This window comes from Stegodyphus dumicola, chromosome 3, assembly GCF_044657685.1.
Source record: "Stegodyphus dumicola isolate Sdum_Otavi_A_Nest chromosome 3, ASM4465768v1".
In the NCBI taxonomy this organism is placed as follows: domain Eukaryota; kingdom Metazoa; phylum Arthropoda; class Arachnida; order Araneae; family Eresidae; genus Stegodyphus; species Stegodyphus dumicola.
Window position 1 is genome coordinate 165,715,224 of NC_140770.1, and position 288,358 is coordinate 166,003,581.

The 288,358-nt window shown below is 33.5% G+C and overlaps 4 protein-coding genes, 1 long non-coding RNA gene and 1 pseudogene across 10 annotated transcripts; 4 read left to right on the top strand and 2 right to left on the bottom strand.

The window, feature by feature from the left end:
• Window positions 1–7,456: 7,456 nt before the first annotated feature.
• LOC118182431 (uncharacterized) lies at window positions 7,457–69,221 on the bottom strand. Of its 3 annotated transcripts, XM_035351774.2 has the most exons (8): window positions 69,063–69,221; window positions 29,375–29,629; window positions 17,362–17,442; window positions 17,198–17,278; window positions 16,954–17,034; window positions 16,738–16,830; window positions 16,533–16,612; window positions 7,457–7,558 (listed from the first exon to the last, which is right to left on the bottom strand). In XM_035351774.2, exons 2-7 carry the CDS (start codon window positions 29,619–29,621, stop codon window positions 16,548–16,550), a joined length of 648 nt encoding a protein of 215 aa, XP_035207665.1. In that variant the 5' UTR covers window positions 29,622–29,629; window positions 69,063–69,221; the 3' UTR covers window positions 7,457–7,558; window positions 16,533–16,547. The 3 variants fall into 3 exon arrangements, with proteins under 3 accessions (XP_035207665.1, XP_035207667.2, XP_035207666.2); XM_035351776.2 differs by lacking the exons at window positions 17,362–17,442; window positions 69,063–69,221; XM_035351775.2 differs by lacking the exons at window positions 16,954–17,034; window positions 69,063–69,221.
• On the top strand, window positions 37,511–40,139 carry LOC146998187 (maleylacetoacetate isomerase pseudogene; annotated as a pseudogene).
• A 41,914-nt stretch (window positions 69,222–111,135) lies between the features above and the next one.
• LOC146998188 (uncharacterized) lies at window positions 111,136–143,108 on the top strand. Of its 2 annotated transcripts, none has more exons than XR_015040357.1 (4): window positions 111,136–111,272; window positions 129,288–129,402; window positions 138,677–138,805; window positions 142,864–143,108. It is a non-coding gene; the product is annotated as an uncharacterized LOC146998188 (long non-coding RNA). The 2 variants fall into 2 exon arrangements; XR_015040359.1 differs by having other exon boundaries at window positions 138,740–138,805.
• Window positions 130,940–215,118, bottom strand: LOC118182433 (RCC1-like G exchanging factor-like protein). 2 transcript variants are annotated; one of them, XM_085813584.1, is made up of 12 exons: window positions 215,026–215,118; window positions 194,013–194,380; window positions 184,162–184,288; window positions 181,027–181,152; window positions 167,878–167,993; window positions 161,568–161,652; window positions 157,486–157,596; window positions 156,229–156,299; window positions 154,076–154,163; window positions 143,187–143,360; window positions 132,607–132,692; window positions 130,940–131,514 (listed from the first exon to the last, which is right to left on the bottom strand). In XM_085813584.1, the coding sequence occupies exons 2-12, from the start codon at window positions 194,310–194,312 to the stop codon at window positions 131,437–131,439; spliced, it is 1,362 nt and encodes a 453-aa protein (XP_085669710.1). In that variant the 5' UTR covers window positions 194,313–194,380; window positions 215,026–215,118; the 3' UTR covers window positions 130,940–131,436. The 2 variants fall into 2 exon arrangements, with proteins under 2 accessions (XP_085669710.1, XP_085669711.1); XM_085813585.1 differs by lacking the exon at window positions 143,187–143,360.
• On the top strand, window positions 202,979–203,413 carry LOC118201745 (histone-lysine N-methyltransferase SETMAR-like). The gene has a single exon (XM_035373895.1). The coding sequence runs from the start codon at window positions 202,979–202,981 to the stop codon at window positions 203,411–203,413; it is 435 nt and encodes a 144-aa protein (XP_035229786.1).
• Window positions 215,119–218,218: 3,100 nt separating the features above from the next.
• Window positions 218,219–235,179, top strand: LOC118201746 (transcriptional regulator ZNF706-like). 2 transcript variants are annotated; one of them, XM_035373898.2, is made up of 3 exons: window positions 218,219–218,359; window positions 233,089–233,226; window positions 234,942–235,179. In XM_035373898.2, the coding sequence occupies exons 2-3, from the start codon at window positions 233,092–233,094 to the stop codon at window positions 235,029–235,031; spliced, it is 225 nt and encodes a 74-aa protein (XP_035229789.2). In that variant the 5' UTR covers window positions 218,219–218,359; window positions 233,089–233,091; the 3' UTR covers window positions 235,032–235,179. The 2 variants fall into 2 exon arrangements, with proteins under 2 accessions (XP_035229789.2, XP_035229787.2); XM_035373896.2 differs by having other exon boundaries at window positions 218,230–218,383.
• The last annotated feature ends 53,179 nt before the right edge of the window (window positions 235,180–288,358 follow it).

Sequence of the window (288,358 nt, forward strand, 5' to 3'; positions counted from 1 at the left end):
AAGAAATTTGTATCGGAAATTCAGAAATTAAAATACCAAACAGTGAAATTTAGTAAAAAACAGAACAGATCGGAGAATTTGGAAAAACGTCTAAAGCATATTTTTACAAAGACGCAGATTAACGCATTGCTAGAAAAGAAGGAAAAAATCAGGTGGACTAGTGAAGATATTTCACGTTGCATTGTCATAAGAGCTCTGTCATCTAAAAGCTACGATTTTTGGAAAGAAAAAATGGAAATTCCTTTACCTAGCACTTGCACATTAAAGAGATGGTGCGCTAAATTTTCATGTAGTCCAGGAATTCAGAGTGATGTTCTTGCTGTAATGAAGGAAAGATGCTAATATTTCAATTCTGTAGAAAAAAATATGCGTTCTCAGTTTCGGCGAAATGCACATAGATTCTAAACTCTGCTATGACTCTAAACTGGACCATATTCTCGGTCCTTTTCAAAAAGTGCAGTTTGTTTTAATCAGAGGTCTCATTTCGCAGTGGAAACAACCAATATTTTTTTATTTTAACACTCCAATGAAGAAAGAACTTCTTTTTTCACTCATAAGACATATTCAATCATCTGGAGTAGAAGTGAAAGCAATAGTGTCTGATTTAGAAGGATCTACTACTTTGTGGAAAGAGTTACAGATTTCGATTAATAGTTCTCAGTTTCCAAATCCAGTATTCCAAACGAAAAAAATATGGGTTTTTGCAGATTTAGCTCACTGCCTCAAATTACTGAGAAACCACTTTTTAGATAAAGAATTTGTTTTACAAGATGGAACTGTTTTAAATGTTGATATTATTAAAGAGGTTTTAAATAAAGATTCAGGAGAAATTAAATTGTGTCACAAACTAAAACCAAATTATTTAACGGTCAAGGGAAACGAGAGACAAAAAGTCGCTCCAGCGAAAACATTATTTTCAAGAACTACAGCAAAAGGTATATTCCACCTCACAGGAAATAAGAAAAGCATCCGACTTCTTTGAGTTAATCGACAATTTTTTCGATATTATGAATAGTACCAAAACATACCCTCCTTCAGATAAAATACTTAAAGCAGCATTTGGATTAAATGCACATCATGAAAAACAAATTCAAGTTTTGGAATTAATGAAGAAAGTCATTGGTGGGTTAAGAGTTCAGGGAAAAGCCAACTTACTGCCTTTCCAAAAAGGAATAATAATTTCAATAAATTCTCTTTTTGGCCTACACCAGGATTTGAAATCATCGTATGATGCTAAATATATTTTAACCTCTAGATTAACTCAGGATGCACTTGAAAGTCTCTTTAGTCAGATTCGAGGGCTTGGTAGGTTTAATGACCATCCATCACCTAGTGAAGTTATACGCCCCTTAAAGCAATTAATACTCGCTAATAAGCTGCCAAATTTATCTTCAAAAGTATGCATGACTAAAGAAAGTAAATATTGATTCATATTTAACATCCGAAATACTTGCAAGGGCTTTGAAAACTGAGGAGGAAGATGCTTTTTCATTAAATACTATTGATGATTTGGATTTGGATTTCATAGAGGAACCTTCTCCTATATATGGCTATATATGGCTTGGGAATTAGAGTTGAATTCCGACAGACAATTTTCGACAGCCGAAAAAGAAGCATTAACATATGTTGCAGGTTATATTGCCTATCGTGTGCGAGACAAAGACCCATCATTGGGAACAATATCTAAAAATAGTGCTGATGAACCAATATTTAATTCAGAATGGATTAAATTATTGTCCTTAGGAGGTTTGACTACACCTTCTCATTCATGGATGAATACAGTTTATGAGTTCGAAAACATATTTTGTGCATTTCATGGTACAACTTACTATAAAGGGAAGCATGTAATTGGCTCTTTAATTAATAAACTGGAGAAACATTATCCTGAAGTTAACAGAGAAGCAATTCGTTTATTTTGCAGAGTGAGAACTTTTATTAGAATACGTTTCTTAAATAGAAATGCATATGTTTTTTCCCAAAGAAAAGCAACCCAAAAGGCAATAAAATGGATTGCTTCGAATGTGGCAGCCAATAAATAATGTTTCAACAACTTGTAGTTGCATTGCGACTGTACAAGTAAGCATATATAATATGTTTTGATTTGAAATATTTCTAGATGGCATTTTAGAAGTTAATAGCGTAAAGCATATTTCAAATGAGAACTAATTCTGTTAAGTTATTGTTACAGTTATTTTTATTGTATCCTCTGTTATTATTGATTCGATTTTGTGCTAGCTTAGCATTCTAGATAAAATATATATAAAGTATAATATTAAAGTAATTGGCATAAGAAGACCTGCCCCCTTAAGCCCCATTTTTGAAAAATTAAATAATTATTTTAGGTACTGTGAGTAAAGTTGTTTTGTCTAAATTAAGATAACAATCTTACATGTATTTATTTAAATGTAATATTGATGTAAGCCTAAGTTACAAAATTATTTTTTAAAAAATATGTGTTATTACATTGAATCGGGAGAAAAAATATGCCAATGTAAAATTTACAATTAGGCTGAAACTCAAACTTAGATTAGCAGAAATTTTGCCATATATAACCATACATGTTTAAAACTATGCCAATTTAAGGTTGTTTTTGATCAATTTTAAATAGCTGTTATTATAGTTATCTTAGAACAGTTCAGTTCCCTTAGTTAACATGCAGATAAATATATGATTAGAAACAAACAGGCATTTAAAGAAAAAAAATCCCTGCAAATAAAAAAAGGAACTTTATGCTAAGAGTAGCGCATTTTATCTATTATTTTAAAATTGAGTAAGTACTATTAAATTTTGTAATGTTCAGTGTAAAATGCATACTGCAGTAACATTGTCTCTTCCAAATTATAGCTATCTTTCACACACAGCTCATTTTAAACGCTGGTTCTTCAAATTCAAAACGCTAATTTCTATGTTGTCAATTGCATCTCCGCGCTCAATGGCATCATTGCTACGTCATCACTCCTCACTTCCTGTTTCAGGGGGAAACGCTCTATGAGCTAGCCCTTCTCTTTAGTCCTGTTAAAAAAGCTGAAAAAACATAATGTTTACTAGCTTTTGCCGAGGCAGGATGTTCAACGTAGAACAATTTGTAGAAGTTTGTATGAAAGGTATTTAGCAAAGGTTAAATGGAAATACATTGTGACCCCTGATGACGCATGGGTTTACCTTAATGATTCCAACAAGAAAAAGCCTTTGTTATCGAAAATGAAGAGTAAGGGGTTTATGATTGTTGCTAGATTCTTTTACTGTGGGAGATAACAAATAATAAGAAGAGAAAAGATTTTAAAATCAACCCAATGTATTACCAAGAGAAAGTTTTAAGTCTGATATTTACAAACGAAATTCTTATTTTTTTTAAAAGAGTGAAACTTTATCAAGATAAAGCAACAAGTCATACTTAAAAAAATACCACTACGTTCCTTGAAAAAATGAAGACTGACACAGATATAGCATGTATACATTTTGAACGTATTTCTGCGAAATCCCTTTACTTTTCACCTATGATCCATTCTGCTTTTGGTCTCTTGAAAAGAATTTTTCTAAGCGCAAACCCCTCCCAACACTGATAGACTCTGGAAAGTAGTAGAAGATGGATGAAATCAGTAGCCACTCGAAATTTTACGAAAAGCCCTTCTGTCCTGGAAATCACTATGCAGACCAAGGAGGTTAGAATAAATGGAATAAGCCTCCTCCATATGAACCGTGCAATAAAAATGAAACCACGAAACGTCACGGTATGACGTCACGACTTTTCATGCATGAACCTTATAAGAGATAGACTAACCCAGTGGGCGGGGCGCGCGTCACCAACATGTCGGCAAGAAAGAGTAGGGACGATCAGGTTTACTTTAACTACCTATGGCGTTTGTATCACATAACTCTTTTTAATTATTAAATGTGATACGTTGTATACTGATGAGATAATGAAAGCCACAGTTTTTTCCAAATAGGGTTTAATATATCTCATTAAATCACTTTTTACTGCATTTCGCGCATTTTTTTCACGCGTAATCCTTGTATAAACATCTTTACTTTGTTAAACGGTAAAAACTCTAAGCACAAAATTTATGAATTTAATTTTGCGTAAAAATAAAGTAAAATTAAATAAGATTGATAGTACGTGATGCTTTGAAATAAATAAGGTAAAATTAAGTGTGTGTGTGATTATGGCAAAGCCTCGAGGGCTATCTGCCTAAGGGGAGGGGTGCCTTCGTGGAGGACTTTCTAAGGGAAACTGGCTCGTATACACGTTACACATGGGGAAAACCACGAAAACGCCCATGCAGCCAGCCCGTTCGGGGGATTCGAACCTCAGACCGAACTACCAGTGTTCAGCGACTTTACCGCTCGGCCGCTGGTGGGCTAAGGTAAAATTAAACAAGATCTGATACAAAAATTTTTTAATTTAATGAACATTTTCAGGCAGTGATTTTCTAAACTATAATAACATTACAAAACGATCATATTTATTTGATTATATGATCATTAAATTATTAACATTAAAGTGGATTAATTATTTTAATAATTCATAAAATTCGGAGCATAAAATTTTCTGAGCGTAATGAAGGGGGAAAAAAGATAAAAATAAAATCTAGAAGCACTCAGATTTTATATTACGCTCAAAAGGAACCTTTTTTTAAAGTTTTTTGTGTTACCTATATTTATTGAATATCATGTTCTTCGCCCGTAAACCACATACATTTGAAAGCAGCATATCTTTAGAATTTCCGCACTGGAGATAAAACTGTTATTTTCCGTACAGTGCTCGCTCTGAACTCGTTGAGTTTGTTAATCAAAAATTCGTTAAAGTTTTACAAAATATGAAATAGATTAAAACAAATTCGAAATTCGGCCGTCCAGATGCCCATGTTCGGGTGGAGATGCCCATGTTCGGGCACAAATAATTCAAAATTTGATAGCTCTAGAAACCGTCGTTTTTGCAACAGTGCAAGAAACATACATGCATTCATGCAGATTCTACATTATTTAATTTCTTTACATATAATACAGGGAGATAATATTTGGTAACAATAATTTGCAAGGACACTTATAGTAAAACAGCGCAAAATGCCGCTTCGAAACTAGCAGCCTTTCTAGGCTACCGCCGCTTTGGGTTAATAAATTAAATTAACAGTAAATAAAAAAATCTTAAGCAGAACTAAAAATAAATTAAAAAAATAATCACTATAAAATACAAGTAAAATTAATTATTACGATTAAATACAATTTTAATATTAGAATTAAATGTATAAAAATTAAGATGTCAAACGTGCTTATCACTATGATGTATTATGAAATATAATTGAAATAAAATTCCTTTATAGAAATCGTGCTATAATACTTATCTATAATTTTAAAAAAGCAGAAAAATTTAGAATTTTAAACAAAACCTTCAAAAATTCGTTTTTAAATATTTTAGTATTTTTTACTTATTTACACCAATAAAAAGCATAAAAATTGCAAGAGAAAATTGTTTGTTTAAAATTTTCTGTTAGTTCAGATTTAAAATATTATTTTCTAAAAGAAGTAGTTACAAATTTCCTTACAGCATAGGAAAAGCTAAAAAAATATCCAGCCCTGAAAGCAGGCAATAGATTTATAATTATTTGGAACGTTAATTATGCTTGATAAATATGCTAAATTTTTAAAAATCAATCTGACTTTCAAAAATAAAAATATGTAGAAATTCTCATTTGTGAAATGACGCTCTACAACCAGCTTTTTCTTGACAATTATACACGCTGAAATAGGCAACCAATGTTAAATTTCTGCGAGTCGTCCCTACTCCTCCGGATGTGATCAAGGTGACAGCCAGCAACGCCTCAGACGAGGGGGAAAACCCGTTTGGGTTAGTCTATTTCTTATAAGGTCCATGTTATCATGGCCATTGCGGTAGGCGAGCATCTGGTTCGCTTTGTTCATTTTAATCGGTGCTGTTTGCAGGTTAGCTTTCATCATTGTGTGTTTATAAATCTCCTATTCTAATTTTAATACTTAACACAAACGATCTTTTACTTAGCTTATTGAAAAGTCACAAGGATTGCAAATAACTGTTTCAGATTCAATAAATCTTGACACGTGAAAATGTGTATATATAAATATATAAATGGTAAATATACGGCAATAAATGGTATGTCACCAAAATGGAAAGATTACAAAAAAAGTGGTAAATGATAATTTTGTTTATGAAATTTTACGAAAATGTTTCGGTGTACGATCACTTTTGTGGCGTGTTTTATCTATGAATTCCGTTTTATGAAAAGAAAATAAGTCAATATTAAAAAAAGTGTGCTTTTATTCAAAACCGAATGGATATGATATGAAAAAATATTGGGTTTTATATTCTAATTCAACCCCCAGTTACGGCGCTTTTTCTACAAATTTTTGGTGTACAGACTTTTTTGGGGGGGGGTGGAGCCGCTGTAGTTACATCACGTTGAATGGAATTTGAGTTAAAGGTTCGGAGTAAATTAATATATAACTTTAATTTCAACTTGTTTTCTTCCACCTTTTACTTAAAATTCTTAACGTAATAAGAAGTCTGCTTTAAATAGCAAGCAGGAAAGCAACTAATCCACCGGACAACCTTGTGTGCTTTTTTAAAAACTCTCCGAGCGTCGAAAAATGGCTTTCGCAGAAGAAAAATTGAGAGTTCTGTTTTCACTAGATAATGAACGCGAGTTGAAATAGTGCGGTTTTTTTATGTCATATTTAAATGTTGAAGATGTTTATGTTATATTTAAATGCAGGTATGTTGGTAAAATATAAAGAGGGGGCAACAAGAGTTCAGATTTAAAGAAAGATGTAAGATGTTGATCGTATTCTTTTTCGATCATCTGTTTTTTGTGTAGATACGCAATGTTTTGTAATTGCGTTTTTCGTGTTCAACGTGTAAGATTTATTTGAAATAAAAGTGTTTTTTGGGAATATAAATTTCAAGCAAAGTACGTTGAAATTTTGTCTAGGCAAGCATGGCTCGGATTATACCTTTAGAGGAAACAAATGTTAGTGAAACCTTTCTTTCTTAATTTAGAATTTCGATTTGAACACATCAAGAAATTTATAAATAATTTTCTTACAGTTTTTAAAAAAGTGACATGACCTGTCATGATGATGTGGTCACGTGTTATGATCCGGTCACGTGATATTTTTGTTAATACTTAAGAACATGTTGCTTTTTACTTTCTTTAATGATGAAATTTCTTTTTAATGAATGGAAGTTTATGAAAATAGAGACTAAAATTAAGTATTTATTTAAATTTAACTAATAAATGTAGTTTGAATATAGGTAATATTCGAAAGTTAATAAATATCTGCTGTAGTTCATTCTTATTTGCTAAAGTTTTAAACATTTATTCTTTAACTAGCCTCATCTATACGTCACTTAAGTCAGTAAATATATTTAGTTTAAAACAAAAAACATTATTACTGTTTTCATTTAATAAATACAATTCTTGAATAGCTGCAATTATAAATTTATTCTACAAGAAAATTACACACATGCCAAACACCAGACAGGAAAGAACTTCAAGCCGTCTTCCGCATTATGCACGTCCGTAATCTGAAATAAATGGAAAATAAACTGACATCAGGAAAACTATTTCCGAAAATAGAAAATTAAACTAAGGAATTTTAAAAAATCAAGTAGGTTAAGCTTATAGTAAGAACCCGTTTTTCAGAAGCTACTATTTCTTTCACTTATGCTTACTTTTTATTAGAATAGTGACAGATTTGGGTATAATATTTCTCAAAACTTATGCATACTTAAATGAATATTCATTATGTTATAATTTTTAACGCATTATAGCATTCTGATTTGTTTCTGAGGTACAGCAGACGCCGCTTAATGTGGTCACGATTAATATTAATATTCGGATATTGTTATCGAATTACCGAAATCTCACCCGTTTTTGTACGAAAACATAAAAAAATACATCGCTTGTTGTGCTCAACAATTTGGTTAATTTGACCAAAACAGAATAAAATAACTATTTTTTAAACTGGAATAATGTCGCCAAATAAAATTAAAATGGAATTATAAAAATTGCCAAGTGACAGATAAATGTCGCCAAGTAAGGGATTAAGTCGCCAAACAGCTCGGTTTCGATTTCAGTCAGCCATTTGAAATTAGACAAAAAAAAGGACCTTTAATTTGATGCAGATTTTGAACAATCGATTTTGAGAGATGTCAGATTCAAGTCCCTTTTTTTTACTTCCTTGTACGAAGTAAAAAGGAAGTATTGTAATCGCGAAAAGTTCCAGGCAGCATATTTCAACGAAAATATCCATTTTGACCGCTATGGAATGCAATTTAACGATGTTTTTGCGTGATATCTGTACGTAAGGACAAAATAAAATACTCTTTTCCTTCAAAAAAATTATAAAACTGCTTTAAAATTAATTCTGAAGAGAATTTTTCGTGGCGTCTGTACGAACGTATGTAGGTACGTGCGTACGTATCTCGCATAACTCAAAAACGAGTAGCCTCAGAACGTTGAAATTTTGTATATAGGGCTGCTATAACATGTAGATGTGCACCTCGTATTTTGGTTGCAATCGGCCACACCAAACGTATATAAATATATTTATATATATATCCACTCTGTTACCCGGCTCAGTGATCTCAGTTTCTTTACTCTTATATGTTTGTAAATTGTATACTGCTCAAAAAAAAAAAAAAAAAAAAAAAAAAAAAAAAAAAAATGGGACAGTTCTACTGGGCCGATTGATAAAATTCAAATTGCGTTCTTCATGTCTCGAAAGCGCGACTTAGGATATATATTAGATTTATATATAGCACTATTCTAACATAGTTATTTTGACGCAAAATCGGACTTTTTCTGAAATAACATACCAATTTTTTTACATATTTCGATTCTACATCTCAAATTACGCCCAAATATGAAATTTTGTAAAATTTGGAGCGAAATTCACAAATTTATGTTGGCGCTTTTTTTTTTCAGTTTGCGCCAAGAATAATTCACTTGGCGAACTTCTTAATGTATGGCAACCTAGTTTCCTTTCCCGTGAGAGGAAAAAAGTCACCATCGTTCCTTTTTTCCAAATAATATTTTTTATATTATATTTTTAATTATAACTGTTATTATGTTAAGTAATTTTTTCTTTTTCGAATTTCATTTTAATTGTTTAAGTTGCATGGTTTTTTTCGAATAACTGTTTTAAAAATTTCTATTTACCTAGTCGAACTGCGTACATAAAGGTGCAGCGTTTATTTATTTATTTATTTTTTCAAATAGTTTTCTTTATATATATATTTTTGTCATAGTTATTATTTTAGGTAATTTTTAAATTTTTATACTTTTATTTTAATTGTTTGTGTTGCATTGTCTCTTCAGATAATTGTTTTAAAATTTTCTATTTATTCCTTCGAACTGAGCATTTTAAATATATTTATTAATATAAATTTTCCAGAATTTGATTTTATTTATTTAAACTGCGTTTCTTTCGGAAGAATACTTTGTAACCCAGACTACGATGCGTTTGAAATCTGCATTTATTAAAAGAGAAAATACAGTAAAGCACAGTTAACACGCCTTTCAATGTTCCGTTCAGAAAAGATATATATAAATAAGAGAGATATATAACTTAGTATGACTTGCATACACTGCTTTAAACAGTTTTATCATTGTGCCCGTTGCTTTACACAATTTTATCGTACATTTGGTTTCTTAAAATGTTATTCTATTTTTAGTCAAATATTTTATTTTTTGAAATCGCAAGAATCAAATATCATAAGATTAAAAGGTTTTAAATTAAAAAAAAAAAAAAAAAAAAAAAAAAAAAAAAAAATACAAATAATAAATTTTACGCAAAAATTTATTTTTTCTTCAGGCATTCTGCTTAATTCTTGCTCTTTTTATTTAGGCATTCTGCAATTATATTAAAAAGCATCCTACTTTTCTAAACATCTTGATATTTCTGACAATCATTTTAAATAAAGTTATCGCCTTTCATTTCATAAAGGGACCCACCAGCGGCCGTGCGGTAAAGTCGCTGAACACTGGTAGTTCGGTCCGAGGTTCGAATCCCGCGAACGGGCTGGCTGCATGGGTGTTTTCGTGGTGTTCCCCATGTGTAACGTGTATACGAGCCAGTTTCCCTTAGAAAGTCCTCCACGAAAGGCATCCCTCCCCTTTGGCAGATAGCCCTAGTGTGCTTTGCCGTAATTAAATACAACACCACACCATTTCATAAAGGCCCACAAACGGCCGAGCGGTAAAGTCGCTGAACACTGTTAGTTCACTATCCCAGTAAACGGGCTGGTTGCATGGGCGTTTTCACGTTTTTTCTCATGTGTACCGTGTATGCCAGCTGGTTTCCCTTAGAAAGTTCTTCACGAAGTATTTTGTCAGAGCCTTTATCAGTCGTTAGAGGCTAAACATTTTGAAGGTATGAGATGAAAGGAAAGCCTGGTTTCCTCAAGAGGTTTTGGTTTATTTAATTATGACAAAGCAAACTAGGGCTATCTGCCTAAGGGGAGGGATGCCTTCGTCGAGGACTTTCTAAGAGAAACTGGCTCGCATACACGTTACACATGAGGAAAACCAGGAAATTGCCCGAACTATCAGTGTTCAGCGACTTTACCGCTCGGCCGCTGTCCCATCAGGAGGAATAAAAAACATCTTTAGGTGATATCCACATACATCACTGGATAAACTCCTGAATCTTCAAATAATTCGACTGAGAAAATCATGGGATTCTTCATTTATGATACAATATGATGTTCTATAACGTAATTTAAATTTATACAACCATATAGTCTAAAACCAGTCTCTTTTCACTTTAAAATAATTAAAAGTCATCTGCTTAATTCACAGCCATTTACAAGTCAACTACTCGGGCAATTGCAAAATCGTTTTGTTCCTGAGCTTGTAAGACAAACCTAATATCACTGGATTTAAACAATCTTCCGAGAACTTCTTTCTTTAATCTTTCGAGAGCGTTCCTTCTTTAGCTCATATTCCAAGAATATCAAGTGAATACAATTATTGCAAAAGAAATTGAATATTCATTTGCACTACGGCTTGGTAGTTTACTAACGAGTTAACAAAACTTAAATTCTGTTTTTTGTGTCTAAGAATACAACAATATTTTAAATATTTACAAATAAAATATTAAATTGGAGCCTCACCAGTTGCCTAGCATTTGAAAGATTGTTAAATACTAACTGTTTGTTACGAAGTCTAACCCAGGCTGCATGGTCGGTTTTCGTAGTTTTCTAGGTTCTCTTTACAAAGGTTCTCTATGAAAGCATCTTAATCAAATAGCTCCCATGTTCTTTCTATGTTCAAATAACCAACTAACCTAGTTTAAGCGCGATTTCCAAATTAAATTACTAGCAAAACCCGAATACTCATTAAAAATCATGTAGCTTGCCAACCGGGAGTAATATGAAAGATACGGCGCCAATAATTGAATTGCTGTTACGGTATGCTGTTTGTAAACTTAGATGGTCATTCCTTAATTAAATAGCCCACCAGCGGCAGAGCGGTAAAGACGCTGAACACTAGTAGTTCGGTCCGAGGTTCGAATCCCGCGAACGGGCTGGCCGCATGGGCATTTTCGTGGTTTTCACCATGTGTAACGTGTATACGAGCCAGTTTTCCTTAGAAAGTCCTTCACGAAGGTATCCCTCCCTTTAGGCAGATAGCCCTCGTGTGTTTTGCTATAATTAAATAATCCAATGCAATTCAATCCTTAATTAAATATAATTGATTTGTAACTTCTACTAGAGCTGACGGTAAGAATTGAAGTGTAAATAAATAATATCGTGTGCAGTCTTGATTAATATAAAATTAAAAATATTTGCATAGAAAAATATTTTCATTCAAACAGAAAGTTTTTTGAAATATTTTCAATTACTTTATAAGAAGGATTTATTAGTCACCGCAATAATTACTTATTATATTACTGATGATTGGGATTCAGTTCTTGACAATTACATTCTAAATTAGAATTTTAAGGATGTAATGAAAATACGCTACGTACAAAAATACATTTTAGGATAAAAAAATCAGTTGATTTTTTATGTTTTAAAACTTCTTAAATTCATTTAATAAACATCGTATCCTCGTTGTTAATTGAATCCAGAATGTTGGGTGTCGTTTATATAATTATTCTTACTTGTCTACAGAACCTGCTGACTTATCCAGCCATTAAGTAGCTGCAGATCATTTCTACATAACCATTGAACTTCCATTAATTCAATCTCTAGAGGGTTGTATGTTTATATCATAATTTGACTTTTATAAAAATGATTATTCTAAACCTTATGTTTCTATAAAAATATACTGTGCTTTAAAAATATGGATGATAGTACCAGCCGCTCTTTCAAAGCATCAGTTTCTTTAGCAAAGCATCAGTTTCTTTAGAAATAAATTGTGCAGTTAAATGTCATAAAATTCAAATAAACATCAAACGAAAATTCTCAGTTTTAGACAATTCGATTTAAACTAAGTATCTTACAAAAATTTACTTAAATTAATTTTTAAAATTAATTTTAAAAAAAAAAAAAAAGATAAAGAGAAATTTTAAAAAATATTAAAAAATTTATTAAAAAAATAGCTTTTCATATACTAGTATTAATAAATATTTATTAATAGCTGTGGCAATACAGTGTAACAAAAATCCATAGACCACATTTGGCGTTATTATCGCTCAAAAAAAAAAAAAAAAAAAAAAAAAGATGCCAAATTTCAAAACGCGAAAATATGTAAATTTGTGTATATCTTAGAAAATTTTGAATAAAAAGTCTATTTTTTTGCAGATATGCTTAAAAATATACCTACTTTAAGATGATGGTAAAAATTTTATAGGTTATAATTCAAAATTTTTTTTGAAAAATTTATAAGAATTATTTAAAAATAGAAATTTAAAAAATAAAACACAAAAAATGGGTAAATTTTATTTGGAATGAACATAAATTTCGAAATGTGAAAGGAAAAATAATAAAAGTTTAATAAAAAAAAGAGATCTTAATAAATAGTTACCAAATTCAATTAACATTGAGAAGCTAAAATTTTGAGAGCCTAATATTTTAAAAACTACTGGTACGATTTTTACAAAACTTGGTATTTTGGCATAATTTGAGTCGTAGAATCGAAATATGTAAAAATATTGATATGATATTTCAGAAAAAGTCCGATTTTGTGTCAAAATACCTATGTTAGAATAGTGCTATATATAAATCTAATATATATCTTAAGTCGCGCTTTCGAGACATGAAAAACGCAGTTCTAATTTTATCAATCGACCCAGTAGAACCGGAGATATAGCACTGACCCAATTTTTTTTTTTTTTTTTTTTTTTTTTTTTTTTTTTTTTTTTTTTTTGAGCAGTGTACATTTTTTGCTATAAAAATTATTGTATTATGTTGTTTTTATCTTCTGGTTAAGGTTTTTATGCCTTTAGTAAATCTGTATGCAATATTTTTGGAATTATCAACAATTTTAAAGTTGTCTAAGTACCGCTAAGCCTTTTTTTAATGGCGGCCATTGATGTTTACATTTGAAACAGGAGACTAGTGGATTTGTTGCCAATCTAGAGAAACTTAGCTTCGCAACAACAAAGATAACGCATTCATTTATTATTGCCAATTAAATCATGCTTAATTCTTTTTGGAATTTTTTCGGGGAAATAAGTGTTTAAAGTTTACTTCGTAATTTTTAATATACATATTTTGAGTTTTTATGTATTTTTGCCTTCTCGCGAAGTGAGAACTGAATTAATTAAATGAGAAATACTCAATCGTCTGTGAAAAACTGTTCCTTTTTTGTTTTGTTTGCTTAATTTTTTTATACATCATTCTAGCTTTATTATAGTATTTGAATAGAACATGTGGCAACGATTAGATAATTCTATTCTTTAAATGATATAAATTTTGTGCATTATGAGTTATAATATGAACGAAATATATAAGTTAACTGTTATATAATTATTGGATTATATAACAGTTAACTTAGTTTCCGTTATATAATTATTAACACTGTTAAGTGAATCTAGCGCCAGAGTGTCGCTATGGTAAACAAATACTAGAATGAATTTTAAAGAATGCATTTATTCTATTGTGGTTTATGCGCTGTCGTCGAAGTAGATTTAATTCAATCCAATAAATTTAAATGAAATGCAAGAAAAATGCGTATAATTTAATATTCCTTACAAGGAAGTCATGTGGTGTACACATCAGATTTTTTTCAAGAGTAAAAAGATCTCTTCAGAATTTCTTTTCCTTTAAAAAATGTTTTTTTACGTAATTTTTAAATTTTACATTGGTATGTACCCTCTGAGTATTAAGACTAATGGTACAGCAATGGTCAAATAATTTCCAGAAACGTTGTCAGCAGTTCACAAACAAAATTTTGCATTAAAAATTATATGAATATTTCATAACCATTTTGAATTTTCGTAATTAAAACTCTGTGAAATATCTATTTATATGTTTCTAGTTATATTGATATTAAAGTAATTAAATTAGTTATACTAAATGAGCTCATTGCTATTTCGTAGGATATTGTTTCTCTGCGTTTATTGTTATCACAAATAAACGCAGTTGTGGACAAACTTGATCAGACAGTCTACTGTAGTCTTTCTTGTTTGTTGCAAAGTCTTAAATTTTTTTAATATCAATTACCAATTGACGTATGTGCTTCATAATTTTCCGTTCTCCACTCACTTACTTTCGAATTATGGAAATTTTGTTAGCATTTAAGAGGAACCTATACGCCTCCCAATAGAGAGGTTATTGAGCAAAATACTTGGTTATATGAGTTAGCTTTCTCACCATCTTAAATGCGTGATTGCCCAAATAGAATTTAAATGAACTTTTATTATGAGTTCTAGATTACAGCAAGAATGTTGCGGTAAGTATTTTCTTTATTTTTTTTGGTAGAAAGACGCAGTAGGAGTATTTAATTAGAACTTCTGAATGCAATATTAGCTAACGCGTTAAAATGAGGCTTGAATATCTGCATTTGACAATCTTCTTCCACCATATAGCTGAGAACTGTTAAATGTTTGTACAGTCTTAGTCGCTGAATAGTTTTGACTACTGTAGTTATTTTGAGTAAGCATATTAACTGGTTTAGAAGGCACTTTCAGATCGTAATGTCTGTCTGGTTATATATATATATATAAAAAAAAAAAAAAAAAAAAAAAAAAAAAAGAATTAAATCAATTGCATAAAAGCCTCTTACTTTGAAATTATATGTATTGAGCTATTAGTTCCACATAGAAACCCGTGCCTCTAAGACACATATTATATCGACAGACAAGTTTTTGCATATTGCACGGAAGACTTTTTGTGTACCATTTCTGTACACTTGCTGTCGTGCAGGTATCATTTGTTGGAACTCTTCGCTGTCGACTGAGCAATTTTGATGAAAAGGGGGAAAAAAAAAACAAAGGAGACCTAATTCTCCTCCACGACAATGTCTAGTCGCTTGATCCATACAACTGCCCCTTCTGAACTTTCGGTAGAAGATTTGGAAGTGCCCAGTGTATAGCCCCAATATTGTCTTCAGTGATTACTATCACAAAATTCATTGCATTTTGAATGCAAAGCACTTTGCTAACAACCATGAGCTTCAGCAAATACTAACTTCATTTTTTAATTCACTGTGGAGCAGAAGTGTTTGATAAGGCTACGCAAAACTTTTCTCACGGAGCGATAAATGTCTTAGTGCTATGGCTGCGTATATTTTGTAATCCAAGGTATGTACTTTTCAACTGATTTCTTTCTTTTCCTCATATCAATTAAAGATTACTTTCTGGACTTATTATGTATTTCTTATAATACTATTTCTACACACTAAGTTTTGTCTCTATGTTAATTCATCAACGATATTATTGTAAGGATTATATATTAAGTTTATTAACAGTTAAATTTTAAGTCCCTTTTCTGTCAAATTCTTAACTTCAACTTACGACTTCCGGCCAGAACGTAGTTTTAGAATCACGTCTGAATACTTAATGAGGAGGAGCGGTATTTAAACCGCGAAGTTCTACTTGCTGAGTTAGTGAGAATCAGAGTTTCTGATTTGCGCGCGTCTGTCTTTCTTTGGCTACTCTCTCTCAAAGCTGTTATTACGCTCGGCCGTACTCAGGCTCTTGATAAGCTTCGCAGTCAAATAAGTTAAGAGGCCAACTCGATTAGAATTTTGATAGCTTCGGCTATATCTTAGTTAATCTTAGTTTTAGTTTATTTCTTAGTCTCAGTTCAAGCCCAAGTGTCGGCTTTTATTCCACACTCCAAGACGGAGTTTTGTTAAATCTTATTGTAATAATAAATGGTTAGTTATCCTTCCATCTTGTTGTTTCTTGTCACACGAACTTTAGCGATTATTCGCTAACTAGTTCTTAAGTCACTTTTGACTGTAAATACACAGTAGTAAAATTCACATTATAATGAGCTTATTAAGGAAGATTCTCAGATTAATCAAATCTAAGACTTGCTAATGAAAACGTTTTACTATAATAATCTATAACACTTTGGAAAGATAAGATGTGAAATATATTACTTTTTTGGAATATCTTTATCGTCCGAATACGAATGCGAAGGGATCAAATAATCCTGGAAATCCTTGTGGTGGTACATTACCTGGAAGTAAAGAAAGTAAAGAATAAATGCATATATAGATATCTAAAATTCTAATGTACAAAACTTCTAGCTACATTATATTTTTCAGTACAGCATGCGATATGATCTACTGATTTGTTATGTACCCGCTCCAACTGCAACTCCTGGTCCAGCAACGGCGAACCCTCCTGCAAATGCTCCTCCAAATGGATTTGGATTTGCTCTCGGAGGTTCATCACCTGTGGGCAGAAAATTTAATGATGTGTTTGTCTCGAAAACGACGGGGGACATCTCGTAAAATTACGAATTAAAAAATATGTATCGATACATAAATGGTTTCGAATTATCTTTAATGTATATACCGTAAGGTTGGTCTTGTTGTTGTGGACGAAATACAAATCCAGGTGCGAAAGCAAATGGATTAAATCCTGTCTGAGGGTAACCTGCGAACGAAAAAATAAAGTTATAGGACTTTTTGTTTTGTAGTTTAAAACAGTCATCTAGGATTTATTTATTCATTATACTACTGGGGACATCTCGTAAAATTACGAATTAAAAATATGTATCGATACATAAATGGTTTCGAATTATCTTTAATATATATACCGTAAGGTTGGTCTTGTTGTTGCGGACCAAATACGAATCCAGGTACGAAAGCAAATGGATTAAATCCTGTCTGAGGGTAACCTGCGAACGAAAAAATAAAGTTACAGGACTTTTTGTTTTGTAGTTTAAAACAGTTATGGAGGATTTATTTATTCATTATATACCGCTGTCTTCATCTGTCTGTTGAGGACCATATACGTATCCAGGAACAAAAGCAAATGGATTAAATCCCGGGGGCACGTTACCTGCATACAAAAAAAAAAAAAAAAAAAAAAAAAAAAAAAAAAAAAAAAATCTCGTAGAATTTATTTACTAGTAATCAATATAAGAAGCCAGATCGTCTGGATTAATACATTACATCATTTAGTTAGTAGTTTGAAATATGGCCGAATTTTTATTTGATGTACACAGAGGCTGTTTGCATATTTTTAGAGGGTATTCGTTGTACTTACAGAAATATTGTACTTAAAATGTTTGAGTATTAAATGTTCTAATTGATAACTCTTATTTTCCCCTATCCTTCTATACCATAATTTCCGAGACAACAAAGCCTTTTGAAGAATCGGAAGAAGTATTTGATCCCATTCCTCTTGAACAGCTTTCCAAATTGCAAGGAGGGTTGCAAGTCGACGTTTGGACAAACCACTTTTTAAAAGTCCAAAAGCACAAAAATCCATGGATTCCAACAGGCGATCCATCAAGTAAAAATCTATTAAGAGATTTAACAGGGATATGAGTGAAGAGTATGGCCTTGATATTCGTTTCTTGTTCCATTGTTTTCCAGGAAATTAACAACGGATTTTGATGTGTGGCTGCTTGCTTTGTGTTGCAGTTCTACTGACTGATGGCACTGTGAGTAAAGAGAATGTGTTTCATATTTGAAAATTGCATATAAAACATTTTCTTGATAATATGTGAAAGTTGATCTTAACATTTTTCTCTAATCTCGTTATTTTTAATTTGCCGGTGTATGGAAAGCCAGCAACAATTATAAATCCCTTTGTAGTGTCTTTAGATACTATGAACCATATTTTAAGATTTTTTTCTCTTCTTTAATGACAATAAACAGATCTCCTTTTATTGCAGTCATTTAAATACATCAAGATTAATCTACTATTTTGACAATATTTTTCCATTTTCGTCCTTTAAATGTTTCTCATAAAGAATTCTGCAGCGAATTCTGCATTCGGAGATATGTCACGGAGTCACGTAACTTTTTCACCTTTTTAAGATTCAAATCAGCAATAATCACTTCGTTTACAGTTGACACTGAGCATTTTAAAAATTTTACAACTGTTCTTGGCGGATTTCCCATTAATATTAAAGATATTACTTTTGAAACTTTCAAAACATTTCCTTTTTTATTTGGATATGTATTTGGAATAATGTTTTCACTTGAAGTCATACTCTGGAAATTTATTTTCGTTTCTTGTTGACAATATTACCTATCGTAGCTTTAAATATCGAAAAACCATGGTTTTTACAAAAATTGTTTAGTAATTAGATACGAATAATTTTCTTCGGAAAAAGTACAAACGTAGCCTTTGCTTCTTTAAAAGCTCCATTTTGCATGAAAATAAAACTGTGAAGTAGAAGACGATAATTTATAGCTTAAAAAATATAGCTGCAGTGAAAAAATTTTTCATGCGGAAGATTTTTTTTTATTGCAAATAAAAATCTTCTAAAAAATGTGCGAACAACCTCTGTGGTTTTAGTTGTGGCAAGTCAATAATGTCAATAATCTTAATAGAAATATATTTTTCATTGTTGACTTCATTTTTAATCAGATACTTCGTAAGAGAAAGTAGCTCGTGTTTACATCTTTGAATGCACACGTACATTGGCTCCCAAAAGTGTTCGTACACTTATGATTTTCACTGAAATAGGGCTCTATCCATTAATTAAAAGTAAACTTTCTGAATCAGATTTAAATAATAAGATCTATAATCTATTCGCAACAAAATTACATGAAATATTTTTTAAATATAGCGAAACTTTATTTCTAAGAAATTAATAATAAAAAAATGACAAACATTTTATCTCACAAAAGTCTTCGTACACTGAAATATTTTCGGATAAAATCAAAATTAGAATTATCGTTTGTCGCTTTTTTTTAATTTTTGCATTGTGGTGGCATTTAAAAAATCGTTTGCTTTAATTTTTTACTGTTTACTTCATAATATTCTATTTATTATTGAAAAATGAGTCGCAGTCGTAAAGAAATTACAAACAGCATTCGAAAATTGATAAATTTTCACCATAGTAGGGGTAAATCAATTCGAAATATCGCTAAATTAATTAATTTATCCCATTCTACACTGCAGTATGTGATAAAACGCTTTAAAGAAGAAAATCGGATTGAAAAGAAGGTAAGAAAAGGTCGACCGAGAAAGTTAACTAAACGTGATGAGACATTTATTATTAGAAAATTTGTGAAAAACCCACATTTGAGTGCTGTAAAAGTTTCTGCAGAGTTTAATGCAAAATTTTCTATTTCAATTTCGCCTTAAACTGTTCGACTAGTTCTCAGAGGAGCTGGATAACATGGGCGTTCTGCCCGTAAAACTTTTTTGTTAGTGAGAAAAACAGAAAGCTTAGGCTTTCATTCGCAAAATCAATGATAAGTACACCCGAAACGTACTGGAATAATGTCCTATTTGCTGATGAAAGCAAATTTAACATTTTTGGTTCCGATGGTCGAATAACTGTATGGAGAAGAAAATATGAGGAACTTCAGTCTAAAAATTTAGGTGGAACAGTTAAGCATAGCGGTGGAGGTGTTCTTGTGTGGGGGTGCATGGCAGCATCAGGACTAGGTAATTGGGTATTCAGTGATGGCATAATGAATCATTCTCTTTATTTAAAATTATTAGCCCAAAATTTGGGTGTTGAAAACAACTTTATTTTTAATCATGATAAAGATCCTAAGCATACGGCTCTCAACGTTCGTCTGTGGTGTCTCTATAATTGTCCACAGGTTTTGAAAACACCACCTCAGTTGCCAGATTTAAACCCATTTGGAAAGAACTAGAGGTTAGAGTACGAAAACACGGCATCAAAACGAAACGCAAACTCAAAACAGTCATGATGGAAGTTATAATGAACATTGATGCAGAAATTACAAAAAATACTAGTAAAATCTATTCCCAGACGTTTAAAATCTGTTGTGGATGCTAAAGGATATCCTACTAAATATTAATTTAACGAAAAAATGAAAATATTTACTAATATGTCAAGAATTTTTTGAAGTGTACGAAGACTTTTGTGAATAAAATATTTGTCATTTTTTTATTATTAATTTCTTGAAAATGAAGTTTTGGTATATTTCAAAAATATTTCATGTAATTTTGTTACGAATAGATTATAGATCTTATTAAAATCTCATTCAGAAAGTTTACTTATAATTAATGGATAGAGTCCTATTTCAGTGAAAATCATAAGTGTACGAACACTTTTGGGAGCCACTGTATCTTCAGAAACATATCTTGCAGTTTATTTACTGGCAAAATATGAATGAATATTTTTAAGGTGATCATGTGTTAATACTTATGAATACCTTTGAATATAGTATATGAAGTTGTATGAAAATTCGGCCACTTGCTAGCCTATTTGCCAAATGACAGGGAATGTTACCCCAAAAGTTCTGATATGAAATAAAAAGAATATAAGACATATATGAAATAAATGTACACGCATACACTCTTGAATAATTTTAGACATTTAAAATTTCATCACATATCACGCTAATGTTACTTAGCTTTCCCTGTATCTACCTTGTACTGAGCTAAACAGAGATTGAGGCATCGTTAGAATACATAAAGAACTGGGCAAAACTGCAGAAAAGGGAAAATCTTATAATCAGTTTTGTACTGAACTCGTTATCTAGTATTACATGGCTATTTAAAGGTAAAGTTGCGTGGACTGGCATTTGTGAGGGTGCGGCTGGTTAATCTGCCAATTACCTTTCGGAAAAGCATAAAACCTTCGCTGGATAATGCGAAGACTACCTAAGTAAAAGTAAAGGAATTTATGAAGAAAACTGTCTCAAGTTGATGTTAAGACTTATTAGAAAAGTAACAAATTTGGGCAACTCCGCGATAGCCGAAATTTATCCAAGAATTCTCTCCAAGTAATTAAGTTACCGTTTTTAATTAGCAGCTTGAATAAAACGCCAGTTATAAAACTCCATTACCTCCATAACAAATGAAAGAAGACGCCATGTATCCCTTACTTGAATTCTCATTGGTATTTACCATCTGGAATATCAAACAAGGAGCTATATCTGCGAAGTGTATATAGCAGGGATAGTCAACCTGGTTTGGTTTGGTTTTTTAGATTACGGCAAAGCACTCGAGGGTTATCTGCCTTAAGGGAGGGATGCGTTCGTGGAGGACTTTTTAAGAGAAACTGGCTCGTATACACGTTACACATGGGGAAAACCACGAAAACACCCATGCAGCCAGCCCGTTCGCGGGATTCGAACCTCGGATCGAACTACCAGTGTTCAGGTTCTCAAACCCTAGCAGTCTACTACCACTTTCAATACGCACACCGTAAGGGAAAAAAAAAAAAAAAAAAAAAAAAAAAAAAAAAAAAAAAAAAGATACTTTTTGGGTATCTCCCGTTTTACTGGAATTGTCGAAATTAAACTTGCGTTCTCAATGTCTCGAAAGCGCGACTTAAGGTATATATTAGATTTATATAGAGCATTATTCAAACATAGGTATTTTGACACAAAATTGAACTTTTCCTGAAATAACATGCCAATGTTTTTTTCATATTTCAATTCTACGACTCAAATTACTCCAGACTACCAAGTTTTGTAAAAATCGCACGAATAGTTTTTAAAACATTAGCTCTCAAAATTTGAATTCCTCCATGTTAATTGAATTTGGTATATATTTATCAATCTCTCTTTTTTTTATTAAACTTATTTGATTCTTCCTTTCACATTTCAAAATTTATTTTCATTCCAAAAATAATATTCGCTCATTTTTTTAATTTATTTTTAAAATTTGTATCTTTAAAAATTTTTTTATAAATTTTTGGAAAAAATTTTGAATAATAACCTATAAAAGTTTTACCATCATCTTAAGATAAATGTATTTCTAAGCATACCTGAAAAATATTAGAGTTTTTTATTCAAAATTTCCTAAGATATAGGTGAATTTACATATTGGCGCATTTTGAAATTTGGCATATTTGTTATAAGCGACAATAACGCCAAGTGTGGTTTACGCACTTTTTAAAAATTATTTGAAAGCACGAACGACGACCTTTTTTCCGCTCGTGCACAATGGGAAAAAAGTGAAAAATTCGAAAGCTTTAAGATTTTATGTTACGCCCAAAAGGGCGTTTTTTTAACGTTTTGTGCGTTAACTTTATTTATAAAATATCATGTTCTTCGCACTAAAACCATGAAATTCAATTCAACGGCAATGTCACAAAATATTTAAAAGAGCATATCTTTAGAATTTCCAATACACAGTCTCGCGTGCTGGAGATAAAAATGTTTTTTTTTTTTTTTTTTTTTTTTCCCCTGTACATTGTTGCCACTGCTTGCTTTAAATTTCTTATTCAAAAACTCATGAATGCTTTACAAAATATGAAATAGATAATGAAACAAATTCCAAATTTGGGGTTCCAGATGCCCATATTCGGTTGGAGACGCATATATTCAAAATTTGATGGCTGTAGGTACCGTTGTTTTATCACAATGAGAGAAATGGGCATATATTATTTATTATTTAATTCATTCATTATTTAATTTTTATAAATGCAATACAGGGCTCTAATATTGGGTGGCAACAGTTTAAAAAGAGTTTATAGTTTATAGCGAATCAACGCAAAATACCAAAATGAAATTAATAGCCCTTCTGGGCAAATTGCCCCTTTGGGGTAAAAAAAAAGGAAAATGGTTGCTATAAATTAAGAAGTTCGCCAAGTGAATTATTCTTGGCGAAAACTGAAAAAATGCGCCAAGATAAATTTTTTAATTTCTCCATACATTTCTCACCAAAAATTATAAAAGTTACTTTCTAGGTATAATTTGAGTCGCAGAATCGAAATTTAGAAAAAAATTGTATTTTATTTCAGAAGTAAGGTTCTGTGTCAAAATACCTGTCGCGTTTTTGAGACGTGGAAAATTGGAAAACGCAAGTTCAATTTCGACAATCGGTCCAGTAGAACGGGAGATAAAAAAGTGCCCTCCCCCCCCTTTTTTTTTTTTTTTTTTGTGTGTGTGTGTGTGTGTGTGTGTGTGCGAGGTGTACGCATGGCATCTTTTAGTAAACAATATACAAATTTAAAAACTTTACACCAGGTTCATTCCCAAATTCAGTTAATAATTTACTTCTTAACCTGATGCTAATAATTTTTTTTAAAAATATGTATTATATAAAATTCACCCAGAGAAAATATTAGGAAAACTGTTTCTTTGATTCGGATTGATTGGACATTGATTTACGTTGATTTGGATTTGGGTTTATTTCTTACACAGTGAAATTACTACGGTCAGTCTCTGAGAAATATTTTTTGGTGCGATCTTTCTTTCAACATTGTATAATTTATTGATATAAATCATACATTATATTATACTTTACAATTATTGATCGTACAATACTGACAGGTTTTGAGAGAGATAAGACAACGCACAGTAAAAACATATAACAGATCATGCAGCAGAGCAGTTTTTAATGCAAAATAAGAAAAAAGAAATACATTATCGGTAATAGTTATAGATGAGAAATACTGTAGAAGTTGAACAGAAGAAATGAAGTGTCTAAAACTTAACCTAAAACGAGAAAATAAAACAGAAAAATTTAATGTAATGAATACATACTATAAGGAATATAATATCTATAATGTTTACAATAATAGGAGTGTATAATAATTACGGTCTTTGTAAATATATTGAATAACATACACAAAGATTTAAATTAAAACCATAATTCACAGGAAAGACCAAATAAGAAAAGTTTTTTCTAGCTTGCTTTGGGAGCATAACCTACTTCCAAACTTTAAAAAAAAAAAAAAAAAAAAAGTAAAGCGAATTAACGTAGATCTCTTTATTAATTAGACATAAAGCTTTGTCTGAAGTAACCACAGAGACTTCAAAAAGGTTAAAACAATCTTTTTATTAAAACAGAGCTTTTAACATGTGCACATCTTGTGCTCAAAATCAGTCACCACTTGTCACGATGTAACTAAGTAACAATCAAATTCAAATTTAAAATGTAAATTAGTACTCAAATTAGTGCACAATTATACTTAAATCTAAGCTGTATAGAAAGCTCGAACCGGCATAACAATTCGTAAATCGGCAGCGATAACTCAAAGTCGAATAATTACAAACTTATCAGAGATGGCAGAACTAAAGTAACGTGTCCGCGAGAGGCAGAAGAACGTCCTATCTTACAATCCCCAAACCTCAGTTTAAATACTATCTAACTGATTTGCATTCTGGCGAGGAAACGGATAGGAGAAGTTACAGAAAAGGCTGAAGTTATAATTAACTGGTTAGTTTCAAATAGTAACCTTACAATTTTTTTAAAATTTTCATATTGCCAGCATACAGACTTTTGATTCTATGAGTGTGCATGACTGCAGAATTTCATAAAACTGGAAGTTCATTAAACGGTATGGGCGTTAAAAAACTGCGAACTTTTCGAAATAGATACGATAATTGATAAAAATAAAGAGTTTTTTAATTCGTTGTTGCATTAACATTAATAACTACCATTCATTATTATAAGAAATACTAATGAATGGTAGTTAGCTCATACAATTCTACCGCAAAATATATGTAGATAAATTATTTATTGTTATATTTATTATAAATGCTAAAGCTGAACTTTAACAGTTAACTTTTTAGCGAAAATGAAATTTAATGGGTGCCAAAGTTCAACCTTTCTTTCATTTTAATTGCAATAAAAGTGCCTAACATATTTCGAAAAGAAACGGCATGTTTCTGCCTTTTTCCAGTTACAACCTAAAAACCTGTTATCGCTTGAAATGTATTTGGGCCTTGTTTCATTGAAATTAATGCGAAAGAGAGATGGATATTATTCGGTATTTTACGTTAGTTAGCTAATTATTGTGATTTAAGCCTTTATTATAACTTCTCCTTTCCGTAATCTTCATCAGAAGGCAAATTAGTTGTTCGTGTATTTAAGTTGACGGTTTTGAAGCGCTTTAATTTAGAGCTCCTGGCAGTTGCCTCGTTCTATTACTTAATATGGTCAGGTATGCCTAAGTTGTATTCTGGATTTAGCGTTTTGCTAGTCGACGTTTAAAAATACGCCCCATAAATATCTGAGCTAGCTTAATTAGTCTTATCTTATTTGCAGTTCCCGACTACGGTATCGACATTTTATATTTAACTTTCATATTAAATTAAAGACCTTCAATGTAGAGAACGCTCTTTTTTACCACAAGCCGCGCCTTTCTGTTTACTTTAAGATTAAATAAAAAGGTTATTTTAACTTTCTTCCGACTTTGTGATTATTTCACACTCAGGAATAATTTGCTATCAGTCTAAAAGGATCTTCATGACTGTAGCGCAAGCTTTTAGATAGAGTAGAACCCTACAATATTATCATGTATTATAAATAAAATATCCCCCCCCCAAAAAAAAAGAAAAACAAAAAGCTCATATCCGAAATACTATTACGAATTTTGTTTAATTTTTGTTTGTATATATATTTTTACGAATTTTGCACACATATATATGTAAATAATTTTAAGGAAATTATATATAAATTGTAGTATCTCTTGTGTAATGCCATGACAGGCCTCAGGAATGCACAGGTTTGTCGGAAAAATAAGCTACAAGTCCATTTAACACTGAAGTAAATGACTATCTCGCCAAATTGGCGATGATTTTGGAGGCTAATTATTGTCTCTAAATTATGTGAGAAACTGCCAAAAGTCGCCAAACTCAGTGGCCATCTGGCGACATTTTGTCCGATCCCCGTATAACTGTAACTGGCGTGTGGCGTTCGGCCTCCCGAGGACAAATGTCCAGAACCGACTGCCTAGCAGGAGGAGACCTGGCTTTTGATCCGAGGACCGAACTGCCGTATCCCTGACCTGGGAGTCGGATGTCCGGAACCGGCTGGAAACCACCGTAGGCGGTGTGAACCGTGCGCGGGAGATCGTCGTAGGCAGTGGCGGAAGGTAGGAGACCCGCGTTTGATCGATGTGCAGGGACAGTGGGAATGGCTTCATGTGCGCCTGCTTGCGTCTCCCACAGCTCAGCGTCAGCCTCCTCGTGGCCCCGCTGGAAACTATATGGTGCCTTGGTTTAGGCCTTGGCTCGTATAGACTAATGACGCTGGGCAACCCATCCCAGGGGATCGACTGGTGTGGATTTCCGGAACCGACCATTTTTGGGAGGAGACCCGGGGTTCTACCAGACCACTGGCTGGACTTGTGTCCTGACAGCTTCGATTCATTGGGTATATAATTATTCTTCACAGGACTAGAACCATAGGTTCATCCTATGGTCCGTTCAGGCTCGGCAGGGACCGTACGGGTACTGCCAAGTCTAGAACCGGGCTGTGTGAAGAGCTACATCGCCGATAGACTTTCTAGTGGCGTGGTATTAAATCCTAATATACACGTAACAGTGAACAGTGGAGCCCCGCCCTAGTGTTTTGAGTGTATAACTGTAACTGGTCCGATCTGTATGTTACTGTAACTGTATCTGGCCTTATGTAACTGGAACTGTATATGCCTTCCAGCAATTTTGAAAAATCGATGATACTGGAAATTTCTCGGCGGACGAGCAAAAACTATTGGGTCATATAAAAACTCTCCGCGCGTTTTTACCACTAGATGGTATTGATGCCTGTATATCCGGCAGCACTCACCCGATTGTCTCAAACGAATATGTGCTTAAAAGGTGACATTCAGCTTCTATTGTTTGTGAAGATAGTTTTCTAATTTGTTGCTCGTGTCAAAAGTTATATTGATTTGAAAAATGAGTGAAATATCTGAAGAAATACGGTATGTGATGCTCTTTTACTATAAAAAGGGCAAAAACGCTTGAAAAAAAGACCGAAAAATTTATGAAATATACGGTGAGAATGCTCTGAGTCAGCGAAGGACCCAGCAGTGGTTTGCTTGGTTCCATTCCTAAAATTTCGATTTCGAAATTGGAAGGAAATTGTCCATTTCGAGCTGCTGCAACCTGGAAAAATCATCAGTTCGTCCCTGTACTGTACACAAGTCGACCGTTTGAACGAAGCAGTCTAGAAAGGGCGACCAGAATTAGCCAACAGAAAAGGTTCCATCAATGACAATGCGCGGCTACACACATTTTTGATGACTTTGAACAAATTGACGGAACTTGGTTGGGAAGTTTTGATGGACCCACCGTACAGCCCGGACTTTGCACCATCTGACTACCATTTGTTTTGGTCTCTACCAAACTCTCTTGATAGTAAAAATTGGCCGACCGAAGCACCGCTGAAAATCACTTGGCCAAATTTTTCGTCGATAAACCACAGAAGTTCTACACCGATGAAATTATGAAGCTACCCAAAATATGGCCAAAGACCATAGATAATAATGGTCAATATGCAGTTGATTAAAATTGGTTTTCAATAAAGAAAATTTTGTTAAAAAGTGTACCAAAAAAAGCGCCAGGAACTTTTTATATGACCCAATATATAAGAGGGAGAAAGCATGAGTCCTCAGTTCAGCTTATAAGGTATTTCTCCCACCTTCTTGGCGTGCTTTCGTGGTGTGGTGGTCTGCAAACTAGGCCGGTATTCCAGAAGTCCGTGGCTCGATTCCCGGCGAAGGCGGCTGCTAATTTTTCATCTTGCCTGCTTCAAATATATATATATATATATATATATATATATATATATATTTGAAGCTTCAAATATATATATATATATTTGAAGCATTAAGTGTATATATATATATATATATATATACACTTAATGTCTCTACAACCCGAACTAAAAGGTACAACATGTCCGAACTAAAAGGGTGGTGGATGATGATTTCTCCCCACCCAGGATTTGGCGACTGGGTCCTCGAAAAACCCCAGTCGTCCTTTAAAAGGAGGAGTATATAAGGTATTTCTCCCGCCTTCCTAGCGTACCTTCGTGGTGTGGTGGTCAGCACACTGAGCCGGTATTCCAGAGGTGCGCGATTCGATTCCAGGCGAAGGCGTTGTTGATTTTTCAATTCTCCTTCAAAAAATATATCTAATATCTCTACAGTGGCTCCCGAACTAAAAGGGATGATGATTCTCCTCACCCAGGATTTGGTGATTGGGTCCCCTATAAACCCCAGTCGCCCTTTAAAAGGGGGAGTATATAAGGTATTCCTCCCACCATTCCAGAGTTCCATGGTTCCACCATTTTTGCGTGCCTTCGTAGTGTGGTGGTCTGCACACTGTGCCGGTATTCCAGAGTTCCATGGTTCAATTCCCGGCGAAGGCGGTTGCTCATTTTTCATCTTGCCTGCTTCCAAAAAATACCTAATGTCTCTACAAGCTTAGAGGACCGAGAGATCATTGGGAGAACATAAGACATTTGAGGCTTTTTAAATTCATTTGTGTTTAACGTTCTTAGTATTTTGCAGTAGCAACTACTGATTATGCACTGTCGTACTGAGAAGAGCTGTACGAGTACGTTTGTGAAAAATTCCAGAACTGTAAAGTGGTTCTTTTGGGAAAATAAATTTTACAAATCTACCATTGGTACAGTGGGCATTTAATAAATTACAAACAAAATTTTTAGTATCAGCAATTATATATTCGTAGATTTGGACCATGCTAAATAACCATAATAAATGTGTTCACCATAATCATTGACAAGCATCATATAATTAGTGTAACATAATACAAACATATTTGACATTACTACCTGATGTCTTTCTAAGTAATTTTCTGTAACGAAATACATTACGCTTATCATTTAAGAGGCTTCTTCTGTATGTATTCTGCAAACATACGTTATGTCTACGTTTCCTTTCTTCTTAGATGAGAACTGCCATTCGTTTTTATTAACAGCACTTGAACGCAACTTGATTCTAGTAATAGCAATACTTCATTCATGAAAATATGCATGTCAGAGAAATATACCACGAGGAATTTAAAGACGTCGTTGAATTTTGTATAAATGAAAGCATCAGACATTATATAGGAATCTAACTTACCGCTAGAACTTTGGGAAGAACTGAAAGATCCAGTTCCGGTATTTCCAGTGCCAGCAGCGGTTCTCATGTAGTCACCACCGCTACCTGTACCAGCCTGAGAGGATGACATGGCGATGTTTCCTTGGCTTCTTTGCTCCTCGCACTGCATTTTGCCATTCACAAAACTGCAGGATTTGGACATTGATTCCGACTGACTTCCGGCGAACATGAGTGCCACAACTACACACAAAAGAAAAGCTGAAGCCATGACGGTTTCTAGAGATAAACAACAACATGAAGCGACTACATGAGACATTTCCTCATTGATACACAATAAATATATAAATAAAAAAATTGCACCAATATAGAAATTAAAATTAAAATTAAAATGCAAAACTTCGAAAAAGAAATTACCTTTAAAATGTTTTTAAATTTTTTTAATTTAATAAATTATTTCACTTATTTTCTTAAAAAATATAAGTTGAATTTGTAAACAGACTTTTGCATTATCCTATTGAAAATGCTTCGAAGTGCTTATGCTTCTAGAAATATGTTTCTAGTTATATCTATATTAAATAAGTTAACTTCTGAAGCTTTTGAAGGATATTTTTTTTAATTCCTACTATTAGCTCACATTCTCCCTACATCTTGTTCAAATTTTCAATCGTTAATAAAATACTTTTGTATTCATCCACCTCAAATTCAAGTCCATTTTCTAAGCTTGTAGTGGATGACATTTGATGTTAATACAATTTTTCACATACTAATTTTTTTTTTAATTTTTAATTAATTTTGTTCTTTGTTGACCTAAGTAAGAATTTTTAAAAAGTGTATTTAATTAATTAATTTTCAATCGTTAGTAAAATACTTTTTATTCATCCACTCAAGTTGAAATACATTTTCTAAGCTTGTAGTGGATGACACTTGATGTTAATACAGTTTTTTGACATATTAAAAAAATTTTAAATTACAAAAAAAAATTAATTTTTAAAATTATTAATTTTAAAAAAATTGTATTTTGAAAACTTTTTTTTAATTTTGTGTGTTTTTAAAATTTTTCTTTGTATACCTAAGTAGGAATTGACTTTAATTTTTTTTTAATATTCCTTGTTTTTCAAAGTTTAATGTTATAATTCGGTTAATGTTAGCAAAACAGCCGTGGACAAACTTGTCTACTGTGGATGCCTACTGTGAGTTACCATCTCATGGTTATGGCCCACAGAAGACGTAACACTTTCCTCTTAATTCTACTTTCTAGGCTTTCGGTTAATTCAGGAATGCACATCCAGTGGATTCCCTCTCATGTGGGCATTCGGTAGCAACGAGATGTCGGACTCTCTGGGAAAGGCTGCTGCTCTAAAGATTTCCCAGTCAGATATGTTTTCACCTATAAGGTGTTCTCCAAGAGTGAGAAATTACTTAAGGATCTCTGGAGTGTCTCTCCAGTACCTGACTGGTACTCGAGAGTTCACCCTGTTGGCGCCCTACTTTTTGGAGGCCATAGAAACCAGCAGACTTACATATCACATTTTGCCAGTGGGCAATTGAAGGCCCTCTCCTATGAACGAGGGCAGAAAGTTTTTAAAACCTGCACCAAGTACAATGCTGCTCAAGCATCACCTGGTCAGATTTTATTTCGCCTTAATTTTACTTTGAACAAGTTTTTTTTTTTTTTTTTTTTTTTCGAAACCCTTTCTCTTTTTAGACTTTTTGGAGGTATTCGGGCTCATGGAATTGGTCTAAAAATGCTGGACCACTTCGGCTATTAGGAACAACAACAACCATCTCATGAAACTAGATCTTTACCGTTGAATGAAATTAAACTCAACTCAAAAAAAGAATTTCAGTTTTAAAAGCTCTGTTTGTTTCTGCATTTCTTTTCTGAATCTAAAACGATATGAACGAACTCGAAATGTTTAAAAAAAAAGGAAAAATTAAAAGCAGAGGTACATACAGACAAATTTGCAACCTATATTTGTTACTACAAAATTTTATCGCAATCATTAGAATTTATTCTAAATGCAGACCACAGCGTACTCAAGAAATGGAATTAGAATTTATCTTATCGGTTAATTATAAGAGTTAGACGACCCACTCGGCACTCGCTGCCCGTCTGTCAACTGGATCGACTCCGCACGGACTGACTAACTCGCACATCTCGAGGCACACGCGGACCAGCCGGGTTTATATAGCTTTCGGCTTGTGTTCGAGCACATTCTGGGCTAAACCGGTAAGAATTCGTTCCAGAAAGTTTTCCATCCATCCATGGCCTATCGCCAATTTTGTCGCCAAATGGGCGATTTCTCGCCAAATGTGGCAACCCTACCTTCCCTTGCCATTTTATGGCTACCCTAAAACTGCTTTGCGGAGAAGCCATCTTACCGCGCCTGTACATTTCGTAACAGTATGACAGTTAATTTATCGCACATTTAATTTAGACATTTAGCGAAAATTATCATATCGCTCAGGCATTTAATTAAAGAAAATTATTATGCATTCTCAAATAAATACAAATTGGTGGTGTCATTTGCGCTTTCAAATGAGAGAAAAAAGTATTTAATGCATGTATATTACAAGAGCTACCGAGCTGGTGATATCTACTGGTAATGTAGAAAAGTTTTAATATTGTAATTTTACGTGTGGAAATTTTAATTTCTTTATTAATATGTATAGATAATTAATATTACGTAGTACTGTAGTACTTCTTTCAATCATTGAAAAGCTTAGTAATCTTTATAAACGTGTTTAATAATGTTTACACAGCATTAATATGAAACTGTGTATGTTGAGTGACTCATGTGAGTGACTCATGCGATCACAAAGCGACGCATGCGCAGTTCATACTTTCTGGCACTCTTATTAATTTTATCTGCCACTTGGGAAAGGTATTTGCTTAAATGAGTTCTAAAAATTCATTAATGTTTATGATTGAATTTTGTTTCAGATAATTTTTCATACGTATTTCTTCTCTTTCAAAGTTATAATAATTTTTATGTAGGGTATTACTTCAAGGTTTAGGAGAATTATTAGGATTTCAAGGATTTGTGAATATTATTAGGATTTCAAGGATTTATGTAGGGTATTATTTTAAGGATTCCGCAGAACTGAAACGACTGAAAAATAAAAGACATATAATAATTTTTATGTAGATTTCTTGGAACATGAATATTATTTCAAGGGTTCCACAAAAGTAAAAAAACTGAAAAAAATAAAAGATGTGTAATATTTTTCATGTATAGTTTCCTGAGAAATGAATATTACGAGTATTTCAAGAATTCCGAAAAAAAGAAGACTGAAGAAATAAAAGATGTATAATAATTCTTATATGGTTTTCTTGAGAGATGAATATCATTTCAAGGATTCAAAAAGTTCAAAAAATTGAAATAGTAAAAAATGCATGCTCAAAGGGGCGTTTTTGTAACGTTTTGTGTGTTACCTTTATTTATATAATATCATATTCTTCGCACTTAAACCACATAAATTTCAGTTCAACAGATATGCTTAAAAACAACATATAATTAAAATTTCCTAGAGTCTTACGCGTTGGAGAAAAAAAAAAAAAAAAAAAAAAAACTTTTTCGTACAGTATCGCCATTGCTCGCTTTGAAATCGTTGAATTTTCTAATAAAATTTCGTTAAAATTTTACAAAATATGAAATAGTTAACAAAATAAATTCGAAACTCAAAATTTGGTCTTCTGGGTGCCCATGTTCGGGTGGAGGATTACGTTATTTAGAATTTGATGGCTCTAGGTATCGTCATTTTTTATAATGCGAAAAACATACATACATTCATACAAATTCTTCATTATTTAACTTCTTTAATTATGATACAAAGCGATAATATTTAGTGGCAACAATTTAAACTATGATAAGCCGTTTATAGTGAACCGACGTAAAATGTCGTTTCGAGAAGCTTTGTTGAATGGCAACACCCTGGTGTAAGGCGGTAATAAGTGCTCTATTTGAGGCAATGTCAACACACTGTTTTCAAATAGCCGAATTTGTTGGTGGGTAAAGTATTGATAACTATCACAGCAAATATTATCTTTCTAAAAGAAACTAACATTCTTAGAAAAATACATAGTAATACCAGCATTACTCTATCATTACTCTATCTAATAAGATATCTTCATTTCTACTCCCCTGTAAAATTCTTGCCCATTCTTATTATTCTCTCTGCTATTCCTTAGGCCTCGAATTATCCATCAATAATTAGGGAAGATAAATGTGCAGCTGACTCAGGGAAATCGTAGACAGAATGCAACTTCGTATTTGCTTCGCTGGGATGGATCGCTTCTTGTATTAGGCCGTCATAACGTTCAAGGGGAAAAGTTAGGCGTGACTTAACAGCTAGATTACGGGGGTGTGTCTTTATTAGTAAGACGAAAGCAATACGTATGTAGTCAAAGAGAGAAATTACGAAAATATTTTCAAAATTTTCAGAAAGTGGTGCTGAGAAATTAGGGGGGGGGGAATGCTCGAGAAAATACGGTAAATATTGAGTCACACATCTTTAAAGTTATGCAATCGTCTAGCTGTCAGCTAAATATCAGTGGTTGGTTCCCAGCTCGAGTCCCGGTAAACGAGCTAACTGCATGGGAACTTCCGCCATTTTCTCGTTGGGCAATGTGAGTAGGAATTAGTTTCCCTCTTGGTTTGTCACACAATCGAAATAAACAATAGTTTTTGAAGTCGGAAGTAGCATTCGAATCATACTTTGTGTAAGGATATCTGTTTAAAAATTTCGTGAAACAGCATTTCTGTTACACGGCGTTCGAAAAATTAAATAAATAGGAAAATATAGAAAGCTTCTAAGCACGCTTAACAACACTGGACTTTTACAATACGCTTACCTTTATAATTTATGTGAAAGCGGGAAAAAGTGTATAACATACTACCATGACTGCAATCACAGAAAACAATACCTATTTTGCAAATACAGCTGCTTGCATGCAATATTATAGTAGTATCCTTGGAAGAACGTATTATAAAAAACCACTTTATAACCTAAAAATGAAAAATAAAATGGGCTTAGAAGTGTTTTGATACGAAACTTAAAGTATTACGTGTTTCTTTGACGCATATCAGAACTGATATGCCTGTCTATTACATTGTTAGTTGTTTTCGAAAAAGGGGCTTGTAGGATTTTTATCTTAGAAATGTCTCGAGATGAATGTTTCTTCAGATATGGTTGAAAATTTTATTAAAAGCGTTTCAACATAATGGCTTCAAGTATTTTGCAAAATTAAAAATCCAGCTTATTTTAAGGTTTTATATATATATATATATATATATATGTCTCAATTTTAACACACATAAGCTTGTAAGTTAATTAATTCATCTTCTGGCCATTTGCGTATATTATGTACATTCCTTTTTTGTTCATCTTATTGTACCTTCTGATCTTCTGTAAATACTTTTTCAACTTTTATATATAATAATTTTTTGCAAAGATTGGATTCTGTTTATTTAAGTTTATAAATATTGCTTTGAATTAACTTAACTAAAAGCGAGGGTGTCGGGGACAGTTTACTCAAGTAAGAAAATAATATACTCTAACAATAATATCTCAGGTTTATATGTCTCAATTTTAACATACATAAGCTTGTAAGTTAATTAATTCATCTTCTGGTCATTTGTGTATATTATGTACATTCCTTTTTTGTACATCTTATTGTGTGATCTTCTGTAAATACTTTTTCAACTTTTATATTTAATAATTTTTTGCAAAGATTGCATTCTGTTTATTAAAGTTTATAAATATTGCTTTGAATTAACTTGACTAAAAGCGAGGGCGTCGGGGACAGTTTACTCAAGTAAGAAAATAATATACTCACTCTAACAATAATATCTCAGGATATTAAAAAAGTTTTTAAACTTAACGGAACTACTACTTTCGTAATAAATTCTATATAGTACATTAACTTAAATTCATTTCACTTAACATATAGCTACTTGGCTTAAACTCAGAATACCTAATACCAGTTTGACATCATACGAGTAAATCTTAGGTGAAACACCTTCGCATTTATTAATTATCGTTAACTGATCAGGGGAGGGTTTGTTCCCCTTGAAAAATCAACCAATTTACGATCAATGACGATATTTACTTGATTTCTTTTTCATTTTTTAAAAGTTTTCATTTTCAATTTTTTTCCTGATTAATATTTGGTGTTTCTTTTTAAAACAATTTTCAAGATTCATTTTGAAATGCTTATAAGTTACTTCATTCAAATAAAATTCTACTACCTTTCTCATAGGATATACTCAATAATCCATTAGTAAATAAATTATTATTTTATTACTTTGCAGCTTTTGCACAAGTATTAGGCAATTTATTACTATTAATTTATTAACTTCAATCTTTGATATATATATTAGGCTTTTCATGCTCAATCTCTTAAAACATTATGAATATTATACTAATTGCAATTTTCACTTTGTAAAAATTATAAAATAAACTGGATTTATAATTTTCACGAAGTTTCCTTAAAATGGCAGCTTGGATTATAAAACTAAAAAATTTTTATAAGCTTGATCTCTTAAGATTTGCGTGTACGAATTTAGAAGACGATAAGACTTGACCATACTAGTGATGTTTTCGAATGTCTAGAATAAGACAGATTATTTGCCACATATAGTTTGAACTATGAGTGACGCTCACGTAGAGGAGAAATAATATGTTTTTTTATATCTTCCTTCCAGCTATGTAAACCACAATGGAACAAATGCGTTTAATTTCAGATATGTGGGTCGTTCTTTTTCGTCAGTTCTTTCCCGGACACCCTGCATATATATATATATATTGTAACCAAAAAAAAAAAAAAAAAAAAAAAAAAAAACATACTCACCTTGGACTAAAGAATTGGTAATAATAAAATGTACATATTTTCCAAAAGCAATAAAAAAAACATACTCACCTTGGACTAAAGAATTGGTAATAATAAAATGTACATATTTTCCAAAAGCAATAAATTTTTGTGAAAAAAACGAGAAAAGAAAACTACTCTAATTTTGAAATTTAGAACTAGTGTGTTGTTGTTATTAATCTCGCTTGTGTGAAATCAGAACAAACCCAGGAAATTCATCGTTGCTGGGAGGCAAGATTGCGCCTCCTGTCGTTAGCAAAAGGCTTATGCACCACACAGGTGGCAATACGAATTTACTCAGTCCCCGCTCCATTTTTAGGGAAACACACCCGGGGGGGGAAGAGATCCGAGGATCTTCAACTCCTCTTTCCCTATCACTAACCTCTCGAGAGGACGTTCAACTCGCCGCATATATTGAGTATCCCCATGCAGCACAGACACTATACATTTACAAACACCCATGAATTCTTCGGGATTTGAACCTGGGCTCTTCTGTAGGGTAGTCAGATGCACTAACAACTATCCCGGTTGGGTGACTAAAATAACAAGTATTCAATAAATATTGCCATTACTTATTGCTTACAGCACTTAGTAGGGTTTTGGTTTAGAACTTTTCCTTTGTTTTTATGTATGATTTTTCAAATAAAGTTATGGAACTTTGTTTTAACATACTGAAACCTAATAACTATTATACTAATTAGAATTTTTGCTTTAACGGGGAAGAAATAAAGGTCGTATTTTACTTTTACAAAATCCTCCACCAATAGTTTTAAAGCTATCAGAACTTCCAATATCCATACTTAAGGAAATAAAAGATACAAACACGTTATGAATTTGTATATAGCGTGTACATTTACTTATTTATACATTTTTAAATTGCATTATAAATGAATACATATGCATTACATAGCAATGCGTATTCTATAAAGTTTCTCAATAGTTGGATATCGCATTTAAGAATTTTTAAAGACTTCAAGAAATCTAGTGAGCATGTTGTGGATCATCTTTCAAAGGAAAGAATTATTTTCCTTAAACTGGTAGTAAGGAACTAAAAAGTAACAAAAACTAATATGATAAGCTCTAATTTTTCGTTTTTAGTGGATAAGATATAAATTATAGATAAAAGTCAAATAAAGAATAACATCAGACAGTCGCTGAAAGATGAAAGAACATTTGTGATGATAAGCAGCATCGATTCCAGGCAAATCGAACACGTGTCTTCACGACAAAGAATGTAATATCTGTAAGCTGCTTTCTTGATAATCAAACATAAACCTGAACTTATCTGCTTTGGTACAGCTCAGAATACTATTAATAGCATTTCTTATTCTGTTACAAAATATTATTAATTTCATTTAACTGTTACAAAATGGCGCAAAGTAAACCAATTCTTTATTCTTGCTATAATAGTTCATGTTTGTGGCGCGTGAAAATAGCACTGCATCTAAAAGGAATTGATTACGAATACAGAGCTGTAAATTTATTAAAAAATGAGCATCTGCGAGGCGCTTTCTTGAGTTTGAACCCTGCTCGTGAGGTACCAGTTCTTGTTGTTCCTGATGGTGAAGTTTTTACTCATTCTGTTGCCATTTTAAAATATCTAGAAGAGCTTACACCAGTTCCTTCTCTTTTGCCAAAGGATGCTTCTACAAGAGCTAAAGTTCGTGCCTTGATAGACTCAATAGTTGCTGGAATACAGCCATTATAAAATACGAAATGTTGAAATATGTTGGAGAAAAAAGCGATTCTTGGGCCAAACATTGGGTGGAAGATGGTTTCAAAGTTGTGGAAAGTATTTTACGGAAGACACATGGAAAATACTTTGTTGGTGATACTATTACAATGGCTGACCTATGTCTAGTGCCACAAGTGTTAAATGCATTGCATTTTAACCCTTTGTCGCGCGCGATATTATTTTAATAATTTTTTAACTAAAAACTCTAGAAATTGAATATTATGATCCTAGAGACAAGTAATATATGAATTAAAAAAAATCTACTCTTGCCCATTGTTCTGTGGGTGGTGGTCGCACTGTGAAAGCACCGCGCGTCTAGGACTTTGAAACTTACTGATGTAGTAGGGAAAAAAAAAAAAAAAACTTACCATGTTTCGCGCGCGTTTCTAATAAATGACGAAATTTACGGATTTAAAAAAAAAGTATGTAAGAATTGCATTATATATAATTTTTGTACATTATTTCACAAAGTAAATCGTCAGAAAAAATTAAAAAATAAACATTTATGTATTTTTTCTATAGCAGTGAAAATATAAGTACCTACATAATAAAGACATTTGGATAAATGGTTTAAAAAACTCAATAAAATAAGGATAAAAAAGAACTCGGTGTTTTTTTTTTAAATTTCAAAAAGCAATTTTTTTTTTGTGACACTGTTCAAAGCATGTTTTGTCTTTTTGGTACATGCATAGACCCACACTGCACGTTTCGCACATACATCTTGTTCTATGAGGTTTCTTCCTTGTGCTACAAAATGTACACTGCCTGGATTTAAATTTTACTGGTATATATCCAGCGTTATTTAGTTTCTTTTCATCTGGCACATGAAATTTGTGGTTTTTTATGTTAATGGGGGGGGGGGCTTGGTCTTTTTGGCTTTGTACGGATCTTTCGTTTCCCATTCATACTTATTTTATTCGTATTTCACCCCAAAATATTCAGAAAATATTTTTAATTTAAATAAAACTTTTACGCAATTTCTATTTTTAATTATAGCAAAGTATATTTACATTAAATTTAAACCACAGGAAATAATTTATAAAATCACAATACTAGCTTGGGGAGCAAGTGTGTTGATGTCAGAGAAAGGTATTTGGAAAAGAAAGACCTTTTTACTGGGCAGCTGCATGTATTGTTTAGTAATAAAATAACTCAGTGGTTTCAAAGCCCTTTATCTATATCCGAGTAAAAATAAACATTCCTATTTAAAAAGCAAGCGAACGCCATTGAGAAGCAAACGCCAGTGGTTTCAAGGCGCGATTACCGAGCCTCTAGAGGATTGTAAGCATTGTGACACAATGCTCTAGTGGCGCAGTGGTCGTGCCCTGAAACCACATAGCAAATGCCATACATAAAGAGGTTTTTTTTTATATATATGCAGTTTAATTACTGCGATTTTTTATTGTTTATGATAGAAATTATGATGTGCGATGACTAACTTTTGAAATTTAAAGTTGTTAATATTAATAAAAGGAAGTTATTTTGTCTCATCGAAAACGAATTTTAAAAGGCATCCGATCTGAAGTATTAATACCTAAAACATATATGATTCTACAGTCATTTTGTGTTATTTAGATGTAAAAGGTCAGTAATCAATTCATTTTCACTCAAAATTTTCGGAAAAAAGAGGAGAAAAAAATTTGGAAAATGGTGGTTTCAGGTCGCGACCACCGCGCGTCAAAGGGTTAAAGTAGATATGTCAAAGTTTTCATTGATTGATGCTATATCATCAGAGTTAAGTAAGTTAAAAGAGTTTAAAGATAGTCATCCATTAAGACAACCTGACTGCCCTGATGTGCTTAAAGCTTAACATTTTTTTGTTAGAGTTGTGTAAAATAAATAGTTTGATTCTTCATAGTTGTTTCCCTAGAGAGATTCCTTGTTTTTCCAAAGAAACGTGTAGCAATTATACTTTTCAATTAGTTGGAAATACGTACGTTGGTTGCTAAATTGAGTTTGATTTGCTAACTTTGATTACGAGAGGTTTCTTTTCAACATCTGCTGTTCATAAAATTTTAAAAATTGGTGCTATAATAAGAAACTAATTATCTCTAGCTAAAATCATAACTGTAACTATAAAAAGCATCTATAGTTGTAACGGTGTTGCAAAAATTCTTATAAGGAAAACAATTTTATTTATTTTTTAGCTTCATTTCAGTAATGTTTTGCTTTTCGGTTACCAAAATTAAATAAAATAAGTCATCATCAAATCGAGAAAACATATTGATGAAAATGATAATTATGATAATTTAATTACTACTAATCAGTTTATATTCATTAAATTAATTCGTTATTTCAGTTTATGAAATTTAAAAAAAGCCATTTTAATTTCAGACAGAAACATTTTTAGAATACCAGATGTTAGTTGAAGGATTAAACATTATTTTTAATTTGATTTGAACTTAGAAAATTGTAACACTTACTGACAGTTCAACCCTTTTTGATTAAAATTTTCATTAATATTTTAACTTTGTTTAAAATTTTTGTATGATTGACATGATTTCTCTGAAACCGTTGGTCATTTCAAGAAATTTTGAACAATTGTACAAACTCTGTGTGATTGTAAGTTGACAACTATAAAACTTTTATCACAAAAATTTAGGAATGACGTTTATGTTAAAAAATAGTCAAATTTGGGATTTTGAAGAATAAAAATTATATTTTTAAGAAAATATAGTTACATTATTTTTAATGCATGTCATATTTTAACACTACATTACTTTTCTAATTTGAAAATAGAAATGGCCTAAAAATAATAATTTGTGTATCCTGAATGCTACATGCAATACATACTAATATTTTATGTGGTTGAAATTTTAAATGTTTTAATACCTGATATATGAAGAACAAATTTAAAATCATAGAAAATAAATGTGATAACAAAGATATCGAAATAAGTGTACAGAATTTTACACCCATAAGCCAGTTAATTATTAAGATATTAAGCTTTAAAATGTTTCATAGTTTTGTAGTATTTTAACATTTAAACAAGACTTTAATTCCTTAAATAAGTATTTAAAATAAAACGTAAAAGATATCGAAATATTGCTATTAAAACTGCTATATAATTATCATTATCATTAGAGTTTTATCTTTTATGCACATTTCAGCCTTCAGTACGGAAAAGAATCTTCTAAACCGTGCATATCAAAATCGCAAATCTTTCATTGCTATTTTTTCCCATAACATCGGACATTTTCTAAAATTTATTTTTACTACTTGGTACATTTAGTTATGCAGAAATGTACTATTTGGTACATTATTTATGCAGAAATGTAATTAATAATGTTATAATAGATTCAGATTATCAATATATTGTTACATGTGTTTGCAAGAAATGTGATATTGAGCGATTGTAAAATCTGAAGCGTTTACCTGAATTTTATAGGCTGGAAGAATTTATTAGCCTTTAAATGCAACTCTGTCTGTCATATATAGCCAAATGATTTACAGATGCAATTTTTCAGCACCATCAAAATTGTAAATAACATTTAATTTTAATTTTTTTTAATAAAGATTGATCAAATGTAGTACGCTATAAATCTATTCCTGTATAAAAAATGTGAAAGTTCATACAAAAGTTCTATTATTATTTTTTATAAGGAGAAATATTTACTCTTACTATACATATCGTATATAAACTAAATAAGAATTGTAAAAATTCCGAACTTTATAAATAGAACTTTGCCGGAGCACAAATCGGCAAGATATTGTATAACTCAGGGATAGTGTTTTCCTAATTTTGCATAAAATAATTACCCATTGCTTCCTAACAAAAACACGTCTAATGCAAATTTGAAGTGTAGAAGTAAAATGCCATCTAAATAAAAATTTTAAGTAAAAGAAGAAATGTATAAATGTTTCAATTAATATGCTGTTACAAGATTGAAATGTTCAGTTTCCAGAACTCAGTTCGTATAGACTATTTTATATACTGTTATGATATTATTCTTTAGGAAGAACTTTGGATGGAAATAGTAATAGCAGAAGATGGATATTACTTGTAGTTATGAGTAGTATATAGCTTCTCGAATTGTCTGTAAAATTGGGATATTAAAAAAAACTGAAAGCTTTCTATTTTATATTACGCCCAAAGGGGCGTTTTTTTAACGTTCTGTGTGTTACCTTTATTTATTAAATATCATGTTCTTCGCACTTAAACCATAAAATTCAATTCAAGAGCAATATTATAAAGTGATTTTAAAAGAGCATATCTTTAGAATTTTCGATACACTGTCTCGTGCGCTGGAGATAAAAATGGTTTTTTTTCGTAGTGTTGCCATTGCTTGCATTGAAATCGTTGAGTCTGTTTACCAAAAATTAGTTAACGTTTTACATAATATAAAATAGGTAATGAAACGAATTCCAAATTAGGGCTTCCAGATACCTATATTCTGGTGGAGGATTACGTTATCCAAATTGGATGGCTCTAGGTACCGTTGTTTTATCACAGTGCGAGAAACATACATACATTCATGTAGATTTTTCATTATTTAATTTCTTTAAATATAATGCAAGGCGATAATATTTGGTGGCAACAATTTGAAAAGCGAAACGCCGCTTATAGTGAACCAACGCTAAATGGCAAAGCGAAATCAATAGCTCTTCTGGGCAAATTGCCGCTTTTGGGCTAATATTTAATCTTCTGTCTCTAATTTTTAAACAATAAGTTATTTTTAGGTTCTGAAAAATAAATTAACGTGTCGAAAATAATATAAATAAGTAATCGATACGAAAAAGAGGAAAACAACGGGCATCGAATTTCCTATTTTATGGCGTTGCTTTATTTTGCTCTTTAAAACTCAATATATATAAATTTTAAAAAATTTAACTTCTAAAAAAAGCTTTCATTTAAAATTAATAAAATAGTTAATGAACTAAATGTAGAAAAGTAATTTATTATGCAGTTTAATGGGAACAAGAGATTAATTAATTCTCTTTCAAAATTCATCTGCAATTTTATATCACTAATAATAAAAGCACGAGGCGGCTTTGATAAATTTATGGAGATAATAGCTTATATTTTTGGTACTGCAATTCGAATAGCAAATTTTGTTATATAAGCGCCCAAGCTTTTATTATTCATGATAAAAATTCGTAGATGAATTTCGAAACAAAAATTATTTTATATCTGGTTCCCATTCGATTACGTGATAAATTATGTTTTCCTTTTAGTCCGTTGATTATTTTGTGAATTTTTAAATAAAATGTTTCCTTTTATTTTATTTTCTTCTATTTAGTCTCAATGCCAAGTTTTCAATAAATTTATTCAACTAAAAAACTGCTTTTCAACAATGAAAAAAATTTTTTATTTTAGTTCCAATAATTGCATTACGAAAAAGGGGTAAACAAAATCGAGGAGTTTCCTCAAATTCGCCAAAAATTCGGAAATCGCTTTAAAAATGTCACATAAACTTCACTTAAAAGTTTTTTTCTCTCTATCCCATGTTGTGAAGAGTAAAATTTGAAAAATTTTGGTTTGTTCATTCATAAGAGGTATGTATGAAAAACTTTTCAACATTAAAATCTCAAATGAATTTTGACACAAAGCACTTCACCATATTTTGTTCTTGTCCATAATAAATGCAAACTGTGGAAGGATAGCTTATCAGAATAAAGCTTAAAAACTGATGACAAACTTTTGACCCTAACTATAAATACCATAAGCGAGCTAAATAAAAATTTAATAAAAGTACTAAACTCTATAAATTGGAAACCAAAGTAAATTCTAAAACTTAAGCGGAACATTTTGGTACTCACAAAACAACCTGTATTCACAAATTTGTGCAAAAAATTTCATTGCAGAACTTAATTTTAAAATACATGTTTTAAATACACTGTGAATTATTTTTCAGCAATAAATAGCAGCTCGCTATAGATATTTTCAGCAGCTCGCTATAGATTACATGAATAGAGGTAACAATTAAATCGCAATTAAATCGTTTGCATTGATGCCGACAACCACAAGCAATTATGCAATTTTTGTAAGCAGTATAATTAATAAATAACTATTTCGAATTTTCTCGAACTATCTCGAAAAGTTACATAATGAGTCTATATGGATTGACGGCAGTGGATTTCGTGCGAATTGCTCCACTGAAATACCCAGTTAGAGAAACTGAAATACCCATGTTGACCCAACTTGGAGCTTAGCTTGCTCATCTTGTATATACCTTTTTTAGTTCCCTGGAACTCCCAGATGTGCCCCTCAACGCTCGAAAGCCGGATAATATTTACTTGCTACCATTAACAGCGGATCCAAAGAAATATTTCTTGGAATCTTCGCTTTCGGGATATCTAATTGGTTGATTTATTCGAAAGTCAATTATTTGGAAAAAAAAAAAAAAATTACCAGGGACAGGGCTTTCAAGCGAAACATTTTCGGTTCGTTTGTAAAATATTCTGTCGAGGTATAGGTTTCAGCGAGACAGTTTTGGCTAGGAACCCTTCAATCTAGAAGAAGGAAAATCTCGAAAACGTTTCTTCTAGCATCGCGTATCGCTAGTTGTGATGACGTCGTAATGGATTCTTAGCCGTAACAGTGAAGGGTTCCTAGCCGAAACAATATCGCTGCAATCGATGTCCCGGCTATTTATGTGGGGTATTTTACTATTGAGCTGAAAATGCTTCGCTAGCAGCTTTGTACTTCATAGAAATCCAGTTCCTCAAAGAATTAATATGCGTTTAAGTCAATCAACCATATATCCAGCAAGCGAAGATCCCGGGAAATGTTTCTTTCAACGTGCCGTCGGGCTTAGCCACGGGGATTGTTAGCCATTACGCCACGGAGGCAAGCGGTAAGTAGGATAAAACTTCCTTACATATAGTGCACATACGATAATATCTTATGAATATCACCATCCGGAGTGAGCTTGAGATCCGAAATACATCACAAAGTAGCAATATTGTGCTAGGAGTAAAGTTTAATTTATAAGCATTAAATCTAAAAATTGTTTTTAAAGTAATAACATTTAAAATTAGTGAAAGAATATGATTAGCAAAATTAATATACTCTAAATATCTGTTATAATATTTAATAAACCGTAACTGTATTTGTTATAACACTAAGAAACTAAACTAAACTCAGTGGCGTAACAGCCCTAATGGGCCAAGGCCTGCAGTGCCCGAAATCTGCTTTCTTGACCGTGGGCTCCGGGCTGCGTAAGCATACTATACCTTGAACAAGTGGTCAGCTTGTCGCAGGACCCCCAGTGTTTAGTCTCCAAGTGAACTTGGTACTCATTTTATCGACCCAAGTGATGGAAATTAAGGGATGAAAGGCTGAGTCGACCTTGCCCAGCCCAGGAATCGAACCCCGGACTGTGGTGCTACTGCGTGATACGCTAGCCACTGCGCCACCGGGCCTCTATGACACTAACATACAAGAATATTTACCCAAAAATACATTTAAACATTCGTTATATGTTATTTATTGCCAATAGAATTCATCACGGTTACTTATAGCACGATTACAGCTACGTTTGATTACAGGTTTACATCTAAGAACACACGAAAATATAAACATACATGTGCATGTGAATAGTTTGCTGTGGAAAAGAAATATAATAAAGTTTCTCAGGATTTATTTGAATGCATTCGTCAGAATATTTTACTCATATTTTTACAAAGATTAACCAAACATAAATTTAGAATTTTGCTGAAGAATTGTCATTCTTGAGCTATAAATAATCTAAAAAAGTTATTTATTTATTTATTTGTTTGTTTATGTATTTGACTCTGTGAAACATGGTAGTCCGTCTTTTTCGTCTCAGTTTGGAATCTGGAATAAAAAAATAAAAAATTGAGTTAAATGGATTGATTGAACATGCATTTTTAGTTGTAAAATGATAGTAACATACTAATATTTATCTCAAAAAATAAATCTATATGTATTTTGTTTAAAAAAAGTATAAGCGATGAAAGATATTTTAGTTACATCAATTAATTTTACGATCTTTCGCCTTCTTAATAAATTTGCCATTTTTAAAAAGATCTCAAAATAATATTCACAGACAAGGGAAAGAACTGTTTTATAAATATTGTTTCTTGCTACGGATTCGTGAAGATCTCTTTAATAATAGATGAACAAGAAAACGTTGATACCTTATTTGGGAGAGATACCACCTCACAGCAAATAAACAGATGTCACTTTGCACCGTCAGAAAGTTTCAGTTATATTTTGACTTTTAAATGAGCTGTTTCCGCAATTTAAACATTGATCGTTTCAGAATCTCGTGATCTACTGTACAACATTCTAACTGGGGTAACTACTGGATAACTGTTGTAACTACTACAAAACTGGAGGCAATTAAAGTTGCAACTGAACAAATTACTGTTAGAAAAATCCAACTAAAAATCTTGTAATTTTTTAAGATTCGCTTTCAATCATTCGGGCAATTTCTGCACATAATGTCACGGAATCAAAAAATATTGAATCTTGAAGAACTCTTTTTCTTCTAATCTCAAAAGGAATGACTGTTGTATTACAGTAAATGCCGGATCATGTTGGAATAAATGGCAATGAATAGACTGATAAACTATCTAAAAAGGGAACCGAAATTTTGCTAGCAAATAATAGTAGAGTACCATTTACATCAATAAAAGAATAATAAAAAAATGCTCTGAGGAAAACATTTTATGTTAAATTACTTTAAGAAATTAAGAATAAGAAGTGGAGGGATTCGATTTGTAATATCATGAGTTCTACCAGGTCCATTGCAGTTGCGGCTTTCAGTTTGGAGACTGAACATGAATTGCCTTGCTAAACTTCTGCACCGCATTGGTATTATATTGTTACGTTTTTTTCTTTCCTTCTGACACTAGCTGTTACGTTATTTTCTTTTTCACGTTCATACGGCGTTCGTATGGATTTGTAGTGAATAATGACGACACTACTTGATGGAGTATCGAAACACACTTTATTTACCAGTATTAAACAGGACAGCTCCGAAACACTTTTTACAGTCATCGATGAACTACAATAAACACGCTGACACGATCAGCGACACAGCTTCCAGGTTATCAGGCTATCACGGTGGAGACGGCTTCACGGCAAAGCACTAGAGTACAGCTCGCGACTCTGCTTTGTCGTTCTCGGAACACCACGTACTCTCGAGACTCTCCACGCTATGCACTCGACGATACTCAGAGCACAGCTCCCGACTCTTCGGTTCAGTCGTTCCCGGAGCTCAACACGCTCTCTCGACGATGCACTAACCCTGATTCACTAAGAGACTCTTTCGGTGCACTCGACGACCCACTCGGCACTCGCTGCCCGGCTGTCAACTTGATCGACTCCGCAGGGATTGACTTGCTAGACGAGAAACTAACCAGATACTAACTATATTGCACGCTATGCGAGGCACACACTCGATACTGACTAACTACGGACCAGTAGGATTTATATAGCTTTCGGCTTGTGTTCGAGAACATTCTGGGCTAAACCGGTAAGAATTCGTTCCAGAAAATTCTCCATCCGTCCATAAGAAATCGCCAATTTTGTCGCCAAATGGGCGATTTATCGCCAAATGCGGAAACCCTGCCTTCTCTTTCCATTTTATGGCAACCCTAAAACTGCTTTGCGAGGAAGCCATCTTACCTCGCCTGTACATTTCGTAACAATATGATAGTCCCTCGTGCATTTTGTGTAACTGGAATTTTGAGCAGACTAGAGATTTGCTAAAATGTTCCTCATTGAAGGAAACCTGAACAGTCGATATTGGCGGGCTAGAGAATTGATGCAGTTGGCATCCAGCGACTAATGTCCCCCCCCCCATTTTCCAGTTTCAATGTAGCTATTTTTATTGCAATGAGGTTAATTACTGTTTTGTCTTTTTGTAGTTCTATTTTCGTATTTTTTCGTATCCAATCTCTTGCATCTTTGATGCATGGGAGCCAATGATGCATAATCAAGTGCTTTTACAATTAAAAAAAAATACAATAATGTTAAAATACGTAAAAATAAAAATACTCTCAAACAAACCAAAATATTTCCAAAACTTTATGATGCTATAAATCCGAATTTATTAAACTGATCAAAATTCAACCGGGGATGACGTTAATTTTATTAAAAGAAACCTAAGCATTTTGACGGACTGTTATATGAGTTAACCAATTGGACTCTTGGATGAATTAAAGTTATGAAAATAATGTTCGCATCGCGCCTTACTTCGTAGGGGGACATTATGAATACTAGAAAATGTGATTCCAGAAAATATTGACAATAACACATTTTTAATGCCTTAAATATATTTTTGTAGACACATTCCCAAACTCATTTTCTAAGCTGCTCACTTGATAGTTTCGAATAGATCCAAGGAATGATCTCTTTCTACAGTGTTTGATTACTTAAAATTGCCTATCTTAGCAAGAATAACAGTCTTCACTACACTCTGACTTTCCTTGTTCTCAAATATGTATCATACCTGTTCCAATTTATATCACAATCATTAATGTTTAATGAAAATTGCTCTAATTATTTTAATTTTCTAATAGTTATTTTTAATTTTGAAACCTTTTCCTTTAAATTCTTGTTTTCCACCTACAACTCCCTACGAACAGGTTAGCTGCATGGGCGTTTCCGTGATTTTTCCTTATGTGTAACGTGTATACGAACCACTTTCCCTTAGAAAGCCCTCTACGAAGGCATCCCTCTCCTTAGGCAGATAACCCTCGAGGCTTTGCCATAATCACATAAAAATATAGCAAAGCTAAAAAGAAACAGTGGCTATTGGCCGGGGAGACTTGATATTATCCCTTTGCACTCGAGGTCTTTTTCTCTCGGGCGAAACAGCAGGTCGAGACGATTTTCCGCATATTTGGCAAATTTCTTACAGCTAACGTAAAATGATTTCACAGAACTGTAATGTTTCTTTTATATCTTTTGCAGTCATGTTACTCTTTCGCCGCATACAAATGGCATTCTTTGCGGTATTTCTTCGGATTCTGTGCAGGTTATCCATTCTGAATTTTGTCTTTTTTGCAGAATCACTGTGCTAAATGTTATGTGTTTTTAAGTGATTTATGTCATGTGATTCTAAGGGTTATGTGCTCGTATTTATTATGTGTTTTATGTTATATGTTTAATGTTTTTCTTTTGTTTAAGTGTTTTTTTAACCTTGCCTGTATCAACAAGTTAATGTAAACGTACCTCAACTACCCAGATGTTCAACAGTTGCCCCTGTATGGCTATGTATCCACACTTTTAATTTTTAAATAAACTCCCGGTGCGGCCTAGGGGAGGACGCGGACGTACGCGGGACATAATACCAATAGGTTGTGCAAATGGCAAAATCTTTATATATATAAGCGGCTAGAGTGTTTGTCGCCGATAGTTGTCACTCGGAAAAATGAGCACGGAAATTAACGTTTCCGCAGTTTTTAATTAATATCTCGGCCGATTAAAGTCGTACGAAGATGAGAACGGTATCGGAGAATTTTTTGGAATCCGAGGATACGTGTTAGATATTACAAAAAAAAAAAAAAAAAAAAAAAAGAATTTGGCACCTAGCCAAATTTCTCTAATAGGAAAAAACAAATGAAAGAAAGTGGAAAATGTAGGGTAAACGTAAGGGGGGGAATTATTTTTAATTAATATCTCGGTTAATTAAAGTCTCACGAAGACGCGAATGGTCAAAATGGCGTGCCACAGACCTGCGGAATCCAACGGTGTGCTTCGCTAAGCCCGAGAGCCAGCCGTTTCGGAGGAGAGGATGTTACTTCACCCCATATATATATGGGACTTACGTGTCTGTTCGTCGCCGATAGTTTATTGGTTGCTTGCGTAACTGTACTAGCCAATGCGGTGAAGTTGCCACGGCACAGAGTTGCCGTTTCAATTGAGACGTAGACACTTTCCTGTAAAACTTGCCTTTGCTATGATCATCCGTAAGTCTCAGGGCCAAACGCTTAAGCGTGTTGGCATTTTTTTACCTAAGCCTGTATTTGGACACGGTCAACTTTATGTTGCCTGTTCAAGAGTCGTGAAAGAACGGACGTAAAATTTAAAATAATGGATGGTCCTCTGCAGAGCGAGCTTAAAAATGATGGAAAGATCTACACAAGAAATGCTGTGCACAAAGAGATGTTTGACATATGAATGAACATTTCATTATTTAAATCACCTTTATTTATTGAGCTAGCGGTTTCTCTTAAGAAATGTGCCGCCAGTGGTTTCCTTCATTGATCTCTATTTTAAGCAATTAAGCAAGTAGAAGGGGAAGTAAGCAAAGGGTCGTCCTCGCCGCCTGCCCTGGGTAATTTAGTTTGAACTAGCAGACACCTTTGCACAAATCATTTTAATTGCAATTTATAATATCTAGAACAGCGGTCATTTCGCATGACCACCGGGCTTTCTAGTATATATATATATATTTAAATATTTCTATTGAGAAATTGAAAAATAATCGTTGTAAAATTTATTGGTGGTACTAAAGTTTATAAATTTTTGTTTAGATGGTAAGCGTTAGTCAAAAGGTTGAGAACCGCTGGTAAGCAATTGCCCTGGAATTACTTATAATGCAGAAAATTTTTTAATTACATTTAATTAGCCATGCAGAAAGTTTGTACTCATAGCGTTCTAAAGAAGGCTTCTGGTAAAACTGGATGGTCTAACAAAATATTGGAAATTTTTTCTGGAACGCAGAAACGTAGCGGATCGAATAATAGTTATTTATTAAAAAAAGGAATCGTCAAATTATTTCAGAATTACACAAGAAACGAATAGTGCTGCTTTGATGGTATTTCCGATAACTTTAATTGTTCGATGGTACTAACTTTAATGGTTAACGGGATAAGATTTAAGTACCAAATTTTTAAACGCAAATATGTTTTTTAAAGGGACACATTTATTCTGTAAAAAAATATATATATTTCCTTAATTTTAAGCTAACGAGATCGCTAAAAGTTATTATTTCTAGGGCCTGCGTTTTTCATCATGTGCTCTGCTTTACCAAGTTGGTGGGAAGAAACTACGAATTAATCAGTTTTACTGTTAAGTGTTTTTGTCTGATGCTCTGTTGAGCTATCTTTTTGTAAGACATCTATATAAAAATTTTGTTTCTATTCTAAACAGCAGGCATTTGTTTTATACTATAGAAAGAGAAGATGGTTTATGGTTTATATGGTTACGGCAAAGCCTCGAGGGCTATCTGCCTAAAGGGAGGAATGCCTTTGTGGAGGATGTTCTAAGGGAAACAGGCTCGTATACACGTTAGACATGGGAAGAACCACAAAAACGCCCATGCAGCCAAGCCCGTTCACGAAATTTGGACCTCGTACCTAGTTCAGCGACTTTCACTCGGACGCTGGTGGGCATAGAAAGAGAAGAACAAAAACAATGCGTGAATCTCAAATAACAATTTTCATTAGCAAGCAATTGCTTCGTTTTTTAGAAAAATGAAAATAATGTACTCTGTATAGACATTATATATTTCTGAAGCAGGAAAGATGAAAAATATGCAACGCCTTCGTCGATAATCGAACCACAGACCTCTGGAATACGCGCCCAACGTGCAGACAACCACACCATGAAGACAAGCTAAGAAGGTGGGAGAAATACCTTATAACTCTATCATTTTCAGTTTCAATAGAATCAATAGTTGCAGCAAATTTAAAGAGTTTTCTAAGTATAACATTCTCTAGTTTGTTTAATGTATATATGCTTCACAACATTATCATAACATGATTATTTCGCAGTTGATAAATAATTATAATTTACTAAATGACCCAAACTGAAAATTATTTTAATGGGTGAAATATTTTTCTGGTGGAGGAGAAGATAATTTTAATTCTGAAATACGGAATTTCATTCAGATTTTAGGAATAAAAGCAGAATGCTAAAACTATTTTTGAGTGAATATAGGAAATTGATCAAAAAGTGTTTCATTCATAAATTAAAAAATCTCCTATGCATGCAGTTTAAGAAGACCGGTCTTTAAAATGATCAATCAGTTCGCAACTGATCTAGTTATAATGATTCTGCTATTACTTGTAAGAAATAAAGTAAATAATCAAAATATAAGTAAAGAAGAGTTTTTTAGTTTTTCTTCTAATGTGTAGAATATTAGCTGCATGAAATATTACTGGGCATCTTGTATAAAGTTTGGATATGTTTTTATCTCTCTGATAACATCTAAGCGAAATCATGTATCGATTTAGTAATGTATCGATTTAGTAATTAGTTGAAATAGAGGAAATCTACATGATAAGTACTTCCCGTATGAAAAAAAAAAATGGAACTATAAGCATAAATTCATAAGCGAATATGGTAGAATAAAAATATAGACTCAACTGTCTCATTATCCTCATTTAGCGCCGCCTTCCTTATGGTCTGATTTGCAAGTCTTGACGCCATTCTTGGTCACGCAAGCAGTACCACTAGTACTCCAAGTCCCCCAAGGCTTGGCATTTACAGACATGCAGGCCGCAATCACCACAAACAAGAACAAGAAAGCTGACAACAATCTCATTGCTATGTTTCTGAAACGAATTGATGGTTTTTATAAGATCTTACAAAGCATTAAAAAATCTAAATGAATAAGCAACATACTAGTTTTAAGAAATTGAACACGTTTTCTATTTTTAAATATTAACATGATAGTATCTCAAAAAAGGAAAAAAAAATAGGCAGTCATCCTATACTTTGTTCTAGTTTTAGCTTCAGGATTTGTAGTTTCAGTCGTGAATTCCGGAATTCCAACCTCACTTAGCCCAATTCATATTCTCACACTAATGCGTAATGTATTCATCCTAACGTGTAATATTGCTCAATTGGTTCTTAAGATTTTATTGGTAATGTCCATTGCTTGTTATATAAACTCTTTCTTTTTATGGCTATTCCATTAAAAGAAATCTGGACTGGTCGGAGAGAAAGATCGGGATGATCACACATTCTTAGAAAACTTTTTGCCATTAAAAATATCTGTATTCTAGGAATACTCTGAAAATCTGTAGATGTACTATGTCGTATTTTGCTGTTCTGCTGGAAGTATTCTTGTGTCCATTCCTACAGGCTCTATGAAATTAATCTCTATGAAAATCATTGCACCAAATGGCGAACATCAAATACGTAAAGTGGGCAGTAGTGCTTGAGCCTGCAACATGCCTTAAAATACATCGAACACATGTTGCAATGGTTAGACAAATAAAGTTCTATCGATTCAATTAGGAGACAAATAAAGTTTAGAAATCTTTTCGAGGATTCCTGCCCATTCCTTCCTGACATGCATCTGCATTTACGAGACCGATTCTAAATGAATTTAGTTTCTAAAGACTGATAACAGAAGAGATCAAACTTCTAAAACTTTCATTCTTAGTGTAATATACAGTACCCGCGTCTCACTGAACTCAGTAATTAATAATATCGCCGGCTTATTACGTTCAAGTTTCCTAGAAAAGTAAACTTTGGTCAGCGTTTCAGGCTTGGTTCATAAATTTTTATAAAAATATTTGTAAAACCTTTCAAAGCTGCGTAAATAATTTAACGTTAGCTTTAATTTCAATCATTATTTTAGATGTTAATTATTAGACTTAGTTACTAGCATACTAATGTAAGTTTAGAACTCACATCACAAGTTGCAACAGTCAGATTGCTGTCTATTAAAATGAGCCGCCGAATAAACTCAAATATGTTTGGAAAGAAACTAATTTTAGTAAGCGGTGGGTATTGTAAATTGATTAAATAGTTTCAGTTATTTTAAGCTATTGAGGATATTTTAAAGAAGAAACTGAATATTTTTGATTATTCTCAATAATAAATTTATTTGAAAAATTCAAGATGGAAGGATTAAAAGAGTAGCTACTCACTGAGCTTTAGTTATCCAAGTGCAGGTGCTTCTAACAGAAGAGTAAAGATCGCTGGAAATATCAGAGCTTAGTTGTGGGAAGTAAAATAGCTTCGACCCCAAGTGAAACAAAACAAATAACCTGAGGCTTAAATTTCCGAAGCGGAATTGATTTTTATGTGTAATTTTCGCGCAGCTGATTCGAAAAGGTGTGTTCCATAAGGTTGTTAGTCTTCTGTTTATGAACGAATAGAATAATAAAAATCGTTTAAATCCAATTGGATAGAGAACCGCAACAAGAATAAACTGAACAGGCAAAATGTTTGGAATTCTTTGTTTAAAGGCAAAGAAATTCCTCATTTGCGTTGTTTATTTGAAATCTATTACGGTTTACTTATTGCAACATAAAAAGGCAATCTTTAAAGAGAGGTATTGTTATTAAAATAACTGAATCTCGCAAATCAGAGAGAATATAAATAACTGTTTTAAAAAATTACAAAAAGATCAGTTAGGAAAATAAAATTCTTTCCGATCTCGTCACATGACATCCACGATTATCACGCAGTTCTCAGCGAGAAAATCGTGTTATTTCTTCCCATATCCACACAAAATATTTTCCATAAAATGCAGGTCCAGCCAGTGTTGTCGTTGCTGCTGTTTTATCCATGAATTTCATGGAAAAATGGTTGCCAGAGCTTCAAGGAGGTTAGACTTCGACTTCCATCATAATTTTGAGGGAAAGCAGCCCGGGGTGTAGCCCGAGAGTCTTCCACCCCTCTCTCCTGCCACCAAATCACACGAGAGGACGGGTTCAACCAGTGCCCAAGTGAATGAGACTACTGAGCACTGGTAGTTCCACCGATTCGGATCTCAGAGAAAAGGCTGACTGATAGGAGTTTTCGTGGTTTTCCTCTCCTCTAGCGTAGGTACGAGCGAGGCTTCCTTAGAATGCCTTCCACCAAGGCACCCCTTCCCTTAGATAGATAGATCTCGTCTGCTTTGTTGTACTAAAGTTGTACTAAACTAAGTTGACAGTTCACATGTATTTCAGTATACCTTTTGCCACAAAAAAAGGTTTAATAAATGTATCAGTAACGCAGCTACCAGCTCTTCTGTTTTTGCATCACATCTCTCTATCGATCAACGAATCTCGCGATTTAAAATTTTTAACTTTTACAAACAAAAATGGTTTTCTGTAGTTAATGAAAGTTATTGAATTAAGGATGCAAGGTATATCTTAATTTTATAACAGTTATTTTAATTTCAAAGCCTTTTCTACCGATTTTTGTTATCACTTTCAACTCCCTACCACAATGAGTTTTTAGAATCGCGTTGAATGCAAATGAGTTAGAAAAAGTACTTAAGGAAGGTTCAACTTACTTCTATAAAGAGAACTAGGAATCCTGAGATAAAGCCCGAGGAAGGGGCGTACCGTTATTCTTATTTGAGTGAAATAAAGGGTATTTTAACCCTTCTCCGGTCTACCTTTTATTTGTTTGAATTCAACGATAACTCGCTAACAATTCATTAGGTTCCTTGACGTTCATTTTAAGACAAACAGAGTGAGGAACCCCACAAGGAAACGTAAATGTAATCAGTTAATGTATTTAATTTTGAATAATACGGTACATTATTAAGTTTATCCTCACAATAATATAAACATTAATAGTTATTTTTAATTTTTATTGCATTTAAGAGTACTTTGACAAATAAAATCTTCCTTTGTCTATTCTGGATTTTCTCAGTGTAAAGGTGTAAGAAAATTACGGAATGAAAGTAGCCAAAAAGCATAAAATTTCGAATATCTAATTAAATATTAATATATTTTACATTAGAATTTTCTTCTAACTACTTTTCGGAGACATCAGGTATTTTTTTTTCGAAGAAGTGAAAAATGAGTAACGCCTTCCTCGGGAATCGAACCACGGGCCTCTGGAATACGTGCCCAACGTGCAGACCACTACACCACGAAAGAACGCTAAGAAGGCGGGAGAAATACCTTATATACTTCCCCTTTTAAAGGGCGAGACTGGAGGTTATTTTATGGGACCCAGTCGCCAAATCCTGAGTGTGGAGAGTCATCATCCCCAACCCTTTTAGTTCGGGCACCACTGTAGAGACGTTAGGATTTTTTGGAAGCCGGAAAGATGAAAAATGAGCAACGTCCCCCCGCCCATCGAACCATGGACCTCTGGAATACGCGCCCAGCGTGCAGACCACCACACTACAAAGGCATACTAGGAAGGCGGGAGAAATACCTTATAACTTCAGTAACCTAAATCATGCATTATAAATAAATTTAAGTAAATTTGGAGCTGTTTTGAAATGCCGTCGCAACGCAAAGCGAACTCTCCGAAACTCCCTGTCTTCGGGAGAGAACAATCCTTGGTTTTTCATATTTCAAGGCTCTCAACTATACAGCAATTGGTCGGGAAAGAAAATGCTTCCAGGAAAGAGACATCATTGTTTTGAAATTAAACTTCCAAATTCCATTTAGATATAAACATTACTGCATAAAACATTAGTTTCAACCTTTAAATAAATTTTAAGACAATTAAATCTACAATTAATATCAGTGGTCTCAAACTTAAAGTGCATGCTGGCTGAATGCACAATTTAAAAACAGGTAACCAGCTAATTTTTTTAAACAAATTGAATATTTTAACTAAATTTTAAATTTGGTCTCCATAATATTTCTCAAAACATACATAAATACTAATAATAACGCGAAAGGGGGGAAAAATCAAGTTTATTTTTATCTGAGATCTAAAGTTAGGTACTGCAAGACATTTTTGTTTGTTACACACTGTAGATCAAACATATTGATAACTAAATATTAAATTCATAAGCTGACATTTATTTAAAATAATTCTACTATGTTTAATTAATCATTAAATAACTTGCTTTAATTTAAACTTTAAAAAAAAAAATTAAGAGAACTTTCTAAGCTTTCAGAGAAAATTTACCCAGTGGCACAAAACGTGAGAATAAAAAATTAACAGCATCATTTCTGTTACTTATTAAATTCTTCTTCAACATATACATTAAAATTGTACGTAAATAATTAAAAATGTCTTAATTTCTTACTATTGCTCGAAACTTGATGGCGTTTCGATTCTGAAAACGTTTGTAGCCTTGGAGAGAAATTACTAGAAATTATCATCATCACGGATTGTACATGCTTATCGGTCAATCGGATATTATTTTCTTACTAACTTTCAGTGTGAAAAAAGAACTATTCACATAATTCCACAAAAAAGCGATTGTTTTTAGTGCAAAAATTCGTAACCGAACGTATTATTTATTTTTCGTATAATACGAATAAAAGTTAATCAAATCTGCATCTTTAAATTGTTGAATAAGAATTATACCATATTGTAAATTATTTAGATCCATTATACATTTTCTAGGGCATTATTTACGTTCATTTTACGAAATAATAACGAAAATAATATAAATAAATAAATAAAACTCTGAAAGCTTTTATATTTTATATTAAGCCCAAAGGGGCGTTTTTTAACGTTTTGTGTGCTGTGGTGTAGTGGCCGAAACCGCTATGCTAACCCTGGGCTGTGACATCAGGTTGAAAACAAAACACAGCATAATAAAATTTATTGAATGCTAAAAAAAAAGGCTATATACAATTCTGCAGAGAAAAAACTGTCTATTAAAAAAAAAATCAAATTCTATACATTTTACGTGCGAGAGCAATTCGTGGCTCTCGAGCTTGCGTTTTTAACATTGCCAACAATTTAATTATTCTAATAAAGACTATTTTAACAACTATTGAAAACGTGTTTGTAAGTTAAAAAAAATAATAATTTTCAGCTTATTCTCACGAGACATCCTTGTCCATATTAATCTTCAGTCTCTTCTTCTTTTATGTGACCTTATCACAACTCCTCCCCTCATAAAGAAATTTTTCTTGACTATGGAAGGAAAAATTCTAAATACATTTCACTGCTTTCAAAACACAAGTGGTAACCATTTAAGTGATAATAGAGTAGCCAGTTACATTACCCTGCACTTATTTTTAGATAATATAACCGCACAAATACAACAAAAATAATTTAAACTACTCCTAATGTGTGCCTTATACAAAGCATATTCCTCAAATTTTACACAATGCTAATACTTAAGATAAAACATTTGATTCTAAAAATTTTTTTGAAAATGAAACACACAATGCAAACAATTTTGAATCTACACAAATATAATTCCAAAACTCTACAAAAATCATTTTCACCCATTTTCATTACTTTTTACCTTACTTTGTATCCACCAGTGATATTCAGTCACTAGACTAGGGCACGACTCAAGCCATCTGCATTACCGTGTAATTTGCCTGGCCTATGAACAATTTCAAAGTTGTACTGTTGGAAACACAATGCCCAGCGAGTCAAACGAGAATTTGATCCCATCATTTTGTTTAAAAAAGTCAACGGATTATGATCCGTCTGGATCTTGAATTTCTGTCCGTCTAAGTAATGACTTCTAAGTCTTCAGTCCATAAATAATGGCCGCTAGTTCTCTTTCAATGGTGCCATAATTTCGCTCCGCTTTAGTAAACTTTTTGCTAAGATACAGTATAGGGTGTTTCTCCCCATCCTGAATTTGAGACAACACAATACCCGCACCTTATAAGCTGCCATCTGCCTGCACAATAAATTCTTTAGAATAATCTGGTGCAAATAAAACCGGACTTTTTACTAGTTTGGTCTTCAGTTTACTGAAAGCCTCGTCGCACTCTCTTGTCCAAATCACATTTTCTTTTTTGTTTTTGCCCTTCAAAGCGTCCGTCAAAGGTGCCGCAATACTGGCGTAGTCTTTTATGTACCTTGCATAGTAGCTCACAGTACCAAGGTAGCTACGTATCTGTGTTTTAGTAGTGGGGATCGGAAAATCTCTGATTACTTGAATCTTGGCCTCACTAGGCGACCTTTTCCCAGACCCTACTTCATGACCCAGAAATTTCACATGGTCTTGTACGAATTTGCATTTCGAGGGCTTAACAGTCAATTTAGCCTCCTGAAGGCGACCTAAAACCACATCCAAATCCTTCATATGCCTGTCCCAAGTCGGCGAAAAGACTGCAATGTCGTCAATATACGGTAGAACAAAATTGTCCAGCCCTCCTAAAACTTGAGCGATCAATTTACAAAACTAGAAAGGCGCATTTAAAAGCCCAAACATCATTGTCTTCGGGATGAAAGATCCAAAAGGTGTCACAAATGCGGCATACCTCCGTGCACGCTCTGTGAGTGGTATCTGGAAGTATCCTTTGGTTAGATCTATGATTGTGATAAATGGAGCTGCGCTGACTTTTTCTACAACTTCTTCAATATTGGGAAGAGGGAAAAATTCGGTCATATTTTTTTAATTTAATTTTCTGTAGTCTATACAAGGACGAGGATCTTTACCTGGGACCTCTACTAAGATCATAGGCGAAGCATAATCAGATTGCCCGACTTCTATGACTCCTCAAGCAACCGCCTAATTTCCTCTTTTAGGATGTCGGTTTGTCTCGCCGACATTCGGTAAGGCCTGACTCTAACCGCAGTCTCATCCAACAATTTAATATCCATTTCAACCAAAAACGTACAGCCGGGGTCGGATGAAAACACCGCTCCATACTTCCTTATAACTTCTTGGAATTTTCCTATTTCCTCTGCCGAAGCTCTTTCTTCTAGCTTACTATCTCCAACTATTTTCCAAAAATCTACCTGAGTTGGATCAGCCAAGGGATAAGGAATATCCACTTCTCTCTCAATATCTTCCATGACCTCCTCCATCACAAGATTCACAAACTCGGGGCGCTGATAATAAGGTTTCATCAAATTTACGTGATAAATGGTGTCACTGCTGGGCTTACCCGGAATCTCTACCGTATAATTAGTTTCGGAAATCACACTAGTTACTTTACCTGGCTCTATCCAGTTCAGAGCCATTTTGTGTGGTTTAGACGTGGCTAAAACAAGCACGAGATCTCCGACCTTAAACCTTCTCGTAAGAGCGTTGCGATCATACCAGAGTTTCCTTTTACTCTGACACTCTTTCATCCTCTCTACAGCCAGCTCCTGACACTTCTTTAATCTGTTTATTAAGTCTAGAACATACTCGACCACAGTGGGGTCTGAACTTTCTTTCTCTAGCCAGTTTTCATACACATTCGTTTGAGGCAGTCTCAAATGTTTTTCATGTACTAACATGGCAAACATTCTTCCCAATCCTTCCCGCTTTCCAAGCACAAAGCCTTCAATACCCTTTTCAAAGTGGAATGCAACCTTTCAACAGAATTGCTTTGAGGGTGACACACAGAAGAATGATACACCTTAATTCCGAACTTGCTAAAAAACTCAGATGTAAATTCACTGGTAAACGATCTACCCAAATCACACTGAATTTCCTTAGGGTAACATGATCTAGAAAAGATTTGTATCAAGGCTGGAATCACACATTTTGAGTTTAAATTCTGTACAGGAATGGCATCTGGATATTTGGAATCAACACAAATAGACGTAATTAAGTATTTATTTTCACGCGAACTAGGGATCAGAGGTCCTACTGCATCAATATTTAATCTGCTAAACACTTCTGATATAACAGGCACAATCTTCACAGGGGCTTTCCTTTTATCCTTATTGTGACCTACACGCTGACAAATATCGCACGTCCTCACAAATTCTTCAATTTCCTGGTAGCAATTAGGCCAGAAATAGTGTGTCAAAACTCTATCCTTGGTGTTTGTTACCTCTAAATGACCAGAGATTTCCTCATGGCATAACTTCAAGATCCCTTTCCTAAAAACGAGAGGCACACACAGCTGACGCTTATCTTCCCCTTTTTTAGAACCTGCCACTCTGAATAGTCTTTCCTTGACTATTATAAACTCTTTTTCCTTTTCACTTTCCCCTTTCTTCCACAGGGTCGCTAAACTAGCGCAAGTTTTTTGTGCTTCCAAGAATTCTGCTGGCGAAACATCCGCAAGGATAGACCTTTCTTCTAAACTGATGTCTGCAATTTTAATTGCCTCCTCCGTATTGCTGCATTCGGAAGAACTTCCTTTCTTCCGAATGCTCATTATTGACGGCCCTTTCACTTTCTATCTCTTTCTTTTCTTCGATCTAGAATCTAAGTCTTTTGCACTCGCTCTCTCTAGACTCCTGCGCGCATGCGCCTGACTACGAGTCTTCACAGCATTCAAGACAACCGGTCGTTCCCTAATTTCCTCAATCAACTGTGCAGTTTTATTCCCTAACAAATAGTGCTTTTTATCTAACTCTACCGGAGTAACCGCTGCCTTTGTGGTGACCACACCAAAATCACCTTCAATGGTGACTTTCGCCAAAGGTAAACATTTACACTCTGTGTCCAAAGGCTGTTTCACCCATACAGTTTACCCTAATAAGTCACTAGTATTAATCCAAGTACTATTAGACAGATCTATACCAGCTCCAGTATCTCTCAGATATTCTCTCTCTATCCCATTAATTACTGCTTTCTTGAAATACGGCTCAAAACATTTTCCTAAACTCTCCGTTCCTAGATTATTCACCAGTTTAGCCTTATTCTTTTCCAGCGATGGACAGTTAGGTCGGATATGTCCGTCCTTTCCAAATTGGTAATACCTTATTTTCCGCTGTTTCTCGAAACCTGCTTCATTGAAAACTTGCTTTTTTTTAGGAGCCTCCACTTTTCTATGCTCCTCTGATTTAATTCTTTGACTACTTTTCTGATTATAACTAGAGTTTGAATTTACATACCGCTCTCTATTTTTCTCAAATGGTTTCTTTAACCCCGCTCTCTGTTCTAACTTCTTCGTATCTCTTCGCAAAGCCTCATACTTGTCGCATTACTCTGCTAAAATGGAAGCTGTTTTAAATTTTTCCCAATTGTCTAAGTAGTGCTCTCTTATTTCTAGAGGGACTCGCCGCTTAATTTGCTCAGTGAGCATAAGTTCCTTAAGACTTTCAAAATCTAGAACTTCTCCTGAATCCAACCAATTCTCTAAATACACTCTCAATTCATACACTAAATCCACTCATAACATTCCGTTTTTTCTAGAATGTTCTTCAAATTTTGTTTTTAGTGCCCAAGAACTAAGCTTGAATCTCTGCATGAGTAATTTCGTAACATGCTGATAATCATCCTCTGTATCCGCTGGTTCTTTCACTATTAACTGGGCTACATCGTAAGGTAATAAAGGAATTAATTGCGAGACCCAATCAATCTCATTAACGTTCTCTTTTTGAGCTTGTTTCTCAAATAGCATAAAGAATAATGAAATATCTATATTACTCGGTTCAAAACGCGGTACTAGATCTTTCAAATTAACCTTTTTTTCTCTAGATTGTTCAACTTTCGAAACCGTGGAAGCTAGGCTATTAGTCTGAACCACATTCATCAGTTTTAACCTTTCCGATTCAAAAACTTGCTCCCGTTCACGTTCCGCTCTCTCTTGTTCACGTTCCCGCTCTGCTCTCTCTTGTTCACGTTCCCGTTCCGCTCTCTCTTGTCCACGTTCCCGCTCTGCTCTCTCTTGTTCACGTTCCCGTTCTGCTCTCTCTTGCTCACGTTCCCGCTCTGCTCTCTCTTGTTCGACTATTTCTTCTGCTTTTCTCTGCTCAGCCGCAGCACAAATTCTTGCCGCGTATTCTTTCGCAGCTTCTTCTTCATAGTCCTCGGCATTTAGAATAGCCTGCCTAATTTCTCTTACTCTGTTTGCCTGAGACACATTTGTTTCAAACTCCTCCGCTAACTCCAATAGCAGAGCTTTAGTAAATTTCCTCATAAACTCACCCATATTGGAAAATTAAAGAAAAATAACCTACCCCAAAATACAATAACACAAAAACAACAACAGGTCTATCTCTCCAAAACTGAATAATTCCCTAACAATTCTGAACACAAATTGCTTTACAACACTTAATGATAATACCTATGCCTACAAACAAAGCGCAAAGAGGCAACCTTTTCCTGCTCTATATCCAAAATAAGCCTAGTCTCGAATAACTGGCATAACTTCTCCAAAATCACAAAAATGGTACTCACCAATTTTGAAGACGCCTTCGATTGACTCTCCTGGCACTACTTGGATATTCTTCTGGGAAATTTCACTATTTTGCGGCACTAGATCACGCTTCCTCCGGCGTTCCCTTCTGACACACTGTCACTTGTCACTGAAGAGGCTTCACCACGCGAACTGTCCTTGCACGCAAAATTAGATCGTTCTTGAAGAGAAGAAAGTCTTGACTGTTTACATAAAACTCAAGTTCACAGGCGAAAAAGTCCGTTCCTAAATTTACTCTCAGGAACAATCCCTAAAAGCTGCCACCAATTTTTAATATTTACTGCTGTGGTGTAGTGGCCGAAACCGCTATGCTAACCCTGGGTTGTGACATCAGGTTGAAAACAAAACACAGCATAATAAAATTTAATGAATGCTAAAAAAATGGCTACATACAATTCTGCAGAGAAAAACCTATCTATTTCAAAAACAAAAACAAAAAAAAAAACAAAAAATCAAATTCTATACATTTTACGTGCGAGAGCAATTCATGGCTCTCGAGCTTGCGTTTTTAACATTGCCAACAATTTAATTATTTTAATAAAGACTATTTTAACAACTATTGAAAACGTGTTTGTAAGTTAAAAAAAATAATAATTTTCAGCTTATTCTCACGAGACATCCTTGTCCATATTAATCTTCAGTCTCTTCTTCTTTTATGTGACCTTATCACAGTGCTATCTTTAATTGTTAAATATCGTATTCTTCTCACTTAAACCGTATAAAATTCAATTCAATAGCAATATCACAAAATAATTAAAAACAGCATGTCTTTAGAATTTCCAACAGAGAGTCTCGCTCTCTGGAGATAAAAAGGTTTTTTATTCCCTGTACTGTGTTGCCACTGCTCTCTTTGAAATCGTTGAGTTTGTATATCACAAATTCGTTAATGTTTCACAAAATATGAAATAGATAGTAAATTTAATTCGAAACTGAAAATTCGGGCTTCCATGTGCCCATGTTCGGATGGAGGGTTATGTTATTCAAAACTGGTTGGCTCTATATACCGTCGTTTTTTCACAATGCGAGAAACATACATACATTCATGCAGGTTCTTTATTATTTAATTTTTTTAATATAATGCAGGGCGGTAATATTTTGTGGCAACAATTTAAAAGCGATTTGCCATTTGTAGCGAAACGCCACGTAATACCGTTTTGAGACTAATAGCCCTTCTGGGCTAGTAACAATAACGAAAATAATATCAATTCAGATTTCAAATTACTAAAATCTTAGATTCTTTATAGCACCGCATTTGCAACAGGTGACAGGTGACGGAGGACGGGGACGCCTGGTGTTTAACAGGGGTAAGCAGGCATATGTCCCATGCCTTCCACTAACCAGATGCAACAACTCCCTGGAGCCGCACAAGGCCGCACCTGGAGCTTATTGATATTCCATTCAGATTAAACATGGCCATACAAGGGCGACATTGGGCTACATTGAAATTTGATGTACATTTGTGGGTGGGGCAGTCTTGTTTGTCCGCATTTGCAACAAGAATATTTGAATATTTGCACCCTAATTGAAATGTCTTCGCGAGACGCATAAAACAGCTTTGAGGGCCACATGTGCACCGCGGGCTGCCAGTTTGAGACCGCTGAATTATAGATTTTATTTCATTGGTTTAAAAAACTCTTCTTTTAAATTAAATAAAATACACAAATTGCATAAATAAATTGGAAATGCTTACTTACCAAAAATGCCGCACTTGGAAAAACAGCTTCTTGTGTTTGAGATAAGTTCTGGTTCCTAGCTTGCTACGAAAGTTGATTGCTTCAGTTCTTTCTTTTAAGTCTTTACGAAGAATTCTTTATATTCTACGAATGAGTAGTTTCGAAATAATAAGATAACAATTTACATCGCTAAAGGAACGTTTTGTCTCGCGCTCTTCAGTGAATTCTTTTATTTATGACCTTGTATTACAAAATTTATTTATTTCTTAATAGCTTCGATTCGCGAAACGAAAAAATAAAGTATTTTGATGTACTTTCTCTACTTCGAATGTCTAAAAATATTGTGAAATTTGATATCTGAAATCATAAATCAAATAATTTACGTTTTCAGATGTCGCAAACCAACGCCAGGTACATAATAATAAAAAAAATGTTTTATTCGAGTCTTTTTTGTTAAACTTGGATTTAGGTTTTACTGAATTTTTTTCTTGAAGTCAAAATGCCACAGAATGTGAGATTTGGAAACAACTTTGAAATTCTTACAGTATTAGTATTTAAGGATTTTTATAAGGACATAGCATTTAAAGACCTTTCTTAATACAAAAGACTGGAAGCCATACCATTGTTATAATGACCAAATAGCCGAAATAAATTATCTGCAGTAAAAATATGCAGACGATTTAATTTTATTCATTTAAAAATATAACTAACTTGAAAATAACTGTAACAGAAACCATTCTTCAAAGTTCTGCATTTAAGCGGAATTTCTGCTGGATGTTTTTCAATTAAAATTCGAAGTTTTTCAATTCGAAGCTTAAAATGTTATGAAACTTAGAAAGTGCAATTCGCATTTAATTTAACTTTAAATAGTATTTATACTCATAAAACATTATTAATATAAAACTGAATAAACTAAAAACGTACAGGGTTGCATTATTGATCGTTATTATCTGGTACGAAAACAAGCAAATAACAAATATTAATTTACACAAAATAGAATATTTGTATTTTAATAATTATTATATTTATGATAATATGAGTTGGGAAAAGATTTTGAATGCTGTCATTTTGAATACATTCTTGAACCGAGGACCAAGGCATTTTTTATCATGGAGTTTTTAGTAAAATCACATTTAACACAATTCATTTTACGCTCTCGTTTATTTTTTCAAGTGTAACTTAACACTCATTAATATTTTAAATCATGATATCCTACGGCTTAGGCATGTTGAATTTATTTCACTACTTTGGCTTTATTAAAAGTACTTTTGTAAATTAAAAATCTTTTACGTAAGCTCCGTGCAATTTAAACTCGTCTTTCAAATTGACTGCCGATTAAATCCTGATAGATTTCAATAAATATAAAATACTTTTATTATCTTAGCCCACTGGTTTTCAAGCTTTGTCGACTCGCGGAGCTCTTAGAAATATGAGTTTTTTTTTGGGGGGGGGGAATCCTATCCCATTTTTAAAATATATCTTTAAATAATATTTAAAATATATCAATATGTTGTAGATATTTTATATAAAGATAATTAAAGGAAAGTACTGTACGTTTTATTAAAAGAATTTAACATACAATTAATGAAATTCACTCCTTAAAATAAAATTAATGTAATCTACTCCTTAATTCACTTACTTCTTAAAATAAAATTAATGTAATTTACTCCTTCTACTTCAGTGTATTTAATATTTTATGCTATGATTAGTGGAACATGAGTGATGTTTGCACTTAACTGTTTATTAAATAAAAGCTATGCAATACATCTTTTAAGAAATCATAGAATGCAATATTAGCTATACTTTTTGTATAATTTTGAGCGTCAAGAGTTTATTTCACAACATACCTTGCAATCAAGATGCATTTGTACGTTGTACAAAAGCTGTGCAAGATATTAAATAATTCGTGTAATTGTGAGCGACAAGAGTTGATTTCCCAACATGCTTTGCAATCAAGATGCATTTGTATATTGCACTAAAACTGTGCAATATATCTTTTAAAAAACCACAGAATGCAATATTAAATATATTTTCGTATAATTGTGAGCGTCAAGAGTTTATTTCACAACATACTATGCAATCAAGATGAGTTTGTATACAGCACAAAAGCTGTGCAATATATATTTAAAAAAAAAAAAACCATGAAATGCAATACTAAATATATTTTCGTATAATTGGGAGTGTCAAGAGTTTATTTCACAATATATCAGGCAATCAAGATGCATTCGTACCTTGCAACAAGTATTTTGTAATTCAGTTACATTTATATTTCACTTATAAGAAATAAATATGAATTTTTATGTATTAATATAAAAATAATAATCACTGTACCATTTCCCTTGCATGTTTGCTTTCCACAAAAAATATTTTATTTATCTCATTTTATGTACCGCTATAACTAACGGTTTAATGGCGGCTACAGAACAACATTTCTCAAATGTTTTGCTTTAAAAGAACCCCTGAAATATGTTTCAGGTCATATGCAATTCCTGCTTAAAATTATTATGCCTATAGCCTATGGTATGTTAAAATATAATATTTACAGCAATAGTGTACCTATAGCTAACGACCTAATTAGTAGATTGTAGATATGCAACAATCGATGAGGGTTTTTTTACCTGCGATTCTATTTTTTCTCAACCCATTCGCCATCACACCAAAAAATACGAATCTGTAAATTTTTGCTGTTTTTACAATACTTTTTTTGCATGCTTATTTATCGATGTTTTACATTTATAGGAGAAAGCCTATATACTCTTACTTTTATATATATATATATCGTATTTTAAGTGCATAAACGCCACTGGAACTGTTAGCAACTTGCAGTCTTAGATGTCTGAGTGGAATGGTAGGAAGAAGATGTTGGCACAAACCAAGTCCAGCTAATTACCATATTTATTTCTAGGCACATTAGAATCATTCTTTGTAGATAATATACTCTTCTATAATAAGCAATTACAATAATTTCATATACACTGGGTTTTAAAGGTATGACGTAGACCTTTTTAGCAAGGCAAAGGAGCGCGGTGTTGGCAGAAGTCAGGGAAGGGAAGATAACGTAGTTACTTGTAAGCGGTATTTATACCTAGTAGATGCAGAAAGTACTCTAAGTTGTGATTGGTTAATTTTAGGTTGTTATGCAACATGGAAAGCTCTCGAATTTGGGAGAATACCAAATTTAGAATAGTTAATTTTGAGGTCGCGAATTGTTTCTTAAAGCAGCCATCGTATTTTGTTATACCTTACACACACACACACACACATATATATATATATAAATATATTATTTATAATGACAGATTACAAAGGCAACTCTATATAAGACAAGCAAAGATGAAAAGAACAGCAAAATTTAAAAAGAGTCCTCAGTATAGTATAATCTATAATTATATTTTGTGTCTCGCCCCCCCCCCCAATATCTCTCCCTAAGTGATCCAGCATTAAGTGCAGTGCAACGTCTCAGATGTGAGGCATCCAAAAGGGTCACATATAGTTACATGAATTATGAGGCATTTGAGCTGATGATAAGTTAGAACCAAGCTTATAATATGACTCAGGAAAAAAATCAGATCGCATGAACAACTCGACTCGACCAAACACAACTTATTTCATAAAAAAATAATGAATGTCATAAAATGGATACTTGAAAGTTCTGATATGCTTTTAAATTTTTTCTTTTATTCACTAAAATATTATTATTTTAATTTTCGAAGGAAGAAAACAATTGATAAAAAGAAATTGGAGTAAAAACAAAACTCTTAAATTTTTATAACAAAATTACGGAACCTTTAAAAGCATTTCATGAAATCCATTTTAGCATCGTTGGCATCGAACATGTTTCAATGTATTTCATTCCGATAAACATTTTCAATGAAAAAGCAGTTTAATAAAAGGAAATTGAAAGAAAAAATTGTCTAAATTTCTATTAAAGATTTGTGAAACCCTTGAAAGCATTTCATGAAATCTATTTTAACCTTACTGGTATAGAACACTTTTCAATGCTTCCTATTAATATATACTTTTTGAATGAAAACAAATTAATAAAAGGAAATTAGAGAAAATCTATAACTTTCTGTTAGAAAATTGCGGAACCCGTGAAAGCATTTCGTGAAGTTCACTTTAATACTACAGCTATAGAATATCTTTCAGTGTAGTTCATTAAGATCTTCACTTTAAACAAATTACATAAAATTCATTTAAAAATTCAGTATTGATAAATCATTGAAATTTTAATGTAACATAAATCATCGAAATTAGTGTAATTTCATTAAATAAGTCATTAAATTATCGTAGTTCAATAAAAAACATTGAAATTAATATAATTCAGCGAAACAAATTATCGAAATTATCATAATTCGGTAAAATAAGTCACTGAAATTAATAAATTTCTATAGAACAAATCACTGAAATTAGTCTAATTCATATAAAATTAATCATTGAAATTAGTTAATTGATATAAAATAAACCACTATAAAAGTGAAACAGCAATAAAAATATTTAATTCTTTTAATTATTTCTTTTAAAAAGCAATTTATGTTAGAAATCATGTAAAAGCTTTTAGGAAATGTTTCTGCTTACTTCCTAGAGCTCTTTGCGTTGAAGTTTGTCTATCGCTGAGAGCACCCAAGATAATCTGAGAATGCTAATGCGGTGTTCTTATAAAAATGGTCGACACTCTCTTTTACTTACCAAAGACCAACGTCACTGACAGATGAGCAAACATATTTCATATGCATGCGAAAATCTGTTCATGACTCATTCCCAAAATGGCATCAGATTTCGAGAAACTGGATTCGAAGATTGCTCAAGAAGATGCCAGTACCCAACAAATGCATGAATAACCTTGCGCAATTTTTTAAATCCATGCATTTATTCATTGACTTATCGTAACTGCCTAAATGAAATTCCTTTCTGCAAAACTCAAATCATTTTACACTTACTGGAAACAATTGCGAGTGTAAAAGGCGATGTCCACGTGTTCTTGGCCATAATTCTCTCCATTGTGTTCGTTTTTGACAAAATGGCAGTACATTTACATATAATGTAAAAATTTGCAGAAAATATATTGGAATTATTTGTCAGAAATAGAAAAGATTATGATTATACTGAAATACAATAGATTCTTATTTTTTACCGAGAATATAAAATTCATACCTCTAAGAATTGTAAAAATGATTTTAAAAAGAGCATTCTAAGAAGATTCAACCAAAAATATAATCTTAAAAAGATGTAAGATTTGTGCAACCAGGCTCGGCTTTACTATATTTCCCTGGGCGAAAGCGTTTTCGGCGCCCTTCTGCATTTGGTGCCTTGGGCGGTCGCTCACATGTACAATGCCGTTACTGTGTGTAACAGTAACGGCTCGGATGTCATACAGAAAGGTAAAATGCAATTCTCCATCAACAGTGACTTTTCGTTAACCTGATATCAATGCATTTTAAGAGACAAAAATCAACGGTTTGTTTTGGTCAAAGGTAAATAATTCGATGGAGTTATAAAAAAGGGGGTCATTGAAAAGATGGCAGGATTATAAAAGCGAATTTCTCGAAACTATAAAATATATAGAAATGATAAAATAATAAAATATAAAGAAATGTCCTAATTTTTCCGTCTTCCCTCACCGAATTTTAATATTTATTATATTTGTTGCCACTTGACAAATCTTAAAACTACTTTTCGCACATTTTTAGACTATTTTGCTTTGCTGTGAAAAAAAATCTTCCGCTTGGATGCTTTTAACAGCAACTATATTTTTGAAAGTATAAATTATCGCCTGCTACTACGCAATTTTATTTTCATGCAAAATGTTGCTTTTAAAGAAGCAATGGATCAAGCCTATGTTTGTACATTTCCAGAAGAAAATAATTCCGATCTAGTAATTAAAACACTTTGGTAAAAACCATTGTTTTTGGATATCTAAAGGTACGATAGGTAATGTTGTAAACAACACAGTAAAAATATTAAAAGAAATCTGAAATGTTTCAGATTTTAAATTACGTTCAAAGGGGCGTTTTTTTAACGTTTTGTGTGTTACCTTTATTTGTTAAGTATCATGTTCTTCGCACTTAAACCATAAATATCAGTTCCATATACATACAATTATGCAGATTTTTCATTATTTAATTTCTTCAAATATAATGCAGGACTCTAACATTTGGTGGCAACAGTTTGAAAAGTGAAACGGACATTTATAGTGATTCAACGCAAAATCGCAAAACGAAAACAATAGTCTTTCAGGGACAAAGCCCCTTTGGACTAAAAAGTCAAAATTTAGCTTCATGTGGAAAATTTTTTCCAAATACGTATGTAAGGACAAAACGGAATATTTCGAATGTTGCAAAAGATCTTTAACGTTGAAATAAAATCCGCTAATTCAAAGAGCAGTTTCAAAATCATTAAAATGCTCAGTTTCAATTCTAAATAAAGTGATTCATGCTGATTTGAATCTAAAAAAGTCGAAAAAGCATAATTCGCATCATCTTCCTCCACGGCATATAGCAGAACGCACTTCAGAATTTTTTATGAGAAATAATTAGCCAGACAAAAATGGAAAAATGTTTTCACAATAGACGAATCGTACTTAAATGACTGCAACAAAATTAGATCCATTTTTTATGATCAGAAAGGAGAAGAAAATCTTAAATCATGGTTCAAGGAATCTCAAAGTTTTTTAAAGGGATTTGTGATTGTTGCTGGTTTTTCATATAACAGCAAAATAAAAATAAATAGAGTGAAGAAAAATGTTAAGATCACATATTATCAAAAACATGTTTTATATCTAATTTTCAAATATGAAATACCTTCTCTTTACACACTGTGATCAATGAGAAGAACTGCATCTAAACAAAGCAATTAGCAACACGCCAAAATCTGCTGTTAATTTCCTGGAAAAAATGGAACAAGAAACGTGCATCAAAGCAATACCTTCACTCTTATCTCTCTATTAAATCCTATTAACTCCCTATTAAATCTTCTGATCTATCACCAATGTATTTTTGTGTTTTTGTTCTTTTAAAAAGCGGGTTGCCCAAGCATCGACCTGCAATCTCCGTAGCCTTGGGAAAGCTGTTCGAGATCAATGGGATAAAATACCTCTTTCCGTAATACAAAAGGCTTTATTGTCTTGGAAATCACGATGTATAAGGATAATGAAGAATAAGGGTTATCAAATAGAACATTTAAAACATAAAAAAAGTTTAAATAAAATATGAATATCGTCTAAAACGTGTGCAAACGGCCTCTGCATGCATTCGTTTTCATACTAAATCTGTATTATGGAGTTCAGGAGTTCTTTGTAGTAGGCGCTGGAGATCACGTACCTTTTCACCATGCACAATTTGTTTTGGCTTATTCCTGCAAAACAGGGGTGTACTGTTGCAGGACTCGACTCACAGAATTAGGGTCCCGGAGCAAAATGCAGTTTCATTTACACTTCGCTTATTTTTCAAAATTAAGAAAACGAATTATTTTTGTAAGTCTAAAATATACTCCCCTTCATCCTCTCCTAGTTCCTGTACAATTACGACGAAATTTTGTTCCACCAGTGTTTCCAGGACGTCCTTGTCGAGCTCTACAGATCTTTTAGGAAAAGGCCTGTTTTCTAGGCTTTAGTTTCTGGCTCCTGGAACTCCAGTTGACGCTGGTTTACTTTTATTGTCAGATCCACATATATTGCATTACTATTCCTATTAATAACTATTTAAGTGAACTCACTAAGAAATATAAAAAGGTAAAACTGTAGAGACATTAGGTTATTTCGAAGCAAAAGACATGAAAAATGAGCCATGCCTTCGCCGGGACTCGAACCACGAACCACTAGAATATGCGTCGAGCGGGCTGACCACTAAGCTAAGAAGGCGGGAGAAATACCTTATATACCCCCCTTTTGAAAGGGCGACTGATTATTAAGGTTACCCATTCGCCAAATCCTGGAGGTGAAGAATCATCATCTACCACCCTTTTAGTTCGGGAGCCACTGAAGAGACATTAGGTTGTTCCGAAGCAGAAGAGATGAAAAATGAGCAACGCCTTCGCCGGGACTCGAACCACTGAACTCTCAAATACGCGCCGAGAGTGCTGACCACTACACTACGAAGGCATGCTAAGAAGGCAGGAGAAATACTTTCTAAAATTACTAACAAACATTCTCTATTCGTAAAAAGTAAATTTAAAGTTAATTAAATGTTAAATGAAATTTGATTAAAAAATAAATGATTAATCATTGCTGTGAACTAATCTACAATCAGAGTCGTAGCTAGGGTTTTCAGCGCCCAGGGACAACTGATGATTTCGCGCCCCCTACTGCTTGCCAAGGACGGAATACGTTTAATTTTTAAAATGTCGTAACATCAGTTTGGCGCTCTTTGGATTCTGCGCTCGGGAACAGATGCCCCCCTTGCCCCCCTCTAGCTACGCCCCTGTCTACAATACCATTTAAATTCTGAGAGCATATGTAAATCAAATTGAAAGTATCAAAATCTAAGGAAAAAAATATAATTCCAAAAAATTTTTTATCCTAAAAATTTTTAAAAATGCATAAGTGAATAATTGTTGAGCAGGCAGGAGACAGACTTATCAAGGGAAAGTTGCCTCCAAACCTAACTCTTCAATTACTCAATTCGTGTTTCGTCATCCAAGTAGGCAAGGGTCAAAGTCAAAAGTAAAACTAAATGTTGTGAATTACTAAAAAGAAATTTAAACAAGTGGAATTTTGAGAAATTAGCAAGTAAAGAGTAGAAATAAAATTTTAAAAATGTCACTTAAAAGTAGAAAACCAAATTTTTTTAGGAAACCAAAGTAATTTAGAAACTCTGACCTACAGAAAACTTCCCCAACACGAATTATGCATATAAATAAAAAAGAAAAAACTAGATACTATTTATAAAAAATACATAAATAATACTAAAAAAGCAATTAAATAGTAAGTTTTAATTTAACTTACCAACTATATTTGTATTTAGGGAGTGGAGCAGTATTTGCCAAACTAAGTGATGTTAAGTGTGTTTCTTCTAACTTTATAAACAGAGAGCGCTAATATAAGGTTAAGTTAAGTGTTAAGCTGCTATCTGTTAGATTTATTTTAAAAAAATAAAATAAAAATAAAATTACTACATGTTTTTCACAGACAGTGCTGAAGATAGTTCATCCCGTCCACCTCAGATTTACAGATCAATTTTTTTTAAAAAAGTAATTATTTATGGGATGCACAATACATAAAGCACTTTGTGAAATAACATAATAATTTACTATTTTTTCACATAAAATAATTGAAACAAAATTTGTATTCAAATTTCTGTATGTTATTTTTGTTTTCGTTGTTATTTTGTTTATTTCATTTTATTACACGTAGTCTGTAAAATGTAACGTTATACATTTTAAACAAGGGTCTTGTTTATGTTCCTGGGAAAAACGTACTGGGATCAGAGTAAGAAACTAAATTTAACCTATTATTTTATTAAAAACCTTAATTAGTTAAACTACAGAAATAAGACCAAAAACAATACTTCTAAACTGTTTATGATTTAATAATCAAGTATATAACTATGCCTTTGATAATCAAACAAATCTCATATTTTACACACAGAAGCAAAGACTAGTTGTGCAGCTTAGTCTTAGTTTGCAAATCGGGAGCTGTTATATTAGAGAAGGCGAAGAGAAAAATAAATGTGTGTTTGTGGCACTTTGGATCAATGTTTACGTTTACAAAGGGTTAGGTTTTGTCATAACATTTTACATTCTTGTAAAGGAAGTATTGTAATCTCGAAAATTTTTAAGTATCATATTTCAACGGAAATATCCATTTTCAGCGTTTCCGAATCCGTCTGGAATTTTTTCGCTCGTAATTTTTTTTCCCGGACAGAATAAAGAAACTTTTATTTTTTCAAAACGCATTGTAAAATGGATTTAAAATGGATTCAACAACGTTTTTTCGTGACATCTGTATATGTACATACGTGTATGTATGTATCTCGCATTATTCAAGAACAATTAACCGTAGACCGTTAAAATTTTGTATATGACTCTGCTATAATATCTAGTTGTACACCTCCTTTTTTATTTCAATCGGCAATATCAAATGTATATACAGGGTGCGGCAAAGAAACTTCCTTATTTGAAACACGTGCTATCTAACAACATTTATTCCGAGAAGGGTGGAGTGGTGCTCATTGAAAAGAGCGGTATCTAAAGTTTTATTTCATGTACAGAGTGATCTTTTTTAAAGTTGTTTAGAACGCTCTGTACCGTGATCTGATAGCCGAAATGACACCAGACTTGGTATTTAGACTAATCAAGACATGGGACATCAAGACATACAATCGTACAGTCAAATTATTAATGTTTATTTACTACATTAACTTCCCCGGTGAGGAATTAGACCACATTCAATGTGAGCACCGTTCTCAGAAATAACATAGTGCATTCTGTGCACAACGTTCTGCACAGCCGTATGTAACATATCACGAGAAATATTATGTTGTCCTTTAGAATAGACAAATTTGATACTCCACCAACATAAACTTGAGATTTCAAATAACCCCACAGCCAAAAATCGCATGGCGTGAAGTCAGGGGAACGAGGCGGCCATGCAACTGGAAAACTGCGACTTTTGACTCTATCATCAGCGAAGTTTTGGCGCAACAGCTGCTTTACCTTATTACTAATGTGTGGCGGAGCAGCATCCTGCATAAAGATTGTCTGTTGGAGACTGTTTCTTTGCTGAAGTTGTGGAATAACAAATGTTTGCAACATTTCGTAGTACCTTTCTGCATTTATGGTGCACGTTTGGGGTCCTGTCGGAGTGATGGTCTCAAAAATGAATGGCCCAATTACGAATTCGGCTGTGAAACCACACCAAACAGTGACTTTTGGGGAATTAAATGGGATTTCGTGCACGGTGTGGGGCTGCTCAGAAGCCCAAATTCGTCTATTTTGTGTGTTTACGGACCCATTGAGATAAAACTGGCACTCATCTCCCCACAGAATGTGCCATGGGAAAGCATCATCAATTTCTACCCTTGCAAGAAACGACAGGGGGAATGTCACTCGCTTATCATAATCACTTGGTTTCAGTTCGTGCAAGCGGCTAATTTTGTAGGGCTAAAATCCAATAACGCGCCGCAAAACTCTCCATACCGTGGAATAATTCATGTCCAATTGTCGAGCTACACCCCCGGCGCTGCTAGCACCAGCAATGGTTCCCTGCGATCCTTCGACAATTGCAGTTTCCACATCAGCTATTACATCTTCTGATACTGGTTTACGTCTTCTCTAGCGCGAATGGTCACTGACCCCGTTTCCTCGAAGTTCTTAATCATTTTCTTAAGACCATTCAGCGATAAAGACCCCTTTCGTAATTTTTTTCTGGTTCGAAATTCCCGAAGATCTGCGGATGATTACATTGATTCATGTAATGCAGCTTCACTAGTAACGCACATTCCGGTAACGTGAGAGGCGTGTCCACTGGAGCTCGTTTACTTCAGCTGAGATTATTTGTCGAAGCTGTCTATTACTTGCTTTTAAAGTCTCTATTACTGGCGCTGTCATCTCACAACATTTGCATTTTCCTTTGATACTCGTGCTTTATGCTAATTCTCGTTATCGTAAGCTACAACAGCGCCACCAAATGCCCTAGCGGCGATTTTTGGAACTAATTTTTTTCCACGGAATCCTTTTTCCCATGTCTTGATTAGTCTAAATACCAAGTTTGGTGCCATTTCGGCTATTAGATCGCTCTACAAGGCGCTCCAAACACTGTCACTTTAAAAAAGATCACTCTGTAGGTTTAGTACAGATCATGCATTGGAGAGAGGAACGCACGTTCTCCGTGGAATTGTACTTTTCAATGTACTGCAGTTTCATCCATATAAATTGGCAGTGATGGAAAAACTTAATCCACGCGATTTTCTTTCAAGAAAAAATTGCGTGCAAAGCCGTTCTTGACAATACGCCTCATGATGCTCTTGTGTTCTTTAGCGATGAGGCTTATTTTCATCTTTCCGGTTGCAGCATGCATTAAGCAAAACATGAGATAATGGAGTGGCACGAATCCCGGAGAATTTCATGAGCAGCCCCTCCATACAGAACGCGTGACTGTTTGGTGTGCGTTGTCCAGAATAGGCATCATTGGACCATAGTTTTTTGGAGAATATTTCCCTGTTTGCCTTATCTCCTTACTAGGCGATTGTCAGTGGCCAGTGCGCTAGCCTGATTTAACCCCGTGTGATTTCTTTTTGTGAAGCTATCTGAAATCTCAAACGCCCAAAGACATTGGCTCAACTGAAGAACAATACTCAAGCTGCAATCGACAACATACCCTTGATATGCTGGTAAAAGTGGAAAGAAATCCTTCAAAACTCGACTTTCTCAATGCATTGACCAGAACGGAGGCCACATTAATGACATTATTTTTTTAAAGCTTTCTCTCTATAACTTGGAAAAAATTAAACTGATAATATATATATGTAATAATAAAATTCCATAGCCAAGAATACACTTAAAATTCTAACTGTATGTTCTTTTCATTTTTAATGGCGACGTTCTCTTATTTGAAAGTACGTGGAATTAAATTCACAGCCGCGTAGTCAAGTTGTTTTTCTTGCCTTTTCTACACGTACAGTTATACAATGTTCTGGAAACTGGATTGGCTGACGAGGCTGACGTTATTTCTTGGAAGCTCCGCCTTTCTAAAGGCTATAAAAGGACTCGCAAAGGAATATCGGGGGCTTTTCTTAAATGTCATGATGCAGTAAACTTCATACAAAAAGTTATTCGTAATTCTTTTTATTTACTCCGGATATCTGATTTTGTAACTGCTATTTGCTCCTAAATAATAATAAATGGATCCTGTTTTTTTAAAACTTATCGTCTGATAATTTAAGTTACGACTAAAGCTGGTACATCATATATATGTATATATATATATATAAAAGCTTAAAAAAGCATCTAATTTTACTATTAAATTGGAATAAAAGTAAGGCATAATAATATGATAATATATAATAATTGCAACCCTGTAAAAAAGTAAAACTCAATATATATATATATATATATATATGCACACCCTAACACGCCTTTATTTTCGCAATCGTTGGTCATAATCATATACTTCCAATTAGAGAAGTGTTTTAAATGACGAAAATGTTCAGGTTTTGGCATTTTCAAATTTAAAAAAATTAATTTTCAACTAATAAAGAAATCTAACTATATATAGTATAACAATAGTTGGATATATACAGTTAGCATAACAATAAATACCTAACTTCATTAATACCGGTTTATTGTTGTTCTAAAATACGTGTATAATTTAATAGTCCGTGCGTTCGTTACACATACTTTCTTCATCTATCAAACATATTTTTTCCATACCTTCGCGGAACGCGATTTTGCAGTACGCGCAATACATTAATGACGTAACGTTTGCGTTCCGCAAGGGTTTACTGTCATAAGTTTCTTTCATGTTTTGGAAAAAACGTCTTTATGAAAGTTTTCTCAAGATGAAATGCCATAAAGCAAAGAAGGAAACGCCATTAATTTACATTTACTAAAGTTTGTAGCATTCTTAGACTTTAAAAAAATAAGGAATAAATCTAAATATGTGTAAAACCTAAAGAGAGAATGATAGGATGGATACATACCTGAAATAAATGCAAAATAACATCTGTAATTTAGCTTGATCTTCGAAAACTAGAAAGATAATGAGCGCACTGGTGTCCTAATAAGATAGTTGCAGTTACAGTTATGCGTTAAGCTGAGTTGAAGGAGTTTAGATAGCGAAAAATACATGAAGTTATAAAATAGAGATGATTGCTATTTATATCCGCTAGATTGTGCCTCTCAGACGGTATAGTGGTTAGTGACCCAGATTGCTCTACAGATGGGTTAAGATTCGAATCTCGGAGAAAACACGGATAATTTTAAATGTATAGTACCTATGCGGCATGGCCGCACACAAAATATGCGGTGAAACAATATGCGGTCCTCTCATGTGGTTTTGATGGTAGGAAAATAATAGTGGAAGACCCTCGGAGCAGTCCCTCGAGGTGGTTTTCTTCAAATGCGGGCAGGAACTGGAAGTCAGCTTTATGGTGCTCAGTGCTCATGCCAGCGACAGACAAGTCTTGCATTATTTGCCACGATAAAATTCGTGGGATTGTTCTAATTAGGTCAGATAAGTGAGATTAGCCACCACTAGAACAACAACAGATCACTATGTCAAGAATTTGTAGGTATATCTGCTTCAGCTTCGAGAGTTAAGATATGTCTTCTCTACCTGGAAATGCTTATGACAGAACGCTTGAACAGTTTAATCTCTTTAATTTCATTGCCCACCAGTGGGCGAGCGGTAAAGTCGCTGAATACTGGTAGTTCGGTCCGAGGTTCAAATCCCGCGAACGGGTTGGCTTCATAGGCGTTTCTCGTGCGTTTCCCCATATGTAACGTGTATGCGAACCAGTTTCCCTTAGGAAGTCCTCCACGAAGGCATCCCCCTTAGGTGGGTAGCCCTCGAGGTTTTGCCATAATCACGTAAACCAAACCAAATCTCTAATTCCATCATCAGCTCATGAATTTTCAAAATTGCTCTAAACTTAAGTGCTCTCTCACAATTAAAAACATTGCATTTCTTCAATAATTGAAGGAAGAAGTTTTGGATAAAATTTTCTCTCACCCACCCTCTAAAAAAAGGGAAAGTTTATTTCGGGTTTCTTTAATAAACTGAAAAAATGTAGTTTTATAAAAGAGAGATGTCGTAAAATGATCTTTTAACCTCTGTTATTTCACTTTTAAACATACATGTATATTCCTGCAATATTTTCCAGTATAAGGTATTTCTCCCGACGTCCTAGCGTGCCTTCGTGGTGTAGTGGCTCTGCACCCTGGGTCGGTATTCCAGAGGTCCGTGGTTCGATTCCCGGCGAAGGTGTTTGCTCATTTTTCATCTCTCCGGCTTTTCCAAATAACCTAATGTCTCTACACAGTTTCCATTTGTATTATATCACATCCCATCTGTGTTATATCACAATACAGACAATACCATTTCCATCTGTATTATATCATAGTTCATCTGTATTATATCACAATACCAATTCCATCTGTATTATATCACAGTCCATTTTCCATCTGTATTATAGCGCGGCTTGTATTCTCGTAATAGCTCAGATAAAATATCTTTTATCCAGTCATCAGCCATAAGATGATCTGCCCCCCCCCCCGATTTTTATCGTGCAGTTTCCGATGAACAGTATTATTTCTCTCTTTTCAGTTTGCGAGACATCCATAAGTCGGTATAAAATTCTTTTCCTTTTAGTGAATTCCAAAGGTAGTATAGCTGGAAACTGTTATAGAAGAGCATTTTCAATGACTTTATTTCAATGACAAAAAAGGATTTTCCGTCCTTTTTGCATTTCCTTGACGCATTTGCCTTCATCAATTATGCTTTGTTTAAGTAAATTGCACAATACCGCTTTGGAAATTCATGCAATTTAAATGCGATTTCTTTTTATTTTCTTTTCTTTTCATTTTTTAAATAATTTTTCCTTTTCTTTCAGACTTCAATCTTTTTTCTTAAGCATTTACGACATATAAGTTACGCACACAACAAATTTAAAAATGCTTCTTCCAATGGTTTATTCCGCTTCATGATTCTAGCCTGCAGAAAAACTGCACTTCGTCTATTAAGTTGATCTGTCATTTCTTGATGATAGCCATGACGAATGCTTTCTATACTTCTTCAGCCTACTGTAACCACTAGCTCTCCATTCAATGATTCATAATATGTGATAATCATAGGAAGAATTTAATGAATATTTTATAACTCCCTGTAAACGTAATCAGTAACCCAACGGGACGATTTTATATGCGGAAATCTTAGAAGCTGGAAAGCAGGATGCCTGTAGAGGCATTAAGCATTTTTGAAGAAGGAAATATTAGCAGAGCCTTCGCTGGGATTCGGACTCCGGACCTCCCGATTACCAGCCAGATGTGCTTTAATTTACACCACGATGGCACACGGTAAGAAAGGAAAAAATTCCTTACACACCTCTTATCAGTTGGCGTTCTAAAAAGAACTCATTTGCATTGCCTCTAGAGCATCTCTCTCAGTCTGTAGTCTGCAGACCGCAAGTGAAGGCTGCTCCTGTAGTAATCTTAGGTTACCAAAAAAGACAAAAAATAATATTCAAATTAATTTCATATAACATACTATCGCTGAAAATTTCACAGTCTGGAAATAACACATGGCGGTCGCCTATCTCTATTTCTCCCAAAACTGACATTTTGTAAGTAATGGCTGACTCAAATAAAAACAAAGCACCTAAATCGACTAGAAGTATGTACGATCTCAGACTTAAGCTTACCGACACACATCCAAACATGGAACAGTAGTCCACGAATCGACGAACTCATTCATCTAATTAATGTGAGTTTTTTCCAGCCCAAAAGGGACGCTAGTCCCGTGCAGAATATTAGCCTCGAAGCCACATTTTGCGTCGAAACCCTTAAATGAAATTGTTGCTATCAAATATGATTGCCCTGGATTATATTTAAAGAAATTAAATAATGAAAAATCTGCATGAATGTACATATGTTTCTCGCACTGTGAAAAAAACAACCGTACCTATAGCCATCCAATTTTGAATAACTTTGTCATCAACCAATACATGGGCACTTGATAGCCCACATTTCGAACTTCGAATTTGCTTTATTATCTATTTCAAGTTTTGTAAAATTTTAACGAATTTTTTATTAACAAACTCAAAGATTTCATGAACAGTTTTAACTGTTTTTAAAAAAATCCTTTTTATCTCCAACGCGCGAGACTGTGTCTTGGAAATTCTAAAGACACGCTGTTTTTAAATATTTCGCAAATTTGCTGTTGAATCGAATTTTATGTGGCGTAATCGCCAAGAACGTGATATTTAGTAACTAAAGTAAACGCACAAAACAGTAATAATAAAAGACCAAAAACGTTTTATAAAGCCATCTTAGTAAGAAAACTGAACGTTTGATAGGATGACCTCAGATATGACTAGAAAAAAAAAGGGAGAAAAATGTATGCCAGCATATAACGCCTGCATCGGGAATTCTAAAAATATGTTGCTATACTTCTTTCAAATTTTTTTGTAATTTTCCCGTTCAATCGTGTATGGCTTAAGTGCGAAGAAAATTATTTTTAACAATAAAGCTAATAGGATTGAGTGTAACAGTAGAGCAGTAGACTGCGCTCTCAGCGAGACCGTAAAAAACCTTAACAAATCCTTCAAGCGCCACCGTTAAAATCTCAAACCTTTCAGAATTTTTTTTAATTTAATTTAATAAGATAACGATTACCGAAACTCTAAAAGCCTTGAATTATTAAAAATGAAAGTAAAATTTCTTCTATTAACTTTATCACTTTATAGCAGTATAAAATTACATGAGTTTTAATAAACTGTATTTTAAAAGATACAAGTATAGCAGTAATAGTATATGCTAAAGCAATTGCTTCCGAAGGTAAGTCCGCAATAAAATGTTCCACAGATCAATATTATTTATAAAGGTGGTCCCCAATTTAAATACTTAGGAAAATTCTGTTCTAGGGAATTGCTATTTGTTATTCTTAAATTAGAAAATTCTATCAATTTTAGCTCCAGTCTGGACAAAGAGTTTTAGAAACAGTAAGGACAGACACAAGAACCGAGAAATAGAACTATACAGGGGATAGATCGGGCAAAATTTCAATCATTACCGCTTTATTGAACCACTAGATAAACGCGGTCCACAGTAAATTGATTGGATTAACTATAAAAGGCTTTTGATAGGTACCAGTAACATTTTGTGCCATTAAATAATCAGCCCTTAGTCAATCTGTGTTTTACAGTGGGAGGGGATGCGTTAAAAAACGGCGATTTTTCTTTTGATTATTCTACACCATATTTTCTCATGTTTTCTCCCTTTTTTAGTAATTTTATTGTTCGAAAATTAAGAGTGGAAAATTATGCTAATAACTTAATTTCCGAAGAACGCGGTTATAGTAAGACCTCCCGATTACCAGCCAGACGTGCTTTAATTAACAAACGAAAAGTAGTCATAGATAAACTACAAGTAACTATTACAGCAATTATTTCTTTAAAAGAAACATGCATTTCAATAAGAATGCTTTTTAATATCAACATTACGGTATCTTATAACATACATTCATTTTTAGTTTCTCGTGACTTGAATCTCACCTGTCCTTACTGTTGTCTCTGACACTAAAAATCAGATCACTCATAAATAATTAGAGAATGCGCAGCCGACCCAGCCGTGAAATCATAGATTGAATGTCATTTCGTGTTTACTTCTCTATGAGTTGATTCTTGTATTAGGCTGCGATAAAATTCAATAGTTAGAAGGAAACTATTCGGCGTGACCTTTGCAGGTAGGTTGCGAGGGTTTAAAATTTTCAGACTGGTTGTAAAAGCTAGAAAGAAAAATATCCTGTGAAATATGCTATTTGCTTCGGTTCCTAGAAGTTTAGACTTTTAAGTAGCTGATTTTACCATGTAAGTGGCGGGTTCAGATTACTGAAAAATCGAGCAGAATTTGTAGGTCTAGAATTGTATGATTTTGTTTTTTGCGAAAAAGCATTTGTATTACCAACAACAAAATAATAACATTCCAATCATGATCTGGAAACATAATACTGCACTAATTTTTAGGTGGTTAGAATTTTTAAAAGAGTATCAATTTTAATTCATATACTTAATGTTTTAATCTTGAAAAAAAATGAAATAGTTCAAAATTATTATATTATGACTGTTTTCTAAATCTTAGCGAGATATTAATTAGGATTTGCCATTACTGACAGATTCAGTCATAATTTAACGCGGCTGTTTTCCTAGCTAGAATATGTTTGTATTTCATATCAAGTATTTTTAGCAGCTTGTGTCACATGAAATTGATATTAGTAAGTAAATCTCGAAAAGAATATTTTTCCTACATATAACGTTAAAATTGTTGCATTGAACTGATATTTACCTTTTCTATTTAATGCACAGATTTTCGCAGATAATCAAAAAAAAAAAAAAAAAAAAAAAAAAAAAAAGAGAGAGAAAGAGAGAATAGTAACCTCCTAACGGACCTGTAAAATCGTAATTTTTATACAAAGGTATTGTAAGAGATGAACCTTTCAGAGGTTTTGAATTAACGTATTACACTGCACAGTTTTAAGTAGGTTTTCATTAAAATAAAAATAAAATTTAAATAGATTTCCCTCTTTACCTTCTGCAAAAAGACTGTCGTCCTACGTTTAAATGCCATATTAACTTTCATTTAAATAACACGGAAAGTATTGTGCAACGATACAATGCTATTAAACCCTAAAGCAGTTTATTTATCCGTATTCTAACAGCTTTTCTAATCGATTTAATTAAAAAAGAAAAAAACTCATGTGGACACAGCAAGACTTCCTTTTAAATTATACACATTTTTTGCTGCACTTCATTCAAACGTATTTCCTTTTATTTTATTAGAGGTACATTTCTCATTCAATTAACTCAGTTCTCACTTCTCGGCAAGGTAAAATACATAAAAATTCAAAACATCTTCATTAAAAATAACAAAATGCAGAAAAATCTAAGACACCAAACGCAGTTAAAAGCAGTTTAAAATATTTGCAATTAAAATTAGGGTTTCTACGACAAAATAAATAACTAATACAACGCATTTGAGACTTGTATCCCATTCATTCGAGACTAACGCCTTTTTTGTGCTAATAATACATATTTTCAAAAAGAACCACATTTACCCCTGAAATTATATAAAATTAAAGATTTTTTAAGCATATAGTGAAAGTGTTCAAAACCCCCAAAACGGGGCTCTCCCTGCTAAATTTAAATAATGTAATGCATTTTTAAAATTAAACATAAATATCAAATGACACTAAAAAGATTATAATTATTATGAAATTATAAGATTAATTTATGTTTGCTTTCATCAAATAAACGAATCAATAAGATTTATAAAAAAATGATGCTATTAGAGGAAAAGTCTAAAACATCTAAACGATGCTAAATATAATTTTCTGGAAGAAACTGATTTTGAAACACACACACACACACACACAAAAAAAAAAAAAACAAAAAAAAAAAAAAAAAAAAAAAAAGTCTTTAATTTATATCCCTCCTAGCAGGAGGGAGTTTGTGATAAAAATACACTACATTACTTAAATATAACGGGGTTGATTTGTAATTCCGTTTTGGAGGTTTAAATTTTTGATTATATATTAGAAAATCTTTAATTTTATATACTTTCAATATATTTGTAAATAGTTAGCCTCCTGATTCGTTTACAAAATATGTATTACTTTCAATTTTTTTAGTCTCACTTGATATTTTTCAGAACAGGGATCCGCTTGAACCTGTACAGAATGTGTATCATTTTAGTTTTTTGGTGTCATTTAATACTTTTCAGAACGGGAATTTTTCAGTCCCGTCTGAATCCTTTATAAAATATGTATTATTTTATTTTAATTTTTTTCAATCTCATTCGATACTTTTCACAGAAGGAAATGGTTCCCACCTGAACCTTGTATTATTTTTTCACGTCATTTGATATTTTTTTATGTTTGGTGTGCAAAACAATACCTAAAAATTAGTCTGCTTTTATAACTATTTCTTTTTTTTTGGGGGGGGGCTTTATTAAGCTTTTAATACTAAACTGAACTAAAATTTAGTATCAAATTTCGAGAGGGTCTTTTAAATAGGGGTTGAAATCCTTATAATCAGCACTATATATCATACCCTCCAGGAAACATGATATATTCATCAATATGTTTATTAAGTATCAGCATTCTGATGAACATTGTAGGGTTCCTCACTTTGCAAATGCTATGTTACCGTTGGCGTGAAGAATCCTAAGGACTAGTTAGCGAATAATCGCTTGAGTTCGTGTGCAGGAAACAACAAATACGAAAGGTTAACTATTCCTTTATTATTTCAACTAAGATTTAACAAACTCCGTCTTGGAGAAATACAGTAAAGCCGCCACTTGGGCTTGAACTTAAGAAACTAAGAATTAAACTAATCTAAACTAAAGAGATATAGCCGAAGCTATCAAGATTCTAACGGAGTTGGCCCCTTAACGTTTAATATCCTGCGAAGCTATTAAGGGCCTAAAGTACGGCCGGGCGAAATAATAGCTTAAGAGAGAGCAGCCTAAAAAGGCGGACGCGTACTATCTAGATTTAGAGAGAGCTAAATCTGGTAGCTCTCTCTAACTCAGCAAGTAGAACTTCGCGGTTAAATACCGCTCTTCCTCATTATGTATTCAGAGTGATTTTAAAACTACGTTCTGGCCGGAAGTAGTAAATTGAAGTTAAGAAGTTGAAGTTCTCCTGAGAGGTTAGTTTTAGGGCAAGAGTGGTAGGGACCTTTGGACCCGTCCCTCCGGGGTGCTCTCTCTCAAAATTGGGAGCGGAACTGAACTAGTCGGACTGTCACCTATATATGCTAAAGGCTGTTGTCTGTGACAGGCGTATTGGACTCCTTGCCACGATGAATGTCCGTGGGCTTGTGCTGAGCTTTGTCAGACAAGTGAGATTTGTAGCAACAACAACTGTAAACATTTGCAGAATTTCTTCCAATCAATGTTTATTCCTTTAATATTTGTATTCAATTTTGTTTTACATCAATATATGGCTCATTACTAAGTTTAGGTACGCATTTATAATAAATAAAGTAGATAATTAATGCACGCATAATTAATTATACTTACATTGATTGTTAATTTTATTTCCTTTGTATTTAAAAGTACTTTCATAAATAAAAGCTTTATTCTTCCCTTTAATTTCGTCGGTCTAAAAGAGTAAGAAAATTATAAAATGAAATTAGTCGTAGAATATAAAATTTAAAATATCTAATTCATATAATTATAATAGAATCGTTATAAATAGTTCAGTAGCCTGAATCATTTAGTATAAAGTGAATTCAAGTCAGCTTAGAGTTCCTTGAAATAGCGCCGCTGAGTAGCGTGAAAACCTTCGGGAAACTCCTGTTTTCGGGAGAATCTTTCTCTTTTTTTTTTCCATATCTCGGTAATGGCAACTATTTTTCATATTTTCCTGTTGGCAATCACTAATGGCATTTTTTGCTTTATGCCTATATTCTTATTCTTAATAAGTCTCAAAATTAATTCAAGCTCAGATCTGTCATTACCACTCAAAAATTTGGAGAAAACACTAAGCCAGACTAACACTGTAACCGTAAAGAATTGTTGAACAGATTACTTGTAAGTCTATTCTAGAATTTTATATTTGTCTGATGATGTTCTGATAGCAGGTATAGGAGAATAACAACATCTACACCTCTTTTAAATGTAGATGTTTTATGCTATTATTATTATTGTGAATGTTGAGAAATTATTTACTTTCTAACGTCATAAAACTCCCTTACACGTGCAACAGACACACACTTTTTTCAATGTAACGTACCTTTTTTTTTTTCTCGCCAATTAAGTTAATACCTCTAGATTGAATTCCTTTAACTTTGTAACGTTGCGCGCCTCCAACTTGCACGCAACCAAGAGGTGACTGTTGAAACTGGATAAATGACAGAGTCTTGTTAAGGGTTTAAGTCCCTTTTTATTCAACGTAATAAATTACAAGTGCGTGCTCTTGACACTCACAAACTACGCCAACTCGGCGGTAAAATAAAAATAAGAACCTGAAAAGAAACTAATGACAAGACTCTAACTACGAGGCTCTCTAAAAGTAACAACCTCACCGCGTTTTACAATACCGCTGCAAATTCAGCAAACGTGAATATCACGTTGAACGATTAACAATTCTTCCAGGCAAGCACACAGGCCGAAACGCGGGGTTCTTCAATTTCTGGCTACTACCTCCGCGCTCGAGAAGTAAGAACAGCACACCTCGAACTCGTTTCCTTTCTATTTAACTCAGAATACTTCCGCTGATAATTTGAATCCTTGCGCGTTCTACTAAAATTTACATACTCTGGCATTGGCAGTTCCAGGGGAAAGTAAGGCTTGACAGGAAAGATAGTTTAAACTTAAAATAAATGTTAGTTAAAATAAATATAAACCCTACAAGACAAAGAAAAAAAACGAAAATATTTTGACGCATTCTTTTTATAATATAAACATTCATTTCCCTTGCTTTGCACGTGACGCTGTCATTTCGTCTGTTACTTATTTAAAATTTTCACATTGTTCTATGTGTTATATTTAAAAATTAAAGTTAATGACCTAAACCTGCAATAGTATATTACAGTACAAGTGAAAAAATTGAGTTTCACTCACGCTTGGAAATTTGCGCAATACTTATGGGGTCCCACAAAATTTTTGTAAATACTATGGGGTCCTGGGGGGTCGCAAAAAATTCTCAGTGATAAAAGGGAGTCGCGACTGAAAAAAGTTTAAGAAACCCTGGTCTACACGATAGACTTCACCGTATGCAGATATATAAGAAAAATAAGGAAATTTCAGAGATGTCATTTATCAGATAAAATGTAATTAATTAATAATGATTTATATATGTAAGTTAAAAATTTCCAGTTATTTTTATTTTTATATGGTAAAATGACAGAAAAATAGTTCCAATTTTTTTTTTTTTTTTTTTTTTTTTTAAGTTAAGGCTATCCTCTTGATTAAGAACATCTTTTGAATAATTCAGAATCAATCTTATTTCGTTAATCTTATTTTGTTACTGGATTTAGTTTTCTACTTATTTTAGAATTTAAGCTTTATTAATGAACTAGTAAATTTAATGCTCATTATATATAAAACAAATTTACAGCTAATATCTTTTTACATTATAAATATTTAAAATATGTTTTATTTTATTGGTTTTTAATGAGGTAATTGTATAAAATAGAAACATTAAAATATTATATATATATCGTCAGATATCTTGAGAGAGAAAGGAACAGAGAGAGAAATCAGAGTAGATTATTTTAGATTAGATCAACGAATATGAGGGCTCTCTGTCTGAGAGAAGGAATGTCTTCATGAAGAATCTTTCAAAAAAAAAAAAAAAACTGGCTGCTATTCGAATTACTCATACAAAAAACCATGAAAACGCATAAGATTCCATCCCCTTCGTCGGGATTTGAATCGCGGCTGAACTATCAGTGTTAGCGATTTTACGATTCAGCCGCTGGGGGAAGCCTAGTTATATGTACGTATACGTAGAGTATTTCCTCGTGTATTTTCCCCTTTTTTTACAAATTTAACTGCCCGAAAATCGAGAAAGGAAAATTATGCGAATAATTTAATTTCTGAAGGAGGAGGTTACAGTAAGAATATAACAAAAGAAGAGTAGCCATGGATAAGATGTTATTTGTTTAATTATACATTTCAATAAGATTACCTAGTAATCTTAACATCACAATATCTAATAAGATATCTTCATTTCCACTTCCCTGTAATTTGAATGTCGCCCGTTCTTAATGCTATCTGTTCTATTCCTGAGGCCCCGAAACATGCGTAAGTAAATAGAGAATATGAATGTGCAGCTGACTCAGCGAAATCGTAGACTGAATGTTAGTTCCTGTTTACTTCGCAGTGATGGGTCGGTCCTTATATTAGAATAGATCCGTTCTAACCTCCATAGGCAAGCGTTTAGAAGCCACAGGCTCGGAGTTTCAACCTAACTTTTACAAGTAATTTTCGAGGGTTTGTGTTTGTTTATAAGGCGAAGACAATCACTACGTGAGCGAATCAATTTTAAAATTTAGGAGGGCTTGGTCTATGAAAGCACTGAGGAAGGAGAAATTACGCCAATATTTTTTTTAACTTTCATGATCTGACGCTAAAAAGGTAGGGTGAAAAATAAATGGGAGAGGGAATAAGCAAGGAATACGGTGTATGCATATATATATAACTCAAAATTTAGAGAACTGAAACTTTTCTCTTAATAAACAACCTAAACAAAAACCTACTTCTCGGGAGCTTGCATAATAGATAATTAAGCAACTTTCGCTTCTGCCTCTGTTGTCGCTATGAGGCTACCGCCCTACCTTCTTCATATCACAATATTTTGATAAATATTGCTACGAAATGTACAGGCGCGGTAAGATGGCTTCCCCGCAAAGCAGTCATAAAATGCCAAGGGAAGGCAAAGTTGCCATATTTGGCGAGAAATCGCCCATTTGGCGACAAAATTGGCGGTATGCCATGGACGGATGGAGAACCTTCTGGAACGAATTCTTACCGGTTTAGTCCAGAATGTTCTCGAACACCAGCCAAAAGCTATGTAAACCCTGCTGGTACGCGGACAGTTAGTTAGTATCGAGTGTGTGCCTCGTCTAGCGAGCTGACAGTTTTAATGTATCGCGAATTAGTGCATCGTCGAGAGCTATACTCTTGTGTATCGGCGAGTGCATCGCGTGGAGAGTCTCGAGAGTACGTGGAGTTCCGAAAACGACCAAGCAAAGTCGGGAGCTGTACTCTGGTGCTTTGCAGTGAAGCTGTCTCCACCGTTATTACCTGACAGTGTGAAGACTGTGCCACTGATCGTGTCAGCGTGTTTATAGTAGTTCTTCGACGATTGTAACGTGTTTTTGGAGCTGTCCTGATTAGTACTGGCTAAATAAAGTGTGTTTTGATACTTCATCAAGTGTCGTCGTTATTCACTCCAAATCTACTCGAACCCCGTACGAACGTGAAGGAAGAAAATAACGTAACAACTGCTGTCAGAAGAAAAACGCAGCAATATTCTGGGAAAAGCCACGATTAAAGTGATAAGTAAATTGCAGCCAAAAATGTCCAGTGAAGTAAAAACGAAATTTATTCTCATCGACTGCCGGGTTTCCTAATCATTACGGATTTAACAGTTTAGCATTCTACACAATCATATAATTATTTCTCTTCAATATGAATCTACTCACAAGTCCGATAAAAAATTAATAAAAATTTATTCTTATCACAATAAATGTAACAGTAACAAAACGCTGGAATTTTCCTCAAAGATATTCGTACAATATCACACAACTTAACCAGTAGCTAAACGTTACAACTAAACAAACGTTAAATAGAACAACAACTAAAACGTTAAATAGAACGCAATCCAAAGCGCAGAGAAAGCTAATCCGATCTCATCGCGAAACCGCTACAATCAACAAACAGTTATCTAAACAACTGAGCTGAGACGTTCTCTCCGGCTTTTATAGCTTTTTACATCGGCGCGTGCAAAAGTTCTAATAATTTCTGGAAAGCAAAAAGAGTGGAATTACGGTTACAGCTAACATAGCAATCAATTATAGTTATTTGAATTAAATGTAAATTAAAAGAGACAGTTATTTATTAAATGTTAAATGCACGTGCTCTTGTATTTTTAATTATCCGGCGTAGCTTTCTCTTAAAATTCGTCACGCGCTGCATTGCATGGAGAAATAAAATAGTTTTAATTATAATTCTATTAAAAATATCTAATTAAATGTCAAATTCGTAACACTACCCCCTTCCCAAGCACTGCACGTCCCGAGCAGTACAATGGCTGGACAGGGACGCATACTTACAATTAAAGCACTAATGCAATATTTAACATTACAATTACAAACAACATAAACAATAATTGCAATAAGTAACTTAAAATAAATCAAATACAAATCAATAAATGACTGCACAAATTTACAAATTTAGAAACAAAATGGTCTTGTATTTTTATTATATACACTACGTACTATGCCCATAGTAAGGAGCTAACCTGTCTTAATGAACGACGTTAGGCTTAGAGTTAGATGGTTTACGGATCCGAAACACGACTTCGTTCAGCCTGTTTAGGACTGTGTAAGGACAAGTATTCGTAACAATACTTTTGCGTAACAATACTTTCGTAACAATACTTTTGCGCCATCAGTATTTCTGCCTTTCTACGACTCAATGTTCCTATATCAGTACTTCTATATTTTTTGCTATTTTTGTGGCTACTGTTTCCACATTTCTTTAATGGTAGAAGAATGGTACCCACACGTCCCCCGTCATTAATTCACTCACATTTGTTTATTTCTTCCACTGTTTGAATTTTTGACATATTTTGGGGAAAGTTTGAATTTTTTACTAGTTTCGAACTTCTGCGTCTTTTGGATCTGGTTAATTAATTTAGCTAAGTGTCTCCCAGTTAACGTTAAGTATAAGAATTTAAATATTTAAGTTAATTCTATGACTTATTCAAAAACTGCAAAGAAGAGAAAACGAATCTATAAGCATAAATAACACTTAAATTACATGACATATGTAATACATTTAACATAATTGAAAATACAAGTGAAGAGTATATTTTTCTTCGATAAATTCTAGTTTCATGATTTGAAATTAACTTCCCCATAAAAATATATTACATCAATTAAATATTTATGGGTAAAAATAACTGAATGAAAAATAAAGTTTTACATGTCCAAAACTTACCTTTATCCTCAGTTTTTATTTAAAACGTATTGTCCAAAACTTTGTTCGATGATCCATCCCATTTTGGTTCTTTCGAAGCAACTGCAAATTTAAAAATAAAATTTGGTCATTCAAATTATATCAGAAATTGCCGTCATATAACTTTGAAAGTTCGTAAAATTAAATATTCTGATAAATTTCTAAGAAATGATTTGATTACCGAAAATAAAAAACCGCAAAAACATGAGGTAATTCCAGGAAGTAAACCTTTGAAAATAATAAAAAGCTTGTTCGGACATTTTTGTTTCATCCGCTTTCACTTGAAATTTGTTTTTTCAGTTATGAATCATTTAGATCTTGAAATTTCCTAGATTTGTAAGATTACAGCAAACTGCAAATATGGTGAAACGACGAATAATGAATCAACAGTTATGGTGCATTAGCTTACAAACATTAAATAAGCCGATGTATGGGAAAAGGTGCAAATATGAAGCTAGCGGTAAAAGTAAATATGAGATCAGTATTTTTGTTATCCTAACACTACACATCTCTACAACTATAATATTTATAACAAAGATGTTTTAACCTACAATTAATAATAACAATAATAATTTTTAAAATATCTGAAAACTTTCAGATTTTACATTACACCCAAAGGAGCGTTTTTCTTAGCGTTTTGTGTTACCTTTCTTTATTAAATATCATGTTCTTCGCACTTACACTACAAAATTCAATTGAACAACAATGTCGCAAAATACTTTTAAAATGAGCATACCTTTAGAATTTTCGAAACACAGTCTCGCGCGCTGGAGATATTTTTTTCCGCACAGTGTTATCGTTGCTCGCTTTAAAATTGTTGAGTGTGTTAATCAAAAATTCGTTAAAGTGTAACAAAATACGAAATTGATTATGAAACAAATTTTAAATTCTAAATTTGGGTTTCCAGATGCCCATATTCAGTGGAAGATTACGTTACTCAAATTGGATGGCTCTAGGTATCGTTGTTTTATCACAATGCGAGAAACATGCATACATTTATGCAGATCCTTCATTATCTAATATCTTTAAATATAATACAGGACGATAATATTTGGTGGTTAATAATAAAACTAGAAAGACCAAAAAAGTAAATCTGAAAGGTTTCAGCTTTTAAATTACGTCTAAAGGAGCGTTTTTTTTTACATTTTGTGTGTTACCTTTCTTTACTAAATATCATGTTCTTCGCACTGAAACCGTAAAATTCAGTTCAAGAGCAATATTGCAGAATAATTTTAAATTAGCATATCTTTAGAATTTCCGATACGCAGTCTCACGCGCTGGAAATAAAAAATGTTCTATCTGTACAACGTTGCCATTTGTCGCTTTGAAATCCTTGAGTTTGTTAATCAAAAATTCGTTAAAGTTTTACAAAATGTGACATCGATAATAAAGCAAATTCCATATTTCAAATTTGGTCTTCCACATGCCCATATTTGCAGTAGGATTACGTTATTCAAAATTGGATGCCTCTAGGTACCGTTGATTTATCACAATGCGAGAAACATACATACATTTATGCAGATTCTTCATTATTTAATTTCTTCAAATATAATACAGGGCCATAATATTTGGTGGCAACAGTCTGAAATGTGATACAGCCATTTATAGTGTTTCGACGCAAAATTGCAAATCGAAAACAATAGTCCCTCAGGGACGAAGCCCCTTTGAACTAAAAGGAAAAACATCAATAGGAGTGAGTACAAAAGCAGACTGGTATGGTATAATGCGGCTCATGGAGAGCATAACAAACCTTCTGGGGAAACCGTTAAAATGTGAAACCTTTCAGATTTTTTTTTAAGCGCGATAAGGCTATTAATCTCGAAAAAGGCTTTAGTGCTAATTTACTTTAAATGTCGTCCACTGTAAATGCACTGAAATTAATCTGCTTGTTATTGGTAACAAACTAAGCTATTTAAAATTATGCAGCTCTTTAGATTTTTTTTTCTTTTAAATATGATTGATTCAAGCAAAAATGCATTCACTTCACGATACATGCAACTAAACAACTGTCATAGAATTATTTTACATAGAACATTTTACATTACACTTCATATTTTACATTACATTTCACAGAATATTTCACATTTTAAATATGCAGAAGATATATAGCATTCCCATGTTAATCTAGTATGCAGAAGATATATAACTTTCCCATGTTAATCTAAATACAGATTTATCTAATATCCTATAAAATAATTCGCTGTTCCACCTAGGCCATTTCTTTCGATAATTTCTACTGATAAAGCCTTTTTAAACTTTAAAGCAGTCCTTTTGCGCGAGCGTTAAAACCTGAGCACTTTCAGAATTCTTATTTATTTATTTATTAAACTTTATTACTAGGCATCACTTTCTTCGCACCTAGGCAGAGTAAAATTAAACAACAAAATCTAAAAAAAAGTTTTAAGTTTCAGCATATTTTTTTTTTAATATTCACCATATTACTTTTTAAAAAATAATATATATAGGTAACATCTGGTGACAGCATCCACTTATTTGAAAAGTGGTGCGGATACAAAAATGATATAAATGTAAAAGCGAGTACTGAGAATAGTAGCCCCTCTGACGCTAATAAAAATAAACTAAACCGTCTGTAAGGTGATAACTTATAATTTAATACGGTTTTCGTCTTCTGTGCAAATAGTCTTTTTAAAGAGTAACTTACTATTCTGACGTGTGTATTTAATGTTCTCATAACTATATGGCACTTCCAGAAACAGTCTTTTATGAGAGAATTTATTATGTTTTGCTTTAATTTAATCTGTTTTACGTCCCCTTCGAATTATATATGAACTGAGACCACTTTGAAAGGACACTAGGCATAGTTTAGAAAAATTAATTAATCTATACTATTAAAATCTGCGCTCCTCTGTTTGTTTGTTTGTGGCATTATCTCCTCTGGAACGGTGGGGGGTTGAGTTTCGATAGAGGTACCCCCTGGATTCTAAAAATTCGTGGAAAGCCATTTCGACCTTTTCCATCTTCGTACGACTTTAATCAGCCGAGATTTCTGAAACCGCTAATTTTCCAGTTCATTTTTCCGAGTGGCAACAGTCTCGCGCGCTGAAGATAAAAATGTGCTTTATTTCGAAACGTGCTGCCACTGCTCGCTTTCAAATAGTAGAGTTTGTTAATCAAAAATTTGTAAGTTTTATAAAATATGAAACAAAAATAGTATTGCAAAACAATAAACATATTATTATTATATAATGTCATATTCTGACGTTGACGAAAGCACACAATTGCATGAGACGTCACTTATGTCGAAAATGTTTCGTTAATGCTAGCATTTATAGCTGCTGTTGTCAACTTTTTACTTCCTTGTACGAAGTAAAGGAAATACTGTAATCACGAAAAATTCCAGGTATCACATCTCAACGAAAATATCCATTTTGACCGCTATCGAATGCAATTTAAGGATGTTTTACGTGACATCTGTACGTAAGGACAGAATAAAAGATTGTCTTTCACAAAACGAATTATAAAACTGATTTAAAATGGAATCAGAAGAGATTTTTTTCCGTGGCGACTGTACGTCCCTACGTACGTACATAGTATCTCGCATAACTCAAAACACGAGTAACCTCAGAGCGTTGAAATTTTGTACTATATAGGACTGCTATAAAATGTAGTTGTGCACCTCCTATTTTGATTGCAATCGGCCGCACCAAAAGTATGTATATATATAGAAAGAATGCGTAACAGAGTGTGTTATATATATATATATACATACCCACTTTTGTTACTCAGCTTAGTGAGCTCAGTTTATTATTATTATTATTATTATTATATGTTGTTGAATTGTGCATTTTTTGCTTTAAAAATGATTGAATTATGTTATTCTTATCCTTCGGTGAAAGTTTTTATGAATTTAGTTAATCTTCATGCAGTAGTTGTAGACTTATCAACAATTTAAAAATTGTTTAAGTGCGGCTAGGCTAATTTTTTTTCGATTGCAGCTATATTTGCTTACATTTGGAACTTAGCGTAATAGTGAATTAAGTCTTTCTGCATCGTCAGTGTCTTTTTGCCGGAATGGGACCAAAAGGAAACTTTTAGTTTTGTGCACTGAAAAAACTGTATGCTGGCCGAATTGCTTGTTTTTGCGCAGAAACTGTAATTCTAATTGTAAAAAGTGATTTTTAATTGTTTTATCTGTATTTGGTGTTTTATGTTTCTCTATAGCTTTCAATTTTTAATGAAGACATTTTGAATTTGTATATATTTTTGCCTTGTTGGGAAGTGAGAACTGAACTAATAGAATGAGAAATATACCTCTAATCAAATTCGAGTAAGTTTAAATGAAATGAGGGGGAAATGCGCATAATTTGATATTCCGTACAAGGAAATGTTGCGGCGTACACATCAGATTTTTTGTTTTAAGTTAGAATAATTGACGCGTTATGTTATTGTCACGTTAATTCTTTTATTGATATTGAGAAATAGTTGTTATATTACAATAAATTTAAATCATGACGTCATACGTATTAACCTGAAAGGTCAAAAGTTTTTGTTTCCTGTTTTGGCAACAAAAGTATTATTTAAGAATTGATTGGTGCTGGCAAAGAATGAACTCATTTCATTCATATTAAAATGTTTATACATTTTCGGTATACATAGAATTTATAAATTTTGCTTTGACGCAGCCCGCTTATCTAGCGGTCTTGCCCACTGGTTAGTTAATAATAATCGTAAAATAATTAAATTGCAACAATAAAACAAATTCCTGTTATAGAAGAGACGTATTATTGGACAGGAAAAAAGGAAAGAGAGCGATGTCTGCAATACCCTCCCATCCCTTCGTAGAAAATGAACGTGACAGCGTGCCTTAATGGCGTCACATATTGCACCTCAACGTCACTTATGTCGCCTTCCACGTGCGTATTGGAAGAATTTCAGCGTGACTTTGTAAGAAGTTTTGACTTCACTGCGCAATGTTTGACCTACTGGCATTTGTTCAGCTGTTCCAGGTGAGCGCCCCAGACAACGAATGATCAAAAACTGCCACCTCGACATCTTTTCGAATAGAAATTATTGGAGATCGATTTAAAATGCATGCTGTGACGTCCGCGTTTGCTGTAAGCGTATTGCAAAACTCAAAAACTACCTTTAACGTCATTTTAGATTTTTTGCGTATTATTTTTGTTCAGTTGTACATAATTTGTGTGCTAGAGCAATTTAACACACACACACACACACACACACCCAAAAAAAAAAAAAAATGTAAGTCGTATAAAAACAGCAAGTAAAAGTCTTGCAAAAATAATACTAATTTTAAGGCATAAAAATAAGTCATATATATATATATATATATATATGAACTGCAGCTGTGAATTGTCGTTTTTCTTGGTTTATCATTCTTCTAAACTCAAATATCGCACCTCCAACTATACGGACTTCTCGTTTCAAGGTCAAGTGCCGGGAATATTTTTGTTATTTTTATTAACAGCGATTACAACAGAAAATTTTGCAGTGCATGCTATTTGATATTCAAACTTGATTCGTTATTGAAAGTTATAACTGGAAATGTAAGATATTTTCTACATAGATGCTCAAGTGCAAATATTACTGCTCATTTTCTTGAAATCTTCCGCTTTTGGGAATTGGTTTGGTTTATCTGGTTATGACAACGCACTTGAAGGCTATCTGCATATCTAGACGTTTTCGTGCAGGACGCCCATGCCACGAAACTACGAAAACGCCCATGCAGCCAACCCATTCACCTGAAATCGAGCTTCGGAACGAAATACCAGTATTCAGCGACTTTTATCGCTCTCCCGCTAGTGGGCCTCGCTTCTAGAGATTCGCCGTTAAAGAAATAAAGTCATTTTTTGCACAAGGGTTCTTTGCATTCTGCAATAAGTGTTTTTTTTTTTTTTTTTTTTTTTTTTTTTAATGCTCAAAGCGACAATTTGCCCAGAAGGGCTATTAATTTCGTTATGGCATTTTGCGTCGTCCACTCTAAAACAACGTGTCACTTTTCAGTTTGTTTCCACAAAATATTAGAGGCATGCATTATATTTAAATAGATGCTCTCATATACAAATTACACGTTCTGGGTTTCCCGGAATACATCATAAACATTACTAATTACTACCTCACTAGTAGACACTTTGTTGTTCACGTATCAGGAACAAACTCTACTCTACACCCAATCCTTGCAGGTGTCCCCCAGGGGTCCTTGCTGGGACCTATTTATTTTAATATTTACGTGAACGGCATCCCCTATACGCACGACACAACACTTACTATGTATGCTGACGACACAGCAGCGATCCTGGCACAAAGTGCATTTATTGGTCCAGTCATCGAACGATTACAAAACTACATACTAGAGGTTTGGCTTACTAAATGGAAAATTGCCATAAATGTTGACAAAACAAAGGCTGTATTATTTACGAAGAAGACTAAAATTAAAGGCAATCTGAAATTCTACAATACTAGCATTCCATGGGCCAAGCAAGTCCTTTATCTTGGGACGAGATATAATGTCCATGTAAGAGTATTATTGATCCTCAATAATACTCTTACATGGTCCCCAAACATCACTTCTATTATCAGTAAATTCCGAGTTCGTAAGTCCCAACTCTACCCCTTAATTGCTCGGAACAGTGTATTATCTATAGACAATAAGTTACTTATTTACAAGTCCATTCTCAGACCATTGTTATGCGACGCAAGCCCAGTCTGGGCACATACTCGCAAAACCAACAGGAAAAAACTGCAAACTTGTCAAAATTCTGTGCTCAGACAGATAACTAATGCCACCTGGTATATTAGAAATAACAGGATTCACGAAGAACTGGGCATGGAGCAATTGTTATCCCATTATTTTAAACTAACAAAAAGCTTTCATGAAAAACAGAATCTTATCGATAATAGTAGTATAAAAATCTGCAATTACAATTATAATGACCTGAATAATATGGATAGGCCCCTTGCCCAGCTTAACATAACTATTATGTAAAATCTGCTGTTTTTTGTAACCTCATCTTTCATTTTCGTTTTTATCTGGTATCATGTGTCTGTAAATTTACATTTTATTTTAGTTTATCTGTAGTGTTGTTTGTGTATATTCTTACTTTGTATATCGTTTAATGCATTACAGATTCAGGTTATTAAAAGTTGTACACTTACCATGTATCCATATGTGTTATCTTCGACAGCTTCTGTGACTGATCCTGCTTAACAGCTTACTTCTTCATAATTATTAATATAATTATAATAATAAGATTTATATTAATTAAAAAACTACGTACTTAATTGCATGGTTATTTCCCATCATATTTCGTAGCAATTAAAATATTCTACGAGGGATAAGGCCTTTGGCCTAGACACCCTGGTGTCACAAATACCGCTCCACTGGAATTAATGAATTATATTTAAATAAATTAAACAATGAAGAATCTGCATGAGTGTATAATGTTTCTCGCATTGTGAAAAAGCAACGTTTCCTAGAGACATCAAATTTTGAATAAAGTAGTCCTCCACTCGAATATAGACATCTGGAAGCCCAAATATAGAATCTAGAATTTGTTTAATTATCTATTACATATTTTGTAAAACTTTGACGAATTTTTACTTAACAAACTCAACTATTTCAAAGCCATTAATGGCGTCACTGTACGGAGGGGGGACATTTTTATCTGCAGCGCGCGAGACTGTGTATCGGAAATTGTAAAGATATGCTCTTTTTAAATATTTTGTGATATTACTGTTGAACTGAATTTTATTATTTTCAAGTGCGAAGAGCATGATGCTTAATAAATGAAGGTAACACCAAAACGCCCCTTTGGGCGTATAATATATAACCTGAAAGCTTTCAGATTTTTTTATATATTATTCAATTTTATTTTAAGCCCAAAAGGCCGTTAGTCCGAAAGTCTCGAAACGGGATTTTGCGTCGTCCACTATAAATGGCGAATCCCTTTTTTAAATTGTTGCCAACAATACTATTATATTTAAAGAAATTAAATAATAAAGAATTTGCATGCATGTATATATGTTCCTGGCATTATGAGAAAACGATGGCATCTAGAGCCATTACATTTTGATTAACGTTGTCCTCCACCGGAGCATGTGCACCTGGAAGCCTGAATTATAACTTTCGTTTATATTTTAGTTTATTATTTATTTATTATTTTATTTGTTATTTTATTGGTTTCATTTTTATTTTTGTAATATTATTTGATTTTGTTAAATTATTCCTCTACATTTTTTTCTCAGAATTTGCAAAATACTTTCTCAGAATTGTAAAATCTTCTCAGTAACTGAGAACTTATGTGGAAATTATCCACTCACAACTCCTGCTCAGCAACTTCGCATCGCTCTTGGTAAAATAATCTATAACCGTGCTTTAATTTGTCAAAATTTTACAGTGTCAAAATACTTTATAACATCTAGTATGTTATATCTGTAACAAAAATCTCTGTAAAATGTAACATTCTCTGTAAGAGTGTGATATTCTTTGTAAAAATGCAAAAAATTCTCTATAACATTTATATCACCACTTTATCAAAATTTTAATATCCAAGGAATTTATTTTTTTTTAATAAAAGCTGATAAATGAGCAGAAAAAGCTGAAAGTCTTTCACATGGAACAGCTGCTCATTCCTGTTTTGTAGAAGGTAAGCCCCAAATTTTAATAATTTTTTCAAAATGTGAGGAAACATTTACAGCAGTAACAGTTAATTTATGCCTTTATTCATAAAAACAAAACGCGACTTATCGAGAATCAATTGAGGTTACATCAAAGGAAAGCAAAGATTTTACGAGTATGTTGTTTCGTTATGCTTACCTATAACTGGCGCTGAATCGCGCTGCTTGGCGGCAGTTTCATGGCCGACAAGATTATAAATAAGTACCTTGTACTTCTTCCCAGTCTTTGTTAAGCGGGGAGAACGTATGGAATTATCTCGTGCGTGCTGTCAAAATGGAAATGGTTTCAGCTCGTTGATTTGGAAGATGCATAGCTCGAACTCTGGGGAGTACTCCATTAATTTTATTATTTTCCTGCTTCCAAAAATACTAATGATATCTGTAATGGCTACAGAATTAAAATCGGCAATCGGCTGAACGATAACTCTTCACCACCATCGTCGATTTGGTGTAGTACCTTCCAGTCATATTGTAAGTGGAGGAGAGAATTTTAGAGATTAATCTCAGTTCCCTGTACGTTCTCTTGCGGTGTAAGTTGTTAAGTAAGTCCTGCTAGCAAGTGGAGTATCGGAGATTTGAATCACGGATAGGGCACAATTGATTTTATCACGCTTTCTGCTGTTAGAAATCTAATGTTCCCTACATATTGTTACGAAATGTACAGGCGCGGTGAAATAGCTTCCCCGCAAAGCAGTTTGAGAGTTGCCGTAAAATGGCAAGGGAAGGCAGGGTTGCCACATTTGGCGAGAAATCGCCCATTTGGCGACAAAATTGGCAATAGGCCATGGACGGATGGAGAACCTTCTGGAACGAATTCTTACCGGCTTAGCCCAAAATGTTCTCGAACACAAGCCAAAAGCTATATAAACCCTGCCGATCCGCAGTCAGTTAGTGTGTACCTCGCCTAGTGAGCTGATAGAGATTGCTTGGCATAGAGTGCGAGATAGTGTGTTTCGATATTCCGTCAAGTGCTGTCGCCGTTATTCACTCTAAATCCACACAAATCCCGAACGAACGTGACGGAAGAAAATAACGTAACAACTGGTGTCAGAAGAAGAAAAACGTAACAATGTGTATACAATTTGTGCCGAAATGTACAAAATCACAATTTCTATTTCTCGCTTTGTGAGGAATTTTACAATGCAAATTTTTAATTACAGTTATGTTCTCCAAATAGCACTTCATTCAGAAAATAAAAGATACAGTGAAACTTCACTATCTCGACAGCGGGATAGGTCAACATTCCAAGTACCGAAAATTTTCTTACAAATATGCTCATTTATATGTATTTTGATCAGAAGCGTAGCTAGGGTTTTCAGCGCCCGGGGCCAACAAGATTTTGCGCCCCTTCCTCTGTGCCAAGAACGGAAAGCATTTCATTCTAAAATTTCGTAACATCAATTTGGCGCCCCCTGAATGCTGCGCCCGGGGACAGATGTCCCCCCTTGCCCCACCCTAGTTACGCCACTGATTTTGATACAGAGAACACTACATCTAACTCGACATCGCAAAAGGGATATTTGCTTGACGACATGAATTCGAATCCCTCTCAAAAACATCCCCGCCAGTAGCCGCGGCCGATTAACACCGCAAATGTTGGTGGTTCGACCACGGTTCCAGCTCAGACGAACGGGTGCCCCACCTGCCAAGTGGTTTAGATTGCTGAATGCTGCTTTGAGTCGGGTTCGAACCTAAGATGAATGGGTTAACTGAATGCGCAGTTTTCGCGGCTTTCCCCATGTGTAACTTGAATATAAGCTAATTTTCTTTTAGAAAGTCCTCCACAGTGCATTCTACCCCTTAGGAAGACAACCCTCACATACTTTGCGATAAAACCCAGGCAAACGAGCTCGCTGCAAGCCTGACTTTCGTAATTTTCTTCTCGTATAGTGAAAATACGACTCAGTTTCTCTTACAGTTTCTCTCCCCAGTTTCTCTCTCTTTTAATGTTCTCCATGATGACCTTCCTTCCGTTAGGCCTCCCGCTTTGCCACATCCAGATAACCAAACCAAACCAACCGTCTCAACCAGATCTTTCTTATTTATATTTTCCAAGAAGGAAAAATAGCTGACTTTAATTTAGAACAGAAATCTTTTAACTGAGTTTTGCGGAACCCAGGGGTTTCGCGAGTCAAAATAAAAATTCAAAAAGAAAATTATAAAACACTCACATTAGTTGATTAGTGTTTATCAGCTAAAAGGTATGAAGCTATATTTACTATCTTTCAAGGTTAATCAAAGCTTCATGCGTGGGTTTCGGACATCCATGACATCAGCAGTGACGTACATGCGAGAGTAGCTCCGGTTTTATGATTGTTCAGTCGATGTGTACGTAAAAGTATTTCTCACACAGCTACAAACATTTTAATGTCATTCAGAACAACATGTTTAAGTGAAAAATTTTTCTCGACTTAGGTGGCAACAAAAACAAATTATAGAAATAATGCATAATATGAAACGCAAGTGTAGATAGTATAAACAGAGCTAGACTTTCACAGTCTGTGTATTAAAAATGCAAGCATTATATTTGAAGAAATTAAATAATGAAAAATCTGCATAAATATATGTATATTTCTCGCATTGTGATAAAATAACAGTACCTAGAGCCATCGAAGTTTGAATGACGTAATCCTCCATCGAATATGGGCATGTGGAAGACCAAATTTAAAATTTGGAATTTGTTTTATTATCGATTTCATATTTTGTAAAACTTTAACGAATTTTTGATTAACAAACTCAAGGATTTCAAAGCGAGCAATGGCAACGTTGTGCAGAAAAAACTTTTTGACTTCCAATGCATGAGTCTCTGTATCGGAAATTTTAAAGATATGCTCATTTTAAAACTATTTTGCAACATTGCTGTTGAACTGGATTTTATGGTTTAAGTGCGAAGAACATGATATTTAATAAAGAAAGGTAACACACAAAATGTTAAAAAACGCCCCTTTGGACGTAATTTAAAATCTGAAACATTTCAGATTTTTTTCCCCTTATTTTTTCTTCTCCCGTGATATTTTGTGAGACAATTGTTTTACTCTTACATCGTTTTCATCGTGACTCTCCCCCCCCCACACACGCTGTTTTTGCAGCGATGTTTTCAACTGTAACCCAAATAAGTGCATATCGAAGACTAGAGTGATGCCAAGAGCATAAAACTGAAACGTGTCGTGTTCACTTTGCTCTACTGATTAACTTCGATATAAAAATGGTTTTCTCTTCTCCCATTTTGCACAACTTTTTCTGATACTGAGAAAGAGGAAACTATATCTATTCACCTTCGAAATCGATAGATTTTTCCCTAAAAATCTGTGCCAGACTAAGGCTGCTCTTTTGCCTAATTTTAAATCCAGTCCAATTTTGCCTAATTTTAATTCCAGTCCTAGAGAAATTTCGCCGCTTAGCCGGTGTAGTGATTAGTCACGCTAATTGTCATGCCGATGTTCCCGGATTCGAATATCTGAGAAGGCATGGATGGATGTTTCTAAGCGTATAGTATTATGAAGCAAGGGGCACTCAAAATACACGGTATCCTTTTGAGAGGTTGGTGGTAAAGAAAAATCATCGCCACCCTCCGATGAGTTCTCGCTCAAAATTAGTGTGGAACTGTACAGTTTGTCCAGCGGGAGTGTACCTGTACTATAAATGATGAAATTCTGGGGCCCTTCCCACTCCTACCTGTACCTGGCTGGAAACTTCTCCAGGCCTCGTTTCGTCTGAGATTCAAACCGAGAACCATTAATGATTTCTCATTTGAACAGCACAGATTTGCATTACTTTACCGTTTAACAAATCTATCCAAAACATTTTCTTCAATTATCAATGAAGAAACATTTTTTCCCCTTAACACTTAAAAATATAAATTAGCAGAGCACCAACCTTATTGTGTTTGACGTAGATTTGTCAAGAATTCAAATCGATTTCGAGGACAAACAGGTATAGGGTCCCTCATCATCAGGTGCAAAAAAATCTGCAAGCGCGGAAAGCAGGGGATGTAATGGTCGTATTTAATACCCTACGGTAGTAAAGCGAACGAGAAAGTAGCGCCATCTGTTGGCAAAAAAGGTAATGAAATTGAAAAATTAAGTTTAATAGAATTTTAAAAGCGTCAGGAAGGACTAGATTGCACTTAACTAAAGAATCTTGATTAGTTAGCTTGAAGATATTGAAGAAGCTTTTGAACAATTTTTGCAGAAAGTCAAAATTATGATTAAATTTTTGACTATGATTTGCTATAAAAGGTTTGTTAATTTTGCCTTTTTGGATATAAGATTCGTGTTCCTTGAAGTAAAAAACCAACCATAGTTGTAAATTTAACCATAATTTTGATTTTGGGTCTGTAAAAACTATTAAAAAAATATTCAAAATGCTTCTTCAGTTAAAAAATTGGATTTTCTTGGAGCTTTTCACATTCACAAAGATTTATCTTGTTTAGTTAGTGACTTGTTAGTTAGTCCAATCCAGTCCTTCCTAACACTTTTAAAATTCGAGTAACTTAATTTTTCAGTTTCGTTATTATTTTTTCAGACAGATGGCGCTAACTTCTCGTTCGCTTAACTGCCATAGGGCATAAATACGACAGCTGTGCACTCTTCTTTTCAGTCTTGCATATTTCTTTACTCCTGATGAAGAGGTGTTTGCCCGCAAAATCGATTGATTTATAAGGTACTTTTCCCGCATTCTTAGCATGCCTTCGTGGTGTAGTGGTCAGCACGCTCGGCGCGTATTCGAGAGGTTCGAGTCTCGGCGAAGATATTGCTGATTTTTTATGTCTCTTGCTTTCAAAAAATACCTAATGTCTCTACAGTGGCGCCCGAACTAAAAAAACGTGGTGTGCATAACGTATTTCTCCCGCCTTTCTTAGCATGCCTTTATGGTATAATGGTCAGCACACTCGGCGCGTATTCGAGAGGTCCAAGGTTCGAGTCCCGGCGAGAACATTGCTCATTTTTCATCGTTCCAGCTTCAGAAAAACCTGTCTCTAGAGAGTTCTTGACTAAATCTACGCCAAACACAAAGCTATTGCTTTGCTAATTTCATGCTTGACTTATAAACTTATCAGTCTTTTTTCTAGCGTCGAAAAAATTATTCATTTTTGATAAAATTATTATTTTTCAAAATCACAACTATATTCCAAAGTACCAATTTAAATCACGTGTAATCATTATACAGTTATTTATTCAAATGTGTATATTAAAAGGAAATTAGTAATGCTCACAAAATATAGCAAATACTTATTTTATTGATATCATAAAGTTTTTATGACATACTTTACGACTTCATTGATACAATAAAAAGCTATCATAAAAAGCGCATGTTTGCTTCACCCCGTCATTCCTAGAAAACTCACAAAAGCAAACATCCGTGGGTTGGCCTTTTTTTAACATCGCTAAGAGTTAAAATAAGGAAATGATTTGGGTTAAAATCTGTACTTCTTAAATAAAGTTTATTCTGAATGAATTATTCTGTTAAGAATGAAAGAAGATATGCTAAAGTAATAGTGACCTTCAAAATTATAGTGTTCTCGCCTCAAAAAGTGAACCTCCAATCACTGGGAGAACTTCTGATATATAAAACAGTCATTAAAATAAAAAAGGAATAAAAGCCTCAGTTGAAAAAAAAAAAGACTTTGTCGCTCATCCCCAGTATCAATTCCCTGTCAGAGTAGGGAAAAATTTAATTTCCAAACAAAAATATCTTCCTATTTGGAAATTTAATTTCCAAATAAAAATGTCTTACTATTTGATCTTCATGATATAGTAAATTATAGTGACTTCCGAGATTTCTTTAAAGTTTCTCTAATTATTTGCATTAATTGCAGCAAAATGTCCACTTGATGAATTATTAGCCTAAAGGGGCGTTAGTCCAGAAGGCCTATTAGTCTCAAAATGGCATTTTGCATTGAATCACTAAAAAATCTGTATCACTTTTCACGAAATATTATCGCCCTTTATTACATTTAAAGAAATTAAATAATGAAGGGTCTGCATGAATGTATGTATGTTTCTCGCATTTTGAAAACATAACAGTACCTTCAGCATATATCAGCAACGAATCGAAAATCTTTCCACCTTTATTTTAAGAAAAATTCATGTCTTCAAACTCTTGTATGGAAACCGTCCGGATCATGAGATAATTCAAGTGATTTTGCCGAGGTTACTTCCCCAAGTACAAGACTTTATTGAATTAAGGAATCCGACTACACTGGAAAAGTTATTTGAGCTAGCAATCCAGTTTGAAAGTAGAAGAACGGCGGAAATTGAAAGAAGACGCCAGTATGAGCAACGAAACCAATTTGGTGCGCCAAGACCACAGCAAAGTCAAGCACACGGCTACGGAAGCAAAGCGAATCAGTGGGCAAGGAAACCCGAGTATCCAAAAACAGCCGGCGAACGTCGACAGTTCAATAGCAATCCAGAAAAAAAGTCTGAAGGAGAGTGGAAAAAGAAGGAAAGCATGGAAAGGAAAAAACAAGATTTAAACTAAAACGGATTTCTGCTGACGGGAGGGTGCGGAAATCCGAAGGCCAAGAAAAACCCTCTTCCTTCAAGTTAAATACAGTAATGGTGAAAAATTTGACTCTTCCAAAGATTGAAGTTTTGGTGAATAACATCCCAGCCACCGCACTCCTGGATACAGGAGCGGTAAATACCCTTATATATTCGTATCAAGGACGAGCAAGTAAAGATCATGTTTTTTATCGTAAAAAATTTACAAGCACATGTCATTTTAGGGATAGATTTTCTTTCAGAGGCGGAAGCAACGTTGGATTTTAACGAAGCGTCCCTTAAGCTGACGATGAAACCAGTTCGAGAAGAAAAAACAGAACCACCGACGTTAAACCTCGACCACATGTCTAAGGAAGAGCAACAAAAAGTTCGACAAGTGGTAAGTGAATTTGCTTCGTTATTTAGTGATATTCCCGGATTTACTCAAGTTACTGACCATAGTATCGACACCGGAGATTCACTGCCAGTTCGCCACAAACCATATCGATATGATAAGAATAAAGAAAAAATTATAGAGTGGCACATTCGAGATATGTTACGTAAAAAGATCATAACGCCCATCTCAAGTAGTTATGCTAGCCCGGTTGTGTTATGTAAGAAAAATAATGACTATCCGGTAACACATCCGAAAAGGTGGCGTTTTGCAATTGACTATCGTAAGTTAAACTCCATGACTAAATATCCGGTATATCCGTTACCTATTATTGAAGAAATTCTAAGGAACATAACTTCTACCAAATACATGACGACTTTAGACTTAACGACTGGTTATTTTCAAATAGGGGTTAGACCGGAAGACGTGCCTAAGACTGCTTTTATAACCAAGTCTGGCACTTATGCATTCCTGCGTATGCCGTTTGGCCTTTCAGGGGCACCGGCAACATTTCAGCGATGTATGGACATTGTGCTAAGGCCTGTTCATGGAAAGTCCACATTTATCTATTTAGATGATATCATTATTACTAGTGATAATCTGGACCAACATGTACAGGATTAAGACAGGTGTTTTCATTATTAAATGAGGCCGGTCTAAAAGTTAATGTCGAAAAGTGCAAATTTGTACCCCCTGAATTAAAATACTTAGGTTACAAAATATCTCAGAAAGGAATCGAGACAGACGAATCAAAAATAATCGCTGTGTAAAAGTATCCGCCGCCAAATACGGCGAAGAAGCTCTCTTCTTTTCTAGGACTTTGTTCATATTATAGGTCCTTTATAAAAGATTTTGCAGCTATTGCTGAACCATTGTTAAAATTAAAAAGGAAAAAGGCAAGATTCTCGTGGACGGCCGAAGCCAATAGTGCTTTCGAAAAATTAAAACAAGCATTAACGCAAGCCCCTGTGTTGAAATTTCCTGAAAAGGATGAGAATTTAAAAATTTCAGCTGATGCTTCGGATTATGCGGTAGGAGTGGTACTTTCGCAAAATCAGCAGCCCGTGGCATTTTTTAGTCGAACTTTAAATCAAACACAAAGAAATTATTCCGCGACCGAGAGAGAGGCACTTGCAGTTCTGTTAGCAATGCAAAAGTTCCGAGTCTATTTTGGAAGGGCGCCAATAACAGTGTATTCTGATCATGCGGCGGTAACTAGATTGTACTCAGGGGAAAACTTATCCCCAAGGTTAATAAGATGGGCACTCAAGTCCCAAGAGTATAATCTGGTAATCAAGCACACCCCCGGAAAGGAAAATATCGTAGCAGATGCCCTATCCAGAATAAAAATAGATGAAAAGTAATTGTCCATGGAATTGATAATGTAAAAACGACTTTTTTTAAATTTCTAGTTTCTAGTGAGAAATGTTTGTAAAAGATTGGCCTCGCGTTAGATTCTAGAGCTAAAAGTTTTCAACAAGGTCGTTTTAGACCTCAGTTTCAAACTAATTAACTCTGGCGGGAAGTATGTAAGGATCTTAAGTTTTACTAACGTTTATTTTATTTTAAATCTTTACTATCACTTCTTATTTTCTACTTCCGGCCAGAATTAAAAGCTTTAACTTATTTATGCAAATTTGTCTTGCGAACGCCAAGTACTTAAGTTGTGGCTTTTTGCCAAGCAAGAGAGAGAGGAAGGAGTTAGTAGAAGCAGGCCGCTTGCCTTAGCAGTTTTACTCGGTTGCTGGTTGCCTTCAAGGCCAAAGGTTTCATCCTCTTGATAATTTTAAACGTATCGTAGTGTTAACAGTTCTCTGTACTACTTACGGCCTTTCTGTTAATTTACGGCCAATCTTCAAGTAGCCACTTGTTTATTAATCCAAAGTTAAGTCTAGTTAGAGTTTAGTTCATATTTTTATATTATTACGTTCAGACCACAAGTGGTTGGTCTCTGTATTCCGAAGTCCGGAAATCATTGTAAAGAGAGAAAAATAAAGGGTTTCGTATACCCTTCCTGTGTAGCTTGTCTACTTCCCACATTTATTGAACATAGCTTTAGTAAGCTCCCTGTTCCGAGTCAGGTCATTTAATGTTCCCCAAGCAAGTAAGGAGGAACACTGAACCTGATAATCTAGGGCCATCCAGTTTTGAATAACGTAGTCCTCCACCCGAATATGAGCCCCTGGAAGCTCGAATTTGGAATTTCGAATTCGCTTTATTGTCTCTTTCATATTTTGTAAAACTTTAATGAATTTTTTACTAACAGACTCAACCATTTCAAAGCACTGGCACCTGGCATAACTGTACGAAAATAATATTTTATCTCCAGCGCGTGAGACTGTCTATCGAAAATTCTAAAGATATGCTGTTTTAAAATATTTTTAGCCCAAAGGGACATTAGCCCAAATTCTCTCGAAACGTATATGCGTATGTAAGTGAAAAAGCCACCCCTTTGGGCGTAACATAAAATCTGATTTTATTTATTTATTTATTTATTTATTTATTTTTATTTTGTATGTATGTGTGTGTGTTTATTTCTAATTCCTTTTAAATTATGTAGCGTGATGTTGTGCAGGAAATCGTTCACACTTTATGGAAACGATTTTGATAGTTAATTTTTATGCATAAATGGTGTATTTCTTCTGGCCATTTGCTTCTATCTTGATATTTTCCTTGTTTCTTGGTTATAGTGCTAACTCGAATTTTCCATGAAAGTAAACTTTTTCTGAGAACTAGCATGCCCATTTTATCTGAGCATGTCAACTGTGGGTTGTTTCAAAATTCCATTCAGTGTTCTTGGATGCCGTTTCCTCAGGCTCGGTTTAACGAAAAAGCCTGTAGAAGAAGTGCCAGGTTTTTGCAGGTATTTTATTAAATGGGGTACATATAAATCTTGTTTTTGATCCTTTCTTTGGCAAACGAGACCAAGATAATATACTTTATTTTCAGATTCATCTAACAGCTATTCTCAACAGCTAAAAATAATTGAAAATTCTAAAATCAAATGGAAACCTGAAAATAATCTAGTATCTGTAACGATTGAAATTCGAGTCTCACTTGCCAGATTTTCAGTAATTCGCTGTCTTTCATAGAACATCAAGAAGAAATTGACTAAACGAAATCTTTCTAATTTTAAACTGCAGAAGTATCAGAGGTATTTAACCTTTTGATCGTCATCAACGCGCTCGGCTCGTATTTGGCTAAATGCGTAACTTTGAATCATTTCACAAGGCAAAGGCAACTTGACAAGTCGATGCCTCACAAATTGATGAAAATGTGATGAAAATGACACTTTTATTATTTAACCATTTATTTATTATACATTCATTTATTAATTTTTATGTATTCCTTAGGTTTTATTTAAATTTATAGAAAGTATTCTTTTATTTACTTTTGTTTACTTTTTCTGAATATCTTCAATAAGGCTCCGACACTGCTAATTTTAGAAATTAAACTCTGAACTAATGCACAGTAAGTTGAACACTTGCTAACCAGGGAAAGCAATGACGTAATAACGAAAAGAATTTCTAGAACTGTGCAGCTGTTTACCGTCAGCAACACATAGTTCAAAAAAAAAAAAAAAAATTTCAGGGATGATGCAAAAATTGCATCACTTCGAATGTTCTCGATTAATAAATTCATTCATCTTGATTCACCGCAGAATAATAAAATATGAAAATCTGATTAGACTTTATGACATATTCTGATTTTAAACATCAAAACATATAATAACATTTTTGAAATTTGCTTTTATTATAATCATAAATTTCTACAGTTACAAAAAAAAGAAGAAAATCTCCGGAACCGCGGAGTTGAGTTTCGAAAAGAGGTACCTCCAGATTCTAAAAATTCGTGGTAAGCCATTTCGATCATTCTCATCGTCGAACAACTTTAAACAACCGAGATATTAATTAAAAACTCTGAAAACGATAATTTGCGCAACCTTTAAGGTTGGTTATTACGTCATTGCTGCTTTTTTCGCTGAACTTCACTGCTGCGTCGAAGAGCGTACGAGGTGGAATTTTAAAATTGCCATTCGTCTTTTCTGAAGAGAGATAGAGTGAAATTTTTTATATAATAGAACTTTTAAATTTTGCGTTGACCGCAGCCCGCTGGTAAAAGATGAAAATCTGATTTAGACTTAAATATAAGACATATATCCCGATTTAGACATCAAAAACTGTAATAATATTTTTTAATTTGAAACATAAATCAAAAAATGACCATTTATTATGATTATAAATTTTTCTATAACGGCAAAAATGGCGTCGTAGGAAAATTGCAATATTTATTAAAACTACTCATATTTGTAATCTGTTCGAAATGCTATAAATAAGATGCGTATTAAATTACATCAATTACACATACAGTCGACTCGCTTTGTAACGGTCCTCTAGAAATCGAAGTAAAAGGGCATTATCTCGAATGGTTTTTGCGTAGGAAGAACAGTCGGAACTTTCTGATGAATCTTTTATATCGAGCATCATACTAATGCTTCGAGATCGTTTAGATTACAGAGAAATTTCTCAGAAGCAATTATCCTACCATTTTAAAGGATTTTGGGCTTCCGCAAAAGTGTCGCTTTAAAAATTATGGCGTCCGTGATATTCCGATACCAATTTTTATTTATGTTATCAGAAATGTATTAGGGTGATCATTATGAGAGGTTTCGTCGTATTTATTATCCAAATACAGACATTTGAATATTTAAGATATAAACATTTCTTGCTGCGTTTGTTACCAGTAAGCAGTGCTTACTAATGTTGCATAATTGAAAGAACATGGTTGTTCTGAAGACGGATAAAGTCTCCATCCCAGTGATTCTCAGCCTTTATTGCCTCATGCATCCCTTTCACTATTGCTAGATGACCATCCCCCCCCGTCCTTTTCAAAAATCGAAATATATATACAGGGTACTCTCGATTCGAGTTTCAAGTTCATTCTTCTTCAAAAAAATCTTTCATTTCTAATATATTCTATACCTGCTTAAAGTTTTGCAAATTTTAATGTTCGAAATATTAATATTCTTAATAGTCGTAAAAAGGATATGACAAAAATTTGAAAAAAAAAAAAAAAGAGAGAATAAGCTAAATGCATAAATTAATCAAGTTTTTCATAACATCTCTACATTTACTACATTTCTGTTGTAATACGTTCTCAAATCTGCATGCATGGAAGCCTTTTGGAAGTTTTGCTACATTTTTACTTCCTTGTACGAAGTAAAGGCAGTATTGTAATCAAAAAAAAAAAAAAAAAAAATTCGGGTATATTTCAACGCAAATATCCATTTGGGCCGCTATCAGCTCCGTTTGAACCACATTTTTTGGCGTGACATCTGCACGCACGCACAGAATAAATAACTCTCTTATCCAAAACGGATTTAAAATGGATTCAGAAGAGTTTTTTGGTGACGTCTGTACTTACATATCTACGTAGATATGTATGTCGCATAATTAAAAAACTTTTAAATTTTGCACATGCAAAGCCGTAGAACTTTGAAATTTTGTACATGCAGTTGTGCATCTCCCTTTTTCTTGCAATCGGCCGCACCTAACGTATATACATATGTATTTGTGTATTCTCACCCTGTTACCCGGCTGTTACATATGTATTTATGTATTCTCACCCTGTTACCCGTCTGTCACATATGTATTTATGTATTCTCAACCTGTTACCCGGCTCGCTGAGCTCACTATTTTTGTTCTGATATGTTGGTAAATTGTGCATTTTTGTTTTAAAAGTGGTTGAATTATGTTGTTATTACGTTCCGATTAAAAGTTTTTATGCCTTTAGTTAATTTGCATACAGCAGTTGTAGAATTATCAACAATTTAAAAGTTTAAGAGGAGCTAGGTCTAACGAGGCCGCCATTTGTATACATTTAAAACTATTAGTGGAATAGTGAATTATGTCGGTTGGTGCACCAACTTCAGCGACCTTTTTGCCTAGTGGGACCAAAAGTTAATTTTGAGTTTTGCGCATCGAAAATTTATCATCTTGCCCGTTGGCCTAATTGCTTGTTTTTGCATAGAAACTTTAATTTTTGTTGTCAAAATTGTCTTTTAACCGTTTTCAAATATATTTGGTGTTAAGTTTTCCTGTATTTTACAATATTTAAAGATGTTTTGAGTTCTTATGTGTTTTTGCCTTGCCGCGAAATGAGAACTGAATTGATTAAATGAGAAATATGTCTGTAATGGAATTCGAGGAAATAAGTTTAAATGAAGTGAGCAAAATATGTGTATAATTTAATAGGCCGTGTAAGAAAGTCATATGGTGTCCACATGACGCATTTTCAAAACTGCATTCATATAATTAACCTTCCAAATAATCTCCATTCCATTCTATAACATATACATAAAATTTTACCTTACAAATAAAGAATTTTTTATAGATTTTCGTCTTACACTGAAAACACAGGCAGTGGTTCGACAGTGATTATAAGTAGTTAGGGGATACGACCTAACGGCCTTTACCACCATAAATATGTTTATTATTATTTATAATTATGGGTATTCTTAGTAACTCTTAAAATCCATGTACACTAGTAAGTCGAACACTTACTTCTGTAACTTATTTATAGCACTTCGATGAGGCATCTAATGAAGTGATGAAGCAATTATTGTAGTGAAGATAGTAATTATTTTAAGAGGGCATAGGCATGGTTCGCATAATCTTATTCTTAATGAAGATGAAAACATAAAATTAGCAAAACTATAGTAACTAAATATATACAAGTCCCAAAAAATATTAAGGTTCGTATGGGGATGAACAATTATGATAATTGGCTTCCATTAAAGCCAATCTCATCTCTTCTTTGAATCACATGATGTGATCGCGTGACTGGAAACACAGAAAAGTGAACATTGCAAATGTAAAGCTCAGTTTAACAGTGAAAAGTATGATTTGAATAACTGCATCTTTTCTATTTTTATTTCCCAGTATTATTTCTTTACAAACTTGTAAACCTGTGAACCGTCGAACAGTGCCAGTGGCTGCAAGTCTTGCAAGCCAGCTTCCGTGATACTCGGTATAGAATAGGAAATTAGTAGTGAAATAAATTATTCATTACGTCATCAAAGGCCACCAGTGGTTGAGTGGTAAAGTAGCTCGCTGGTAGTTCGGTCTAGGGTTCGAATCCCGGTTAAAAAAGTCCTCCATGAAAGCATCTCTCTCCTTAGCCAAATAGTCCTCGAGTGCTTTGCTAGAAACCGAAGTCTTAAAACATTACGTCATCAGTGATTCTCCTAACTATAAGGAGAGGAAACATATTTTAAAAAGTCAGAATCGAAATTTTGCTTTTAATAGAGTTATAATCTATTCTAGTGTACCTACGGCATTTTGTAAATTATTGGTGGGTATTGAGGAAATCGGCAAATTCAAAAACCGCCCCAGGCGGAAAATCATTGGCTGCACTGCTGCAATATGTGTTTCTGTTTTCCAGAGTTTCAGCAGTTCTACTAATAACATGTTACTTCGTACACATACAAAAACGAGTTGCTTTTTCCTGCACACATTAAGCTGCATATGCTTTTCCTTCTGCCTTTACAAGCGGAAAGAGGTCAATGATGACGCGGTCATCTTTAAAACGTTCAAACTCGCCGAAGCGTCGGTGGTATAACGGTTAGCATAGCTGCCTTCCAAGCAGTTGACGCAGGTTTTCAGTTTTGCTGTTTTCGAAAGAAAATATATTTTAAATGTTAATTACTTCGTTTTGTAATATTCTTATTCACGCACATTTCGATCCAAAAAGAAATCTTAGTTAAGAGTCAAAATTTAAGCAATTGTTTTTTTAAATGTTTTAAATAATTTAAAATTTCATAAAATAAATTCTAAAATTAATTTTTAAGCCGAAAATTGTTTTCTTTCCAAATAATTATTAATAAAGAAAATGAAACAGCTTTGTTCAAAAATATTTTTAAAATATTTATTTTAATATATTGACTGAAATATTTATTTTAATATATTTATTTTAAAATGTTATCGGCAAAAGTATGAAATGCCGGCATATTTTACGTTAAGCATGAAATATGAGAATTATTATATACTTTATCTAGGCACTGCATATAGTACTTAGGCATCCTACAGAATGACAAATGCTCTTTAGACAAATTATGAAAAAAAAAGTCATGATAAGGTAGAATGACAAATGCTCTTTAGACAAACTATGAAAAAAAAAGTCATGATAAGGCTATTATTTAAAAGGCGTTCAATCCTCAATACAAATGTTATTTTGAAAAATAAATAAAGAATGCTATTAAAAATTTTATTCAAAATACATAAAGAAAAATGAAAACTACACGGTAGGCTTAAAATGACAATTTGAATTTACTTCATTACTTTTTTTCACACAAAGACATTTCAAATTTCGGCACTTTGTTTTACGAATCCTTGGCACTTTTATTGGAGTGAGCAATTGCAACTGACCAGAAAGGAATTTCGTGGTCAGGAATATCTTCAATTCTAAGCGAGTTCTTAGAATATAAAAAGAACTGTGATCTCGAATATAGTTATTTTAAAATTCTTTTAGAATTTCCAAGTCGGTAGAAGCTATTCTCTGTCTTACTTATTACAACTGCCAATATATTGCATGATTTATAATATGGTACTCCCTAGGTACTGTATATAATATTTAAAATCCTTTCAGAAGTTCCAAGTCGGTAGAAACTATCCTCTTTCACACTCATTACAACTGCCGATACATTGCATCAATTATTATATACTTTCCCTCGGTACTGTATATAATACGGAGATGTGTTCCATACTTTGCCGGTTTGCCATTCTATAGTATGCCTAGGCAATGTATGAAAAGTTCCGGCCAGTTTTCGGCATTCTGCTGGCCAAATGGTAACGTGATTAGTGACACTGACTCCCGTACCGAAGGGCCCGGGATCGAATCCCGGAGAAGGCATGGATGTAAATTGTCTGTCCCTTCATAGGAAGCAACCGTTGCCCACCTATTAAGTGCCTCCATAATTAAGTGACCACCGCTTCCGGCCTTAGTAGAAGCCAACCCCTCTAATGGCTAGTTCCCACCACTGGAAATTTTAAAAAGATTTTCAACATTCTATAAAATACTTAGGTATTGTATATAACATCAGATTTCATACTTTGCTGATATAAATGCATTTTTCATACATACAAATGCATTTTTCTCTCTGTTCATATGTCATGTATTTATATGTACGCATCTATATACAAGATGCATGTAACTACTTCATAAAACCTATATATGGCGATGTTCTGGTAATGGTTAAAGAATCTGTTATGGAACCAAAGTAATATGATACTGGGAAAAATTAAATTAACTTACACGAAATATAACAGCATACAAATTTAGTTATTCTTTAATTTCACTTCTCACAAAATTGCTATCTTGAAGAAAAGATTAAAAAAAACTTTCCAACTTTCAATATCGAAAACTGAATAATAATGCCAAGTTATGAAATTAAACAATTTTTTTCTATTTACTTTCATTAAAATGTGGGAAAATTCTATTTATCATGAAATTTTGCATTAAAAAAAGTTACCGAAATTTCGGAAATGAAACATGCATTATTGCTAGTAATAATCAGAATAACTGTTTTCATTCATGTTAATTTTACTTATTTTAAAACAAAACAGCAGTCTCTCCTCATTTACTGAGGCAGAAAAAATTTGCTTTTGAAGAACTGAAACCACACATTTGTCTCTTAAAATTTAGAAAGCATTTTTCAATTGAAAATATCGCGAAAATTATTGAGCAGCAGCTGGAACAGCTGACCACATCAGGCGTTCATGATTTTCCTATTTGCGGGAAAATATAATTAATATTCCTTGCTTGTAGTTTTTAAGCAAGTCTGTGAAAAATTATTATTAAATGAATCTTAACTGTTTTACAGCCACTATATTGACGCAAAATTTTTGTACTTTAAGTAATGTTGTACTACATGAATCTACGAAAACTTTCCATTTCTCAAAGATTAAAACCTCAAGATGACCTAGATTTTTTAGTGTTTGGGGCTGATAAGAAAATGAGTTCGGTTTTTTAGTGGGAAATAAAACTCAAGTTTCTTCTATGTAAAAAATGAACTTTTAACCAGTCAAATATTTTCCATTCTGATCGATGACCTTTCGTCATCCTTTTGGTAAATTCATAATTTTGCAGTCATAGAACTTCTGGTCTTTATTAAAAAACAACAAAAAAAAAAAACTTAAGTGCGATTTGAAGTCATCGTTATTACCGAAATTTTTACCATTTAAGAAGCTCTGTAAACTTCGAAATAAATGATAACTCGACTTTTTATCAAAAGTAACGCCTAGATATTTCGTACTGGGAGACTCACAAATAAAATAGTCTTTATATTCTAAATTCATTACAGTTTCTTGGTGATTTAGTGTAAATGTTTGACACCCTGTTTTTTCAATATTAACTTCCATTTCATTATCATCGCACCACTTAGAAAGTTTCCTCAATGCATCATTTAACCTGTAAACCAAAAAATGTTTTTTCTCATGTATACTTGATGACCAGGTAACCAAGTCATCAGTATATAGGGCACCGCTTATATTCTCAGTATTATCAAAAATTTGAGGTAAATCATTAATAAAAATATTAAATAAGGTCGTACTAGTGACTCCATCCTGTTGTAATACTAAATAAGATTGTCTGAATTTTGAAGTAGTCTCCATATTTAACAGCAAAAAAGCATTATTGTGTTAAATTTCTTAGCCATTGAGACATGTTCCCCTTTACGACCAAGATTTGTAGCTTTCCGTAAAATTTAAGTCTTCATATTCTATTGCATGTTGATTAAAATCAATGAAGACCGCTGCTAGGTTCCAACCCTGTCCAGGGCATCCTTTACAGCTTAAGATAAAAGCACTACTATCATAATTATCATAAAAGCACTACTTGTTGACTGGTAGAGTGCAATTTTCTAAACCCGGATTGAGAGGGAAATAGAAGGCAACCATTCTCCAGAAAAAAATACTAATTTTCATTCACTATTCTTTCCATAACCTTACACACTATGCTAGTTAGCTATAGGTCTATAACTTGACAGTTTTGACAATGGTTTTTCTTTCTTGGCAATTGTTAAGATAAATAGCTTTTTCCAAGCTGCGGGCACTTCCGAAGACCATATCTTATTAAACAAAGATAGCACGAACTGAAATGCATTAAGGCTTAATTTTCTCAAAACTTCTGCATGGATTCCAGCTGGGGTCGGACTCTTTTTGTTCTTTTCTTTTGCCAATTCCTGTAAAGTAAAATCTGTTTAAAAACATGTTCTGGTAGTGTGCTAGTATTACTTTTTAAATGAGTTTTTAAAAATCTTTCTTTATTTTACAATTTTTTTTTTTTTTTTTTTTTTTTAATTTTTCAATGTTGCTGGGCATAAAACCTAACAAACACATCAGCAATATCCTTATCCTCCGTAAATTGTCTATTATTATGGATAACAGATTGCTTTTGGTGGTTTTTTTTTTTTTTTTTTTTTTACTTATTATTTAAAACTGATATAAATCCATTTTATTTTCAGCTGTCCTTTTTATAATTTAAATTTGAGACAAAATTTGAAAATGACTGTTGTTTGGATTTTGTTACTTAGAATTTAGAATCTCTAAGTTTCATACATCTTCTATATTACCTGTCATTTCAGCTGTTATTCTTGCCTAAAGTTTTCCAGTTCCCTTCCTGCAAAGTTATAATCATGGTAAATCCATTCAAGTGAGTGGGCGTTGAAATCACCCATCAGAACAGTCTTTTTACCAATTTCTAATTTATCAAAATTAGGTTTATTTCTTGGAGGTCTATACATAGAAAGTACCTGAAAATGCATTCCTTCTTTCCAGACATCTATTTTTGATATTTCAGACTTTTCCTCGCCTGCCTGCACCTTCTTAACAATTGAAAATGTTCCAGTTAGAGTACTTATTATTCCAATCAGAATACCACAAGCTACCTGTTTACTCCAGATTAAACATTGTAAAATTTCGAAAATTAAACCTCTCACTGTCTTTCTGATAAATTCTAGCTTTCACAATAGTGAAAACATCCACTCCAAGCTTATTTACTTTAATTCCCAGCTTAGCTTTCTTAGACTGGTTTAAGCTACCTGCACTCCAGTGCAGCACACGTAATACAGAATTCTCCATGAAGCTTGCGCTCTGAAAATTATAGTAGATTCCGCATTACCCAGGATGCACCACAAGAAGGCTTACTATACTACACCCCAGTTATTAAAAACTAATCATATCCAACCGAAGATCAGATTTAAACTGTTCAACTGCACTGCATTAAAACCTGAGAAATTATGCTAGAAGAGCACAGTGTCAGTCTTGGAAAAAAAAAAAAAAAAAACATTGTAAATGCACATGGGAATGGAGATTTCTTTTCATTTGATAATTTTTCACGACATCGAAAGTCTGAACTCGATATTACTTATGTTTCAAAGTTATAATATGAAAATCTTTTGAAATGTTTGTAAAACCCTCGAGAAAGTTCTTCTCTTCAATTTCATTCAGATAAAATCAGAATGCATTTTCATCGTGATTCCATATAGTCTCTGGATATTCAATATTCTCCCTTTCATTAAGTAGCATTAACAACTATTTTTAGATCCAAAACAAAAAAGTGGAGAACTGCAACAAGATGTACAAAGGTATTCTAACTCTGTTTCATTTTCAGAGATAAAAATTTATACAACCTACAAGAAATATGAAACCAGTATTATAAGAACAAGAACCCTTTCATAAAAATTTTACACACTTTCATAACACTTGGATGAGTAGATGAGATACTATAATAATACTTATATTCCAAAAGAAGGTCAGTTTATTTTTTATAATCAGGTATTCTTTACCAAGTACATTCAATGATCAAATACTATATTTCCTCATGTATTCAGCTGAAAATTGAGAGGGGGAAATTCTGTGAATAATTTCAAAATCGAAATCGAAATCGAGTGAATGGTTAGGCGGCATTTAGTAGCCTCTGCTACTTTAACCGTCTCTGTTGGAGATATGCCCTAAGGCGTTGGGAAGAATTAAAAATTAAGGTGATTTACACCGCACCGACAAAGGTGAAGCAGGAACATGTGCTAATGCACGTGAGTTGCTCAAGTACACTTTGGAGAAGGAGGGTTCAAGCATCTGGCCGCCGTACAAGCTGTGATGTATCTTCACTAGTTGAAGAAAGATGATACGTCGAGGCCAGTCACGTGGGTGGTCACCCACCCAAGTACTGACCCCGAGCTCTGCTGCTGTAAACAGGGGAACCTGTGTGTTGAAAAAGTGAAAGAAATCGTAAACATAGTGAAATTCCCTCAAATGCTTCTAAGCCGGTGATTACTCTTAACTTTTAGCATATCTCATCAGTGGCATGGCTGCTTTGAACCCGGCAGTAAACTTCTCAGCCGTGGTTTTTGCAGCGCGGATCTTCTCAACGTGCTCAACCATACTGTTCAGAAATTTTTTGATTTTAGGATCTTGGATCCAGTTTATGATATCTTTGTACTCTGTGGGTGGGTTTTTCCAATTTTTTCTTTACTCTATCACTGTGGAGAGGTTTCAGCTGGGTTTTACTGCTGTCTTCCTCTGTTTCGATGAATTTCGGAAAATCTGCCGGCGTAGGGATCTTAGCTGCTGGCTTCGCCTGCTGCTTCTTTGCTTCATATCGCTTCTTGTACACGGAGCAACCCCTGTATGAATTTACATGCGGTAGTGAGCAGAAGATGCACTTAGGTTTTTCTTCTGGCTTTAGAGGGCATTCTTTACTTCTATGGTGCTGTCCACACTTGCAGCATCGCTCAGGATTTGAGCAAAGATGTTACGAATGTCCATATTCTTGACATCTATAGCATTGAATTACGCGTTTTTTCGGGGCAAACTTCTCGATCTTGACATTAACACTTAACATATTGTTGAGTCCATGAATTGCACGTCCTTTCTTCGTTTTCTTCAGCTGCAAAAGGAAAATCGGAAGTTTCTCGATAGCGTCTCCTCTTCGTCTGGAAAACTGCTTCACTTTACTTATCGGGAATTTCCTTCTCTCCAGATCTGCCTGGATTATTTCTTCCTTCATTGTCGATGGGAGGCCCTTAAGAACAACATTAGTAGGTTTTTCGCTGAGTAACTGGAAAGTATGAAATGGTATATTTCTTTTCTGCAAAACCAGAGTTGCTTTTCTGCAATCGTCTACTGACTTTAAATTAACATATAGTAGTTTCATTTTCATATCGGCTTCGAATTCTTCACTGCAGGTATTGATAAAGATTTCATGAATTTTAGGCCAATCCACTTCGCTTTGCTGGAAAACTACTGGGGGTGGAGTTTCCTCTTTTTCGGCTCCTCCTTCTTCTTCCATACCTTCTTCTTCCCTTAGCTGCTCAAATCGATTTTCCGTCGTAACTTCCATTGGAGCTTCGTTTTCTGATACTTTCGCTGTTTTCTTAGGAGAAATCCATTCTTGTTCCCTGCTGTCTGTTCCTCTCTCAGTTATCTGCCCTGGATAAAGTTTTTTTCGTGAATGTCTCTACATCCATCTCACCCTTAGTTCTTTTATGAAAGTAATTGCAAATTACGTCAAATCCAAATTTCGCAATCTGGTCCCGGATTTCTTCTTCAGAACATGACTTGAATTTTGGGATGTCCTCATCATTTCCCATTGATAAATCTTCTGGTGTCTCTTCATCAGTAGCTTCTCCATTCGGTGTTTGAATGTCTCTTTTTACCTTAACAGGTTTGACATCTTTCTGCTTACTTGGTTGTTCGCTTTCCGTATCTGACATAGTTTTCGCCTTTTTCTCTTTACTTTTCTTTTCTTTGGCCATAAGGATGAAATCCTCTTTCTTCAAAGGATAGGTCTTGTTGGATTTGGACGAACGCTCGTTTCGGTAGTCCTCTTCATCAGAACTATCGAGTGGTGTCCTATAAAAGGACATTTTCTACCCGAAGGTAACTAATCAGTCAAAGGTATAATCACCGACCGCCTACGGGATTGGGTCAGTATCCGAAAATCTTAAGCGTAACCACAGCACAACCTACTAGCTCGGAGTCACAGCTCAGAATGATGTAAATAATTTCATTTCCAAAGAACACTTATAGTAAGACAACAAATTAAAAGTAGTCATGGATAAACTATAGTAACTGTTTAGTATTTATTGTTACCAAACGAAGTACTAGTGTGTCTTTGCAACAATAGATGGCATTCTGCTTGATAATTCAATTCTGGTTGCTATGGTAACGAACTTTCAACTCACAACTTATGTGATTTGTATTCTATTCTTTTTTGTTTTAATTGCTACAGTGCTAAAAGTGAAGTGTGCTGTGTCGTCACGTAGACGGCATTCTTTCTATTTGAAAGTGTTCTGTAAAATAAATAAGTGATATTACAGTCCGCTTACCTTTGTTTTTGTGAACTTATTCTTATCATTCTTGGTCCGTGCGACCGAAGAGAAGAGTTAGCGAGCTTTGGATATGATGTGATTTATTCAAATATTAGCAAGTTTCGAATTGTGAATTAATAATCAGCTTAGTGTACTTTCGATTCGAATTGTGGATTATGCGTGTGGCATCAGTTTCGATTCGTGAAATATTCCCGTGGCATGGTGTAGCGTAGAAACCTCAACATTGGGGTGAGTACGTTCCAATATTTCATCTTCTTTTGCTAGAGTTGTTAGTATAATATTTGTTGTTATTCATAATGGCTGATTTGAAACCAGTTTTAACTAAAAAGAAGGTTCTGAAAAGCAATATAACAACGTTTAAAGGCAAGGTAAACTCGAATTTAGAACAAGCAGAAATTTCAAAGGTAAAGTTGTTCGAAACGAAACTAAATGCTTTTAACAGTGAGCTTCATTCTATTTATGAAAAAATATTTTTGTTGTGTCCTGAAAAAGATTGTGATACATTCATTACGGAACAACAAACAATACAAGAAACTTTAGATGAATTATGAATAACTATAAATAAAAAGTTACAGAAACTTTCCAGTGACTCTGTTATCGAAACAAGTAGTGTAGCAAAAGTAAATTCGTCTGACGTTTGATTACCAAAAATTAGAACTTTCTACCTTTACAGGGGAAAATATAGAAGAGTGGATTAGTTTCTATGATCTTTTTAAGGCTAGTGTAGATAACAATCCGAATATTTCTAAATGTCAGAAGTTTCAATATTTAAAGGCTTCTTGTAAAAAAAAGGCTCTGTCTATTATTGAGTCAATTCCTATTTCTGATGCTAATTATGATATAGCGTTGCAACTTTTACAGGAACGTTATTCTAATAAAAGAAAGTTAACTAATGCGTTAATTCGTAAAATGTTTAATTTGCCAAATGTTTCTGATTTAGCTCAAGCTATTTTACATTGTGTTGATGTAGTGAATAAATGTGTACGCTCTTTGAGAACTCTTAAGCTAGAAGTTTCTGATCTTTCTGATGTTCTTTTTGATTATCTGATAACTGAGAAATTAGATAAAAACATAAAATTTTGGTGGGAAAGAACTTTGAAAAAAGATGAATTAGGTACTTTAGATAATTTACTTGAGTTTCTAAAAGACCACGCTAGAACCCTTCAGAATAGTAGAAACCAATCTAAAGATTTTAGGAAATTTTCTAATTCCAAAGTAACTTCTTTAATGTCGAGTAAAAACAGTTGTATAATGTGCAAGGAAGATCATTCTCGTCACAAATGTGTTAAGTTTTTAAACTTCAGTGTCCAAAAAAGAATCGAATTTGTTAAGAAATACAAACTTTGTTTTAATTGTTTATCTTCTCAGCTTCATTTAGTGAAAACCTGCCGTAGTTTACATAAATGTATGACGTGTAAGTTACTTCATCATACTGTTCTTCATTTTGATCGAAATATCAAAACTAGTGAAAATGAGAAACCAAAACAAACGTCCTCACTCTCCCCCAGAGCCGAAGTGTTCTTACCAAAGAATGAAGTTGTTACAAATGCCACAACATGTACGGGATAATTTAGTTATTCTAAAGGTGAAGCAAAACGTGTATTACTGTGTACTGCTCTCATTAAAGTTAGTGATTCCAATGGTAAAGCCATCTCTTGTAGGGCTTTACTAGACTGTGGCAGTAAAGCCAGCTTTATAAGAGTGTGTCAGAAAACTAAAGTTAGGTAATTTTAACAAAAAAATTGAAGTGTCGTGCCTTGGTTCATTCAACACTGTAACAAGTGGAGAAGTGGAATTAATCTTTACCCCACACTTTGAGTCAAATTCCAAATTTCGAATATATGCATTCGTGATTTCAAGGATAACTTCAGATGTGTCTAACGTGTCGCTTCCTTCTAAAATCATTTGACGATCTAGTCTTAGCTGATTTAAGTTCTATGAAAGAAAACCTATAGATATTTTGTTAGGTGTAAATGTATTTTTTACTGTGCTTAAGGGAGACATCATTAAGAGAGGAGAATCATTACCCTTTGCAATTTGTTCTCAGTTGGGTTGGATCATTTCCGGGAACACTATTATTGATGACTCGAATCTAACTAACACTTTTACAGTGAATAATCTTCAGTTGAATACAGACGAATTAGTTGAAAGATTTTGGTATTTAGACTCCATTTCTGAAGTCAAACGTATTTCAAGTGAAGATAAAAAATGTGAAGAGTTCTTTAAAACAACACACTTCCGTGATCAAAATGGTCGTTATGTAGTGAAACTTCCATTTAAAGATAACCCTTCAAGGTTGGGTAATTCTAAAGATCTTGCTTTACAAAGATTTAAATCTTTAGAGAGAAATCTCTTAAGATCTCCTGATACATATGATATGTATAAACATTTCATGAAGGAATACTTGGATGTCGGGCACATGGAACCAGTCCGTAGTTTGAAGTCCTCAAGTCAGGCATACTACATGCCACATCATGCAGTAATTAAGGAATCTAGCTCTACGAGTAAAATACGTGTGGTATTTAAAGCTACTACAGTCAAAAGTCGTTAATCCGGACTCGTCGGGACTTCGGCGATTCCGGATTATAGATCATCAGTTCAAATCTCATAAGATGGCATGCAGAAATTCTAAAATTAAAAATATGAAACCGTAATTTATGAAATAAAGAGCAATTATGATCTAAAAGGTATCAAAATTTACAAAAAAAAAAAAAAAAAAAAAACTTAATATTTATTTGTTTACTTTATTAAACATTTCTCTCAATGTAAGTTGTTTAAGTTGCTTCATTTTATGTGATAATACTTTCTCTTTAATTCTATAAAAAGACAATTTCTTGTTCAGTTACAAAGTTCCGCTGTTCAAGTCCTGTTAATTGCTGTGCCGAGAATACCGACTAACTTGTCGATCGAAATTTTTTCGTTTTCACTAACCTCTCTGTCACATTCTTCATGTCTTTATTCATTTTTTGCAGCAATTCCACTTTTTGTTTGTTAGACATCGAAACATACTTTCGTTTTGTAGATCCTTTGGAAGTTCCAGCATCGGAAATTCTATTTGACATAATCGAAAGTTCAAGTTTACTTTTATAAAATTGCTCTTACAGTCTGCAAAAAATAATAAGCGGGATCCAATTCGAAGATTAAGGAACAACGCAATCATTAACATTAACTGAAATAGATAATTAGATAATTTTAGCTTACACCGTCCGTTATACATTAAACGCGCAGGCGAAAACGTATTCTGCACTTGCGCACACGCATATGCGCAGTAGTCAAGGTCTTACGCGCACGCGTAAAACGCCTGTGCCAACGCGGCGCATGCGCAGAAAGTTTTTAGCTTTGAGGTCCGGAATATGGGTGTCCGGATTAACGACTTTTGACTGTAGTAAGTCTTCATCAGGACTATCTCTTAACAACATATTGATGACAGGTACCAGAATACAATAAGAGCTGTTTCCAGTTTTGGTCAAATTCAGATGTTACCCAGTAGTTGTCACAGCTGATATCATGAAAACGTTTAGATAAATTCTAGTTAACGAAGAGGATAGAAACTTTCAAAAGATATTTTGGCGGGACAGTCCAAGTGATCCTAATCAAGAATTTCGACTTAATACTGTCACATACGGCACTGTCTCGGCTCCATATTTGGCTACTCGTGCTTTATACCAACTTGCCTACGATGAGCAGAATAACTATCCTTTAGCTTCGAAGGCTGTACTTCAAAACTTTTTTTGTAGATGATTGTTTGGTAGGTGCTCAAAACACTGAAGAGCGCAAAAATCTAGTAAATCAACTCTTGCAAATGTTAGAACGTGGACGATTTCTTCTGCGTAAATGGTCATCCAATGACTTGTCAGTGTTAGAGAATATACCCCAGGAGTTGAGAAATGATTCTGAGGCTATGAAAATTCAAGACGATAGCTCAATCAAAGTTTTAGGAATTAATTGGAACCCCCGTGAAGACTACTTTAACTTTTCCGTATCCATTTCTGGTGAAAAGTTTAAATACTCTAAAAGAGATACCCTTTCTGATTTAGCGAAAATATTTGACCTATTGGGTTGGCTTGCTCCTTGTATTATTTATGTCAAAATCTTAATACAAGACATGTGGAAACTCCATTTATTGTGGGATGAACCTATTTCTAAGATGAGTTTTTTAGTGATAAGATTGCTAACAAATGGAAGATTTTCTGAAATGATTTACATCTTATTCAACAATTAAACGTACCGAGATTTGTTTTGATTCCTGACGTGATTTATATTGATATCTGTGCTTTTTGTGATGCCTCCGAGAAAGGCTACTGTGCAGCAATTTATTTGCGTTCAGTGTCACGTAATTTGGACATCAAAGTAACACTCTTAACATCAAAAACAAGAGTTGCCCCTCTGAAAGTGCAATCATTACCTCGATTAGAGTTATGCGCCGCAGTTTTTTTAGTGAATTTGCTTAAATCAGTGTTAGAACATTTAGAGTTTTTTATACGTAAAGTTTTGGCCTGGACAGATTCAACTGTTGTACTGTCCTGGATTTCTGCAGAACCATATCGTTGGGTTCCCTTTTTTGCTAACCGCGTTGCTAAAATACAGAAAATAATTCCTAATGTAAGGTGGAACCATATCAAAGGAAAGCGGAACCCAGCTGATTCAGGTACAAGAGGAATGTTTCCAGCAGAATTTCTGTGATGTGAGCGATGGTTCATTGGACCTTCTTGGTTATATTCACAAGATTTAGAACCATGTCCTGACAGTGAACATCTTGCTGATGTAGATTATGAAGGAGTTCGTAGAGAAGAAAGAAAAACTTGCATTTCAGTATCTTGTGCGGTAAAGGAAAATGACATTTTTAAACGGTATTCATTTTGGACAAAATTACGTCATATAGTTGCATTATGCCTAAGATTTATTTACAACTGTCGAAACTTCTCCGAAAATCGTTTGAGAGGTTTTCTGACAACCGATGAGCTTCGATTAGCTACAAAAACAGTGATAAAAAATGTCCAAGAATCATACTTTCCTCAAGAGCTCTTATTTAAAAACATCGAGAGAATTAAAAGGTGTGAACAGCTGAGTAATACAATTAACTCCCTTCCTTGATGAAGGCGGCGTCATTCGAGTAGGTGGTCGCTTAAAAAATGCAAACATTCCTGAAAATAGCAAACATCCTATTTTGCTTCCAAAGGAAGGAGATTTCACTAATCTCATCGTAACTCATTACCATGTCAATTATTTGCATGCTAGTCAAGAGTTATTAATAAGCACTTTACGAATGCAGTAAAGTGCTTATTAATAACTCTTTGGATTCTTGCGATGAGAAAGATTATTCACAGATGTATTCCTTGTATTAGAAATCGAGGCAAGACTGTGACCCAGATAATGGGTGATTTACCCTCACCCAGAGTTCAACCATCAAGACCTTTTGCAGTCACCGGTGTTGATTATGCTGGTCCATATTCTATTAAGTCCCAAGTTGGGAGAAGAACAAAAACTTTCAAGTGTAACGTATTCATTTTTGTGTCTTTCTCAACAAAAGCTGTACACTTGGAGTTACTCAGTGATCTATCAACTTCAACGTTTTTAGCAGCTCTAAAAAGATTTATTGCCCGACGAGGCAAACCATCTAAAATTTCGAGTGACTGTGCTACTAACTTCAAAGGTGCTAGTAAGGAACTGAAGGAGATTAATAAAAATGCAGCTCGCATTGAGAAAAGCAGTGAATTATGTGACTACATTACTCAGAAGATATAACTTGGTTATTTAATCCTCCAACATCTCTTCACTGTGGTGGCTTGTGGGAATCTAATGTGAAATCCATGAAATTTCATCTTAAACGAGTATTAAGATCCACACTTCTAACTTACGAGGAATTTTTAACAGTGCTTACACAAGTGGAAGCGTGTATGAATTCCCATCCTCTTTGTGTGATGTCTAGTGATCCAAACGACTTTAGTGCATTGACTCCAAGCCATTTTCTGATTGGAGCCCCTTTGCTTGCCATTCCGGAATCTGACTCGAGTGATATGAAATCTTCACGACTTAAACATTGGTCTCTAGTTCAACAGACTGTGCAACATTTTTGGAAACGATGGTGTGCAGAATATTTAACAACACTTCAACAACGTGCTAAGTGGTTTTGTGCGTCTCCAAACCTAAAATGTGGTGATTTAGTTCTGGTCAAAAATAAACAACTGCCTCCAAACCAATGGAAAATTGGAAGAATTGCCTTAATTCATCCAGGTAGTGATAAAAACGTTTGAGTGGCTACAATCCATACAGCCGCTGGTGATTTCAAACGAGCTGTTACTAAATTGTGTCTTATCCCCAATCATGACTAATATCAACTATGAACTATTGACTTTTTTCATATTATTGAACTATTGACTTTTTTCATATTATTGAACTTTAATTTTAGTTATATTTTCAATTAATTTTTTTGTTAATGCTATTATGTATGCTTTAACTATTTGTCTTTTTTGAACCCTTAGAAGGCTTCAAGACCAGGGGCTATGTTTAGTATTTTTTGTTACCAAATGAAGTACTAGTGTGTCTTTGCAACAATAGATGGCACTGCTGCTTGATGATTCAATTCTGGTTGCTATGGTAATGAACTTTCAACTCATAACTTATGTGACTTGTATTCTATTCTTTTTTGTTTTAATTGCTACAGTGCTAAGAGTGAAGTGTGCTGTGTCGTCACGTAGACGGCATTCCTTCTATTTGAAAGTGTTATGTAAAATAAATAAGTGATATTACAGTCCGCTTACCTTTGTTTTTGTGAACTTATTCTTAACAGTAACTATTACTATTATTTCTTTAAAAGAAACATACAATTCCGATAAGAATATGTAGCAATATAAAGATTAGAATATCTAATTAAATACCTTCATTTTTACTTCCTGATAACTGGAAAGTCACTCATTCTTATTCTTGTCTGTGCTACTTCTTAGGCCTCAAATTATCCAAAAATAATTAAGAGTAGAGTAGTTGACTTGGTCAAATCATAGATTGAATGTTATGACTGTTTCGCTGTTATTTGTCAGTTTTGTATTCGGCTGTCATAAATTTAGAATCACAGTTAGAAGGGAAAGGTTTGACATGAGCTTCACAAGTAGTTTGTGAGGGTTTGTTTTTGTAAGCAAGATAAACGAATATAATATCTATGTGAATTGTTCTATATGAATGAATCCTTTTCAAAATTTTGGGAAGCTTGTTCTTGGATGTACTGAGTAAGGGGAAATTTAAGGAAATATTTAAAAAATTTTCAGAACTTGCTGCTTAAAAACCTCGGGGGGAATATGATATCTAACAAATTTTCAGTTGTCATAAAAACAATTTCATCGCAGAATGTATCATCCAGAGCACTGTATGACTCTGTAATTTTAAATTGAATTTTTTAAATTACATTACAGAGTCTACAATAAAAGTAAATTTCAAGGCTTGCTAAAGACACAGATTATACAATAAACATATTGTGAACTATAGTTTGTGAACTCTGCTGTAGCTTTTTGAATATATATCACAGCATGGAAGATATTATTCATTAGCCAAAGAAAGCAGTAATTTATATTTTGCATGCAGTTAATCCTAGTTAAGAAAATACTGAGCAGTTTTTCAGAATTGTTTCTTATAACTGCTTGATTTTTAATAATTTAATGAGAACAAATTTATAAATGCTAAAATTTTAATAGTTTTACTCACAGTTATCTTTAATATTAAATTTTTAAGCCATCATTATACTCCTGATTATATGTGACTAAAAATAAAATATTATCTGCTACAATTTATCAAATCAAAATATAAGATTTTTAAATCAAAATATAAGACAAAATTTTAATGTAATCATTGTGAAGATATTTCTCCATTCAGTTTCCAATTTACTATAGTTAATACTTGTATGGAATTCAAAATTAACATAAAATCATGATTATCTGAAGGCAATTAAAAAAATAGCCCTCCCCCAATAATAATTACTAGAAAAATACTATTAGCAATTTACCTGTGTTTTCAAGCAGTTTAATCTGGGCAACAAGTTCATTTCGTTATAAAATTAAATCAGCATTTAAAACAAAGAGAACATTGTAACAAAAGAATAAGCGCCATTAGTATAGAAGAAACTAAGTTATAAATGGCATAAAAGAACAATATTTAAATAATCTTTATTAAAAAACCACAATTAATGGCTGAACACTTAATTCATTTTTACAGTTGAGCAATACATTTTTAACAAATTATTTATGAATATTTATATATTCAAGATTACCTACAATTAAATTACATAAATTAAATATGAATTAAAACAGCTGACCAAATTCCTATGATATCATCTACTTCTCTTGTATTTGTCTTTTCTTTTTGCATTTGTCATAAAAGCTTTGCTTTTTGCTATGACATTAATATTCCCATCGCTCTTCAATAAACAAACACCCATTTTTTTTAAATCTCAGGGTCAGGCTAATTCACTTCTCAGAAATCAAGAGTCAAATATATTACTTCTATTGTTACTTAAAAATTTGTTAATATCTTAATACAATTTTTATGTAATCATCCTGTCGTTTCAAATTACAAAGTCATAAATGTGTATTTTCTTTTACTATTCACAATAATTACAAATTAAAGTTATTTAAATAATTAACATCACGCAAAAGATCTACAGAGAGCAGCTGTATGATCAACACCACAGCTTATTTTGAGAACTTCTGCTGGAACTGCAACCTATGAAGTATCAAACAAACATAGAATATAAATAAAGTATCATAAAATAATTTGTTAATTTATTATTGATTTACACATAAAGAATTATTTTACATTTTACACCTACATGAACAAAATTTTATCAATTCTATTTAAATTTAATTTTTGCTGTTGCATATACTGCATATGAAGTTCTTCCTCATGAAACAGTGAGAGGTTTTCTTATTTTCATAACAGCAACAACAACAGAAAAAAATTGCACAGACTTATTTGAGAATAAATTGTGACAGCTTTAAAAAAAATAATGAGATTTGAAACAATACAAAGATTAGTCCAAAGGGGCTTTGTCCCTGAAGGACTATTGTTTTCGTTTTGCAATTTTGTGTTGGTTCACTTTCCGTTTTGTGTTGGTCCATTTCACTTTTCAAACTGTTGCCATCAAATGTATTATATTTGTATTATTATATTATATAAATGTATTGTAGTCCTGCATTATATTTGAAGAAGTTAAATAATGAAAAATCTGCATAAATGTATAAAACAGAGGAACACAGTCATCGAATTTTGAATGATGTAATCCTCCTACGAATACGGGCATGTGGAAGCCCAAATTTGAAATTTCTTTTATTATTGATTTCATATTTTGTAAAACTTTGATGAATGTTTGATTAACAAACTCAAGGATTTCAAAGCAAGCAATGGCAACATTGTACAGAAAAAACATTTTTATCACCAGTGCGTAAGACTGCATATAAGAAATTCTAAAGATATGCTCAATTTAAAACTATTCTATGATATTGCTCTTGAACTGAATTTTATGGTTTAAGTGGTAAAATGTTAAAAAAAACACCCCTTTGGATGTATTTTAAAATCTGAAACCTTTCATATTTTTATTATTATTTCTTTTAAATATACATTGCTACAAAAATCTACATTTTTAAAGATCAGTTACAAGAATTTTGTGTTTTTTAAAACTACAAAAGAGGCATTACATTAAATTTCTCTATATTATTATTGCTTATAAAGAAAGGGGGAAAAGGAGTTCAATACAAACATATTATAAAAGCAATAAAAATATAAAGATGCACATATTATATAAAAAGTGCATCGTACCTTATAAGGAAAGTATTGATCTTTCTCCCTCCCAAGTCCTAAGCAGTCACTACGGTTTCGACCCCACATGTATAAATGACCTTGATCTAAAAATTGAAGCAAAACATATTAGAAAAATGATATAAAGCATTAAATATTTTAATAGTTGTTAGTACAGAACAAAATCTATGGTTTAGCTAAAATTTTTTAAATTTATTTTTCCAAAATTACATAGTTGTCCCCTCCCCAATTCTCTTGCTCTTGAATGCCATTTTCTTAAATATATAACTTTCAAGCTGGACTCTAAAAGAAATTATGAGCTACATCAAAAGAAACATATGATATTTAAAAGTAGCAAACAACAAGCTTATTTTGGCTTATTCTGCAAATTAATTTCATATATCTTTAATCATTAATACAAATATACCTTATTCAAGAGGAATAAATTTTCATCTGAAATTTTTTCCAACATGATATCAAAGGTAAAAATTTAGAATAAAGAAATGTACATGATATATTTATAGCTTTTAATGCTTTCTTCAACAAAGAATTTGAAGGAAAATGGAAACTTTTCCTCAGCAAAATACAAAAAAATATACTTAAAATAAATTAAAGGTAAACACATGTAAAAACCCAGCTTACATTCACATAAGACAAACACTTTGTAAAAATTAACAAATTTTAAAAAACATTTTTTAATTATTAAAGTGAGTTACATTTTCAAAAAATGTGTATTGTTACAGTTTTTGTAGTTAGTTTGCTATTTTTAATAGAATTTTAATCAAAATTATTTCATTTCCCCATGCAATGCAGTAAAGTGATAAGTTTTAAGAGAAAACTATGCCAAAAAAGTAAAAATACAGCAACACGCACGTTAAACATTTAATAAATAGATATCTCCTACACTCTTTTGCTATCCAGAAAAACTGAGAAAATATCAGAATGTTCTCGTGCATGATTAGAAAGCTTATAAAAGATGGATCAAAACATCTCAAATTCAGTTGTTTATTAGTTGTTCACTTAGTTCTTGTTGTTGATTGTAGCGAATTTACGGTGAGATCAGATTAGCTTTCTCTGCTTTGAATTGAGTTCTATTCAAACATTTTAGTACTTCAAAATATAACAACTGTGAGATATTCAGGTCTTGCACGATTATCTCTGAGGAAATTTCAGCATTTTGTTCTTATTTCTTGGGATAAGAATAAATTTTATTAGCTTTTATTGACTTGTGCATTCAATTTATTACGAACCTGTATGCATGCCAACGATATTATCTTTAGAGCATTTATAAATAATACAACAAAAGCAATAAATAATGCTAAATGCTAAAATAACAATTTCGAAATATTTTGGTTATTTTATTAATAATTAATTATTTATTGCTATTTTTAATTTTCAAACAGAATTATGAATAAATAAATATACAGTATGCTCAAAACACAAAATTTATCAATATCGGAATACAGTAATATATGATTTCAGAATGTGCAGATTGGATCTATTTAACTAATTAATGATTCAAAACACTAATTAAAGATTTAAAACTATCTCTACAATTAAAGTACATCATAAGTATTTTCAAAAGAAAAATGAATTATTTATGAGATTTGTACACAAAAGTAACTTTATTTAATGCCTAGACCAGGGTTTCTCAACCTTCTTTTACTCACATACCCCTTGATCTATCATCACTACTTCATGTACCCTAATCCCATCCCTATTATGTATAATTAACTAACTCACACATCTGCAGAAACAGTAATAATAACTATAATACTATTATGGAGAGACCATTAATAGAGAGACGAAGTTTTATCAGTTATGCAAAAATGAATCACTTTGGTTACACATTTAATTAAATTAAATATATACATATATATATTTAAGCATATTTAAAGGGAATCTTGAAATTGTTTGGCAGCACTTCATAATTTAAAATCCGGATTGGAAGATTAAAAATGCAGTCTCAAGTATGAACTTGTGCTGGAAAATCTGTCTGGGGGAAAAAAAAAATTAAGTGTAGTATGAGAAAGCAGCCATCTTCACTAATACGGTGCTTTTGAATCATAACAGAATAGTGATTGCCTTGTTGACTCGTCAACAAGAGTTCAGGATATTCTTCTTTTAAGTCGATACAGAATGAGATGAGGGATTTCTTCTCAAATTCTACCTTAAGTACCTTATTACCTTTCAGTTCAATCAAGTTAACTTTTTCTCAGACTGATAAATATTCACACTGGAAATACTTTTTATTGCAAACAAATGCAATCCAGTGGTCATCTGTTCCATGTTTGGGAAAATATTTTTCAAAAGTTGCTATTCAGTTGCCATTATTGAAAGTTCAATCAATCCTGATGTTGTAATATCCCAGATTCTATGCAGGAATAAAATTTTATTACAGAAAACAATGCCAAATTAATTGCCAGGTTTGTGTAAGCATTCTTGAAATATGCTTAACATTGTATGTTGGCAGGTGGTCCTTTCCTTCTCCTCAGGTACTGGCTCTGCACATAAAATACACAGGGTGTCCCAAAACGACAGCATAAACTCTGCACAGCTAGATTCCTCGTTGGGAGTACATAAAAACTGCCCAAAGAAGCGTTCCTGTACGATCCATAGTTTATGAGAAAAATAGGAATAATAAAATATAACGTCACTGCCAATGCAAGAAAAAACACTTTATTGACAGCAATATATGCACAATTTAAAGCAGATGTTCAAACTGTGCGCCGTGCATGTTGAGGCAGGCTTGAGCACGCCGTGGAATGGCTGTCATCACATGTTGCAGCATCGCAGGGTCCACCGAAGTACAAGCAGCATGCAGACAAGCAACTAAGTACATTGATGTTGTTACTATGTCTCGATATACCAGTTCCTTGAGATGGCCCCATAGGAAAAAATCCAATGGTGTAAGATCTGGCGAACGTGGCGACCATAGAACTGGATCCCCACGACCAATCCAGTGGCCGGGGTATTCCATATCCAACTAATCACATACAGGAGCACAGAAATGCCCTGGAGCCCCATCATGCTGGAACCAAAGTCCCTATATTGCCGCTAATGGTATGTCATCAAGGAACTAAGTTAAGACTTCCTTGAGAAACACCAAGTACGACTGTCCCGAGAGTCATTCAGGCAACAGATGTGGTCCAAGCAGGCGATCTCCGAGTATGCTGGCCCACACGTTAAGAGACCAACGTTCCTGATGTTTCTGCGGCTGGATTGCATGCAGACTGACCTGGGACCACACATGGCTATTGTGATGGTTGAATGCCTCATCACGAGTGAAACATGATTCATGGTCCACAGGATATGTGCAATGAAACCATTATCTGTGTTCTGTTGCTGCAACAGCCATTCACAGAAGGCCACGCGTTTCTGAAAGTCATCTGGTTACAGACCTTGCATGGTTGTGTATCAAAACGGGTGTAGCCTCTCAGACCATACAAGCCTGTGCACAGTACTTTTACTCTAAGTCATCTCACGGGCTAATGTGCGCGTGCTTACCTCGGGCATCTCTTCTACCCGCTGCAGTATTGCATCCGCCTGTGCTACCGTTAGGCAGCTCCACGGTCTTCCAGTATCGTGAAGATTGGCTGTTGGCAAGACGCTTCTCGTATTTCATAGTCTGTCATCCAGCCTACGGATGACGTTGGCATCGGGAGGACGGCGGGATGGATATCGACCGGCATACTGCCTAGCAGTTCGTAAGGCATTTCCATTACATCAGCCATACTTTAAGTACATGTTGCAGTAGTCCCAAACGGAATACATGGCCACCATACGAAGACTACTGGTAGCTGCAAGATGCAGTCTTTTAAATACCAATTCAACAACGGCTTAATGTCATTCCACGGTGCAAGCACACATGATGCGAAATGCATGCCGAACGTTTTAAACATTATTGTCTGGAAAGATATGTCAATACTATTGTTGATATGTCCAATAAGGTATTTTTTCTTGCACCGGCAGTGACGTCATACTTTGTTTTTCATATTTTTCTCATAAACTATGGATACAGGAACGCTCCTTTGGGCAGTTTTTATGTACTCCCAACAAGGATTCTAGCTGTGCAGTGTTTATGCAGTTGTTTTGGGTATACCTAAAGTGAATTTAAAATATTCATATCTTTCTAAATTAAAACTATTTTGAATTCAATTTAATCATTTTGATTTTTCATAATGAAATATTTGGATTGGAAAATTCCAGTTGCCACAACCACAACAGTTTATCTCTCCTCTTAAGTTCAATCAATCCATCAATGACCACCATTACGTCTGTTCTTTTTTTTTGGGGGGGGGGAGGGCATACCCCGAGACCATTTCATATACCCCTGGAGGTACACATACTACATGTTGAGAGAAGCTGGCCTAGGCTATCAGCCTTCCCCCCCCCCCCATTTTTCAAATAAAAACAAGAAAGACAACCATAAAAATGAAAGGTATAGTACAATATCTACAATCTTGATGTTTTCTTCTAGCACCGATTTAATATTCACATTTCTGTAACTTCATAATGTACATTAACTTCCCCCCAGACCCATATGCAACACCAGAACTATAAATGTTTTGGTTTATTTACTACTTTAAACTAGCATAAAAATTAATGTGCTGTTGGCACATCTTCATGACAAGATCAGCAAAACATTGTTATTTTGTCATAGGTTAATAATTATATATCTACAAACAGCTACCATCAGGTTCAGTACCAAGCACTGCAGCACCAGCATTACGGCACTGATTTTTGGAGAGCTCTAAGCAAACAGTTCTGAACAATAATGTCCTGGTGAAGAGATGGGTAAAATAATGCATTATGTTGATAAAAAGCTGGAAAAAGCAATTTATAAGCATCCTCACAAAGGAAATCCAACTTTCTAAAAATACGGCTTTGATAATTACAGGGCAGTAGACTTAAAACACTATGATTAAGGCCTGAGATATAACAGAAATTAAACTTATATTTATAACCATTAAAATTCAACAAAAGTAATGGCTGTTCATTATGGACCATCTGATAAAGTTCTAATAAATCAAGAAAACAGTTTAAAAGAATTTCATCAGTCCATTTAGAGATCAAATCTTTTCTTCAATAAAGCAATAAAAAGAGTAGTTTAACACTGTGAGTACACACTAGTTAATTCTTTATGATTTTTAATAATTAGGTAGGAGCTGCTTATCAGGAAACTGCAAAATACTGCAGCATGCCCCTTCTGCCCCAGAATGTTAAACCAAAATTTGATATTAATACTAGAATAATGCAATTCACAGGATCTAATTTTCTGAATAGCAGTACTGCCAAAAGAAGCCATTTTCTGCTTTCACGTGCACAATTTATAAGATACTTATTTTAACGTATGAGAAAAATAAAATAAAAAATCTTTTGATAATTCCATTACTGATAGTTGCAGAAGATGAATTTTTCTAATCTGAAGTTTTTCATTTCTGCCTTTAGAAAATGTTATAGCTCAAAGCACTGTACTGAATAGTATTTACGAAAAGCATACACATTCATATTGCAAATGTTTAAAGTGCAGCATTTTCAAACAATTATGGATTGAAATATTAGCCACTTCTTTGCCACAAGAGAGACTCATCGGTTTCAACACTAGCTGGGGTTAAATTATGCCAGGACTGTTACCCCCTCTCCCCAGATAGATTTATCCCGTGCTTTTACCATCCTCCAGAATAAGTTGAAACTAAAAAAGAGGTGCCTGATGACTTGGTTGGATAAGCAGTCTCCACAACGGTGTTGTAGCAGAATCACACAAAGGGAATGCATTTTTGGTTCTCTTTCAGCTGGCATTATAATGGAACTAGCTACTCATCTGAAAGCATGTTTTTAGGAGATTGGTAATTTTCAGATAACAGAGTACGGAACCCAACAGAAATTTTTTTCCAGACTAGGGAGACGAGTAGGCGGTTCTCTAAATAGATCTTGACAGCTGGTTAATGTTACTAAGGCTACTTTCAGATGCAGAAATTTTCATCTTGGGAGAAAAAATAAAGAAGCAAATATTTAAGTTTTGTAGAATGGTGAAGTGGTTAATATGTTTATTTTATTCATAGCATGAAATGTACTGATTGACTTACAGGAGTGGTCTCAAACTGCAGGGTTGCCACTCAAACAGGAGAATGAAATTCCCTGACTTTTCCAGGTTTTCCAGGTGTGTTTCAAGAAAATTCCAGTCTATCCACGTAATGTACATTGGCTGTGCTAAGAGGTAAATTAATTATGGTATTACTTGTATTGTGTAGCAAATTCACTTAATTATTCAATAAATCCCAGAGGACATTTATTCTTAATTATTCTTGGTATATTTTGTTTGATAATTTTGTTTAGTTTTCCACTTAAGAAACTTAATAAAATTTAAGATATATATATTGGATAACAAATGTATGTTTTATTTAATTATTACTCATGATCATCACCAGTTCAACACGAGGCTAATCCGATCCTTATAAATCACAACACAATGCTAAATAGTTAGGTTAGATTTTAGGTAAATTTAATTTGCGTGAGGTATGTTCTTAAAAGGCACCTTAACACTTGAAAACACAAATATAATTATAATAGTTGTTGTTTTCTCCACTGAAGATTGAGATTAGAATCTTCCCAATCTGGAATAAAAAAAGGCTTTTTTGCAGACATTCTGCAGCTAAACGAAAGAAAGAAATCTATTTTAATAAATTGAGGTATTTTATATTTATTTCGCAGCATACATAAGGAAAAAATATGTGCATTAAATTTCGTGATGGTATGTCATCATACTGCTATAATTAATTTCAGAATTATGCCAGAGAAAATTTCCTGAAATTTGGAAATATTATTTACTAATAATAAATAAATTTAGAGGGAAGAAGCAACATTAAATTATATGAATAACATAAAAATAATTACTTAAAAATTGAATTAGAATAATCAATGATATTTTAGCGAATATAGTTATATTACATGGCTAGCCTAGATGACTGATTACTATTTTTTTATTTTACTGCAAAATGGCAAGGTATTTATTAAAAAGAAAAAAAAGAAAAAAAAAAAAAAAAAAAGGTTTAAAAAGATTTTGCTGTAAAATTCTAGTATACGGTAAGGCTTTGGCACGATTTTGAAAATTGTCGCCAACACCAAAATGACCCGTTTACTGCGCATCAAGATGTCGCCAAATCCCATTATTATTCTAACCAAAGAACGTCTATGTAAAGAAGAAAAGGTTCTATACAAGTAAAATGCTATTACGCCGCTAGAATGCGGAGGGAAAATTTGCCAAGGGATTTGGCGACGGAACCTGGCGGGCAGAATTTCCCTCTCCGCGATGTGTACAGGAAATTGAGAAACACGTGTTAAGAAGAAACGCTCTTTGACAAAAAGAAAACTACGAAAATCCGTTTTTAAATTATTGCGAAAAATCCAAGAAGAAACGTTTTATCGTTTTTAAATTATTGCGAAAAATCCAAGAAGAAACGTTTTATCAAAGGACGTTTCTTCTTGGATTTTTCGCAATAATTATAAAAACGGATTTTCGTAGTTTTTTTTTTTTTTTTTTTCCCTGAAAATAACTAATCCATGAATTAATTTACTTGCGCCAAAAAAATATTTTCTTTTCCTTTAGAGTTTAACCACTTGCGCTAAGACTAAACTTCACGGTTGCGGTGCCGTGCGCTACAATATAACAAGCCGTAAAGTGTCTCATTTACGCCGCTCCGCATCTGCGAGTGCAATCCAGAGCTGTAACTCGAGAAATAAACAATCTCGTTGTTAGGCGACGTGTGCACCACGTTATTTTCATTTTTGCGATAAATGCTTATCGACGTGGTGTTCACGTCGCTCCCGGTTTGAGACAAAAGCATCTTGACGTGCGTGGCACGTCTTTTTAACGCAAGTGGTTAAAGAAATTTTAAACGATATTCATTTTACGAACTCTTGATAACGTGACCTTCGAACTTCGACACCGGTTTCGAGCTTTGGCGACAGATATATCAGACATGCACAGCTGTTTTCCCTCTATGATGAAACGGAACCACAGCCACGTCTGTTGCAGAGAGGTTTTCCTTCTTTACAATACATATTCTTTGATTGTAACCTCCATGATACCGTATACTAGGATTAAACCCATTTTGTTTTATACGAGAACAGGTACTTTCTTTAGTTCATGCACTGCACATGCGATTCTCGAGAATATTGGAAACCAAAAGTTGCGGGAAAGTTGCTTTGCCTTTCTAAAAGACAATCAAATTGGAGCTGCGAAAATTGGCTCTATGCCAGCTACCCGAATGACACTCACGTGATACATAATTCGTCAAAAAAGTTACCTCTTCCGACGTCGGCGCAAAAATCGCTTTTTTTGGCGGGATCGTTGTATGAACTTCTCTGACTTTTCCAGATTTTGACAAAAATACTTAAATTCCCTGACTTTTCCCTGAATATTTTGGTCAATTTTCGAATTCCCTGACTTTTCCCGGTTTTCCAGGTAGCGTGGCAACCCTGAAACTGGCAATTAGCCAATAAATTTCAGTTTTGTATTTGCTTTAATGCATTGCTTATAGGTTTCAAGATAGCATAAATTCACTGGAATCGAAATACAATATTTTTTAAGAAAACAGAGAAGCACTAGTTAACATTTCAGCAGCCATTACATTCCAATTGAGTTCCAAGTTGCTGCTTGCACACAGCCAAAAATACATACATAATGCATATTATAACAGTGCCCTGACAGACCCGCTGAAACAATTAAGGGGGAAAAAGTAAATTAATCATGCCATCTTCAGGAAATGATAATTTTAAATACAAACATATATGCATGGGTTGCTGTTGAATGAAAACAGAATGAAAAGATTTATGATGGCATTTAAATGAAAAAATAATAAACTTCATATGCTTGCATGCCAGGCCACATGACTAGGCTAAGGTGAGACTTCAGTACAATCAATAAATTTATTTGTCAGCCGACTACTGGCAGAACTTTTATATTCTGGTGTGTCCATTCCCCTCTAATAACTTGGTACCTTTTCTCTGAGCTGGCCACTAGTTGACAAGTATGCAGCAGCTAAGCAATTCATATTGCTAAATAGATGGAAACAAACTAATATATGACTTGTAAAACATGTTCTTTGTGCTTGTAGTTAGATCTATGTTACATTAATACGAATCATTTAAAACTATGCAAAATGCTCAAGGGCGGCTTTATATGAAAATTTATCCTGTTAAATTAAAGTTGTGTAAACACAATTTAAAATGTAATTTTAATTAGGAGATTATACTACAAACCATGATTTTAACAAAGAGTAATAGAAAAATGACAGAATACATTTTTCAAAAATATGTTTCATATGATTTTTCATGTTTTTCAAGATAAATGAGAAATTATTACTTTTTTAAATAACAACTATATTAGATAAACACGAATTCAGCTGAGATAAAATGGCTGGATTTGCAAGTGATGGTGCAGCTGCTATGGTTGTGTGGGGGAATGTAACGGGGGGTGAAATTAAGAAATATAGTGAAAGAAGAAAATTTTCAAAATACTTTTAAAGCTATATGTTGCATTTTTCATCAAGAAGCACTCATTCTGTGCTAAAAGTTTATAAATGGATGATATGGAAATGGTAAATAAAACAGTAGACTTTATATGTAACAACCTTTAACTCATCAAGAATTTATTGTTTTGTCTGAAGAAATTGTTAGTGAGTTTGAAGAAATGATTTATTATAATGAAATGAGGTGATTATGTTGAGGAGTTTTATCAGAACAAATTTTTGATTTAATAAATGAAATAAAATTTTCATGATGCGAAAAGTGATTTTTTGACTATTGATGAGCAACATAATAATACATGTATAACAGATTTAGCATTTCACACTGATTTAACTGGTCACTTAAATATTCTCAATAAAATGCTGCAAGGAAAAACAAGCTATAGTTGATGGTTGAGGCATTATTAGCAGCAATTACTGGACTGTGACAACCAAAAAGAGTCGATAAAAAATAAATTTTCCAGTATGTTTATGTATTTTTTTAGTAACTTACTACCAAATTGCTTAAATTAAACAATAAATAGAATTTTACAATATACTTTTCGGAGTGTTTATAAATGGTGTTATTTTAATTATACTGCTTACATAAATGTATTAAATATGATAATTAATGCATATATTAAGTTCTGCTGAATTATATTATTATTTTAAATAAATTGCTGATAAAATTGTATTAAATACTATAACAAACATAAATTTATATTAAATTTCTTCTATATGTGTATATTAAATAACTTCTGTTGTACAGATAATGAAAGAATTGTTGGTTTATCGTTTAACATAGTCAGTTTCGGTTCCATGGATGTTCACAACATTTGGCAACAAACTGCACTTTCTCAAGCCCGATTTGTGCCTTGCCGAGGCATTACAGAAGACAAGTACCTTTTAATGTCTGAAAGATCATTAGTGTAATTTATTAACAATTAAATTTCAATAAATAAAGACTTTTTTTTTATATTTTTATGTTTTTGATTATAGCATCCTCTCAAAATTTTAAATCTTCAGTTAACAGTTAACAGTTTTATCTCAAATTTCTAACATATTATGATAATGAACAGTAAATTAACTTACTAGTAACAGCTGCAAAGTGACTTAGACTACACACTAGCTGTTGTACTGCAGTATCAGGATTAAACTCATTCAAACCAAAGAGTGGCTCTGGTAGCAAAGTCGGTACAGGTGAAGATTCTACATTTGGCCCTTGTCCAAGTATTCCATAACCCCAAACAAAAACAGAACCTTTTTCTAGTGTAAAAAAAAAAAAAAAAAAAGTTTCACTTATTATAAGAAATTTAGAAATTTTTATTGCAATTAGAACGCGTAAAAATTTAATTTAATGGCATATTTTTACTAATAAAATAACTTTCAAAAATGAAAAACAAGAAATCAAAAGTCGACATTTTATAACAATTTCCAAAAAGAGTTTAAATTCATTAAATTGTATATATCGCATATTGATGAAATCAAAATGATGAGTTAATGCTGCAATGTTTATTTTTTTAATTGCTCATCTGAAGATCAAAATCGGCAATTTAATTTTCACCTTAAATATACATGTGGTATAATTAAAATGATATATAGCCCATCTAGTTAAAAGTTCTCAAATTTTATGAGTTTTTTTTAAGTTCAATAAATTTTAATAATACAGTTTCTTTAATGATATATTCTTTATGAATCACTTCTGTTTTTGTTTGAAAAAATTATGAATAGTTCATTAACACAATATCTGACAGAATTTTGAAATCTCACTATATTCACACTATCTGCCGACTGAAATTTTGATTTTACTTATATTATTATTCTCATTTATTCATTAAATAAAAGTAAATCTGAATATTTTATGTCAACTATGTGAATACCACAGTATAATCTCATTGCCGTCATTCCATCTGAAAAGTGTCATTTAATGATTTTCATTCTGCAGCAATGATTAATGATTTTCATTCTGCATTCTGTCGCCGATAGTTTATTGTTGCCACTGGGAAAAACGAGCGTGGAAATTAACGCTTCTGCAGTTTTTAATTAATATCTCGGCCGATTAAATAAAATGAATTTTGAATAGTTTCATTCTTTTAGAAATATGGGTTTAGCAACAGTTTTTCATCGTATTTCTTATGTCACTGTTTTTAAGAGATTGGCATATTTCATTGTCATTTGTTTGTATATACAGTAGAAGTCCGATAATCCGGCACGTTTGGGACCGGCTCGGTGCCGGACTACCGAAAATTCCGGTCTATCGGCCGGTAATTATAAGAACAATTAGGTTAATAATTAAACTAAAAATACAGTATGCAAATACATACAACAAAGTTTATTTTACATTTCATATAATGTATGTACACGTACTGTAAAACATATTTCACTTAGATTTAAAAAAGTCACGAATGTCTTTTTGTTTTCTTGACTTTTGGCGTTTAGTATAAAATTTATTTCTAATGATATGGAAATCAATAATTTCTGAAGCACTGTAGCTAGTACTAGCCTCGGCAAAAGAGATAAACTTATTTAGTGATTCTGCAGCTTCTGCCCAGCTGATTTTTTCCTTTTCTTCCGTTTCGGCATCTGAGTCATTTTCTTCAAGATTTTGAGTAGGCTGAGGGTTTACTACAATGTTGATAATGTCCTCATCGGTTAGTTCTTGTTCAACAGGCTCATTCTCGTCGATTAAAAGCCACTCCTCTACCTCATCTTCTTGTTGTTACCGATTGAGAAGCAAACTTCATTAGTTCATCTTTTTGTTTTTTAATGTCATAAATAGTTGATGAGCCAATATTAAACTCATTCATTAAAACATTTCTATTCTCACCTTTTTCTAGCCGTTTGATGATTTCTAGTTTCTGATTGAGAGTCAGTGTTATGTGTTTTCGTTTCTCTCCTTTTGAACTCGAAGGCTTAGGTTTTGAAAACATGGTCACTGTACAGTTAGAACGAAAATCACTTTTTTCATAAACAGTTTCAAAAGTTACGTTTACTGCGATGTGAAAGGACACAAAACAACAACGCACAAAAAAATGGCGAAGACACTTCATGATTGATTAACGGAGCTGCACTGCACCTGAATTTGTTGTGACAGCTGAGACTAGCCGGCCGCTAATTGTTTCCGAACAATACCGAGTGCTTCCGGATGATCTCGAACTACCCAGAAAACTTCTGAATAGCTCTCGAGCAGTTTTATTTGCTTTAAAGACACACTTTTGGAGAAAACCAAAATTTTTACAATTTTCCGGAGCGATGCCGGACTATCGGGCATTCCGGACTGTTGGATGCCAGACTAATGGACTTCTACTGTATAATACATTTTTATTGATTTTTTTGATAAAGTTGTTCTGCAGAGTAAAATTGTGTGTGGAATTATTTGTTTTTTGAGTTTCTTTCCTGTTATTTTTTGCTTATTTCACTGTTTGTAAGATATTGAAAAGTTTTGCATGATTTTTTTTCTTCAACGGAAAGTTGGTTAATTTTTTTATTAGGATAATTACGAAGCATATTCGGAAACTAAGTACCATTTTGAAAAAAAAAAATAAATAGTAAAACAATTTTTTCGAATCCAATTTTATTTTTACATGAAAATACATGTCTTAAACTATTTTTCAACATAATTTCCGCCAATGATCAAACACTTGTCATAGCGGGTGACCAGTTTTTGTATACCATCATCAAAGAAATTTCCCGCCAGTTTCGATAACCACGACTCCACAGCATTTTTCGTGTCTTCGTCAGATCCAAAGCGCTTGCCACCAAGCTTACACTTCATGTGCAGGAACAAGTGATAGTTGGACGGTGCCAAGTCCGGGCTGTACGGCGGGTGATCGAACTGCTCCCAATGAAACTGTCGAATTAACGATAGTGACACCAGCAGTATGGGGCCGAGCATTATCATAGAGCAACACAATTCCTTTACTGAGCATTCCTCTTCGTTTGTTTTGAATGGCACACCTTAGTTTTGTTAAGTCTCACAATATCGTGCCGCATTAATGGTTTCACCTCTGGGAAGAAATTCAGTAAGCAAAACGCGTTTCCTATCCCAGAAGACAGTGCACATGATTTTTTGTGATGACATTGTCACTTTGAACTTTTGTTTTTTCGGAGAATGAGTGTGTCTCCACTCTATCGATTGTTGTTTTGATTCTGGTGTGAAATGACACACCCAAGTTTCATCACCTGTCACAATTTGGTTTAAAAAGTTTTCTCCCTCATCACTGTACTGCGTGAGAAATGTCAGAGCACTACCAAGTCGCTTTGTTTTGTGAACATCAGTGAGCATTTTTGGAACCCATCAGGAACACAGTTTGCAATAATTCAAGTGGTCAGACACAATTTCGAACAAAACAGTACAGAAATTTGTGGAAATGCCTCTGAAAGAGTTGTCATTGTCTGTTCTCATGAATTGCTTCATCGACTGTCCTTACCAAATCATCGGTGACAACAGAAGGCCGACCACTCCGAGCCTCGGCATGGACATTTGTTCGACCTGCATTAAACATTCTTACCCACTTTCTCACCATTCCATCACTTATCGCATATTCACCGTAAACTTCTGTCACTTGACGATAAATTTTGGCCAGTTTAAAATTCCTCGCGCTCAAAAATTTAATCACGACATGAATCTCGCAGTCAGCGGGAGAACTAATTGTCTTAAACATTTTAAATGTGCACAGCAAACTGAAAACACAACATAGAGCAACCAAAATGGCGACAATTGAAAGTCAAAGAACAAGAAAGACTAGTGCGCATGCGCGGGACGCCTACCACAGCGCTGCGACGGTGCTAGAATGAAACGGTACTTAGTTTCCGAATATGCTACGTAATATTTGTATTAAGGGATATAGCTTATTTCATTGTAATTTTTTCTCTTGAAAACATAAGATAAAATATCATTAATTATACTTTGCTTTTCAAATTTTTTTGTTTTTTTTATTCTTTTATGTTATTTATTGCTCATTTCACTGTTTTTAAAATACTGAAAAGTTTTGTGTGATTTTTTTACGAAACAAAGTTCTTAATCTCTTTTATACCATTAGAGTTCTTGGGTTAGAGTTAGAGTTCTTGAGTTGCAAAGGGAAGTTGGTTAATTTATTTTTTAGGATAATTAATGTTTGTATTAAGGGATATTGCTTATTTCATTGTAATTTTGTTATACGTAATAACTTTTTTTGATGAAGTTGTTCTGCAGAGTAAAATTCTAAGCAGTTTTTAAATTTAACGTTTGGCGTTCCCTTCAGCCATTTTTCCGGTACATTTAAAAGCCAGACGAAGGCTGGCAGCGAAGCTGCTAGTATTATAATAAAACAGTTCATGGTATATTACAATACATGGGATGATGCCAAAGTTCTAAGTTCCGGAAAATGAGCTCTAGTTACCTAGAACTTACAGGCAACTCTATTGGCCAGACAAATCTTGAAATATTTATGTAGCTTTATTATTCAATTCTTGTAATCCAATTTTAGTTGTCTGAAAGATACAAGTGCATTTTCATAGCACTGTTTTTGAAACCATGGAAGATGAGAACAGCAAACATTTTCCTTTCGTGGAATAAAGGTGAGGAAACTTCAGAAGTAATAGGGGTACCGGAAAGTAATGTCGCTTTCTTACATTAAATTCAAACGAATACATTTTTAACAAGTTTTTATTTTTAATCAATAATATCACCACCCTCGTTATCAACAACATTTTGCCACCTAATGTGCAGATTTTCAATCCCGGACCGATAAAAATCAATTGGTTTTTGAGTAAAATATCTCGAGAGGACAATTTGGACATCATCCAAATTTTCAAATTTTTTTGCCACTAAGAAAATGTTGTAGGGATCTCGATAAATGGAAATCGAATGCTGGGATATCGGCCGAGTATGGTGGGTGAGCATGGCAGTACCTCCCACCCCAATTCATTAATTTTTTCCAGTGTTCGTCTTGCACAGTGCGGACTTGCATTGTCGTGTTGCAGAATGACACCTTTTCTGTTGACAATTGATATTTTTCGATTAAAGATTGGTTCACTCTATCCAATTGTTCAAAATAAAGGCCTGCATTAACAGTTTGTCCAGGTTTCAGCAATTCAAAATGAACAGTTCTGCAAATACTCCATCAAACACCCAGAAGCGCCTTTTCGGGATGTAAATCCTTTGTAACCCCTATTAAAACTGACTTGAGTTTTGGATTATCATATAGGACTTATTTTTTGTATCCACTGATCACACGATCAAAAAACGGTTCTGTATGGTACTGTTGAAGCAATACGTTGCATGTGATGGATAGGTTGGCTTTGTTTTTTTCGGACAGATTATGGGGGACTCAAACACCTGCTTTGCTTATTTTTCCATTCTGCTTTAAATGTTCTTGGATGGTCGAATAAGGTTGGTTAAGAGTGTTTGATATGGATTTCCTTCCACTTCTGCCCTTAGCATGTTGCTGTCGACATGCACAGAAAAGACATTACTTTCCGGTCCCCCTATTAGTATTTAAAATTTTTCAATGTCAGGAATCTGAAGAAATCCACAATGCTCTAATCGGGATTCGAACTCCGAACCTGCGATTATGCATCCAGTGTGCTTCCAATTACAGCATGAAGGCACGTGTAAAGGAGGAAGAAAATAAATGATATACCCACCCCCCTTTTACAAAGCGACTGAGAATGAGGGGACCCAGTCACCAAATCTTGCTGGTGATAAATTGCTGTCCACCACCTTTTAGTTCAAGTACCACTTGTATTTTTGATGTTAGAAATCTGAAGAAATCTACAACGGCATTGCCAAGATTAAAAAAATTTGCAGGATGTTCAGTTTGACTTTGACCACACCAAAAGGAGGAGTCATTGAAAAAGTTCTTTGAGTATGGCTTAAAAAAATTAGTTTTCATTAGGATAACTGTTTTCAAGTAAATGGAAATTACATTGAAAAACTGCATTGACATATTCATGAAAATCGAGGAAATAAAAAATTATACCTAAATTCCAACTTTGGAAACATCTTACGCACAAACACCTTCCACTTCATAAGTTAACTAAATTACTATACATGCACAAGATGAGATTTTTTAGTATTTGTTTTTAAACTGAAATTTTGGGGGTCAGCTTACATATAAATTAAAAATAATTTATAAATAATTTGATCACAAAAGTAAGTTAAATGACTGACAAAAATTATTTTTATTGTGTTCTAATATACAAAGCTGGCCATCCAAACTGCAACATGAAGAAGGACAAGAGATATTAATGACAAATTTATTTCACAGAATACACATAATAATAATGTTAATTGAGTTGAAATACAGCCTTCTTTAAGGTGAGGATGACAAGAAAATTATTAATAAGTGTTGCCTTCATGTTTGTCATTGAGTGAAAAAGGCTTTGAATGTGTTGTTGAGGAATGGCAGTCCATCTGCTTTCCTCATGTATCCAAAGTTCATCTGGTGTACCTACAGGTGCGGCTTTCTGGGCTACGTGTTCTTTAATGATTAACCAGACATGTCCAATGGGTGATAGATATGGAGAATTTGGCAGGCTGTTTCAACGAATCACCTTGTTGAAATGTGATTGGCAGGCAAGCCCTGAAGGTACGGAAGAAGAGCAGGCTGAAAAACCTCAGAGATAGAGTATTGGCTGGTTAAGCATATCAATAATGCATACTAGGTGGGTGTGGAACTGGAATCCAATACTGCTTCACAACATCACACCGGGTGCAGGATCAGTACGACGATATATAATACAACAGTCCAGCAGCCTCTCTCTATCGTACCTACAAACTCAAATTTGATCATCGTGGTACTGCAGGCAAAAGCATGATTCATCCTAAAACACGATGTCATGCCATTCGGATGTCAGTTTGCATTATTAAGAGAACCATTTCAAATGTAAACACCTGTTGTTTAAAGTTAAAGGTAAGCAACACAAAGGATGGTTAACCTACAGTCCACTATACTGGAAACATCAAATTGTTCACGTAAACACTGATTGTACTGCTAGAGACTGCATTCACTTGGATATAGTTGCAGATGTGGCATATGGTCCATCAGTGCCATGCATACAATATGCCTCTCTTCCCATGCAGTGGTGCAATGAGGTGGTTGCAACTGCTCCTGTTTGTCAATCGTTCCCTCCTGCAGTCACCAATTCCATATTTGCATGACTATTACTTGGCTACATCTGATACAATGACCGATTTCCCAGAAGGATAATACACAATCTCAGGATGCAGCGTCTCATCGATCGAACTGAGAAAAAGTGCTCAAATGATGCTTGTGTTTTTCTATGAGAGTATATTATACTAAGACACTTTTTCTAATGCATACTAAACCTGCACACACAAAAACTCTCACAAGAAAATGATTCACATTATTAAAAAAAGTAATTTTCCTCCCTTTATATACAGATTGTAAAAAACACTGCAGTTGCCCATGATGTATGCCCGCACAGAAATCATAATCATTCATATATTGCATCGCAATACACATATAATGCAAATTTCATGTTGTTTCGATGCTTCCTTAATGGTACTGCACTTTGGATGGCCAGCAGTTTAAATTCTGGCTAAGGGGAGGGACTTCCTAAGGGAAACTGGCTTATATACATGCTACACATGGGGAAAATCACAAAAAAGCCCATGCAGCCAGCTTGTTCGCAGGATTTGAACCTCGGACCAAACTACCAGCATTCAGCGACTTTACCGCTCCGCCGTTGGTGGGCCCAATACTAGCATCTGACTCAGAATTTTCTAGCAATTATTTTAAGTCCTTATTGGATACAAACTCAGAAGAATACCATTGTCCTCCATTTAACCACTAACATGTTTTTGCCATTCACCTTCCAGATGACATCATCTTCAGTTTTATTCATAGCAAAGTTCAAAAAAAGTGTTAATTTTTATAATTAACATTCAGATAATTATGCTTATTCTACAACATAATAAACCTCACAGAATAAATAAATCTTTTTTGCCCAGGCATCTTTCACTGCAGAGTAGAAATGAAGAATTGCATTTTACTCCTAAAAGCGAGAGCACAGCTGATGGAGGAAAAATCTTGTGGCTGCTTGAGAACAATTTGCACAACTAAGAGCCAAAGTAAAATTCTTCACAATACTAGCAAAATACCAAAATGATATATATACTCAAAACTGACAGAAATAGGGGGAAAAAAAACTACACAAACCAAAAGAGTCCTTTTTTCCTCTGCAATGCTTTCACCTATTTTTGTAGTAAAATCTTTCTTTTCAGATCATATTAGAAAATATATGGTATTCCTTCACAGACTACTCTTTATAAATTCTGTTTTAATTCATTTTACTTGACACTGTCACATACACACCTTTCGAAATTATAATCTAAAACATTTGCAACGAATGATATTCTAACCATTTTAGGAGTATATATAAAGTAATAATTTGATAATATACTATTTAATTCCTTTTTAATATAGCCTTAGCATACACATTCTCTTTAAGTTCATATTTTATTCTCAAATACAGAAAAAGCTACCTATATAAGAGATTTGTATTGTGTTCATATATCTTTCACAGCATAAGCTAAACAAGATATTGAATGAAAATCTATTGCATTTCTGTAAAATAGCTAAATTTATTACTTTGCATGTATTGTTCTTAGTTAGATGACAAAAACAATACCTCTTTGTAAAATATTTAGTTCAGAATAGTCATGATAATTTATTTCATCACATAATCATTTAAGAAGAGGCACAAGAAACTAATGAATTATTGCCAACTATTTGTTATATTTACTGCATCTTTCAAGCTGTAATAGAAAGCCAGGCAGTAAACTTCCTAATGATATTCTGTGACTTCTTAGTACAAAATGACTGCTAATAAAAAAGAATCTGGCACTTAAATAGTAGTTTCACTATTATTATATATATTGGTATTACAGTGCATTCCGGCATATAATGCACACTTTAAATACAAAAAATAGGACTGAAATTTGTGGGTGAGTACTATACACCAGATGCAAAAGTAATAGCTTTGCAAGGTATATTTTGATTTTATAACATTTAAGTTAATGCTTCTTTCCTATCCTTCATAACTTCAGCTTACAACTCCCAACCAGAATGAGTTTTTAGAACTGTGTTGAGTGCAAATGAGACAAGTAGAATAGTATTTAAGTCAAGTTCCACTGACTTCGTCAGAGAGAGTTAGGAACCCTGAATATAGCGCACATTACTTTTGGGTTACGTCTCTCTAAACTGATATTACGCTCGCCGTACTACGTGCCTTTTGATAGGTCACTAATTTAATATTACGGGCCAACTATTTAACCCTTCTTGAGTTAACGTTTCTGTTCTTGGACTTCAGCAATTATACACTTAGCAATTAACTAGGTTTCTCGACTTTACATTTAATAAGATAAAAGTGAGGAACTCTTCCATAGCTTAAAAATAAGGAAAAAATTAAAATTTTACATGTACCCAAATGCTGCTGATTTAAAAGAAAAGACATACCTTACGAAATTAAACATTTTTATTATCGGATAATATAAAGAGTTTGTCATGTTCGTCTTCCATTACATCTTCAGGCATATCACAGAATTTTCGTTCGTCTTCATCATCACTGTTATTTTGATCCGTAAATAAATTATCATTATCCCTTCCAACTTTCACCAAACATCCTTGTTGCTACAAAATTTCTATTTTCTTTCGCAAAATGAATGGCTTTGCATTGTGTTTGTTTCTTTTCTAGCAATTAAACCTGCACTGTGTTTGTTTCTTTTCACGGGAGCCTTATATTTTACTAAAAGGAGCATTGCATCAACTGTATTTGAACTAAAGCAAATGCAATTTACTAAAGCCTTTGATTTTCACTTAAAAATCTCAGCTTCAAATGACTACAGAAAGAGGAAACAGCTAACTTCTAATTCCATGAATTGATTCAGTTTGGAAGTGCATTCTTTTGGACAGCTGTATAGAATACTGAATATAATCCACCCTCTTTGCTGGAATATTTACTTCTTCAAGCACTTAAAAAGCATACATATTATTCCCCTCATCGTTTGTTAGTGTGGTTTGCCACTGTTTGAAAGGCTAGGACAAATGCTTGAATAAGTGACCCTAAAAGATAAAAGCAATGCATGTGTATCTTATAGGCTTCTTCATGAAGAACTGAGTGCACATTATATACCTAAAAATTTTTTAAAAAAATGTAGCTTGAAATAACAGATGTGCATTATACACTGGAAAATACAGTAATTATTTATATTGCCTTTATATAAAGGCAAGACTCTCAGAAGAATCAAGAATATTCAATAAATTGAAATTCATTTGTTTTTGCTGTAGTGTTATCCATAAACTTCATGGCAGAATAGTTGCCACAGCCTCAAGAAGATTGAATTTCAAGGCTATGCAATATTTTTGGTAATTTATGATTTGACTTTGAAATGATTTTCTAAATTTTGCAACAACAGAATTGCACATCACAGTTTACTGACAATACAACTTGAGATTTTCTTTTAAAAAAATTCAGTAAAATAAATACAGGTAAAGAATATTGGAGTTCTCAACTATGACATGAATAATTAGAATTTCAAAATCAAAAAGTTTGATACAAATTAAATATGCATTCTCTAATATTAAAACTCTGTTATTATATTGATCAAGAACTTTCAGTATATGTTAGATTTTTAAAAGATAGCCAAATATAGACCATATTAGTACACTACATGTAAAAAAGAAATAAAAATAAATTTTAAAAATTACCACTTTGCTTGAAAATTCAAATCCACAATATGCATAGGACAAATTATTTTATGATTTTGAAGGTTACCCTTTCCCCCCCCTTTTTTCCCTCTTACTTGCATATCTGATAGTGGAATTCAAATACACTTATATCTTTAATGGCTATATTCATATACAGTATATTACTTTTTATATCTTTAATAGCTGAATTCATATACACTTGGTATACATACACATTAAAAATTATCTAACATTAAAAATTAAATAGTTTTAGAATATAAAAATTACCATTCAGTACAGCACACATAGTACCACCAGAAGCAACCTGCTTCACTTTACCTACACTTCCTAGGTTTATATGCTTTGGTATGTTTAGCTGAAAAGAAATAGTATAAAACAACTCATTACAATCCAATGGTTGGCAAACATTTTCATTAAATTTGTGGCACAATATATGATACTGGGACTTGCCAGGTATTTGAACTATAACGATTTGAACAAAGAATTTTTTAAAAAATTAAATGAGCTAGATACAATTTTAATATGTCCGAATATGAATTTGAATGCAAAATACAAAAGAATCAAACTTGCTCAGTATGATAAGAATAAAAAAAAATTTATAGAAAAATATACATTTTTCAAAATAAGCAGAGTATTTGAATATATCATGAAAAATTACACATTTAGAAATCTGCTTTTCAACAAAGACTTTTTTCATTAAAAGAGCTACATACAATCTTGATATGACCAAATACGAATTCAAATGCAAAAGAATCTAAATTATTTAGTATAATAAGAATAAAAAATTTTCATGGAAAATATACATCTTTTAAAACAGCCAGTGTACTTGAATATATCATGGAAAATCACATATTCAGAAAAGTGCTTTATAAAATTCTGCAAATCATTACAGCAAAAATTTAATGGCAAAAATCTGAATTATTTTTATCTAATAAATAGAGACAAGTTCTTCACATTAAATTTGATATTGAAATTAATAGCATGTTTATGATTGAAAAGAGCAGACAAAATGACAAGAATTTTTACCCTCTAAATAATAATAATAATAATATGCAGCTGGACAGCATACTGGAGAGGAGATGGCAGAGAAGTCCCTGTGGCAGTCAAACCCACTCCTGCAGCAAGGCAATTTACAACATTGCGATGGTTCTCAGAGGTGGATGGCAAGATGAAACTGCCCAACAAATAGGATTCCAGACATGCTCTATACGGTTCAGGTCAGGAGATCTGGCTGGGCAATCCATGTAATAAATATCCTTACTTTCCCAAATAATCATCAACCAGCTAAGCCCTATGTGGATGAGTGTCGTTGTTCATTAACAGGAACCTAGGTCCAATTATTTTCCTGAAACGTTGAATGCAGGACTAAAGATCGTCACAGTAGTCAGGAAACCTTTATCAAACACACGCACAGATGTGCAGCCATCCAATACAATGGCTGTCCAAATCATTACACCTCCACTACTATAATGATCTTCTCTTTTCTGATCCTCTTTCTCTGAGAGAGGGATGATACTGTGCTCCAGATTCTCTTCAAATATATGTACAATGAGAATCAGTATACAGTCTAAATCTCAACTCATTTATAAAAAAGTACAGTGCTGCACTAAAGTCTGCTCCAAGGTGCATCTTGTCACCACAATGCTAAATGCACTTTCTTATGTGCTGCAGTGAGTGAGACCCAAACTGTGGGTTTCCTGCCATACAGTCTTATCTCATGAAGCCTTCAGGCATATGTAGACCGCGGAACTCAGCTTCCAGTGGCAGCATACAGCTCACGTGGAAAGCTGTGAAGCTGCAGCAAACATCATGTCACTGCACCGAAAGCATCAAATAGCGATCCTTATTCATTGTTGTGGATCTTCCTCAATGTTGTTTAGGTCTTCTCGTATGAATCCAGTATCCCAAAACATTCCACAAACTGCAGATGACACTGGGTTTTACACTGAGCTCTGCAGCCACCTGCTTTTGTGATTGGCCTACCACCAATCTACCAACAGTTCTCCATCTTATTCCACTATCCATATTCATTTTACTTGATATTTAATATTTACCCAACTCCTGCAAGAAACATGGCGAATATCATGAAGGTATATGAACACACAAATTACTGAAAACCCTCATGGACTTATATCCCCTCCACAATTACAGCTTCGCAGACATACATGTGTACACTCATGTATTTCACTCTGAATGTTTGCATGATTCTTCGACAGCATAATTAGTACCTTTCATTCAATCCTTCTTATACAAACAGACATAATTTCTAAATTCTCTTAATTTTGCACAAGTGTATATATAGAAAATACTTGAAAATTTTCCGGCCTTATTTTTCAGTTTTATTATTAAATAATCAAGAATGTAAGTTTAAGATTCAAATGCTAAACATATTTAGTTTTTGAAAGTATAAACTGTCTAACCTGTTGCTGGCTTGTGGCTAAATTTAGTTGCTGATATTCAGAATTTCCCCACCCAAAAACATCACCTTTATCTGGAGAAAAGAAAAAAAAAATTAACTCAAAATTATTTTAGAATTTTCAAATGCAATTTCCAAAATTCTAATTACTTAAAACAAAGTACTAAATTAGCCATTTAAAAAAGAAAAGTATTTGAAACACTTGATGATTTAGTGTTTTAGCATCTTGATTAGGTAATAAAACCTGCATTTTGTTTTCAAACTGTAAAATTATATTATTGAAAATGTTTCAAAATCTTTAAACACACATAATTAGCTCAGGATACCAAAAATAGTAAGAACGTTGCTCATATACTTGTAATTGAGGTATTTATTATCCTGCAGTTTCTTAAATCTTAACATAAGAGTATAATGGCATTCAAACTGTTAAATTTCATTTTAAAATTTGTCATGCATTTATAGCTACATTTTGTATAGAGCTGCATTAAAATTAATGGAAATTTTAATAGAAGCCTGACTGAATAATGAGAATCTTAAAAGCTGCTGATAATTTAAAGCTTCATGAATGAAACAATTCACTTTTAAATATTTTAATTTAATTTGTGAATAAAATCAATTTTTTAAATGACTATAGCTAAATTTTCTATGATAATATTTGATAACCTTGTTTCTCTCAGAAATTATTAGTGTATCATGACTAAGATTATGTTAAAACAGATTTAACTTCATTTTTTTTAAATCCCTTATAGCATCATGTATTTTTAAATAAAAAATGACATATGTAAATGCATTAAGTCATATTTAATGTTTTTTATCACAACTGAACATAAAGTTTCACAAAAAAAGCATTCTTTGATAACAACAAATGTATTTACAAGATTTTTAACATTTCTCTTTCCCATCATATTAATTATCGTTCAAATTTGTATGAATAAAAAAGTATATTATATTATTAAAATTATACTTTAAAATGCTAATTTTGATTAACTATAAAAGTTATCGCTAACTGTCATAGCACTGCACATATTTTTAGCCAATCTATTTTTTCCAAATAATTAAACACATCAGAAAAGTTCTTAAAAAAAAGCTTTTTTTTTTTTTTTTTTTTTTTTTTTTTTTGTAAACTGTAACATTTTTAATTATTCAAATCTTACAGATTATACATTTATTTTTTAAAATTATTATTAAAACATGTAATTAAAAAATAATTAAAGAACAGTTTCAAATTGACTGTAATTAATAAGTTAATGAGATGACTTACCTGATACAGCTAACACACAGTCAGCTGCACATGATATTTGCACAATTTTTTCACCTTCAATGTCGCCTTTCACTCTAGCAGGAGTAAACTGATTACTGTAATGACCTAAGCCTTAATTTATTAAAAAAAAGAAGTTAATATATTTGACATATGCATAATAATTAACTAATTAATTAATCTATTTCTTAAAACTACTGTAAAATAAATTTGAGTCACTAATATTTTAAGCCTGATGTTTAATCCATTATGGCAAAGCATGCAAAGGCTACCTGCCTAAGAGTAGAGATGACTTTGAGGAGTGCCTGCAAAATGAAACTGACTCATATTCACAATAGACAAAAAACCTTAAAAAAATCTTACACAATCATAAAATCTTATTTACTGAGATTTGAATTTGATTTGATTTACTTTATATAAAGCAGCAAGCATGGAATGATTTTAAAATTTTCTTTGCTATAAAACAGAAATTGTTCTAAAAATAATACTAAATTTGCATGAAAGTGTCAGATTTACAGTTTACTAAATACATGCTTTGTTAAGTATATATAACAGACTTGCTTAAATGGTGGCTCCTCTATATTCATAATTCCATAATTCTACAGTATTTGTTTCACCCTTCATTTAACAATATTAACCAATTTATGATTTCCATTGAATCAAATTTTCTGTTTTTAAAAATTATGTATTTTGGTCAAAAGTTTATTGTAAGTATATTCTAATTACTATTAATACCTTAAAAATATATTGAAGATTTCTGCATATATGATAAATATTCATTTTAATCAGAAACTTATTTCCAACATACTAAATAATTTCAAAATTGTACTATATCTACAGAAAAAGTTTTAGAGAATTTAGAATATCACTTTAAAAAAAATTGCAAAGCATTAAATATTAATCAAAATATGAAACTATATCAAGTTTCAGGTAACTAAAATCTAGAGATCTACACTTAATTTTATTCAGGAATACATGCTTATGTAGTATTCATGTGAGCATGATATAAACTCTTTTGCAAAAAAAAAAAAAATCAAAGCACCAAGAAGGACTTCAGCGATCATGACGAAATTTGGTATACAAAAACATCTTGATCAAACATGCAAATGATCAAAGTTTCAAGGCAAATGAACAGAAATTGTGATCACAGTGTGCGTTTCTGGTGCGCAATTTACAAAATACAAAACCAGTAACAGAGGCGGAAAACTGTAATTCCATAAAGAAGCAACTAAACAATTACAACTTACACAATCACATCACAATTACTTTATGGAATTACAACTACGAAGCAACTAAAGATGCATTATGATGATACTGAAGAACTTACAGACAACTAAATGACTTCAAACGTGGTCACATTGTAGGGCTGCGTGAAGCTAGGTGGTCATACTGAGCAATAGGCTTGTCACCTGCAACATACAGGCACCGCTGTGCAAAGATGTTGGCAGCAATGATTGCTACAAGGAAATTGCTGACAAAATGTAGGCTCTGAAAGGCCAAGAATCACAAATGCAAGGCAATATTGGATGATTTTTCGCCAGGCCCAAACCACCCCAACAGTATCATTGTCGACTATTCAACGCACTACAGACACATCTCTACCTCCTGTGGTACCATCCACCAACTCATGGCACTTGTCTGAGGCAGACTTACGCTCACAGAGGCCTTTAAGATGTTTGCCTTTTATCCCACAACATCGGTGGAGTCGTCTAGAGTGGTCTCGCAGCCCATCTTCATGATTGCCATCAGACTGGCATCGTATAGTGTTCAGCGATGAATCCCGCTTCACTCTTGATGCAGATGACCAACAGTGTTCACGTCTGGAGAGGACGGGGCTAGCAATCCCAATCAGCCTTTGTTTTACATACAGCCATAACCCCTGGTGCGATGGTGTGGGGCACTATTTCTTATGACAGCAGGTCATCTTTAGTCCTTTTCTGTACATCTTAAACAGCTCAACGATATGTTGATACCATCCTGCAGACGGTTGCATTACCCTTCATGGCACGTCATCCTCAAGCCATTTTCTAACAAGATAATGACACGCCACATACCGCTCTTATCTCTCTGGACTGTCTATTTGTATCCGTATCCATACAAGTATTCCCGATATATCACACGGAGCGCTACGTTTCCGGCTCATGATAAAAGGCCCAGAGGGCACATGACAGTAGTAGAGTCCAAGCGGCTAAATTAAGTCAGAGACGACTCTGGACTGTCTCCGTGCAGTTGACACTTTTCCTTGGCCAGCAAGGACACCAGATCTTTCACCAAACAAGCATTTTTGGGACATGATAGGCTGCCAGATTCAGGCATCACAAAATATCGCAGATCTGGAGCGACAACTGATGAATGCCTGGCAGAATGTGTTGCAGGATGACATTAGGAACCTCTACCACTCCTTGCCTCGATGAATTCAAGTATGTATTGCCGCCAGGGCGGTTCGCTAATTAATCAAACTGCTAATTTGAACACTCAATAGGTGATTGTGAGCTGTGAACAGGTACTATGACCTTGATTTTTTAATAATTTTATTATCTGTGTATGAGCTATACACATATTCAATTTCATCAAAAACAACCACTTCCTTCATGGTGCTTTGATTTTTTTGCAAAAGAGTGTACTTCAATCAAACAGAATTTTGAAAAATACGGATATAAAATAAAATTTGTGCAACAAATTAAATTTATGTATTTCATAAATTATTAAAAATATAAGTTTTCATAAAAACAAGCTTTTGAGGTATAAAAATATTTTACATGCTATTTAAAATTTTATGGTACATTCCAATTATCTGCACCATCAATAGAAAGTCGCAAAACATATTGATGAGGCAACACACTACTTTAACTTCAAATTCATCAAAAAGTATTCATGTGGCAACCTAGATTATGCACGTGGTACAGTCATTAAGGGTTTTTTTAAGCAGGAGGCATGAAAAATGTGCAATACCCTTGACGAGACTCAAACCCTGGAACTCTCGAATACACATCAAGTATGCTTCTACTCATATATGCAAATACCACAAAGGCATGTGGAAAGAAGAGAGAAAATACCTTATATACTCCCACTTTTAAAGGGTGACTGGGGATTAGGGGACCCAATTGCCAATTCTTGGTAACGGTGAATTACCGTCCACCACCTTTTAGTTAGTTCAGGCGCCACTTTTAGAGTCATTAATATTTTTTAAGCAGATGTGAAAAATGTGCAACCTTTGCCAGGATTCAAACCCTGGACCTCTTGAATACGCATCAAATATGCTTGCAATTACACCACAAAGACATGTGGAAAGGAGGAAGAAAATACCTTATAATGTAACACAGTTGTATTTGGGTACCCAAGAACTAGCAGTTTTGAAATTTTATATGCGATTAATTAATTTAATGTCTTGTTTTAAAATTTTTTTTTCTAACTAGTCAACCCCCCCCCCCCCCCCAAATTGAGCTCATTTGTTTTTGTCACGAAGAACTGTAAGGACTATAGAGTTTGGTAGTTAAAAAAAAAGACAGATGCATTTCTTCAAAAATGTGGTATTTTTCACCAATAATAAATAATACAAAAATCTGAATTCTATGAAGATGCACTTCTTAAATGATCAAATTTTATAGAAATGGAATGTGAAAACTTGCAAACAGAGTGTCAGAATGCAGGTCAGAAATTGGTTTTAAGATAGCCATATTTCATTTGGATTCCCTTTATTTATTGTTGGACTATATAATGTATGTCAGTGAAATTCAGTGAAGAAAAAGCAAGATTATCCCCAAATATAACCGTTGAAGAGTGTAATTAATTACATCTGAGAAGTGTTCCTGTCTTCTATGGAAAAAAGAATGCACAAAAATAGGCAGCACTGAATGCCTCACTGAAGTACACATGAGAAAATATCTAAACAAATTTTTTCTCCTAATTTGCTAATTCCTGACTTTTCAATCAGAGATGAGGATAAGCAGAAAGTACCAATTTTATTATAACAGTTCATATACATTTGATACATACAAAATAGTTCATATACATTTGAAATAAATATTTATTGTTTTATATGCATGTATGAGTGAAAACATATAAACAAAAATTTCATAACTTACCAGTCTGCCCATCAGCACTCCATCCACAACTATACACTTTGCCAGACGTAGTTAAAAACAATGTGTGATCTTGTCCACAGACAACCTAATTACAGGCAGTTTGTAAAAATGATGCATATAGAATAGTATATAGCACATACAATAAAAATGCATTAATTAAAGAAAAAATGTCAAATTCATACACGGAAAGTAAAAGGCAAAAATGTGAAATAAATGCAGATGTTTTTCTGCTAATTATGTGCCATTTCATAATACATAAATGTTGGTGTGAGCTCTAAATAGACAACAAAACCCTAATGATACATAAATTTCATGAAAAGAGGTAATTACTTGAAAAGGGGGGTTACCTGAAATATAAGGTAATTTCTCGATGATATCCATAAAAAAGAGAATATACAAAAGTAGAAAACAGATTTAATGTGTGCAGTGTCAAGGTTGTGAGCGATGCTGAATTGGTGCATTATCTGATTTTTGAAGCAAAAACATATTGATATGTACATGGGACGAGCAAAACTGTTGTTATCTCCAAGTACACAGAGATCTGTTTTAACTTTATCAAAAAATCAAAGACTTGCACAAATTCAACATCATGCATAGCTTCAGCACTGCACACATTACAGAATAAGTTACTACATTTCTAACATTTGGAAATGGGCACCCAATTAACAGAAAAGTATCTAAGTGCAATATGTACATTCTAGTACTCAATTTTATATACAAGAAATGCATAATAAAAAAAAGCCTTATTACTCATTTTAAACAATATCTGAAAACGGCAACATTTGAATGTTTTTAGCAGTTTTAATCTTTTAACTCCATTAAAAAATCTGGAGGATTACAATGGAATTATCCTATTTACCGAAATAATTATACTCTCACTTCTGAATTTGGTGCTACCACATTATCGGGCCAACCATGAAAAGAATTACCACATGCTTTGTCTGATAATTCTTGTCATGGACATAATGCTTTACTATGTTGCCAAAGTAAGCAACCCAGAATTTTACAAAAATGTATTTCATCTAGCAACCCACTAAATATATGCAATTTTGGAATTCAAGGGTAGTTTAAGGCTTCTGCTTGCGATTAGTTTGTGTTTAATTATTTATAGTTTTTATTTTAAGTACTTATGTATTAATGCCACCGCAGCAAACAGATTGGTAGCACATATTATTCTGACAGTTGGAAAGGTTACCAAACAAATACGAGGGCCATCCAGGAAGTAGATTACGTTTCCGTCTGTGTCCGCTAGGGGCGGGGCTAGCGCGGCCATCTTGGGGTCAGAGCGTTGCGCAGCTCAGTCTGCATCTAGCCGTGCTAGTGAGAGGTTCGTGCTGTGCTCCGTTCAGATACTGTGACGGTTTGAAATGTCTGCGTTAATTGAAAATCCCACGAGCTGCGAGGTGCGCTCAGTAATAAGGTTTCTGACTGCAAAAAACTGTAAACCGATAGAAATCTATCGGCAGCTTCGTGAAGTGTATGGGGACAACATTATCACTGAAGGTGGAGTGCGTCAGTGGGTCATAAGATTTCAAAATGGCCGAACCAATGTTCACGACGAAGATCGAAGTGGGAGACCCAGCATAGTGACCGCCGAACTTCTCGAAAAAGTCGATGCTAAAGTCCGTGAAAATCGAAATTTCACAATAACGGAACTTTTTTCGAGTTTTCCACAAATTTTGCGAAGTTTGTTGCACGAAATCATCAGCGAAAAGCTTGGTTACCACAAGTTTTGTGCAAGATGGAAGGCAAGAAGAGGTAACGAAGTGGTTGAAGGCGCAGGCGGCCGAATTTTTCGACGAAGGAATTTCCAAGCTCGTACATCGCTATGATAAATGCCTTAATTTGTATGGTGATTATGTAGAAAAGTAGTATTTGAGTGTGGCTTTCATCTGTATATAATAAAATTTGTTTCCTATACTTTGTTTATTTTTTTATTCCAAAACGTAATCTACTTTCTGTATAGCCCTCATAGAATAGAAAAAGAAGGATTCCTACATGCTAAAGTTAATCATAAATACAATTTTATTGATCCTGATACAGGAGTTCATACAGTTGAGAGAATGTGGGGCAGTGCTAAATGGAGGAACAAGAGACATGGGGGCAGCAAGACATCATTTAGAAACTTATTTAGCAGAGTTCATATGGCAACAGCATCAGGTCAAAGAAAATAGACACTGTTTTGAATCTATGTTAAACTCTATATTGGCCCATTTTCTACCGAAATCCGATTGACTACTTTGATTTTAAATAAAGTGTTTTAATTTATGATAAAAAATTTTAGGTGTAGATTGGAGGCACTTAAAAATCGCGAAATCTGCAGCTGCGGTGGCGTTAATACATAAATACCTTATTTTATTTTATTTATCCCCCTTTAATAAATCATAATGCAACCATAGAGTTAACCAGCTAATGAAAAAGAAAGTGTTGCATTTTTGTTTTCAGAAATATGGCATTTTGCCTAGTAGTAGAACGTAAAAATGCACATCTCATGAAGTTATATTTTGCAAACGATCGAACTGTCCACGCTATCCCACAGAATTCACTACAGAAATGTTTGGAACGAAAGCAAAAAGACCGTTTTGAAGAAATATTAAAGCAAACAGCTGAACAGTATCCACTTACTGTAAAACCTTAAATACTGACAGGCTTGATTTTCATTATTATTGTTAAAATAACAAATTGCATATGTTGTTGTTGTTGCTTATCCTTGAAAGATCTGACATATGTCAGTACAGCTCCAGAAGGTCATTGAACATCAAAAAATCAATAATAGTGAGGGGATCACATGCATATAAATTAAGCAATTGGCTAGCTTTTATTTATCTCCAATGTTATTCTCTTATAGAATTCTAGTAGTTTGAAAGTAATTTATGAATGTTCTTAGGTGATTGTGACAATAGTTTCCTCTAAATAACTATAATTCTCTGATTTTTTTTAAGTTAAATCACGTCAATGTGTACATGGAGAGCAGTGCTAATTTGATCTGCAATGCCGAGAATTCTTCAATTCTCTGATGATTTATTTTCAGGTTAAAACAGATCGCTGTGCATATGGACAAAAGAATGAGACAATAGGAAAATTAAGTGTTTTATTATGGATGCTTGATGCATTTTTTAATTTAGTTAATTTGTTACGTTTTATGAAGTTTTGACTGTTTCATTATGGATATTTTTGCTGTGTAATTCTTACTGTTTCACTGTGCATGTTTCTTTCTCTCTTCCATTCTTTTAAATGGAGATAAAAAATAGAAATGAAAAATTTTTAAAGAGATTTTAGGGGAAAAAATGGCCAGCTGAACATTCAACAGTACAGAGCTCTAAAATATTAATTAAGATTTAAATTTTCTACAATATACAACTTTTGGGACATACATATAAACATAACCACCTAAGCAGAAGCCAAATTTTCTGGTAATCATATACATAACAACTCTCCAGTTTTAACAAGAACTGCTGTCATTTTTGCGAGCACTTTTTTGCTGTTGCTGTTGTTTTCCAAGTTCCAATAGGTTGCACAAATTCCTACAATTTTCTTGTCTAAAATTTAATATTAACATATCTGGAATCTGCTTGCAATAGAAGAAACTGCAGTAAAACTTTAGCAAAAATAGAATATTCTGCCATAAAAATCACTAAAGGAATTTATTGTTTTGAATATCTTCTTATTTCCACCCTCCTCTACAAAAAAACTTCTGCTTGTAAGTAGGTTTATCGATTCATGTCCCCCCCCAAAACAAACTAATATATAAATATACATGAAATAATATATATGTATGTATGTAATAATATTTTGCAATTTCAGTCATTATTCCTTTCTTCTGTAACAAAAAAAAAAAAAAAAAACAGCAAACTACGCCAAGGTAGTTACACTGACATGCAAGTTTTAAACTTATTATGTATATGAAGAATCTAAAATCTGAAAATGTAATTTGATGAGCACTAGATTTTACTGTGTATCCACTACCAAAACTTTACAGATTTATAGCACAAACATTATTTAGTAGATGTTTTACAAAAGATTCAAAATCGATAATAATGGTTTAAATCAAAGCAGTCCAATTGCTTACATAAAATCAGTAACTACAAACAGTATCAACCACATGATAGATCTGTTAGTATATCGGTTTAGATATTAAAATGACAATCTATTACCAGTGTAATCAAATAAATAAATGTTCTGGTAATTCATAAAATTTATTTCTGATAAAATGTAATTTCTTAGAATTTACGTTATTTTATTATTATCAATATATTAATTTTAAAGAAATGAAAATTTTCATACATTTCAAATTCCCATGAAATGTTATCATCAGTAACTTAGCACACTAAAAATACTTTTCATCTCAAACATAAATTTATCAAAAAATAAAATTTTCACCATTAAAATACAAAGTGTTTCAAAATTCATGGGCAGAAATTTAAGGGTTAATAGAAAACATGTAAATTAGCAATTTTCATACTGCAATGCATGGGTGGAAAGCAAGAGGTGAATGGCTAGATGGCGCTGTAACGGAAAACACAAAGTGTGAGTTTTCTTACACACTTTCATTCCTAGCGTGGATTAGGCATGCCAACTTACAGTAATCAGGGAAAGGCAGACATGATGCATTTTATGTATGGTCTTGCAAATGGAAATGCTCTGGAAGCTGAAAGGCAGTGATTTCCGAGAAGACACGCCAGACCAAAAAATGTGTTAGCGAATGCATTGGTGCCTGTGTGAAATAGGATTCTTTATTACCGGTATGCATGATACAGGGTGTGGCAAGAGTGTGCAGATGTTACAAGTTGTAGAGGAGATTCTACAGAGAGTGGAAGATCATCTGGATATCAGCAAGCAAGAAGCTTCCAGAGCCGTAAATGAGCCACACTTGATTGTTTGGCGAATACTACGGGATGAAAGATTACACGAGTACCATGTACAGAAAGTGCAAGCCTCAATACCTGCAGATGTGCCACGTGTCGAATTTTGACATTGGTTTTTGCAACAGTGCAGCCTGATTTCAGTGAACATGTGTTATTCACAGATGAAGGCACCTTTAGTTGTGAAGACATTTTTAATATGCATGTGTGGGCATCTAGCAATCCCCTGGCACACATTCTCATGCATATCATTAGCATTACAGCATAAATGTTTGGGGTGGAACTGTGGGTGACCATTTGATCGGCCCCATACTTTCTGCCATTCCAAATGGACAGCAGAACATACCTCCCATTTATGCAACAGGTAAAGCCAAAATTACTTCAACCTGTTGCAACCAACATACAAGCATGCATGTGGTTCCAGCACAAGAGAGCACCACACCATTTCAGCTTAAATGTGCGGAGCACTTTAGATGCTAAATTCTCAGGGTGATAGACTAGTCGGGGGACATGCACCATGGCTGCCATCCTCACCTGATATCTCTTGTCTGCACATTTTCCTGTGGGACAATTTGCAAAGTCACATCTACGAATGCTCCATCGACTCCAACAAGGCCTAGTTGCCAGGATCACTGTTGCTGCCAGCACCATCCAAGAAATGCTGGGTATGTTTGAAAAAGTGCACTGCTGGCTGCGCCACGTATGTAATGCCTACATTGCCACATGTGGTTGTTCATTTCAGCAGTTCTTCAATTTTATGACACATGTTGTCAATAAAATTAAGATGATGATACCAATGATACCTGTGGAGGATACCTTCTAACGATTCACCACTTACTCTCCACCCATGCACTGCATGGTGAAAATCGCTTGTTCAGATGTTTTCTCACCCCTTAAATTTTTGCCCATGCGTTTCCCAATACCCTATATACTACAAGATCGTGATTTTTACAATATTAAGAATAAACTACATTAACAGAAACTTTTCAATTCCTTTATTGCTTATTTTATGTTAATTTATAATTAAATATTTAATTGCTTATTTTATGTAATGCCTACATTGCCACATGTGGTTGTTCATTTGAGCAGTTCTTCAATTTTGTGACACATGTTGTCAATAAAATTAAGATGATGATACCAATGATACCTGTGGAGGATACCTTCTAATGATTCACCACTTGCTCTCCACCCATGCACTGCATGGTGAAAATTGCTTGTTCAGATGTTTTCTCACCCCTTAAATTTTTGCCCATGCGTTTCCAAATATCCTATATACTACAAGATCGTGATTTTTACAATATTAACAATAAACTACCTTAACAGAAACTTTTTAATTGCTTTATTTCAATAAACTTTGTTATTGAAACAAAATAATACTGCTCATATAAATTAGAATTTCATTCAAAAATGAAAATAATTCACAAAAATAACAAACAAACAAAACTTACTTCTGAAACATCTTCACTAAGGCCTTCCACTTTATAAACTTTGATATTATCACTTTTATCTGTTGCATCGAATGGAACACCACACTGTCCATAACTGTTATTTCCAAGACTGAAAACTGTCATTCAATGATTAAAACATATAAAACACTTTATTCACAAGTTTTACTTATTTTTCCTTTTTTTAATGAAAGAACACATTCAGCATTTACATGCACAAAATTTTTCTTTTCACAAATATTAAAATAAAAGTGTCATTCTTAAGAAAGCAAAATATCAATCAGTTTTAGTGTTTCACCTTCACTTACATAAACTGCAATTTCAACCCTACTTGCCCCACTCCCCCAAAAAACCACAGTCAAAGATAAATCATGACCCCTATTATGTACAATGAGAAAATTATTTTTGCAGAAATCAAAATTAAATATTTATAATTATTGAAAAATTTTAAAAATTATCAAAGAACTGTATGTTTGCATAATTTTTCTTATTTTCAAATTATACTACAGTTATTATAGCGATATATACTATAGTTACTATCGTATATTATTATTCTACTATAACTATTGCAAACAAATTAAGAATCTATTAAAATGTCATCCTTATCGCAATCACATTAATAATTAAAAATTTTAATGAATGATCTCATTGAAACAGTTGTGCTTCTACACTTAGTCTGGTGAATTCTGCGAATATTTGCAACAGCATTTTTGCAATTCAGTGAAACTTTCAACTTCGATTTTTTGGGGATATGCAATAAGCATTTATTATGTTATTAATTAAAATTAGTTAAGCATGGCATAGCTACAAAAATTAAATCCATACATTTTCAGTTTAAGCACCTCAAATTAACCTAATGATTCACTAATGATCATTAGGTTAATTTTTAAGCATATTCCATTACTATCTTACAGCCCATCAAATTTATATAATTCATGTAAGTGTACAAGTATACATTTACTTGTTCCTTGATAAAACATGTGCGAGCTATCTAAGTAAAACTGGCTTCTTATTTACATCATATATATCTAAAAAAAATTACATGTCGTTTCAGTGCCAGGATACGAATAAAAAAATAATGTTTAACATTCAGTTATTGGATGGCATTTAATTAGTTTGCCATTGAGTTATTATACAGTATTTAAATCTCAGGAAAGATCTTGAAGAAAGCTTAGGATACACAAAACTTGCAGTTTAATTTATCTTCTACTAGTCAAGAGGCACCTATTAGATGCTAATAGAACTGCTAATTCTCTTATCTTTTCGGAACGCTTCCATTTGGGCATATGCAGTCATGTACCTTTCTCACTCTACTGAGGATCTGTCATAAATGGCTCTATCATTTAACTATTATATGCGGAGTTGTTAGTTATATAAGTTTTATTTTTCAGTCTCTTAGACACTATGAGTTTGAGAGTATAACAATTTTGACTGTGCAATGTTTTCATATATGGCAAGTTTTATAGCAATAGTAATCAAGTATAGAATGCACTTAATTGCAATTCTGTTTCTTGGATGGACAGAAAAAGAAAGTTTGATTTTTCTGTTGAGATGAACAATATTTATGTCAACTGGGTTTAGAATCTTTCCGAAGGCAATAATAAAGAATCTTTCCGAAGGCAAATGCTGAAAGCAAATGAGACTATAGGAGAAGGAATTGAAAATTGGAGATTCAGATGCTGAAGAAATAGATAAAAGCAAAACAAGACCATAAGATGGCTGGCCAGAAAGAACTTAAGCGCATAAAAAGATTATGAGGATGCGAATAATTATGATAATGAAATGGGTGTTGGGAATAAAGTGTATGGAAAGGACAAGATGATGAAATGGCAGTTGCCCTTGCCCATTTCCAATGTTAGGACTCCCCATAATATTGTATGGTATAAAGAAATGGTGCCCAACTTTTGGCCTATCCCGAATACATTTGCAAAACATCAAATTTTTTGTTAAACATATTTCCAATCTTATGTGATACATCTGAAATATTAATTTCGGCAAATGGGTTTGAGATGAATAATAATATTGGTTGAACTTTATGGAGATCACAGAAGCGGGGTTCAAAATTCTTTTTCAGTGCATTTAGGTTTTCCAAGTATTTCTCTGTTTCAATTGCCTTTTGGTTATTAATATGGCTTGATAAATTCTGAAAATGGGTGAAATGTTTTTCTTTCATCTGATTTATCCACAAATTTAACTTTATCTGAAAAGCAGTTACAATCCCAGTCAATTGAAAAAGGTGTTTTTTTTTTTTTTTTTTTTTTTTTTTCCCTCCCCCTTGGAGATCTTCATTCAGTTTTTTCAGTTTAGCTGTTATATCCATGAAAAATTAAGATCGGATAACCAATTATTATCGTCTAATTTTTTATAACTTTTGTTTCCGGATTCCAAAAAGTGCTTTATTGATGAAAGAAGTTCTACAAATTGCTGAAGGTCCTTGCTGAGCCATCTAACATCGAATGAAGCAATAAGATTCCATGTTCTCTATAAAGTTCATCAGTCAGCAATCAATTATTTTATAACATCTTACAAGATATCTCTTATGACTATAAATTCTTACCATATTTTAACAATTAAGAAATATAAATGAATGTTTATTTTTTAAATATTTTTTTTTCATAGTACCTAATTGGGTTGGCGAGCACATACAAAACGATCGGCGAGCACATACAAAACGATCGGCGAGCACACTTGTGCTCGCAAGCACAAGGTTGGGCACCGCTGGTATAAAGGAAATGAGCAAAAAAAAAAAAAAAAAAATGCAAAACTGTTTTCCAGTCTTATATGCATTTTTTTATGAAGCTATGCTGGACCTTATTGTGGAATATTTTAAATTTATAGTGAAGCTTGGAGGAAGCCAAATGTTATTGCAACCCTTCTTGCTTTGAGCAAGCATCTTATTGTCTTGTTTGTGAAAGCCTTCAGATGGCAGCGAGGAATGCCAAATTGAATGCCAAATTTTGGCACATAAAATTGTTTATGTGAATGTTCTCATCTGCGAGTATAGCTTAAGGACTGTATATATTGTACATATTTCCATACAATAAAAAGTAAAAGGATTATGAAGATTCCATTTTTGAACCACAAGATCACTAATTCAACACTTGTTGAGAATACTAATAAATTCCAGAGAAATAATGAAAAAAAAAGGCATACAGCAGAGAGAGAGAGAATGTAAGATCACAGATTCAACAGAACTAAATACTTTCATAGATCTATTATATATTGCCAGAAATAACTGAAATAGTAGAATAAATACAAATGATTTATGGGCTACTGATGGACCAAGAGGGGTTCAGATTTTTCCCCTGACTGTGTCTCAAAACGCATTTCACATTCTGTTATAAGCTGTAAGATTTTATGATAAGGAAATTCGGAAAAATAAATATGCGCCAATCACAGAACTATTCAACATATTTGTTCAACACTGCCAAAATAATTATTCTGTAGATGAGAACATTACTATTGATGAAATGCTACCAGTGCTCAGAGAAAAGTGCCCCTTTCAACGATATATATTTAATAAGTAACCTAAGTACAGCATAAAAGGCTTATCTAGGATTGATTACAAAATATTCTATACTGTGAATTTGGAGGTACACTTAGGAGCACAGCCAGATGTTCCTTAAAAAGTCAATAATGGTAGCAATTCAGTGGTGAAAAGATCGTCTGCACCAATAAATGAAAGTGGATGAAACATCACAGCAGATAACTGGTTTACCAGCTATGAGCTAGTCAATGATCTAAAAAATCACAAACTGGAACTGTAAGGAAAAATAAGCATCAACAACCACAAATTTTGTTTCTTCTTGTAGTTGTGAGCAATTTGCATCAAAGCTTGGTTTTCAAGGGAATTTAATGTTAGTATCATATATTCCAAAGAAAGGGGGAAATGTCATGCTGCTAGTGAGCATGCATCATTATGCAGCAATAAATACTACAACAAATGATAAAAATAAACCTGAGATAATAACATTTTATAATCATACAAAAACAAAAGTTGGCATTGTAGAAAAATTGTGTGGTACATATTCTACTTCCAGAAACACTAATCACTGGCTCATGGTAATATTCTATATGATGCTAGACTTCAGGAAAATCAATGCCTATGCTATTTACAAAAGAGACCAAAACCCTGGATTAGTGAAATGAAGGCATTTTATCAAATCTTTCATTTTAAAATTGACAAAAGAACGTATACATAATTGCTGAAACATATGATCTTTGCTAAAAGAATGGAGAAAATGCATTTTTGAAACTACAACACAATGTAAAGAACAAGGCTGCAGTCATGTTAAGCTTGAATAAAAAAAAAGGGAGGACTCAACCAAACGATCATATAATGAAAGAAAAAGGTGCCACATTCACAACAGGGAAAAAAAATTGATTGATACAGTGGTGACCAAAATTGTGAACACTTTTGGAAATTTTTATGTTTTTGAACTTTGCATGCTTATAGAAAATGTTACGTTTCTCAAAATGCAAACTTGTATATATCATTTTAAAGAGAATTTATTACTGAATTCAATATAAAACACAAAATTCAATTATTTGCAATACAAAAAAAAGTTATATGTACTTTAATATAAATAAAAAAACACAGTTATGAAGTGGTTTGTAATGTCTAGCTTTCCTGGCCAATCACTGTTCTCGTTCTGAGAACCAATCAAATGTTAGTAACTGCCAGTAGAAGCTGACATCATGTTTACACTTGAAACAATTCATTATTTTGCTTTGTTCTGTAGAAGGAGGACCTGTTTCTTATACACTGCAATTACAAGTAGGAATTTTTGTAAAAAATTTTAATATTTAGTCAAGAAGCAATGACATCAAATAAAAGAGTAGATTGGACACCTAGAAAGAGATGTAATATTATTGTGTTATGAGAAAGTGACCTTTCCTATGCTGAAATTGCAAGACAGGTGGGTGGTTCAGTGACTACATCTGGAGTACGAAAGTTTTGTTTACGATATCAGAAGACAAATTCAATATAAAACAAAGAAGGAAAAGGCCAAAAAAAGTGCACCACATCTATTGATGACAGAAGAATAAAATGACTATGTCTACAAGATAGAAAAATGTCATCAGCGGCCATCAGAAGTGATCTGAATGATGCTGGTGTTTCTGTCAGTTCAAGAACAATCAGGAGAAGCTCAGATGTTGGACTGAGAGGTAGAATTCCAGGAAAAAAGCCTTATCTTAATTTTCAGCAACCGTAAAAAGACTACAGTGGGCAAAGGAAACACATTAATTGGACAGATGATCAGTGGTCACAAGTTATATGGAGTGATGAAACTAAGATATCGTAATTCGGTAGTGATGGGCGAAAATATGTAAGACGTAGAATAGGAGAAGAGCTACATCCTGACTGCATTCTAGCAACTGTGAAGAGCCCAGTTAGTGTTATGATTTGGTCATGCATGTCAGCAGATGGTATTGGTCACCTTCATGTCATCGATGGGACACAATGCCAGAAAATACATTGACACTATTCTAGAACCAAAACTTCTACCTTCCATCAGAGATCTCTTTCCCAACAATGCTTCGTTTATTTTTCAGCAGGATTCTGCTCCTTGCCACATGGCCAAAATATCAAAAGAGTGGTTTCGTACAAAGAGCATTAAATTGTTGTCATGGCCAGGAAACAGTCCTGACCTCAATTCTATCGAAAATTTGTGGCACCGTTTGAAAACTCTTGTCCGAATGAGGCGCCCATCAAATAAAAGGGAACTAATGGAGGCTATAATTGTTTCCTGGCATCATGTAATAACGAAAGAAGAGCTTAAAACTCTTGTCAGCTCAATGAAACGTCGATGTGAAGCCGTAATAAAAAATAAAGGGTACCATACTAAGTACTGATAACTCACTGCAATCCTCACTATCTAATGTATATCGATAACTATTATCGTTGAACTTTTTTTGTATTGCAAATAATTGAATTTTGGGTTTTGTATTGAATTCAGTAATAAATTCTCTTTAAAATCATATATACAAGTTTGCATTTTGTGAAACATAATGTTTTCTATAAGCATACAAACTTCAAAAACATAAAAATTTCCAAAAGTGTCCACAATTTTGGCCACCACACACACACAAAGCTTGCAACAAATACATTTCTTCAAAACATGCCAATTATGTTTGTAAAATTGACAAGCTATATTAATTATATTTACACTCATGTCCATAAATTAAAGATAATTCGGAGTCACGTGGAAATCGAACTCTAAAATAAATATATCACCTGTAAAATCACTACACATATCTTCAAGAATCATATGCAAATTTCAGGAAGTAACCAGATGACACCGATGGTACATCACAATGACGAGAGTTTAAGAGAGTGATATATAAGGAATACAGGCAAAGAAGTATAATTGTTCGCAGGTGCTTTAAAAGCATTTCAGTGCAATAACCGAATAGTTATGACACAAAGGACGCATTTGGATGATGTTTTACGTGGTAGAATTATCGGCCGTCTGGAATGTGGACGTACTCAAATGGAAGTATCAGACGAACTTGGAATTGCCCAGAGTGTCATCTCCAGGCTTTGGCAACGATTCCAAGATGATGGTAATGTGAGTAGAGGTTACAGCACAGATCGCCCCCGAGTTACAATGCTGAATGAGGACCGGTATTTGGCAGTTACTGCCAAAAAAACAGGCGGAGCACAGCCTCACACCTGTCTCATCAGCTCTCTTTAGCCACTGGTACGACAATTTCAAGGCAGACTGTGTACAGATGCTTAGGGCAGATTGGTCTATATGCTCGTAGACCTGTCAGATGCGTTCCACTTACTGCAACTCACTGTCGCCTGCGGTTAGCCTGGAGTAGAGAGCATGCATTGTGGACACCGCAACATGGGCTTGTGTGATGTTTTCCGACGAGTCCAGGTTTAGCTTGCAGTCTGATTCTCGAAGGACTTTCATATGGAGAGCTCCAGGTACCCGTTACCACCAAGAAAACATCATTGAACGACACCATTACTGTGGTGCAGGAGTGCTTGCTTGGGGTGGAATTATTCTGGGTTTCAGAACTGACCTGCATGTTCAAATTGGAACCATGACAAGACAAAGCTATCGGGACGTCATTCTGGAACAACATGTACGTTTGTTTCTGGGCACCATGGGCGCACAATTTGTGTTTATAGATGACAGCACCCGTCCTCACCGTGCAAACATCGTAAGCGAATGCCTTCAATCGGAGGATATCACCCGTATAGACTGACCAGCATTCTCACCAGACTTGAATCCAGTACAGCATGTGTGGAACATGCTTGGCCGACGAGTTGCAGCCCGTCAACCTCCTCTTACATGTCTACCAGAACTTCGGAGAGCATTGCTTTTTGAGTGGTGTAATATCCCCCAAGATCAGATCGATAATTTGATACTCAGCATGCCTAGGCGTTGTACGGTGTGTATTGCATCGTCTGGGAGACATACAATGTATTGACAATCATACCAACCATGTAATATTGGTTTTTTGTAAATAGGTTTTTTTTGTAATTTGCTCCAGGGAGAAAAAATCGTAATTTTTTTAATAATATCAAACATACAGCATCTTTTTTTGCTCTTTACCTTTTGTTTAATAAATAAGCTTTACAAATAAGTCAAATTTGTTTTGCTTCTAACTCTTCCTTTACCTGATTTTGCATTATCCTTAATTTATGGACATGAGTGTAGTATACCGGTATATTTCCACAATAATATTTCACTGTTTTAACTGTGTTGATTATTTTCACATTTGCTATTTTCTCCTTTAATGTTACTATTTCTAGGCATATAGGGTTACTACATGTATTATGAATTGGCATTTGTATTTTGCATTTTTTAACATGAATAACAATCTGAATCAGAACCTTCAGTTTCTAGCAAAATATTAGTGCAAACCTAAATGTAACATACTCAAGTCTCTCAGATGCCACATGGATAACTATGTTCTAAAATCTGGTGGGTGGCTGAAGGTTAGTGTTCAGATCCACACCACATGCAGAAATTTCCAGAAGGAGATTTTGAATCACCTACTGCGTAGTCCAGTTTTATGCCAGTGATAGCAATTCTCAATTGTTTCTTTACTAAAAGAAACATCTCAATTGGCAAAAGTTCAAAAAATGAAAATTTAGTGAAACAAAAAGTTATGACATGGTTTAAACAACAAGCAGTAAAAGTTTCTAATACAAGAATATAAAACTAAGTTCCTATATATAAAATGTCTAGATCTGGGATTTCTGATACATCAGTAATGCCCCTGGAGGTTGATGGAATTTTAAAAGGGGTCAATAATGATTATCAAGGAATCGACTAAGGTTGAGAGACAAATATGCACTGGCAACTGATCAGCATAATCAAAATCCCATTGGTTACAAAATATTTATTCATAAAACTGATAATTAATTGATTATTAATATACAGCTAAATCATATAGCATGAAAGATATATAAAATAAATGTAAAGGAAAACTATACTAAAATTATGATGCAAGATGAGTTCATAGTGCTGAAGGAAGATGCTCAAATGCAAGTCTTATTCAAAACACATGGGTATGCTAAGTTTTGATATTTAAAAGTCATACAAGAAAAAAATCAAGAAATAAAAGTTGTTACCAAACCAACATTACTGACTTTTCTCTTGTCTTACCTAATGGAAATAGGCTTTAGTTAATAATTTACCGGAGAAAACAAGAGGTTAAATATTTTTCAATGAGGTGACTTAACCAGTGGTATGCCAAATATTAAAAAAACTGCATCAATACATCAATTAATTCATATGCAGTCATTATATTCATTAAAATTGAACTTTTATGCATTTAGTATATGTGATTTTTGTATCTGAAAACCTGCTTATATTAGTAAAATTTAAATTATTAATAATGCACACAATAATAAAACATAAATATAATAAAGCCTTTTTTTCTTTTCAAAACTTTTGTTCATATTCTTAGCCTAATTTTTAACTAAGTTATTTATATGCAATTAATTATATTATGATTATGCACTATTATGTATATTATAAAGAAAAGTGTCAGAGGGTCAATGAAGAATGTTATTTTAAAAGGGTAAGTACAGGCTAGAAATCTCTGTTCTAGATTATGGATGCCATTATGTTTTTAAAAAAAATTTTCTTCCTACTTTCCAATTATCTGCACCTCCAATGAAATGTTGCAAACTCTTTCGTGACTTTGGATAGCATTTGCAAACTCATCGACAACTGTGGAGAGACACATTTCTCTGGTCACCCTTTTATCATATTTCAACATATCCAGTGCTCTTTTATCATATTTCAACATATCCAGTGCTCCCTAATTTTTATACTTACATACTTCTCAAGCGTAATTACACCAGTTGTCTTTCAGCATAATCCCAATTCTTCTTCAAAAGAATTTCATTGTTATTCTTTGCCCAACAATAAAGCAAACAGCTGTTGCAAACAAAATGCAGCTATGTTGAAACCAGTTTCTGGAACTTTGATTGCACTTTTTCTTAATGCACTCCATAAAATTTGATCATTTAAGATTCATAGGATGTGAATATTTACATTATTGGCACAAATACCACAGATCATATATAATCCAACAAATGAATGCAGAAAATGTGCTAGCTCCAGATAAGGTTACCAGAGTTAAAACTATCATCATTGGCATTTTATGTTTTACTTTACAATGATTTGATTGGATAACATTCCACCTGATTCAACCTGCTCGGCAAAATTTTCACCCTCGTCATGGCATAATTAAACATTACAGTATTTTCATTTTGACTCATATATGGCTATTGAAATTTGGGTAAATTTTTCAAGAAATATGCACTCTCAGCCTATATTAGCAGTGCCATGACTGGCTAAATCCGGTCATGAGATGTTTTGTCACTTAGTATATATCAGCTTATAATTTTAAGATATTTTGCTTTCTTACTTTTATAATATAAATGTCATTTTAATAAATGTAAGTTTATGAAAAAAAGAGATTAAAATAAGTAAATAACAGATTTAGCTAATAAAGGCTGTTTAAAGACAGGTTTTCAAGATAGATACAAAAACCCGTGCTGCTCAGAGGGTTAAAAAATATACAGTACTTCTTTGCAACTTTTTGGTAGGAATCAGAAAATTTACTCTTCTGTTATCAAGATCGGATTTAGAAATGTATGTACGTATGCATGCATGGATAGACGGATGGATTCATGTATGCAATATAGCAGGGTTGGCCAAACTTCATGTCAGTAAGAGCCGCACGTTTGAATTCAGGAATGTTTGAGAGCCACATCTAGATTTTCTAACAGCCACAAGTTCATATTTACATCATTATAGAAGTAGTGGAGGAGGTTTTTAATAGAAAGAAATCTTTGATAACTTTGTAAAAAGAGTCTAAACTAATTAATTACTTCTTTTTGACCACTGAATAGTTTTAGTTTACCATATTTCATACATATATTTTATATGCATGAGCCGCACAAATTGCCTGTGAGAGCCACATGAGGCTCGCGAGCCGCACTTTGGCCACCCCTGCAATAAAGTATATGTATGTAACATATGTATGTGTGTGCATATATACACACATATATGCATATACATACATATTCACATGTATACATACATATGTTTCTGAACTGGTCCTCATTACAGAAGAATACCTTAGAAGGTACTAAAAAATGTTATATAATATAATCCAATTTTTAATGCAAGTCTGATCAAAAAAAAATCTGCCCAAATGCTGACTTTGTATCATTATATAAATACTTAATATTTTAAATATACCATACTACATCTTGGGTAGTCTATATTTTTGGGTACCTCCTGGATTATTGCCAAGTTGTTGATTTATTTATCAACAAGTTATTGTTTCATTTATGGTAACCTGAATATTTTACGGAGTATGTTTTAGAAACCCTATCATGACGTGATTGGTTGTAATGCATGATTGTGGTGATTTTGATTTTTAAAGGCTTCTTTCTGCATTGGATGTCGCTTAGGAAGTATGTTCCTTATTTTGTGCTTTACACTGTAAAATAGCTACCATGATAATATTAATTTGAAGTTTCTGCACAATTTGGAATGAACAGGAAAAAAGCATTAATTGACTAATGTGTAAATGAAGGTTTACTCAATATTCATTATAAGTGTCCTGTTTGTATGAAGGAAACGTGTATGGTCGAACATAAAGATCATTCAGATGGCTTTGAATGGATTTGTCTGACAATTCAGCACTACATAGGATATTTTTTATTCTTACTTTTGTGAATTTATGTGCTAATGGCAATATACAGATTTCAGATAATTTTAAACAGTTTTTGGATGCTGTTAAAGAATTCTGTTTGCCACACACAAGACAAATAATGTAAGTCAATATTTCCTTTTTGTACTGTGTAGATTAGACAACATGCATTTCCATTCTTACACTATTTCTCTGTTTGATTTAAAATGCAGTTTATTGAGATTATATATTTTTTGGGTACTATTCCGTTTTGAGGACCGTAAAAAAATTGCAGCGAAAATGTATGCGCTAAAGTGCCAAATCTAGCAAACGCGCCTACTTAACAGCATGCCAAATCTAGCGTACTCGCTGATTTCAGATTGCATAAGTTTAGATAGTTCTATATTTCTTAGACACCATTGAAATATTAGTTTAATTTTTAAATCCTTTTTTGATATCCTATGGATTTAACAATTTGGGAATCGCCCATGATGAAGAGTCTGCAATAGCATTTTGGGTAAAGTGCAGATTTACCCACTGCTTGACACGTTTTTAAGAATTGCACATATTCGGTATCCATGTACACATCCACCTATTTTCACTTTAAAAAAAAACCCAGAATTGCACAAAAATGGCACTGCACACACCCTTGATTTTATCTACGTACACGTCTACCTATTTTCACTTAAAAAGTCAAAGAAAATTGACAAAAATCCAATTGTTTTTAACCCTTGTAAAAAGTGGTAAACAAATAAGTGGGCGATTCTGCACTTTACCAAGAATTTTTTCAAAGAAAAGGCATCATTCATTATAGAAAATTATGTTTGAACATTCAATGAGATGAAATTGTGCTTTAGCGATAACTCAGTAGCGAAATAGCGATGCAGGCATCCAATCAAATATGTTTAGCAACTTTTATATGAATTATAATAATGATTTATTCTTCATTCAGTCATGTTTAGCCTTTTTATATAAATTATAATAATAAAAAAAGTATTATATGAAATTAAACTTTCATCTCTGAATTAAAACATCAAACTTAGATAGCTATTTACTATTATACTTCCTTTCTTGCATCAGGGTTGCCGCAGTTATTTTTGGCAACACTGGCATCAACAATAGTTTGGCGATTTTTTACGGCCCTCAAAACCGAATAGTACCATTTTTTGTTTTAATTATGTTTTTATGCATTATGTTTTGGATGCCATTTCACTGAGAAGGATGTTGCACATAAACAGGAATGGCGCCAAAAAATAGCCAATTTACACCAAGGGGTACCCTGAAGTATATTTTTTCCAACATCTGTATTTCCATGTAACATCGTCCATGAAACTGGAGATGATATCAAACAGGCATTCTTAGGGCCAGATTCAGAAATGTATGTGTATCACGTGTGTATGTCAGTGTAAGTGTGTGTATATACACACATACATACATATGTGTATGATATATATATATATATACACATGCATACATGAAGACATCCATTCATACATTCATTCCTAAATCTGGTCGCAGAAACAAAAGAGGTCCATCAAATGTTGTATACAAAACAATATTTTTGTAATAAGCATTAATACAGTATAGTTTTTACTGACAAATTTCCACACAGTAAAATAGTTTGCCAGGTACTTATACAATAAACTTCTTTTCTGTCTCAGATATATTCTCTAAAAGAGACAATATGTCTGGTTCCATGCAATTCAGGAACCTTAGCTTTAAATCCTCAAATAATTTAAATGTTACTACTTACTCTTGCTTGCATGGGTTAATAATATGGAACCATTCAATCCTTTAATTTTTCAAAAATTTCTTCTAACTAAAGATAATTATAGCTAATAGGATACAGAATCAGCAGATACAGAAGTATAATTAGACATAATTTACTGTCTTTGAATATTAAATTTTACTATTCAATATTATGTTTCAGAATTCAAAAAACAATAAAAGTCTGCATGTCTGCATTAAGCTTACTTCCTTCTTTATCTGTAATCACTACAGTGTGGGCTCTGCCACATCCCACTTTAAGAGCTTTAGTATTTAAGTTGTATAATGGTAGAGCTATAGGTACTGGTTCAGCAAGAGCTTCAAGAGAGTTACCTGGAAAGGAAAAAAAAAAAAAAAAAAAGCATTACTTAATATTACTGAATACATTAAACAACTGTAATAACAGCTTCACTTACTGCATAAAAGTCCCCTTCCCTCACTACACAACAAAGTCACAGTAAGGGACTTGTTATACCCTCTTAACTAGGGTTATTCTGCATTTCATGTAGTCATATCATTTTTTTTATTTTTATCTGTATAATATACATCAACAAAATGGCAAAGAAATTGTTAAAATCATTTTTAGTAATGTTATAAAACAAAAAAGGACAAAACTTTAGAGGATTTACCACTCACAATTATTTCAAGATTAGCATTGCTTTAACGGTGTAACTCACTTTTCGAAATATTTAATTTCTTTTAATGAATTATTTCTTCATGATCACTTCTATTATTTTTCTACTAATACTTTATGGCAGTTTGAAATGTATGAAAAGACAATTTTAAAGTACTTTTCTACTAATATCACAGACTATGAAATAAAATAAACATAATTCATCATAACAGGTTCTTTAAATTCATATTTCATTTTAAAGCACTGCTTTTCAAGCCTATTTCTTCTTTTTCCTGCAAGTTATAACATAATAATAAAAAAATTTCTAAATTCAATTCATACACATCATTATCGGTGCATTTGGTACCTTTTTGTACCAGCGGCCAAACGGAGTGGAGCATCAGTAGCCAAATGTGCTTAGCCTGTGTATATCACATCATAAATAGTTATGCAATGCTTAACGCACGAATGTAACACTGTACAATGCCGAATTGGTGCAATTCTCTGATTTTTTTTTAAAAAAAGGAACATCGGAGAATTCCAATTTCAGTATCATGCACTTCAGCACTGCTTGCATAAAACATATATATTATACTATAAAATTATAGCAAATTCTATAATTACAATTATTGTTATTAGAAGTTCATATTCCTTCCCCATGAAGCTTTATGTATCATTAGGTTTACTACCATCTACTTAGATACCATGCTATTGCTTATGTTTTATACTAGCCAGCACCCCATTAATAGAAAAGTACTGAGTATCTTAAATTATTATTACTTATGTTTTCTATTACACTGATGATAAAAAAAAAAATCAGTATTTTACAACTTAGGTTTACAATAACAATCTGCTAAGAATAAGAATGCTTTATAATGAATCAAATAATACAGCCAAAATATGAAGCAAGATGAAAAGATATTTCATGACAGCAGCAAACTAATCAATTTTAACTGAATATACGAGGGCCATCCAGGAAGTAGATTACGTTTCCGTCTGTGTCCGCTAGGGGCGGGGCTAGCGCGGCCATCTTGGGGTCAGAGCGTTGCGCAGCTCAGTCTGCATCTAGCCGTGCTAGTGAGAGGTTCGTGCTGTGCTCCGTTCAGATACTGTGACGGTTTGAAATGTCTGCGTTAATTGAAAATCCCGCGAGCTGCGAGGTGCGCTCAGTAATAAGGTTTCTGACTGCAAAAAACTGTAAACCGATAGAAATCTATCGGCAGCTTCGTGAAGTGTATGGGGACAACATTATCACTGAAGGTGGAGTGCGTCAGTGGGTCATAAGATTTCAAAATGGCCGAACCAATGTTCACGACGAAGATCGAAGTGGGACACCCAGCATAGTGACCGCCGAACTTCTCGAAAAAGTCGATGCTAAAGTCCGTGAAAATCGAAATTTCACAATAACGGAACTTTCTTTGAGTTTTCCACAAATTTCGCGAAGTTTGTTGCACGAAATCATCAGCGAAAAGCTTGGTTACCACAAGTTTTGTGCAAGATGGATTCCAAAAATCTTGACAGAGGACCACAAAAATCAGCGAATGGCTGCAGCGTTGAACTTCTTGGACGCTTACCATAAGGATGGTGACTCTTTACTCGATCGCATCGTTACTGGTGACAAAACATGGGTGAAACATGTGAACTGTTAAACGAAATTGCAATCAATGCAGTGGGGGCACACAAGTTCTCCCCAAAAACCCAAGAAATGCATGCAAACAATGTCGGCAAGGAAGATGATGGCGACTGTTTTTTGGGACAGAAAAGGTGTAATTTTGGTGGACTTCCTGGAAAGAGGCACTACAATAAACTCTCAAAGGTATTGCCAAACTCTCCAAAAACTCAGAAGAGCAATTCAAAACAAGCGCAGAGGAATGTTGAGCTCTAAGATCTTGTTGATTCACGACAACGCCCGGCCCCACACGGCAAATGTCACTCGTAAAGTTCTTGAATCTTTTAAGTGGGAGTTGTTTCCTCATCCGCCGTACAGTCCCGACCTGGCACCGAGCGACTTCCACCTATTCCCAGCAATGAAGAAGTGGCTGGCTATGCAGCGTTTTGATGACGACGCACAGCTGCAAGAAGAGGTAACGAAGTGGTTGAAGGCGCAGGCGGCCGAATTTTTCGACGAAGGAATTTCCAAGCTCGTACATCGCTACGATAAATGCCTTAATTTGTATGGTGACTATGTAGAAAAGTAGTATTTGAGTGTGGCTTTCATCTGTATATAATAAAATTTGTTTCCTATACTTTGTTTATTTTTTTATTCCAAAACGTAATCTACTTTCTGGATAGCCCTCGTAATTATGCTATCACATATACTTAAAATTTTAACAATTGTCTATGACAAGTGTTGAATGCAGCTATAATAATATAAAGAATTTACACGTTTTTATCAAATGTTGTGCACACTATTTATACACTGGTCGGCAAAAATTCAGCACTGACCAAAAAAAAATCCTTTTCCTAATCACTATTTTTGAGTAATCGGCAAAAGAATTCTAAATGTGCTTTTATTAAACTACTTAAATGCCAAATTTATCAAACTACTCAATCAACCAAATCAAAGTATTCATATATCATCTGAGTTAGTTATTAGAATAATGTATAAAATCATAAATGCACAAGCATATAATTTATAGTAAAACAAGAAACACTGTATAACAAACATTTATATTACATTCCTATTTCATAATTCCATTTTTTAAAGAGTACACATAAAAAATAATTACCCTTTCTTCCACACTGATAGCCAATTTGAAAATCACTATTCAAACCAGTACCAAATAATGAGAAATCATTCTCATCATTAGATGCAGCAAATACTGTGAATCCATAGCCACAAGACACATCACGGACCTAAAATATCAGAAAGAAGGCATGAAATACAGAAGTTTTATAAAATAAAAATTTAGTAAATTAATGAATTTTAGAAAGCACTTTTGTAAACTGTAATGAGTGGCTGAAGTAGTGCGGATATGCCTGCGAGTCCCAGAGAATAAGAACAGTGTACTTCAATAAAACAGATTGGTAAAAGTATACTTTAGGGTACCCCTTGGCGAAACTTGGCGATTTTTGGTGGTACATGGATACTGATTTTGTGCAATTTTTTTACTCATTATTTTGGCATGCGAAGCGACAATTTTTGTGCCAAAAAGCAGCGATTTTTGTGCTAAACAAAGCCAAAATAACGAGACAAACAATTGCACAAATATGGTATCCATGTACACATCGACTTATTTTTACTTTAAAAAAAATCCCTGAATTGCACCAAATGGCATTGCGCACTCCTTTGACTTTATCCATGTACACGTCGACCTATTTTCACTTATAAAAAATCCCCGAATTGCACAAAAATGGCATTGTGCACTCCTTTGACTTTATCCATGTACACTGTAAGGATCTTAAGTTTTACTAACGTTTATTTTATTTTAAATCTTTACTATCACTTCTTATTTTCTACTTCCGGCCAGAATTATAAGCGTTAATGTATTTATGCAAAGTTTGCCTAGCGGACGCCAAGTATTTAAGTTGTGGCTTTTTGCCAAGCGAGAGAGAGGAAGCAGTTAGTCGAAGCAGGCCGCTTACCTTAGAAGTTTTACTCAGTTGCTGGTTGCCTTCCAGGCCAGAGGTTTAATCCTCTTGATAACTTTAAACGTATTGTAGTGTTCACAGTTCTCTGTACTACATACGGCTTCCTGTTAATATAAGGCCAATCTTCCACGTTTATTATTTCAAAGTTAAGAGTTTAGTTTTATTTTTATATTTTTACGTTTAGACCACAAGTAGTGGGTCTTTGTATTCCGAAGTACGGAAGTTATTGTAAATAGAGAAAAATAAAGGGTTTTGTATACCCTTCTTGTGTATCCTGTCTACTTCCCACAGTTATTGAACATAGCTTTAGTAAGCTCTCTGTTCCGAGTCAGGTCCTTGCATGTTCCCGAAGAAAGTAAGACGGAACATTGAACCTGACAGTGGCGCCCAACGAAGAAGAATAACCATGGCCGAGTTTCAAGAAGAACCTGTGCTGCCTGCAGAAGCGGCTCAGAATCCAGAAATGCCAGCTGCCGCCCTGGAAGGATTTGGTTACATCGTCCAGACCATGCGCGCTTCCATGGAACCAGAAGCAACATTTAATGGAAACTCACTGGTAACCAGTTTTTGGGAAAAATTGGATGACCACTTCATGCTCTACCCCGTGCACGGATTTCAAAAAGTTACCTTAGCTACCAGCGCTTTGAGGGGCCAAGCGCTTAATTGGTTCAAATGCATAGGCAGAAGTCTCTTGGGTCAAGCAGGAAGTCCCACCTATACTTACGAAAATTTCAAGACTGCCCTACTAAAAGCCTTCCCTGTTGTAAGGGATCGTGCGAAATTAGAAACGGAACTTTTTAGTATATATCAGCAAAGAATCGAAAATCTCTCAAGCTTTATTTTAAGAAAAATTCACGTCTTCAAACTCTTGTATGGAAACCGTCCGGATCCTGAGATAATTCAAGTGATTTTGCCCAGGTTACTGCCCCAAGTGCAAGACTTTATTGAATTAAGAAATCCGAATACACTGGAAACGTTATTTGAGCTAGCAATCCAGTTTGAAAGTAGAAGAACGGCGGACATTGAAAGAAGACGCCAATATCAACAGCGAAACCAATTTGGTGCGCCAAGACTAGAGCAAACTCAAGCACACGGCTACGGAAGCAAAGCGAATCAGTGGGCAAGGAAACCAGAGCATTCAAAAACAGCCGTCGAACGTCGACAGTTCAATAGCAATCCAGGAAAAAAGTCTCAAGGCCAGTGGAAAAAGAAGGAAAGCACGGAAATGAAAAATAATTTAAACTAAAACGGATTTCTGCTGACGGGAGGGTGCGGAAATCCGAAGGCCAAGAAAAACCCTCTTCCTTCAAGTTAAATACAGTAATGCTGAAAAATTTGACTCTTCCGAAGATTGAAGTGTTGGTGAATAATATCCCAGCCATCGCACTCCTGGATACAGGCGCGCGGTGTTCCTGTGTGGCAGAAGATTTTTTTAGGAAGTATTTTCGGAAATACCGCATATATAATTCGGATAATACGACAGTGTTAGCGGCGCAAGGAGAAAAATGTAAGTGTATAGGTAAATTATCGCTGTATGTCCGTATCAAGGACGAACAAGTAAAGGTTATGTTTTTCATAGTAAAGAATCTGCAAGCACATATTATTATAGGAATAGATTTTCTTTCAGAGGCACAAGCAACGCTGGATTTTAATGAAGCGTCCCTTAAGCTCACGATGAAACCAGTTCGTGGAGAAAAGGCTGAACCGCCGATGTTAAATCTTGACCACCTGCCTAATGACGAGCAAGGAAGAATCCGACAAGTGGTAACTGAATTTGCTTCGTTATTTAGTGATATTCAAGGATTTACTCAGGTTACTAACCATAGTATTGACACCGGAGATTCAATGCCAGTTCGCCACAAAGCATACCGGTATGATAAGAATAAGGAAAAAATTATAGAATGGCATATCACCGATATGCTACGTAAAAAGATCATAACGCCCATCTCAAGTAGTTATGCTAGCCCGGTGGTTTTATGTAAGAAAAATAATGACTATCCTTTGACACATCCAAAAAGGTGGAGATTCGCAATTGACTACCGTAAATTAAACTCCATAACTAAATATCCGGTATATCCGTTACCTATTATTGAAGAAATTCTAAGGAACATAACATCCACCAAATATATGACGACTTTAGACTTAACGACTGGTTATTTTCAAATAGGGGTTAGGCCTGAGGACGTGCCTAAGACTGCTTTTATAACCAAGTCTGGCACTTATGCATTTTTGCGTATGCCGTTTGGCCTTTCAGGGGCACCGGCAACATTTCAGCGATGTATGGACATTGTGTTAAGGCCTGTTCTTGGATAGTCCACATTTATCTATTTAGACAATATCATTATTACTAGTGATAATCTCGACCAACATGTACAGGATTTAAGACAGGTGTTTGCTTTATTAAATGAGGCCGGTCTAAAATTTAATGTCGAAAAGTGCAAATTTGCAGCCCCTGAATTAAAATATTTAGGTTACAAAATATCTCAGAAAGGAATCGAGACAGACGAATCAAAAATAATCGCTGTACAAAAGTATCCGACTCCGAACACGGCAAAGAAGCTCTCTTCTTTTCTAGGACTTTGTTCATATTATAGGTTCTTTATAAAAGATTTTGCAGCTATTGCTGAGCCATTGTTAAAATTAAAAAGGAAAAAGGCAAGATTCTCGTGGACGACCGAAGCCAATAGTGCTTTTGAAAAATTAAAACAAGCATTAACGCAAGCCCCTGTGTTGAAATTTCCTGAAAAGGATGAGAATTTAGAAATTTCAGCGGATGCTTCGATGCGGTAGGAGCGGTACTTTCACAAAATCAGCAGCCCGTGGCATTTTTTAGCCGAACTTTAAATCAAACACAAAGAAACTATTCCGCGACCGAGAGAGAGGCACTTGCAGTTCTGTTAGCAGTGCAAAAGTTCCGAGTCTATTTTGGAAAGGCGCCAATAAAAGTGTACTCTGATCATGCGGCGGTAACTAGATTGTACTCAGGGAAAAACTTATCCCCAAGGTTAATAAGATGGGCACACAAGCTACAAGAATATAATCTGGTAATCAAGCATACCCCCGGAAAGGAAAATATCGTAGCAGATGCCCTATCCAGAATTAAAATAGATGAAGAAGGTAATACCGTAAAGGTGGCAATGCTCACAGCATGTACAATAAATTCACAAGAAACTGTAATAACCGAACTGGGTAAGGATCCTGAGTTTGGAAGCATTTATGAGTATTTAAAGGATCCTGAAAATTTTAGCTACCAAGATATTGTGGCGATAAGAAATAGGGCGGCCCATTACGAACTAATAGATGGTCTATTATGCTATACAAAAACTACGAATTCCAACAACACATTTCGACCTGTTATCCCAGCTAGTCTTAGATTAAATATCCTGCAGGAGCTCCATGACAGCCCTTTAGCTTCTCATGCTGGTATTCGAAAAACTATCCAACGCGTACGCGAGGCAGTCTATTTTCCTGAACTGCAAAAGTTAACAAGGGCGTATGTCCAGTCCTGCCCAACATGTCAAGAGTTAATTATATTAATTTCCGCCCGGCCGGGTTTCTAAATAGTATTAAATCCGAATTTCCAAATGAAATAATTGACATCGATTTATTGGGCCCTTTCCCAAAAAGTCAGTTAAATAAAAGTCGCTATCTCCTTGTTATGGTTGATCATTTTAGTAAGTGGACCGAAATGGTTCCCTTAAAACGAGCCTCCGCAAAATTAGTTACTGATTCTATTTTAAATAAATATATTTTAAAATACGGGGCGCCCCTAAAAGTTATATCGGATAATGGTCCTCAATTTGTAAGTAATGTATTTGAAGACATGTGCCAAAAACTGGGCATACGTCATTTAAAAATGGTCCCGTATCGGCCGCAATCAAATATAGCGGAACGGGTCAATAGAAATATAGTGAAAATTATCCGTAGTTATGTTAAAAATTTTCATAAAAGCTAGGATAACTATGTCAATGAATTTGCTTTCACCCTTAGGACCGCAAAACATGATACCATGGGCAAAACTCCTGCTGAGTTATTTTTAGGCAGAAAGATTATAACGCCATTAGATAAATTATTTTATGTGCAACAAAGAGCCCCAGAATTTAAAATGGGTGATATACAAAAACTAATTAAAGAAGCAAAAAAGAATACGGAAGTAGCACAAAGGAAAAAAAAGCTGTATTACGTCTTGAAACGACGGGGAGTAACTTATAAAGTAGGGGATGAAGTATTAAAAATTAAGCATTCACTTTCTTCAACACCAGAAGATAAAACTGCCAAATTTTTTCCACGATTTGAAGGACCATATGTCATAGAAAAAATAACTCATGCTGTAGTAGTGTTAAAAGCTAGAAATGGTGAAACCTGCTCCGCAAACATTGATCAAATCAAACCCTACTATGATCGTAATAAAATGCAAATTTTCAAAGATCTTTTGCAGGATCCGGCATGGCAGACACGGCAGGCACAAGCTCCAGAGGTGGAACAACGACAAGTACAAGGGCAAGCCATTAAGAGGCAGGAGCAAGTGAAAAGAAAGTTTCCCCGCGGGAAAATTGAAGGTAGCAAGAAAAAGAAGCCGTTCCACCGTCCAGAAAAGAGAGCTCACGAACGCCCCCAGAATGAAGAAGGGAGAAGGACGACGTATGCAAAGAGAGCCAGGAGAAATGACGCCAACTATAACCCGACTCTAAAACGGAAGATCTTCTCATCTGACAGGACTCTCCGCAGCAAATGTCGCCGAACTGCGGAAGGGCCACCAGCGGCGGAAGGAAAGTTACAAGGAAAATTTGAACGGCCAGCAACGAGGTCCAAGCAGGAACACGAAAGAAGTTTCCCGGTTCCGCCAAGACCAGCTGCCATCAAACGGCCAAGACCACAGGCAGAGGCGAAAAAGAAGGTATTCAAGTGTGACCAAACTGGAAAAAAAAGAATGCTTCTAGAGGAAGGCACTAAAGGGCGAGCCCGCACACGAAGGAGGATAAATCAAACAATAATCTACGCTACTTTCCAAGACTGGGCTCAGAAAAGAATGTCCGAATATCACAAAGATAAGTAAAATTTTATGTTACTTTCCAAACTTAAGTTAATCTTTCATTCTTACTGCAAGTGGCAGATTTCAAGAAGATTTACCTCATGCGAGGTCTACCTTTATCGCCAAAATTGCGAGAAATGAGTTGTTACCGATTTTGGTATTATGTTTTTCAATTACTCGCGCGTAAAACTAAAGTTGATATATAATAGCAATGTGTAAATACTTAAATATTGTAAAAGTTATTGTATAAATTTTATTTAAAACTTTCTGGCAAGAAAGAAGTTTTAGTCTGAAAGACTTTTTGAAATGTAGTATTTCAATATAGAAAGAATTGGCACTTGCTTTGAAAAGAATAGAAGTTAACAATGTACTACTAATGTATGTTTTCAAATGTGTAAAATTAACGGCATGTTAATATGTTCTTATATACAATGTGAACTGTTATTTTAAATGTTAAGAAATAAAGTGATATGGTAAAAGTGAAAACAATGTTAAAAATTTTTTTTTTATTCGTGTGACTGTAAAAAGACTAAATCATGGTGAATATGTGTTAAAGGTTGAATGAATGTAGTTAGGCTCTCTGACGCTACACTTCAGAGTTAGCCACTTTCAGAATAGTACCTCAGGGTTTAGAGTTGAAGTTAGGGTGTGTTACGAGGTCTTGGTATGTTGAATTTTTAACATGTTAGTACTTTGATTGTAGGAGGAAGTGTTAAACACTTAGACATAAACACATTCGTGTTTGGTGTTCTTTTACAACACATGTCAGAGAGCACGGGGAGAGATAATTAAAATAGTCATGAATGAAATAAGAATGTTAAGAGAAATATAATTATACATGTTACTTGCCATTTCATTGTGTAACATTTCATTAAACTAGTTTTCCTTCCAGATCTCTGGAAGGAACCAGATTTGAATAAAAGCTCCTGTTTAGATGCAGTACAGATGAAAAAATTGCATGTCCTGGGAGCTGCTATTGTAAAAACAAATTTCTTTCTTTTAAATTTCTAGTTTCTAGCGGAAAATGTTTGTAAAAGATTATCCTCGCGTTAGATTCTAGAGCTAAAAGTTTTCAACAAGGTTGCTTTAGACCTCAGTTTCAAACTAATTAACTCTGGCGGGAAGTATGTAAGGATCTTAAGTTTTACTAATGTTTATTTTATTTTAAATCTTTACTATCACTTCTTATTTTCTACTTCCGGCCAGAATTATAAGCGTTAATGTATTTATGCAAAGTTTGTCTGGCGAACGCCAAGTATTTAAGTTGTGGCTTTTTGCCAAGCGAGAGAGAGGAAGCAGTTAGTCGAAGCAGGCCGCTTACCTTAGAAGTTTTACTCAGTTGCTGGTTGCCTTCCAGGCCAGAGGTTTAATCCTCTTGATAACTTTAAACGTATTGTAGTGTTCACAGTTCTCTGTACTACATATGGCTTCCTGTTAATATAAGGCCAATCTTCCACGTTTATTATTTTAAAGTTAAGAGTTTAGTTTTATTTTTATATTTTTACGTTTAGACCACAAGTAGTGGGTCTTTGTATTCCGAAGTACGGAAGTTATTGTAAATAGAGAAAAATAAAGGGTTTTGTATACCCTTCTTGTGTATCCTGTCTACTTCCCACAGTTATTGAACATAGCTTTAGTAAGCTCTCTGTTCCGAGTCAGGTCCTTGCATGTTCCCGAAGAAAGTAAGACGGAACATGGAACCTGATAACACGTCGACCTATTTTCACTTAAAAAAAAAAAATTCCCAGAATTGCACAAACTTGCATTGTGCACTCCCTTTACTTTGTCCATGTACACATCAATATATTTTCACTTAAAAAGTCAAAGGAGCACCCAATTCTACAATATAGGCAAACAAAAAAATACATAATCTCAATAAAATACATTTTAAACCAAACAATAAAATAACATAAAAAAAGGAAAAACATGTTATACATTTAAGCACTACCACAAGCAAATACACTTACCATGATTTTCGAGTTCACTTCGTACACCCAGAGCCACGTAAAAATCAAAATATCAATCATACTCAAATGAATTTTTTCAAACCAGGTACACTTTCTGATCGAACGCTTCACATAGTGACCATCTGAACTTTCTTCCTACAAACCCATTCAAATCCTTCTAAACGGTTTTTACGTTGCATATCCTTCCTACATACAGGACACTTATAATAGCTACTAAGTAAACCTTCATTTACACATCAGTCAATTAAAGCTCTTTTCCCCTTTCGCTCCAAATCGTACAGAAACTTCAAATTTATCTTACTACATTCGGCCATTCTACCGTCTAAAGAATCAAACCAACACACACCACAAAAACGTTTACAAAACATCCCATGATTCAAAATTTCCCAAAATCATGCACCCGATTACGTCACAATAGGGTTTCCATAAGATTCAACTACTCAGGCTACCATAAATGAAACAACAACTTCGCCATAATACAGGGGGTACCTTAAAGTCTACTCTACCCAACAGATTTTATAAAATGCATTATCATACAGCTAAATCTCTTGTAATCAGCATTCAATTAACTGAAAATATCAAAATAATGGTATTTTTTGAAGTCCTAAATCTAAAAACCACAAGAAAAAATTATGTAATGATCTAATAATCTGAAAACTTGAAAGCATTTGAGCTAGATTTCTACTTCCCACAGAGTCGGATGATGATCTGTTTCAAAAGTGTTTTAAACAACTGATTCACCTTACTGAGTGAATTTACTCCTTTACTTGCTCAATTTAAAATCTACTATTCTTTCCACATAGATTCCTGTGTATTCCTTCCAAATAGATCCAAATAGGTTATGGTTCCTAAAAAAATAATGTTGGACTTGAGAATATAAAATCGTTTCGCCAAGTACATCAACTTTGTTCTGTCATTTTACATTGAACACTTTAAATGACTGTTTCACTTTTCGAATTCGGCCCACCAGCTGCTGAGCGGGAAAGTTGCTGAACACTGGTAGTGCAGTCCGAGGTTCGAATACTGCGAACGGGCTATCTGCATGGGCGTTTTCGTGGTTTTCCCCATGTGCAATGTGTATACAAGCCATTTCCCTTAGAAAGTCCTCCACGAAGGCTTCCCTTCCCTTAGGCAGATAGCCCTAAGTAAGCTTTGCCGTAATCTTAATAAACCAAACCAAATCACTTTTTGAATTGTTGCCACCAAATAGTATCGCCCTGTGTTATATTTAAAGAAATTAAATAATGAAGAATCTGCATAGATGTATGTATGTTTCTTGTACTGTGATAAAACAACAGTACCTAGAGCCATCAAATTTTGACTTACGTAATCCTCCACTGAATATGGGCATCTGGATGCCCTTATTTGGAATCTGTTTTATTATCGATTTCATATTTTGTAACACTTTAATGCATTTTCGATTAACAAACTCAATGATTTTAAAGTGAGCAATGGCAACACTGTACGGGGGGAACATTTTTATCTCCAGTGCACAAGACTGTGTATTAGAAATTCTAAAGATATGCTCATTTTAAAACTATTTTGTGATATTGCTGCTGAATTGAATTTTATGGTTTAAGTGCGAAGAATATGATATATAATAAATACAGGTAACACACAAAACATTAAAAAAAAAAAACTTTGGGCATAAATCTGAAAACATTCAGATTTTTTTATATATAATTTTTATTATTTTATTTCATTTACTTATCTATTTTAGACTGATGGCCCAGAAGCCCAACTGCTTGGCGTCCAGATTTTGGACTTCGTACTGCATCAACTTTCAAATAATATTCAAAATATTTCTTGAAGATGAGGACACATTTAAGATTTATGATTCATACTTATGAATGCTTCACTTCATGCACAAATCTTTGGAAATTAAAAAAGACCAGAAATGCCACTTCATGCTTCATTTAAGTCAAAATTACAAACCACAATAATTTCTCAAGATATTATAATTAATTAAACATTAACAAAATATACTTACTTTATGGAAATCTGCAAATGGGAGTCTCCAAGGTCTGTTCATGCTCGCCAAAGGAAATTTATGAATTCTAGGTCTTACAAAACTAGCATTTCCCAAGGCCCCACAAGCAGCATTTCCCCACATATAGATTCGTCTGCTCCGTTTTGTGTTTTTTGTAGCATACTGAAATATTGGCATATTTTTTACTTCTTCAGGATCTTGCTTCCGTACTAATTTAGCAAAATTTCTTCCTTGCAACAGAAAATGTCTTTGGAAGTAAGACTGCTTTAAATACGTCAGACTAGTCTTTGAGGCACTCATGTTGTCTAAAAAAAGTTTGTTTTTATAATACCTTAAGGAGACTGTCAAAGCATAGAACAGAACTTAACCTAAAAAGAAGAAAAGGAATATAAAAAATATTCTCTTATATAATAAACATATAATTTAAGTAAAAGCTATCTTTTAAAATGAGCTGAAACCTATTATTTGTAAACATATGAAAAATAAAATGACACCTGGATATTAGTGCCACAGCTCATGATATGATACTTTGAGAGATATTCAGATCTTGAGTGACTTCTATTTGTGTTTGCTTTCAACTTAGGGTTTACCAATAACAACCACTTTTGCCTTCACGACTTTAACACTACATACCTGAAGTCCAACATGCATCCTTTTCTGGAATATGTTGTCAATCATCTAACTTGCACATTTCTTGGTCTAGTCTATATATGTTCCCTCACTATCAGTAGCAACATTTTCTGGACTATAAACAATATCCTAGATTTTGTCATACATTACCTGATTGCTGGTTGCAGCCCTGTCATTAAAATGGAAAACTTCCATTATACCAGCATTTACTATCACTTTTCTATATTTCTTCACAAATTCCATTAACTGAAAAATTTTGCCTTCTATAGCATTCAAAACCTACATGAAAATAAGCCTGTTATTTTGAAAAATATGAAATCATATATTTTTAAGCTGAATTGCATAGCCATTTTTAGGAAGCTTTAGAAGGCAAACACCAAGTATGTTTTGCTTTGCACATTCTGCTACAGCTCACACATTAGGATCTCTTTTTGATATAGTAAAAAAGTTCAGATTTTAATTTTGATAAAAAAGCTGTAATAATAATAACCTGGAAAATAAATTTAAAAAATTTGGCTTTGATCAATAAAAATAAAAGTTGTGAAAACATCAGATATGATGCTTCACATGCAGTGGCGTAACTAGAACTCTTAGGCCCCTATGCAAAAAATTTTCCTGAGCCCCTTTCCCAATAAATTTAATGCACTTTAAAAAAAAAAATCGAGGATTCCAGGGGGCAATGTTTTCATGATGATTTTTATCACATGTGGATTAATTGTTAAAAAATAAAAGCACATTCTTAGGGAACTAGTTGAAAGGTATGTAACATGAAGAAAGAATAAAAAGGAAAATAATTTCCCTTGACCAACTGGTGAAATAAAAATTTGCTTTAGTCTGAGTATTTGACATCAGATGATTTTAATTCAGTTACTTAAGACTTTTTGTGTGAGTGCGAGAGACAGATTTTTCTCTCCTTTCACTGAGATGCATACTGATAATAAATGAATAAGTCTATATAAAAAAAGGAACATGTCGACGTATAGCATTAAGTAAAGAAAGAAAGCCTAGATTTGCAGAGATTTTTTATAAAATCCAAGAAGTTTTACATAGTAATGTTTTAAATTTTTATATAAAATCTGCGCCTATCTAAGTTTTTTCGTTTAAGTTAGCAAACTTATAAATAATTAGTTATATTATAAACTGACAGACAAGATAATTGATAAACGTACAGAAAAGCTATTACATTAGTGTATACTCTGTGATTTACTCAGCTTACAAACATGATTTATGCAATATTATACAAGTAATAAATAAGAACTTTTATAATGTAAATGATACATTTGTTAAATATAAAACATATTTATCATAAACTTCAAAAAGAAAACTATTTGAACATACAATTTTTGTAGAAAATATGTATGGTAAAGTTTTTTTCCGTCTTTTTAAAAAACCTCTTGAAAAACTAAACTACATGAATACATGATTTTTATAAAAAATATGAATGCTAAAGTTTTTTACTGTTTCCTTTTAATTTTTCTCAGTCTGTACTGCTCTTCTTCTCTAATTTTTTCCTCCCTCAATAAGTGTAATGATAACATTGGTGGCCAAAATTCATCATAAAGAAAAAAATCCTTCTTTTAAAATTTGCGTCTCCTAACCTTCATTTCCGCAAAATTATTTATCAATACTTGGACGTCCATTTTCTCAGCTATCTCAGCTTCAACGCTCAAAAGTGAAAGGTTTGACAATCGATCTTGTGTCATACTGTTACTTAAATATGTTTTTATTATTTTCAGTATTGAAAATGACCTCTCACTCGTGGCTGTGGTTACAGGTAATCATAAATACAATATAAGTGAATTGCACAATCCCGAATAACTGCTTGTCATGTCATAATATTTTACCATTGCTAATTTAGTTAAATCCTTAACGGATTTCAAATTTTGGATTTCTGTTCTGAAAGTATTTATAAATAATAAAAGTTGTACTTCCAGTGCAAGTCTTCTTTATATGTTTTCTGTATTTTTGAAACATTATTAAAAATTTCCATATTTGTTAACAATGACAGTGTTTTAGTTTCTTTATTTCTCTTTTATTTTCCAAATTTAGTTTCTATGCCCCATTTATTTGCAATAAACTCAGCTTCTTTCATAATGTCTTAAAACTTGTTTCTCATATCTTGCATATTAATAGAAATGCTTTTTAGATGTTGATGAACTCCATTTAAGTCGATAGATTTTCGACTGTCGAGCCGATTGATTGGTTGATCGATCCTGCACTATAGCGCAGGGTGTGTTTAAAAAATTTTGTTTTTAATTTTGGTCTGTTATGATATTTTTTAATGTATGAAAACATAGATTATATTTATATTTCATATTTATCATAAAAATATTTAATTAAATTAATATTAGTAGACATTTGCATTGTTAATCGTGATAATTTTGGATTTTTCAGATAAATGGATTAAAAGTTTAGCTGAATTGAATTTTTAGCTAATTTTAAATTATAAGAATTTAGTTTATGATTAATTTAGATATTACAAATCATTAACTTACCTTTATAATGAAGAATTATATTTGAGATCACTTTGAAATTTAATTTTAAAGAAAAACTTCTGTTTGTTCTCGCCATAGACTATAGAAATGGCATTAGAATAAGAGCAAGTTTAAGTTCAGTTTACTATTTTGAGTCATCAGCCAATTTACAAGTATACTTGAGAGTAGCGTTTCACACTTCAATGCGGTGGCTTAAAGAAGAAAGGGACCTGAAATCACCCTTCAATGCAGCTGTTTAACGAAGAAAGGGACCCCGCCTTCACTATAAATTTACAGTGTCTTCCCAAGTTGAGTCACAGTAAAACTTTTATCCGAGACTTTACTGTAAAGATGTCCATTATCCATTTCCCTTTTAAAACGCTGAAAGAACTGTTTTTTTCTTTTTCCCTTCAGTCAAATTGTACTATTATTATTGCCATATTCCAATGATACGTAATACATCACCTGCAATATCTTTCTACATTTCCTCTGTACTATAAATGCATTTCAGTTAATAATGCATTAAGTATATTTATTAAATATTTTGACACTAAAAATTATGGATATTCGAATATTTTTAGGAAATTCTTCACAAGTTTACGATGAAATCATAAACAGGTAGAACAAATTTTATTGATATGTATCCAAAGAGCTTTGAAAATGATTGTGTACTACGAAATGGAAATATTAAAATTAAACACAAAATATTTATGGTATGAGGATTTTAAATACCCACTATAGCAAAATATGACGATTCCCTTCTAAGTTTCAAGGTCCCAGAAATGTTTAATAATTTAGAGTTAAGCTTATTGACACTAACGTATATTTGAAGATGAGTACTCACACTCTGCCGCATAGATTCTAAAAGTAGTACAGTCAAAAGTCGTTGATTCTGATTCGGACACCCATAATCCGGACCTCAAAGCTAACAACTTTCTGCGCATGCGCCGCGTTGACACATGCGCATAGGCGTTTACGCGTGCGCGTAAGACCTTTACGCGCACGCGCATGACCTTTACACGCACGCGCATATGCGTGTGCGCAAGTGCAGAATATGTTTTCGCGTGCGCGTTTAATATATAACGGACGGTGCAAGCTAAAATTATATAATTATCTATTTCAGTTAATGTTGATGATTGCGTTGTTCCTTAATCTTCGAATTGGATGCGGCTTATTATTTTTTGTAGACTGTAAGAGCAATTTTATAAAAGTAAACTTGAACTTTCGATTATGTCAATTCCCGATTCTGGAGCTCCCAAAGGATCTACAAAACGAAAGTATGTCTCGATGTCCGTCAAACAAAAAGTGGAATTGCTGCAAAAAATGGATAAAGACATGAAGAAGGTGACAGAGAGGTTAGTGAAAACGAAAAAATTTCGATTGACAAGTTAGTCGGTATTCTCGGCACAGCAATTACGGGACTTGTAACTGAACAAGAAATCATGTCTGTTTATAGAATTAAAGAGAAAGTATTATCACATAAAACGAAACAACTTACATTGAAAGAAATGTTTAATAAAGTAAAGAAATAAATATTATTCTTTTTTTGTAAATTTTGATACCCTTTAGATCATAATAGTGTTTTATTTCATAAATTACGGTTTCATATTTTTAATTTTAGAATTTGTGCATGCCATCTTACAAGATTTAAAATGATGATCTATAATCCGGAAAAATCGATAATCCGGAATCGCAAAAGTCCCGACGAGTCCGGACTTTTGACTGTACACATAAATACTTGTTTAGGAAACCAGTATAAAGTTTCTTCATAATTAGTAAAAATAAAATTGTATGAAACAAGTTTTGCGTACTTCGTAGAGAAATGCGCAAAACTTCATTTAATGAAAATAGGTTTGTTGTACCCCAGGTGGATCAGAAAGCAAAAATCAGCTAGGAAACACGGCTATATTTTAGGAGCATTAATATTTCTGATTATTGTTATCTGTTTTATTTACGTCTTAGAAAGCTATTTATGTCTCAGAAATTAATGACCTCAGATTTCCAGTTTTTACATTGCTTATAAATTAAGCAGTATCAATTTTTTATCTTAATCATTAATTTTTTATCTTAATCATTAATGACAAAAATATAAAAAATAAATATAATGTATGAGAACATAGATTAACGGAAGCTATTTATGTCTTAGAAAAGTTACGCAGTGATGCCGAAATGAAAGAGAATAATGTGGGAAAAAAACACAAAGGGATTTTATGAGTGAAAATCGCATCTTTACTATTAAAACGTGTTAATTAAATTTTTTTATTTCCAAAAATTATTGAAATATTGCAATAACGGGGAGCATTCTTTTCTGAAGTATTCCATTCATTTGTGTAGTGAAAATAACAATGTAATTCACGTTCTTTCAGATGTTGAAATGCAACTTAAATCTATTAGGGCAACGCTGCCATTGATATGTTTAATATTTTCAGTAATTAATTTATCGAAATTTACAAAGTAGTATATACTTTTAGTTGTGCGATGCCATTTTTATTATCATTATTATACTATTATTGATGATTTTATGAACTGAATGCTGTGGAAAGTAAATTGAAAGCAAAAGTAAAGTAAATTGTAAAATTTCATTTCAAATAACGATTAGAAAGTACTCCATGAAGGCATTCTTCCCCTTACGCAAATAGTCCTCGAGTGCTTTATTATTATATAATAATTCAATTCAATGCCGTTTAAATAACGTACAAATTATTGTGCATTACTCAATTATATGCTTAAATGTTTCACTTTGTTAAAATAAATTGTAATTTATTATATTTTTTTCAAAGGACGATTTTGATATGAAGAGAGATTAATATATTACTTTCAAAACAAATTTAATGTCTTCAGAATTATCTTTTAAGATAAGTGTGAATTTTTGGTAGATGGGTAATTTACAGGTTAAGAAACACTACAGCGCTTCTCTTTTCTAAAGCAAATCAAGTAAATCCTCAAACGAGTTCTGTGCTTTCAGATTTAATTCTCGATTAGGGATTTTAAAGAATTCCTAACCTGCATTTTATCTGCAATGTGAGAATATTTTGAAAATTTTGATATGAAAAATTGGATAAATATTTATTTACTCATTATTTCAAGTAAAAATATTCATCCATTCCATTTCCTACCCCCATGAGTGAAAAAGTAATGAATTTCGATAAATTTAATGAAAAAAAATTCATTAAATTTATGCCAGAAATTAACTGAAATATTTGTCCGCTTAATGTTTGAGCATCTGTGCATTCGTCGCCTGTCGTAAAACTACCCCCATTTTTTTCGGACTTTGAATTCATTCAAAGATCCATAAGCCGAACGGGAAATCTCTCCTTTCCAAATGTGGTGCCATAAATTCTTTGCGTTTCCTGGACTAGAACGGCATTTCGACATGGGGGTGGAGCAAAGTCCTTTCATGCCACAACTGCTCAACTTACGTCAATGATTTTGTGTCCTTAAGAAAGAAAAGCATGTATTCTGAAGTTAGCAATTAATACTTATGAATGATTCCCCCCCTCCAGCTTTTTAGTGTAAAAAATAGAGAAAAAAATTCAATCCACCTTTAACTTTGCCATTTTGTAAAGTCAATCGTGCTTCTAAATCCAAAATGTTTCTGTCCCTTACCTTGCCTCTTGGTGCAACGGCACAGGTTGCAAGTACCATCGTTTCTTACATTGTGAGAACTATACATTCAAACATGCAGATTCTTCCTCATTTAATTTCTTTTAAAATAATACTGGGTGAAATTATTTGGTGGCAACAATTTGAAAAGTGATACGCCGTTTACAGCGAACCAACGAAATACATGTTATATTAAATTCTAAGAAACATTCACATTAATAAATTCAATTTCAAATTGAATATTAGGACTGATTTTTGGACTTGCGTTTAATGGAAAAGCTAGTAAGAGATTCAGTATATGAACAAAATTAAATGCTACGGAATGACATATTATGAAAATTACGAACTGCAAATAATATACCAAGATTTCTCTTAACTTGCAAAGTTCACTTCAAAGTACCAGAATCCTGCCTAGTTACTTCTTTGATTTATACTTAGAAAATATGTCTACTGATTATTCGATCATAATGCGAATTATACAGAAACAAATTAATATATAAAATAAGTACTTCATAATAAATAGTTACAATTAATTTCCACTTCCAGCACTTTTTGATTTAGGATTGCAAAAGGAGAAACCTTTCCTTTGGGGGGGTTGCCTTTAATAATTTTCAGGTTTGAGACTAAGGAATACAAAGGAACTTTTCCTATTTTCCGCTCAATGCTATCCCTAAACTGGCGTAGGTCATGAAGTTATTATTTCATAGTCGGATGCTGGAATTTTAACTTTTGCAAGCACTTGAATTTAGCTGTTTCAGGTGCTTCCAAGGGCCTCCTATCTGCATCATACAGAGAATTGCATCACTGCACCATATAGGTAGGGGGGCCCTTAATAACTTAAAAGAAAACGAATTCCATTATCTACATATACTTAAAGATTCTAAAGTTAAAAGTAAATTGGAGTGAAATCAAGGCGATTCCTCAACTATATTAATATTAACAATCGTGTAAAAGGGGTTTAACACAAAAACAAAACATATCAAAATTAAAATAAGAATTTATAGTAGTACAAATTCTAAAAATAAAAAGCAAAAGGAAAAAAAATACAAGATAAAAAATAATAATTAATCTTCTTTTATAGAAATTCTAATTCCGAACTCATCAAGGGAAAATGAATTAAAGCTTCTATATATACGTAATGGAATCCGTCTTAAAGTTTAAACACGTAAATGTAGTTCAGCAGGACACTTAAAGGGCCCCTATGCGACGGCATTCTTTGCATACCCTTATTTACGCCACTGTTCACATGGTTCCTAGCATAAAAATAATAACCTTCTCATAGCATAACATTGAAAATATTAGCACAATTTCAAACATTTTGTGGCCTAGTTCCTTGTTAATGGAAAATTACCTTTCTTTTTCCTCTGAAACTTAGTGAACAACAGTTCATTTAGAAATGCATTAGAAAGAGTTGATCTAAATTGACATAAAACTGGGAGATTTCAGAGATTTATCATGTCATGACATTTTTCTCAATTGAAAATATAAACTTTACGAAAGATCAATCTTGTCAAATAAAAAAAATCATGTTGTAGACAGCAATTAAAAAAAAGTCCCTTCTTAAGAATAAAAGTTAAAAGACTGAAAAATTCAAATAAATAATGAAAATAAATATAACAAACTATTTAGTTTTTAAACCAAATTACTTTTAAATAAAATACAAGAAATGCCATTTAACTTCAGTTTATATTAACTATACTATATGCATATTTTCTGACTGTAAAAAATTATCAGTTTACATTATTATTAATATATGATAATCTTTAAAGTTTACATCTTGGTGACCTCTAACATTTGTATAGATTCATATGTTTAAAATTCAAAATTAGCTAATAAAAGGGAGTTGGCAGAACATATATATAACATTTCATATGTGCTAAGAAAAAACGATTTAAAAAAAATGGTACTTATGTATTATCACAACCACCTTAGTAAAAATCGCCAAACTCTGGCAACCATGTGCATAACAGTCTTTTAGGTAACCATATCCACTTATATTCCCAATCGAAAAATTGACCAAATCACTTTTTTTTTCTGTAAAAAACTGTCAAAAAGCACCAAACTGGTTGCACTAATATTCGGTCTATCGGAAAGTTCTGTCCATTTCTCTGACAACAATTTTCGACACGTAAGCATATACTTATTTGGCATATGCTTGGCTCTCTATTTTTATTGCTTAATGTATACATACTGACGTAGCAAATTAACTAAAACAAAGTTGATTCATATTAGTCTTAAGTTTGAAGCACTAGTGTATCCATGGCTACTTATAAAGTTCATTTATGCCACTGTATTTCATACGAATTTCAACAAGGAAGAAATATTACAGAAGCATGTAGAAATTTATTAAAAGTATTCGGTGAAGGTACAATTTCTGATAGGATATGCAGAAGATGGTTCGAAAATTTGAAAAAGTTGATTTTGACTTTTCCAATAAGCCATGTTCTCGGCTTGATCGACGACAATGTTGTTAAGGCCATGTTTGAGCAAGATTCTTATCTGACAACATTGGAGATCACAGAAGGGCTTAATTCAGCTCAGCAAACCATTTCAGGCCATATTCGAAAGAAAGGATTGGTGTGGAAATACACAAGATGGGTGCCACATGAATTAAGTCAGAAGAATTTAGATGATCGAGTCGTCACATTCACATCTCTGCTTGCTCGAAACAAAATCGAGCCCTTCTTGAACTAGATGATAACTGGGTATGAAAAGTGGATTACCTACAAAAACACAGAAAGGAAAAGGGCATATTGTGAGCCCAGAAAACCTAACCCTTCTACCTCTAAACCAAATTTGACTCTGAATAAGAGAATGTTGTCTATATGTTGGGACATTCCAGGACCAATACATTATGAGCATTTAAAACTGAACAAATGCTGCTCAATTCGCAGAAGTATTGTCGGCAACTGGATAATTTAAAGACAGCAGTCGAAGAAAAGAGGCCGGCGATGTTCAATATTAAGGACATCATACCAAATCATGATAATACCATGCAATGTTGCCACATGCTGCTTTGGGGACTGGTCAAAAAATTGCAGAAGTAAGCTGGGAAATTCTGTCGCATCCACCATATTCTCTGAATTTAGCACTCTTCGCCTATCATTTGTTTTCATCTTTACAAAATTTTTTGAAGGGTAAAAAATTCGAAAATGAAGAAGATATCAAACAAGCACTGGTTCAATTTTTTGCATCAAAAGATACAACATTTTTCAAAATTTGGATATACAAATTGCCCTCATGCTGGCAAGAAATCATTAATAATAATGGTAATTATATTATAAAGTTTATTGATGATAAGAAAAATTTGTACAGTACAAAGTCTGAAATCCAGACGTCCATTATTCGGAATAATCTAAAATCCAGACCTCAAAGCCACATACATTTTTTTTTTTTTTTTTTTTTTTTTGTATGCTTTACGCATGCGCATTTGATTTTCCTTCCATAATAAAACACATGGAGATTTTCGCTTAAAAATTCCGATTCTTAATTTCACTTAGGCACTAAATAAAATATCTCGTTATGGAAAAAAAATCACGTAAGCATAAATTTGTGAGATTAATAATATGGCTCCGTAGCTGAGTATCTGCATGGCATACATATCAAACATTCTGTTCCGTTTACCACTGTTCGCCACGCTTATCGAAATATTCACTTATTTTATATCCCAAACGCCGACCTGGCGAGTCATTATTTATTATATTTTGTTTTCATAAACGAATGTTTATCAATACGTGACAGCTTCAGTAATAACTCACGCAGTAATGTCACAACATTTTTATATTAGTAATTGAATAACAAGAGTGTGGCAACCTTTTATGCTAACATTACGCTTGGCGACGACTATAGATTTTTAAATGTTCTAAGAAATGTTGAGGAGGAAAAATTCAGCAAAATTTTCTTTTCATATGCTAAAAAAACAGATTTTATTAATGAAACTAATAGGCCAAAAGATTACATTTAGCGCTATTTTAATTAAGAATAACTGATACGTTATTCACCATAAACCCAGAAGAGGCAGCAGAATATGTCGGCAGCAGACAGCAGAATTTAGAGAAGACGAAATTTTTGGAATTTGGGAAAGCACCGAGCGGGAAAATTAAGGGATCAGAAGTTTTTTATGATTTAGGGAAAGCACTGGGACTCAAAGTTTAGGTGCGGTAAAAATTTAGAACTTGGGAAGGCACTTTGTAGTAGAATTTAGGACTCATAGAGACTGTACTATGTGGTATTTGGCATTGGCCCTAGAAAAAGCGTGGCTGATCTTTAGAATATGGTAACTGGTAGTTTGGCGACATTTTGGAGGCGATAAAGGTTACTACTTGGGACTTTGGTAATAATGTGAGCAGTACTCAGTTCCGATTACGCATTATTTTGTGTGAGGGAAATGAGAGATCATGGGATATGTCATGTGATATTAATGGACGAACTACGGTTCTTTAATCGGAAAAGGGGGGAATTTGGAAAAATATCTGTGGCTGTATATTATTTTGTATTAAGCTTCATTGTGTGTTGTGTGAAGTAGGGTTGAATAATTTTGGGATTGTATGGCGCTGTCTAAAGTGAATTCTAGATTTTTAATGCGTTTGTGTGAATGTGTTTAATGCGTTTAATAGATTGCCAGTTGACTATTGGATTTCGGATTTAGAAATTAGCAGTATGACTGCAGCTGATTGGAATTCTTTTTGTAGGGAAGTGTACGTGGATTTTTGCGAATCCATAATAAAAGTGTATCCACCAAGTAAGCAAGATTCTGAAGAAGATTAGGTAAGTTAGTATTTTTAATTATTTGAGGATATTATTTTTATGCATTGTTCTAAATGTAAGGTGGAAGTAAAATAATTTGGTATTATTGGGAAAATTGTTATTAGCAATGATTTAGTTTAAAGTAATTAGGATTGTAAGCTAATTTTTATTAATTTAATGTATGTGCTTATTTATATTTTAAGTAGTGTTTTTGAATTTAATTATATTTTAATTAAATGATAGTTATTTTGTGAATTTCATGTTTGTAGGAATTTGGTATACGTTTTAGTTGAAGTAAACGTGCATGGAAATAATTTAAATATTTGACACTAAGTATTTGTAATGTTTGCGGTATGAATTCGTTGGTGACGTTTATAATATAATAGATAATTTAGAGGTACAAGTTTTTGGATATTTTATTTATTTTATACGTGGAAATGTTCATATTTAGAAAGGGTATATACTTTTTCGTTATTAGGTAATTTCGTATATGTTCTTTTTAACGGGTTTAAAGATTCAGAAAATTGTCATGCATTTTCATGAAATTTTTCTAATTTATGAGAAAAAAGCAGTGTACATGAATATGGTGAAGAGTGTGCGCAATGCCATTTTTGTGCAATTCTGGGATTTTTTTTTTAAGTAAAAATAAGTCGACGTGTACATGGTTTAGTGATATTTTAATTAAATGATAGTTATTTTGTGAATTTTATGTTTGTAGGAATTTGGTAAACGTTTTAGTTGAAGTAAACGTGCATGGAAATAATTTAAATATTTGACACTAAATATTTGTAATGCTTGCGGTATGAATTCGTTGGTGACGTTTATAATATAATAGATGATTTAGAGGTAAAAGTTTTTGGATATTTTATTTATTTTATATGTGGAAATGTTCATATTTGGAAAGGGTATATACTTTTTCGCGATCAGGGAATTTCATATATGTTCTTTTTTACTGGGTTTAAAGATTCAGAAAATTGTCATGTATTTTCGTGAAATTTTTCTAATTTATGAGAAAAAAGCAGTGTACAAGGATATAGTGAAGAGTGTGCGCAATGCCATTTTTGTGTAATTCTGGGATGTTTTTTTAAGTAAAAATAAGTCGACGTGTACATGGTTTATGTGTATGTGTTATTTTGAAAAATGCGTAAAGAGTATGGTATTGTGCACTTTTTCCCAATTGTGCAGTGAATATTTGTCATGATTAAGCAGTTTTGTTAGATAAAATTTCTAGCATAAGTGTAATTCGGCTAGTAGATTGTTGGAAGAAGTGTTCAGTAGATAAAAAGAAAAGAAACATGTCTTTACTGAAAAAAAAAATAGAGGGTTGCTGTAGGAGAGTTGGTCGCCACATTTTCGCCAAGTTACCATAATCTAAAGATCAACCAAAAGGGTTAAGTATATGTAAGAGTTTATTTATTCAGGACTCAGATTAGTTTTAAGCATGAGCAAGAAATAAATGTAGATATAGTAAATAATTAAACTAATACAATTCAGGCTTAATTCAGTACTCCATAGGAGCAAGACAAAATTTATCGAAACAACAGTATTTCGTATTAATGCCAACGCGGCAGAAGTTGCGCTGATGGTAGCACAATTTATTCTGATACTAGTTGGCAAGCTTACCAAACAAACAGAAGAGAAAAAGAAGGATTCCTACATGCTAAAGTTATTCATAAATACAATCTTATTGATTCTGATACAGGAGTTCATACACAAACAGTTGAGAGCATGTGGGGCAATGCTAAATGGAGGAACAAGAGGCATAGGGGAACAGCGAGACATCATTTAGGTTCATATGGTATCATTTAGGCATGTAGATTAATATGGTGACAGCATCAGGTCAAAGAAAATAGAGACTGTTTTGAATCTATGTTAAACTCTATATCGGCCCATTTTCCACCGAAATACGATTGATTACTTTGATTTTAAATAAAGTGTTTTGATTTTTGAAAGTGTTTTTATTTTAAATAAAGTGCTTTAATTTATGATTTGTCGAAAAAATTTTAGGTGTAGATTGGCGCCACTTATAAACTGCCAAATCTGCAGCTGCGGTGGCATTTATATGTAAGTACAGAAACAACATAGCTTTTGTCACCAATCTTGCGACACACAATCAATAATGTATAACGGACACTATTAAGCTAGGCTAAAATTATCTGATACTATTCCATTTTGAGGACCATAAAAAAATTGCAGCGCAAATGTATGCGCAAATGCGGCCATTTAACAGTGCGCCAAATCTAGCATACGTGCTGATTTCAGATTGCGTAAGTTTATACAGTTTTATATTTCTAAGATGCCATCGAAATACCAGTTTAATTTTTAAATCCTTTTTTGATTTTAAATCTTTTTTAATATCCTATGGATTTAACAATTTTAGAATTGCCCATGACAAAAAGTCTGCAATAGTATTTTGGGTAAACTGCAGAATCCCCCACTGCCTGACGCGTTTTTAAGAATTGCACATCGGCTTATTTTCACTTTAAAAAAAATCCCAGAATTGCACAAAAATGGCACTGTGCACACCCTTGACTTTATCTATGTACACATTGGCCTATTTTCACTTAAAAAGTGAAAAAAAATTAACAAAAATCCAATTGTTTTTACCCTTGTAAAAAGCAGCAAACAAATAAGTGGGCGATTCTACACTTTACTGAGAATTTTTTTAAAGAAAAAGCATCATTCATTATAGAAAATTACGTTTGAACAACCAACGAGATGAAATTATGCTTTAGCGATAAGTCGGTAGAGAAACAGCGATGCAGGTATCCATTCAGTTATGTTTAGCAATTTTTATATAAATTATAATAATGATATGAAATAGTTATTTACTCTTATGCTTCCATTCAGTCATGTTTACTTTTTTATTATTATAATATAAATTATAATAATAAAAAAGTATTATATGAAATTAACTTTTCATCTAAATTAAAACATCAATCTTAGATAGTTATTTACTATTATACTTCCTTTCTTGCATTAGGGTTGCCACAATTACTTTTGGCAGCACTGGCATCAACAATAGTTTGGCGATTTTTTATGGTCCTCGAAACCGAATAGTTATCTTTATTGATTCTAAGGCATTTCAGTTAATGTGGCGGAGTGTGCTGCTCCCTAATCTTTTAGTTTGATCCAGCTTATTATTTTGGTTAATCTTTGGATTATGGTAACTTGGTGATTTTTTTGCGAAAATTTGGCGACCAACCTTGCTACAGCAATCTGCTAGTTTTTGTTTGGACGCCATTTTGTTTTCACGAAGTAAGGGCATCTTTTTTTTTTTTTTTTTTTTTTTTTCTTTTTCAACAATCTGCTAGCCAAATTACGCTTATGCTAGAACTTTTATGGAACAAAAGTCCTTAATCATGATGAAGATTAGGTGTGAAATCGGGTGAAAGTGCAGAATCGCAAACTGCTTGCCGCGTTTTTAAGAATTGCACATACACGGTATCCATGTACACGTCAACCTATTTTAACTTAAAAAAAACATCTCAGACTTGCACAACAATGGCATTGCGCACACTCTTGACTTTATCCACGTACACTGCTAAAGTCCTAGCTAGTAACCTTTATTGCCTTACCAAAATGTCGCCAAACTACCTGTTATCATATTCCAAAGATTAGCCTTTTTTTTTTTTTTTTTTTTTCTGACTATTATTATTACTGCAATTTTATAAAAACTAAGCTTGAACTTTCTATTATGTTGAAAAGAGTTCCCAATACTGAAGCTGCCAAAGGATCTACAAAGCGAAACCATGTTTAGATGTCCATTAAACAAAAAGTAAAATTGCTGCAAAAAATGGATAAAGGCATATCCGTCTCAAAATTATGCAAGGAGTATGGCATTGGAAAGTCAACTGTATACGACATAAGAAAAAAGAAAAAGGAACTTTTTGAATTTTTTGTAAGCAACTTAAACAACTTACATTGAAAGAAATGTTTAATAAAGTAAAAAAATAAATATTAAGCTCTTTTTTTTTGTAAATTTTGATACCCTTTAGATCACAATTGTTCTTTATTTCATATGTTTAATTGTATAATTTCTGCATGCCATCTTACCAGATTTTAATCGATGACCTAATATCCGGAAAAATCCCAAATCCGGAATCGCTGGAGTCCCGACGAGTCCGGATTTCGGCCTTTGTACTATACTTTGTTTCATTCCAAAAACAGACAAAACTTTTTGGTAGACCGAATACGTAAGACCAAAAAAATTCTGATGCATGGCTGAAAAGTAGCTTGAGAAAGTCATACTTGGAAAGTAATTCGAGAAATGCAAACAAAATTTAGCAAATGCAGCTGTATCGCCTTCTCCAATTCTAACTGACTTATGTTATTATATACAGATGCTTTGAATGTGGGCTGAATCATCTGACAAATATAAAAACCTGCATAAAGCAAAATTGACATGGGGAATGACATGGGGAAATGATAGATAAAAAGGTAGATTTAATTCTTAGTGGATCTAATGTTCAAAATCCACCACAACAAAAAAACGCAGCTTGTATCCTTTGTTAACTACAGAAACAGAGCACAAAGAAAACAGAAAAGAAAATCATTAAGAGGAAGCAAATGAGGAAGAAATTACAACTAAAAAATTTATAGCTAATATAATCTTCAAAATTAAGTTATGTTGACATTACAAACATATCAATTCATTCTATTCTCACAAAAGAAAAGAGTGAAAGCAAAATGGAAGACATTTATCCAATAAAACAAAAGACATGGAAATGATTCTACCTGAAAATAAAAAAGAAATTACAGATGCTACCAAAACCACAGACAAAAAGAAAACTAATTTAACCATAAGATAACATTTAAATGATACTGAAGCAACTGCATTTTCAAAATGAAAAAAGTATATGAAATGAAAACAACTATTCTTGTAAATAAAAGGGAAAATGGGGAAAGTGAAGAATCATTCACAGCTTGGCACATTTTTAAAAATTCCACAAACTCATTATCCATGTACACATTGACATATTTTCACTTGACTTTGCCCATGTACACAACGATCTATTTTCACTTAAAAAGTCAAAGGAAATTGACAAAAATCTAATTATTCTTACTCTTGTAAAAAGCACCAAACGAAACGTGCCAAATAAGTGGCCGATTCTGCATTTCACTGGAAAAATGTAAATTATGCTGACTTTAGACACAATATCTAATCCATCATTTACAAATGCAGAAGCTCAAGCTGTTACAAAAAATTCTAGAAATAAAAAAATTCAGCAAGCAAAATGCAAGGAGAAAAAAACAAGAAAAGCAATGTACTATGGTTAGGATTTAAATACAAAAAAAAATCTTGAAACTCTAGAATTAATTTACATAAGCCAGCTTCTATGGTTTATTTGTATCTTAAATTAGTTACTGGGAATAATGTGTCTCTGCAATTGCACGATTTTGTGTTGAAAGACGTTTCTGTTGGCAACAAAAAATTATAAGGTCTCAAGTTACATCATCAGTATTATACGCTGTTAAATTAAAAAAATTCTAGAACTTCGATTTCAAAAGAAAATAAAAAAAAGAGATATTTAGAAGCAATAAGATTTTCTAAATATTAACAAATTATCAATTAGTTTTACAATGATCATCACTGGTTTTTACAGTGTCTCACAAAAGTGATGGGACACTTGTGCTTTACCAAAGGAAACTGTAATAAAATAAATTAAAAAAAGCATGTAAAAATTTTTTATGGGTGTGTTTCATACTTAAATTTAGTAACAATTATTACATAACATACATTTTCTCAAAATAATAAAATAGTAATTTAATAAAAATACAATTGTTTAGAACAGAGCAAAAAATGGCTCACATAAGTGATGGGACACTTACTTTTTAATCAAATATTTATCCAAAAATTTTACTTCTTAAAATGTTTTAATATTTTGTTGGATTTCCTTTTACTTTTAAAGCATGATTTAATCTTCTTTTGATGGGTTCGACTAATGTTTTTGTGATTTCTGGAGTGATTTTACCCCATTCTTCTTGAAACACCAATTTTAATTGTTGTTTTGAAGAAATGGTGTGTTTGCGAATACTTGATTCCAATTCTTGCCAAATATTCCTATGGGATTTAAGTCTGGAGATTGTGGTGATGTTTTGATTATTTCAGGACAGTTATACAGCAGCCAGAGTCTAACGTTCAAAGCAGTGTGCTTGGGGTCATTGTCCTGGTAGAATTTAAAATCGTTATAAAGGGTCAATTTTCATGCTGAAGATTTCAAATTTTGATTTAAAATGTCAATATACTTGTACTGACCATTATACTGTCAATAAAAATAAGATTACCAACTCTAGCGGACGACATACATCCCCATACCATAACTCCTCCTCCAGCATGTTTTACTGTTGGCACCAAGTTCTGTTAGCGAAATTCTTTCCAGGGTTTTCTCTACACCATGATTCTACTGTCAGAACCAAATATATTAAATATACTCTCATCAGCAACTATAACTTGATTCCAGTAATCAGAGTTCTTATTTATGTTGGATTTTGCGAAAGCCAGTCAGAGTTTTCTATTCTTTTCACTTACGAAGAATTTTTTCCTGGCTGCTCTACCGTGATATCCAGCAGATCGAATTACTCTTCTAATAGTCTCAGGATTAACAATCACTCCATATAATGCTCGTAAATCAGCAGCAACTTTAGGAGCACTCATTCTTTGATATTTTTTTAATATTTTGAACAATAATTTGCTTTATTCCATTGGATAGCTTTGATGGTCGGCCAGGTCTTCTTTTATCCTGAATCATATGATTCTTTTTATATTGTTTAATGATATTGAAAACTGTTGAATGACTCATGTTAACTGTTTCAGCAGTTTCTCTAATAGATTTTTCAAGTTCAATATGCAAATTAATAACTAATTTTCGAATTTCAGGCAAATTTTCTTTTCGTTTAGCATTCATGGCTGCACAGAGCTAAAAAACACAAAGGTTGATCTTTACATTATGGTAACTTGGCGTTTTTTTTGGCGAAAATTTGGCGACCAACTCTCCTACAGCAACCCTGTACAGCAATTTTTTTTTTCCCGCCGCCATTTTGTCTTCACGAAGTAAAGACATGTTTCTTTTCTTTTTATCTACTGAACACTTCTTCCAACAATCTACTAGCCGAATTACACTTATGCTAGAAATTTTATCTAACAAAACTACTTAATCATGACAAATATTCACTGCAAAATTGGGAAAAAGTGCACAATACCATACTCCTTACGCGTTTTTCAAAATAACACATACACATAAACCATGTACACGCCGACTTATTTTTACTTAAAAAAACATCCCAGAATTGCACAAAAATGGCATTGCGCACACTCTTCACTATATCCATGTACACTGCTTTTTTCTCATAAATTAGAAAAATTTCACAAAAATACATGACAATTTTCTCAATCTTTAAACCCGGTAAAAAGAACATATATGAAATTACCTGATCGCAAAAAAGTATTTACCCTTTCCAAATATGAACATTTCCACATATAAAATAAATAAAATATCCAAACACTTTTACCTCTAAATCATCCATTACATTATACACGTCACCAACGAATTCATACCGCAAGCATTACAAACACTTAATATCAAATATTTAAATTATTTCCATGCACGTTTACTTCAACTTAAACGTATACCAAATTCCTACAAACATAAAATTCACAAAATAACTATCATTTAATTAAAATATCACTAAACCATGTACACGTCGACTTATTTTTACTTAAAAAAACATCCCAGAATTGCACAAAAATGGCATTGCATCTTTAAACCCGGTAAAAAGAACATATATGAAATTACCTGATCGCGAAAAAGTATTTAACCTTTCCAAATATGAACATTTCCACATATAAAATAAATAAAATATCCAAAAACTTTTACCTCCAAATCATCTATTACATTATACATGTCACCAACAAATTCATACCGCAAGCATTACAAATACTTAATATCAAATATTTAAATTATTTCCATGCACGTTTACTTCAACTTAAACGTATACCAAATTCCTACAAACATAAAATTCACAAAATAACTATAATTTAATTAAAATATCACTAAACCATGTACAAGTCGACTTATTTTTACTTAAAAAAACATCCCAGAATTGCACAAAAATGGCATTGCGCACACTCTTCACTACATCCATGTACACTGCTTTTTTCTCATAAATTAGAAAAATTTCACGAAAATACATGACAATTTTCTCAATCTTTAAACCCGGTAAAAAGAACATATATGAAATTACCTGATAACGTATACCAAATTCCTACAAACATAAAATTCACAAAATAACTATCATTTAATTAAAATATAATTAAATTCAAAAACACTACTTAAAATATAAATGAGCACATACATTAAATTAATAAAAATTACCTTACAATCCTAATTACTTTAAACTAAATCATTGCTAATAACAATTTTCCCAATAATACCAAATTCCTTTACTTCCACCTTACATTTAGAACAATGCATAAAAATAATATCCTCAAGTAATTAAAAATACTAACTTACCTAATCTTCTTCAGAATCTTGATTACGTGTCCAATAAACTTTTCTTTAGTTACGGCCATGGTATCCAAAAATTCACGAACACTGTTTCACACAACACAGAATAAACCAAATACAAAATTTCCAGATTTTTTCCCGATTTGCCCCCTTTTCGGATTCAAGAACCGTAATTCGTCCATTAATATCACATGACATATCCCATGATCTCTCATTTCCCTCACACAAAATAATGCGTAATCGGAACTGAGTACTGCTCACATTATTACCAAAGTCCCAGGTAGTAACCTTTATCGCCTCCAAAATGTCGCCAAACTACCAGTTACCATATTGTAAAGATCAACCAACACAAAAATTCCAAAACAAACTGGAGAGAAAGACTGCAGACGATTTTATAAATTATTGCTAATTGCTTTTGAGTAAAAATAAAAATCCAAAAAAAATATTTTTATTGTAGTACGTAGTAGTATCTAATGGTGTCCCATCACTTATGTGAGCCATTTTTTGCTCCGTTCTAAACAATTGTATTTTTATTAAATTATTACTTTAATATTTTGAAAAAATGTATGTTATGTAATAATTGTTTCTAAATTTAGGTATGAAACACACTCACAAAAATTTTTTACATGTTTTTTTTAATTTATTTTATTACAGTTTCCTTTTGTAAAGCGCAATTGTCCCATCACTTTTGTGAGACACTGTATATATTTTATGATATATACAGTGTCTCACAAAAGTGACACTTTGGACAGATATTATATATGAGATGGAAACGGCATGGAAATTATATAAGATCTTACACAGAATGTACGCTATTGTTTTATAACATAAATAGCCTATTTATTTCAAGAAAAATATGCTTTTAAAACATTTTTAGTTTTTACTGTGGTTACAATTACATTTATTAGGAATGCTTCCCAACTCTGAATATATACATATAATACCAAGATAAGGAGAAAAATGAATTTTTTAACAGTAAAAGCAATTTATTTTTAATCTTATGGTATTTTATATTAAATAAAGTTTAATAATTTGTTCACATGATGAACTCACCGGCAACAGTTACGAAAGAAACCTCATATACGCGAAAGTACCTCATTGGCTGTTCCAAAGACATACAGATATTATTGGCTGCACATTTATGCTATGTCTTTTACCCAAAAAACAATATCAAATCTTGTTTTTAAAAAATGTAAGTAGATAAATAAGTAATGGACTGATACACAAAATTTTATTAGTCGCTTAGAATTAAAATGTTAAGAAACTAAGACATGGCTTAAAAAAGTCCAAAGGTAAAATTTAAAATTTTAAATCCATTATTTAAGAAAGAATCATTTACAGCAGCCTAATAAAAAGGACATCCCACTGTTCAATGTATTTTGAGCTTATAGAATGATTTCTCATAGTTTGCCTAATCAAAGAAAATCTTTAGAATTTAAGAAGGAAAACAACGAACTTATTTCTGGTTTAAGAGAAGTTCTCGACACTTGTTGCTAATAAGACAGTGAGTAGAAAACTTATCAGCATTTTCGGCTAGTAACAACAAGGAAACAGGCGACAGCTATCCTCCTGCAATCCTTATGAATGAAATATCTGCTACTTTCTACCAAAACTTTAGATTTCTTCCTGTATATGAAATTCCAAATCCCATATTTTCGAAAAAATTAGTTCATAAATCTTGAAAAAAGGCGGAATAGAAATAAATTAATTCATCCAATTAAAATCCAATTATAATTGAGTAACTATTTTAATAGTGTATCAATAATAATAATAATTATAAGATGCAATAACTTTTAGCACACATTAAGTGCATAAAGAAGATAAAGTTTCGCTATGGGTATTTTATCAAGGAAAAATCTGCTGTTGTAAATATGTTACAACACATGCTTGCACAAAAATGGCAAAAAATGGCTAAAATTTTAGGACATTCAGTCAAAGAATTTCTCAGCGATAATGGAGACGAGTTTGACAATGACAAAGTGCGTGCTATTTTGCATTCTGAGGGTATAACTCAAAGACTAACAGCACCTTATTCTCCTGAACAAAATGGCTCTAGTGAAAGAGACATACGTACAATAATCGAAATGGCAAGAACATTTAAGCACTCAAATTCTGAAGCTCATTTTCCTGCAGCAATATGGGCTGAACTAGTCAACACTGCCATATATGTACTAAACAGAACTGGCGAATCATCAGTAGAAGGCATGAGTCCTTATGAGCTATGGTTTAAAAAGAAACCTCGAATTAAGCATCTTCGTATAGTAGGATCTGTGTGTTATGTCCATATTCCTAAACAAAGAAGAAGGAAAAGGGATAATAAGGCTACAAAAGCTTATTTAATCGGTTATAACGGAAACGAAAGATACCGACTATGGATCAAAGAAACCAATAGTGTGATCTGTTCACAAGATGTTATATTTAACGAAAAGCTCACAAGTTGTGAAGAAAAGGTGCAGTTACCTATTCAAGATCAAGATAGCCTAATTTCTGGCTCTGAACATCAACAAAATTCAGAAAATATAAGTCAGAAAAGTTTCTTTGTGAAGGAGATAATTCAGAAAAAGAATACAACAAAGAAATATCTGTAAATATATCAGAAGAACATTCTGAAAGAGAAAAATGTGAAGATATTAATTTGCAAAATAATGCACAGTCAAGATTCCTAAGAGATAGAGCTGACTTGAGAAAGCCAAAGCGTTTTGAAAATTATATAATGATAAGTGAAGCTTTTATTATTGATTCTGAAGAACCTGAATCTTATGAAAAAGCGATCAACTGTAAGCAAAGTGTTAATTGGAAAGAAGCTATGGATTCAGAGATGAAATCATTGATAGAGAATGAAACATGGAGTTTAGAAAAATTACCAAAAGATGCTAAAGCTATACCATGCAAGTGGGTTTATAAGATCAAAAGGAATCCTGATGGATCTATTGATAAATTCAAGGCTAGACTTGTTGCCAAAGGATGTACTCAACATTTTGGAGTTGATTATGATCAAACGTTTAGTCCAGTAACAAAGTTAGGAACTATTCGTTCAGTTTTGAGCATCGCAGCCAATGAGAAAATGCATCTTTCTCAGTTTGATGTCGGTTCAGCATTCTTATATGGAAAACTTGAAGAATCTATATACATGCAGAAGAGAACCAGAAGGATATAGTGACCGTTCGAAGAAAGTCTGTAAGTTGAAACGCAGTTTGTATAGACTTAAACAATCATCACGCTGCTGGAATAAATATTTTGGAGATTTTGTGTCACAGCTGGGCTTCAAGAGAAGTGAAGCTGATCCATGCTTATATATAAGAAACAATAACGGCAAGAAGCTAATCGTATGTTTATATGTAGATGATGGTTTAGTAGCATCAACAGATCTACAAGAATCTGAAAAATTTCTCAGAGAATTGAAGTCGAGATTCAGAATCACAACTAAACCAGCAGTATACTTTCTTGGACTTGAAATTAAACATTTTGAAGATGGAAGTATTAAAATTAGTCAGCAAGCTTATGCAAGAAATTATATACTGCATATTATTATACTTATTTTAAATTATATACTGCATATTCTTTAATGCATGTCTAATGTATTACATTTTTATACACTACAAATTCAAATAAAAGTAGAGGAAAATGCATTATAATTTAAAACATAAAATTTCAAAATTTATAAATTACTGATCAAAACATGAAATTAATACATTGATATATACATTAGTTTAAAAATTACAATTTTAAATTAAAAGTTGTACCCCTTCTTTATATGTGAAATAGGAAAACACCAAATATATTATTTTCACTAAAATTTAATGAAGGCATTGGTAGTGTAGAATAAATAAATAATGTAGAATCGTGACCATCAAATGCGTTATTTCTATAGCGAAATACTCGAGTTTTTCACAAATCTTAAGAAATTAAAATATCTATTACGTACACTTTCAAAAACAATCCGTGACCTCCGCCGTCCTCAGTTTAGCTCTAAAACGACAGCCAGAAACTTAAACGGCAGCTGTCCAGCTGACGGAAAAATTTCCGATGCGTCGATCTCTGTAATGATCGAGACGATGACACCAGACTCGCTCTTTGTCGAGTAGATCGCAAAAAGCGACCCGTTCTTCTATCTCGACGGTGTCCAGACTAGCGCCCTTAATTTCTAACTTCGTGGATGAAAACTTTCATGGATACGATAAAATAAGCTTAATTCATAAGCATTAATTTTTTACAACAGAGAGTTTATTTTATAATTTTCATTCTTGCTAACCCTTAAGAACGTCATAGATGGGGGGGGGGTGAGAAAGACCTACAGCGCCATCGCAGTTTTCTCTTTGCCAGACGATCTTCTTCTCAATCTGGCAGTCACTGTATTCGCAAGCGAGTTAGTACTGTTTTTAATCAGGTGAGCGTTCAATGCAATTCTTGGGTAAGTTTCTTCGTGTTAAAACTAATTCTGTGTTTCGTCCTATTCATAAAAGTTTGAGTATATTGTTAATATTTCCCTTTCCGTTAAAAATATCTCGATGTAGATTTAAAAAAAAATTGCAAACCAGTTCGTTGACTTAACCGTTGTGAAGTTCAGTTGTATTGCTAGTAATGTATAGTCGTGTTAATAATTTTCGCTATTCTATATAATTTTTTTTTGTGCATATTTTCGGTATTTATTCGTTAATTTAAAATAGCTGCGAAAAATAAAATATTTAAAAACTGTTTGATTCATTTAGGATGGAAAAGAATGTTTAGCATAAGATGTAATTTTGTAGACCTAATTCACTTGCTACTCAATATTCACAGTATTTCTAAATAGAGCAAGCTTTAAACTCATTTAATAGGTTGAATGGTATGCAGCGAACATTACATGATTAGTAGTTACTTCAGCTATCAGTAGTTATACTATAATAACTACTGATCGCAATTTAAAACTAGTAAATTTCTGTATTATCTTTTCTAAAGACTTGATTACTTAAAAATTTTAGTCTTCCCTAACCCGCAATATAAGATAACATTTGATTCTAATTCTGGCGCGAGTTTTTTTCGTTCTTTAACGTAAGAATTTGGATTGTTTTTGAATAATTAGCTATCATAGGTTTGGAGGAGCAGGATAATAACTATCGAGACGCAAATTTTAGGAATTTTTTTATGGTTTTGTAAATATTAGTCTTAACAGTAATTGTCAGATCTGTTCGTTAATTTTATAGTTTACCGAATATTTTTAAATTTCTATATAAATTAATTTTAAAACAATTTTCTAGTGGAATATATGTAAAAAATGCTTTCCAAATAAACTTGCAAAATTTAAATCGGAACCTTGAGCCATTAGTTATTACTCTGTTTTTCTGTTCATAGAATACTGGAAGAGAATTTTTTTCAAAGTTAATGTTAATAGTTGCCTTTCTGTCATTAGAGATGCATTCAGATGATTTAGGTTTAGCTTGATTTGACCTTGCTTTCGGCAAATGGCAAGTAGTTTTTCCTAAATGTAGAAACATGCAGTGTGATTGAGAAATGTAATGTATATGCAGTTTATTATTAATTATTATTAGGTACTGAATATAAATATATATTTAGTCACTGTATACTTAAATGGAAATCTAGATTGCATTATGTGAATTTGGTTGATTAGAAATGGGTAACTATGTAGTTTCATAATTCTTGACTTTCTGTAAAATGTTACATGCAGTATAATGGTCTTTGTCTAGGCAGTGTGTATTATCTCCAAATTACAGCTCATTTCTTGTATATGAGGAGATAGATATGTAGCATCCCATAATTGCTTCTGTTAAATTTAAATGGTATATATGAAGTACTAGGAATTCTTATGCTATTTTGTGGATGTAGTAGTAGATCTCTTTGACTGGATTGCAGAAGTTTCCTCTGGGACCAATGTTGACCTCTTGTAGATCTGTGAAATTTTACAGGGGGTCGATAGCCCCACACACACATGCAGTAAAGGCTAATACAGGATATTTTATAGTGTTTTTTAATCATCATCATGTAAAACATTAAGCTACAAAATTCTCTTTATTTCTGGATCATTTTATATTTGAAATAACAGTAAATTTGTGTATGTTGCGACTATCGTGGCATCATTGATTATAAGCCTTCTGTAAAATGTAAATTTTAATTGTAATCTGCTTTATTTATTTCTGTCTCTGTTTATTGGCGTATGAGATATATAACTCCATATTCTGAAGTAGCTTATGATTCATGTTTTATAATTTTGGCAATGAAGTCTTCATTATATTACACAAATAAGATTATTTTAATATAAAAAAATTTCTTAAATAGTAGAAAGTTGTTTTGTCCTGGATTTATTATGTTTAATATTATAGTATAAATTAACTGCATTCATGTAAATTATTTCTAAATTTTCAAGCTATGTTCAAGAATCTTCAAATAACATAAGTTTTTAACTTTGAAAACATTTATGTATAAGATTTTGGTACTGTTATCGGACCGGAATTTTCTTGTGTTTACTTTTTTTTTTGAAGGGGGTTGTTGTTGAAAAGGAAAATGAAATAAAGCCAGAGCTTCTGGGGGTGATTTTTAAATTTTATTTAACAGCAGATATTTAGCCTATCAGTTGGCAAAATAATATTTTTATTTTTTAATGGTAAATTCACTTCTATGGGGTTATATTGTAATCTCGGGTATTTCAAATTGCAATTCTAAATTTTTCTTTTCTTATTAATATTAAAATACTGAGTTCTCAAGCAAATTCCAGTAACAATGCTAGAAAATTTGGTCGTATTCGGTGTCGAGGGCCGTAAAAAATCGCCAAACTACTGTTGATGCCAATGCTGCCAAAAATAATTGTGACAAGAAAGGAAGTATAATAGTAAATAACTATCTAAGATTGATGGGTTGATCTTTACATTATGGTAACTTGGCGAAAATTTGGCAACCAACTCTCCTACAGCAACCCTCTATTTTTTTTCCCCGCCGCCATTTTGTCTTCACGAAGTAAAGACATGTTTCTTTTCTTCTTATCTACTGAACACTTCTTCCAACAATCTACTAGCCGAATTACACATATGCTAGAAATTTTATCAAACAAAACTGCTTAATCATGACAAATATTCACTGCAAAATTGGGAAAAAGTGCAAAATACCATACTCCTTACGCGTTTTTCAAAATAACACATACACATAAACCATGTACACGCCGACTTATTTTTACTTAAAAAAACATCCCAGAATTGCACAAAAATGGCATTGCGCACACTCTTCACTATATCCATGTACACTGCTTTTTTCTCATAAATTAGAAAAATTTCACGAAAATACATGACAATTTTCTCAATCTTTAAACCTGGTAAAAAGAACACATATGAAATTACCTGATCGCGAAAAAGTATTTACCCTTTCCAAATATGAACATTTCCACATATAAAATAAATAAAATATCCAAAAACTTTTACCTCTAAATCATCTATTACATTATACACGTCACCAACGAATTCATACCGCAAGTATTACAAGTACTTAGTATCAAATATTTAAATTATTTCCATGCACGTTTATTTCAACTTAAACGTATACCAAATTCCTACAAACATAAAATTCACAAAATAACTATCATTTCATTAAAATATAATTAAATTCAAAAACACTACTTAAAATATAAATGAGCACATACATTAAATTAATAAAAATTACCTTACAATCCTAATTACTTTAAACTAAATCATTGCTAATAACAATTTTCCCAATAATACCAAATTCCTTTCCACCTTACATTTAGAACAATGCATAAAAATAATATCCTCAAATAATTAAAAATACTAACTTACCTAATCTTCTTCAGAATCTTGATTACGTGGCGGATACACTTTTCTAATTCATTCAATAAAATTATTGAAAGATGTTTTCTGCGAATTTTTCCTCCATACTTCCTCCGCTAAATAAAAAGCAAACTTCTCTTTATCACAATGCCTAAATACCCATTTCGAATTCACTTTACTTAGGGCCATGAGATCCAAAAATTACAGAACACTGTTTCACACAACACAGAATAAAGCTAAATACAAATTTTCCACATTTTTTCCCGATTTCCCCCCCTTTTCCGATTAAAGAACCGTAATTCGTCCATTAATATCACATGACATATCCCATGATCTCTCATTTCCCTCACGCAAAATAATGCGTAATCGGAACTGAGTACTGCTCGCATTATTACCAAAGTCCCAGGTAGTAACCTTTATCGCCTCCAAAATGTCGCCAAACTACCAGTTACCATATTGTAAAGATCAACCGATTGATGTTTTAATTTAAATGAAAGGTTAATTTTATATAATACTTTGGTAAAAGTATAGTTGAGGGTACCCCTTGGCGATTTTAGGCGATACATGGATACCGATTTTGTACAATTGTTTGACTCGTTATTTTGGCTTGTGGAGCGGCGTTTTTTGGCACAAAAATCGCTGCTACACAAAGCCAAAATAACAAGACAAACAATTGCACAAACTCGGTATCCATGAACACATAGACTTGGTTTCACTTTTTAAAAAAAATCCCCGAATTGCACAAAAATGGCATTGCTCATTCTTTTAACTTTATCCATGAACACGTCGAGTTATTTTTACTTTAAAAAAAAATCCCAGAGTTGCACAAACTTGCATTGGGCACACCCTTCACTTTGTCCATGTACACATCGATATATTTTCACTTAAAAAGTCAAAGGAACACCACAAATTCTACAGTATAGGCAAACAAAAAAATACATAATCTCAATAAAATACGACAGCGTACTCGTTATTTTCGCTTGCGAAACGGCGATTTTTCGGGGGGGGGGAATCGCAGTGACACAAAGCCAAAATAACAAGACAAACAATTGCACAAACTCGGTATCCATGTACACATAGACTTATTTTCACTTTTTAAAAAAAAATCCCCGAATTGCACAAAAATGGCATTGCGCATTCCTTTGACTTTATCCATGTACACGTCGACCTATTTTCACTTTAAAAAAAAAAATCCCAGAATTGCTCAAACTCGCAATGCGCACTCCCTTTACTTTGTCCATGTACACATTGATATATTTTCACTTAAAAAGTCAAAGGAGCACCTAATTCTACAATATAGGCAAACAAAAATACATAATCTCAATAAAATACATTTTAAACCAAACAATAAAGTAACATAAAAAAGGAAAAACATGTTATATATTTAAGCTCTACCAAAAGCAAATAAATACACTTACCGTAATTTTCGAGTTTGCTTCGTGCACCCAGAGCCACGTAAAAATCAAAATATCAATCATACTCAAATGACTTTTTTTCAAACCAGGTACACTTTCTGATCGAACGCTTCACATAGTGACCATCTGAACCTTTCTTCCTACAAACCCATTCAAATCCATCTAAACGGTTTTTACGTTCGACTAGACGCATATCCTTTCTACGTACAGGACACTTATAATGGCTACTAAGTAAACCTTCATTTACACACCAGTCAATTAAAGCTCTTTTCCCCTCTCGCTCCAAATCGTACAGAAACTTCAAATTAATCTTACTACATTCGGCCATTCTACCGTCTAAAGAATCAAACCAACACACACCACAAAAACGCTTACAAAACATCCCATGATTCAAAATTTCCCAGAATCATGCACCCGATTACGTCAGAATAGGGTTTTTATAACATTCAACTACTCAGGCTACCATAAATGAAACAACAACTTTGCCATAATACAAGAGGTACCTTAAGGTCTACTCTACCCAATGCTTTTTTATTATAATTTATATGAAAAAGGCTAAACATGACTGAATGGAAGCATAAGAGTAAATAACTATTTCAGATCATTATAATTTATATAAAAATTGCTAAACATAACTGAATGGATGCCTGCATCGCTGTTTCTCTACCAACTTATCGCTAAAGCATAATTTCATCTTGTTGGTTGTTTAAACGTAATTTTCTATAATGAATGATGCCTTTTCTTTGAAAATATTATCGGTAAAGTGCAGAATCGCTCATTGTTTGCCGCTTTTTACAAGGGTAGAAACAATTGGATTTTTGTAGATTTTCTTTTACTTTTTTAATGAAAATAAGTCGATGTGTACATAGATAAAGTCAAGGGTGTGCGCAGTGCCATTTTTGTGCAATTCTAGGATTTTTTTTAAGTGAAAATAGGTTGATGTGCACGTGGATACCGAGTATGTGCAGTTCTTAAAAACGAGTCAACCAAAGGGTGATTCTGCATTTTACCCAAAATTCTATTGCCGACTTTTCGTCATGGGCAATTCCCAAATTGTTAAATCCATAGAATATATATATAAAAAAAAGGATTTAAAAATTAAACTAGTATTTCAATGGCGTCTTAAGAAATATAGAACTATATAAACTTGCACAATCTGAAATCAACGCGTATGCTAGAATTGGTGCGCTGTTAAATGTGCACCTTTGCTAGATTTGGCGCTTTTGCGCATACATTTTTGCTGCAATTTTTTTACGGTCCTCAAAACAGAATAGTACTGAAAATTCAAATGTTCTGTCAAGGCCTTCTCTATTTATTATAAAATTGCAAGGTTATTTATGTTAGGTTTGTAGATTTTTTTTTTTTTTTTTTTTTTTCAGAATTATTTATTGTTCTTTTATCATCATCTGTGTTTTAGTTTGTCTTATTTTTCACATTTTTTTCATTTGGCAATAAATTTAATTGAATACCCATAAACTCCTGACTTTCTGATTTGAATTTTGGATTATTGCTTTTGGATAGGGTAGATATAATATTACTATTCATCTGATTAATGTTAATTCTGTGCCTGCTATATTTTATAGACTTCATAAATCATAAAATCATCCTTGTTTCTGTATTCAGATTTCACTATTTTTATTGCACTAATACGAGTTTGCATCAGTTTATTGGCATATGAGGCATAATGAAACTGGAAACATTGTATTGCAGTATTTGTGACTGTGAATTACTGTACTTACTTGCATGTTTCTTCCCCCCCTCTTGTCTTGTAACCATATGATTTGAACTTAATAAGTTTTTTGAAATACATAGTAAGGTAATATTAGGATGTCTTTGTATGTGCTTTTTAATGTGTTATGTTTATCATTCAAGCCATCTCTTCAGAAACAGTATAATACTTCAAAAGTTACTCCTCCCTATTTTCAAGCAATAAAATTAGCATGAAAACGGGATTGAAAATATGACACTAATATTACACATAAAATGAGAAGGATGATATTGAAATGTCTAGGAAGTATACCGGGGCTAAGACTTTTCCTTTATTCATGTTCTGAGACTGTACTGAAATAGTGGATTAAACATTGTTGCATACAATTTTAGATAATTTTAAACAGCCTTGTCAAAATAAAGCAAATTATTGGTTTACGATAAGTCATGTAATATTCATATTTAAATTAAAAAATTCATGATTTACTGATTGGAAAAGCTCTGGGGCAGTACTTTTATGTTGCTGACTCATCAAATTAAATACAGCATGTTTCAAAAAGTATATACGCATTTTGAATGCATATATTCATTAAACTGTATGACATAAGAATATGAAACTTTACACACATATGTACGAACCTCTTAAGTTCAGATTACAGATGCTCAATATCATCAGCAACATGAACAAGATCACATCGATACTCAAATTTCTCCCATACTCCGGCAAGCATGTCAGTCATCACTAATGTTATGGCAGTACGGATCTGGTTCTTCACCTCTTCCAGTACTTCTGTGGGAGTGGTGGTACATAAACGTTGTCTTTAACGAAACCCCACAGGAAGAAGTCGCTGGGTGTCAAATTCGGTAACCGTAGAGGCAGCTGAGACATGCTAAGTCGCCAGCTCCTTGACGACCAATCCAACAGTTTGGGAGAGTTTCATTCAGATAATCATGCACGTAAAGACACCAGTGAGAATGTGCCCCGTCTTGTTGAAAAATGACGTTGTCTTTGTGCACCATCAGAAACAATCGGTTTTGTAACATAGCGAGATACTCCTGACGTTAACCGTGTTCCCATCAAATAATGGGCCGTAAACAGATGATCGGGATATCGCTTAAAACACATTGATTTTGGGCAAATCTCGTACATGTCTAGTGGCTGCATGTGGGTTCTGTAGGCCCCAAATTCGAAACGTGTTTGTTTACAAGACCGCGAACATGAAAAGTCGCTTCATCGCTGAACACGATGTGTTGGGCGAAAATGTTATTGTCAGTAGCATCAATAATCTCGTTACAAAATGCCACATGTCTGTGTTTGCCATCAGGAGCAAATGTAACATGTACGGCTTCATAACCGACGTCTCAAAACACTCCAAATTGTTGTTGTAGGCAGTTGTAACTCCTGACTGGCACAACGAGTTGATTTTGAAAGACTATGTTGGAAAACAGTTTGAATTCATGCAACATTTTCATCAAAAACGCAAGGGCAGCCAGGACTCTTTCCTTTACATATACATCCTGTATTTACAAACTGTCGATATCATCTGCGAATGTTCTATCCATTTGAGGATCACTTTGGTACCTCAACTTGAATCGCCTTTGCATTGTAATCACGGAATTGCACTTCGCAAACTCGAGAGCACAAAATGATTTCTGCTGTGGAGTAGCTGTGATGGTTACCATGCAAAACAGAAGACTACTGGCTATTAATATAAACTAGATTATGTATTCGTTTCACCAATAGCTGAACCGAGGCGCAGTGATCGATAGTTTGGACAAAATAACACTTTGTAATATGTATATTCTTTTTAAAACAGGGTGTATATTTATGGTAACTTTCCTTTTCAGAGAAAAATTTATGATAGCAAACCATGTTAGTGAAAGTTCAAATACAAATTGGAAATTGCTCATATGGAACAATTGTAATGATTTGTCTCTAGGCAAAGCGATCTTGACTTTGATTCTTAGCCAGATTCAAGTCTTTAAAATTGCTCTCATTAACTGCCAGTGGCAAAACTAGCTTTATCTGATTATGAGAATTTTTGTCGTTTGCTATATAATAGATTATAATTTTAAAATATTCTGCTTTTTTTTAGTTTCTTTAGTGATATACATAAATATCGTCTGAATGAATCGAAGCTTCTGAAAACAGAGACTAAAATAATTAATAATATAAATTTAGCTTGTAAATGCAATTTAAATACACAACTTCATAAGTAGTTCAAAATGCTGTGCCATTCAGGGGGTTAAAGCAGAATCATCAGATGAGTGGGGCGGGGTAAATATTATTTTGCATACGACTGTGCTATAAACAGATAAGGACTATATGAGGGGGCATATGTTCAGTGAAAGTTCGGTTATAATCAAATTAATCAATAAAATTAGTGGCATAGTAGTTCTGTATGTGAAGAGGTTCTATACATAGCTCCAGTTTTGAATGATACTTTTTGTTCAGTAGAAGTATTTGTTATGAAATTGAGGTACTGTTCTGTTATCAGGACTGGAGTCCTCTCCAGATATTTGCTAAACTCGCAGAGAGATTTGGTTCGTATGAAGTTTTCAGTGTTTACTTTTGTAAAAAAAGTGAAGGAATGTTTTTTCAAAATTGACTACAAGAATACAGATTCTAAAGACATAATAATAACTTGTATTATTATACAGAGTTTGCAAGATCCTTAAAAGTCCTTAGGTTGTTTGGAATTGATTTCGTCCTTTTTTTCCTTTAATACTGTCCAAAATCGGCAGAACGTACTTAATTTTAATCTGAAATTTTTGTCTGTTTTTACGACTGCCATTTTGAATGTAAATTAGCATTTTGGAGGAATATTTTTGGCAATTCACTGATAAATATGGTTATTTTTTGAATGAGTTCATGGGTCATAATTTGTTCCTACTTTAATATAAATTGGTGGGATACTCGAGTTTCTGAGCAAGAAGTAAAACATAAGCATTTAAAAAATATTTAATAATTTTTTCTAATGAAGAGCTCTTAAACAACTTCACTTTTAAAATAATGGTAATATATTGAAATTATACTTAAAAAATAACATTAAAATAAAACATTTTTATTTTTCTCTATAAAGCACAGTTTACAAAACAGTTCTTAGTAAAAGTAAAATAGCTTCAATTAGTAATTAAAAATGTCTTCTTTTTAATTGCTTCATGGTAAGAGTTTTCTCATGTAATTGTCTCAATATGCATCAGTTTTCTCTATAAAATTAATTTTACACTTTTTCTGTCCTCCCCCCTCGAAAAGAAAAATATTTCTAGCTTTTTGCTGTTAAAGAATTGGTATGGGTAATTTTTCTTTAGGATTTTATACATTGCAGCTTGTAAAGTTTAGAACGCAAGATTTTTAGACCCACGACTAAAAGTTTAAGAAAAAGGTGATAAAATGAAACATGTCTCTATGGTATTAACACGTAATGGATGTATTTTACAGAAAGTTTGTGATTAATTTCTTACTTTTTGGAGAGTACTTTACTTTCTTACTTTTTGGAGAGCATCTGAAAGAACAATAAAAACCTAATATTTGAATGTTTTACTTCTGATACTAGAATCTTTTTCTTAACATGTTTATCTTCCCTTTATTTTCTCTACTTTTCACTAGACTCAAGCATCGAAAATATCAGAAATGCTTCTAAACTTATCACATGGACAGGTATTATAGAAAGGAAGTTTTTTATCGATAAAAAAATTTTAAACTGACACTTTAAAAGATTCATCTAATATGTCTTAATGCATCATACACAAGGCTGGCACTGGGCATTTTCCCACTTGATGCAATCTCTGTGGATCCTGGATTCTGCTGCCTAGTGCCTTTCTAAATTCTGTTTCCAGTGCCTGCTATAAGTTCTGAAAGTTTTGCCATTCCTAGATTTTGTTGTTCAATGTGTTGCTAAATTCTAAAGATTCTGCCACACCAGCTCTGCACCTAGCCCTTACCATATATATTTCATATTTCTTCTGAATGTTCATATTACTAAAGAAATAAAATTAGCAGCTTTTTCTATATATTCTAAATGCATTTAGTTTTTTTAGAATAACATAAATCTTTAATTAAATCCAAAAAATTCTGAAATGAAAAGGAAACATGTTGAAGAAAGAAACTGGATACTAAAATTATTCTTCAAAGATATATATAATTATTATGTAAATTACCCAGTTTATAATTTCCCATTTCTATTTCTTCACCAGAATGCAAATAGCTTAAACAGTTTTTAAACTGAGGTTTTTGGAATGTAAGGCAGTGTGTGTTTCTGATCTCCGCTTGCTCGCTGCATTAGTTCCTGCCAGCTCTGATAATTTGTAATTATTTGTCTTTGCATTATCGCTGCCGACATTTGAATTTGTTATGATGATAGAGCTACTGAGCCAGCTTAAATGAAAATTAAATTATATAGTTTTTGACATTTTGTATAGTCTGCATTTTTAGTTTGAATTTGACTGTTCTGGTTTAATTACCTCATAACAAGCTGTAATTGAGCATCAGAGTATGTCTTAGTGATCTAAGTTCTTTTTAAATAAGAGGTTAATTTAAACCTTTATCTAACTTTGTAGTTACTTTCAGACATGGCGATAATTTGCTTCACATCTGTCGGGTGGTTTTGGACTATTTTACTTTTACTAGATCAAGTAAATCTTCATAAGTACATTGTAGAGAAGTTGACTAGTTAGGAGCTAAAGCACACAGAAACTAATGAGGGCACTATTTCTAATTGTTAGAAAAGATGCTTAAAAGGAAAGAAATCTATATAAATTAGCCAAAATGTCTGGCAAAGCTTCAAATTAAAAAGATGCATAAATAAAATTTAATAGTGGGCATGTAAATCCATAATGACTAAAATTATCTAACTACCTTATTTAATTACTTATAACTAATTGCTTACTCTTAAAAATATCTCTGCCTATTAAAGCGAGTTATTACCTTTCATTAATCTTTACTGTGGTTGCAAGATAAAACACAAAAATGTATAAATTCATGTAAAATTTATTCTTTGCATCTAGTGAGACTTAAAATAATACAAAACAACTTATCACCTCTGGTGCTTTAGTGGCTTATTGAAACCTTAAAGTATATGAACTGGGTTACAACCCTTGGAACTCTAGACGAAGCTGCGGCATTAACTGCATCAGACAGACCCTAACTTTCAAATCTTGCTAACCATGCCTACATCAGGTCATAAAGGTTTGTTCTGATAAGAAGGTCTCTCTCTAGGCAAGCAGCAGCAGTGACAACAGTCAGTCTTTTGTTTTGAATCATGCTGATTATGATTTTACTTCTCATTTTAACCTATGCCATTTGACATAAAATCTACCAGCTATTTACTAATCCTCTAGATTGAGCAAGTATGTGACAAAATGATACATAAAAGACAAATCAACAGAAAGCTAATTGTTAGTAAAAACATAAATAAAATGTTGCTTATTTTTTAAAATATGTCTAACTATTATAAATGTAAAATACTTAATGCTACTTGATAAATTTCATAAAGTTTATTTTATTCTCAAACTTATTACTAATTATGTTAATTTATGTTTAATAATAATGCATCCTACTTACGGATCTATTTTATTTTTAGGATGGTATTACAAGAGTGTTCTGGCATTGATAATATTTTAAATTGAGTTTATTCAGTTTCCATTTGCTCATAGATCTTTAATTTTTTTCATATTAAAAGTACTTAATTTCCTTGTGCAGAAATGTATACAAACCCTGTTATAGTATTTACCATGAATATGAAAATTTGAGATTTATCTAACGATGAAACATCTTCCATACAATTTCTTCAGGAACAAAGAATTATTTACTCTGTAAGAAAGTGCATGAAAAATCTTAAAATGAAGCTCAACTTCAGTTTGACTGAAGCACTGGAATGGAGATATGATGATAGGCTGTGCTGTAAAAAATAAAAGGATTATGTTCTCAAATTTTATTTGAAGAGATGAAAATTAGTTTCTTAATGTTAGTTCCTTTCATTTATGTATTGCTTGATGTTTAGAATTAACTTCTCTTGTATTTATTAATCAATTGTACGAGGGCTATCCAGAAAGTAGATTACGTTTTGGAATAAAAAAATAAACAAAGTATAGGAAACAAATTTTATTATATACAGATGAAAGCCACACTCAAATACTACTTTTCTACATAGTCACCATACAAATTAAGGCATTTATCGTAGCGATGTACGAGCTTGGAAATTCCTTCGTCGAAAAATTCGGCCGCCTGCGCCTTCAACCACTTCGTTACCTCTTCTTGCAGCTGTGCGTTGTCATCAAAACGCTGCATAGCCAGCCACTTCTTCATTGCTGGGAATAGGTGGAAGTCGCTCGGTGCCAGGTCGGGACTGTACGGCGGATGAGGAAACAACTCCCACTTAAAAGATTCAAGAACTTTACGAGTGACATTTGCCGTGTGGGGCCGGGCGTTGTCGTGAATCAACAAGATCTTAGAGCTCAACATTCCTCTGCGCTTGTTTTGAATTGCTCTTCTGAGTTTTTGGAGAGTTTGGCAATACCTTTGAGAGTTTATTGTAGTGCCTCTTTCCAGGAAGTCCACCAAAATTACACCTTTTCTGTCCCAAAAAACAGTCGCCATCATCTTCCTTGCCGACATTGTTTGCATGCATTTCTTGGGTTTTTGGGGAGAACTTGTGTGCCCCCACTGCATTGATTGCAATTTCGTTTAACAGTTCACATGTTTCACCCATGTTTCGTCACCAGTAACGATGCGATCGAGTAAAGAGTCACCATCCTTATGGTAAGCGTCCAAAAAGTTCAACGCTGCAGCCATTCGCTGATTTTTGTGGTCCTCTGTCAAGATTTTTGGAATCCATCTTGCATAAAACTTGTGGTAACCAAGCTTTTCGCTGATGATTTCGTGCAACAAACTTCGCGAAATTTGTGGAAAACTCAAAGAAAGTTCCGTTATTGTGAAATTTCGATTTTCACGGACTTTAGCATCGACTTTTTCGAGAAGTTCGGCGGTCACTATGCTGGGTCTCCCACTTCGATCTTCGTCGTGAACATTGGTTCGGCCATTTTAAAATCTTATGACCCACTGACGCACTCCACCTTCAGTGATAATGTTGTCCCCATACACTTCACGAAGCTGCCGATAGATTTCTATCGGTTTACAGTTTTTTGCAGTCAGAAACCTTATTACTGAGCGCACCTCGCAGCTCGCGGGATTTTCAATTAACGCAGACATTTCAAACCGTCACAGTATCTGAACGGAGCACAGTACGAACCTCTCACTAGCACGGCTAGATGCAGACTGAGCTGCGCAACGCTCTGACCCCAAGATGGCCGCGCTAGCCCCGCCCCTAGCGGACACAGACGGAAACGTAATCTACTTCCTGGATGGCCCTCGTAATTATATCAACTTAATATGAATCATTGCACCGTTGTTAATTGGAAAAGTTTGTATGAGGGAAGTGTATGGCCATGCATAGATGTCTAAACTGTCAATTAAAATAAGCAGCACTGGTTGTATTGAAAAAAAAAAAGACGTTGCTCTTCTCCTTCCACCACCTCATTGGGTGTACGGCGGAATTTGAGGAAGAACAAAAGAATGTTTTTTTAGTTGCTGTGCCTAACCACTCTGCTAGAACTTTGTCAGAACCATTTATTGGAAAAAATATTATTGATGGCACTGTAATATACTCAGACTGTTGGAAAAGGTATCACACTGAAGAATTAACAGTGGCTGGATTTGAACTATTCTTCATTAACCATAAATATAATTTTATCAATCCCACTACTGGTTGTCATACACAAACTGTTGAAAAAAAGGGTATGGAGAATGAAAACTGGCAAAGTAAATATCAGCCCAGAACACCAATTAATTAAAACATTTTAATTGAGTTTTATGTGGAGGCAAGCAAATGTTTATTTTTTATAATATCTGCAGTTTCATAACTACATTAATCTTAATTCGCTAAATGATTACCCCCCATTTTTGTGTATGATTTTTTTTATTTGGATTTTTCTTAAACATATCCATATCATGCATATTTAGGTGATTCTTTTTATCCTTCGAATTTTTCACCGTATCGTCAGCTTTTGGCAGTATCTGGTTCTGGTAACAGAACAGTACCAGTCGATGTTTTTTTTTTTTATTATTTTATTTTTATTTTTTTTTTTTTTTTTTGTGTGTGTGTGTGTGTGTGTGTGTGTGTGTCAAGTTTTATGATGTTCATTACTAATGTATTTTAATTTTCCAGGCCATGGCTCGAGGACAACAGAAAATCCAATCCCAGCAAAAAGCTGCCAAAAGAGCCAATGATTTAAAAAGGCAGCAAGGCCATGATCAGAAAGCTGCCGCGCAAAAAGCACTAACTTATGTCTGCACTGTCTGCAAGGTAAATAGTTATTCTTTTTGGTAAAATTTTATGTCTGAATTAAAATTGTTGAAAAATACTTTTATTTTAATGTGCCTTTTGTAATGGTTTATCAAAAATGCTTTCTAAAATATTTTGTATTAGGCAAACCATTTATTAAAATTGAGTTGTAAATTTTGTTTAGTTATTTAACATAACAGATTATGTTTGCTGGAAAAGGAAGTTCAATGTAAAAGAGTATTAATGTGACAAAAAACAAAAGAGTAGTTATCATCGTTAATACCATTAACCAAGTGGTATATTTTTTCCAGTGTTCAGGATGCATATACCATACCTGCCAACTTTTATGAATTTTTCGTAATTTTTACGAAAATGCGTTTGTTTTTACGATTTTACGATCGTAATCCATTTTTTACGATTTTTTCCCTTTTCCCAGTGTTTTTAGTAATTTTTGTCGAAATTTTAGAATTTTTCGCCAATTCAGCGATTTTCTCCAATTGCATCGTGTTTTACTACCGACTACTTCGAATCCAGTAACCTGCGGTTTCTCCCAACTCGCCGCTTAACCAGCCAATCCAATGCACTGAACTTGTTTCTCCCACTCTTTTCTTTGTGGGCGCCAGATTATTTTTTTTCGTGTTTGCTTCAGCAGCAAGGGAATTACTCAGCGAGCGTGGATTGTCGCATTCTCTCTCTTTTTTTTTTTTTTTTTCCTTAATGCGTTGTTGTTACGAAATGAGTTAAAAAAAAAAACGTATTCTCAATATTTTCGGCCTGCCTACAAGGCCGAATTTCCAACAATTAAAGAATCCTTCAAAGGAAATAACTATGCATTTTGCAACATGTGCGTGTGTGACTTCATAATAAGTCACGGTGGAAGAAGCGACATTGTGAAGCATGTTAAGTCTAAAAAGCATGAAGTTAATGCTTCGGCTTCGACAACGTCAAAGAAAGTGGATGATTTTTTTTCAAATTCGGCTATGAATTCGGATGCCGATGTCATTCCACACAGTAATGCTGAGTGCGAGAGAGTCTTCAGTGTTGTGAAGAAAAACAAAACTATGTTTCGTTCTTCAATTTCACCAAAAACTCTAGAAAACATTTTAATTGCTAAATGTTATGACAGGAAATTTTCCAAAGAATTTTTGGCTAAAGCCAAAAAATGCACTCTAAATTCATTGCAATAATTTTTTTATGTAACATTAAATTCTTGTTTTATGTTTCCTAATAAATTTTTTAGTTACTGCTTAATTGAGATTTACTAATGTAAGTACAATTTTCTTTTTTCTATTTGTATAAATTATTTTTGTAATATCAAAGCATGATATTAATTTTTCGTGTTCTTCTGTATTTTGGAGAAATCTTCTGAATTTTTATCTTTAGAGGTTGGCAGGTGTGATATACTATTTAAAAAATTAAAATTAATTAAAGATTCATATCCAGAAATTTAGAAGTAAATATTGCTTTTAATACTTTAAAGCAGTCACTTGTGCAGTGAATCCCTTTTTAAATTATTTGAATGTCATTAATGGAGTGCAATAATTTGTAATAACTATTTATTTAAATCTTGTAGTTTCCATCACATTGTCAGTCTGGAAAACAATATTAAAATTTAAAAAGTTATGCTTTTTTAATTAATTTTAATTTTGCTTTGAAATTTTGAGGATTTGATGATTTTATGATTGGCATTTCTTCATTAAAGAAAGAAATCTGAATTTTTTTTTTTTTTCTTTTAGGCACAGATGCCAGATCCCAAAACATACAAGCAACATTTTGAAAATAAACACCCAAAACTGCCTCTGCCTGATGACTTGAAAGATGTTTAATTTTATTTTTTTAAGACATTTTATACTGTGTGCCTGGAAAAGCAACATTTGTTTGGGTTTCTTTCCACTTGTACATTTATGTATGTTGTATGTTCCTGATTCTTGATGTTTAGCAAAATTTTGTACAATAAAAGCAGTTGTTAATGTGCTTGTATGTCTTGTCATTTGTATAGTAATTGTTATGAGACTTTTTTGGGGAATTATTTAATTTTATAGTCTGTTAAATCAAAATCTTGTAAATTTGAATGAGGTAATTTTCATAAATATAGGCTGAAATTATGCTACGTTGACCATAAGTGTATTTGACATGGCTTTTAATTAAGAATTAATTGGCTTTAAGAAAAATTATATATCTTAATGCATAAAACCTAAAATATAAATCATAAAAAAATTAATTTTATTTAAAACTCGGGTGAACTAATTAATATAAATAGTAGTACTTAGTAATAAACATATATTATATATGTTTATTACTAAGTGTGTAGTATTTGTCCATTTAATCTCAAAATTGAATGGGTGGTTTCAAATGCACAAAATTGTGAGATAATTACCTCAAAGTACATCAAATTTAGAACTACAGTATACAAAAGTTTGGAATACAAAAGATCCCAAGGGTGAAAAGTTTGAATGAAAAGAGTACCAGCTACACAAAATTCTTTGCTGAACCTAGATGTATACAGACATTTTATAATGAAATATTGATTTTTAAAACATTCTGATAGAAAAATATGAAACTCTTTGATGAGATCTAATGAAAATATCAACATAATCAACTTCAAGATGTTTACAAGTTTTTGCAAAACAGTACGTTTTCTATGAAAATTTAAATAATATTTCTTAATTTCACTCATTGGTGAAACAATTTTACAAATAATGTTCATTTGTATTATTATAGGCATTTATATTATTGATATATTAAAAAAATATTTCTAATGAATTTTGAGAATTTTATCATAAAATTCTGTATTTCTAAAAATATTTCTAATGAATTTTGAGAATTTTATCATAAAATTCTGTAATTCATTAGAAATATTTTTTTAATATATCAATAATATAAATGCCTATAATAATACAAATGAACATTATTTGTAAAATTGTTTCACCAATGAGTGAAGTAATTTTTATAAAAATTGATAACTCTGGATTGGTGTAGATTTTATATAAAATTCTTGTAGGTGCATTTTCACATAGATTCTTCTTTTTCAAGGAAGGGGGGTAGAATTTATTTGCTGCTTAACAAAGGAAAATCTACATTACTACCCTGTAAATCTGAAATTTGTAAAATCTAAATAATAATAGTCCTCCTTATTTATTTCATTTCTATGCAATACTATAAAAATATTTTTCATGAAAATTAAAAATTATCTTGCTTAAAAGATTGTCATGCTTTGTTGAAAAACTCTCATAAGTCTGCTAGATTTATGAATCTGGAACTTTAAAAATGAGTAATATAACATATGCTCAAGACGGTTGCAGGGATATTATATGGTAAGTCAGAACTCCTGCACATGCCACTAGAATGGAAGTTTGAAATAAAATCTCAAACTACAGATCTAGGACAGTGATGGCTAACCTTTTGGGTTAATCTGGAAATCCATATTTTAACTCTGGGACTGTATCTGCCAATGCATCCAAGGTAAGTGCAGCACATATTGAGAATGATGAAGTAGTTACAAGAGACAAATATTTTTGTATTATACAATTTTTTATCTCCATCGGCAACTCTGGATGTTTTGCCATCACCGATTTAGGAATTTGATTTTTTAAGCAACTCGTGATGCACACAAATATTTTATGCTTTGCTAATAAATTAAATTTTCCATTAATTGTGATTTTTTTCTCCTTGTTGCATCTTTCTGATATAGAGGATCACTATTTAACTGTGTAGAAACATAAAGGTTATTTTGAAGCACAAAATGTGAAATGCCCTCACCAGGACTCAAGCCTGGTACCCCTCAAATACACAATGTGCTATCATTGCATGCTGGAAGGAGAGAGAAAATACCTTATAACTGAAGCCCTAAAATAAGATTTTTAATGGGTAATATGTTACTTTGTTAAAAATTAAAGTTTGACTTTTAAGGAGAAACATGTGAGAAATTAGATAGTCACTAAGGTTAATAAATGTCTGTTATTATGTAAAAATTGAAAATTTGAATCGCTGCATGCCAAGCAGAATAAAGTAAGTAAATGTTAATAATCAAAGTCTAAATTTAATATATTTTCAGATTTTAATAATTCACAGGGAATGGGATTTTCTAATGAATAACTTACTCATTATGCAGTAACAATTAATTTAGATATATATTTTAGTTTCATAAAAATGCATATTTTGAATTTTTCACTATAGTTTTTGGAATCAGTAAATAAACATTTAGACTACATTGAAATTTAATTCTGATTTTCTTTTTTTATCTCAGACCCATCTAAATTATACATCACACTGTTAGCAGCATCAGGTCGACTTTACTTTTGTGCACACAGTGGCTCCCAAAAGTGTTCGTACACTTATGATTTTCATTGGAATAGGGCTCTATCCATTAATTAAAAGTAAATTTTCTGAATGAGATTTTAATAATAAGATCTATAATCTATTTGTAACAAAATTACGTGAAATAGTTTTAAAATATAGCGAAACTTTATTTTTAAGAAATTGGTAATCAAAAAATCATGAATGACAAAACATTATATCTCATAAAAGTCTTCATACACTAAAAAAATATCTTGACATATTAGTAAATATTTTCATTTGTTTGTTAAATTAATATTTAGTAGGATATCCTTTAGCATTCATAACAGCTTTTAAACGTCTGGGAATAGATTTTACTAGTTTTTTTGTAATTTCTGTATCAATGTTCATCCATTCTTCCGTCATGACTGTTTTGAGTTTGCTTTTCGTTTTGATGTTGTGTTTTCGTACTTTAACCTCCAGTTCTTTCCAAATGTGTTCTATGAGGTTTAAATCTGGCGACTGAGGTGGTGTTTTCAAATCCTGTGAACATATAACCACTGGCGAACATTGAGAGCCATATACTTAAGATCGTTATCGTGATTAAAACTAAAGTTGTTTCTAATTTCCAAATTTTTGGCTGATAATTTTAAATTGACTTTTAAAATATTTAAATAAAGAATGCTTCATTATGCCATCGGCCCACCAACGGCCGAGCGGTAAAGACGCTGAACACTGATAGTTCGGTCTGAGGTTCGAATCCCGCGAACGGGCTGGCTGCATGGGCGTTTTCGTGGTTTTGCCCATGTGTAACGTGTATACGAGCCAGTTTCCCTTAGAAAGTCCTCCACGAAAGGCATCCCTCCCTTTAGGCAGATAGCTCTCGTGTGCTTTGCCATAATTAAATACACCACCATTATGCCATCAATAAATACCAAATTATGTATGCTGATGCTGCCATGCATCCTCACACAAGAACACATCCACTGCCATGCTTAACTGTTCCAACTAAGTTCTTAGAATGAAGTTCCTCATTTTTTCTTCTTCGTACAGTTATTTGACCATCAGAACCAAAAATATTGAATTTGCTTTTGCCAGCAAATAGGACATTATTCCAGTACGTTTCGGGTGTATTTATCGTCGAGTTTGCGAATGAAAGCCTAAGCTTTCTGTTTTTTTTCACTAACAAAAAATGTTTTATGGACATAATGCCCATGTAATCCAGCTTCTCTGAGAACTCGTCGAACAGTTTCATGTGAAATTGAAGTAGAAAACTTTGCATTAAATTCTGTAGAAACTTATGCAGCATTCAAACACAGGTTTTTTACAAATTTTCTAATAATAAATCTCTTATTACATTTAGTTAACTTTCTCGGTTGACCTTTTCTTACCTTGTTTTCAATTCGATTTTCTTCTTTAAAGCGTTTTATCTCATGCTGCACTGTAGAATGGGATAAATTAACTAATTTAGCAATATTTCGAATTGATTTACCACTACTATGGTGAAAAACTATCAATTTTCGAATGCTGTTTGTAATTTCTTTACGACTGTGATCCATTTTTCAATAATAAATAGAATATTATGAAGTAAACAAAAAATTAAAGCAAACATTTTTTTAAATTCCACCACAATGCAAAAATTAAAGCAACAAATGATAATTCTAATTTTGATTTTATCCAAGTATTTCGGTGTATAAAGACTTGTGAGATAAAATGTTTCTCATTTTTTGATTATTAATTTCTTTAAAATAAAGTTTCACTATATTTTAAAAATATTTCATGTAATTTTGTTAGAAATAGATTATAGTTCTTATTACTAAAATCTCATTCAGAAAGTTTACTTTTAATTAATGGATAGAGCCCTATTTCAATGAAAATCATAAGTGTACCGAACACTTTTGAGAGCCACTGTTATGTACCCAGTATCACTGATTGAAATTATAATACATTTGTGTTAGTGGAAAGTAATATAAAAACATCTCGTAATGCAATATATACATACGTAGTATAAGGTTTCAAAAATTTTTAACTATAATTTTCAGCGTCTTCAATGCATTCAGAAAGTGAGCTCCTCCTCTAAATTTGAAAAGGAATCTGCCCATACAGCAGTTATTTTTCTCTTGTTAATTTGATTGTGAATTTTGGTTTCATGGGCTCTAATTGATGAAGTAATGATGGTGAAGAGCTTCAAGAAAATGGGCATATCTAATGCTCTTGACGGTTTTGAAGATCATTGCATGTGGCAAGACAGACTGAATGGTGAGGATGGTGATGACTTCTAAACTGCAACAGACAACATAGATAGAAAATCCATCAGTATTAAATGATTTGAAGTAGCAGCTGACAACAATAAGAGCAAGCGAGATTCAATACACAGGGAAATAGAAATAAAGATATCTTATTATGTGATGTTGATATTTATTGAAATGTAGCAGGGTTCGTAGCGGTGCTTATAAGTCCTTATATTTGAAAATAAAATATAAAGGCCCTTATAGGTGCTTACTTTTTCTTTAAAGCCCTTATTTTTTTGTTTCTAGTGCTTATTTTTTGCTTTTAGTGCTTTTTTTAATGAAGCGCAATTTTCCCCCGTACCAAAGCCGAAACTAAATAAACAACTTTTCTTCCTTATATGCAACGTCAGATGGTGAATCATACTTCCGGAAATTGCTTTTCCCCCCTTCCTCTGCATTAACGTAACCTATGGTCCGCGCGAGAGTACAGACAGGTGCACGTCGTTCTATTGGCCAAAGAATTGCGAAAACTGTAGAAAATTCCGGTACATTTGGTATTCTTTTCCTCCCACCCAAATACTACACATGTTTGAATTTCTATCAAGATTTTAATAATTTGCATTCTCGTTCCGCGTGGTCAGTTCATATTCGTGTTTATTGTGATCGTTATGCTTATATTATGAGCATATGTATGAATATCTATAATAATATAGTTGCAGTAACTGCTGAAGTATAAATAAACTTCCAAAAATAGGTGTGTTTTTACACAGATTAGCTTTCTAAGGAATAATATTCGGAATGGCTTAAATAAAAGGAAAGTAATCGAATAGTCAAAATAATTTCATTTTCTTTGCCAATACATTATACAGTATGGAGGTTGGGAGTTTCTCTGCAAAATCTCTAATACTGAAGCAGCGGACTTTTTTTTTTGTCACTGTCCAATCTGGATTGAATAGGACTAAAAGTTTTGCGGTCTACCCAACCCAAGCGAAGATTGATTCTATTCCGGAAATTTAATACAGTCTGTTGAAAATTAGAATCAGAAACACCCCTGATTAGTAAGTCTCTTTCTTTTCCTTTATTTAGTTCTTTATTCTCCGAATACCGGCAGATGTTGATTCCGATTGCGTAATATCACACGTGGAAGAATTACGCCGCACGTATTGCGCAATAACGTTTGCGGTATTTTGCATTGATAATTAATTTTGATGTTCAGTCTGAGATTTGTTTATGAACACTTAAAAGAGTTTTACTGTGCTTTCTAAGCAGAATATTTCTCAGTTCCGTTGGTTTTTATATGATGCACATATCGAAATGTCAAAATAATTTATTTAGCCTAATTTAAAATCAAAAAACGTCTACAGTCTCCCCCCACTCCTCTTTTTCCAGTTACTATCCGGAATATTCGGGAATTTCCGAGTATGCGGGTTAGTTAAGCTTTTACTGTTAAAGGATGACTGCATGAAGCAATTTCCCGGCTTCTGATTTCAGAAATGTGCCTCTTTTTTACTTAAATTACTCTGTTTGGGATATATGTTAAGGAAAAACTGTTATGGAATGAAAATTTAGAAAATGTTCAGAATTTTGATTTAATTTAAATTATTTAAATATTAAATTTATTTAAATATTAATTATTTAATATTATATTTTAATTTAAATATTATATATATGAGTGGAAAAGTAAATTGTATTTATTATTAGGTGCCAAACGAATACAATTAATATGGCTTATTATTATTTATTTTCTATATTTTCAACTGAAATATCGTCATTAAATTTTGTAATATAGTTTAGTTCTGCATAGTTTTTTTTCTCTCCTTGTAAACTAATTCTGTAAATTGAACTGTCATTTAAAATTTAAAAAAAAAGTTAATTGTTTTCCATTGTTGAGGTAATGCTCATTCTCGTAATAAATATTGCATTGCTCATATGTTAAATTACAAGTCTAATTTTTCTTTTAAGGTTATGCAGTTGTGTATAATGTAATTAGACAGGTGCTTATTTTTTCCTTAAAATGTGCTTGAAAAGTGCTTATAGGTGCTTATTTTTTTAACTAAAATGTGGCTATGAACCCTGTGTAGGTTTCTTTTAATGAAATACCATGTATCAATAGTTAGCCATGATAATTTTTTATTTGTTATGTTCTTAGTATAACCGTGTCCTTTGGAAATAAAATTATTCTTTTAATTTTCCAATCACTTTAACTTTTCTTCCCTTCTCTTACTTGAAAAAATTGGGCTATGAATTTGAGTAATTAATTAATTGGTTTCGTTACCTTATATTTTTAACAAAAATTTTAAAAAACAGTATCGGAAAATTTTAAAGTTCAATTAATGTCTACGTTCTGAAGCATTTGTGTGAATTTTCTGAAATGTTTCGTTGTTTTCAAGCTCTAAAAGTAATCGCTTTACGCATTCATAAACCTCTAATGACCGCTTTATCGATTGTACTTCCGAGATGGAAACCCGTTTGGTTTTGTCTGGGAGATGAATTTACTGCTTGAGATAACGAAGAGCAATTGCTTCCTGCTCATCGGGCCATTGACCTAATTTTGAAAGTCCGTGTTGTAGGAATTCTTACGCTGACCTGGATTTCCATTGAATCATAGGTTGTACGAATGCTAATACATCACGCTGTAACGTGATCTTTGTTGGAAATATAGACCAGGAACAAAAATAACAATGAAGCCTCATAAAGGTGCTATATGTTGTTTACGTTTGAGGATACTCTGAAACTAAAATGGAGTACTTTATTTATTTATTTTTCCCTCCCCCTGGACCGTCTAAAGTTCAGTCTTGCTAACCTGTTATTAGTCAAGTGCTTTTTACCGTATGCTGAGGAAGGTTAAAATTGTTATTTTTAGACAGACTGAATGATGAGGATGTCCTTGAATCGTGATCTAAAAAAAGTTTTTACTTCTTATTTGTACGTGTGTAATATGGTCGATTTTCAACCGTGTTGGGAAACAGAGATTTATATCTTAATTGGCAAAATTTAGAATGCCGATCAACTTTCAAAAAACCGTTTAATTTTCCTCTTTATTGCCGTTGATTAATTATGAATTAATTTATTATGGAGTTGTTTTATTTAAAATACTCTTAATTTTTATTCCGGACTAGAATTGGTATAACTACTTCTCCAAAAATTAAGTCCAAAATGAATTCTGTATAAAAAAATATTAAATTAGGAAAAGATGTAAAATGCTGATTTTAATTCCAATACGTGAGAATTTGTGTTGTTTATAATTCTCTGGAAGGTTATCTAAAGAAATATAATTTCAGCACTCCGCAAAAATTTTTCTATTGTAACATATAGTAAGCCCTCTTCACACGAACTCGTTAAAGGCGAACCCTCGCTTAACGTAAACCAAATTTCTGAGCAAGTAGCGATATAAAATATATAAGAAGTTTTTTCGATTAGCACCAACTAGGAACTGTTTTGTTGTCCGTTGCGTCATTAGATTTTGTAATTTAACGCGAATTTTCAAAGTTTTGCGTATTTTTTTTCCGTTTTGTTTCTCTGTTATTGCTACGTACTGTGTCCAAAAATGTTCGGTTAATTGGAAACCTCTTACACTGGGCAGTACAGCTGTACAGCCCATAACATACAAATGATCTGAACTAGAGATAAAGGTTCACTTTTTCTCCTCAGATGCAAGAAATCGTCTTCAGTCTTTGAATCAAGGCATTATTGCAGTCATGAAGAAGATTTTATCGCAAGCGGACTTGTGAGAGCTGCTGAAAGAAGACGGAAACGCCGACTAGGAGGGTACATGATGCAATAAAATCTGCCCCCGCGCCCTGAAAATTCATGTCATCACAACACATACAGAACTGTTTTAGCAGAGCGTGGAGACATAAACACGCTAAATACCAACGATACTTCACCTGACGAAAGAAATTGTTTACAAGACATTGCTAACTCTGGTGTTAGGAATTCTTTAGTGGTGGAATCTAATATACAAGCATTTATGTCTGCGATTCAAGAAATATCATCGGAAGAAAGTGAGGAGGACAATATCACGTCGCGCACCCGCCAGGGAAGGTTGCATGCCTTGGACACTGCAGAACGTTTTGATGCAACATCCGACTTGACCGCTAGTTTTACAGAATCTATAAGTACAGTTGACGTCGAAATTACCAGGCATATTCTTTGGCCTCTGCGACGGTGCAATACATAGGAATTTTTCACGAAAATTGATGAGTGCGTTTGTTTAAGTTACAGTGGAATAATTAATGTGGTACTGTAATGTTTTCTATGACTTTATATGCATTATTCGGTGCTACTTTGGTAGACGGTTGCACGGATTTTGGCGATTGTTTGGCGAGTAATACAACTTATGGTAAACCCATTGCTGGATAAGTTATTTATGGTAACCGATACTTTGTTGTCATTTTATTAAAAAAATAATGCGTTTTATTATGCATAACTTCCGTGTTTTAAATATTATTTATGGCTTCTAAATATTAAAAATCAATTTAATTTTACATTTTTATTTGAAATAAAAATTTTGTTGTTTATAATATTTTATATAATTTTATGTTGTTGATGATGTAATCAATGACGTCACCTTACTTAAAAAGTAATTGGTTTTATTAATATCTATAAATTTAATCTAATGTTTTAAACATTATTTATGGCTGTTAAATATTAAAATACAATTTAATTTTGCATTTGTTTTAAAAATGATTTTATTATGAATGATTATTTAAATAATTTTAATTCTATGCGTGATGTAATCAGCTCCCTGATTGGTTACTGAATATTTGTGCATTACCGCGCCATTTTAAAATTTTATTATTCATCTCTTCGAATTCCTCAGATTTCAAATGGAATGAATATCTTCGTTTCGAAGATGAATGTTGTTATTGGTAAATAGACAAGAATTACTGGTATTGGAATAAAAAAATTGCCCTTTGAGACCTTATTTTGGCCAACCTGTCTTTCCTAATCAAAGATTTATTTAGAAATTGTTAATAGCGTCAGAGGAAATTTATTTTAAATTTTTTGAGGAAACCGCGCTAATTGTTTCTTCAATGAAGTGCGAGATATGTGGATAACAGATGAAGATGGTTAAAAGAGCCAATTCAATTATGATTTCGATTTTTTTTTGTGGTACTTATCAATAAACAAGAGGTTAAATTACTCAAAAAATGTAAGTACATATTTTTCTTTTATTTTATAATTGTATACTTCAATTTTTGTTAAAAAAATTAATACACTATTTTCAAAAATTGCTGAGATAATTATCGTCACATATGTTTTAATGTTAATTATATTTTATATAATGTATTTTAAAGTATTTGAATTTAATAATATTCTAATTCTTTTAAATGTTGGTAGGATGGTTTTTAATTCGATATTCAATTTCAGTAATATTTTAATGTAATTAAACGTTGGCACAATATTTTTATAGCGGTGTTTTTATTCTTTTTTTCGCTATATGAACGTAATAATAGCCTTACTTTAGTATTTGTATTATTTATACTCATAGTAAATGTATTTATTTACACTTGCCTGCCATCTTAAAAAACAACATTTTCAACAAAAAATTAATCCATTACTTTTAACGATATTTATTTTTTTTTAAGTTTCGAATACTTTACTATGCGTAGAAACAGCGTTTTTCAAGATGGCTGATGATTGTAAAAATCGCGCCAACAATTGCGCCAACGTAAATCGCCAAAAATCCGTGCAACCGTCTACCAAAGTAGCACCCATTATTCTGTGACATGCATGATATCGTTACGTTTCTATCCTGACACCAGTTGTTACGTTATTTTCTTCCTTGGCGTTCGTACGGAGTTCGTGTGGATTTAGAGTGAGTAACGACGACAGCACTTGATGGAATATCGAAACACACTTTATTTACCAATATAAATCAGGACAGCTTCAAAACACTTTTACAGCCGTCGAAGATCTATAAACACGCTGTAATACTTCTTTGGCAATATGAAGCAACTCCAATGATGGAACACAGAAAAAACTTTATTTAGCACTCAAAATGGCGACATACAAACAAGAAGAGAAAACATATTCTAACATTTAAAAATAAATTACATTCTTCGTGCGAGAGTCGCATGAGGCACTCGAGTCTGGTTTCAAATATTGCCATTCACAAATACCTTAATGTTCATCTATTTAAATTATTTAAACTACAAGATTTTAATATTATTTAAATCTGTTACAACCTCTCCCCCAACGGAGAGACTTTTGCCGAAGGGAAAAGTTCTGTAAATTTCGAAAGTTTATAAGCTCGGCTTGCTCAATTGCTTAAGGGGACTCATACACCTTAAAACCCATAAGATCTTCGAATAGGTGACTGTTGCAAGAATTGGAATAACTTATTTATTTTAAAAGCAATTACTTCCAACTTTTTACAGCTGACTACATAATATAGCTGATTTCTGAAATAGTCATCAGAAAGTTTGTGTTGCCACAAATATTTTTATAATTTAATTCGCTTTGTGACAACATTTTTCGTCATGTTTCCACCTTGCGCGCACAGTTTAAAATATTCTGTTGCATAATTTAATTCCATATTTAATATATAGCTTTTATAACATTTGGAAACTACTGTGAACCTAAAATTCTAAAAATGTCTTGTTAAATTTTTATTTTATTTGGAGTTGAGGTTATAAAATGTATTTTATTAAAAAAATTTGTAATGTTTTCGTCCATAAAATTTTTCAGTATTAAAATATTTATCATACTTTTGGTTCAGTTAGAACATAGTGCCCATATAAAGAATTCCATCCAATTTCAAGTATGTACCATTAGCCATTTTTAAAATATCATGCGCGCAAGGTGGAAACATGGCGAAATATTTTGTCACAAAGAGGATTAAATTACAAAAATATTTGTGGCAACACAAACTTTCTGGTTACTAGTTTCCAACGAAGCTATATTATGTAGTCAGTTGTAAAAGGTTGGAAGTAAGTGCTTTTAAAATAAATAAAATATCCCAATTCTTGCAAAAGTCACATATTTGAAGTTCATGAGGGGTTTAAGGTGTATGAGCCCCCTTAAAGAGAAAAGATAACTTCTCTCATAAGTTTCCAAATTTTCAGGCCGAAAATTTTAAGTTTTAAACAAATATTTTTACACCACATTTAAATAGGAAGAAAATGGACAGTGTTCAAATTAGTCTTCTTTTTTTTTCTTGACGGCTCCTAGATCTCTTCCATGGTGGACCAGTTCCTCGGCTATAATTCACAGCAAAGCCTTTCCTCAGTTCATCTGTGCCTTTCGGATAATATTCATTTGTTATTTGCTTTCGACAATTGTTTTTTTTTCGTCTATTAGTAGCGGCTTTGATATTAAATCAAAAGCCGAAAGATGATGATAACGCTGCATTGCAAAATGATTCTCAATATTAATTTCTTTATCGTTTTTCAAATTTTCGTGAACATCTTCCTCGTTTAATTCTGGTGATTTAACTTCTTCTTCAAATACATATCTTGATGCTTTATTTTCTTCCTTCATCGGTTCCAAGATCTGCTCTTCAGCTATTTTTCTTTTCCTTTGAGCTCTAGTAGAAACGGCATTAAAATGGTATCACTAAGTTTACGTTCAAATGATAAACTAATAAAATAAGGCAATTCAGTGTTAACAGGAAGTAATAACCTGATATCACTAATATTACGTTCAGTGATGAACTAATAAAATAAGGCAATTTAATATCAACAGGAAGTAATAATCTGGTATCACTAATATTACGTTCAGTGATGAACTAATAAAATAAAGCAATTCAATATTAACAGGAAGTAATAATCTGGTATCACTAATATTATGTTCAGTGATGAACTAATAAAATAAAAATACGCACGATTATTCGATCTCGGTCGGTGCCTCCAAAATAATTAAGACTGTGATACTTCTTTGGCAATATGAAGCAACTCCAATAATGGAACACAGAAAAAAACTTTATTTAGCACTCAAAATGGCGACATACAAACAAGAAGAGAAAACATATTCTAATATTTAAAAATAAATTACATTCTTGGTGCGAGAGTCGCACGAGGCACTCGAGTCTGGTTTCAAATATTGCCATTCACAAATACCTTAATGTTCATCTATTTAAATTATTTAAACTACAAGATTTTAATATTATTTAAATCTGTTACAACGCTGGAACAATCAGCGACACAGCCTTCAGACTGTCAAGCTCCCGACTCTGCTCGGTCGTTCTCGGAACTCCGAGCAGAGTTTTAATCTATATATATCGTTACGTTTAGAATCGTTAGTTAGTGAAGAATTGGTTGCGCTTTATACGGCGAATATACCTATAAATCAAAAAATGTAGCTTGAAATTATAAATGTGCGTTATACGCCGGAAAATACGGTGTTTTTTTGCACTGTTAGTCAACCAGAAGGTGGACGCCATTTGATAGTGCATAGTCAGGGTTCGTAGCGGTCCTTACAAGTGCTTATAAGCCCTTATATTTGAAAATAAAATATAAAGGCCATTATAGGTGCTTACTTTTTCTTTAAAGCCCTTATTTTTTTTTGTTTTTGTTTTTAGTGTTTTTTTTTTTTTTTTTTTTTTAGTGCTTTTTTTTAATCCTTTTTTTAAATGAACGCGCATTTTTCCCCCGTACCAAAGCCGAAACTAAATAAACAATTTTTCTTCCTTATATGCAACGTCAGATGGTGAATAATACTCCCGGAAATTGCTTTTCCCCCCTTTCTCTGCATTAACGTAACCTATGGTGCGCACGAGAGTACAGACAGGTGCACGTCGTTCTATTGGTTAAAGAATTGCGAAAACGGTAGAAAATTCCGGTACATTCGGCATTCTTTTCCTCCCACCCAAATACTACACACGTTTGAATTTCTATCAAGATTTTAATAATTTGCGGTCTCGTTCCGCGTGGTCAGTTCATATTCGTGTTTATTATGATCGTTATGCTTATATTATGAGCATATGCATGAATATTTATAATAATATAGTTGAAGTAACTGAAGTATAGATAAACTTCCAAAAATAGGTGTGTTTTTACACAGATTAGCTTTCTAAGGAATAATATTCGGAATGGCTTAAATAAAAGGAAAGTAATCGAATAGTCAAAATATTTTTTCTTTTTTTTTCCCGCCAATACATTATACAGTACGGAGGTTGGGAGGTTCTCTCCTTTCGCAAAATCTCTAATATTGAAGCAGCTGACTTTTTTATTGTCACTGTCCAATCTGGATTGAATAGGACTGAAAGTTTTTGCGGTATACCCAACCCAAGCGAAGATTGATTCTATTTCGGAAATTTAACGCAGTCTGTTGAAAATTAGAATCAGAAACACGCCAGATTAGTAAGTCTCTTTCCTTTCCTTTATTTAGTTCTTTATTCTCCGAATACCGGCAGCTGTTGATTCCGATTGCGTAATATCACATGTGGAAGAATTACGCCGCACGTATTGCGCAATAAAGTTTGCGGTATTTTGCAGACATAATTCCTTTTGATGTTCAGTCTGAGATTTGTTTATGAACGCTTAAAACAGTTTTACTGTGCTTTCTAAGCAGAATATTTTTCAGTTCCGTTAGTCTATTTTTACATGATGCACATATCGAAATGCCAAAATCATTTATTTAGCCGAGAAATCTCAAGAACGGTACAATCCAACCTATTCCTCTTTTTCCAGTTACTATCCGGAATATTCGGCAATTTCCGAGTATGCGGGTTAGTTAGGCTTTTACTGTTAAAGGATGACTGCATGAAGCAATTTCCCGTCTTCTGATTTCAGAAATGTGACTCTTTTTTTACTTAAATTACTTTGCTTGGAATATATGTTAAGGGAAAACTGTTATGCAATGAAAATTTAGAAAATGTTCAGAATTTTGATTTAAGTTAAATTATTTAAATATTAATATGAGTGAAAAAATAAATTGTATTTAGTATTAGGTGCCAAACGAATACAATTAATATGGCTTATTATTATTTATTTTCTATATTTTGAACTGAAAATTCATCATTAAATCTTGTAATATAGTTTAGTTCTGCATAGTTTTTTTTCTCTCATTGTAAACTAATTCTGTAAATTAAACTGTCATTTAAAATTTAAAAAAAAAAAAAAAAAAAAAAAAAGTAGTACTGTTCTGTTTTGAGGAACGTAAAAAAATTGCAGCGAAAGTGTATGCGCAAAAGCGCCAAATCTAGCGTACACGCTGATTTCAGATTGCGTAAGTTTGTATAGTTCTATATTTCTTAAGACACCATTGAAATACTAGTTTAATTTTTAAATCCTTTTTTGATTTTGATATTAATTATTTTATTTATTTTGGATATCCTATGTATTTAACAATTTGGGAATTGCCCATGACGAAAAGTCAGCAATAGAATTTTGGGTAAAGTGCAGAATCATTCACTGCTTGACGAGTTTTTAAAAAATGCACATACTCGGTATCCATGTGCACATTGACCTATTTTCACTTAAAAAAAAAAAAAATTCTAGAATTATACAAAAATGGCATTGCGCACACCCTTGACTTTATCTATGTACACATCGAGCTATTTTCACTTAAAAAGTAAAAGAAAATTGACGAAAATCCAATTTTTTTTTTTCCCTTGTAAAAAGCGGCGAACAAATAAGTGAGCGATTTTGTACTTTACCGAGAATATTTTCAAAGAAAAGGTATCATTCATTATCGAAAATTACGTTTGAACAACCAACAAGATGAAATTATGCTTTAGCGATAAGTCGGTAGCAAAATAGCGATGCAGGCATCCATTCAGTTATGTTTAGCAATTTTTATATAAATTATAATAATGATCTGAAATAACTTACTCTTTTGCTTCCACTCAGTCGTGTTTAACCTTTTTCATATAAATTATAATAATAAAAAAGTATTATATGAAATTAACCTTTCATCTAAATTAAAACATCAATCTTACATAGTTATTTACTATTATACTTTCTTGCCGCAATTATTAGAGTTGCCGCAATTATTTTTGGCAGCATTGGCATCAACAATAGTTTGGCGATTTTTCACGGCTCTCGAAACCGAATAGTACCAAAAAAGTTAATTGTTTTCCATGGTTGAGGTAATGCTCATTCTCTTAATAAATATTGCATTGTTCATGTTTTAAATTACATGTCTAATTTTTCTTTTAAGGTTATTGCAGTTATGTATAATGTAATTAGACAGGTGCTTATTTTTTCCTTAAAATGTGCTTGAAAAGTGCTTATAGGTGCTAATTGTTTTAACTAAGATGTGGCTACGAACTCTGGTAGTCATATAGATTTCTCTAAACAATTATGAGTCTATAAAATAACAATTCGGAAAAAAATTTAAATATAAAAAATGCAACTACAGAAACTGCATTTAACACAATTCCCCCCCCCCAGAGTGAAATCCAGCTTTAATGTGCAACAAGTATAATTAAAAAATTCAAATATTTTTTCTTTTTCTCTGTCATCCAATAGTTAATTTAAAAAAGTCAAGGCATGCCGCATTGCCTTCTCTTGATAGAGTCTTCCTAGTTAAAATTAACAGCTAAGGAATTAATGATTACTCGTAAAATTTTCCCAACTTACGTTTGTTGCAGTGTTTATTATTCTCTTTTACGATATAAACAAAAATCTACTAATATCTTCCGTAACAGATATAGTTTTAATTACATATTATACAATAGGACTCTATATTATTTTAATGCTGTCTTAGAAAAATTTTTGCGAGAAAATCTTCTGAAATCCTTCAAAAAATGCTTTTAATTTCAGATTCGTATTGCTGAGCTTTTAATTTCAGATTCGTATTGTTGCATTGTATGGATTCGTGGATTTGGAGTAATTGACAATAACACTTGATGAAGAATCAAAGCACAATTTATTCGACAGTATTACATAGGAGAGTTCTAAAAACATGTTTACAGTCGTCGAAAAACTACAGTAAACACGCTGAAACAATCAGCAACACAGCTTTCTGGCTATAACGTTACAAACAGCTTCACGGCAAATAGTACAGCTCCCGCCTCGATTCGATCGCTCTCGAGCTAATCTTTGAACTCAAAACACTATTACTGAACTCAATATACTACTGTCTCCTCGTACAGACAGGTTATATATAGCTTTAACCTACCTTCGAGAACATTCTCGAGGAAAACCACTAAGAATGCGTTCTAGAATGTTCTCATTCCGTCTATGGCATATTGCCAATTTTGTCGCCAAATGGACGATTTCGTGCCAAATCTGACATCCTTGCCACTTGCTGGCAACCCTAACCCCGCTTTGCAAGAATGCTATCTTACCGCAAATGAATTTCTCGCAACAGTATGAAAAACAAAACAGAGCTGATTCTGCATTCAAAAAGAACGATATTTAAAATTACCTGGTACAGTTAATTCCTAAATATAAAGCTTTTGGATGGCAAAAAGTTTTAAGGGACTGGAAGCAAATATGTTTGCAACCCAAAATAATAAATATATTAAGGTATCCAACCACGTTCGGAGCACTTTTTTTCAAAAAAGCAGTATAGGTATACTATAAACATATTTTCTAATTTATTATCTACAGAGATGAATTATGGAATATCAAAATTTAATTTATACTTTTATTATCCTGCAAAAAATATTAAATTTACGTGAAATTTTAAGCAAATTTTAAAACAATTTGAAACATTCTATATGAAAAAATATTAAAATTATATTAAAAACATCATAGAATAATAAATTACATGCTTTTATCTAGGGAATGACATAGGATTTTAAGGATATCTTAAATAATATGAGATTTTCCATAAATTTACGATGTCATTATTTAAATAACAGGCCACAATTTCAAAAATATTTAACATATAAATTTTATTTAACATATAAATAATATCTATATATAGTTATCTAGGGAATGACATATTTATATGTTAAATATGTCATTCCCTAGATAACTATATATAGATTAAGCATACAAAGTTTCATAAAATAAATTAATAACAATTTGATTTATCTTGCACCAAGTGAGCCAGTTTTTAGAAAAAATAGATTTTGAGAAAAATGCAATATTTTTATTATTAAATCTCGACCCAGATACCTAAAACTCCCCATAGCTATAGGTTATCTGTTTTTCTGTTTACATTCAGCCTATTTGTTTTTTGTGGAAATTTTTACTCTGGGTAGTGAGTGATATTTTGATTGACTTATTCGCTCCCTGTCGAGCTTACTAAATCTCTCGACTGCATATTCACCATGTTGCATACCTATATAATTTAAAATATCTAGTAAGCCTAAAAACCCTCTGTTAAAGTGTATAACAGCTACATATGCCCCCAGTTCAAGAGTTTGTAATTCCACAATGGCAACCATCTGTATAAATTTCCAAAAAATGTCATTAAAATTTTGTTTGCATTTTGTGTCTTTCTTTATAAGCACTTTTATAAAAGCTTCTGCTCACATAGTTTTATACACACTCTGAAGAATAATAATTACATTCTTTGGCCCAATCCTTTGGATTTGTTTGTGTACACTCTTCTAACTGGTACAGCTCGCTGATATTTACAAAAAATGTCTGGTCCATCTGGGCACTAACCATGTACAGGTAGTTTTGCACTAGCAGCAGATTTTGCAGACTGAAGATGAAGAAAAATTATTTAGTGATGATTTTCAAGAAGCAGAGAATTATCGAGACAAGTTTCTAGAACAGTGTGCTCAAATAGATGCAGAAATACAAGCCTCCTCTCTTCCAAGTAACTCCAAATTTAGGAAATTTAAATTGCCTAAAATTGAGCTTTAAAAATTTCAGTGGTGAAGCTAAAGATTACCTGACTTTTTGGAGTCACTTCCAGAAAATCCACGACGACAGAAGTATCGCGGATGAAGATAAAATGCAGTATCTGTTGCAGGCTATGGAAGCCAAATCGAAAGCAGAACGCCTAGTCCTTAGCTTCCCGGCAACGGCAGCTAATTATCCTAAATCCATCGAACAACTAAGAGAGCGCTTTGGACGCGAAGATTTACTTGTGCAAATCTATGTGAGAGACTTGTTAAGCCTAGTGATGAAGAACGCTGTAACCGGAAGAGCAAAAACGGATCTACCCTCCCTGTATGATGAACTAGAAGGAAAATTGCGAGCGTTGGAAAGTTTGGGGAGAACTCAAAAAAAATATGGAGATTTTTTGACCCCCTTAGTGGAAAGTTGCTTACCAGAAGAAGCATTAATGGCATGGGAAAGAAGCAGAAATCATGACTCCATTGAAACTAAAGAGAATCGATCTTTGAAATATTTAATGAATTCCTTAAAACTGGAAGTTAAGGAGGAAGAGATGGTTCTCCTCGCAAGAACTGTTTTCGCTTCCCAACAGAACCATCGGAAGAAAGATTTTAACCACGAACAGGTAAAGCAAAATGATCCCGTAACAGCATCAGCTCTAGTAAGTCTTGAGAATTCAGGTAAGAGTGTTCCGAACTGTAATTTTTGTGAAAAGAAACATTTTAGTGAAAAATGTTACTCTGCAAAAAAAATGACTTTAGCTGAAAAACAACAATTGTTGTTGAAAAAAGGTTGTTGAAAAGAGCGTCACATTAGTAAATTTTGTTCTTTCAAAGGTAAGTTAAGTTGTTCTATTTGCAAAAGTTGTAATCATTTTGATGTAATGTGTAATCAAAAGCTAAAAAATAATGATCAGATAAATGTTTCAAAAGAGAGTTCTCTTTCTAACTGTGGCAGAAGCGAAACTGTATTTTTGCAAACGCTTTGCGTTCGAATTCGGTGTCAAGGTCGCGAGAAAATTATTCGCTGCATAATTGATAGCGGAAGCCAAAGTAGCTACGTTAGTGAAAATATGATGAGTCAGCTTAAAGCATCTCCACTTCGGGAGGAGACAGTTATACATCCACTGTTTGGGGAGGACGAAACGAAACCTAAACAACATGAAGTGTTTTCGGTCGAGGTCAGCAATTTAAAAGGAACATTCGCATGTAGTTTTGAGGCATTATCGGAAAAAAAGATTTGCGGTTTTATTCCTAAGGTTAAAGATAAGGAGATTTTGAATGAATTAAAAGAAAAAGAAATCGAATTTTCTGATCCATTGCGAAAGGAAATTGAAATTAACCTTTTAATCGGTGCAGATGTTATAGGAAAATTATTGATGGGAAATTCTATTGAATTACAGTCCGGGGTAACGGCTGTCGAAACGAAACTTGGGTGGACGGTATTTGGAAAACGAAATTCGGGTGAAAAGGATAATATTTTGAAAACATTTTCAATGCATGTCAGGAAAATTCCTCTGAATGAGTTATGGGAACTTTAAAAAATAGGAATATGCGCTCCAAACGAAACTGTTAAAATGAATGAAAGTTTTAATTTATCTGAATTTGAGAACAAAATGAAAATTCTTCCAGATGGAAGATATGAAGTAGAACTTCCGTGATAATGTGATACGACACATTTAACCGATAATAAAGAATTATCCTGGAAAAGGTATCAAAAGATGATCTATAAGCTCAGATGTAGTAAATTTTTCGATGATTATCAAAATGTGTTCAAGGAATGGGAAAGGTTGAATATTATTGAACGCGTACCAGAAACCGAACTGAATAATGAATGTCATTATTTGCCGCATAGGCCTGTAATCAAATTAGGAAGAGAAACCACGAAAATTCGTCCTGTTTTTGACGCTTCTGCATCTGAGAAAGGGAAACTCTCTTTGAACGAATGTTTGTGTAAAGGAATAAATCTTATTGAATTAATGCCTGATATTCTAGATCGTTTTAGAATGTATCCGATTGGTATTAGTGCCGATATTGAAAAGGCTTTTTTAATGTTATCCGTCGCATCTAAAGATAGAGATTTTCTCAGATTTTTTTTCCCATGCAATGAAGGGCAATTAATTTATAGGCATTGCAGAGTTGTGTTTGGAGTTTCTTCCAGCCCCTACTTGTTGAACGCATCTATAATGCCTCTATTAGAAAACTGTCCACGTCAACATAGTGAATTTGCTCAAAGATTAAAATCGTCATTTTATGTGGATAATTGTTTATCTAATGTTTGTAGTATTGATGAACAGTTTACTTTTATTGAACATTCCAAATTAATCATGTCAAATGGATGTTTTAACTTGCGCGGTTTTGAAAGCAATGTGGCTGGTACAAATGTTGACAAACATTCAGGGGATACTTCCGTTTTGGGGGTAATTTGGAATTTGGATAATGATACACTGAGGTGCTGCACAGATACAGATACATTGACCTGTGATACGAAAATCACAAAGAGGACAATTTTGGCAATTGTGCAGACAATTTTTGATCCTATTGGTTTATTAACGCCAACTACATTGCTTCCAAAACTGTTGTTGCAAAAATTGCGGAAAGTGAAAATTGCATGTGATGATGAATTGTCTCCGAATGATGTAAATATATTTTTGAACTGGTTTAAAGAACTTAATGTTTTGAAAGATGTTACTTTGCCTCGATACTTGTTTATCAATGACACGTCTGAACTACATGTATTTGTGGATGCTTGCAAGGGGGCGTATGCAGCGTGCGTCTTTGTTCGATCAATATTTAATTCTGAAGTAAAAATAAATCTCGTACGGGCGAAGTCTAGAGTATCGCCTTTGAAATCTTTAAGCATTCCTCGCTTAGAATTAATGGCCTGTTGTATAGGTTCTAGACTTGCAAATTCTATTATCAAGGCTCTCAGTTTGCCCGATTTAAAAGTTACCTTCTGGTCTGATTCAACCACTGCCCTTTGGTGGATAACAGTCAAGGAAATTGGTTCGTTTTTGTCGAAAATAGGGTTAAAGAGATTCGAGAGTTGACTCGAGGTCATTCATGGAGACATGTCCCAGGGAAACTAAATATTGCCGACTTGTTATCGCGCGGATGTTTTGCGAAGCAAATGCTTCGGTCTAGATGGTGGGAAGGCCCCTTGTGGTTGCGAGAAGGCCCTGAAAACTGGCCCATTGGTGAGATTATTTGTTTGCATGAAGAAATAGAATTGGAGAGGAAAAAGATAAAAATAGTGAATATTGATCTATCAAAAGACGCACCCCCTTGGCATCGAATCAGTGTATCCAATTATGATAAAATGATTAGAGTATTTGCATGGATATTTAGATTTGTAAATAATTGTAAAGGTGGTTCTGAAAAGAATGGAAGCATTGAACTTTCACAGTATGAAATTGACAATTCTGAGAAAAATTTAATTCGTTTGGTTCAAAATTATTATCTGACTGATAAGAAATCTTATAATTTTATTGAAACGCTCATTGATGATGATGGTATTCTAAGAGTTAAAACGAGAATACTAAATAGAGATGACTATGAATCTTTTCTGTATCCAATACTGTTACCAGAAAAATGTGATTTCACTAAGTTATTAATCAGAAATGTGCATAATAAGAACTGTCATGCTGGTCTTCAGATGATGCAATGCATATTACGAGAAAGATTTTGGATAGTCAGAGCTAGAAAGGCCATTAAAAATGTCCTCTTTAACTGTATCGTTTGTAAAAGATTTAAAACTAAGGCTATGTCAAGCGAACCGACACCTCTGCCACCAGACCGAGTTACGGATTGTGCGCCATTTGAAATCATAGGGATTGATTTGGCCGGACCGCTGTTTTTAAAAAATGGAGGAAAGGTGTGGATCGCGCTGTTTACCTGCGCTGTGTACCGTGCCATTCACCTTGAACTCGTAAATTCTCTTTCTACTGATGCGTTTCTCCTGGCGCTTCGACGATTTGTTGCTAGGCGCGGACGCCCTAGAATAATCTATAGTGATAACGGGACAAATTTTCGGTGTGCATCTAATGATTTATCAAAACTAAATTGGGCTAAAGTATTAAAGGAAACAGGAACTGAAAGGATACTCTGGAATTTTATTCCACCTACTGCAGCTTGGTGGGGTGGCTGGTGGGAGAGGTTGGTTCGTACAGTAAAAGAATTGCTGAAACGTACTTTAGGTAAATCAGTGTTATCATATGAAGAACTTTATACTATTATTTGTGATTGTGAAACTATAATTAATTCTAGACCCTTAACTTATGTTTCTGAAGATCCGCAAGAATTAGTACCTCTGACACCCGCCATGTTTCTTATTGAGAACAGAAATTCCAATGTTGAAGATCTTGATGAATTAAATTCGTCAAGTCTTAATAAGAGATTAAAGTATAGAACTAAATTGTTAAATGATCTGAGACAACGATTTAGAAAAGAATACCTTAGTCAACTGGTTCAAAAGCATAATGAAAAACGATCTCGGGAACCTGTAGTAGGAGAAATAGTACTGATGGGGGATGATAACACAAAACGTTTATTTTGGCCTTTAGCCCGAATTACAGAATTGATCGCTGGACGTGATGGAAAGATTCGTACGGTTAAACTTAAGACCCGGCATGGAATAGTTATACGACCAATACAACGCATCTTTCCTCTGGAGATACAGTCCAATGATAGAAACATAATTCCTGATAAGAAACTGGGTGCAGAGGAATCTAATTCTAGTGCTGGGTGTACGTTAAAAAGGGGAATTGCACCTGATAAAATGGTGATGCAACAATATTACTCCTCTGGACGACTTGTAAAAGCTCCAAAAAGACTTGATCTTTTAAATAATGTTTGTTATGAGTTTGAGACTCAACCTGAGTCTCAAGGGGGGGGAGGATGTTGTGAAATGAATTGAAGTAATACCCGGCGCGAGGCGCTGCTGTTTGTGACGTCAGCCTGCGTGCTGAGTGTTTCGAATGTTTTACTTGTAGACGGAACGAAAGCTGATCTCGGAAGAGTGATACTGCTTTGATGGAAATAAAGAATGACTTATTAAGAATTTTTTTTGTTTTTATTCATAATGCACCCAGCCTCGGGTAGAGGCAGGCCCGCAACTGAACGAACTGTTTTAAATATATTTGATTTATATATTTTCTATGTTCTTCGTAACAATTATATTTTACATTTTGAATGTTAACACTGCTTCACATTACTTCGCAATAATTTCAGCTTTCTAGTTGTTTGAGCAGTACAGCAAAAAATAGTATTTTAACATAGTAATTAATTTACATTTACATTATACTCTACGAAGATTTAAACAACAGATTTGTTTACAATTAGATGGCGATACATCTACCATATACCGTATTTATCTTTTTTTCAAATCGCGCCAGCATAGTAATTACTCCAAATTGTTTTCTGGTCATGCGCAGTATGCGACATTCGTTTAACACTGTTCAACTCAATGTGCGGTCTGCCATTACGCATCCCGGGCAGTACAATCCCTGGACAGGAAGCCAAACTTACAACTAAGGCAAAAATGCAATAATACACATTACATTACAAACAACATTAACAATAATTGCAATAAGTAACTTAAAACTATGAAATACTAAATACAAATCAAATCAAACAAATGCTATCAAATGCTAAATACAAATAAAATTAAATATAAAGTTAGAAACAAAAGGACCATAGTATTATACTATTTATAATTATATAGACTACGTACTATGGCCATAGTAAGGAGTTAACCTGTCGTAATGAACGACTTTAGGCTTAGAGGCTTAGAGTTCGATGACTTACGGATTCGAACCACAACGTCGTTCAGCATGTTTAGGTCTGTGCAAGGACCATCCCAAGGTGACTCCATTAATTTAAATATGGGTTTAATGTCGCCGTCTTCCAGTTGGTTTTTCCTGACTTCCTTGTCACTCCATGAGGCTCGATTAGTCGATGGTGATGTTGTAATTTGTCCGACCGGATTCAGCAGCTCGTATTTCGCTTCGAACCTGGAGCAATATCGGCAGCTTTTCTGGGCAAGGTCTTCTAGACAGGGCGTCGGCGTTTCCGTGATGATCCCTTCCGATGACGGATAGTGATGTCATATTCCTGGGGTCTCTGTATGCCCCTGGCTATTTGACTAGGATTCTTGAACTTTAAAAGCCAGGCCAATGATGCATGATCCGTGCGCAGCAGGAATTTTCTGTCATATAGATAATGGAAATGTTCTACGGCTTTGACTATGGCGAGCAACTCTTTCCTGGTTACACAGTAATTCCTCTCCGGTTTAGACAGGCACATGCTCCAGTTAGCCACTACATGTCCTTGACCATTTATTTCTTGGGACAAATCAGCACCAACACTTTTATTGCTCTCGTCCGTGTCAAGAATAAATGTTGTGTCGAGCTGAGGATACATCAGGATTGGGGCAGATGTTAAAGCTTCTTTCAGGTTCTTGAATGCATCCTCACATTCTTTTGTCCACAAGAACTTTTGCTTAATCTCTGTCAGCTTGTGAAGGGATCTTGCGAAGAAACGTCCTTCACGAATCTCCTATATTAAGTGCAAAGCCCTAAAAAGCTTCTCCGCTGAAGGACATTCTCTGGACGTTTCCAGTCTTTAACGGCTGGCAGTTTTTCAGGATCCGTGCACACACTTTCAACAGAGATGACATACCCGAATTAAGTCAATTCCTATCTGAATAATTTGCATTTAGCGGGACTGAACTTTAGATTGGCTTCTTTTAGTTTCTGAAGTACCTTTCAGAGATTTTCTAGATGTTCTTTAAAACTCTTTCCGACGATGATGATGTCATCCAGGTGTATCAGACAGGTTTCATAGGAAAGACCTTTCAAAACAGTCCATGAGGCGTTCGAATGTTGCCGGCGCATTACACAGTCCAAACGGCATCACCTTGAACTGCCAAAGTCCTTGTCCCGTAGTAAATGCTGTCTTTTCTCTGTCATCAGAATGTATCTCTACTTTCCAATATCCCCTCTTTAGATCAAGCTTCGTAAACCACTTGTTTCCAGAAAGAGTGTCCAAAATGTCGTCAATTCTAGGAAGAGGGGTAGCTGTCTCTTTTCGTAACCTCATTCATCCGGCTATAGTCAACGTAAAATCTAGTTGAACCGTCTTTCTTTCTGAAGAGGACGATGGGAGATGCCCATAGACTTGCTGAAGGCTTGATGACATCGCTTTCTTGCCTGTCCTTTAGAATTTTTCCTACCTCTTCCTGTTTAGCAAACGATAGACGTCTTGGATGTTGCTTGATTGGGAGATGATGGCCGTATCGATTCTATGTTGTGCCAAAGCGGTTCCACCCACGTCAGAAGACGAACGTCAGAAAACATCTAGAAATTCCTTAATAGCACGTTCGGCAGTATTCCTCTCATCATTGCTTAATTGTACATTCTGCAATGACGCCGATGTAATGCTCTCTGAAGACACGGATTTTGAAGTGCTATTGTTTTGTTTAACACTGGTCACTGAAATACATGCTGCAGCCACTTCACCTTTCTTAATAACTCTCGCCTTTTCAATTACATTGGAAACTCTCACCGGGATAACTATCTTGGATAAGTCGACGAGTGCAGGGGCAACTAGTACTCCACGCACGGTGCTACAGCTTTTGGGATATTACAATATACCGGACCGGAAATTTCTGTTTTTGGCTACGGACCCAGGAAGTAAAAGTTCTGTTCTTGCTTATATTGTGACATCGTTTTGATCTATGATTTAATTCACAGATTTAACTCCTTCTTCGTTAATTGAGAATAAGGTTATGTCGTCAGAGGCAGAATGCAATTTGTTATTTTTAAAGTCCAAGAGAAAATTGTATTTCCTTAGAAAATCCAATCCGGGTATGCAAAAGTCTGTAATCTCTATAACATATGTCGCGTGATGGTAGACGGCATTTCCAAACGTGATGTTACTGTTTACTTTTCCGTTGATGTCGATCTTCTCACCTGACACAGTCTGGAGTGTAACGCAGGGCGGCGTCCAGATGAGTTGTAAGGTTTATCCTAAGTTTTTAACAGTTAATGTTTAGTTTAAGCCACTCTCCTATGGCTTCTTAATTTCAGCTTACAATTTCCGGCCAGAACGTGTTTTTAGAAGCGCGGTTAAATGCAAATGAACCAAGAGCAAGTATTTAAATTTGAAGTTCTTCTGACTTCGTTAGAGAGCCAGATATTCTAAGCAGCGCGAGTTTGCCTTTTAGGCTACTCTCTCTTAAGCTATTATTACGCTCGGCCTTACTTTAGGCCTTTGATAGCTTCGCCGTTTAGTTAGTGTTAAGGGGCCAACTCTGTTAGAATCTTGATAGCTTCGGCTATATCCTTTTCGCTAAATTTTATTTCTTAGTATTCCTGAGTTCATGCCCAAGTGTGGTTTGAAGGCTAATATGTATTAATCGAAAACTCGATCTGAAATAAACACCTTTAGTACGGAATTTATTGGATTCCTTGTTATTTATAGTATGAGAAACCGTCCCCGTGAAATTATACTAGCTGGACTCATTAAAATCATTACTCACTGACTTTGTTCTAAATGTCTGTAGATGGACAATATTATGAAAAAAGCAAAGTTTATCATTGAACGAGTTTTGAATCATTGAGAAGTTACTTCACTACCTTTGAATAAATATTTTTTTAAAATTCCATCATAGTATTGCTACAATTAATCATTTCTTCAAAAAAAAAAAAAAAAAAAAAAAAAAAACACGTTTACCAAAAACACGTTTACAGTCGTCGAAAAACTACGATGAACACCCTGAAAAATCAGCAGCACAGCATTCAGACGATAACGGTGAAGACATCTTCACGGCTAAGCAGTAAAATGCAGCTCCCGACTCGGTTCGGTCCCTCTCAAGCTTATCTCTGAACTCAAAATATTACTATTGAACTCAACATACTCTTCTACTCCACGTAGACACAGGGTATATGTAGCTTTTTACCTGCCTTCGAGAACATTCTTGGGACAACCGGTAAGAATTCGTTGTAGGATGTTCTTGCTTCGTCTAAACTATATCACCGACTTTGTCGCCAAATGGGTGATTTCTGGATAAATTTGGCAACCCTGCTTTCTTTACTGTTTTCTGGCAACCCTGCAGCCGCTTTGGAGGGGAAGCTACCTTGCCACCAGCTGGACATTTCGTAACAGTATTTATTTTGGATGAATATTTTTTCTAATGTTCCTTTATTAAAACCTTTGTGGAGCCTGAGGCGCAAGCAGAAAATTCGGTGAATTTTCGTACTGTATGGCACTTGGCGTCCGCTAATAGAACCGCTAATAGTTTTGTAACATTTATTAATCTATATATCTGAACACTACATTGTACTATCGAGATATTCAAGTGGCTCGTTGACGACACCATCGCAGTTTTTCGCGTCGATGGGTTGGCGCTAATGGTAGCCTTCGCAAAGGGCGGCTTGTGTGCAACCGCTTTCAGCCAAACGTCGGGAAACTGTTCTACCAGACATTTGGAGTATCTAAAGCTCCCTAGACCATTCCGCAAAATCTCCATAGTAGTCGATTATAGGGCTGCCACCGCTTCTTTTCGGATGCGGCTATATGTGCGTTCTGCAGTGCAACTACATGAACTATCGCGACTATTTACATTTCCATCGTTGATCCATCTAGACATCCATCCATCTAGAAATTCTACGCATTCTGCATGAGTCTCAACAGCAATATGACTGCAAGACCAACCAGATACATAATTTAAGATGTCTGCAGTTATATTCCTTGTAAATATTAAATCTATAAATGAATCGCCAAGTATACTTGGATAAGATTTGGCACCGAATTGAGATTAAAATGATGTTTTATAAAAGCAATTACCTTTTCATTTCGTTTGGCGTCTGCACTGAAATCTCCCATCATAATAATAGGACCATCTGTATCTACATTAAACTCTTCATCGATCCATAAAGTAATATCAGAAGTGCACTAAACAAGAACATCTTCAGATCTCCCGAATCAACAACTGGATGAATGTACACGGATGCTAGAACAAATCTTGACCGTCCATTAACAATTATATCAACCAATCAAATATCGCCTGCTTCCGAATCCTGTATTACGCTGCTTAACAGCAAATTCTATAGGTAAACAATCTGCTACGATGTCGTCAAACTTCTAAAAAACGCAACACCACTAACTTGGTCACATAAAATAAAATACAGTAAACACCACCCGAGCACATTGACAGTTATATTCCTTGACAGTTATCAGACGCTTGACAGTTATCAGAGCACATTGACAGTTATCAGACGACCTTGCAACTCACACGCGGTTGAACATGCGCACGGTGCTTCATCAGAATTTCGCTATCCTTAACGCGTTATTATGTGTACACCGTTTGTGCAATTAAAATTTTTTTATGCTAGCTCTCTCATATGTGCTCTCTCATCTATCTAATAACGTATTTAGATTGATTGTAACATTTATAGTTTCGAAGATATAAGCAATCTTCGAAACTAGGGCCGATCCTAGCGGGGGCCAAGATGGTGCATACCACGTGGGTGGCCAAATTCAGGGTGGCGAATGTTTGATTATTAATAATATGATATATCTGTAAAAGAGGGCGGTCAATTTGTATTGCAATTTTGCATGTGGGCGGTGCTCATACTAATAAACAAACTACAGAAGGATTAGATCGTGTAGCATTCTAATCCATGTATTCGTCAAATAATAGCTTTTTTACAGGCATCATGCCAATTTCCGCTGTAAAGCATCTGATGGGTGAATGTAGATGACAACTTGGGTGTTCGCACTTACATCGATATGAAACATGCTTACTCTGATCGACTTCCTTTTACACAGGATGTCGTGTCATTTGTTTCAGACAGAGCGCTTTCAAGATTTTATCGCGTAGCAGAACAGAATTTGCGTGTGTTGCTGATGTTTTTTTGTTCTTGCACAAACCGGTGGAAATTTCTTTCGATCTGCACGCGAATTTTTATTATTTTACAAAATAAAAAATATCTAAATTCTAACAATTTCCTTGTTCCAAATTGTTGTTTCTACGGTTTCTCGTGAAAATAATGCAATGAATTTGTGGTTCATAGGTTTCCATATTCTTCATTCGATAATTAATTACTCAAATATCTACGGTTTCGCTGCTTTTTTTAAAAACGGCAGGATTCAACCTTTAATTAACATCCAAATTGATCTCACTCAGATTCTGTCAAAATGCACAGAATATATTCCAAAAATTTAGTGCCAATTTAATACCGATTTTTGCTTAGCTTTAAAATTCAAGATAACTTTTTTCTATGCCTGCCAAACCCAGATTTAGAGATTCGTATCTATTAAAATAAATTAAACGTAGATATTAGGCATGTAGTTCTTCAGGCAAAGCATATAAGGGTAGACTGCTAAGCGCGTTGCCTGTGTGGAGGAATTTCCGATATAAATTTATACAATATTGCATACAGAAAAAGGCTTGATTAAAATGTAATTTATTGATTGTTTAGGTTATTAATTAATTGCAGAAATATATGTGTCAGCTGTGTGCCTAACGAAAAAAATGCCTTTGTGGATGGTTTTCTGAAATAAATTGGATGGTCGCATATGAAGAAATGTCTGTTGTTAAATATGCAATATATTTCATGTCTCCTTATTTTGAGCTTTTTTCCGAAATCTTCATCGATATGTGAGTAATTTTAATAATTTCTCAAAATAAATAAATAAAAGCCTTAGAATTTTTCCTTCAGACGATTAAACACAATTTCAAGCACTTTTATCTTCTTTGAAGAAGAGCACCTTACAGAATATGTGATATTAGAGATGTTTAGTACCATTATTTAATTATAATTCGGGCTTCAGCAGTATCTGAGCTATTATAAACCGTTGAATACTAGTAGTTCGTCTCAGATTCGAGCGGGGGGAGCAGGTTCTCTCTACTTTATTGGTAGATATAAGGCAATTTCTCTTACAAAGCCCTTCAGGATAATATCACGTTCTTGACGCTTATGCCACATAAAATTCCATTCAACAGTTAATCGCGGAATATCTTAAAACAGCACATCCTATAAACAGAATTTTCTATTAAACATTTTTTTTAACTATAGAATTTCCTATAAACAGTCTCGCGCGCTGGATATATATAACAATGTTTTAATCCGTACAGTCTTTCCACTGCTGGCTTTCAGATCTTTGAGTTTGTTAAAAGTTCAATAAGGTTTTTACAAAATATGAAATATGAAAGCCGAAATTCAAAATTCGGGCTTTCAGATGCATATATTCAGGTTCTACGTAATTCAAAATTTGATGGCCCTAGGTACCGTTGTTTTTCCACATTGCGAGAAACATGTATACATTCATGCAGATTCTTCATTATTTCGTTTCTTGAAATATTATACAGGGCGATAATATTTGGTGGAAACAATCTGAAAAGTGATACGGCGTTTATAGTGATACAATGCAAAATGCAATTTCGAGGCTAATATCCGATTTGGGCATTTTGGGGTAATAAGTTTGCAAACTATCTTCCTAAGAAAACTGAACATTGATACGATTAGTTGAGAAAAGAATATTGATTTTTTACAATATTTTTAGTATTAATTTTTGAAATTACCTATATTTTCTTTATATATAAATGTGTAACAAGAGAAAAATGTCCGACGTTTATGCTAAATAAAGATGCAAAAGCTGTCCTTTGTACTTAATAATGGGATTTTTTTAACATAATTTTAATAAGGAAAAATCCTATGCTCCAATGATATTTTCATTCGAACTACGGAATCTAGGAGTTTCAAATACATTCCCTTTCCATATTTGGTTTTGGTTGATGTGATTCTTGAAAGTATCATTTCTATAGCTGCATAGCTTATCTAGAAATTTTAAAGATTAAACGAATTAATAAATTAAGCACGTGAAAAAGGCCAGCCACTGGCGTTGAAAATTGTTTGCACCTATTCTGCGATCTCAGGATTGCCAGATGCCAGCTTCTATATATAAGCCTAAACCACTTTTTTTTTTGGCCCGAAAGGGACATTAGCCCTAAATAGGATATTAGTCTCGAAACGCCATTTTGCATCTAGACACTATATGCGTTATATCCCTTTTCAAACTGTTGCCAGTAAATATTATCGCACAGTATTATATTTAAAGAAATTAAATATGAAGAAGTTGCATGAATGTATTTATGCTTCTCACATTGTGGGGGGAAGGGTACCTAGAGCCATCCAGTTCTGAATAACGTAGTCTTCCAGCCGACACGGGCACTGGATCCTGAATTTTTTTTAGGATCTATTTCATATTTTGTAGAACTTTAACGAATTTTTGATTAACAAACTCAACAATTTCAAAGCCAACAGTGGCAACAATAGGCGGAATAAAACATTTTTAACTCCAGCGCGCGAGACTGTCTATCGGAAATTCTAAACGTATACTGCTATGCTGCTTTTAAAATGTTTGTAATTTTACTCAAGTATTGTGTATGGAGTAAGTGCGAAGAAAACGATGATAAATCTAAAAAGACAAAACAAATGGGTTAATAGGAATGAGTGTAACAGTAGACTGTTAGACTGCGAGCTCAGCGAGAGCGTAAAAAACCTTAACAAACCCTTTTGGGTGACCGTTAAAATCTGAAACATCTCAGATTTAAAAAAAAAAAAAAAATTATTTTGTTTTATTTATTATCGACTTAGTTTAGCAGGTACATTATTTTAACATATAAGCGTTTTACGATTTATTGAAAATTTTTAAAGTCGCAAAAGGGAATGACAGATTCGTAAAAATTTCGCAAATCGCATACAAACAAATTTTAGCCGCAGAGGTTTGTCAAAAGTAGCTAATTTGTGGAAAAATCGCACGAGCTGGCAACACTACCGTTTTATCGGAAGTCAACTCTACGCCTGTTATTTGCGCTCGACCTTAGATTTGTGCACGTCTTCGATGATATACTCTTCATACACAGATTCCGTAACAGTTATATCAGAGTTTAAATTGCGCCGGAGCCCACCACAGCCTGGCTTTGGTACTTCTTAGTTTTGGGGACATATTCTAATTCTAGTCGGAGTGCACCGGAGCCGTAAATAAGAATGCTCCGGCACTTTTTTATGTAACGGAACAATTATTTTAGTAGAAATTTGATCTAGAAAATTTTATTTTTAGCAATAAAATTATATAAAAAATCGCTTATTAAATTTTATTTTATCTCTTTACATTTTATTCAATTTCAATTATTTAATTACTTTAATCTTTAATTATTTAATAAATAATAATTAATGAATTGTGAATTAATTAAACAATAATTGACAAGTTAAATAATAATTATAATTATCAATTAAATAATTGTTAATTAATTTGATCCTCATTAACTATTTAATTTTTAAAATATTAATGATTTTAATAGTCATTTTGTTTATTTATTTACACTTATTCCTCATTCGTGATGGTTTTTCATAGGGCTCCGGCACTTCTATTTTTAGAAATTAAGCCTGAGTTATATTCAGCTTCTAACTGGCAATCGCAGAAAGTAGCTTCGTATTAAACAGGCGAAAATAAAACTAGTTCGTGAAATGTCACATAAACACGTTCAAAACTTCCACAACAAAAGTTTGACATTTCAGTTATTCTCTTACGATTCTAATTAGTCATAGGAAAGCAAACGAGGACAGTACTTCATTTCCCGTCAAAAATCACCTTAGTGCAGCAAATTTGCAATGATAAACTGGGAAGAACAAATAGGAAATAGTTATGCTATCCATAACTATGACTGAACAGCAATTTCACCTGTCCAGAGGAAATTATTGTATTCGTCGCAATGTTATTTGGTGCATGAAGTTTTAAAACTGCCCTACTGGAAACGTTTTCTCATTTATACATACCGCTTCCCCAAGTCACGTTTCATTAGCGTGTGCGAATTCGCAGACGTCAGAAATTATCCAGCTGTTTCGGACGACGATCCAAACCTGTTCTATGAGATGACGAACTACGTCATGATGGTAGCTTGTTTTCTATGCGTTCTACATGTGAACGGGGATTACATGTGTTCTATGCAAACAGGGGTTATTTTTAATTCGATCTTTGTCGTTTTATAGGTCAAGTTTGAAGGTCATAAATGTACACGCTTTTATGAATTATAAATTATTTCATGAAATGGTGACATCAATCTCACATGCTTTGGTTAGATATGTCGCTTTTAAAAGTCTAGTTTTCTTAAGGAGCATATACTATACGGACTTTAAAAAGACTATTGAAGAATTATCTTCTACCCTTGTGAAACGAAACAAGTCAGAAGAAGGGTGTATTCGAACACAATATTAACAATTACTCAACTTGGGTTTACACAAGCCAAGAACTTCTGACTTGACGAAAATGCAAGTGTGGTAGACTAGCCTAACGGTTCAACGGAACAAATGCAAGTGTGGTAGATTAGCCTAACGGTTCATAGAATAAATTAACGCGCAGGAAAGGCTCTGGTTTGTAGAAAAAAAAGCGTCGAGGCATGCTAAATGGCTAGAAGAATTCAACGCCACAGAATCAAATCGCTAATAATCACGGCACAGCGTGGCCTGGAATAGGCAGATACGCTCGAACACTAACTACCGAAATCCTTGCTTTAATAGCACTTCTTTTCTACTTTAATCTGAGTAAACGCTCGCTAACTCATTTACAGTCTGGCATGAAAAGGGTGGGTAAAAAAAGAGTAATAGGAACTCATTAAAACTAAAAGTTAACTATTAGTTAAAAATAATTAGATGAACCTCACAAGCTGATTTTGAACCGTTAGTTAACAGCAATGCGCAAACAATGAGATTAATAAACTAAACAATGAAAACGCCTACGAAGAACGACGATTCATACTTAACGAAGAATCTTTAGTCAGAATCTTACGAAGTTAATTTTTTAGTGAATCTTGACTAAGTTAATCAATAAATGAAGACCATTTATAACCTGGGCAGGACAAGAAAAAGCGGGCTGCGCGCCAGCAGGCGCCGTTCGACGGTTCACCAGTCATATACGTTTTTATTAATTTTTATTGATATTTATGAGACTGTAAAGTAACAATGCGGGAAAGTTAAAATAGAAAGATGCAAATATACAAGGCAAACTTGTAAGGATCTTAAGTTTTACTAACGTTTATTTTATTTTAAATCTTTACTATCACTTCTTATTTTCTACTTCCGGCCAGAATTATAAGCGTGAAGGTTTTTATGCAAAGTTTGTCTGGCGAACGCCAAGTATTTAAGTTGTGGCCTTTTGCCAAGCAAGAGAGAGGAAGCAGTGAGTCAACGCAGGCCTCTTACCTTAGAAGTTACGCAGTTGCTGTTTGCCTTCCAGGCCAGAGGTTTTAATCCTCTTGATAAATTAAACGTATTGTAGTGTTCACAGTCTCTGTGCTACATACGCTTCCTGTTATTATAAGGCCAATCTTCCACATGTATTATTCTAAAGTTAAATTAGAGTTTAGTTTTATTTTTATACTTTTACGTTAGACCCCAAGTGGCGGGTCAGTGTATTCCGAAGTACGGAAGTTATTGTATATAGAGAAAAATAAAGGGTTTTGTATACCCTTCGTCTGTATCCTGTCTACTTACCACAATTAGTGAACATAGCTTTAGTAAGCTCTCTGTTCCGAGTCAGGTCCTTGTATGTTCCCGAAGAAGGTTAGAAGGAACATTGACCCTGATAGTGGCGCCCAACGAAGAAGAATAACCATGGCCGAGTTTCAAGAAGAACCTGTGCTGCCTGCAGAAACGGCTCAGAATGCAGAAATGCCAGCTGCCGCCCTGGAAGGATTTGGTTACATCGTCCAGACCATGCGCGCTTCGATGAAACCAGAAGCAACATTTAACGGAAAGTCACCGGTAACCAGTTTTTTGGAAAAATTGGATGACCACTTCATGCTCTACCCCGTGCACGAGTTTCAAAAAGTTACCTTAGCTACCAGCGCTTTGAGGGGCCAAGCGCTTAACTGGTTCAAATGTATAGGCAGAAGTCTCTTGGGTCAAGCAGGAAGTCCCACCTATACTTACGAAAATTTCAAGACTGCCCTACTAAAAGCCTTCCCTGTTGTAAGGGATCGTGCGAAATTAGAAACGGAACTTTTCAGTATATATCAACAAAAAATCGAAAACCTCTCGAGAAATTCACGTTTTTCAAGCTCTTGTATGGAAACCGTCCGGATCCTGAAATAATTCAAGTGATTTTGCCGAGGTTACTGCCCCAAGTGCAAGACTTCATTGAATTAAGAAATCCGACTACACTGGAAAGGTTATTTGAGCTAGCAATCCAGTTTGAAAGTAGAAGAACGGCGGACGTCGAAAGAAGACGCCAATATCAACAGCGAAACCAATTTGGTACGCCAAGACTACAGCAAACTCAAGCATACGGCTACGGAGAAAAAGCGAATCATTGGGCAAGGAAACCCGGGCATTCAAAAACAGCCGGCGAACGTCGACAGTTCAATAGCAACCCAGGAAAAAAGTCTCAAGGCCAGGGGAAAAAGAAGGAAAGCACGGAAAGGAAAAATAATTTAAACTAAAACGGATTTCTGCCGACGAGAGGGTGCGGAAATCCGAAGGCCACGAAAACTCCTCTTCCTACAAGTTAAATACAGTAATGGTGAAAAATTTGACTCTTCCGAAGATTGAAGTCTTGGTGAATAATATCCCAGCCACCGCACTCCTGGATACCGGCGCGCAGTGTTCCTGTGTGGCAGAAGAGTTTTTTAGGAAGTATTTTCGCAAATACCGCATATATAATGCGTATAATACGACAGTGTTAGCGGCGCAAGGAGAAAAATGTAAGTGCGTAGGTAAAGTACCTTTGTATATCCGTATCAAGGACGAACAAATAAAGGTGATGTTTTTATAGTAAAGAATCTGCAAGCACATTTAATTTTAGGAATAGATTTTCTTTCAGAAGCCCAAGCTGCGCTGGATTTTAATAAAGCGTCCCTTAAGCTGACAATGAAACCAGTTCGTACTGAAAACGCTGGACGGCCGATGTTAAAACTTGACCACCTGCCTAATGACGAGCAAGATAGAATCCGACAAGTGGTAAGTAAATTTGCTTCGTTATTTAGTGATATTCCAGGATTTACTCAGGTTACTAACCATAGTATTGACACCGGAGATGCAATGCCAGTTCGCCAAAAACCATACCGGTATGATAAGAATAAGGAAAAAATTATAGAATGGCATATTACCGATATGCTACGTAAAAAGATCATAACGCCCATCTCAAGTAGTTATGCTAGCCCGGTGGTTTTATGTAAGAAAAATAATGACTATCCTTTGGAGCATCCAAAAAGGTGGAGATTCGCTATTGATTACCGTAAATTAAATTCCATAACGAAATATCCGGTATATCCGTTACCGATCATAGAAGAAATTTTAAGGAACATAAAATCAACCAAATTTATGACGACTTTAGACTTAACGACTGGTTATTTTCAAATAGGGGTGAGGCCTGAGGACGTGCCTAAGACTGCTTTTATAACCAAGTCTGGCACTTATGCATTTTTGCGTATGCCGTTTGGCCTTTCAGGGGCCCCGGCAACATTTCAGCGATGCATGGACATTGTGTTAAGACCTGTTCTTGGAAAGTCCACATTTATCTATTTAGACGATATCATTATTACTAGTGATAATCTCGACCAACATGTACAGGATTTAAGACAGGTGTTTTCTTTATTAAATGAGGCCGGTCTAAAAGTTAATGTCGAAAAGTGCAAATTTGCAGCCCCTAAATTAAAATATTTAGGTTACAAAATATCTCAAAAAGGGATCGAGACAGATGAATCAAAAATAATCGCTGTACAAAAGTATCCGACTCCAAACACGGCAAAGAAGCTCTCTTCTTTTCTAGGACTTTGTTCATATTATAGGTCCTTTATAAAAGATTTTGCGGCTATCGCTGAGCCATTGTTAAAATTAAAAAGGAAAAAGGCAAGATTCTCGTGGACGGCCGAAGCCAATAATGCTTTCGAAAAATTAAAACAAGCATTAAAGCAAGCCCCTGTGTTGAAATTTCCTGAAAAGGATGAGAATTTAGAAATTTCAGCGGATGCTTCGGATTATGCGGTAGGAGCGGTACTTTCGCAAAATCAGCAGCCCGTGGCATTTTTTAGCCGAACTTTAAATCAAACACAAAGAAACTATTCCGCGACCGAGAGAGAGGCACTTGCAGTTCTGTTAGCAGTGCAAAAGTTCCGAGTCTATTTTGGAAAGGCGCCGATAACAGTATACTCTGATCATGCGGCGGTAACTAGATTGTACTCAGGGAAAAATTTATCCCCAAGGTTAATAAGATGGGCACTCAAGCTGCAAGAATATAATCTGGTAATCAAGCATACCCCTGGAAAGGAAAATATCGTAGCAGATGCCCTATCAAGGATTAAAATAGACGAACAAGACAATACCGTAAAGATGGCAATGCTTACAGCATGTACAATAAATTCCCGAGAAACTGTAATAACCGAACTGGGTAAGGATCCTGAGTTTGGAAGCATTTATGAGTATTTGAAGGATCCTGAAAATTTTAGCCACCAAGATATTGTGGCGATAAGAAATAGGGCGGCCCATTACGAACTAATAGATGGTCTATTATGCTATACAAAAACTACGAATTCCAACAACGAATTTCGACCTGTTATCCCAGCTAGTCTTAGATTAAATATCCTGCAGGAGCTCTATGACAGCCCTTTAGCTTCTCATGCTGGTATTCGAAAAACTATCCAACGCGTACGCGAGGCAGTCTACTTTCCTGAACTGCAAAAGTTAACAAGGGCGTATGTCCAGTCCTGCCCAACATGTCAAGCAGTTAATTATATTAATTTCCGCCCGGCCGGGTTTCTAAATAGTATTAAATCCGAATTTCCAAATGAAATAATTGGCATCGATTTATTGGGCCCTTTCCCAAAAAGTCAGTTAAATAAAAGTCGCTATCTCCTTGTTATGGTTGATCATTTTAGTAAATGGACCGAAATTGTTCCCTTAAAACGAGCCTCCGCGAAATTTGTTCCTGATTCTATTTTAAAATACGGGGCGCCCCTAAAAGTTATATCGGATAATGGTCCTCAATTTGTAAGTAATATATTTGAAGACATGTGCCAAAAACTGGGCATACGTCATTTAAAAATGGTCCCGTATCGGCCGCAATGAAATATAGCGGAACGGGTCAATAGAAATATAGTGAAAATTATCCGTAGTTATGTTAAAAATTTTCATAAAAGCTAGGATAACTATGTCAATGAATTTGCTTTCGCCCTTAGGACCGCAAAACATGATACAACGGGCAAAACTCCTGCTGAGTTATTTCTAGGCAGAAAGATTATAACACCGTTAGATAAATTATTTTATGTGCAACAAAGAGCCCCAGAATTTAAAATGGGTGATATAGAAAAACTAATAAAAGAAGCAAAAAAGAATACAGAAGTAGCACAAAGAAAACAGAAGCTATATTATGATTTGAAACGACGGGGAGTAACTTATAAAGTAGGGGATGAAGTTTTAAAAATTAAGCATTCACTTTCTTCAGCACCAGAAGATAAAACTGCCAAATTTTTTCCACGATTTGAAGGACCATATGTTATAGAAAAAATAACTCACGCTGTTGTAGTGTATAAAGCCAGAAATGGTGAAACCTGTTCCGCAAACATTGATCAAATCAAGCCCTACTTCGATCGTAATAAAATGCAAATCTTTTCAGATCTTTTGCAGGATCCGGCACGGCAGACACCGCAGGTACAAGCTCCAGAGGTGGAAAAACGACAAGTACAAGGGCAAGCAAATGAGAGACAGAAGCAAGTGAAAAGAAAATTGCCCCGCGGAAAAATTGAAGGTAACAAGAAAAAGAAGCCGTTCCACCGTCCAGAAAAGAAGAGAGTTCACGAACACCCCCAGAATGAAGAAGGAAGAAGGACGACGTATGTGAAGAGAACCAGGAGAAATGACGGCAACTATAAGCCGGCTTTAAAACGGAAGATCTACTCATCCGATAGAACTCTCTGCAGCAAAAGTCGCCGAACTGCGGAAGGGCCATCAGGAAAAGTTACAAGGAAAATTTGAACGGCCAACAACGAGGTCCAAGCAGGAACACGACAGAAGTTTCCCGGTTCCGCCAAGACCAGCTGCCATCAAACGGCCAAGACCACAAGCAGAGGAGAAAAAGAAGGTATTCAAGGGTGGCCGAACTGGTGAAAAAAGGAAGCTTCCAGAGGAAAGCACTGAAGGGCGAGCCCGTACAAGAAGGAGGATAAATCTAACTACTATCTGCAGTACCTTTAAAGACTGGGCCCAGAAAAGGATGTCCGAATATTACAAAGATAAGTAAAATTTTATGTTACTTTGCAAACTTAAGTTAATCTTTCATTCTTACTGCAAGTGGCAGATTTCAAGAAGTTTTACCTCATGCGAGGTCTACCTTTATCGCCAAAAGGGCGAGAAATGAGTTGTGACCGATTTTCTTATTATGTTTTTCAATTACTCGCGCGTAAAACTAAAGTTGATGTATAATAGCGTTGTGTAAAGACTTAAATATTGTAAAAAGTTATTGTATAAATTTTATTTAAAACATTCTAGCAAGAGAGAAGTTTTAGTCTGAAAGACTTTTTGAAATGTATTATTTCAATGTAGAAAGAATTGGCACTTGCTTTGAAAAGAATAGAAGTTAACAATGTTCTACTAATGTATGTTTTCAAATGTGTAAAATTAACAGCATGTTGATATGTTCTTATATACAATGTGAACTGTTATTTTAAATGTTAAGAAATACCGTGATATGGTAAAAGTGAAAGTAATGTTAAAAATTTGTTATTCGTGTGACTGTAAAGACTAAATCATGGCGAATATGTGTTAAAGGTTGAATGATGTAGTTAGGCTCTCTGACGCTACACTTTAGAGTTAGCCACTTTTAGAATAGTACCTCAGGGTTTAGAGTTGAAATTAGGGTGTGTTAAGAGGTCTCGTTATGTTGAATTTTAACACGTTAGTGTTTTGATTGTAGGAGGAAGTGTGGAACACGTAGACAGAAACACATTCGTGTTTGGTGTTCTTTTACAACACGTCAGAGAGCACGGGGAGAGATAATTAAAATAGTCATGAATGAAATAAGAATGTTAAGAGAAGTATAATTGTATATGTTACTTGCCATTTCATTGTGTAACATTTCATTAAACTAGTTTTCCTTCCAGATCTCCGGAAGGAACCAGAATTGAATAAAAGCTCTTGTTTAGATGCAGTACAGATGAAAAAAAATTTTTGTATCCTGGGAGCTGCTATTGTAACAAATTTCTTTCTTTTAAATTTCTAGTTTCTAGCGAAGTTATGTTTGTAAAAGATTGGCCTCGCGTTAGATTCTAGAGCTAAAAGTTTTCAACAAGGTCGTTTAGATCTCAGTTTCAAACTAATTAACTCTGGCGGGAAGTATGTAAGGATCTTAAGTTTTACTAATGTTTATTTTATTTTAAATCTTTACTATCACTTCTTATTTTCTACTTCCGGCTAGAATTATAAGCGTAAAGGTTTTTATGCAAAGTTTGTCTGGCGAACGCCAAGTATTTAAGTTGTGGCCTTTTGCCAAGCGAGAGAGAGGAAGCAGTGAGTCAACGCAGGCCGCTTACCTTAGAAGTTACGCAGTTGCTGTTTGCCTTCCAGGCCAGAGGTTTTAATCCTCTTGATAAATTAAACGTATTGTAGTGTTCACAGTCTCTGTGCTACATACGCTTCCTGTTATTATAAGGCCAATCTTCCACATGTATTATTCTAAAGTTAAATTAGAGTTTAGTTTTATTTTTATACTTTTACGTTAGACCCCAAGTGGCGGGTCAGTGTATTCCGAAGTACGGAAGTTATTGTATATAGAGAAAAATAAAGGGTTTTGTATACCCTTCGTCTGTATCCTGTCTACTTACCACAATTAGTGAACATAGCTTTAGTAAGCTCTCTGTTCCGAGTCAGGTCCTTGTATGTTCCCGAAGAAGGTTAGAAGGAACATTGACCCTGATAAACTTTTCATTATCAAAAGAGTTTTACTGCACGTTGAATACAGTTAGAATCGAATGTTTAAAATACTGAGGTTTTATACATGCTACACCGCTGTGTACCAAATGCACTAGCGACTGTTTAATAAATTTGCAACTGTTTAGTTTGGAAAGTCATAAAATGCTGCAGCAGTGCTAAAATAAAGTGTTTTGAAGGCAGCTGGAAAATTGACGAATCGCAGGTATTCTTTTAATAATTCAGGTTAGTTGAAGTGTTCGTTCATTTTTCATTGCTAAGAGGAAACCTATAAATACTTTTTAAACAGTAAAATTTTATTTAAATGTTATACAATAAGACGCTGATTATTTGAAAACTTATTTATTTGCATGCAGTTTTGGAAATATGTCGACGGAAAAAAAATGACTCTTACAAGATCTTCTGATATTAAAAATTTCAGATTGGGTTTCGGGTGGAAAACGCCAGCACAAGGTACCAACAACACAGGCTATGCCCGGGGGCGTAATGGCAGACCGCACATTGAGTTGAACAGTGTTAAACGAATGTGGCATACTGCGCCTGCCCAGAAAACAATTTGGCGTAATTACTATGTTGGCGCGATTTGAAAAGAAGATACATACGGTATATGGTAGATGTATCGCCATCTAATTGTAAACAAATCTGGCGTTTAAATCTTCGTAGATTATAATGTAAATGTAAATTAATTACTGTGTTAAAATACTATTTTTTGCTGTACTGCTCAAACAACTAGAAAGCTGAAATTATTGCGAAGTAATGTGAAGCAGTGTTTGCATTCAAAATGTAAAATATAATACTTATGAAATTCTGCACATTCCTTTGGAAGTGTACAAATTTTAGTTCAGAAAAAGACTGAAATTTAGGATATATTAGTTGAAAATTTATTCATTATACTTTTAAGCAATAAAAACAATGCAGGATCTACCATACGTTCCATTCGTACATACATAAAGAAACACTGAGGAATATAACAAGTGCTTGCAAATAACAGTGAAGAAATTTTACAATTCTTTAATGCTAGTTATTAAATTCTTTGAAATGAGAAAATAAAAGCGTGAATATACGCTAACAAACTAAGCGAGATACTCCAGTTTACAATTATTGAATTGTAACATGTAAACAAATTACATTTAAATAAAGAATTATTACGAACATATGTTAACAAATATTAAATGCACTGTTATTGACAAATTAAAATGAAACATATATTAGAAAAATAAGCAAGTGCAATCGGCATGGACGTTAAAATAACTAATAAGCAAAGTTCCACAACATTGCAGTTTTAAACGTCACTCGAACACACTCGACAGCCATGGGGATCATGAATAAGCTAACGTAGGGTTGCTTAGTCGCCAATATTTTTCCCCGCGCCAATGGTACACCATCAAGCATGCGCAGTAAGTGAAATTCGCTTAACACTGTTCAACTCAATGTGCGGTCTGCCATTATGCTGCCCGGTGTGTCATCTGTTGTGGAAGCTTTGCTGAATCAATATAGGGTTTCAGGGCTTAATTTCTAAAATTAGAAGTACCGGAGCCCTATGAAAAACCGTCAACAAAGAGGAACAAAAGTAAATAAATAAATTAATTAACTATTTATAATCATTAATAATTTAAGAATTAAACAGTTAATTATTACCAAATTAATTTATTATAATTTAATTAATATTAGTAATTAGTAATTGTAAATTATTATTTAATTAATAATTAGTATTTAATTAAATAAAATTAATTACTTAAAGATTACAGTAATTAAATAATTAAAATTAACTAAAATATAAAGAGATAAAATAAAATTTAATAAGCGATTTGTAATATGATTTTATTGTAAAAAATAAAAAACTTTCGAGATCAAATTTTTACTGAAATTGTTGTTCAGTTACATAAAGGAAGCAAACGCCGGAGCCTTCTTATCTTGAGCTCCGGTGCGCTCCGGCTAGAATTATGACTTATTCCCCAAAACTAAGAAGTCGGGTTCCTGTGGACTCCGGCGCAATATGCTGAATCATTATATGGGATGATTTAAATGATAATTTCAGAATGGATTAAGAACAATTTAATTCGCAATAATAAAAGAAGGTGTTAGAGTTACAACATCAAAGCGAACACGTTTTCGTTTACATTTTTCTTGTTGACAATTTAGAGAAACGAAACTTCAAACTTAAATAACAAACATAATATTACCCGTAGACAGTGCAGGATTTACGTACAAGGTGCATGAGCTATAGCTTAGGGCTCCCACTTTCTTGAGGACCCCCAAAAATTAAAATATAGTATAGTATACTTATAAAGATCCCCATATCTCGAAGAGCTTACGGCCTTATCAAGTCCAAATCCGGCCCTGTGCGTAAAGGGAGCTGCTACACATCAAGAAGCTCCGCCACTCTTTGGAGAAAAAAAAAAAAAAAAAAAAAAAAGAGGTAAAAGTAATAAATGCAAATTTTTCTCAATTTGACATTTTAAACCAGCGGTTACGAAAGGAGTCGGTATGGACCTCCAGCAGGTCCATGGAGTTTTAAAGGAGGATTAATGACAATCAGATGGTCGACAGACGAATATGCGCCATCAGCTGATAGGCATGGTCTAGGTCCCGCTGATATAAAAATATTTATTAATAAGACTGATAATTAATTGTTCATAAAATAAATGCAAGGGTAAAATACATTAAAATTATTTATTTTTAAAATGAATCATATTTTTTCTAATATACAAGTTTTTTTATGCAAAAAGTGCAATGTGAAAAAAGTAAAACGCAGGAATCAAGAAAACGCAACCGAAAAAGTATGAAAAACGCAAAACTTCCTCAGAAGATAATATTGTTTTATACAAACCGCTTGCAAAATTTAAAAGAGGATTTAAGTGTTCGCCTCCAAGACATTCAAAATTTGAATGTGCCAACATGACGCATAAAACTGCTATGTATCTGATTTTGATATTATGTTGCAAAAAAGAGTTGACTGCATTGAAGGAAGATGTTCAAGTACAAATCTTATTCAAAACACATGTGTACATCAAGTTTCAGAATTTAAAAGTCTTCGAGAGAAATATCCTAAAATAAAAGTTGCTGCCAAACATTATTGACTAGCATATCTTCTTACCTAGCGGAAGCAGGCAAGTCAATAATTTATTATGGAAAACAAGCAACAAGTTCAATAATTTTTGAACGAATCTGAAGAATCAATTAAGCAATTTTATGCCAAATGTTAAAAGAATCAGATTAGTACATCAAGCACTTCCATCACATTAATTAATATCATTCGAACTTTTGTGCTATCAGAATTTTGTTTCTGAAAACTTGTTCATTTTTCTAAAATTAAAAATAATAAAGTAAATCTAATAAACCATTCTTTTTCCAAAACTTTTGTTTATATTCTTTGATTGTTATCTTTAAGGTGAGTAACTATTTATACTGTGATTATGTTGTACACTGTATTTAAGATAAAGATAAGGGCAATATAAGCAAAAGATAAGGGGTCGATGAAGAAAACCATTCTTTTAAAAAGGGGTCGTTGAAGGTAAAAGGTTAGAAATACCTGTTTTAAACACTTTTCTAAGTTCGAGGGTCATCCGAGGCAGCACCCCCTTGAATGAACATGAGTTAAGTTCTAGGAGGTGTTGCCGAAGGTCATCTTCTGAGACTGAAATCAAGGCCAACTTACACTTAGTATAAGTATCAGAATAAGTTGACCTTGCTGAAATATACCACGCTTTATTGGCGTTTCCCCCCCCCCTCAGATACCGACCTTTTACGAAAAAACGATGTATAGATGGCAGCACTGAACCGATATGGAACTAGAATCAACGTTTTGTTGTTTACTTTTGAGATTGTCCCTGTATTTTTTGTTATCTGTCATTTATAATAATGTACTGTTGTGTTTCTAAATGTTTTTTGTAGATATTTTATATTTATTCCATTTTTCTTACTCTTAAAATTGAGAAATGCCTCCAATAAGTTATCGGGAAATAAAAACACAAAAAGACGTCTTCAACAAAAAGCAGTCCTAAATCAGATAGTACAAAAAATGCAGGCTCAACTACAGCTATATATATATATTTAAAAGAGCCTATCTTTAGAATTTCCGATACAGTCTCGCGCGCTGGAGATAAAAATGCCTTTGTTTTTCCGTACAGTGTTGCCATTGTTCGCTTTGAAATCGTTGAGTTTCTTAATCAAAAACTCATAAATGCTTTACAGAATATGAGACAGATAATAAAGCAAATTCCATATTTGGGCTTCCAGATGCCCATATTCGGGTGGAGACGTATGTTATTCAAAACTGGATGGCTCTAGGTACCGTTGTTTTATCACAGAAACATGCGAGAAACATCCATACATTTATGCAGATTCTTCATTATTTAATTTCTTTACGTATAATAAAGGGTTCTAATATTTCGTGGCAACAATTTAAAAAGTGATTCGCCGTTTATAATGAATCAACGGAAAATGCCAAAACGAAATTAATAGTCGTTCTGGGCAAATTGCCCTTTTGGGCTAATAAATAAAAACGCATGCAATAAAACCTCTCACAGCAACCATTTTTGATGCATACTACTACATTTTTTTTAAATAAATAAATTATAATATATAATGCACGGATTGTTATGATCTCCAACGTGACCACCTATACTCAAGACCAAAATCTTCTGGAGTCGTGGATAGTCGCACTAGATTAAAGTAAAACAGAAGCCAATACTTCAATTTGTGTTCCTGATGAATTAAAGATTGCTTTCATTTTTCAATCATAATCGAAGGAATAGTGGTACAATTTTTAATTTGAAATGATGTAATTTTTTATAATTAATAATTAAAATTAAATTTTAATTAAGTCATTAATTAAATTTTATTTTCTGTTTGAAAATAACGAAATAAAAATAGTCATTAAAATTCCGAAATTTCAAATAGTGCAGTTATTCAGGAGCTCAGTAGGAATGAGGCATCACACGAGATTAATAAAATGTGAAGAATGAAAGGCGTTTCTAAAAATAAATTTTATACCACTATAGTTTTCACCTATAATTTGTATAACGGAAATAAGAGCCAATTTCAGTTAAAACGTTTCCGTTTGTTTTCCTTAGTCAGATAGGCTTCATGTGTTTTATTAATAGCGATTAATTAAACAAATAAACATCTGCATTCACATATAATTATCAGACAAAGCTTTACGTTGGTTGAACATGAAACACTTCCCTGAGTTTCAAATAGGTGTTTGATATATTACGGCGAAGCAACACAAGTGCTATATACTAAAAGTGGAGTTTCAATGAGAAATTGTTTCTTACCATTGAATTGTCTTTTATAATTTATTAGATTTTTTATTGCATTTGAGAAGAACGGCTTAATGAGGTGAAAGGCTCCATAAAGTTCATCTGATGTATTTCGATATTTTGTCTCTAACACATTGCCTTCATTATTTCTACAATAATACACATCTATTTAAAAATTAAAAAGAAATTAAAATACGTTTCATCTGCTTCTATTAAAGCAGCTGAAATTTGTGTTATGATTAGATCAAACCACTCATGTTGATCTTATATGATTATACACAATAAAAATTTTGGAAGGTAGGAATACATTAAAAATTGAAATCCCGAATAACCAGGTTTAATTATTAAATTCATTTAATTGTCCTTTCTGAAAAGTCTCAGCTTCTAAATACAAAAATTTCCGACGTGTGATTTATTCGGTGCGCAGAAAACAAATTGAATATGTTTGCTTAGTTTGGTTTGGTTTATTTGATTATGGCAAAGCGCGCGAAGATTTTCTCTTTTAGAGAAGGTATATTTTCGTGGAGGGCTTTCTAAGGAAAACTGGCTAGGAATCGAACCCATGTCGAGCTACACGTATTCAGTGACTTCACCACTTGTCCACTTATAAGTTTCCTAAGCTTTATATCTAATTGTGATGAATGTATTTACTCTGAGTAAAAATCCTTTCTAAGAAGTCCAAATACGTTTCTAGTGGATTTTGGTCTTCTGTGAAGATAATCGTCTTAAGCAGATAATGTTCAGTGCAAATGTTTGTTTATACTTTTGGAAATGTTGGTTACTTTTGGAAGTGGTTGTCTTAGGGCGGTATTCGCCAACCATGTATTAGCTACTAGATGGTTCGGGTCTAGGTGGATCTCCCGCTGGTGCACTGTAAAATATATTGAATCCTCTCTATGACGATTATCCACGTTTTCTTAATTTATTTTGGTCTTCGGTGGAGGTGGTCGTATTAGAGAAGTGATGCTTAGTACAAGTGTTTGTTTTTAATTTGAGAAATACTCGTGATTTTTAGAAGAGGTCGTCACTGTATATTAAATGTTTAAATCCAAATGATGTGGCTATAGGATCCATTTTAATTAGATTTTTAAAATTTATTATAATTTTGAAATAAACCTCTTAATTTTTTTCTAGTGTAATTTGTTTGCTTTCCTATTCAGCGTCAAACGCTGATAAATTAAACAATTGTTTCCTGTGCAAATACGTTACTTTTAATTAAAATCAAATGAAAAAAAAATTATGGACACTTAATTATCTAAAAATTGAGTAATTATCTTATCACAAACCGTGACTTGAAATTGCATCTACAACGGTTTGTATATTAATATTGCTTTTAAACAAATGCTCAGATGAACTCTTATTCAATTATGCAACAATCAGTGTTTCGCTATACTGTATGGGATCTAAGGGGAGCAATAACTGATGACCTGAGAACGACCCGCTGGACACCCTTTCATTTTTACTATCGGACAGGCTAGCAGATCGCTTATCTTCTCGCGATCATCGTCAGGTTGTCGCAATAAAACCTTTCTCTCCCAGTTTTTCGACATTTCTAAACACACCTTAGTTTTCCCCATTGCAAAATAAATGCTGATATATTTTCCATTACCATTTTTTCCTAACCCTACAAACCGTTTTCTTCTTCCTCTCACAGACCAGCCCAATTTAGTTCTTGCCGTGAAACTTCTGTCCGTTTGACGAAACTAGTCGATTTTTCAAAGATAGCAAAAATTCAGAAAGGGGGGGGGGTACGGTTTGAAAATACGCTACTCGGATGTGACAGATGTTTTCAAATTAAAGAAACTTTCGAATTGGTGATTTCAGCCTACTTTTACTGTTTACATTGCAGTTACACATATATTTTCACTAATCTATTGTTGATATATTCGATTTCTCGAAATCCGGATCTTTTGTTCGCCACCCTTCTGTTTTCTTTCTCCTATGGCCCTCTTGGGGCTACGGCCATGACAAAGAATGTAGAGGTTCTATAATTTCTTTGATGAAGACTCACTTGAAAGAGGTTTATTCCTGGAGCTTTAACTTTATTATTTCCTGGAGCTTTAACAGCGTCACGTTGGGCCGTGCGCAATGTTCGCAGCATTATTAAACTTATGGTAATCCGAAATTTTGGTTCCTCAGGGAAAGAGGAAGTAGCGAGTCTAGTAAAATGACCGAATCATTGAATCTCTTCCATCGAAACCGATTAATAAGATGTTAATTATGATGCCTGAATAAGCACAATTCGAGGTATATAAGTACATGCTGGTAAGAAGGACGATTTCAGGCATAATTAACACACACAATTAATAATATGTAATATACGTAATAATTAATGTAAGCATAAGAAAAGAATTTTGTTTTTGGTCTTCAACGCACTTGAAAGGTGATTATTAGGAACGACCATAAAATGCTCAGCATTGTAAGGGCAAAAAATATGTATAGACTTTCTTTGGTAAGGGTGTAGGGTTTATATTTATTTTAACTAACATTTATTTTAAGTTTAAACTATCTTTCCTGTCAAGCCTTACTTTCCCCTGGAATTGCCAATGCAGACTATGTAAATTTTAGTAGAACGCGCAAAGTATTCAAATTTTAAGCAGAAGTAATTTGAGTTAAATAGAAGGGAAACGAGTTCGTAAGTGTGCTTTCTTGCTTCACGAGCGTGAAGGTGGCTAGGTAGAAATTGAAGAACCGCGCGTTTCGGCCTGTGTGCTTGCCTCGGCAGATAGTTGAATCTTTCAACTTAATATTCAGAAAGTTTGCTGAAATATCAGCTGTATCTTAGAACGCGGTTAGGTTAGTTACGTTTAGAGAGCCTCGTAGGTAGTAACTTGTTATTATTTATTTTTAGTTTCTTATTTTTATTTTACCGCCGGGTCGGCGTAGTTTGTGAGCCTCAAGTGCACGCATCTGTAACTTCTAAAGTAGAATAAAAAGGGAGTTAAACCCTTCTTAAGAGTTTTGTGTACTTTCCAGTTCATAGCAGTCACTACTATTGTTGCGTGTAGGTTGGGGCCGCGCAACACCACATTGGCGCCCGAACACTTGTCGAACTGAAATGGCCGAAAACTGGATGTAAGCTTCTGGACAAGTCCAACAACAAGAAATGGCAAGCCAATTGGAAGGATTTGGATACCTGGTCTAGACGATGAGAGCATCAATCAAGCCAAACGTCAATTTCGACGGAAAAAATTCGGTGACAATATTCTTAGAAGGTTTTGAAAACCATTTCCAGCTCTACCCTCTGCCTGAAAGACAAAAAGTTGCCATTGCCACATCTGCACTAAGAGGACAGGCTGCGCTATGGTGGAAGAATATAGGTAAATTTTTATTAATGGAATTCGGAGGCCAAACATATACCTTTGAAAATTTCAAAAAATCATTATTAAAGGCCTTCCCCATAATGAAGGACCGAGCAAAGCTAGAAGCCGAACTGTATAGTTTTTATCAACGGAATATAGAAGAGTTGACGGATATAGAAGAGTTGCGAAAAATTAAACTGACGGATATGCTGTATGGGAAAGAAACGCAAGCACATTGCAGGAACACTTCGAGTTGGCGGCCAAGTTCCAAAATCGCAGAACAGCGGAAAAAGCTAGAGGGGCATCGCATTCTCAAGGTCTCCGAAGGCAATCTTCAAATGAGCAGACCAGAAACGCAAATCGCTCTTATGGGGGAAAGAGCTATCAAGCTAACTCATCGAAGCTCGAAGGTCAAGGCCCAAAAACGAAATTTGAAAACAACCGTCCGCGTACCCAGAAGCCAGAAGTTGAAAGGAAAGCCTTAAACGAGTAGAGGGGCCTGTAAAACGAGGGTCCAGACCCCGGAAGTTTCGAAAACCCCTCAAGAACATACTTAAATACGGTCATCGTAAAAAACTCACAATTACCGATTATACAAGTCCTGGTTGGCGATGTACCAGTAGAAGCCCTCATCGATACAGGAGCAGAAGGTAATTTTATGAGTGATACTTTTTTTAAGAAGAATTTTAATAGGTTACGATTATTTAAAAATAAAAACACAGAAATCATAGCAGCGTAAGGACAAACTTGTCAATGTATTGGCAAATTATCATTACAGATACAGGTTAAAAGCGAAAGCCTTAAAGTATTAATTTTTGTAGTAAAAAATTTGCAAAGTCCACTTATTTTAGGTATGGAGTTTTTAAAAGCCGCGAAGGCCAAACTGAATTTTCAGGAAAGTTCTATTGTGCTGAAGATGGATCGGAGGGTGGTGGAGCCAGTGGAACAACCGCAAGTCGACCTTAGCCATTTGAATGACCACGAAAGTCAAGCCATCCAATAAGTGGTGAGTACTTTTTCGAACTTATTTTCAGAACGGCCTGGTAACTGTCAAATTGTTACGCATGATATACAGTTAACTGCCGACAAACCCTGTAGGACTAAACCTTACCGCTATGATAACCAGAAAGAGCAAATCATCGAAGAACACATTCAGGAAATGTTAAAGAACCAAATAATAACGCCCATAAATAGTGAGTACGCGAGTCCAGTCGTACTATGTAGGAAAAAGAATGAGTTTCCTCCTTCGGATAAAAGGGCTTGGAGGTTTGCTATCGATTACACAAAGCTTAATAGTGTTACTAAGTTCCCAGTTTACCCTTTGCCGGTTATAGAGGAAATTATTAGAAAGGTTAAGTCTACGAGATACATTACTACGTTGGACTTAACGTCTGGCTACTATCAAATAGCTATGAGACCCGAAGACATACATAAAACCGCGTTTATAACAAAATCGGGCACTTATGCATTTTTACGCATGCCCTTTGGGTTGTGTGGGGCCCCGTCAACATTCCAGAGAGCTATGGACATTGTTCTAAAGCGTGTCCTAGGAAAATCTATCTAGATGATATAATTATAACGAGTAGTACGTTGGAACAGCATATTAAAGATCTAGAAGAATTTTTTAAATTATTAAAAGAAGCCGGTCTTACAATTATTGCATCAAAATGCAAGTTCGCAACTAAAGAACTTAAATATCTGGGTTATAAAATTTCGCAAAAGGGTATAGAAACTCAGGATTCAAAAATAAAAGCCATCAAGAATTTCCCACCTCCCAACACCGCCGAGAAACTTTCTTCTTTCCTTGGGTTATGTTCTTAATATCGGTCGTTCATAAAAGATTTTGCTAATATTGTTGAACCCTTGTTAGTAATTAAAAGAAAGAAAAGTAAATTCACGTGGACAGCAGAAGCAAATACTGCATTTGAAAGGTTAAAAGAAGCGCTCATCAATGCCCCTGTTTTGAAATTCCCGGAGGGGAACGAAAACTTGGAAATTGCAGCAGATGCGTCGGACTATGCTGTAGGTGCTGTTCTCGTGCAAAATGGCCGTTTTTTGGCATTTTATAGTAAAACTTTGAACTCTACGCAAAGGAGTTATACAGCTACAAAGAGAGAAACATTAGCCGTATTAATGGCTGTACACAAATTTCGAGTTTATTTCGGCAAAGCGCCAGTAACACTCTTTTCGGATCATGCGGCTGTTGGTAGACTTTACTCGGGGAAAAAACCTAACGCCCAGGTTAATAAGATGGGCTTTAAAACTTCAAGAGTATAACCTCATAATTAAATATAAACCGGGTAAGGAAAACAATGTAGCTGACGCACTATCTCGTATAAAACTGGACGATGAAGGCAATGAACTCAAATGCGCTGTGTTGACTTCAAAAATTTTAGATTCTAGAGAAACAATTATTGCTGAATTGAAAGCTGATCCTGAATTTGGAAGTATCTATGCGTATTTGAAAGACCCCGAAAACTTTGAACACACAGATATCGATTCAATAAGAAATAGAGCAGAAAACTATGAAATAATAGATAATTTATTATTTTATACGAAAACAACAAACGAAAATTTCGAATAAAAACCAATCATCCCAGCCTCACTTCGATTAAGCATTTTGAAGGAATTACATGACGCGAAAACAGCGGGTCATTTAGGGGTCAGAAAGACTTTAAAAAGGGTACGCGAGGCGGTATATTTCCCGCAATTATACAAAATAGTAACTGCGTATGTCAGGTCCCGCAATCAATGTCAGTTAATAAATGATATTAATTACAGCCCGGCCGGGTACTTAAATAGCATTCGCGCTACATTTCCGAACGAAATTTTAGGCATAGATCTTCTTGGTCCTTTCCCCCAGAGTGAGTTAAATAAAAATCGTTTTCTTTTAGTAATTGTAGATCATTTTTCAAAATGGACAGAAATTGTTCCACTTAAACGCGCGTCACCCAAAACAGTCGCAGATGCATTCTTACACAGATACATTTTAAAATACGGTGCACCGATAAAAGTCATTAGCGATAACGGTAAGAAATTCGTTAGCCAAATATATGAAAACATTTGCACTGGACTTGGCAACGCCATATCAAAATGGTTCCGTATAGATCACAGGCAAACATAGCAGAAAGAGTTAATAAAAATATTGTAAAAATAATTGGCAGTTATGTTATCACACATCACAAGCACTGGGATGGCTACATAAATGAGTTAGCTTATGCTTTAAGAACAGCAAATCACGATACTAAGCGAAAAACTCCAGCAGAATTATTTTTAGGACGGAAGTTAATTACGCCACTAGATAAATTATTCTTTGTGCAACAAAGAGAGCAAGAGTTCAAACAAAAAGACGTACAAAAACTCATTGATCAGGCGGTTAAAAGCTCGGATACGGCAAGAAATAGACAGA

What these genes read in the sequence shown, in the direction of transcription:
- LOC118182431 (XM_035351774.2), bottom strand. Translation starts at nt 29,621, where the DNA reads ATGGCTTCAGCTTTTCTTTTGTGTGTAGTTGTGGCACTCATGTTCGCC. An exon ending in TTCTTCCCAAAGTTCTAGCG is followed by an intron (nt 17,443 to 29,374) that starts GTAAGTTAGATT and finishes TTTTGTATGCAG; the next exon opens with GTAACGTGCCCCCGGGATTT. An exon ending in ACAACAAGACCAACCTTACG is followed by an intron (nt 17,035 to 17,197) that starts GTATATATATTA and finishes TTTCGTTCGCAG; the next exon opens with GTTACCCTCAGACAGGATTT.
- LOC118182433 (XM_085813584.1), bottom strand. Translation starts at nt 194,312, where the DNA reads ATGAGTGCCTCAAAGACTAGTCTGACGTATTTAAAGCAGTCTTACTTC. An exon ending in GAGTGCTGATGGGCAGACTG is followed by an intron (nt 157,597 to 161,567) that starts GTAAGTTATGAA and finishes TAATAAATTAAG; the next exon opens with GCTTAGGTCATTACAGTAAT. An exon ending in TAGCCACAAGCCAGCAACAG is followed by an intron (nt 154,164 to 156,228) that starts GTTAGACAGTTT and finishes ATTTCTTTTCAG; the next exon opens with CTAAACATACCAAAGCATAT.
- LOC118201745 (XM_035373895.1), top strand. Translation starts at nt 202,979, where the DNA reads ATGGCTACTTATAAAGTTCATTTATGCCACTGTATTTCATACGAATTT.
- LOC118201746 (XM_035373898.2), top strand. Translation starts at nt 233,092, where the DNA reads ATGGCTCGAGGACAACAGAAAATCCAATCCCAGCAAAAAGCTGCCAAA. An exon ending in ATGTCTGCACTGTCTGCAAG is followed by an intron (nt 233,227 to 234,941) that starts GTAAATAGTTAT and finishes TTTTTCTTTTAG; the next exon opens with GCACAGATGCCAGATCCCAA.